General features: G+C 29.1%; 12 protein-coding genes and 1 non-coding gene across 15 annotated transcripts in view; 9 read left to right on the top strand and 4 right to left on the bottom strand.

Moving 5' to 3' along the window:
- The window catches only part of LOC123305485 (transmembrane protein 181), a 7,612-nt gene extending 2,762 nt beyond the window's left edge, over nucleotides 1-4,850 (top strand). The window contains exons 7-13 of the mRNA XM_044887209.1: nucleotides 84-164; nucleotides 1,422-1,521; nucleotides 1,588-1,715; nucleotides 2,740-2,889; nucleotides 2,954-3,056; nucleotides 3,125-3,353; nucleotides 4,278-4,850. Of these exons, the coding sequence (XP_044743144.1) occupies nucleotides 84-164; nucleotides 1,422-1,521; nucleotides 1,588-1,715; nucleotides 2,740-2,889; nucleotides 2,954-3,056; nucleotides 3,125-3,353; nucleotides 4,278-4,422 (936 nt within the window). The 3' untranslated portion in view covers nucleotides 4,423-4,850. The remainder of the gene's footprint in view (nucleotides 1-83; nucleotides 165-1,421; nucleotides 1,522-1,587; nucleotides 1,716-2,739; nucleotides 2,890-2,953; nucleotides 3,057-3,124; nucleotides 3,354-4,277) is intronic.
- A 3,350-nt stretch (nucleotides 4,851-8,200) lies between these two features.
- LOC123293220 lies at nucleotides 8,201-10,435 on the bottom strand. Its single transcript, XM_044873967.1, has 4 exons — nucleotides 10,309-10,435; nucleotides 8,692-8,885; nucleotides 8,281-8,367; nucleotides 8,201-8,215 (listed from the first exon to the last, which is right to left on the bottom strand). Exons 1-4 carry the CDS (start codon nucleotides 10,334-10,336, stop codon nucleotides 8,201-8,203), a joined length of 324 nt encoding a protein of 107 aa, XP_044729902.1. The 5' UTR covers nucleotides 10,337-10,435.
- A 24,145-nt stretch (nucleotides 10,436-34,580) lies between these two features.
- On the bottom strand, nucleotides 34,581-122,203 carry LOC123305058 (LIM domain-containing protein A-like). Its single transcript, XM_044886663.1, has 4 exons — nucleotides 121,494-122,203; nucleotides 114,071-114,536; nucleotides 98,996-99,510; nucleotides 34,581-34,889 (listed from the first exon to the last, which is right to left on the bottom strand). Exons 1-4 carry the CDS (start codon nucleotides 122,140-122,142, stop codon nucleotides 34,783-34,785), a joined length of 1,737 nt encoding a protein of 578 aa, XP_044742598.1. The 5' UTR covers nucleotides 122,143-122,203; the 3' UTR covers nucleotides 34,581-34,782.
- Nucleotides 100,257-100,328, top strand: Trnac-gca. The gene has a single exon. It is a non-coding gene; the product is annotated as a tRNA-Cys (tRNA).
- An 18,992-nt stretch (nucleotides 122,204-141,195) lies between the features above and the next one.
- LOC123290452 (vasotab-like) lies at nucleotides 141,196-141,579 on the top strand. The gene is made up of 2 exons (XM_044870631.1): nucleotides 141,196-141,289; nucleotides 141,358-141,579. Exons 1-2 carry the CDS (start codon nucleotides 141,265-141,267, stop codon nucleotides 141,540-141,542), a joined length of 210 nt encoding a protein of 69 aa, XP_044726566.1. The 5' UTR covers nucleotides 141,196-141,264; the 3' UTR covers nucleotides 141,543-141,579.
- A 1,630-nt stretch (nucleotides 141,580-143,209) lies between these two features.
- LOC123290402 lies at nucleotides 143,210-143,804 on the top strand. Its single transcript, XM_044870569.1, has 2 exons — nucleotides 143,210-143,289; nucleotides 143,352-143,804. The coding sequence occupies exons 1-2, from the start codon at nucleotides 143,220-143,222 to the stop codon at nucleotides 143,678-143,680; spliced, it is 399 nt and encodes a 132-aa protein (XP_044726504.1). The 5' UTR covers nucleotides 143,210-143,219; the 3' UTR covers nucleotides 143,681-143,804.
- Nucleotides 143,805-172,629: 28,825 nt separating this feature from the next.
- On the top strand, nucleotides 172,630-176,326 carry LOC123293211 (cytochrome P450 4C1-like). Its single transcript, XM_044873955.1, has 8 exons — nucleotides 172,630-172,816; nucleotides 173,238-173,426; nucleotides 173,975-174,041; nucleotides 174,345-174,471; nucleotides 174,839-175,021; nucleotides 175,147-175,387; nucleotides 175,446-175,625; nucleotides 176,160-176,326. Exons 1-8 carry the CDS (start codon nucleotides 172,630-172,632, stop codon nucleotides 176,324-176,326), a joined length of 1,341 nt encoding a protein of 446 aa, XP_044729890.1.
- Nucleotides 176,327-179,626: 3,300 nt separating this feature from the next.
- LOC123293202 (probable cytochrome P450 4aa1) lies at nucleotides 179,627-181,732 on the top strand. The gene is made up of 6 exons (XM_044873941.1): nucleotides 179,627-179,645; nucleotides 179,741-179,873; nucleotides 180,237-180,419; nucleotides 180,545-180,785; nucleotides 180,837-181,016; nucleotides 181,566-181,732. Exons 1-6 carry the CDS (start codon nucleotides 179,638-179,640, stop codon nucleotides 181,730-181,732), a joined length of 912 nt encoding a protein of 303 aa, XP_044729876.1. The 5' UTR covers nucleotides 179,627-179,637.
- A 2,118-nt stretch (nucleotides 181,733-183,850) lies between these two features.
- On the bottom strand, nucleotides 183,851-195,460 carry LOC123304940. 2 transcript variants are annotated; one of them, XM_044886496.1, is made up of 7 exons: nucleotides 195,388-195,460; nucleotides 194,915-195,040; nucleotides 193,098-193,217; nucleotides 190,892-191,043; nucleotides 190,090-190,261; nucleotides 186,742-187,395; nucleotides 183,851-185,500 (listed from the first exon to the last, which is right to left on the bottom strand). In XM_044886496.1, exons 1-7 carry the CDS (start codon nucleotides 195,397-195,399, stop codon nucleotides 184,907-184,909), a joined length of 1,830 nt encoding a protein of 609 aa, XP_044742431.1. In that variant the 5' UTR covers nucleotides 195,400-195,460; the 3' UTR covers nucleotides 183,851-184,906. The 2 variants fall into 2 exon arrangements, with proteins under 2 accessions (XP_044742431.1, XP_044742430.1); XM_044886495.1 differs by lacking the exon at nucleotides 195,388-195,460 and adding an exon at nucleotides 195,115-195,161.
- A 5,468-nt stretch (nucleotides 195,461-200,928) lies between these two features.
- On the top strand, nucleotides 200,929-202,824 carry LOC123293193 (pseudouridine-5'-phosphatase-like). Its single transcript, XM_044873930.1, has 2 exons — nucleotides 200,929-201,301; nucleotides 202,332-202,824. The coding sequence occupies exons 1-2, from the start codon at nucleotides 200,929-200,931 to the stop codon at nucleotides 202,745-202,747; spliced, it is 789 nt and encodes a 262-aa protein (XP_044729865.1). The 3' UTR covers nucleotides 202,748-202,824.
- Nucleotides 202,825-204,840: 2,016 nt separating this feature from the next.
- On the bottom strand, nucleotides 204,841-218,999 carry LOC123293182 (venom serine protease 34-like). The gene is made up of 14 exons (XM_044873918.1): nucleotides 218,808-218,999; nucleotides 217,344-217,473; nucleotides 216,975-217,072; nucleotides 216,519-216,918; nucleotides 215,594-215,745; nucleotides 214,429-214,588; nucleotides 213,739-213,752; nucleotides 209,456-209,713; nucleotides 208,282-208,411; nucleotides 207,994-208,091; nucleotides 207,538-207,937; nucleotides 207,212-207,363; nucleotides 206,280-206,439; nucleotides 204,841-204,897 (listed from the first exon to the last, which is right to left on the bottom strand). Exons 1-14 carry the CDS (start codon nucleotides 218,838-218,840, stop codon nucleotides 204,872-204,874), a joined length of 2,211 nt encoding a protein of 736 aa, XP_044729853.1. The 5' UTR covers nucleotides 218,841-218,999; the 3' UTR covers nucleotides 204,841-204,871.
- A 3,880-nt stretch (nucleotides 219,000-222,879) lies between these two features.
- On the top strand, nucleotides 222,880-227,399 carry LOC123293174 (putative leucine-rich repeat-containing protein DDB_G0290503). Its single transcript, XM_044873906.1, has 6 exons — nucleotides 222,880-224,129; nucleotides 224,190-224,236; nucleotides 225,306-225,486; nucleotides 226,126-226,293; nucleotides 226,370-226,610; nucleotides 227,175-227,399. The coding sequence occupies exons 1-6, from the start codon at nucleotides 222,880-222,882 to the stop codon at nucleotides 227,397-227,399; spliced, it is 2,112 nt and encodes a 703-aa protein (XP_044729841.1).
- A 5,057-nt stretch (nucleotides 227,400-232,456) lies between these two features.
- LOC123305303 (mucin-6-like) lies at nucleotides 232,457-237,844 on the top strand. 2 transcript variants are annotated; one of them, XM_044886989.1, is made up of 9 exons: nucleotides 232,457-232,475; nucleotides 234,720-234,857; nucleotides 235,036-235,212; nucleotides 235,494-235,679; nucleotides 235,743-235,925; nucleotides 235,986-236,132; nucleotides 236,191-236,400; nucleotides 236,461-236,643; nucleotides 237,380-237,843. In XM_044886989.1, the coding sequence occupies exons 2-9, from the start codon at nucleotides 234,770-234,772 to the stop codon at nucleotides 237,553-237,555; spliced, it is 1,350 nt and encodes a 449-aa protein (XP_044742924.1). In that variant the 5' UTR covers nucleotides 232,457-232,475; nucleotides 234,720-234,769; the 3' UTR covers nucleotides 237,556-237,843. The 2 variants fall into 2 exon arrangements, with proteins under 2 accessions (XP_044742924.1, XP_044742925.1); XM_044886990.1 differs by lacking the exon at nucleotides 232,457-232,475 and having other exon boundaries at nucleotides 235,036-235,216; nucleotides 237,380-237,844.
- Nucleotides 237,845-263,745: the final 25,901 nt, after the last annotated feature.

Here is a 263,745-nt window from a genome sequence, read left to right as displayed (position 1 = left end):
TAGTTCGTTATTTTGTATAACTTTTATCTGTAGTTGTGTTATTTTAGTTAACATTATAAAATCTGTTTAATATTTCTTTACAGTTTAAAACTTATAATCCAGCGTTTACACAAATTGAAATATGGTTTCGATTTATATTCCTATTTGGTACATTTATTGTTACGGTAAGTTAAAAAATTTTTTTAACAAAATCCATTATAAAAAATGTTATGCTAGCATAACTAGCTAGTTTTTCGCTAGCTATCATTTTTGTGCTTAATTCCGGGACCGGGACTCCAAATTCTTGAAATCTATTAGAGTTAGGTAAATTTTGACCACAAATTTGAAAAGTATGACCCAAATTTAGTAGGATTACATACTTGATTTATCAAAATTGGATAGAATTTGGATTTGATAGAGCAAAATGAAATTTTTTGGATTCTGATGACGTCATAAAGTTAAAAAATTTTGATTTTTTTGGCAACGCAGGCAAACTTGGTCCGTTCTTATTGGAATTTTTTTTGAGTCATTCTTTTCAGCTGATATGTCAGTTTTTCGCTAGCTACACTTATGTGCTTAATTCCGGGACCAGGACTCCGAGTTCTTGAAACCTATTAAAGATAGGTTAATATTGATCCAAAATTTGAAAAGTATAACCCAAATTTAGTAAGATTACATACTTGGTTTATTAAAATTAAAATGAAAAGCGAATATATTAACTATAGTTACAATTTTAATTCGATTTTATTTCTATAATTACTCTCTATTATTTACTTTATTTACTATCAACTTCTTTATACAAAATACCCTAGTATCGTTTAGGAGAGTAATGAGTTCCCTGTTTTGCTCGAAAATATGGAGAGAAATCAATACTTTAATTTGATACTCTGTCATTTGAATAAATTTAAAAAGTTTATCAAGTAAATGTACAGACTGTTTGAGGTAAAATGACACGATTATGGCGGCTCTCCCCCATTTTGCCTTTAAGCTTATATTAAATACTATCATTATACGAATTTTAAAATACTACTTCTAAATACTTGCCACCGGCGTTATTCACTCTAGTTACGGCCCTGCAAATAATATAAGTTATATTCTAAGGCACTAAATAGAAATATGGTGGAAGCGCAATGAAGAACATGTAAATGTGACGTCGTTGGAAAATTCAATTTGTTTTAAATGAAGGAGTTAAAAAAAATTAATTTCTATTAATAATAACATCAAATCAAAGATTAATTTTCTTCAGGCTAGATTTAACGAAAATGCATGATAAAAATATCCCTTAAAGCAATCAATTTAAGCGAAAAATTATTCATTGGACTACCCCAACAATGGTGCAGTAAATTATTACTGAACTTAAAAGTGGAATGATTTTAAAACAATATTTAAAAATTTATTGTATGTTATTTTGAGTAAAAATAAACTTTTCTAATTAATTTTAGTGCTGGTTTGCGCATACATTACGCAAATATGTAATGTTCGATTGGTCAATTGAACAAAAATGGATGTCTTTGTTATTGCCACTATTACTATTTTATAATAGTAAGTTATTCAAGCTTAAATATAGTATTATTTGACTTAGTTTTTCAATTTTTGTTTCTTTTTTAGATCCAATGTTCCCAATGATGTTTTTGATAAATTCCTGGATACCTGGAATGTTAGATGCAGTTTTACAAGCTACATTTTTATGTGCATTATTATTGTTTTGGTTATGTGTTTACCATGGACTAAGACAGGTTAGATCATATCTATTTTGGTTAGAGTTTAGGTTAAAGTGGTTGTGGGATAAGTGCACCTGGGGTGGGACACACTTAGAACATAGGGTCCGTTGTGATACCGAAAAAAGGTTGGCCCATCCCCGGTCACTGCTCCATGAACCATTCGGAGCTGTTTAAGAACAGCAGGAGAGCTTTGACGTCGACGGAATTTAGGTCGGAGAAGTAGTCAAAGAGAGGCTGGCTCAAATTAGTCCATCACCTCGTGGCAAGAGCTGGACAGTGACAGAGAAGATGAGACATTGACTCCTCTTCCTCACCACTGTGACAGCTCCTGCAGTAGTCACTCTAGTATTTACTCTTTTCCTATTGAGAAAATCTTTTTGGCACGCGAAAACCTGCGACATAAAAAGAAGAGAGTATCCTTAAACTGGGTTTCAACACGCGTTGATAAATTAAAGTATATTTTAGAAAAATATATTAATACTGTTCAAATATATGAATAAACTATTTATTAACAAGCGAAATTTACAAAATTTAAAATACTCCCGGCAAATATGGTTGTTTCTTTGTAGCTCTCTCGAAACTGAACCGATTTTCTTCAATATAGTTAAGAACACTCTCCATTAAATTACCTTACAAAAAAACAAATAATTAAAATCTGTTCATCCGTTCAGGAGCTAAGATGCCACAGACAGGCAGCCAGACACACACACGCACACAAACATATAGTGATCAAACTTATAACACCCTCCCCCCTTTTGCATCTGGGGCTACAAATAGTCTACTCTTTTATTGTATTGGTCTAGTCATTTTATATACCATTGCTTTTATATTGTATATATATATTAAAAAATTCAAAGACGTTTTCGTTGGAAGAAGTATTTTGGAACCAACACTAACTTGAACACACCGTTATTGAGCTACCATTAAAAAAAATCTTGTTTTATGTCTAGATGTCAGCGAAATATGTTTCTTAGTATCTGCATCAAATAATGTCACAATTGTTCACCATGAGTAGTTAAATAAAAATTTTTTTTTTTAGAATGAAAGAAAATGGTTAACTTTCTATTTTCCTAAAGTATTTATTGTTGGGATGTTATGGATTTCGGCAATTATTCTTGCAACATGGGATCGTTATAATGAATTACAAGATCCAACATATAATTACGAAGTAGATACTCAACATTTTGAGGTATGAATAATATATTTTAAAATTAGGAATGGTTGAATTGAATTTGATTTTTTGTTTGTTTTAGTCTTTAAAAATGTTCTTCCTAATATTCGCTGCGATTTACTTAGTATATTTATTCTTCTTAATTTTAAAAGCGTATAGTGAATTGAGATCAATGCCATACTTTGGTAAGTATTTGATAAATACACCAGAAAAAAAATTAAACTTTTTGTAATTTTATTGAATTTTCTTTTAGATATGCGATTAAAATTTTTAACATTACTAATGCTAGTGGTATTATCACTTACATTGGTTATAACATTAATGCGATTTGGTTTTGGTGTTATTGAGGATAATTTTGTGGCGCGATTATCAACACATTACAATAGTTCAGCACAATTTATGTCATTTTATGGTTTATTAAATTTTTATTTGTATACAATGGCATATGTTTATTCACCAAATAATCGAAGTATTCATGGTAAGTACTAGACATTCAAGAATTGTATAACTTTGGGACCCGAAATTGACCGGGTATGTCTTACTTGGGGCTTTGTAACATGAATAGCTAGATTTTGTGTATTCATATAATGTATACGCATAAAAACCAGCAATGTATAACTGAAAGAAATAATTTTGAAAGAAAACACTGAAATTTAATTAAAAGTTTTCACTTTTTTATTGATTCATACAAAGGATTATACCTACCTGAATGGCAGAGCATAACTGGTAAAATTCCCAGATTTTGTTTTCACATGTGCACATTTGTGTTAAACTTTTCTTTGATCTTGTTGCATATATATGGGTCTTAATTTCGTTGATATAGCTAAAAATTAACTCCCTCAAACGGTGCAAAAAAAAAATTTTGTCTTGGAATTTGATGAAACTCGGTGGATGGGGTAATTTTGATCCAAAAAGTATAAAAATCAGGTTAATTTAAAGATTGGATGCAGAGTTTCTGAGTTATCGCAATATTTGGATTGATTTTAATCCGTATCTCAAAACCTTATATACTGATTTTTATCGAAATTGGAGATAAAAAAAAATTCTCGATTTTTTGCAATTTTTTTAAGGGGTAACTCTTTGAAAATATCGAGAAAAACGACAAAAAATTTTTTTGTTTTGAAATTTCATGAAACTCGGTGGAAGGGGTAATTTTGATCCAAAAATTATAGAATTTATTTTAGTCCGGTGTTGATTTTAGTAATGGTTCAAAGATGATAAAATAAAAGTGCTAGTTTTTTTTAATTGCCTAGAGCTTTTATATTTAACTTTTTTTGTATTGTGGAGTTACAACATTTGTAACTCCTTTATCGATCCTTTCCCGTTGAGTTTGCCCTGTAACGAATTTTTTCTTTCAAAAAATTAGTACGTTTACACTATTAAAATTTATTTACTTATTCATTGAGTTTTTATTTTATAGATTCAGTAATCACAAAAGATAATCCAGCATTCTCAATGATCAATGATTCTGATGAAGATGTTATTTATGGTTCAGATGAGGATAGTCGTCGTCCATTAAATCGTAATCGTCCTGATGATGATAGTGATTAAATTTTTTAAAACAAAGTATAAATAATTGTTGTTAAATTATTTTGTTGATACACTATTAAATATTAAATAAGAAAATTTGGATAAATATCTCTTTTTTGGAAAACACAATGTTTAAGTTTTATGTTTAATAAATAGGTAAAAGTGATACCGAATTTATTCGGAGCGGAAAAGTATAGATTATGTATATGGATGGTATCTTCCTGACATGGAGTTTTGTTTTTGCTTAGAAGCCATGTAGGCTACGGAGCGTGCCAAAGAAATAAACACACTCCATAGACTTTGATTTGATTAATTTTACCCTTCTTGAGTACTAGTGAAGCGAAAATTGAACAAATTTCTGAAAAATTACTGATGTTTAATAAAAAAAATGCTAACTTTATATAATTTCTTCTGTTCTATTTTGACTTGACAAATTTTTTTCTCGGAATTCGGCGTATTTTATGTTACATACGAAAAAACAATTTACTGACTAATTACTTAAAATTGTGATTTCCAATAAATTTTATTTAACCACTAAAAAAAAATCTTTGAAACAAAAATAATATTAAGAAATTTGTAAAAAAAAAAAGTAAAAATTTACAGTTTTGCCATACTTCAGAAATTTTGGTATATTCTAAAATTGCCTCTTATTATGTAACCAAAATAAACAGAGGCCTTAATAGCAAAAAACAAAAAAACAAAAAACATTTGTAAATTAATTTTATATATTTGAATTGTATTTTAAAGCTCAATTTGCTAAAATAAATTTTAAATGTGTGAAAGAAAGCCTATTGGATTTTGTATTTAATTTTCATTTTCAATTTTCAAGTGACACAGCATAACTGATTACCTATAGTCTTAAACTAATAGTTTCCCTTAAAGTTGATTTTTTGGCAATTCTATTTCCTGAAAATTGTTTATTTTTGAGGAAGGGACTATAATTTGAAAGTTTCTTCGATCAGAAGAAAATGTATCCCTTTTATTGCTTACAGTTTAAAATATAAATGTTTATGGGAAAGTCTATGATCCGCCCAATCTTGAGATCGGTGCTGCGTATTTTAGCTCAAAACATAATCACAAAATTTCATCGATAATTTCAAGAACACCTGTATCATCTGTTTCTCTAAACCTCATAGAAAATAAATGAAAATTAGCTATAATGAACAAAATACTCATTAAATTATTTTACGAACTGTTCAATCACCATATTTTCCAAAAAATTAATGAGTTCTAGTGCCAAGTCCAAATATGTGTGACAAGTGAGACTGCACAAAGTACCACAGAAGGAAAGTGCAGTTTTGCGAATTTTTAGAAAAATCGATATTTAAATAAATTTATACGAGGCTTACATACTGTTTGTGTAAGTACTACACTTACGAGTTTTGCATGTACAAGTATTACAATATACTTACTGTATAATTTATGATAGGAGGCATACATATGTTTGTTTTCCACCCTCAACTAGTGAAAATTATAAGCCGATTGAAAATCTTAAGCTTATAAGACCGGTTGAAAATCTTACGCTCTAAAAAATTGCATAGTTTTTGAATAAGTTCTAAAAAAAAAATGGGAAAAATAAAAAATCTTTTCTAACAAGTGAAAACAAACAATTGACTGAGTTATTTGTTGAAATACCATGTATAGGCAGTGTTGATAACTCACATTTCACATTCATTCATATCTGACATATTTAACTGATATTCTCATATAATGCGCAAGTGTTGATGCGCATTCGTTTTTTTTTTTGACGTCACGTAAATAACAAAAGATATTCACTTTGATATTCCTATATTAATACATATTATAAAATTTGCACCTAATTAACGCCCTCGTGGGTAAACAGTGATGTTTACAAAAAAATGTTTCAAACAAAAGTTTTATATTTTTTTATAAGCAACATTTTTTACATTTAAACTTTTGTTCTATCTCTAACGGTTTACAAGATGGGTACTACGGACCCATGACCCAATTGACCCATGTTGCTCATTTACGAACTTGACCTCCCTTTTTGCGTCCTAAGCACACTGTAAAAATTTCAGCTTGATATCTCTTTTCGTTTTTGAGTAATCGTGTCCACAGACGGACGGACGGACGGACGGACAACCGGAAATGGATTAATTAGGTGATTTTATGAACACCTATACCAATTTTTTTTTTGTAGCATCAATATTTTTAGGCGTTACAAACTTGGGACTAAACTTATAATACTATGTATATTTCATATATACATGGTATAAAAATGTGAAAGCTTGGAAACAATCACAATATTCAGAACGGTAGGAAATTTTTAAGAACTTTTATAAGTAAGAACCTTTTTTTTCTTTAAATTTTTAAGTTTTTAAGAAAAACTAAATTAAACTAAAATAAAAGAAAAAAAAAACTATAAAACACACGAAAATTTTACATTGATATAGATTTTTCAGAAAATATGAAAAATAAGACAAAATTTGTATGTACAAATCGATCTGAAATTTAACGCTCGATAATTTTGGGCTCACCTATTTTTCACTAAAATGCACAGTTACTACTGAAGCACTAAATTGATATAAATTTGAAAAAAAAAAACGTGAAAAATTGGCAAACTAGTTTGCTGCAACCAAAACTTAAACCACTGTAAATTTCATCTAATTTGATGGGAGTATAAGTAACAAATAATTCAGTCTTAGGAATATCGCATAAATTGTGAGTAAAAACTACATTACAATTTTAATTATAGATAATTTATTTGTAATATTTTTTTTTGATAAAAAAATTAAAATCTTAGATTTGATTTGTAACTTATTATAAAATACAAAGTACTAAGAGAATAATCAAAATAAAAATGCAATAGAAAAACAAATTAATATATCTTAAACTAAGTAGGTTATTAGACTAAAAGTTTCTTAATTTGGATTTCTTAGTGCGAATCGCCGTTTGTATTTCTTTAACACAGTTGTAAAAATTGTTGTGTATTCTTCTATAGTTATGTCTTCAAGAGCATCGTAATCTTCAATGTCTTCATAAAGTGCCATATCGTCACTGACATTCCTTCTTATTAAAAACCCTGCAACACATTAAACAATTTTATTAACTAACTTTAATTTAGATCTGTAAAATCCATTTTGCATTGAATAATTTTCGAAGAGTACAACATTTTGGCTGAGTTGCGTAATGTCAAAGCAAATTGGATACTTTCGAATTTAAATTTTTTTTAAATATTTTTATTAAAACGTATTGTTTTCTTTAAATTACCCACAGCTGACACAGTTTAGAATTCTCTTTTATGGATTCTGGTTATCTTTTAGCTAAATTATGCACTGTAAAAGAAAGATCGAAACTGAAACTTTTTAGTAAAAACTTATTGCATTCAAACGCTTCATTTCTCTGTAGAATGCGCTTTTACGCATTATCTTAATGGAGTTTTTGTTTGAATGATGTGCAAATTTGAAATTGTCGAATTTACTTGAACACCGCGTAACTTAGAGCTAAAAATATCTAACGAGAATCGAAAAAAGTACATTCTAAACAGTTTTGAAGAAAATAATGGTAGGTTTTAGTTTTAAGATTTAAGAAATTTAAATTCGATAATGTCCAATCTGCTTTCACAGTGCGTCAAATGGTTCAAAGAAAATCTAGTTTTGTGACATTGAGTTCTTTTCTAACTATTTGATTAGAGTTAGACTAGTCACAATATTGTTTCTTATAAATATTAAAAGTAAAACAAACACTGAAGTGATAAGATAGAAAACACATAGACTTACTTCGAAAATGGATGTTGAATCTAGAATCTCTCATACTAAGTCTTAGTCTAGAATTTCTACTATAATTGAATTGACTAATACAATATGGAGTAAAAAATAGTAAAAGTACTGTATTGATAAAAAATTCATTAAAATCCACTGTAACTGGCCTTTCCCATTCTACATCTTCAATAATTTGAATATAGTATCCATATAAATCTTCATATATTATTGATAATAGTGTATTCTGTAAAAAAGATTTGTATAAGACTTTTGGATTCAAATTGTTTCAAGAATGAGGTGTTGCAAAGAAAATTGGAATAATTATATCTTTCTGCTTGATTAAACTAAAAACTTCCATTTCATAAAGTCTTTTGCATTTAATTTTATTAAGCGCCAAAAAAAAAAAATTCCACCTTAATAATTCGAAAATGGATTGGAAAATCATAATACATATCAGCTTAATTTTGGGAGAATAAAGGTACAATTGGCATATGAGAAAATATTCACTTTTCACAGTAATTCCACAAATTATTATAATTTATCAAAAATAATTAACTTTTATACTTACAAATTTTATTCTATTGTCTATATTATTCTGGTTGTTTGATAAATATTGATTAATTTGATTTATATTGTTCTGTGCCAGAACTCCAGATCTTTCCAATTGAATCAGTAATGTAGTTATATTATTTGGTGCTCTATCTGTTGCATTTTCTATTAATTCAAGTTCTGCGGACACGTCTCCAAAGTCCCAGGGAGTAGCTGAAGTTGATAAAAATTTAAGTGAAAAATAGCATATATATATTTGTTGTTGCAATCATTTTTTATTTCTTTAAAAATAAAAGTATTAAATTTTTTATTGAAATTGAATTCTTTGACGAGCTAAAGTTACAATCATACAGAATTTGAGGTGCAGAATAACCTTTGTTAAAAAGCGAAAATAATATAGCCACTGTTTTTCAAGTTTTTACCTGGTTTGAATCATAGGGCCAACTTAATATGTTTATACTCAATCTATTTTCAATTATTAGATTTAGCGCTAGGGGCAAAGATACAAATTCGTGTCTTTAAATTCACTAATTAAAGATACGCTATATCTTATAATTTACCTTTAGTAACGAACCTTTAAGAAAATATTGCAAAGATATGCAAAGACATTTGCATAAATTATTTAAAGAAACAAAGCTCAAAATTGTCGTCAATTTGGAAAAATCAGAAGCATCATTTTTATTGCGCAATGTTACACAATGCCTTATATTTGATGTAAAACAATTTAATTGCTTATTATTATTTATTGAAACTGCTTAAAACGCAAAATTCAGATTCAACATAGGTGGGTCAATGTAGCTCAGAGTGATATTATGGCTAATTTTTAATTAAAATTGATGAATATACAGAAGTTTTCTTAATATTAAGTACAGTAAACAAAGCTCAAAATGGAAGTCAATTTGGAAAATTTAAAAAAAATAGTAAAAAATTTTAAACATGTTAAAATTAGCTTTTTTAGCAAAACGTCTCGTAAAATAATCATTTTTTTGAAAAAAAAAAACGGAGGAATAAAAAGCTCCTTGTATTTTCCATATAAATCAGTCACTAAATTTTTTGGAAAAACAGAAAATCCCATCATATATAAACAATTTTCCATGATTTTCAATTATAAGCATTTTATCTCGTTTCAAAAAACTGATTCTTTTATGATATACTAGTAAGTTCCGAAAAAAATTAAATTTGAACATGTTGCGACATGTTTAAAATTCAATAATAATATTAAATAACTAACTGAAATGATAATAATAAATTTGAACATGTTGCGACATGTTTAGAATTCAATAATAATATTAAATAACTAACTGAAATGATAATAATAAATTTGAACATGTTGCGACATGTTTAGAATTCAATAATAATATTAAATAACTAACTGAAATGGTAATATCGGCCCTAGTTTTGTCGACATATTAATCCTTATGTTTTTTCAAAATCGATAATTCTTTGATCGATTTTATTTTCATAGATATAATTTTTAAAGTAATAAGAAAATTTAAATAAAATAAAAATAACATAAACGAGAAGATACCGTATCTTATCGGTCACTTCATAGGGCTTATTATGAGGACATTTCTAATTTTTTCTCCATTTTCCTTAACAGAATTGAAAAAAAAAAAAAATTAAACGAAATAATTACCTTGAGCTTCATCGCTTTGATTTTCCATTGTTAAAAAACCACTGAAGTAATTGTCACAAAATAATTTTAAAGCAAATCAAGTTTTATTGTGTGACTAATTTGTTTCACAAAAGATTAGGTACTGCTATAGATAAAATATTGAGTACTAAATATATCATTATATATTTTGTATGACAAAAAAATGATGACATCATGAAAGAGAGACGAATAATATTTAATATATCTCTCTCCAACTTAATTATTAATATTAATTAAAAATAAAATCCTTGATACCAGTGCCGGATTTACCTCTGACGGGGCCCCAAGCAACCTCAGGTTTTTGGGGCCCTCATTGTAAAATACCCCCTCCCTCGATATTTCAAAATAATAAAAAACTAGTTAATTTTGCATAATCAATATATTTTACAGTTAACTTATAATTTACTATCTAAATTACAACTTTTTTCTACTTTTCTCAGCCGCAAATTGATGAATAACATCATCAAAGTCAAGTTTTTCAAGCTTGTCGTTGACATGGATTTTTTCTTTTTTTCATGCGTTATTTTTTTTTTTTCAAATTTTCGAATGTGTTTTGAAAATTTTCCATTTTTTGGGGCCCCTGTCGAAGCGGGGCCCCAAGCAATTGCTTCCTTTGCTTCCCGGTAAATCTGCTACTGCTTGATACCTTAAATATTGTAGCGAAAAAAAAATTTTGAAGGGTAAAAGAAGGAAATTCTGGAAAGGTGATAATGAGGTTGCTAATCTAACACAAATGTAAAGATGTATACATTCTCGGACCATAGTCCATACCGTAGAAATGATAACCTTATATGAACTAAGATAAATGATAAGATATATGAACTTCTTTTAGCTTTGCAACTCTTTTTCTTCGAAACTTTGTTTGATAAAATTTAGGTAGTTTTCGGTGGATAATAGGGTAGTAATAGTGTAATCAGGTACAATCTTGACTATCAAAACATAAAACCTATGTATAAAAAATTTAAAATTAATATTGATTTATATTTTATCATTCTCAAATTTTTTCTTTCTGAAATTTTTGGCTATAAGTATGTGTTTTTATATGAAAGTTACAATAGGAATAGGAATAGATTTTTGGTCATGAAATGTTATCAAAAAAATTTTAAATAAAACATTCAACAATTGATGATAATTTTTTCATATGATTATTTCAAGGTTCCCGGTAAATTTAAATCTAATAAAATAGTCTGGAGAATATATTATCTCTATGGAATTACGTTACAAAATTCGGTACAGATAAAACTTCCTTAAGACCTGTTTCGATTTTAAACATATTTTACGTAAATTAACTATGATTGCATTTCTCCGACAATACAAACATTCATAAAAACAGACAAAAACAAACAATTGACTGAGTTAGTTGTTAAAATACCATTTATAGACAGTTTTGATGTCGCAATCGTTTTTTTACGTCATGTAAGTAAAGAAAGATATCTACTCTTAGATAGTCACACACACATAACTGATAATCCCATATAATACATACTTTAAAATTTGCACTTAATTTGCGTCCTCGCGGGTAAACAGTGATGTTTACGAAAAAATGTTTCAAACAAAAGTTGATTATTTACTTATAAGGAACATTTACGTTTTTTATATTTAAAGTTTTTAAAGTTTTGATATATCTCAAATGGTTTGCAAGATGAGTCTCAAGACCAAATTGACCTATGTTGCTCATTTACGGACTCGCCCTCATTTCATTTTTGAGTTATCGTGTCGACAGATAGATGGGCAGACGGATAACCGAAAATGGACTAATTAGGTGATGATATGAACAGCTGTATCAAAATTTTTTTTCGTAGCATCCATATTTTTAAGCGTTACACACTTGAGATTAAACCTACTATACCATATTTAATAATTATACATTGGTATAATTATGTAAGAACATATTTGAAGAATAGAAAAGCTTTTCTGCAAAAAGGATATGATTATAAAAAAATTTACTTTGTATCCAGGGGCATATTAAACATTCTTAGGCCTTAGGCTAACTCTCTGAAAAGGCCAAGAAAAATGTCTTTTTAAATCATTGACCACAAGTAAAATGAATACACAAAAATATTAGTTATAAATTTTATTCAACAATAATTAATTAACAATAATAATTAAATAGTTTTTTGAAGTTTTTTTTTATACTTGCGAAATCGTGAGTTATTTCTTCGACATTTAAATTTCTAACGATTCTACTGCTTATAGTAAGTAACGATAAAGCCGGAAGATTATCTTGTGATAAATTCGATCGTATATTCGCCGTCTCAACACCTCCTCTTTCTCCGGATCTTAGTATATCTTTTTTTATCTTTCTCGCTCACCGTTCAACTGAACAGACATTAGAAAAAGAAAAATACTTTGCCAAAGTTCGATGAGTTGATCCTCTATCTGAAAACTCATAATTAAATGTTTATAAAATGTTTTACATATAAAAATTTGTTTAATAAAATCTAATAAACAATAAAATTCATTATCATAATCGAGGGCAGAAAATATTCAAGGGCATAAGGCTATGGCCTTTCTAGCCTTACCTGGTCCTGTGTGTATCGGAATAAATAATGTAAAGGAAGTTAAGGTACATTAAAACATATACGTGTATACGTGTATGAGTTTAATCTTAGATCATATATTTTAAATAGATAAGCCCAGTGTATACCAAGTATATATATTTTGGCGTCACAAAGTAGATTAACAAAGATGAAAATACAATATTCAAACAGCTGACGGAGAAACACCATTTTGGAGGCCTGGTATTCTATGCGCATGATCGTATAACCGGAATCAGCTGCTTCAATGATGTGTTTATAATTCAAATCACATGTGCTTAAAATAAATAAATAAGTTTTATTTTGTTTTAACGTTCAAACGATTAATATTGTTAGATAATTTTGTGTTAATTCTATGAAAAAAAAATTTTAAAAATGGTAAAATGGTAATTTTTTTCAAAATATACTGTTTTAACTTTATTTAAAAGTGGTATAATCTTATTTTAAATACGCGCCAGGATATTATGTTGTATATTAAGACATGCGTATTATGACCAGGCCTCGACATTTACTATCCTTGTCAATCTACTTTGAGACGTGGTTCTCACTCTGTTGACAATTCCAGTAGTGAATTTTCAAAGAGTTTAATATATATACGTATATGAGTTTTATTGGAGGCGTTTCCATGCTAACGAGACACTTCTTTAATACATTGAAAAAATATTATTGTCTCACAAATTTAAATAAATATTTATGATAATTTGAAAAATAATATTTGTGCAATTTGATTTATTATTTTCACAATTTTTAATTAATTAGTGTTTTTCAATAATTTTAATTTGACATTTTCTATAACATTAACGTGTAAAGAACTGCAAATTAGTCATAACAGACTCCTTTATCCCCAAATTTTCTCCTTTTTCCCAAAATATTACATTGGAAGTGCTGGCATCGATTTTATTGCTAATACCATGACTACGCACACAACGAATAAAAAAAATTCTAGTTTGGGTGTTCCCTGTCACATCCCTTAGATGATTGCCCATTTACTCTGATACATGCGGCGGTATAATGCAAAGTTGGTTCTATGTTTAGAGTTTTACAAATCCTTAAAATGTTGGATACTTTATCTATACCTACTAAAAAGGTTTAATAAAAAATAATTCAACTTAACTGAATATTTGTGTTTATTGCTTAAACATAATTTTACATTTTTGTTCTTCATTTTTTACATTTCATTTAATAAGATTTTAACAAATATTTATAGAAACATATATAATATCATCATTTAATTTATTAGTTATAATTAATTAAATATATTAATTATTATCATATTAAATATATTTTCTTTAATATATACATAATTAGTAATAAATGTTACCATATTATTAATCATATCTAAAAACACTACATATTTCAATATCGTAAATTGTAAGTATTTAAATTCGGTCATATAATAGACATTTTATGACATCGATTGTCTTTCAAATTTCATTTATTTTGAATTGAAAAAAAATTATTATGTAGGAAATTTCTGAGAATATAATTGTGAAAATGTTTCATTACAACTTCCCGCACCTTAATTGGATTACATTCTCAGGAAAAATCTACATAGATAATTTTTTTTATTAACAATAGGTAAGTGAAAAAAATAGTTTTTTAAGTCGTTTTAAAATTGACATGAAGCATACAAGTGAGTTTTTTTTTCTCCATAAAGATTTTTTTCTCAATAGACTTGTTGGTAATTTTGATAAAATTGTTGTAAATTGGCAGTTCATGCCAACTGATATATGAAGAGAATACGGGGTGCTTTTTTAAGTACACATGTGCTTGAAACTCGAAAAATAAATTTAATCGAGAAAAATACTTCAAACGGAAAATGTTAGTTTCAAAGGCACACATCTTATACCGGTATCGAATTCGATCTAAGTTTTCAGGTTTAATTAAAGCTTTATTCTGATTCATAAGTGACAAACAATCGAATTTTTGAACTTGATGACTTCATCAAGTTCTAAAATTCGATTTTCTTAATAACACAGGCAATTTTGATCCGATCTTATTGGAATTTTTTTTGAAACCCACTAACTTTGGACCATTCTTTTCAGCTGTGGTGTCAGTTTTTCGCTAGTTATCACTTATGTGCTTAATTCCGGGACCAGACCTCCACATTCTTGAAATCTAATAGAGCTAGGTTAATTTTGATCAAAAATTTGAAAAATATGGCCCAAATTTAGTAGGATTACATACTTTGTTTATCAAAATTGGATAAAATTTCGATGTAATAGAGCAAAATTAAATATTTTTAATTTTGATGACGTCATCAAGTACAAAAATTCGATTTTTTTAATAACACAGGCAATTTTGATCCGATCTTATTGGAATTTTTTTTGAAACCCACTAATTTTGGGTCATTCTTTTCAGCTGTGGTGTCAGTTTTTCGCTAGTTATCACTTATGTGCTTAATTCCGGGACCAGACCTCCACATTCTTGAAATCTTATAGAGCTAGGTTAATTTTGATCATAAATTTGAATAATATGGTCCAAATTTAGTAGGATTACATACTTTGTTGATCAAAATTGGATAAAATCTCGATGTAATAGAGCAAAATTAAATATTTTTAATTTTGATGACGTCATCAAGTTCAAAAATTCGATTTTTTTAATAACACAGGCAATTTTGATCCGATCTTATTGAAATTTTTTTTGAAACCCACTAACTTTGGGTCACTCTTTTCAGCTGTGGTGTCAGTTTTTCGCTAGTTATCACTTATGTGCTTTATTCCGGGACCAGACCTACACATTCTTGAAATCTAATAGAGCTAGGTTAATTTTGATCATAAATTTGAATAATATGGCCCAAATTTAGTAGGATTACATTCTTGGTTTGTCAAAATTGGATAAAATCTCGATGTAATAGAGCAAAATTAAATATTTTTAATTTTGATGACGTCATCAAGTTCAAAAATTTGATTTTTTTAATAGCACAGGCAATTTTGATCCGATCTTATTGGAATTTTTTTTGGATCCCACTAATTTTGGGCCATTCTTTTCAGCTGTGATGTCAGTTTTTCGCTAGTTATCACTTAAGTGCTTAATTCCGAAACCAGACCTCCACATTCTTGAAACCTATTAGTGCTAGGTTAATTATGACTACAAATTTGAAAAGTATGGCCAAAATTGAGTAGAATTACATTCTTGGTTTGTCAAAATTGGATAAAATTTCGATGTAATAGAGCAAAATTAAATATTTTTAATTTTGATGACGTCATCAAGTTCAAAAATTCGATTTTTTTAATAACACAGGCAATTTTGAACCGATCTTATTGAAATTTTTTTTGAAACCCACTAACTTTGGGTCACTCTTTTCAGCTGTGGTGTCAGTTTTTTGCTAGTTATCACTTATGTGCTTTATTCCGGGACCAGACCTACACATTCTTGAAATCTAATCGAGCTAGGTTAATTTTGATCATAAATTTGAATAATATGGCCCAAATTTAGTAGGATTACATACTTTGTTGATCAAAATTGGATAAAATCTCGATGTAATAGAGCAAAATTAAATATTTTTAATTTTGATGACGTCATCAAGTTCAAAAATTCGATTTTTTTAATAGCACATGCAATTTTGATCCGATCTTATTGGAATTTTTTTTGAAACCCACTAATTTTGGGCCATTCTTTTCAGCAGTGATGTCAGTTTTTCGCTAGTTATCACTTATGTGCTTAATTCCGAAACCAGACCTCCACATTCTTGAAACCTATTAGTGCTAGGTTAATTATGACCACAAATTTGAAAAGTATGGCCAAAATTGAGTAGAATTACATTCTTGGTTTGTCAAAATTGGATAAAATTTCGATGTAATAGAGCAAAATTAAATATTTTTAATTTTGATGACGTCATCAAGTTCAAAAATTCGATTTTTTTAATAACACAGGCAATTTTGAACCGATCTTATTGAAATTTTTTTTGAAACCCACTAACTTTGGGTCACTCTTTTCAGCTGTGGTGTCAGTTTTTCGCTAGTTATCACTTATGTGCTTTATTCCGGGACCAGACCTACACATTCTTGAAATCTAATAGAGCTAGGTTAATTTTTTTCGATAAGAAAGAGCACTTTTGTTTCGAAAAAACAATATTGGGTAAATCTTTTCCGTCCGTTTTTGAATAAACTGTACGGTTTGCGGAAAAATGATTTGGACAAAAAATGTTACTTATTTAATCAATAACAACTTTCTAATTTAAAGTGTTGATCTGACAATTACCAATTAAGAAGTAGAGTGAGCTTATACAGCCAATACATTTCGCTTGAAGGCGTTTTTATCGATAAAAGATATTTTTCGACTTTCAAGCATATGTCAACTTAAAAAAGCACTCTGTATATAGAAAAATTGAAATACATTCTATGAAATTTCATTTACACTTGTTTAAGACTGATGCTTTAATAAATATTAATTTTCAGTCGAGAAAATGTTTATCGGTATATTTTAATATTGAAAATTGGACGAATGTGAAAGGCAGATACCTAGACATACAAGAAATAATTTTCGTTTATTTGCTAATTTTTCCAAAAATATACCTCAGCTTTCAGATCATTTTTACCAACCGGAAAAAATTAGTTTAAAATAAAAAAACATTGTCCATTATTTTACATTACAAATAAATTTAAAAAAAAAAAAAAAATTTATTATTATCTTATCTTAAAAAATTGGAACAAAAAGTACTTATAAGTAACGATTAGTAGAGGGCTTTCCATTTAAAATGATATAAATTAAAATAAACAATTTGTGAATGAGATATTCAAGTTCTTTTTTATTTGAAAGAGTATTTATGCCAATGTGTGTGATATATGATACCAGCCAAATGCAGCCTAGAGAACAACACATGCAAAATTGAAATTATTATTTTATTATTTTATTATTTAATCGTTTAGTGAGAAATTCTAAATCAACCGACTTCGTAAATAATTAAACAACATGCGACCATCATCGAAACATAAGATTTTACTGAGTAGGTACTCTCAAAAGAAAGCATACACAATGCTATCCATGATATGGACCGATTTTATGAGATCGGGTAACCAAACCAGCAACGGGGATCATATATCACAGAAAACATTTTATCATACCTCAAACACAATACAAGTTTAAAATTGTATTATTTTAAATGAATAACTCTTAATTTTTATTTTTCGAGAGATTTTATATTTTTTCGACTTTGTTATTTTATGATTGAGTTAACGGATGTTCGAATCCATAGAAATATTTAATCTTTCAATCACATCGTTATTTTCGCAGTAACAAGAAAACGTAAAACGTTTTATAGAATTCGGAAATATTTTAAAGGCTTTTATTGAAACTGCAATTTATACTAATAGAATCAATAAAAGATCGATCTAAAACAGTTTGCTTTTGATCTGGTAGTACGAACTCCAGGTAGTAAGCTAAGCATAAAAAACATTGAATTCATCATGGTAGAATTAGAGAAGAAATGTTCATTTTGGAAACGCATTTTGGCCCAATCTGCGCATTTGGTCCGACCGTTGCCATCTTAGGTTTCTTCTGTCTTTCATTTTAAATGATGTGATTATTATCAATGTAGATCCTTAGTTGATTTGTATTTAAATAAACGGGAAAATCACATTTATATAGATTAAAAGTTTGATAAAGTCAAATTAGTTAAATTTTAATAAAATTGGTGTAAGATCAAGTGACAGATGTAAATAAAACATCCAATATGGCGGTTAATGGCCCAAGGAGGCAGGGAGATTACCGAGGCACGAGTGAGAAAAAAATGCTGCTCCAAACCTCTACATGCGCAAGAACATACCTTCTTTAATTCTACCATGAAATTCATTTATTTGCAATAGTTAGCAGAATGAAGATGGTAACTTAGAAGTAATAACATATTTTAGAATATTTATTTTATCGTTTTTTTAGAATAATCTATCTATTTTTAACACTATCAAATACATAACAAGTAATTGTTTTTCTCAAGAGGTTCATAAATGTTTAATATTTTGTATCTCTTTATGTTATTACTTGAGCATTAAACAAACAAAATACACTCAGTAAAATAATGTGACACCTTTTTGTTACGCTAAAAACACACAATATATGCAGACATGTTACTTTGTTATCCTTGGTCCATTAGATTCTCTCAGGCCTCATTTTAAGAGTAAAGAAAAGAGCTTGAATATGTGGTAATAATCCAATATACTCTAAGACTCGAATTGTTGCCTTAGCAATTGAAAATTCAAGACCATTTGTAAAATGAAATAAATTCAATATTTGTTCCGATGTACCACATTATGTTTTTTAGGAAACTATGCTCTTTTAAAAGGTCTATTTCCCCTTCCAATTTGATGTGGTTGTGATTGGAGTTGCGTATCCTCAATTTGACTTCTTTACCTTCAAAATGAGCATTGTTAGTGCTAAATAAGGTTAAGCATAATAAATTTACGTGCTTGCAAATATAGTGTATTTTTAAATAAATAAAAAGTGTCGTATTTTTTACTTTTGCTAAATGAGTAATACTTACTGATCGTTTGTTTTAAAAAAAAGTATTCAGTATAAATTTTTGTAATTAAAATATGAAACATTTATGTACCGCTGTAATTTATTACAAAATTTATTTAAATACATAAATAAATTAATTTAAATACATAATTTTTATCCATAAACAATTATTACCACAAAAAAGCACCTTTTAAACTGTTATTAACTATTACGTTTGTCAATTATTATAAATATTTTGATATACAAATTGTTAAATAGGGCTCTATAATATCCAATCCATAGAATATTATACATAGAAAACACCATGGCTCAAAATTTGCGATTTGATGAATGAGAGAGAAGATTGTCAGTTAATTCCTATGTATTCTTGTCTAATCTACATGTCATTGGCTAGATATTGCATCATATGATTATGATATATGACTATTACAAGGACACATAGGAACTAACTGGCAGTCATTTCTCTCAATTTCTTCATATCGCATCCACTTACAGGCTAGCATATCCCTTGCGTTATCTATGTATAATATTCTATGATTCAATCTGAGATTTATACTCTGATTTATACATACATTTCTTTAAGGCTCTAGAACGAACTGCGATTTGAATTTTCTAATAACCTTTTTTTCTTTTATAATATATCTGCTTTTTTCGTAAATAAGGACGATAAAATTATGAATATTAGCATTTGACAAATGAAATCCAGTCCATATTTACACTTACTTTTTTTTTTTAAACTAAAACAAATTATTTCTGAGATATAACGATAATTTTGAGTCAAATCTCGCCTTTAAATAACTCAATTTTTGTTCACAGAATTTTGAAAAGAAGTTAATTCCATATTTTAGTACTTGCCTATTTATTTTCGTTGCTGTTTGGTGTTCGCTTTCGTGTCAAGCGGTAATTTATAAAATTAATATTATTATTAGAAAATTGAAATGTTCATTTTAGCCCACCTTTTACTTTATTTCTGAATTTTGTTGTTTTTGAAGAGATTACTATATAGTTACAATTTATTTATTTATTTTTTGAAAAATTGGTGTACGTATTTAATAATATAAAATCAATCAAAATAACAGTTTAATATTGTATGGAAGAATGAATCATATCCCCTGATGAAGTGAAAGTTTTTTTTTTGTAGTCAAACTTTTTGAAAATAATTTAATTTAAAAGTTCGACTTTCTGTAAGTCCAAAGGGATACATAAATTATTTGATTTATTCTGTACTTGATTTAAACCTTAGTTATTTGATTTATTCTGTAAATAAAATCAAATTTTGTAAGTATTTTTGAATTTGACGAACTAAAACATCTTATAAGGCTGTTTTTCACTTAACAGAATGATTGATTGATCGCCAATCGACCTGTATAATTTTAAAGACTTTAGAGTCACCAACTTATAAATATAAAAATATTTTAAGGCTGAAAGAGAGCCTTATTTAAGAAATGGATTACTAATAACTTTGCGAGAAGTTTGCAGATAATCCGTCAAATTAGTTTTATTTCCATTTCAAAGTTTGTATTGTAGAATTAACCAGAAAAGAAATTCAATTTATTACACTACTGGGTAATATATTTCGAAAATGACTCACTTTCATCAAATCATAATTTATTAAATTTTCTAATTTTACTACCCACGATTAATGAACGCCGCAAAAAGTTGATTTCAATTCACCTGGATTTCGGATATTTTGTTCTGAAATAAAATTAGGTAGGGATGAAGAATGACACCTGAAAGTGAAACGGTGTCAACTGCAGTACCAGCACTGTTTAACTTAAAGCATATAATTAATAATCTGAAGAGTACATACAAAATTTTCGGATTTTGTTACGCAGGATTTCGATTTCACCCGTGTTATTTATACATGACTGTGTCTATCTAAGAGTGACTATCTTTTTTTATTTATATGACGCAAACAACAAATTGCGTAATCAACACTGTCTATACATGCTATTTCAATAATTAACCCAGTTAATTGTATGTTTTGACTTGTTATTATTATTATTAATCTAAAATTGAGCAATATGAAAATGAATTTCTGAGAAAATAATTTCACAAACAGAAAACAATGTTTAAGATAGTTGTCATGGTACAATATATATTATATAAATATTATGGAATATGCGCGTTGTAAAAGTATACGAGCTTGTAGCTAAGTTATGTAATCTGAAGAATACATACAAAATTTTCGGATTTTGTTACGCAGGATTTCGATTTCACCCGTGTTATTTATACATGACTGTGTCTATCTAAGAGTGACTATCTTTTTTTATTTATATGACGCAAACAACAAATTGCGTAATCAACACTGTCTATACATGGTATTTCAATAATTCCAGTTAATTGTTTGTTTTGACTTGTTATTATTATTATTAATCTAAAATTGAGCAATATGAAAATGAATTTCTGAGAAAATAATTTCACAAACAGAAAACAATGTTTAAGGTAGTTGTCGTGGTACAATATATATTATATAAATATTATGGAATATGCGCGTTGTAAAAGTATACGAGCTTGTAGCTAAGTGATCCATAATATTTAAGCAAGCCTGTACTCGTGGAGACGTTACACGTACAATATTCATGTGCACTTATACAACACCAATCCTAACACTCTTCTGTCTGATTCGCTACTATGTATACTTGCTACTACTTCTTTCTGTCTGACTCGCTACTATGTATACGTGCTTATAAGTTGTTTAATTTTTTTTTTTTTTTTTTAAATAACCAGACGGTAAAAAAAATTTTTTAATTTTTTTTTAGAATCGAAACAAATCAATTAATAGACTCTTAGTTTTTGGAAAATATCTGACAATTAGTTTGTTTTTTATAAATTAGTAATTGATGCAAAAGTATGAAGAGTGTGATACAATATATGTTTAATATCGAACTTTTAATTAAATTTATCTCGGATTGTAGACGGTCAATCAGATTCAAATTTTAAGGGTAATTGTATAATCATGTCTTTAGTAAGTACCTACACAAAAATTTAGAATTTTCTGACGCTACTCAAATATCGCGACAACAACCTTAATATAAGTATTTATATGTCTATAGTATAATTTAGAACCATTATTCACGTCATATTTTGTTCAAAATCATTATTATATTTTAAGACATAAAATGTCTATTAAAAAATGTGAAATAAATATTTTGAAATAATTTTATATTATTATATATACAAAAAACAAATTTAATTTTAACGATCATTTTCATCATCATCGAAATGGAATTTTCATTGTTTTTCACAATAGTTATGTTTAATGAAACGATTTTATTCTTAGAATTTTAACAACAAAAATATTTTATAAATTGTAGGAATAAACTTCCGTAAAATTTTTTTTATACGTTTTTCTTTTTTTTTATAAATTGATTCTTAGTATTCAGCCACCAGACACAGGAAACACGACCCAAATATAAAATTTTTTTAAGTAGTTTATTGAAATATTATGTCGAATGCACGAATGCGTTTTAATATCCGAATTTTTTATATCGTAAAATTTTTTGTGGTTGTGAAAAAAATTAATGTTATTTCTCACATTTGCTCTTTAGTCTACTTTTATTCCGTGTCAAAACCTAGCAAAGGTATTTCTTATATAAACACTGTACATAAATCTTTTTAAAACATCGCTTTTATAGTTTACCTACTCAGTCGTATAAAATGACTTTGAGTTCGTATATATGAGCAATATAAGTAAATTGGCTCTTGAGCTCGTAGGACACTTCTCGTAAATTGTAAGAGATAGAACAAAATTTTAAATGTAAAAGATACTCGTTATCACAAAATTAGCAAGTATAGTATGAAACATTTTTTCGTAAACATCACTCTTTACCCGTGAGGATCTAAATTATGGCGGAACATATATTTCCATTTTATCAAAAACTACAAAAGATAGAGAGTTAAAAATTTTTAGGCTTCATATGAGTCTATTTATTCTAATTTTTTAATTTAAACTCATTTGATAATATTAAAGGGGCCAATTTTTAGGGAAAATTTTTTGTTGCTTAGAATTTCGTTTAAAAGTATGTAGATTAGTTAGATAGAAAAATAAAACGAATCAAAGAAAAAATTTGGGAATTTTTAGGGGAAAATTAACTTTTTTTTAAATATTTATTTCGTCTCTGCGACTTAAAATTTTTTTCTAAAAATACCTGAAATGTGATGGTCTAAAATTGAGGTATATGAAAAAAACTTTTCAAACAAAAATTGCTTTCTTCGGCCTTCTAATGGAGGTTTCTTAGGTCATACTGTGTATCATAATTTCAAATTTTCGAAGCATCCGGTTTCGAAAATATTCCCCGAAATGTAATTTGTGTAATTTCAACACAATATATCTAAAAACAAAAACTTTCCCTGAAGTCCTGGTGTTATAACTTGGACTATCTGTAATACAATTTTTTTTTTATAGGTTGATTGATTTTCAGAGCTAAGTGGTTAGCAGTTTGTGCTTTTAGAGCTAAAACAATACTAAAAATATTTTTGTACCACAATCGAAAATTAAAAAATAAAATTTATTTTAGTACAATTTATTCGTTAATTTTATTATTTTATAGTTTGGTTTTAATCAATTTTTCTTGGATGTGGTTTCATTTATCAAACATATGCTCTCAAAATTGTAGTGTTTCACTTATAAATTATTATATAACATAGAAATTTTATTACCGTGTTTGTATGTGTGCAAACAAACATACCGAAAAGGTTTGACCACAGTATTATATTATAACTTGATATATAAGAGAAATTCTATAAATTTTGTAATACAAGTTTTTAATACAATTATAGAATGATTCAAAAATTACTTTCCATATTATGGATTAAGAGCCAGGAAAAAAAAATTCGTTGAACTTACTAAAGCTGATAATTTGAGAATTGGTTATAGTAGTTGTGTACACACACATACCACGGTCAGTCAAGCGAACGATAGAACAGGGATCAGGTATAAGCTATCGAAACGGTTAAGTTTTACGTGGTACTAAAATAAATTTACTAAAGCTGTAAATTGTTATACAGATTGTATATTGCATACAAATAACAATTATGACTGTCAGTCAGTTAGGTGTTAGAACAGGGCTGGTCAGTCAGCCCTTATTTATGAACAATAAATACATCAGATTCATTTATGATTTCTGTGGTATTTAAATTAATTTATTAAATCTGAAAATTGTCATTCTGATTGTATATTGCATATAGAAAATAGTTAGGACAGTCAGTCAGTTAAACGTTAGAACAGGGCTGGTCAGTCAGCCCTTATTTATGAACAGAAGTAAGATTCATTTATGATTTCCGGGATATTTGAATGAATTTATTAAAATTGAGAATTGTTATACAGATTGTACATTGCATATAAATAACAGTTTTGGTTGTCAGCCAGTTAGGTGTTAGAACAGGGCTGGTCAGCCAGTTTTTTTTTTAATCAAGTGAAGAAATGATTTACTTATTAATTTATTAAAATTTTCTTCGCCTAATAAAATAGCAGTTCGGTGTTCTTAACAGCTATATAAAAATGTCAAAATATTATTAAGTTACCAGGCCCGCTTTATTTAGTTTATGAATTGACCGTCGAGTTCACATTAAAATCACCAGCTTGAGAACTGCCTGGAAAGATTTAAGCAATGGTAATCAATATGGTAAACGTTCTCTACAATCCTTGTTCATAATCATAAAATTAGGTGGGAGGAGTAGGGAGAAGAAAGTAATTCTTAATCTTTTTAATATACGTTTATTTTAAACTTTCTTTATAAACTATAAAAACACTTGCTGAAAACGTTAATATTCTTGAATCGCAATCAAATACAAAAAAGATAAAAAGAATGAGGACATCTGTAACATTTTTTAGAAACAATGTATGATTGAGAGTCCGGTATGTGTAAAGTGGTGTACTTTGGGATCATCTTGACTTGGAAAACTTTCCTCTCGGAGTACTTGAAGGAATTTAATTTGAATTTCGTTGAATGTGGTGAAAACTTTACGCGTATTGCCCTAATGAAATGTACATATCTAATCTCAAGTATACTGTGATTTTATAATCATTGCTGTAAAAATATTATCACACCAATTTTTCAAAAATTTATGTATTTTTATTTTACATATTGGTTTTAACACATGACGAATTTTTTTATACATATGATTGATTGTACAGAGAGTTACATAAATATTCATAGTGAAATTATCTCCTAATTTAAAGAATTTAGTATTATTTGAGTTTTTTACTTTTCCCAACTCTTCCACCATTTTTTATTGCTTTTATATCATGATGTCAGTTATGTACTCAAGTTATTTGTCTAAAAATGCATGATAAATGTAGAAATTCCTCAATATTTCAAGTTTGGTTAATAAGATATTCGCAGTTTTATTTGTGTTCCTAGTTTTACTTTTATGGAAATCGAGAAATTTCGGTTTTCCGTGTTTTTCGGCGATTTTAATAATAAATTTTCCTTTTGCCAATAAAATGTTCTGAAGAGAAATTCTGAAAATATTTTAAACATATACGAACAAAATCTATTACCACTTACCCGGTATTGCTAAATTCTATAAATTTGAGATAATTATTATAAAATATCGAACAAACCGTTCTGATAAGTATAAAATTTTCAATTTATCAATGAAATATTATCATTATAGTAAAGAAGCTGATGGCAAAATTATATAATATTTAAACTCGACACTTGCTATTATAGCGCAGATAAGTTAAGTTAATTTAAGTTAACTTTTGTAAGCTTTCTAACGGCTTAAACCTTATTACTACAAAACTAAAAATTTTTATAATTTGCCACCAACTTTTTAACTATTCAATTATAATTTTTTATCAAGATATATAAATAAATAGACATGTACTTTATACCGCATTATAAAACGGATATTTTTTACGACAATTTACAAAACATTACTTTTAGTAAGGTTTTATAGGTAACCAGAAAGGAGTAAAGCCCACAGTAAAAATTTTGCGATGCCACCACATTTTTCTCTTTACGCTGCACACATGCACTCGGTCGGTGTAAACGCTACGGTATTGGTCCGCACATGCTCGAGCTGCCATCTTGTCAGTGTCGAACGGGGCTTTGTTGAATTATAATTTTCCATCCTAAGAAACGGTAATTTTTTGTTTTATTCATACAATAACGTACACTCCTGTTTTGTTTTTTTATAATAGATTTTTTTATTTAATAGGTTTCTATTTGATAGGCCTTATAGTATCACTGCGATATAATAAGACCCAAGGAAGGGATATTTAAAAGTTCATATATTTCAGTTTTATTTTTTACAAAAAATGTACAAAATATGCAAAAAAGTATATTTTGTCTCCCTAATTTTAATTATACGCTTTTTTTGTAGCATTTAAAATTTAGGTAGGCCCTAAATGCCTTACATAGAAGTGGTATATCTTTAATAAGTACAGGGAAGTAAAAAGTAAATTTATTCGGAGTAAATAATAATTGAAATTATTATTTTATAATATATAAAAGTTACAAAAAAACTTTACAAAAAGTTAACAAAAGTATCTATTTATTTATATATCTTGGCTAATCCAATTATGATCAAGATTATTCATTATAAACATGACAAAGTTATTTTTTTGTTTAAATTCTACATTAATTGTTTTGTTTTACGTATTTTAACGCTTCTGGGAGGGACTTTTCAGGGTATCACATTGAATTCAATCACAAATTACACTGTTGAATCTTTTTTTTTTCTTTTGTTCTACAATTAATTAAATTTTTCGCGTTTTTATATATGTTTCATTATATAAACATTTTATAGTAATTAACAATATTATATATTTATATATATATCATATAATTTATGCCTATTTTTTAATTATAATTAATTAGCTTTCATCGAGATATGGTTTTAAAGCATAAAAATAATAATTATCATAACAATATCGTAACAGAAGTAATCTTGGTTTGGTTAAGAAAACAAACCTAAAATTTGAATGAATTTCAAAGAAATATGAATAGTTCTACGAGTTTTTAAGCCTTTAATATTTTAGCCTTAAAGGAACAAACACAGAAGAACTTAAAAATACTTTTGAAATTACCCTCAGAATCTAAGATGGAGGGAGGAACGTACTTGTGATACTACAAGACAGATATGGCCTGAGTACAATCGCAGGCATTCTGAAGATTTTATATCACTTTCAAGGATCTCTGATCGCAAAGTTATTGCGGATGTTACAGGACACTGGTTGGGCAGCAGGCACGCTGAGCGCCTGGGCCTGACTGTGTTTCACGACTACTGCAGGAGCTGTCACACTGGTGAGGAGGAGGAGACAATGCCTCCCTCATCTTCTCTGGCACTGACCTGTTCTTGTCATGAGAGGGATTTACTTGAGCCAACCTCTCTTTGACGACCTCTCCGACCTGGAGTCCGTCGACGTCAAAGCTCTCCTGCTGTTCTTAAACAGCTCCAAATGGTTCATGGAGTAGTAGGCGGGGATGGGCCAACCCTTTTTCAGTATCATAACGGACCCCATGGTCTAAGTGTGTCCCTCCCCAGGACAGCCACTTTAAACTAACCTAACCATCTTCAGAAACGTTTTTTTTTAGTAAAAAAGTAATTGATTTAAAAAAATTTTTATTATTATAAAAAAGTTTTATTACTTTGACAAGTTCGTAGTTTTCGCATCATATTTTTCAGATGATAATTTGAAAATTTTAATTTTTTTAAATTATATAAATTTCAATGGTACATTTAATCGTCTAAGAACTGTTTCATCTAGAATATTATTCTCTCTTTTATTATTATTATATTGTTTATCAGATATTTTTCATCGAATCAAGAAGACGTTATCAGTTTCTACGAAATCTACTTAGTAAAAATGAAATTCAAGGTTAAATCAGTAAACAAAGATTACATCTGGCACAGATTTTATATTCGATTTCTATAAAAATATTCTATTTAAAATTCTATAATAAACTTAAGATATAAACAATAGTTTTTTTTTTTTTTGTTTAATTATAAATTTTGACAATTAAAATATCGTTAAAATTATAATTTATATTTACATGTAATATAAATTTTATATGAATCGATTAGAATATTAAAACGTAAATTCAGAATTTTTTATTATTAAGTATTAAAATTTCTCATATTCGATCATTACTCTAATGTGTAAATTTTATTATTTAACGATTTATTTTGATTGAAAATTCGAAAATAAACGATTTACTATTTGTAGTTTTATTACAATTTAAATATATCTTATATATATATTTAATATTAAAAGTCTTATAGATGCTATTTATACTTATATATTTATTTTAAATATTTATTTGTAGTTTTAACAGTAATTATTTAGCTTTTTGTTTATTTAAGAGTAGAATTATGTTCAAAAATCTGAAAAGAAAAATATATTGTTAATTTATAAAATATTGTAAATTTAATGAAAAAAATAATTTTTTTTTCACTTTTCGGGTGACGGTGAATAGAAATTTTAAAGGAAATCTTATATGTGAATTGGTTATACCGAAAGAAACACAGGAAACCTTTTATAAAAGTTAATTTTGAATTTTGTTCAGATTTTTCTGCTTGGAATCAATTTTGCTGACTCTTTGCTGATGTAAGCTTAACTATTATAACTTACTCTTTTTGGTATCTTTGGTAACACCAGTTTCTTCTAAAAAATTTAGTAATAAAAAGAAACCAGCTCCGAGCGTCAATCGCCTTTTACAGTTTGACTACTGACCGGGACGTTGCGGGCTGATCAATTATAATTAATGGGACGATAAATTAATCACACTGTCGTCTCTTGGATAAGAAAGAAGTAGATAATTGTATAATCGCGTGTAGTTTAAAATAAATAAATATTACAAATAATGATGTGGGTGGGATCTGTTATTGATGGATGTCTGAAAAACGAAGGTTAAACTGTATTATTAATATTAAAAAGAGATACCTTAAAATGATAGAAAAATGTGTTATGCTACGAGCTATGTTTTGAGATATGGTAAACTTTTTATATCAACAACGTGTCATTTTTAAAAAGAAATGCAAGTCTTTTGTATCAATTTTGGGCATAAAAACTCCTTCATTATATTTTGGCCAAAAATTTGGTATAAATACTCCAAAATCTAATATCTCTAATAGTTTGAGCTTTTATAGTCTTACAGTATCATAAGTATAAATTAAAAGATTACTTCACTGTTTTCTGTTATCAGAGATATTTGTATCTAGTTTGTTTTTAGACTATAACAGCTTTTATAAAAGTCTATAAACTAAAAAATTTTAATAAAAAAAAATTTTTAAGGGACAAGCTTTTATTGTATTAAAAAGTAGAAAATCATTTTTTTTTTTTGTGAATCATTCATACCCGACTATTTGTAAAAGCTTGAGGCACTCTATTCAAAATATCAAAAGTGAATCGGAACGCCTCGTCTACTCCACGTGCCTAATTATTTTTCGATTCATTCTTGATATTAAACGCCTCAAACGTTTACAAATAGTCGGGTATGAGTGACTCATGGATAAAAATATTTTCTACTTTTTAGTTCAATAAAATCTTGTAACTTAAGAAGTATTTTTTATTAAAATTTTTAATTTAAGACTAAATAAATGTATATATACCAAATATGGTGGAAGCGATGGGAAAACCGGGACACCACAACCTTACCATTCATTGTCAATGAAACTAAATGTGCATGTAAAATTTCAGCTCAATCGGAAATCGGGAAGTGGATCAAAGACTTGAAAGATTTGAAAGACAGACAACGGGACAGGTCCAACTAAATAAAAGCTTGTATACTAAAATTGTTCTTTTTAATAGAATATCAAAATATGATAGACACGTTTAATGATTTAACTGATTTTTCTTCTCGGAATAAAGATGTATTAAGGTTCTATTTTCTTTTTTTAATATATAATTTTTTATTTATAAAATTGATGCCGCACCTGTACAAAAGGAATCCCTTGTAAATATAAATTTCAATATAATATGTTTGTATACACAATAAAAAGAGAATTTTTAATGACTTTTAAAATATGTTTTTCCTTTATATGTTGTCTGGAGTACACATTCGTATATTGTATATAGGTCAAAACTAAGAGGGAAATATTAAGCAACGGTGAAGAACACCAAAAAATTATGTAAAAAACTGAATAGGATATTAAAAATATTCGGCAACAACTGGCCATAACCTCTATGTAGACTAAAATAAATTTTATGGATCGGGGGACCAACGAAAAAACTAAAACATTACTCGATTTATATAGAAAAAAATTTATATAAATTATAAATATTTATAATTGATTATGTAGAATGAAAATAAATGCCATCTATGAATGGGGAATAGAATTATTTATAATATTAGATAGCGAGAAGAAGAAGAAAAAGGGGCATAGTTTCAAGTTTCAAGTAAAATTTTAATGTGAGGACGTCACGTATTTTTACCGATTCACTCTCTTTATTTTGTATTTGATTGATGTGCGTTCAGAAGTTTTGCTTCAAAAATGAGAACACTTGTCCAAAATATTTCTATAATTGATTTGAATCAAATCGGAAGGAAAAGTAGGTACCTACAACATAGGAGCAAAACGATTAGAGTTCATTCTTTTTCAATTTTCTAATAGAGCTTATTGAAAACTGTTTATTTCATAAAAATATCAGAGCTCTTGAAATTGCAAAGGATATAGTATTATATAATATGCTGTATATTAAGAAAATCACAGCAATAGTGGGCTATTTTTTATTAGATATTTCATTCACGTATTTAAGCAGTATTGTTGTAAATTACTATGACTTTTGAATGTCTGTCTATTTATTCAATTCCTACTGAAATTCCTTTTAAAATTACAACCGATAATTGAGGAAATCATATCTCGCTAATGGATTCAAAAACTGCCCAGGAAGTTTTGATGTAGAGTTGGTGGTATTCTTTTGACTTCTACTTATATGGGATTCCCTGTATAAAGTTATATTTTTGTTTAAAAGCTTAGAATGGATATTTTTCTGTAAAAACATGTAAAGCTACTATTTCTAAAATAGGCAGGTAATATGTGAGCTATGGTCAAGATAAAAGAACAGTATATAAAATGAACATTGTTTTAAAGGTGGACGAGGCTTTAGGAGGGCTTTTGGAAGCATTATGTCAGAACTTTATTTAAAATTATAAAATTTATTTTTTTATTATTTAAATTACTGTTAAAAGATTGAAATACGTATTTTCAAACTAGTCTTATTTCATGTTAGTATACTTAATATCTTATGTATACAACTTTACTAAAATTGGATTTATGGTCATTATTAACATTATCTCGTAGGTACTAGTATGTTATAGCCAGAATATGGAGGAAAATACCAAATAAAATTTGCATTTAAATAATGTTATGTTTTTTTTTTTTTATTATTACACAAAATTTTAATACTCCATTTATATTTTGTGAGCCATTAAAAATTATCTATTATAGTACTTACATATTTATTTATTTCAGTTTAAAGTCTTTTTTCTGCACTGAGAGAATATTTAATTTTACAAAAATTTAATAGATTGCAATTACTTTTGAGAAATCTATTATAAAAAGAGTTATAAAAGAGTATATAGGGGTGAATTAAGAAACTTTCAAAAAACCCTAAGTGCTTTTAGTTGTCTTAGTTCATCCAGTGTTTCCCTTTTTTCTTACCACTCAGGCACTTGTGCTTACAGATAACACAGTAAGGTTCTAAATATTAAGAAGAAAAAGTTAAGCTAGAAAAAACCCAATATGAAAATGACACCAAATTTGCATCCTAAGAGAAATAAGGAAAGTGACGTTGTTCCTCATAAAAAAATAACAACTTTTGTTTACAACATTTATTCGTTTTAAACACCATTGTTTTCTGGTAAGGCTGAAAATTTGGTCAAAATTTTTGATATCATTTTTCCAAATAATAATACATAAAAAGCTGCTAAATTGTAGGCAGTTTCGATTGGATGGTGGGACATTGATTTTAATTCTATATCACACCCATTCAACTTTCCAATAAATAGAAACCTTTCAAAGAGAAAAATAGTATGCGAGCAACCAATAAAATTTAAATATTTTAATATGACGACAATAAATCAAATTTTATAGGACAATAACAATAATTATCATAACGCAAATGTATATTTTATTCTGGACGAATAACCACATTTACCGGATACCGCAAATGTAAAATTATGTTATTTTGTTGCATTGTTTCATGCTTGTGTGTTCGTCAAGTTGGCTGTATTAGTCATCTTGTTATAAAAAGTTATATTTATTTATATATTAATTAATTGCATGTTCAATATTTTAAACACATTTACAAAATTTATAGACGAAGAAACGAAGGAATAAAGTTTGAAAAATTTGATCAAGAACTTAGATTTGACTTCGATTTTCGGCATTGGTTACCATAGTAGACCAATTCTGTCGTTATATTCGTTTTCAACGACCCCAAAAACCTCCGTGTAACAAGTTTGAAATCATTTTCATCACTATTAACCGAATTGTAGTGAATTTAATATTTACGGTCAATTTAAAATGCATATTATTTATGCTAATTTCATATTTTTAATTTCTTATAAATCAAATTAGGTCACAAAATTTTCTGACGCTTTAACGAATCGAATGCCGAAACCAGCATTCAAATCCGACTTATTTTTTTTGAACTTTAATCATTTTTAGAGCTTCGTTGCTTCGTCTAATAAAATACAGTGTGTTTACAGTTATTAAAGCCATTTGTAACGGCATGAAACTAAAAGTAGTTTTGCACGATACATTTCAAACAGGTAGCTTTCGACTACATAAAGTTGTAAAAAATTGTCAAATCATTAACCATTTGTGTTAGCTGTTATGAATTTTTAAAGTTGTCGATGCTTCACCCTTAAAAGATAAAAATCCATACTATTTGGAAGAGATTTTCGAACATTTTTATTTCGCATTTTTGCTATAGAAAGTAACTTTGCAAACAAAACTAGATATATCTAAAATGTAACTAACCAAATTAGGGATGCTTTGAGCCTACATAAAGTGTAATTGACCGTTTAGTTTACGAAAAACCAATTCTCATAAATTATCTTTGATAACTTTTAATTTATGCCTAGATCATCTTAAATTTTGAATAAAATTGAGGGCTTCAAGCTTTTACATGTAGTCAATTAATGACATATTTTTTTTACCGTCTACCCGGTATCATTTTATATTTACACAGCTGTATAAATAAAAATTAATTTTTGTTAATTATATGTCGATAAAAGCAATAATTTAAATTGATTTCTATTTTCACATTTAAATGATTCATATTGTTACAAGTTCAAGATAAATAAATTTAATTTACAAATTAAAATAATATTTCTTTATCATCGGGTACCTGATCGTCTGCCTACATGTCTAGAAACTGCCTACATATCTAGAGGGTTTTAACACTTGAATTGATTAGGCTATGCTTATAATTTTAATTTTTAGATTACATGCTTATCTTAATCGTTAAGCTCATGATTAGATTTTATAAATAAGTTTATAAGGTTTAAAGAAGCAATCGACTTTTTGGTAGAAACGTGTTATTTTGGAGGAAGTTTTTTTTTAAATGTAATAAACATGGTATGGGTACCTGGATACAGGGACGTTCCGGGAAATTGTGAAGCCAATGAGCTTGCTAGAAATGGTATCAATAGACATCCAGCAGTTTGTCGGCAATTTGCTCCTCAAAGAGGATATCTTAAAAAAGGTCAATCTTAGATTGAGTTAGTAACATACTTGTGGGACTACAAGAAAGATGTGGTCTGAGTACAATCGTAGGTGTTCCGAAGATCTTATATCACTTCCAAATGCCTCTATTAGCAAAAGTTGCGGTTACTACAGGACACTCGCTTGGTGGCAGGCTCGCTAAACGCCTGGGTTTGACAGTATTTATGACTATTGCAGGAGCTGTCACAGTGAGGACGAGGAAGAAACAATGTTTCATCTTCTGCCACGTCAGTGTCTAGCTCTTGCCACAAAGAGGTGGACTCACTTGATCCAGCCTTTCTTTGATGGCCACTCCAAACTGAAGTTCGTTGACGTCAAAGCACTCCTAAACAGCTCTAAATGGTTCATGGAGTAGTGATCGGGAATGGGCCAACTCTTTTTCGGTATCACAACGGCTATGATCTCAGTGTGTCCCACCTCAGGAGAACCACTCTAACCTTACTTAACTACCTACTTTAGAAATTTTTCTAAAATACCAACACATTTTCCAATTATCTATACACTAACAAGTAAATATAAGAATAATGTACGTACTAAAAATAATTACCTGATCTAATTTGTTAAAACTGCCCCAAATCTGGTTTATGGTGTAGACATTTCTAATATTCTTGATTTCTTCTATTTAAGCAGGCAGCATTAGGTGTATAAAGTTTGATTGTTGTCTAAATTTGCACGTGGGACGTTAAATACTTGGATTTGTTAAAAAATTATAATTAATTCATAAAACATTGTAGGTAGTTTCTTATTAAACACTAATTAATAAAAACGCATATGAAACTTATTCAGGGATCACTTCTGGCGGAGCAAGTGTCGTTAACAATTTAGATCTATTATGTGCGTGATTATAGCTTAATGAATGCATCAATTCCTCATTTTCTTTTCGCACTGAAACAAAAAAAAAAGAAAGAAATATTAGAAATTTTATCAAATTCAGAAATTTTTTATGTATTTAATTTTTTTATTTTTAGATGTAGGTATAAAATTAATTGTAAATCATTAATATTGTCTTGGAACTTGGAATTAAAATTGGGATACCTTGATATATATTCATATATACAGGGTATAAAAATGGTGCTATAAGAAGTGTCATTGGTGAACAGAAACCACTTGAAATTTATTGCTAGAAATCAAGGAAAACATCAGGCAAAGATAGCAGGTGCCTAATGTGCAATGTATGTAAGCGTGGATAATAACTGGGTAACCAAAATAAGAATACCGGAATAAATTTAATGAATAAAAGTATCCTTAACCAAAAATAGGGCATGTGGTGATTGGCAAGGTTTATAATTCTCTGTTAAGATCTCCCAAGGAAGCTTTCCTCTGAATTGCACTGATATCTATTCCCACGATGAATTTGTGTATTTATCCAACCCCTAAAAAATACTAACGTTCTTCTGTAGGCGAATCCACAGTCGGAAAAATGTTCTCATGATGAAATCTTCGTGTGACATGAAATTGTGTACTTGAATTCTGTGATTGTGGTTTATGATGTGTTAACGTTATCACTACAACCAAAACACTTGCACATACAATAAAAAAGAATGTTCCCATGACAATTGTCACAACAAACTTATGGCGACGATCTTTTTCGATCATTTCCGGTGTTATTTCTACAATTTGTGCATGTTTCGAAGATACACGACTATGACGACGCATGTCACCATTCCCTGTGTACAGTGTGGTACTATGTCGCCGACTTCCTGGTAAACTACTTCCATCGGACGGTTGTAATACCATACAAGAAGAACGTCTTCTCTGCTGAGATTTTGAATCACGCCGGTGTTGAGATTTCGAATCACGTCTAGGTTTACCATTTGCCGCAGTAAACTCGATATCATCAGATATTTGAATATCACTTAAACGTCTTTGCTGTTTAATAACATGTAAGTCATCTTTCGGTAAAACCGATGTAATTGTTACCTTTTGTGGATATTTTTCAAGTAGATATTTTGTAGATTTTTTATGTTTATAAAGTTTATCGGCTGCTTCACATGAATCAACAATTGAGAAATTTGATGAGCCGTTCACTAATATTTTTGGCATTTCACCAACAAACGAACCTCCGCGTGGTTTACTCATTGTATGGCTACTTAAAGTTCAATTATTGTGTTAATTACTTTTTTTTTCGTGAAATAAATTAAACAAATATTTCCTGGAAAATTTTTTTTATTGATTGAAATTTTTTTGGAAAATTTTAAAAAGTAAAAACCTTCATAATTATTTTAAGATAGTTTGTTTATAAAAAATATATACAAATGAAATTTACATTAAAGGAATCATGGGCATTCATTGTACAAGGCTGATTTAATATAATCGATTATTTTTGAAAAATATTTGTATAAGTTCTTTTAATTTTAGAAACCTTTTCAAGTATTACTATACCATTATTTTAACAATTATTCTGTTTTATGGTTCCATGTAAACACAATGGTTCCAAGCAGCAATTATTGGGATCTATGCGATTTTGTGTTATTGTTAGTAAAACAAATGCAGAAAATAATTTTTCTCGGAATATGAATTCGATTTGATACTTTCTAAAATTTGATATCAAGAAAATGCGATTATGCTTATAGTTATTCAAAACAGTCTTTATTTCTCTATGCGTGTATAAAAATTGCCAGAGTTACCAAAACCTGCTGTTTGAAGTAATCAAACTGATACATTGTTAAGGCTAAATATTGGTCTGTTTTATTGTAATATGTGATGAGTGCGTTTTTGGAAATAATGGACCGTCTTGAATATAAATTTAAAAAAATATATTTATAATTAAATAGAAAACAAATACAATCGTAGATTTTTCTCAGACAAGTTAAACATTCCCATTTTTTTTTGTTTATTTCAGGCCAGAAACAATAACATTCGAAGTCAAGATAGTATTTTTGAGCCTTAAAATGTAAAGAGATTTTCTCATTTTGAAATTTCAAAAAAATAAAAACAACAGACATTTAAAAGTGTCAAAGAAACTTTATCCTAAAATTTTCTAATGATACTCGATAGAAAAAAAAAATTTATAGGCATGAACCGGTTTCTATACAAAGCGGCACTTTTGTAGAAAACGCGCTTTTCTCGAAACTACGTTTTCAACACTAGTACGAGTTTTAACTAGTCTACATGACCGATCTTTAAAACCAAAAGAATTTTGCTTCTTTATAATAAAAACTGGACAAGTTAGAAAACTATCTAAGGTGTGTTTTCATGAAAGAATTTAAATCATTTATATTTTGATATTTTAACTTAGATTTAGCTTTAATAACCTACAGTAGAATACCCGTAAACACTTCTACTGATAGTATACCAAATTTTTAGTGAAATCGTAGTTTTTTAATATCACGGATATCCGAGACAGAAATGTTACAAAGCACTGATACAATTATTAAAATTTACTTTCGTTGTACCAGGTACGTACTAAGATGCAATAAATCTTTCAAAATAAGTTTTTAGAAACTAATGAAGTAAATAAGAAGTAAAAAAATAAACATAGAGATTATTCACACGTCAAGAATATTTAATTTATGAAAAGATTAACATATCTCTAAAGTGTGAAATTTATTTTAAAAGTGAAGTAATTACAAAAAACAATAAACAACAGAGAATTTATAGCAACCTATATTCGTCGAACTTGGATTTTTGGTTACGTTACAAACTTAGCCGTTGAATTTTTGAACCTTTTTTTACGAATCTAACCTAGTTAATAACTTAATGCAGAGGTCGATAAACTCACTCATGGAAGCTTTTTTGACACTACGGCCAGTAGGCACCGTCGCGTCGGATTTAACTTCTTGCTTCCATAGGATTTTATAGCAAATGGTGTCCTAATTTTTTATTTTATATTGGTTTCTAATTTGAAGTAAAATACTTTTTAGGATATACTTTAGTGACTAAAATACTGTTTACTTGAGTTTTTAATAGCGGAATCATGGATAATATCGTCAAAATTGACGATTGTCTAGTACCGTGCTAATTTTTCCATAATAAAACGTATATCTTTTTATCAGAAGTTTGTTAAATAACCGATGCCCTCTCTGCTTTAATGTCCTAGTGCCTAGTGTGCTTTATTATAAATTCACTACTACCTGTAGGTACTAAATAAAATAAACGATTATTTTCTGCAAAGTATGTATCGGCTCCTGGATATGTTAATGCAAGAAGTTCAGAGTACTATATAGTATGGTACTTGGAATAATATGAAAGTTTTAAAAACTTTCATTATATAGCTCTTTTTCTATGATTTAATAAAAGCTTTTATTTAATAAATAACTTAATCGATCACATTTGCTTAAGATTACTTTAATGACACAGTTTTCATTACAATTTATCCCCGAGTAAACTTATAAATTTTATTTTGCAAGAATAGTTTTCCTGTGGAGTATTTTTGCAAAAGTTGCGGGTAATTTTTTGCAGATTCCATAAATCAAATGAACTTTGCTTAACGCCATATTAAAATATTCCATAATTTTGAATTATTCATGCTTATGATCCAATTCAAATCTTAGCTTATGATAAATTATTTATATAGTGCAGTAAATACGTAAGAAAAAACTTCGGATTTTAAAATAAAAACATACTTTGGAAAAATCGGAAAGTTGAATGTTGTTCAAAAAAATGGGAAAGGTTAAAAAAACTGATTTTGTTAAAAATACAACGCAAAAAGGATTTTGATTATAGAGGGCTAAAAATAACGAAAAAACTGAGAATAGTCTAACTATCAGTTTGGCTCTAGAGTTCTTTCTTTTTTGTTTTTTATAAAAATCCATTTTGTGTTGACTCAAAATATGTTTTTGCTCCTTTCCGATTTTTTTAAACAACTTTCCACACTCCTATTTTTTCCTGAGCATGATTTCATAACAACTACAATTTTTTTCCTAATTATCCCGTTGAAAAACCAGACAGGATAATTATTTTAAACTATTTTCCTTATTTTAACAGGTGGAATAAATTAAACAAGTCCTCTTTGAAATTGCAACGTTTCGTCATGCAAAGTTAACAAGAGAAGAAACATCGACATTTGATATACAACTTAAAGACTTTTTGATTTTATCTGTTCAATATCTTGATAAAAATATAGATTTTCCAATCTACTGTTAATTATTTTAGTTTGTACAAAAAAAATGTAATCATAATTTTCAAAATTCAATTTAGTCAGAAATCAAGGGAGTGTTAATTTTGAGAATTATTTTAAATTTTAGTTTTCTACCAACAAATCAAATGCCTAGAAAAGTTTTTAAATTCCTTTCACATACATCGATGAAGAACGTTATTTAAAATTTTCCAAAAAAATTGTAACCAAAGAATCAATAGATACCACACTAAACGTTTACATTGTTGTAAACAAACGCGATCAATTTTTCACTTAAAAACTTACACACATTAAGAGAACAACAAACCGCAATAAACGATTTTGTATACAAAATATATTTAAAAAAAAAGTTTTCATAAAAATTTTTTATATAAAAATCACCACCACATAAAATATTCTTTTTTTTTATACTTTAAAATGTTCAATATATACACAACAGCAAAAAGTTCTGTATCTGTATGTACACGTCTCAAAGTGCCTATATCGACTCAAAAACATGTTGTTTAGATGAGTTTATACAACCGTCATTCGAAGTTTATCTCGGAAAACGGATTCGTTGTACATCCACAACAAATAGTACTCATGTAATATTAAATACAACGAGAAAAGTATAATATATAGATTGAGTCATTTTAAGAGAACATAAAGAAAATATTCATAGTTTTATGTGATTTTTTCTCAAGTTTCTCTACAAGTTTCCTTTTTTTTTGTTTTTATTTTTTTAAGCAGGAAAGGCTCTGTATTTCATGTAAGGATAAATACTTTAAGTTTTCAGTCTCACAATGTGCAAATCATGTCATCTTCAGATCTATACTCATTTGGGTTTTGTTGAGATTTGAGTACGTCAAAAATGACTTTTATCGATCTACGAAGGTTGGTTTGGTATATAGCCACGTGAGGGCTAAGGAAGAATAAAAGATCAATTTACAGGGTTTCTTTTTCAGTTGACACATGCTTGAAACTCGATAAATAACTTTTATCGATAAAAGTGCTTCAAGCGAAAAATGTTGGTATGTTGGATGTGTAGGCGCACATCTTTTGCAGACATTAAACTTGACTTAGGTTTTCAAGCTCAATGAAAAGCCCACTCTACTACATAGCTGATAATCGATAGATGAATTAAACGATAAGTTTCAGGGGTATTTGAAAAAATTGGGTAAACATTTATCTTTTTTGATACATATTTTGATGAAAGATCATAGTTCGGAGCGATTTTGGAGAATTTGCTATTTGGGTCCTACTTAAATAAAAAAAATTCGTAGCGTAGAAGCTGCAGCTAAGCGAATTCCCCCATAGATGAAAAAATAATACACTTTTCTAAAAATCGAATTAAAATTGCTTTTTTAGTTTTCCAAGAATTTTTATTTCGAAAACTAAGCGACTAGAGAAAAAATCACAAGAGTACTTTTTTGCTTAAAACTGATAAAAAAATCCAAAAATATTTTTTTTTTTTTGAAAAAATAAAAAATTTTGTTTATCGGTCGACTTTTCTCATTAACGAACTTGACCTTATCAAAACACTTCTTGATACCAAATTTTATTCAAATCGGACTTAAATTGCGACCGATAGAGAGTTTACAGACATATAAACAGATACATACACACATATATGTATATAGGTACAAATTTTAACGATGGTCGTTTTTGACATCTATTTGGTAGAATCGATTAAAATTTGAAGTATTTTTTTCAAAATTCCTACATCAGTACAAAAGCAATAGCTCCATTTCCTTCGGCAATTCGCTAACAACAACAACAACAAAACTCTGGTTGTTTCACGATTGATGACAATTGCCTGAAATGTCAGGGACTATGGATCGAAGAAAAAATTTCTTGCAGGAAAGCCTTCTTTCTGTAAAGTTATACTTCTCTTAAAAGACGATTCTATACACATTTTTCAATGGCTTGAAATCATTATTTGATTGGCGTAAAACTTTATAATTTTTTTAAGACTCCTCTTAAACATTGGTGGAAAAAAATGTTCATAAAGAAAAGCGGTTTTCCAGATAAGAATGGTTAAAGTTACATTTAAATTTCAAACACTGCGATTATACCCTTTACTCTATCTATTTGAAATTTGGATATGTTATAGGTACTCATACTCTATCTACCCTGGTTACTTTTATTTTTCCGAAAATCCTGTTAATCTTCTCTATTTTGATTGTTCACGGGCAGGTATAGCGGAATACGAAAAAGTACGTAAGTGTAATCAATGAAAATTGTGAAAACTAACAGGATTTTCGAAAAATAAAAGTATTCAGGGCAGGTAAAATATGAGTACCTATAACATATCCAAATTTCAAATCGATAAAGAGTATAATTACAGTGCTTGAAATTCAATGGTAACTTTAAGCATTCTTATCTGGAAAACCGCGTTTCTTTTGAAATAATTTTTTCCACCAATTAATATTTAAGAGGAGTCTTTAAAAAATTATAAGGTTTCACGCCTACCAAGTAATGATTTCACGCCATTGAAACATGTGTATAGAATCGTCTCAAGTACACCCATAGGAGCGTATTCGTTGTGTGCGTAGTCATGGTAGGGATAATAAAATCGATGCCAGCGCTTTAAGTGAAAAATTTTGGAGATAAAGTGGGCTGTTATGACTAATTTGCAATTATTTACATGTTAATGATATAGAAACTGTCAAATTAAAATGATTGAAAAACACTAATTAATTAAACTTAATGCATTAAAAATTGTGAAAATAAGAAATCAAATTGTACAAATATTATTTTTCAAATGTTAATTATCGTAATTATTTATTTAAATTTGTGAAACAAGAATATTAAATTTTAAATGTAAGTTTTCAATGCAATCCACACAATTATATATGCATCCATTAATTCTATAATTAAAGTAGTGTATCGTTGTCATGGAAACGAAATTCACGCTCGGAGCGAATAAATGATTATTTTTCATAAGATCACTCAATATTTTTCTTGTTCATGATGTATGTACCATTAATGTTTCACGCTGCTCTGATGATGTCGCTAGTAGTAAGTACCTACATATGCATTTCATACATATGTAATATATATTATTATTATATATATATATATATATACATTTGTATATAACATAACATATGTGTAGATTGTATATATTTACAATTGAATAGTCCAGATGCATTTTAGATAAAAATAGATTTTCTTTATATACTTTATAGTAACGTTTTTCTATGTTGTTTGGTTTTTTGTCTGTCTGTCTGACTGTCTGTCTGTCTACCTCATCTCATGTATGTCAGTCAGCTGAAGATATATGGCTTGATATTAGTCATGTGTATTTAGGATACCGTATATCGTATACCATATATTTTTAATCTATATGCTTCAAAAAAAAAAAAAAATAATAATAATAATAAATTTATTTCTGTAGACATTTGGATAACATTTCTGTAGACATTTAAACTGAACTGAGCCGAGTATTTGAGGAAAATTGGGACAGTGATAAATTCTGTTTCCATATGTGTCTGTCTGTCTGTGGCATCGTAACGCCAATTCATTTAAAAAAATTGTATTAAATCACGTAGGATGTGAATTATGTTCTATATACTAGGTTAGATTAGGTTAGGTTATATTGCTGTCCACGAAGGATATGTGTTTTTCCACCTTTCCGCTGATAATTTCATTTATCAGCTCGTTAATTTCAGAGGCTGAGTGCACCTCCTTCATGCATATACCATGCACTACATCAGCCCATCACAACTATTAATACTGGGCATTACGCGGACGGAATTGGTAACGTCTTAACCAGCTAAGCTACCAGGGCGACTGCAAAATACTATTTAGTTAGAGTTTAAAAACAATTTGTGCACAGAACCTTTTTTATTTTCATATTGGGTAACAATTTATTCCACGATTGATAGATATTTTTTGTACATAGTCGATCACATATAGAATTGAGTATTGACCACTTTAATGCGATCAATTAATGTCAAAGTAAAGTGCAATTTATATATAAATTCAATGTTTAATGTCGTTTTTACACATATCATAATCAATAAATAGATTTTATTTAACATAAATTACAATATTTTTTGTATGATTTGATATCTCTACCAAAAACTCAAATGCTTCTAAATATTATTATTAATGTTGTACGTCGTTAAGGTAGTACGAGCGCCAAGCCAAGTTTAGACTTGATGATGAGTTTTGTTATAACTTCATGAATGTAGACGAAAAATAAGAACACAATTTGTCGATATCTGCTTTGGTTTTCGAAAGCTTAATAATTAAACAAAATTGTCAATTTTCGACGTTTTGAAAATTACTTCAGATATCGAACAATTTATTTTCTTACTTTTCGTCTTATATTGTCAAGTTATAACATAATTCACCATCAAAATTGAAAAAATATATATTTCTTAATTTGTATCCACACTACCGTGCTCATCCATCCTTCATTAGTCGGACACAATGGGTTCTTTTTGTTTTCAATAATTTATTTAGGTTTTAACATTACTTTAAATAGTTTTTCTTAATTTCCACAGACTAGTTTTGGAGAAATCTATGAAAACATATCGTCCAACTATCGTTGGCCCACGAGATCAATGTTAAATATTCCTACTTTTGAAGTAGGTACCTGGCGCTCGTACATCCTTACAGTTGTAACGATAAAGATATTACATTTGGTTTATATATTGTCGATTTAATGTACTGGAAATTATTCTTCATACAAGATAATTTATAATATGTCCAGGCCTGTTTATAGAATCCCCAAATTGTAGCAAATTGGTTAAAAATAACGTGTTAAATAGGTCACTGCAGACAGGTGAATGAAAACAGATTGAAGATTAACTCGATGGGCCAAAAAGCAAAAAAAAATTCCCAGATTGAAGTTCGGCCGAAGAAAAAAGGTACCTGGAAAAAAGTTCATAAGAAAATGTGTTCAGAGCCTCTATAGGATAAAAACGGCTCTGAATATAAAGGATAAATTTCTTTTCAAGTTTGTTTCTACACTTACTCTATCTAAACTATGCAGCGAATTTGAAAACGGTTTTCACTATCATGTAGGTAATATTTTCCGTAAGGCATAGATATAGTTTTGTACGATATACGTGTGATAACGCTTTAATAACGTGCTTCTGCGACTGTACTTTATTAACGTACTTCTGTGACTGTGCTACGCACTCTTTGTGCAAATTTCGCAGGCGTACGTTAATAGTGTTGTTATCCCACTAGTATCGTAAAAAACTACTATAAAAAATACCAACTTTGCTTTATGCAAAACAATAGTATGGTAAGATTTTTAATTCCCATAAAATGCATGCAAAATGAAAAACAGTTTTCGTTAAATTGATACCGTTGTATTTATGAAAATAAAGTTATATTTTAATAAGTGAACACAATGTGGTGAAACCAAATATACGTTTGATAATACTTAAACATAAATTTAAATAAATATTTATTTGATGAGTATGAATCGATACGTTGTAAATATATGAATTGTTTCATTCGGGTATTGTTATATTGAATTCCTCCCTATCCATATATATTATAGATGTGAAAGTAAGAATGTTCGTTTGTTTGTTACGTTTCACGCAAAAACTACCGAAGGGATTTGAACGAAACTTTACAAAAATATAGCTCATATATAAGAATAACATATGAGATATAATTTATAAAGATATATTTAAAAAAATTAAATTTAGTCTGAAATTTTCTATGATCATTATTTTGAACCGTAAATTAAAGATTTCAGTGAAAATTTAAAATAATAAATGTCAAACAATTCATTGGCATCTTTTCTGATATACTCAATGAATTATGACCATTTTTCACTTAAGAAAATTGAAAACTATGCATATATTTTAGCTGTGTAAAACAATTCCTTCTAGTGTTATGGAAGGGGGATAAGTGAGATCAAGAGAGGTGGAGGCTATTAAGCGGTGATTTTTACTTTTAAGCCCAGTGAAGCGGGCGAGTATCAATCTAGTATGATATAATTATTAGTTATATAAATAATTAATTAGTATAATGTTGATGTTTAATTAGATATATAATCCCAATATGACTATAATATTAAGTACGACATGCAACAATTTAATATGTTAATTGCATTCTGTTTGACATAAAAAGAATTCTATATTTACAATTTTCCATTCCACAAGTTATTTTATTAAATATAGCCTCTACTTTTAAATATTTTTACTTCAATATATTTCTTCTTTTTAAGAATTATACTTTATATGAAATATATTCCAAATTATTCTACTTAGCAAAAAAACTTACTTTTAAATTATTCTATTTTAAAAGAATCGCACTTGAAAAAATATCTACTTTCAAAGATTTATGCGTGCATGCATCTTTTTACTTTATGAACGAATGGTAATATACTACAAAATCTAAAAATTCTGGCGAGAAACGGATATGGATTCATATTATTTTATGTGTAGAAGAGCGAGGAGCTTGTTGTAGCAATTTTTAGAAAATATCCAAGAATGATGGTATTCTATGCTTGTAATGAATATGTGCCATGATTACTTGGATTCCGTATGACCCCAAAAGAGCGGCAAGTTATTTTTTATTGCATTGCCAAATTCTAGAATTCAAAGTATTATTCAAGGGAAAAAATGATTGCTATTCCAATCCATTCAGTTTTTCATCTCAGAATCTAACAGAATTAGCTGAATTTTTGTATAAACTTTTATTTTGATTATACAGATGTTGTCTTAAAAGTCACTTGTTTGCGTTCTTAGTTATTCAAGCTTAAAGATAGCAAAAATCAGTTTTTTAACATCTCGTTTTCTTTGCCTTCAATCGTATTTACATTTATTATAAAAATTGTGGATATTATAAAAATTGTGGAGGATAAAATTTGCAAAGAATTTTGTCCTCTACAACTTATATAATAAAGTTAATACGATTAAAGACAAAGGAAACGAGATATTCTCAAAAAACTGATTTTCGACACCTTTGAATTTGAATATCAAAGACGTGCACACGTGATCATATGTGACTTTTGACAGAGCTTATGTACTATCAAAATAAATGTTTGTACAAAAATTCAGCTTATTCCGTTAGATTCCGAAGTTGAAGACTTTTTTTGACCTGGAAAATGGCCTGGAAAAAAACGTGATTCAAGTTGCGGCGATCACGGATTTCAATGGGGAAAAAGCACTAAGCTTGCTTGACGTTTAAAGGGAGAAAATCATGCGATTCAGAAAACCTGCATTCGAAACCCATCGCAGTCAAAACATTTTTTTAAATAATATAATAGTTTTTGATAGCTAAGCTTAGAAAAGAAAAACATTAATCAAGTTTAAACTCCTAGCGTACAAGTTCGGTTACTACTTACCCCTGTTACAAACAAGTCTCGTCCTTCCCTACTACTGTTAAAATTTCAACTAAGCAGATTAAAATTTATAAAATGAAAACTTTTAAAAGATTAAAATTAAAATCCGTTCTTTATTGTGGCACATTGCAAAAAATTTTTAAAAATATAATCCACCTTTTTATATGTTAACAGTAGCAAATATGTTAAAAGTAGCAGTATAAAGTTAAATCGGTCTTATTTCATTTTTAAATATTGTTGTTTTTTAATGAAAACAATAATTTTCGACTTTCATATTTTTTTGCACTCAAAGTAGTGAAAATTATTTTCAACATGAAATGAAGCCACATTCATTAAAATTAAGGGAAATAAAAAATACCGACCCAAAACCTTTTTGAGAATGAATATATAGAGATATTATACTCTATTCTTTAATTCTATGCAAATAGTTTGAATTCAAACTATTTATAAATATTCAAAAACAATCAATATAAGTGTGAATTCTATTCGCCCTGAGTTAAAAATATGTATGATAAGAGTCATAAAAAACAATTAGTATGGCTAAAGAAACCGCTCGCATTTTCCTAAAATAAAACCTCGAGGTTTGTATTTCTTAGATGTCAAATATCATTGATAAGGCATGAGTTAGTGGTAAAGATGTTTTTATTTGTTAATAAACAATAAATTGTTAATTCGATGGAACGATCAATGTTAAAGTTCACTTAAAAAATAGTTATTGGGCAACTTGTATGATGTAAATGTTATGTGTTTGTCAATTAATCGTAAACTATTATACATGTGTAACATATATGTAATTCAACTTGGCTATTTATTAATTTTGTAAGTGAATTTAACCATTAACTGTTTCTTGAATTAACAATTTATTGTTTATTAACAAATATAGAAACACTTGCTCATGCCTTTCTAATGACATTTGACACCTTAGAAACACATTCCATGAGGTTTTAGAAAAATGCATTTTCCTTTATTTGCAACATCTTGAACTGTACTAAATATATTATCTAGTATTCTGATCCATGATCCGATTAAAAAAAACACACGTTACGATCGCAAAAAGTTAAGAGTTCGAATCTAGACAGGTGCGCAATGTTTTTAGCTGATATTGTAAATATATAAAAAATCGTGAGTATAAATATAGGTAAAAACATAAACATTATATAGAAAATGGTATTTTCCAATTTATTTTATAAATTTTTTTTTAAAATAAAGTTTAAAAATAATATATGTTCATGCGTCATTGATGTTTGAATATAAAGTAATAATATTCGATAGGAAAAACACAAGCTTTTTATAATAATAATCGTTTTAGTCGACGAATCTATCGTTAAATATTGATTTTTATTTTATGGTACTTTAATAAACACATATGATTAGCTGGTTTTATTCAAGTAAATTATAGACTTGTTTTAATTTTTTAATATATGCTAATTTATAATGTCAATTATCTTTTCAATAAAATAATATCCACTCTCTTTTATCAAGTTAGATTTTCTTATAAAAAACATTTGAAAAAGCCAAATATCGGAAATTCGATTAACTGAAGGGATTAGTAGAAATGATAACTAACTTCTGAATTGTCTGATTAGCCTTTTTGAATATTTTATTTTGAGCTTTTTACTTTGAAACATTTGCTTCTTCTTCTTGATGCTTCTTCAAGCAGGTTTTCTGCTTTATATTTTCTGTTTCTTGTTTGGAATTTCTTCCGTCCACTTTTACTTTTATCATTCGATTTGCATTTGTCATAGCCTTCGTCTTATCAATATTAATTTTTAGACCAACTTTTTTAATTTCAGAATTTAATGGGTTTAAAATGGTTTGATGTTGCTTTACAGCTTCAGATTAGTATTATGTCGTCTTCAAATAGGATGTTTTTAAAAGTGCTCTCAATTTAATTGGGTGAAAATACACTGAAGTACTGCGCTAAACAGCTTGGCGTGTAACGGATCACCCTTTTCACCCCTCTATCAATTTTGATGAGACAACCGAACTTTTCCAGTTTTATGCGTGATATACTGTTTTCATATACAGTATTTATAGTTTTAATGAATTGATCCTCCACTCCACATTCTTATATAGCGATAGAAGCAACGAAGAAGGAAAACAAAGAATAAACAATGATTAGCGGAAAAACATGGTCACTCAATAACATTCCTAAGTCGGATATACCACTGACTCTGAAAAGAAAAGTAATAGATACATGTATCCTACCAGTTCTTCTGTATGGCATTCAAACTTTATCCCTGAATCAAAAACAAATGAACAGACTGAGAACATGTCAACGATCCATTGAGCGAAAATTACTATAAAAATCAAAGACAAAATAAGTCCAACTCGAATTTGGTCTAAGTAAAAACATGGACTATCCAATGGACTCCATACAGCAACACCAGAAGAAGAGTGCGTGCTTTAACGAGATGGCGTGACGATTTAGTCAATTTTGTGGATGATCAATGGTCCTCAAAGACGAGAGATCGAAATCAATGGTGGTTGTTAGGTGACGCCTTCGCCCAACCAATGGACAGAATAGGCTTTTTTTAACACTATAATCATTTGTGGTTACCTTGTTGGGAAACACTGTGAGTCAAGGCTTTTCAGTCAACATTCCCCTGAATTCCTCGAATTTTTGATTTTTCAAGAAAACTAGACGTGATAGAAGTTTTTTAATATGTTACCCAGTGAGTAAAAAAACTAAGCAGAAACAGTTAAAAAATTCTACTTTTAAGCTACAGACCTGTGTAATCAGTGTATTTATTTGCGTTCCCACCATATTTACAATAACTCGTGGTTTATTTTTAAATCAAAATAGGAATGTTTCAATTTATTTTGATTGGTATACTATTTGTAAAATGTTAATTTTAATATAATTTTAATAAAATTCATTATCGATAATACGGGCTTCAAGTTATTTGTGGTATTTGGACCTTCTGTGAAAATTCATAATTTGATTATTTATTATTTGGACTATTCAATTTTTATTGTTTGTATTTGGTTAACATATATTAAAAAGGGAAAGGTTTTGAATGTGAACCGTTTTGTAATAGATATTTATAGTTATTTTGTTAAAATTGTTAAATATTTCTAAAGCTATTTTTGATTTAATTATTATTTTTAGTAACTATTTTTGATTTAATTATTATTTTTAGTAAATAATGTTCTATAAAAAAGTTTAATATAAAAATATTTTGGCTGGATATCAAAATTTAAAAAATTTAAAACTGTTTCGGAATATTTTTTTGATTTTTGATCATAATATTTTTTAATAGTTTAAGTCATAGAGACAATGCTTTATAATATGCATTATATCGAAGCATTAGAATATTCGTCGAGTGATGAACTGATTGTGGTTGGTTTCAGAAGTTTGGTTGAAATAATTGACAAAAAATAGAAATTTAGTAAAAACTTGATTGGATTGGATTTTTTATTTTTGAATTTCATGATCTATTAAAATTGAAATAAGAGGATCAAATGGGCATGTTGACTAAATTTTTTTTATCACTTCCGATGAAGAATTCTTACTGCATGGGCAGAAAAGTGATGTTGGTTCTTGAAAATCTTTAGTATGAAAAATATGAACGTTTAAAGTCCCTAATTAAACAAAGGGGGACGATATAGGTTAATGACGTTACTGCATGATATCACCATAGAGATACATTTAAAATACATATACAACTTTGTTTGGCTGAAAGAAGATGGGCAACAATCTTTGAATGCTTATAACTTCTTCGTTTTTTAATCAATTTTAATTTCATTTTCAATTTAATTTTGTTATGGTATCAACTTTAGTTTTACATTTTTATTCATAATATAACAAATTCGACCTCAGGCAACTACCGTATTGAACAAAAATGATTAAGCATCTTTAAAAAAATACTTTTAAATTATTTTTTCCTTTCCTTAAAGAACGCAAAATGTAAAATTGATATTGTTTAAACCTATTTGACCACTTGTATACAATGTTATGTTTACTATAATCCAAGTATCCGATAGTAAAATTTCTTTCTAGAATTTTGCATAAATATTTTTATTCGAATTATAGTAAAATATCGTAAATATCTTAAATAATAGACCTTTACAAAAGTTACGTAACTTAGAAAACAAAATTAAAATTGCACTCATAAAATTATGTATTTCTCTCTAAAATCAAAATATGCCAATTTACTATCGAAAATATGCTCTGTTATCCATCGACATATTTTCGATTTTGCTTTTCGTGACGAAAACAATGGTTTTCTACCAGAGAGTTATAGTCCTATGCCCATATGTATGCTTAGATCTTTAAAGCTACGCAATGGATTTTGATGCGGTTTTTTCCAATGGACAGAGCGATTCAAGAAGAAGGTTTTTATGAATAATACATGCATAATATAGTAGAGAAACACTGATAATTTTACAGGTTAATGTGATGTCGACAAAATTGTGAACGTAAGTGACGAAAAAGGAAGGTAAGTGACGGAATATGAAGTGAAGATTATAACACAATAAGTCTTGTATTTTTCCCAGCGAAGCGGGTAGTTCACAGCTAGTTTATTATAATTTAATACAGAAATAAATAGAATATGTAATTAAATTATTCTATGGTATCCGTTATTATGACTTTTGTTCACCTGAATGTTAAAATGAACTTCACTGTAAATTGTCAAGGAACAATGACGTTGATCAATGAAAAACAAAAGCACGTGAATTACTTTGTGTTTTGCCAAACTGATCATATGTTTCTCAATATATTTTTTTGTATGCACAGAATTATTTGGCACAAATACAAAATGCAACCCATCATAAAATCATTGTTATGTCGGATGTAGTACCTACCCACTTATTCGATTGTTCCAAATCATGTGTAAATGAACTCATATAAACTTTAAATAAAATTTCATTTTTGTTTATTTTATATAGGAAGAAAATACATGATGCCAATAACGAGTTTTTTTGAAATATTTTTTTGCAATGTATCCAATGAATTCATTGAACGTACTGGACGTTAAATACTCCAATCATCCTAGGGTTTCACCTCGAAATCTAACGGAATCAGCAGAATTTTTGTACAAATTTTTATTTTGATAGTACAAATATTGTCTCAAAAGTTACATATGGTCACGCGTGCTCTTAGATATTCAGGGTGAAGGGTCGTGAAAATCAGTTTTTTGTGAATATCTCGTTTCTTTTACTATCAATCGTATTAACATTTGTTATAATAGTTGTAGAGGATAAAATGAGTCATTATTTATAAATATAAGGTATTAAATTATTTAAGTAGTATTTAATGAAATAGGTTTGTACAAAAATTCAGATTATTTCGTTAGATTCCGAGGTTGACGACTTTTTTTGACTAAGATAATTGGATTAAAAGGTCTCTTCGGAAGTTTCGTGAAATAATATTTTAAGATTGGTTAGGACTTAAATAAGCTAATATAACTATGGTCATCAAATTTTCACAAAAAATTTACAAGAGTTTTTATTAAAGTCGTCTTAGCACTTAACGCAAAAACCCATTATTTCAAAATTCTAGAAATTATACACCTAACCCTCGGTGAAGACTAACATATTGTGATAGGTGGTCGGAAAAAGAACTGATTCGGCAGTGCAGACACTCATTCCAAGGCTTGAGGCCATTTGTTTTAACCTACGTTTTTGTCCACTTTTTTAGGTGATCAATTAGAGAAGCAGTTATACATAAACTAAACCCTACTCGCTACTCAAGGTATATCCCCTGCGCAGTTGGTTACGCGATAACCAACTGAACCACTACGATTCGCGAATTTAGTGTTAAGATTTGAAGAACCGGGTGTGAAAAAAAATCATATTTTTATTAAAAAATTATTCCGGATGGCTAAAATGCTCGTTTGTCGGGATTTTTTTGTTCCGTTTCTTAACTGAGTAATGAACTGATTTAGTAAAATTCTAATACGGTTTTTTTCGTTTTGAATGTAATGTGTTGTTAAAATTTTATGCAAATCACAAGAGAATAAAATTGCAGTTTCAAAGCTTTGAATTAATAATACAACTTTGTAATAAAGTTGTCTACAAATGTATGTTTGTAAACACTTAGAATAAGATAGTAGTAGGTATTACATAAATAAAGTATAATTTATATATTTTTTTACTCCCAAGATAGTTCTCATACATTTTCTCAAACACTGAATTTTGGCTATTTTTTTACTAGGCAGAATATTAATTACATTTGAACAATGTTGTAAATTACTATGGTCTCTTAATATTCATCTATTTATTCAACTCTTGTTGAAGCCTTATACTTTTAGCATACCTGTTGTACCCAATTCCCCACACTCTCTGTATCGTTCATCGGAATTTAATTACCTGAGACTTGCGGAGAACGGAGATTTAATAATTTGAATCTCATGGTTTGAGAATAATAAAAAGTTTTTGCACTTATTTCTTTGTATTATTTAATATATGCAATAGAGAAAAGTTTATTGAACTAATCGAGCCGGTCACGCGTTGCTGTGACTTAGTTATAATACAATCAATTAATATTATCCTTACTTATTCATTTATTCAAAATTTGAAGTAGATTGGACCAAGGAATCAAGTTGCACCATACAAAATTTTTTAGTTCGGGAGGGGGGGGGTGGTGGTTCAACTGTTTGCAGCCTTTGTGGGTACATTGTGCAGGGTATAAAAATGTATCCTATTAACGTACACTTAAAACATTTAAAAAAATGTTTTTCCAACAATCGGACTGTAGCAGTAAAATGACGTATCTCTTACGATACTTACATTTACGTGTAGTTTGTGCTAATTTTACTATATCTACCTAGATTTGTTTATGTAAATAATAATAATAATAATACTAATAATATACCTACCTTTTGATGTTGCTCATGGACCGTAGTTGGTATAATATACCTACTCATTTTCAAGTGATAAGAGATAGTATTATATCAAGATACATGTAATCTGGGCACTTAATAACCTGAATGTATTACTGATAGGCAATTTTCGTACAATAGCTAAAAAAATTGTTTTGATTCCAGGATATTTTTAACTGTTTCTTACATATTAACCTTTTTTGAAACCATGTGAAAATTTAGCTGCTAAAATAAGCGAAAATTTGAGAAGTTGAAAGAAGTCAGTAGGAGGGGGTTAAAAGTCAGAAAGAAACATCCCGATCTGGAAAACTGTAACGATTTGATTCATGCCGAAAACAGCTCAGGCAGGAAACAGAAGATAAAAATTGTAAAAGTAAGGTATCAAGGAAAAGAAAAATAATTTTTCAAAGACAAAAAGTAAAATGTAGAAATAGTTTTTGGCTTCTTTATGCAACGTCAATGTAGTTAACTATAGTAAAATACCGATTTTTTAATTGTAATTTTGCCTTTTAATGTAAACACTGGAGCGAAAATGCACAATTGTTCTTATATTTGAAAAAAAGAATCAAAAAATTATTTTTTATGATAAATGCAACATTATTTTTTGTTTTTAAACAATTTCTTCTTCTTCTTGATGCTTCTCCGAGCCGAAAACGTTCAGGTATCGTAAGCTTGTTAGGATAAGATCAACTGACAATTTTTAAGATTCCGACATCCCCTTGTGAGCCACTATCTATGTCATCCTAGATCATTAATTCATCAAATCTCAATTTAGAAAAAAATGCATTCAAATTTCTAATCAAATTTGTATACCATGTATATATGAAATATACATAGTATATTAAGTTTAGTCCCAAGTTTGTAACGCTTAAAAATAATGATGCTAGGAAAAAAATGTTGTCATAGGTGTTCATAAAATCACCTAATTAGTCCATTTCCGGTTGTCCGTCCGTCCGTCCGTCTGTGGACACGATAACTCAAAAACGAAAAAAGATATCGAGCTGAAATTTTACAGCGTACTCAGGACGTAAAAAGTGAGGTCAAGTTCGTAAATGAGCATCATAGGTCAATTGGGTCTTGGGTCAGTAGGACCCATCTTGTAAACCGTTAGAGATAGAACAAAAGTTTAAATGTAAAAAATGATTCTTATCAAAAATTAAACAACTTTTGTTTGAAACATTTTTTCGTAAACATCACTGTTTACCCGTGAGGGCGCCAGTTAGGCGGAAATTTTATAATATGTACTATACTTGATTATCAGTTATGTATGTGTCACATGTTTGTATGTGTAATGTGATAAAGAAATCAACACTGACTATGCATAGTATTTGAACAATTAACTCAGTCAATTGTTTGTTTTCCCTTGTTCCTATTATAATGAATACTCATCTAGGTAATATCGCCACCTAGTCTTAGCTATCTGGAAATTTTTGTTTGTGGCTATGAAATCTATGGAGTGGAGTTTGCAATTCTCTCGAGTAAGTATTATAAATAATGCTCGTATCTCATGTAGAGTACATAGGGACTACAGCAGTTACCTTGAGCAAGTGAGCTATTTTAATTATTTTGGGCGAGAATTTTCTTCTAGTTATTTTATTTCGAATATTCAAAATTAATTTATGAAATATACATAATATTTATGTACAGACGATAATTTTAACGAATTTAATATTCTCAAGGGTATTTGAATATGGTAGCTTAACACCGAAATGGATATTTAGGTCATTTTCAAAATGATATCACACATAAAAAATATTCATAATTTTGGTAAATCGCTATTTATTCTGGAGGTTTGTGTTAACATGATTCATGTAGAGCAATGAAATTTAAGTTTATATTCTGTAAAAATAATTATTTGAAAATCATTTGCCAAAAAAACATGCAAGAAAGAGTTTAACGTTAGGCTAGTAACAGGAGATAACAGTAGTTTTTATGAACTACAGCTTCTGCTAGCTATAAAGCTGTCAGAGAAATAAGAAAGCGGTTAGAATGGTAAGATTTGTCAATATGTCGAACTGTAGAAATAAGTGTCCAGATTGTCGTTCAAGGTTTTTAATCTAACACAAACCTAGTCCGAGCAGCTATTATGTATTTTACAAAAAATGCCGACTTACATAGCAATAATTACACTAAATTTACCATTGCACAGTATTATATTCTTAGTAATTTTTCATACAAGAACCTTATCCCAATGCATAATGATTAGTCGAATTTATTTTTTATTTCCGATGGTCAGCCAACGAACTCATGAAAAATTCATTATTTAATTGAATCCCTTATCAGCCATTTTTGGTTTTTCTATTCCCATACGTATCTTCTACACTCTCACTTACGATCTGGTTTTCTGATAGACTGAGGTCTTTCAACTTTTATGAAGAAAATTGATTTACGTTTCGACGCTTTTGTAGAGTTGTGGTATACATTGCAATCATGTTAAGAATTTATATATGTATTTATATTTATATTTTGTACAATTTTTAGTACATAGATCTCAAGGTGAATGTCTGAAAAATGTTAACATTTTCATGATTAAATAAATATAGAACAATACAATTACTGACTGGTCTGTATTATACCTAGCAAGCTTATTCATTCGGAGTGGCCAAGTAAAGCTTTTGAATTTTTGATCAGTTAAAATTATTTTGTTCTTTGTTTTCAGTGTAAAAAGTTTATTATTATTTTGTTTACAGAGATGGTAAAAAATTATGCAAACCTCATACTAATTTCAAACGGTATGAGATAAGGGCTAACATTTTTATAAGTGCATGAAGACTACCACAATAATATTTTTCACGCAGCGCCTTTCGGGTAGATCGGACCACATTGTGTATTTTCTCAATGTTCCTTCTATTGTGCGAGCACATATAGCGAAAAAAAAAAACTACGAAAATTGACTATTTTGAAGTCATTGTAATCCGTGAAATGTCGGAGCAAGCTTTTTCAAAATCCGTTATATTTATCTAAAACGACGGGTATTGAAGTAAACATCTGGACTACACAATCAAATAAAAGAAAGCACTAAGGTAGCCTATATATATATGTATATAGTTGATGATTTATAATGACTTTCATACTGGCTCGTCCAAGGTCTACATTTAGGGCTGAATTTATTAAAAGTTACAGCAGCAAAGACAAAAACACCAACAATTCCATATTTTCCCGAATGCCAATGCTACCATTGAATCCCTTTGATTCGTAATGATTCTACTTGAGGTAGAGAATAGCTGCTGTTTTTTAGTGAAATTAAGGTTTCCTAGTCACTTGATTTCCTCTGCCAATTGTATAGTAAGCCAGTGAAATTTTCGGTTTTGGGATGTGCGCATTCTTTTCACTCAGTTTTCTCTGTTTATTCGATCGTACTGAGAATGAAAATGATCTTCTTTCGATCTGCCAGCCTAATTATTCAGATGGAAAAATGTCAGAAAAATGCTCACCGCTTCAAATTGCTGTGAACACAATTGCAAAGTCAAAAAAGTTTACAAGGTCTACATTTAGGGCTGAGAATGAAAATGATTTTCTTTCGATCTGCCAGCACGTTTGTTCAGCTGGAAAGATATCAGAAAAATACTCATCGCCTCGAATGACTGTGAACATAATTGCAAGGTAAAAAAAGTTGGACATGCTATGTTGGCACATCAAAAGGAGTTACTTTTTGTATTCAACATGAGTAATATAATAGGAAAAAACAAGTAACAATAGCTCGCATATCTTGTGTCAAAACTTTCACTGACCAGCGCACTAGTATATCCGCTTCTTAAGTGATAAACCGATACCCGCCTAACTGTAGCACTCTGTATGCGTGCCATCATATTATTATCATCCACTTCTTCTTCCAGTACAAAATACAGTACTTGTACTTGTATTTAACATAAAACTTTGTACTAAGATAGCGGAGGATGGTGTAGTAAGAGTGTAGTAAGTAGAGTAAGTAGAGTTAGTAAGTGGTGGTACGCTGAAAACAATAAGGTATCATCATAATAACAACAATACTACATATAAAACTAAAGGGTACTTGTTTCTCTCCATTTATTTCCTTTTCCATTTAGTTGGTATAACAGTGGTTGGAATATCATATGGTTTTATATTATAGAGAATGATTCTAATTGTTCAAATCAATTTTGGTATACGAACAAAAGCTTTAAAATTCGTGTCACAGACACATCATATAGCTAGTTCAGATGAATACTTAATTTTTAAGTATATATACCTACTTTCATTTTTCTTAGTCTTAGTTTTTCTTAGGTGATATAATTGACGGATCATTCGGTCAACAGAACTAGTCTCGAAAATGCAGAGAAAATTTCAAATCATCTGTAGGAGAGAGAGATATTAACTCAGTTTTAAAGTAATGAAACATCATTATTCACGGAACAATGAAGCAAAAAGAGGCAGGCATACGTGAATGAATGCGATAAGCTAGTAGAAAAGTGGATCATCCTCCAGTCATGAGCGGTTGAAGTAAAGAAGCCATAAAACAGGATTTTTCATGTTATGTCCTTTTAACGCCGTGATGATCTGTGCGGAGCGTGGTTCTGGCGGATACTGTTATGCACAGTTATTCTCTGCAAGGTTCTCGAAAGTTGGGGACGGAAAAGAGTAGCTCGGAGGAATCTGACTACTTTCCTTGATCATTGTGTTACAGAATGCATAATGTAATTATCTACGGAGAAAATGTAAAAATACAAGGATTTTGCTTTAGAATACATATAAAGGGTCGAAATTACCAAGGTAAACTTTTTCTCAGAGTTTGATGAGTTCAATATCTAGTGTAGATACTCAAATTAGATGAATGTATACATATAATAGTATGGTTTCAAGCTTTTTATTTTGATCCAAGTTTCAAGGTTACATCGTAGTTGAGCATAGAGATGATAAAATTTCAAGGGCTTTAAACTATCGTTAAATTTATTAATGAATATTATCAACTTAGTAGCTCTAAACGGTAATTTTTGAGATTGTCGTCTTGTTTCCATGGAAAATTATGTTATAATATAGTGAAAACAAGTTGAGAGACAAACCATATATAATTTTCCACGAAATTTTATGATATCCTCGTGCAGTAACGTTACTAAATGATAATATGATGTCACTGGCACTTGAATTTACAGTTTAGAAAAACCATTTACAATCGTAAAATTATGTGAAAAATCAACTTTAAAAATTTGTCTTAATAATTCTTAGTAAAGTTTCGAAAATAATAAAATTAAAAAATATGCAACTTCTCTATTATGTAAATACCGCTGATGTTATAGCGTTATTCTAACTCTATAATAATTTTCGAATCATCTACATTTACCATTTACGATAGACAAAGTTGCTTTACAACAACAGAAAGAATAATATCATGTTAGAATTTAATAATTCAAAAACAATTCAACGTTACTGGTCATTATTATTATTAACAAAAACAGAGGTAGATGTATAATATATCTGTGTTGTGTATAGGTACTTTGTTCTAAAACATAATATAATATATTCACATTTCAGTGGAGTCATCTGTATTTATATATACCTAGTTCAGGAGCTGACATGAATTTCTAGGTAAAAACCATAATCGTCCGATGCTTAGTTGGTAGGTTCATTGTTGGTGACAAGACCAAATTTTTGTCGTCGTTACACATGGCTGGGTGGTCCGGTGTTTTTTAAATTATTGGGAATCATTGAACTACTGGGTGGGTCTAAATTTGGAAAACTATGGAAACCTAAAAACCCACAACCAACCGACTACATTTTAAGTACCGTGGCCATAACAATTCAGTTGAAATATAAACTATTTTCACTTATATTGCATAGTTTTAATATGGCTGCCGATAGAAAACATATCAGTACATTTTTTCCGGCCATGGCTTAGGTTTCATGAAGGCAAAATATCCCTAGGGGAATCTTAGTATGCCAAACTCTATGATGCATATCTGAAATGTCGTCGGTTTATCTCGGCTTCTTTTAAAGAAGGTGAAATAAGATATTTTGCTTTATAAATTTGAATGTATGTAAGTAATCCTTTTCCCTAAGGCTGGATAATTTTCGAATAATGCACCTTAAAAGTTAAAAATACTAATACAGGTAGGTAGGTCGCTGGAGTTATTCTAGGGAGAGTTGGAAAATTATTATATTGTGTTTGTGTTATCAGCTTTATTAAAACAACTCGCATATATTTAGAAGAAAGGTTAATACCTATTCGATAACCAACAGTTTTTATTTAAGCTATTATTTAAATAAGAAAAAGCTCGTTTTGTTAAAGTTCGAGAAGCACTATCTGAAAATTTACTTGCAAACTGAAATAATCCAAGCGCCTTTATTATACCGGTTTTCCATCTAAATGGGCAAATAAAAACTAAACACGAACTCATGTCGAATAAAATAAAACTGCGACTTTTTACAAATTTTTTGAAGACTGGCAATGTAATGGCTATTACAGTTTCAGTTATGTTTTTGTTTTTCAGGTTTTTACAAAATATAAACACAACATAAACTCAACTGTCTGTTTAGTGGAAAACCGGCATTATAACTAACTATATGTGTTTAAACTTCAAGTAAAATTGAGTAGGTAGTTTTATTTATAAACAATAGTCTATTTTTTCCTAAGAGTTTTGAATTGTTATTTGACTTCATAGTCTACACAATTAAATATTTCACCATTACAGTAAAAAAAAACCCTGCAAATGATTCCACAAGACTTTTTTACTATCGATTTTTGAAATACTTTGTCAAATATTTTTTGTAGTTACAAACACGACGACTTCAATTTCCATATACGTGTTGGGATATATAAATGTTGGGATACACATTTCAGCGCTCTAGAAAGTTAAGGCCACCATAAGTTCAGAACTTATACAACTCTTATTAATTATTTAATAAATTAATTATAATATATGAATATATAAGATATAATATAACTGATTCAATAGATAAGATTCCTATAATTTGGAATGTAATAAATATTGCTAGGTATTTTGATTAAATAAATGCGGATCATATTCATATTCGTAGTCATTATCATGATGATATCTTTTATAATGTGGATCGCATCCATACATTCGATTCAATCTTACAATATCGAATTTGCTGAAATCATTACGTTGTCCAATCTTAACTGGTGCACGAATAGTTGTTTTATTATTTTTTGAAAAAGCTTTAGCATCATAATGCAATACGCTTCCATAATCGTAGCGTGTACCAAAGTGTGAATATATACGTGGATCATATTTAAAAAAATTATAAATCATTTCTACAAAAAAAAAAAAAAAAATACACAAATACAAGCTGATCTGGCATTCTTGATTGTTATAAGGGTATCAAAACAGTTAGATCAACATCCGAGTCATAATTGTCTTATACAGGGTGGAACATTTTAATCTCAAATTTAATTTAATTTAATCTAAAGGGATACTTTCTGCGAATGAAGGCGTTTCTTTAGACGTTCTTCGCCAAAAATAAAAAAATAATTCTAATCCACTTCTCAAAAATGTCCATGACAAAATTTTTTACTGAAAATTTAAAACTACAATCTTTTTCTCTCAAAACTTACGAGGATAAATATTTTCTAACTGAAGCGTTATATAGTTATCCCGGTCATATGCACCATGCTCATGGAGAAATCCTAAGGCATGTAGAAATTCATGAATAATGGAACCACTTCTTAAACATCCAATTCCAACTGGATGTGGGTGCAAATTTAATTGTTGTGCACCGCCTTGTCTTCCCACAGGAGAAAAGCAACCATTTTCTAAAGCCTAATAAATAAACTATTTTTATTGTTCAGGAAAATTTGTGAGGGTTTTATAGGCTCACTCATTAGAAAAGCACTTAACTAGAGAATAAACTTTATCCACTTTTTTTTTTTGGAACGTTGAATAACTCTATTTTGCTTGCTAATTCTATGATGAATAAGTTTGGAATTTTAATTAAATATAATAATTTTTGACATCACCGATGGTTAAATAATGTATTGGTAAGTAAAAAGTACCTAGCTAAAATTTCTTCATTTGGGTTTCAGGAGTGATGTGTATATAAAGGGTGCAAAGACTCAAAAAGCTTAGTCTGAGTTTTCGAAATTATTAGCCGATGAGACATGAATAGTTTCTAGGAATCGTCCTGTAATGTATATTACCGTCTACTTCGATAACTTCTATAAAAGAAAATCTTTGTATGTTTACCGTAATCGCAACATAATCCATATCGTGGGATCTTTTATGTCTGACTTTAATACAAGTCCTTTTTTTGAATTCTTTGAGCACTTTTGCAATATGTTGTCTCTGGCTTTTAGCTAAAATTGATAAATTTTCCATAACTGGAATTATAGATTAGGCATCTATGCTTTTGGATCTTATTGACATATCTTCGAAAAATACGAATACGAATGTTACCTCCTAATATTATCCCCATCACTTCCAGTCGAATGCACTACGAATATACTACAGTTTGGATTAAAATGTTCTTGACGTATTTATGAATTTCAAGTACAGTTGTAGAGTTAAAGTAAACAAAAATGTATTTTTATAATTAAAAAAAAAACCGTTGTTGACTCCCAAAACCCATAAAAAGACGTAGGTAGGTAAGCCCCGTACATTTGTTGCAAACATTATTGTATTAGTGTATTTCGAAGATATATCTGACAAAAAAATTACTGTAAACTCCGCCATCAGCAAATATATATGGAACTTCTCTACGATGCCACATGGAATTCACATCACCAAGTTTATTAAATTTTCCTGTTAAAACGATATCTCCTTCAAATTGACCACTTAATTGCCAAACATTTTGCGGATCAAATTCCTTATACTCCTTCAGACGTTTCTCTGTAAGTTAATTTGTGGAAATATTTTAGTTTTTTAAATGAAAATTTGGTAGACGATTTTATCTCGATTAATCATTGGCTTTGATGGCTTTGATTTAGAAATCACATAGGTAAGAAAATATAATAAATGAGGACAAAATTAATTTTTCTGACACCCGTCAAATCGGAGATTGTCCAGCCCGATTATCTAGACACCTTTCCAGAAATTCTCTTGGCGGGGTTTTAAAAAATTTAACAGAGGAAAACGTCCTCCGAAAAATTTGGTTTTACTCGATTAATCTCTTACTGAATGCGGTTATTTTGTTTTTCAAACTTACTTTCTAGTGGCGTTAATGGAAACACAAGATGACGATCAAATGAAGCACAGTATGTTAAAAAATATAGAATAATTATGAAACTCAATAAAAGCTTCATATTGATAAGATTGTAAAATTAAAAAAAAAAAAAAACTCTCCAGTGTGGCAATCGAAATAATATTCTTCATTTTGGTTCAGGTGTACCAAAGTTGTCAAGAAGGAAAACAATTTTATATATATATATATGGTGAGTCTACGACGAGCTAAGAGAGTCTTTATCAAACGGAGCAATAACTTTTCTTCTTAGATATGCTTTTGATTTTGCAAAACCTATGGATTAAAAAGATTATACTGTGATTTATCTTAAATTCATTATGGGGGTACTGAATTAGAAAATTGAATTTGCGTTTCCATAGACTTGTCATATATTTTAATCATTGCATCTGTCAAATCACAAATATAAATGAAAATAACAAAATTTAAAAGTGAGAATGGAGAAAATAATCTCCAATACAATTTTTTTTATCTGGAAAAGTCCCATAGAGGCTACAGGCCCAAGTTTTGGTAAATCTTTGTGAATACTTCATTGCCAAGAATTTCTATTGGTACGTGTTCATTAGATTCTGCTACATGGGAAAATTTTCGGCAGTGGAGCATTCTTTTTCATGGACCTCCAGAAATTTTTAATTTCATCTACAAGCTTGAAATTAACTTTACTTTTGCTATTTGGTGATGTGTTTCAATAAAACTTATTTATGTATGTCAATTTCAAACTTGTGTGCATTGTCAAATAAATTTATTATACTCCGTGAAAGGCAACACCCCATTACTGAGAATTTTCTAATGAAGGAAGTTTTGAAACAATTCGTAAAGCCTCACAAGGCTTGCGGTTGTAATCTTAAAAAGCTTAGATAATTTTTGAGGAATTGTGTTATTTTATTTCGAATTCTACTTCATTTGAAATGCAAGACTAGAACGGTTACAATGTTTCGCCCTTGATTTGTTTACAATAGTTTATATTCAGTTTATGAGTGAACAAATTTTATAATAAACTAAAAAATTCATAAAATGTGAATATTATTTTTTAAACAAAAGTAATAAAAAAAACTGTTTGAAGTCCACGAAAATAAAAAATTCACAAATGCGCAACAACAACAAAATTATTTAAAAAAACACAAAGTTGAGAACAATTTTAATATGTTCTTCGATTAACAGTGTGTCTATCAGTGACAGTTTGCAAGAAAACGAAAAATGATAAAATTTTTACGGGAATAAGTCATACTGCGAATCTTTCTCATAAGAATGTTTTGAAAATTCTATTTGGAATTAATAGACTTTGAACAAAAATGTACTTTTCCATTATACCATCCCCAAGTTTGATTGATTTAAGTAAATACACTCTAGACGGATAGCATATCACAGGGAAATTTTAGTCAGGCAGGTCAAAAAATCTGCAGACCAAATTAGCAACGAGTGACTTTCAGTGAAAGAATCAATTGAATTAAAATGATGATTTAGCTGATTAGTCGAAAGAGCTAATTAAATTGAAACTGGTATTAATAATACAATAAGTTTTTGATTTAGGCGACATTAGACTGAATTTAAAACTTTATCTAGGTATTTTAGTCCTCAATTGACCTCAAAACAAAATAGCAAAAATGGGAAGGAGGCAATACCCTATTTTTTTCTTGAAAATGATTTTGATCATGTTTGTTCAAAATCTATCGATTCTGCAAAAGAATTTAGTGTGGGAAGAGAGGTAATTCAAAAAAACGATCTCAGAAAACTGTGTAGAAATTAACAAGAAAAAAAGAAAACAATTTTTATGATGAATAACTTGGCAAAAACAAAAAAATTGTCTTTTGTCGTCAAGGTAACTCCATTGATGGACACACTGCATTTGTATGATTTTGGTTGAAGTTTATGTTGAACTATAAAACAAACAAGTGAAAACAAACAATTGACTGGGTTAATTGTTGAAATACCATGTATAGACAGTGTTGATGAAGCAATCGTTTGTTTTTTGACGTCACGTTAATAAAAAAAGATATCCACTTTTAAATAGCTACACACACACTGATATTCCCATATTAATGCATACTATAAAATTTGCACCTAATAAGCGCCCTCGTGAGTAAACAGTGAAGTTTACAAAAAAGTTTTTCAAACAAAAGTTGTTTATTTTTTTATAAAGAACATTTTTTACATTTAAACTTTTGTTCTATCTCTAACGGTTTACAAGATGGGTCCTACGGACCCAAGACCCAATTGACCCATATTGCTCATTTACGAACTTGACCTCAGTTTTTAGGTCCTGAGTACGCTATAAAAATTTCATCTTGATATCTCTTTTCGTTTTTGAGTAATCGTGTCCACAGACGGACGGACGGACGGACGGTCGGACGGACGGACGGACGGACAACCGGAAATGGACTAATTAGGTGATTCTATGAACACCTATACCAAAATTTTTTTCGTAGCATGAATATTTTTAGGCGTTACAAACTTTGGACTAAACTTAATATACTATGTATATTTCATATATACATGGTATAAAAACGAGTATTCAATTCATTCGATATTTGTAATTTCAGATCGTTTTGTTTGTAATAAAAATAACCATTAACTGCACACATGTTAACGTAAATGTATTACCAATATATACCGATAACGAACGTAGAAAAAAAAACCAGTATGGTTCGAGCAAATAATACGTTACACCCGATAAAAAGTTTTTAACCCCCGACGAAAAAGACGGGTGTAAGATGTTTGATATGACTAAACTTAGTATACCTTGATATTTTTCATATTTACATGGTATAATACAATCGTAGTTCAAGTATTAGGTATAATAAATTCGATAACGATTAAAAAACGATAAAGTTATTCCAAGGTTGAATTTACTGATTAAATTTTTAAGTAAATGGCAAGAATATTTTATGACTTCAATCGTTAAAAATCACTCCGTGTAGTAACATATTTTATATTTTATATTTTAAAATCGTATATTAATATCAAAATAATAACCACCTGCTGTTTGACCCATATATTATTTAATCACAGCAAGATACTAATAAAATATGGGTAAAAATGCTTCTCTAGGTATTTGAAATCGTATATCATTACAAGAAAAGTTTCTGTAAATTTAAAAAAAAAATTAATATTTTTAAAATTATTAACTTGAAGAAATTTACACTTAAAGTTTATAAAAGATAACGGTTTACATTCATTTCCTGGTCATTTTATATTTTCAGATATTTGCCATTTTCGAAATTGCACATTCATTATATAGATAAGGTTTGCAACTAGCAACGTTGTAAAAATTTATCTCAAGATGTTCGTCTAAACCTGAGAGTGCGTTGCGTTTATTACATTTAATGTTACGGATTACCAAAAAGCTGTAAAAATTGCAAATTTTAAAATCATTTCAAGGCAATTTAAAAATCGTTACTTTATCTACGCCACTAAAATGTGAAAAGAATTATTGAGAAAACTAGAACTATAAAAAAGTAGCTATAGGACAATCCTACTAAGGAAGACTCTATCTTCCAATTTTAATTGGAACATTATTAAAGGTCACTTTATAGATATAGAATATTGTACAGATGTAAGGCTTCGCCATAATACTATTATTATTATACTATTTTTGGTTTGTTTTGACAACCGAAAAATGATTTTGAAAATAAAATTAAATGACTTTAAAAAGAATATAATAATAGTAATATCAAAAGAATTTTTAAAAACGCACAACGCGACTAAAGTACAAAATTTACATGAAAAACACTTTTCAGAAAATTACAAATATCAACAACACAGGAGAGCAATATTATTAAAAACGACCGGAATCAGATGTTAAAACGCAATAATTCAAAATTTCTACAAGATAAACGTAGTCTCAGCGCATTTTAGACAAATATAGTATCAGCGCATTCGATAATAGTTCTATAATCTTCTTAATCAATGATCAACTGGGTGATTTAATGAAAAGTTCATTTTTTTACTATCGCGGCGCTGAGATCTTAAAAATATACTCAGTAAATTGACAGAAATTTGCTAATTTGATGTGATGAAAATGCGTGTGCTAATAAACTATTTACGCAAAATAAGTGAAAAATTTTTTATGTAATCTAAATTATTACCAGATAGTTTTGTCATTGCTAACACTATACCAAATATTATTGTAGTAACAAATTATTCTAATTTTATTATTTTCGTTTCTACCCTCCTTGGCGACGGTTTTAACACTTATGTATCGTTAATTTTCCAGTTGATTTGTACAATATAAACCAGGCTTAACAGTCTCTCTCAAATATTTGGTATACGTTAACAGATTTAAATAGTTATTGCATGCATATAAGAACGGTGTAAAAGTGATATATGTATAGTTACAGATTATATACAGATTATAGGTTGTAGACCGACCATTGAATTTTATTTGTTATTATAGCCATAATATATGTCAGGAAATGCTTGTACTTTATGTGAATAAGAAAATATATTTGAATATTATGTTTCATCTAAATAAAAACTGTTGGAAAATCAATGGTAAAATCATGTTTTATGTATTTGTTCCATGTGTTAAAGCGAAATATTATGAAAATTATGTTCTCTCTCTTTCTGTCTATGTTTATAAATACAATGTTAAATGTAAAAATTATGGTTTATAAGGAAATAATTTGTAATTTTTCTTCCAAGGGATTAATAATAATTTTGGCAAACTCAAAAATTTCATTACTTAGCATTGGTTTTCATCCTTGAAACTTGCCATTCTTGACTTATACCAAACATTCATTTCTCAGAAATGGTAACTTTTACGAAATGTTAACTGGAGAATCTTTTTTATTGTATAAAATAAGCCAAAAAACTCCCTATATTTGTTTACATAAATTCCACCTCAAAAATTCAATTTCCTTATTTGTTTATATAAATTTTTCGATCAATTTTAGTTTGAATATTTCGAAAAGTCGAAAGTTTTGAAAAATTGACTTTTCAAAATGTGCTTCAATGATACTTTTTGCTTAGCTTAATTGATTCTTCTATCGATTCCCTTTGGTCGTTGTCAATTTCACCATCAATTTTTCATATCCTAGAAGAGGTGGTTACCACCCTCTGGATAAATGCACTACTCGGAACCGTATCACTTTTGATCTAGAGAATGAAATAAGCTTAAATTCAAATTTTCATCAAACTCGAACTATAGATCAAAATTAAAAGGTTCTGTCTTTTTTACTCCTTCAATAAGGAGTATTTGCATATGTTTTATTCTTATATGCGGACTAAATGAGGGTACTTTTTCGAGTTCTATAATTTTTACGAAATTGTATATCTTTCCCATCCATTGTATAGTTTATAAATGCGGAATTACTTATTTTTGCTGGTATATTGATCTCTAAGCAAATTTCTAACTTTTTAGTTTTTGAAATATTTTAAATTAATGGGGATTTCTCATTTAGAAATTCGAAAAAACACTCATTTTTAGTATTAAAACATTCATTTTTAGTAAAAAAAAAAAGAAAAAAACTAGACAATAAACCATTGAAAATTAATTTTTATTGCTTTTTTGGTTTTTACAGCCACAAAAAAAGAGTGACTGTTTTCTAGCTAGTTAGAAGTAAATTGATTACTTTCTATTATAAGTAATCAAAAAAACTTTTTGATAAAGTAAAAAACGTCGTACTAATTTGAAAACGCAGTTTCGAAAAAAACGCGCTTAAAGTTGTTTACAATCTTTCGTATCGAAACTGGTTTATGAATACAGCTACAGCTAAAGAGCATTTCTATGTGTAATTGGTTTTTAGGAAGTCCTTTAAAAGAAAAGCGACCACAGAATATTCAAGAGCTTTATATAGAATATTTATGTTACACGAATCTTTAGTTCTTAGTTACATAGATACGTATCTATCTACTACGAAATGTAATCGTTTCTATAAAGTATTTTATCTATGGAAGAGGAGTTACATGGTAGTTAAACACATACTTAAATGGAGAATATATTAATGTCTTTTTATATTTATAGTCAAAACCGACATTATAACGACATTGAATGGACTAACAATATTCATCGTTGTAACCGATAGTCGTTATAAGTGATAAGCTCATTTTTATATTAAAGTGAAAGTATATGTACACTTGTTGGTCATTATTGCTGACTGATTCCAATTACAATTGATCTCTACGATCTATAAATGAGTTCAGAAGATCCAAAAAAAAAAGTTAATACGGCTCAAAATAAAGATTAACCCTTATATGAGGCACCTGGGTATCTGTTGTATTTTCAATTAAAAGAAAAAGTATATTGTGCGTATTAAAAATGGCTGTGGTCTTAAGAGCTCTTAACTTTTTGAAAACCATACTTTTTTTTTGGGGGTTGATAATTAAATATAAAAATATCCTAATACTTTTTTCTTAATAGCCACCGTTCCGGAGATATAAAGATTTAAAAAGTTGGATTTTGGTTTTGACTGTAGTTTGAAGTTATGGTTACTTTATGCCTCTTGCAATATAGCGTTAAATTATATATACGGTCCTTTAAAAATTAAAGGGGCTGTTATATTTTTGATAAATATTCCATAAAATTCTAAATTCAAAAAACTGTACAAAAAAATATTTTTGAAATGAATACCTCCAAAAATATTTTCCTTGTGTGCAATTTATTTATGTTTTAAAGTAGATGTAATCGATCGCTTGAAACATAAGGAAAATGATTGATTAAATTAAATCTATATTCAATCTTTTTTTTCGAATTACAGGAACTTGTCATAATCATAAGATTGGGTAAATGAAGGACAAGAAAAGTATGCAGCTATGGTTCTGTCTTTATTAGGAACAGATGATGAAGTCGATGGCAAATTATCAAATTTAAATGAATATTCAGGAAACTTTAATTTAAAATATAAAAATTCATTTCCATTTTTTTTTTATTCGATTATACAGGTTTTATACATTTTATTCTTAATAATCATAATTAATATGTCAAACATGACATTATATGTAGAAAATGTTATTATAAACACGTTTTATGAATAATAATTTTAAACATCAAATTAAAATACGTGATTCCATTTAGTTCAATAAAATATTCTTGATATTTTGCTAATATAATAAAGTTGGTGTGTTTATATATGTGAAGAACGATTAGTATTCTTGAAAAAAAAATTTTATAAAAAATACTTTTAGCGGCAAGCTTTTATTTTACTAAAAAGTAGAAAATAATTTTATCTATGAGTCACTCATAAACAACTATTTGTAAAAGCTTGAGGCGCTTAATATCAAGAATGAATCGAAAAATAAATAGGCATGTGGAAAACTAAAAACACGCTTGTTGTTTATTCTAAGTATATATGTATAGTATGGTTATCGGTAGTATAATAAATGTATATAACTGATGATGTCCTATGCATGGATATGATATTAGAGATTTTCATACAAACATACATACATGCATACAGGTGAAGCTGATAAAAGCGTGTTAAAAAAATGAGGGTCTTGAAGTAATAAGCTATTATACTGGTGATGAAGACCAATCCCATTAATGAATATGCAATGGCCTCCTGCGAAATCGATATTAATATTTGTTTAATGTCAGTTTATGTCTTATGTCAGTTTACTTCTACGCTTTAAGGAAAATGAGAGGATTTTATGATAATGCAGATAGGATGAAGACTGTTTGTTAATGTAGTTTTGCTTCCGAGTAAACTAATAAATAATAAATAAAATGTTTTACGAAAAAAGTAAAAATTTTTGATTCTTTAACTGTTTATTTACAAGAGCACAGTAGCACATTGCTTTATAAAACATATTCGATATAAATCACTTTATTTATTGGTGGAGTAAGTTATACCATATTCCGGTTTTAAGTATTTTACTATTGAAAACACATCGATGTCTCTAAAGCTGAAAAATTTATAAACATTTTATTAAATTTTGGAGATGTAAAGTTTCAACGTAAATTGATGAAAATGTTTTTGAAACTTCTGTATCCGCTAAACACAAACGATTGAGAACTCAATGATGACTTTTCTAAAGCGGAACGCATGCAAGAAGTTTTTGCAACAATTTTGCCAGATCTTCAAATAATATATCGATAAAAAATCAACTGAAACATTGTATTTATATAATAATAACCTAATAGACATCTATTAAGTGACACATTAATTTACACCTGTAAAGTTTCACATTATGAATTTTATAACGATCAGAATGAACTTTGAATAAAGTTCGTACACCAACCATACTTTATATAGAAATGTATTTAAGTATAAAGTTTGTTCAACAATAACAACATATACTACTTACTCTCAAGCATAATTAACTTTCAACAAAACAAAGTGTATTCTAGTTTACTTAGTTCATGTTGCATGGATTCCTTACACTCTTTACACAATGTCTCAGAAAATTATTTTAAACTAGGAGAAAAGGAAAATAATTTTGACGTGTAAAATTTTATTATCTCTTATTTCATAAACTCGCGGAGAGAACGATCAGACAAGCTTTCTAAAGAAAACCGCATCTTGTTTTTTTACTTACTTTCTGACACCCATAAAAATCACTGAAAGGTAATAACGATAATACTTCCCATAAAGGAAAAATAGTAAGAGTTTTAGTAGACTGGATGAATAAGTTTTTATGTATTATACCGGTTTTTCACTAAACGAATACACAAAAACAAAACTGAAATTCGAATCGAAAAAAAACAAAACTGCAACTTTTTACAAACTTTTTGGACACTGCCATTGTATTAGCCAATGTCTATAACAGTTTGAGTTTTGTTTTTGTAGCAGTTTGAGTTTTGTTTTTGTTTGTTCATTTAGTGGGAAACCGGCATTACAAGTAATTACAGGACTATTAAGACAACTATACTGCAGTAAAGACGATAAAGAAGTAGAATCAGTGTCGTATTTAAGGAAAAGAGCCCAGTGGGCAAAATGTCTAAATATAATTTTTTTAAGTCTTAGTTAATCAACTTGGTGCCCTTTGCCTCTTCCTGGTGCCTCTTTTGTGGTGCTCTTTTATGCAAATTTGTTTCTTTCTCCTTCGAGAGCCTAGTAGGCTCTTTTTTTGGCTTTTTCCCTGTAAAATGGGCGCTCTTAAATCTTGAAGAAGCATCTAAGTTATTTGTGGCATGGAAAAAGTATTTAGTTAAAATAACTAGCTTTTTCAAAAACTGAAACTAACTAAAAACAAAGTTTCTAGAGTGACTAAAATAGGCTTTTAATATAGACTAGCACAGCAAAGTTTTCCTAAAATGAGTTACAGATCATCTCAGCCAACTTAGCTACAACAAAATGAGCCAATTTTTGGAATATCACTGGTAACATCTCGAAAAAGTTGGTTTCAAGAGATCCGAATAAAGTGGAGATGAAATACTCCTAGCACTTTAGAGCGGTAGCGTCTACTGCATTTACTACTGCATTTCAGGCTGGATTAATGCATGGGCCCGACTGTGCCCAGGCCTAAGACTCCGAGTGTTCTGGGAAACCCTAACAATCAAATGAAAAAAAAAGTGAAAAAAGATCGATCAGAAAATTGAAGCCATGAATATTTTTGCACACTATTTATCCATAAACTGACAACATTTTTAAGAGACACCGTGTTTAATATATGAACTTCTAAGAAATTTGTTCAAATGTTATACTGTAATAGAGACAGGGTGGTAAATCTTATGGCAATATTATACATATGTTTTCCGTTTATAATTAAGATGCATGATTAAATATATAATTTATGATAATCAAGGTGCTTATAAATAATAAATATAAATAATGATCATAAAAACTTTGAAAGCTGCATGGATTTATTGCAATTTTACTAATACCTACCTTCTAAGTATGATGCATTAACTTCAAAAGTTATATTTAATACTAGATTGATACCCGCCCGCTTCACTGGGCTTAAAAGTAAAACTACCGCTTTATAGCCTTCACCCTCTCTTGATATACACAGTTTTCAATTTTGTTAAATGTAAAATAGTCATAATTCATTAAGTATATCAGAATAGTTGGCCGTTATTTGTTTGACATTTACTATTAAATATATAAATTAATGATTTCTTTAAAAATTTAAATAATGGTAAATGTCAAATTAAATAAAATTTTTTATTTTTTTTAATATTAGTTCACGTGTTAGTTCACTCATATCATGGGTGTGCAAAAGAAATAAAAAGTTCGCCATTTTTCCCGTCATATTGGATTTAATATGACATCATTTAGCTAACCATGTTTTGTTATCCAAACTAAACGTTTATGGAAAATTTCAGCTCAATCGGTTGAGGATAACTTTTTTAAATTCAGTTGCAAGATTTAATCCGAACATACATACACCCTGGTGGAAAAAATATTTGAAAAAGGAATAGAAATAGAATAAGTCTTAGGAATAAGGTTTTTGAATAAGAACTCTGAATAACTCTGAATTAGACTAGTCCGAAAACGTTGAGAAATTCAAAGTTCCTAAGACTTTTTCAGAATTTTTTATTCTTTCTACAAATATTTTTTCCACCAGGGCATACATGCATTGCAAGTAAGAAACAGAAACAAAATGTCTCAAAAATCATTTATCTGTCAGAAATGTGCCTTTATGAATTTAGCAAATAATCCTGTATTACTCATTCCATTATAAGTACTTTTATTATCCCTATAATAAGTACAAAAAAATATATAATTTAAATGGAAGATAGTAAAACAAAAAATTTCATTGAAATTACGAGTAACAGTGAAACGAATATTTATAGCAATCATTTAGAGTGAAAAATATATATTTTAGGTTTGTCCTTCTACTTTTTACAAAGTATCGTACTGTGTTCGAACTGGTTATGGTTCGCTGTTTATTAGATACTAGCTGTGAACTACGCGCTTTGCTGGGCAACATCCCCACTTGCACCCCTCCCTCCACATTTCCTTGCGTGGGATAACATTTTTGTAATGTACACTTCATGCTCTTTTATTTGATACCCCACTTAGGTATATTTGTAAATATTCGATAATTCCTTCCCACTTTCTCGCTACACCTTTCTACCCTCCGAATGTTAAAAGTAGATAAAAACAATAGATCTTTGAAGCTGGTTGTATGTCGTGTCAATATTTGAGCTTAATCGATTCACAACTTTTTTAGTTTTTGAAGCATATCCCTTTCAACCCCTATTTCAACCCCTTACTCTACTATAATATGGATGTATTATACATAAAAACCTTCCTCTTGAATCATTCTATCTATTAAAAAAACCGCATCAAAATCCGTTGCGTAGTTTCAAAGATTTAAGCGTACATAGGGACATAGGGACATAGGGACAGAAAAAGCGACTTTGTTTTATAATATGTAGTGATAGTGATAGTGATTTATTATTTGTGGGAATGATACTTTATAGAAACTATACACTAGAGACTAAGACTAAGTAATAGATGAATCGAATAGAAAGAAACTTTTATCCGGATTTAATCCCACTTTAAAGCTCTTTTTATATCATGTATATGAAATAAATTAAGGTATACAAAGTTTAGTCCCAAGTTTGTAACGCTTAAAAATATTGATCCCACGAACAAAATTTTGGTATAGGTGCTCATAAAATCACCTAATTAGTCCATTTCCGGTTGTCTGACTGTCTGTCTGTCTGTCTGTTTGTCTGTCCGTCTGTCATCACGAGTATGTCCGTAGGACCTATCTTGTAAACCGTTAGAGATAGAACAAAAGTTTAAATATAAAAAATGATCTTTATAAAAAAATAAACATTTTTTGTTAGAAATTTTTTTTGTAAAATCACTATTTACCCACGAGGGCGCATTATATGGGAATATCAGTTATGAATGTGTGGCTATCTAAAGTGGATACCTTCCTTTACTTACGTGTTAAACTATTGCGTCATCGACACTGTCTATACATGGTATTTCAATAATTGATTCAGTCAATTGTTTGTTTTCACTTGTTATTCATTAGTTCTATAAAAGTTAACTATCAAATATTATTTGCTTTATGCTAACTTTCAAATATTTGTACACAGTAAAGGAAGCATTGGAATTCGAAAAAAATTTGATTTCAGATTTCAACAGAAACGTCTAGAATATTTCGACTATTCCTGAATATATTATGATCATCTTGCAAATGCATAACGAAGTGATGTGTCCAAATAAAATTATTCGTTGAAAATATTTTCAAGATGTTCATAGATATCAGAAAAAAAATGGAAAAGTGTCAATCGTTGTGGTTAGCAATTTTTTGCACGATTAAAAATTTTTTCTTAAGGTAGTTCAATCGTGAAATGGATTTTCTTATACGGAATTCAATTACGGATTCTGTATTTAAAAAAAAGGAAATTTTTGCATCGTTTGTGGAATGAGATGTTAACAATCAAAAAGTGCATTAAAAAACATGCTGGAGCATACCTATATCGAGTGTAAAAGATAAACATTAAAAAAACTTGCGTAGGTATATGTCTATATTTAAAGTCTTAGTATTGTACACTGTTGTCACAAAAGTGCACGAATAAAAAAGCATTTTTTTATGGACTTGACTATAACGAGTAAACTGCCTTGACAGTTCCTTATAAACGGCCAATATTCAATTTCCTTTCAATGAACTCCCAGTAAATAACAGCTGTTATACAGAGTTTTTCAGCAAAGCAAGTCCATGGGGGCGTTTTTAAAAGGAGTATCCACATTTACCTATATACAATGTCAAAGTAGCTGAAACAATATTACTCTTATTGGATCCATTTAAATATACTTTTTTATTTGGTGGGAGATTATTTACCCTTATTGGAAGGAAGCAAATCACAGACAACTAAACTGATTTTAATTCTTGTTCTTGAAGGTTGCCATTAGTTTGAAAGGAATGGTTCAATGAATAAAATGTATGAGGTGATGTGAAGATTGTTGAATTAGAACTTTGTATTGGCAATTTTAAAGTAAACAAGTGAAAAGAAACAATTGACTGAGTTAATTGTTGAAATACCATGCATAGTCAGTGTTGATTTCTTTATCACATAACACATACAAACATGTGACACACACATAACTAATAAAGTATAGTACATATGTAAATGACTTTATAGGTTTCTGCATTACCAACCGACATTTAGTGTATAGTTGTACACATATTATAAAATTTCCGCCTTATTGGCGCCCTCACGGGTAAACAGTGATGTTTACGAAAAAATGTTTCAAACAAAAGTTGTTTAATTTTTGATAAGGATTTTTACATTTAAACTTTTGTTCTATCTCTAACGGTTTACAAGATGGGTCCTACGGACCCAAGACCCAATTGACCTATGATGCTCATTTACGAACTTGACCTCACTTTTTACGTCCTGAGTACGCTGTAAAAATTTCAGCTCGATATCTTTTTTCGTTTTTGAGTTATCGTGTCCACAGACGGACGGACGGACGGACAAACGGAAATGGACTAATTGGGTGATTCTATGAACACCTATGACCAAATTTTTTTCCTAGCATCATTATTTTTAAGCGTTACAAACTTGGGACTAAACTTAATATACTATGTATATTTCATATATGCATGGTATAAAAATTCTAGTATAACTCTAGAACTTTATTCCTTTAGATTTAATCCAGACTGGCTCGTACATAGCACGAGAGTGTGTTTTGAATCGTAGTCTACATATAATAATGATAACATAAAATCATACATTTTATTTTTGTTTTTTCATGTGAAAATGGTAGGTATTATTATTACTCACGTTCAGTATTTTACACAACTGAAAACTAACAAGTGAAAACAAAGAATTGAATAAGTTAATTGTTGAAATACCCTGTATAGAAAGTGTTTAATATCAGTGCTTGGATTATTTTTTTTTATAATTTAGAAGAGTTTAATAAACCAACACAATTATGGCGGCCGAATCGTGCCATTTACTTGGTTTTCGAATATTTCGAAAATTTGTGAAAGCATTTTCTAGAAATTTTTTCCTTTTTCGATGTTTCACAAGGCCACTAATTGAAGCTACTTGAAAATTTTCAACACACTATCTTTTATAGTTTTGGAGAAAATGGACACCAAGGTTTTGTCCTAATTTGCACCCTCACAGGGTAAACGGTATTTTTTTAGTAAGAATTTTTTTTTTCTATTTGTAACGGTATAAAAGATGGGTCCTACGGACCTATATTGCTCATTTACAAACTTAACCGAACTTTTTACGTCTTGAGTACGCTATAAAAATTTCAGCTTGATGTTTGTTTTCGTTTTTGAGTTATCGTGTTCACAGACAGACGGACAGACGAACAGACGGCCAGACGGACAACAGAAAGGGGACTAATTAGGTGAGTTACTGAACACCTATACCAAAATTTTATTTGTAGCATCAATATTTTTAACCGTTACTAACTTGGGATTAAACTAAATATACCGTGATATATTTCATTTATACATGGTATATAAAGTTTTAATATATTTTCGAGGTATTCTGTAGATAAGAGAAAACCATTATATACGTATTGTTGTTAAATGTCTAACGGCATAAATCGATTGCTTTGAGTGGAACCAAACGTTACCATTAAATTTAAGAATATTTCTCGTAGAGACTTATTATTTTCATCCCGAAACTCAAGACGTTTGAAATCTTTATGTAATAATTTAAACAAATTTCTGTATCAGTTTTACAAAACAGTACTGAAAGTTGTGATGCACAATTGTTTAGTAAAAATACGTCCTGGTTTATGATTTTTTTACCCCATAAGCTTAAAAATGGTAAATACAAAAATACATTATTGGAAAACTCTTCCCGCAAAACAATTTAGTGAAAATACAAATTCTGGATTGTGAATTTAGAAAATTTTTTTGTAATATTACTTTTTTTTAAGAAATAGTTTGTATGTTTACAACTATTATGAGACAGGAAACGAACTAAAGATCGGTGGATTCGACTTTCTAATTTAATTAAAAGATGTATCTAAAATATAATAAAGCCCCGTTTGAAGCTGACTCATAGACATACACTTCTATACAAACTCTAAGACGCTTCTAGACGTGCTAGAAAGATGTGGTTTACGATATTCGACGCGAAATTTCTTGAAATATACGGTAAACATCGGAAAAATTCAATTTTTTATTTCAACTCCCCCGAAAATGGTAAAAAAAATCCGGAAACTGCGATTTTCTGTTCTATACATGCTAAAGGCAAATTAACAGAATGGTTCGAAAATCTTTATTACCCACATCGCAAGCACTCAAAAATGGGAAAACACCTCTAGAACTACACCTCTTCTACTTTACAGGCTAGAAAGATGCGGTTTTTCGTTTTTTTTTTGTGAAATGATTTTTTGTGTGACGCGGAGCCAAGGTCGAATTGGGGCGAGCAAAGGGAGTATTAGTGATAGCCAGAATCGTCGAAAATAAATTTTACTAGAATTTATCAATGACTACTATAATTTACTTAGCCAGAGAAAGCTATAGGTTTGGTCCCTATACGTCACGTTCACTTAAGTTTATTTTTATCTTATACATATATTGTTACTCTAGCAAGTTTTTTTCTGTCCTATCCTTATCTTCTTTAGTCCTTTATCAAATTCCATGATTCGTCCCTCATTTCAAAGCTTATTATGTCTAGGTTTGGCGAAAAATATACTCACGGTCTAAAAATGTATCGCTTAGGAAAAAAAACACCTTATTCAAATAATTTAAACGACAAAAATTTCATAAATAGTAAGTAAGTTTATTAGGCAAACATGTCAGTTTTTACAGATGCTCTCCTACTCAAATACTCAAAACATTACTAGGCAAACATCAAGTTTGTTAGTTTTACAGATGCCCTCCCAATAATCTGGACATATAATTACTCCTATAATACATATTCTCCTAATATTAATTTAATAACTTTTGGTTTTTTTCACCACATTTCTACGAAATTTGTTGATTGTTGTTTTTAGCCACGGTTACAGGATCGCCACGGGTTACGATAACTACGGGAGCGGAATTCCTCACGGGTCGAGCTACTTCTTATTTATTCGTAATAATCTGTGTTCAATTATGGAGTCAAAAATATTGGAATGAAATTCTATTTTGTGTTTGCGATAAGCTTGCTTGCATGTTTTTTGATTATCAAATATTTTTCTCGTCTTTATTATGCAATGCAGAAACTATAAATTTGGTAAAATATAGCTGTTATTACATTTTCGTGAAAAAATAAATTAATACTGGTGTTTTATGTCGATTTTATAAATATTTTATATTTTTCATTAGATACTTAATATTAAATCGTAAATTTTGGTTATTTTGCTCCAGTTTTGGCGTAATATAATTTTAAATACAGGATGCATCATAAATGAACTCAACATTGTCGAAAATTTAAATTTTAACGTTTTTAAATTTAAAAAAAAATGTCATGTGAGACGTGATAAGTATTTTTTTAAGTCAAAAAGCGAAAATTCAGTGAAATTACGATGCTTTTTGTAAAACATTTTGTGATATGAAAATTTGACATTCAATGTATGTTTTTTTTGATAAATGTCCCTAGCTTACCCAAGCTGTTGGGTAAGCTAGGGACCTCAGCTGTTGGCACAGCTTTCACTTTACGGAAAGATAGGCGATGGTCATAGTCTTTATACTTAATGGCTTAAGACTTACATACATACAAAGGTCGCAAGTTAAATAAAAGCTTGTAATAATCGTTGTTAAAATCTATCTTTTACTTAGTCAAGAATCTTCCAACCTAAAACTTCTAATTGATAACAGCGAGGATAATTTGTAAGTACTTTAATACTATCTCACGTGAAAATTTCTTAATCGAAAACGTGTTTGTTGGAATCCTAAAACGAAACAAATTAATATCCCAAACAAAAATCTTGATTTGAAGAAAAGCTTAATAGAATTGTGATTGAAGTACAAAGTAATACGACGATAGCTTCGTGGATCTCATACACACCGAATAAATATTTCTCATTTTAATATCTCATAAAATAATATGAACCATAAAATCATGTAAATGGTTTTGTATTATTTTATTTGGCAATAATTTAATTATGATAAAAGTTTTATGTTTCTCTTATGTTCCATTTTTATTTGGGAACAAAATCAGATATTATTTTATATTTGGTCATACATAATAATGAATATAATATGTGTTTTTTAAATTTTATTCTTTATATTGATCATAGCTTAATTGCAAATAATAGTTTGGAAAAATATGGATTGGGGAAGTTCTGAAGGCTACGATTTATCTTGTTATTATGAAATTTTGAAACGATGATCACAACAGGTAATTAAGAGAGTGTTGGTAGATTTTTAAATAAATCTTTGTAGATTAAAAACATTTCACGGATTCCTAGAAAATAGTGGCGATATGGTAAAGATTATAAGAATGTTTTGACTTTTCTTAGTATTTTGTGTTTTGTATATCTATCTTTTTAGTTTTTGGATCAAAATTACCCCATCCACCGAGTTTCATCAAATTCCAAAACAAAAATTTTTTTTGCGATTTTCTCGATTTTTTCAAAGGGTGTACTCCTTAAAAAAATTGCAAAAAATCGAAAAATTTTTTTTATCACAAATTTCGATAAAACTTAGTATATAAGGTAATTTTAACACAAAAAGTACAAAAATCTGGTGCGTTTGATGACTGGTCGAATAGTTTTTGAGATACGGACTACAAAATCGATCCAAATATTGCGATATCTCAGAAACTCTGCATCCATTCATTAAAAAAACCGGATTTTTATACTTTTTGGATCAAAATTACCCCACCCATAGAGTTTCATCAAATTCCAAAACAAATTTTTTTTTTGCGATTTTTCAATTTTTTCAAAGGGGTACCCAATCGAATATTTTTACTATTTTTGGTAAGAAAACATATTCATTACCAATAGGTAAATTTAAAAATTGTTAATAAAAAATTTATAGTTCATTTTTATTTTGCCTTACTACCTAAAATGTTCTGGAAAATGACTGTATTCGCAAACACAACGCTATTGTGACTGAATTCTTAAGGGACATGCTATTAATTGAAGCGTATCCCACCCGTACCAAAGTGTTTGAGAAGTGAACCGATCAAATATTCACTTTATTTTGAAACAGCGGTTAAAAAATGCATATTTGTTACTGATACGTCCACCCTAGTAGCTCAGTTGGTTAAGGCGTAACAAATTCCGTTCGCGGTATGTTTAGGGTAGCAGGTTCGATTCCCGCCGCCACAACAAAAATAAAATTTAGTTTATAGTTATGATGGGCTGGTGTAGTGCATGATATATGCATGAAGGAGGTGCACTCAGCCTCTGAAAATATTTAAGGAGCTGATAAATGAAATTATCAGCGGAAAGGTGGTAAAACACATATATGGTATCACAATGGGCTCTATAGCCTAAATGTGTCCGTCGTGGACAGCCAATATAACCTAAACTAACCTTACTGCCACGTTGACTTAAATTAATGTGATGATAACACAATCTCTACGAGTAAAAATTAACATTTGAAGAAAATATATTTTGTGAAAAGTTTTTTAATATATTTTCAACTTTTCAATCCGATTCAACAAAGTTTTTAGAAAAAAAACTGTAAATTTTAAAATAGAAAATTGTTAAACTAAACCTTCATATATGTGTGGTAGCAGATGATATAGGCAGTAAAAATAACATATAATAATAGAATTTTTTATTTTCATATCAACAATTCGTTTACTAGAAACTGTTGTTAACACAATATGTTGTACTTGCTGTTATGACTCAACTTTACCTTCGTTCACAAAAACTGACAAACATACAGGAAAAGTAAACTTGTATACACACAAGTCATGAATGTTTGCAGCAGGAGTTGACTGTAGTGCATTTGAGTCCTTTTCAAAAGTAATAAATTGGCAGTACATAGTAGGTGTGGTACTGAAGCCGTGAGAGTCCACTAACTTCCCAGAAGGGGAAAAATACATTAAAAAAAAGGTCTTGTTAATCTTCATAGATTATTCTTCGATCATATACTGCAGCCTGTGCTGGAACGATCATTATCTCCATAGATAAATGATGTGTTTTATCCACTTTTCAGATTCTGCTTATTAAGTTTTTCCAAGGTTTTTTATTACCATTAAAACGGCTCAACTAATTCTGCTGAAAACTGGTTCAGTTCTTAAATAAGCGATTACGCGTCGAATAAGCCCGTGTTAATGCCATAAATGGTTAATCGAGTAATCAAGGCGAAAGAATTCGAACAAACATACGAACATACGCGTAATTTACAGGAGTGCACGGTAACGACACAATACAGACAGATTGAAATAAAGAATAAAATGTTAATTCAGGGAGTACTTATTTCGCTCCGTTATGCCATTTGCTAGGTACTGCTCGAGTATCAAAACGCTCAGTGTTTGCCCCAATATGTTATAGTAGCACATAAATTCGACGAGCTAGTGCATAAAACAATGATACGCCACCCACAGAAATGCACTCCTGAGTAAAAAGAAGCGGGCATTCTTGTTTGCGGGAACCATAGAGGCAGTGCAATTATAAACGGTGAAATTATGCGCAGCCTTCAAAGTGCTAGAATCAAAAAGCAGAAAGTGACATATACTATGAGGTCATTTGTTATATAGAATGCACAGAGAGTGCTAAAAATTTAAAAATTCAGTGGCCGTAACAATTTCTTATCAGCTTTCTAAGAAAAGCATTGTTCAGAGATGGTTAGGAAACTCTTTAGTGCATAGAATTTCCACATTATCATATGTTGCTGTTCCACCACCAAAATAAAGTTGCAAAAGTATAAGTTTAATATCCTAAGATATCTGTCTGCGGTAAACAATATATTTTGTCTTGCCTGAAGTGTTTTATTTATATGTTTCTATTTTTCTTCCCTACACAGAAAAAAAGAAAATTGGAAGAAAATGTTCTGAACGTGGTAGCAAGTACTTATTATTTACACTGATATTCAGGCAGCAAAACACACAGTTTCTTGAATTAAGTTGACTCAAGAAGAAGTTACTTGTTTTAAGGTCGTCATCAACAAAGTAAACTCGTTTACTTTAATCTAGTAATTTATTTTTACTGTTGGTAGAAAAGATTACAAGCACTTTCTCAGGAATATTCACTACTCAAAATTATCCTAGCATCTACGAAGAATCGACATTTTAAGAAACAATGTATTTGGTTCGAAATGATTTTCCAGGGATGCGAACTATTTAAACAATGACATAATAAATGTCTTAAACTGTATTTATAGTAGTGTGTGGTATAGCTAAATAACTGCTCCTTGAAGCTAAAGTAAGAGGATAATGGTAAAGTTTTATATCAAAAAATGTAATTTCTAGACAACAAAATCAGAAAGAACAAATACTATATCATACATATATGATATGTGTTCTGTTCTTTTTATAATACAATAGATCTTCTTTCTATTCTACTATAAAGTAACAAACCATGTATTGTATACTTTTTTGTGACAGCAATGCATGTTTTCTTCTAGATATTTCTAGTGTAGTTCACCGGTATCAGAGAATAAATTATACTGTAGGGAAGCGAGTAGTTCCATTAATAAAGTTTTACTTTTATTTGTTTTTTAAAGCCATGCATTAAAATATTAATATGGAAATTGTCTTAATTTATAGTACTATTATTCTCTATTGGCAGGGAGCATAGTAGGTGGGAGAGGCAGCTAAATCAACCGCAGCGTAGTTATCTTATAAAATTTCATATAAATCGTGCGTTTCATTTAAAATATGACTAAGATACATGGTACTATAGGTATAGGTACTACATTTTACCCATGTATATGTACTAGATGAGAAACAACTTTTATTTAAATTGCATAAGGTTTTGATTTTGTGTCAGTAAATTTAAAAAAAAAATATTATTCTGAGAAAAGTGTTAAGAACAATATTATTATCAAATTAAATTCAAATTTAATGTGAAATTCACCAGTTCTTAAAATGTTCTATTGTCAGTTTTCTTCCATGAATCTTTTCGAGAAACAAACCCACAAACTGTTGCCGAGGGAATAATTGTCAACACTCTTACGTCACGAAGAATTTTGTAATAGAAATTATTTTTTAAGGATGCTGAAGAGGAATAACTTAAGAAAATTTATTTTCTCAAAAATTATAGAACTCCTATTGTACTTATAGAGGTACGAATCCCCTCAAATGCTGTAAATGGAGAGCATACATACATTTAGTACCCATTATACTATGTATATGAAATATACCAAGGTATAATAAGTTTAGTCCCAAGTTTGTAACGCTAAAAAATAGTGACGCTATGAACAAAATTTTGGTATATATGTTCATAAAATCACCTAATTAGTTCATTTCCGGTTGTCTGTCTGTCGTCTGTAGCCTGTCCGGCTGGCATCACGATTACTCAAAAACGAAAAGAGATATCAAGCTGAAATTTTTATAGCGTCCTGAGGCCGTAAAAAGTGAGGTCGAGTTCGTAAATGAGCAACATAGGTCAATTGGGTTCTTTGGTTCGTAGGCCCATCTTGTAAACCGTTATAGGTAGAACAAAAGTTTAAATGTAAAAAATGTTTCTTATAAAAAAATAAACAACTTTTGTTTGAAAACATTTTTTCGTAAACATCACTGTTTACTCGTGAGAGCGCAAATTGTATAGTATGTATTATATGGGAATATCAGTTATATATGTGGGACATGTATGTATGAGTAATGTGACAGAGTAATAAACACTGTCTTTACATGGTATTTCAACAATTAACTCAGTCAATTGTTTGTTTTCACTTGTTTATCTCTGTTTTCTCTACATACCAGTGTAATTTCCATGCATAAAATAAGTGGAACACTTTATAATGCACAACAAACTCAATTACATCAGCATTGTCTTGACGTTTATAAAATAGTTTTATACATTACACAAAGTAGACAGATACTTCTTCATAGAATATAGAAGATCTAAGAGGCCAATAGCATGGTTCCTGTGTTACTATACTGTGTTACTATATTCGAAGTACAGTAATTGTTCCATTTGAATAATTTAGCAAATTGTTTGTTACTTGTGAAAGCAGCCTTTAAACAAAAAAGACTTAGTAGTAAATAATAACATACAATTTAACTTATAAAACAAATTGAAATTTTAATAAATGGTTTTCTTCATATTTTATTTTTAAAGTTTTCACAAAGGAAATAATTCGTATTTGGCTCCCAATTACATATATTCTTTAAATTATTTACATTTCTATTAATTAGGTTAGGTTATAATGGCTGTCTAGGACAGACATATACTTAAGCTATGGAGCCACCTTTTCCACTAATAATTTATCAGCTCCTCAATTATTTGGGACATGATTTGGTAGGGACTATAATAGCCTGGCAGGTGATTTTAATTAATGTTCTTGAGGTACTTTGAAACTTAAAACCATTTAAACCATTTCAAAGTCTTATAATTCAATTAGACGAGTTCTCATCGCCTGGCATGATTTGGTGGAGCCTAAAATAGCCTGGCAGATGATTTAAATAGTGCATTTAAATCATCGGCCAGGCCATTTTAGCCCCCACCAAATCATGCCAGGCGATGATATTTCGTATGATTGAATATTAGACTTTAAATTGGTGGAAGTTTCAAAGTGCCTCAAGAACTTTTTTTGCATAGGAAAAATTTCAAATTAAACATTTCATAGGTCACTAACGCCTCCTATCCTCCCAACCAGGTTGTCGATTCCCCCATCTACACATTCGCAAGTTATCAACTTTAATATTTCCAATGTGCCTCAAATATGTACTCAAAAAGCCACTCAGCTCTCCAGTTATTACAGGCATTTTCGTTTTTAAAATTTTTGATAGCTGGTTTAAATATTGCGTCACAATTGGTACCTAAATAAGTCATTTATTTTTTTGTTCATACGAGAATGAAATAATTATTTCTAGTCTTCTTAATTTTTTTTATTCCATATATAAATTTTGAAGTAACAATCATAAAATCGTTAAAAACAATCATGAAATATTTTAAGAAAATATAACTACAAAGTTGATTAACCAGACTGCCGAATTGAAAGCATTAAAAGACGACCCACGGTAATTACTTTATTTATTTCAATTATTTGGTAATTTTAAACCGATAGCGGACTGACGAACAATTACGAGTAGGTACTGATAAGTTAGATTCTAATGAGGATAAGAAATAAAATTTCCAATTTACTTTGCTAAGTCCACTTTTATTAATTTAATATTTTAATAATTTAAAATATTTTGACTACTTTCGTCTAACATAGACAATTTAAATAACTTTTATTTCTTATCTGAATTATGGAGTTCCACAAAGTAAAGCTCTCTACAATTAATTAGATTCTAATGGTTTAAGAATAAATTGAAGTCAATTCAAACTTTGGTAGAAAAAGAGAGAATGATCAGAATAACTTGTTTCTATTCAATTTATTTCTATTTATTTTCTTGAAGATTTCTTTATTCCATGCAATAAAATAAATTTGATTATGTTGATCACATAAACTTTTGATATGATATCATTCATTTACAACATACATAATTTGATATTAGCGAATTTCTGAAGAAAATGGAGCAATTGTTTTTGTACTGGTTATGGAATTTTGAAAAAATTTCTTCAAATGTTCATCGATCCTACCTAATAGATGTAAAAATGATCATCGTTAAAATTTATATATACATATATATGTATGTAGATATGTATATACATATGTGTCTATCAGAACCGGAACTTGAGTTAAAGGGACCCCAGGGCAAGACTAAGCCCGAGGCCCTATTTCTCTATTGAGTTTGTCAACTAAATTTTTTCCAATTTTTGTAAAGAAAAAAAGAAACAAGGCCTACTATTCAGAAGTTGTTCGATAAGATTTCAGTAGTTCGGTAAGTTTTTCTGTTTTTGTCCTTCACTCAGGGGCCCTCTGAACGAGAAGGCCACGAGGCATTTCCTCGGTTGCCCTATTGTAGTTTCGGTCCTGGTGTGTGTACGTTATGAGTCAGTAAACTTTCTAGCGGTCGCAATTTAAGTCCGATTTGAAAAATCATTTGGTATCAAGAACGGTTTTGGCATTTGAAAGGTCAAGTGCGTCAATGAGAAAAATTCACAAATAAGCAAGGGGGGGGTTGGTTTTGGTGCATAAAGTACAAATTTTGGAATTTTTTCCAAATAAAAAATATTTTTGTATTTTTTGATCAGTTTGTTTAGACGCTTAGTTTTCAATCCCTGAGGCAATTCGCTCAGCTAACGCAGCTCCTGCGCTACGAATTTTTTTTATATATTCTATTTCCGATATTTTATATCATTTCTATAACAGATATTTTATATCATCACTTCGTATCATTTAGGATTGATAGAAAATTTATTTTTAGTTGAAGTTGAATATGAGTTGTTAATATGTCAATTCATGTAAAACATGGGTAATTATTTGCAGTTAACTACACTGAAACGGTCAATATTGAGATAGTTCTATTATTTAAGTTTTGGACTCGGCAAATTTTTAATTAGCCAGCTTATAATTGATGAATAACTACCATGTTTAATGCTCCAATAAGAAAATAATCGACTCTCCGACACTTTCGACCTTCCAAGTGTCAAACTACGGATACGTCGTTTTGTCGAGCATAGGATAAAGGTCGCAAGTATCGGATATCGGATACATCACAATGATTTAGTCACAAAAACAAAAGTTACAATCAATGACAGTAACTACACTTTTAGTTCAAGGTATTTCGACATTTTTGAGCCATAAAACTTTTTTTCACACTAATGACCAAAGAGATGTCGTTTTAAATGACCTACGCTGTACATAAAGAATGATATGATTGACTGTTGTTACATCGAATGACACAGATATTCAGTATATGTTGTGTATGACTGTGTTTGACACGGTATAAAATTTATGAGTAGCATGCTTGTGACTAAACATTTATATGACTTGTTGTGCATTGTTAGATTGTTTGCTACAAAATACGTCACACAATATACAGTAAGTTTCAGAAAAATTGTGTAAATCATAAGTTTCGGTTAGGAATTAGTTGCAGCTATTTTTAAAAAAAATCTGATTTGCTTGATCTATAAAATTACTAGATAAGTGTGCTATTTTTCTACCCCGAAGACGGCGAGGGCTATGTTTTTGATCGATATGTATGTATGTTCATCTGTTCACTCCTAACTTCTAAACTACTTATTATAATTGGACAAATAAGATATGGTTGAGAGCCTCTTGATCGTCCGCTGGTTATAGGCTATGTAACATCATATTTCAATTCTATAAATGAACTGTCTGAACAAAAACTGGTTGCTCTATTCATGATTTTGTTTACAAACTCTATAGCAGAAATAAACGATTAATGCGGGTTGGATAGCTTGACGTCACTTACCTTTAATCATTGAATCCTGCTAAACTGTTTGAGCAACAAAATCAGGAATAGAGCAACTAATTAGCTCATAAAACACACTCAATTTTTTAAGAGGAATTGATTTGATTTTTGATGATGGAGGGGGGATTATTAATGTGCCATGGGATTCAAATAGCCCTTTTAACGGTCTATTCATTCCATAGTCTATACTGCTGTTTTTATATATTTAAATATTTAAACGTAAAACGTTACGACTGCAATATTAACTTGATGGCAGTAGTGATTTTTCTAAATCGCCGGACTTAAACATAGCTTACCTTCAACTTCATTGCAAAGGTGTGGGACGTGTGATTTTCATTTATGATCTCATATTTTGACACGCTGTGTAATAGTTTCATATTTCACATACACAAATAGACCAAGCGAACCATATATATATATATATATATATATATAATGGTACAAATTCACACAAATACTAACGTACATAATAAATACATCCATAAATATATCTGTCACAATCATACAAAGAAGAATAATGTAGAAGCTTTTGTCTATATATTATTATTACTATCATTTGATATTCAAAGCTCTATGTATGTATGAGCTTTGTATGTGTATGTATGTTTTGTATGACTAGAGGCATAGGGTTTATAGCTTTATTGAAGCGCCATAATTTGTAAATTTTACTATGATATTATTATTTTTGTAATGTTATATAAACCAGTATATTTACAGTTATATAATCTTTGCAAAAATTGTTTTAAGTTTGTATTATTAGCAAAGATTTGCACAAATAACTTGAAAAGTTGAACACCTTTGCAAATAACACAAAATTAAAGCCATTGCCTTGCTTCATTACAGGGGATACCATCAAAAGCCCTCCATAATGTAGCCTTAGTTTGTATAAAGTATAGTTTAGTCGGCAAGTTAAAGTATAGTTTAAGTTCAAATTGGTGAAATATAGAAATACTGGTCGTAAATATTCGTGTGATAGCTCGTATTCGGAATGATATCTAGAAAAATGAGCCAGAAGCCTTTTTCAGCACAGAAAATTTTTGAAAAGTTATAAACAATTAAAAAAAAGGCATTTCGTTTTTCGCCAATATTTCATAAAATATTTAAGAAATTTTAAGACCCATTTGACCTATGTTGCTCATTTACGAACTTGACCTCACTTTTTATGCCCTGAGCCCGCTATAAACATTCAAATTTTTTTACAGCTTGATATCTTTTTTCGTTTTTGAGTAATCGTGTTAACAGAAGGACGAACAGCCGGAAATGGATTAATTAGGTAATTTTATGAACACCTATACCAAAATTTTGTTCGTAGGATCAATTTTAAGCGTTACAAACTTGGTACTAAACTTAATACACCTTGATATATTACATATAAAAATGTAAAAAAACTATTTTCAGCGTTAATTTAAATTATAAATATTGGGGATAGACTTACAGGAGTGGCAGTTTTTTATTGAAAATTTTCTCCTCTTTAAGAATTTTCTTAAATATTAATTTTAAATGAAATATTGCCGAAAAACGAATTTAATTTTTTATGTGTTGAGATAGCAATTAGTTTTATGTAATGAGATAGCTTGGTTAGGTACTAGGCAAGGCAAGCAACGTAGAGAATGATTATCAATGTGCATTTGTAAAAATTCTTTCCAGGCACTACATCTTTCCCTACTAGCTGTGTGTAAAATTTAATCAAAAGGGAGTCAACAAGTAATTGTACACCTTGTAATAGAGTCTATGAACTGTGAGATATTAAAATAATATTTAAATACAAAAAAATGTAAAACGAGAACTTATAAACTCTGTAGATTCGCCACAATTCCAGTAACTGGAAGTATACTGCAAGTAGAAATAATATACAAAGATATATTTTTTGTTGGTGCTACTTATTAATTTTAATAACTATAAAAGATCGAAGATTACTTAATACCGAAACTTTGTAGCATATTTATGCAATTAAGTCCATTAGTTTTTATTTTACTTCTTGTAGTATCCATTTTTTGTACCAATCGGTATTTTAAAAAGATGATAGTGTTAAAATATTTAACTGAAAAAAGTTAATAAAAAAGAAATGGAAAGTAATTTCCCTTTATTTCATTCTGAATTGAAAACCCTTTTATAGGTAAAGCAAATTATACTTTTAAACTACACGGCCATAAAAAAAATCGGTTCCCTAAAAATCTTTTTCAAAATTCGAAGCCCATTCGAAAAGTTTTATTTTCAACTTTTGGAATTGAAGATAATCCATACTATGGCCTAGCTTTTTAGGAAGGTTGTAAAGCTACACTGGATGCTAAAATTATTTGATTCTTTAGAAAATTTGAAATTGATTTGCGTTTGAGAGGTAATTTCAGTTTTTGATTGACATAAGACATATTTCTTTCCGATCATTATTCTCTGAATTAAAAAGTATTCAATGTGATTATATAATTCGATAAAAAATGCTCGTACGGTATTTCAGAGGGACATTAACAAGCCTTTAAAATAGTTTCATTGGATTTCCTACTAAACAATTTTACCATACCGCGTACTCTTTCAAGTTGATAAAAAAATGAAGGTATATTTTTCCTCATTTTTCAACTCCCCATCTTAGTATTGGACGATAAAATAGCAAGCTTGGGAGAAAATAGAATTTTGTTATCAACTTTCATATTATAAAAATTGAAGTGTACTTTTGTTGCGCTGTGTATTTAACTTGGTTAATTAGAATATAAATTACTAAAGAACTAAGGTCGGATATGGAGGTTTGAAAAATATAAAACAGTTTTACATTTATTTTTAATCTTAATTGAAAAATGTAGAAAAACACTAAAGAAAATTATCTTCTTAAACGAATAATTTCAATCGTATAATTTCTATTTAAATTGAAAAATAAAAGAAGACTTTAATAGTATATTAGTTGTAATACCCGGCTTTCTCCGAGTAAGTTCTACTATACTTTCGATAATACTCTATAATGCTTTTAAAAATAGAAAAATCTACATTCCAGGTTATTTTTGCTGAGCCGATCTCGATTGTTCAAGAAGCTTTTCCAAAAATACAATGCATTCGAGAACGTTCTGTTAAGTTTGTATATTTTGACCAGCTGTCTCTATACTTCGCTTCTCAGATAGTGAATCAATTTTAGAATAATAATAATAATGGGGTTTAACCTCCGTTTCTCTGACATATACGCGTATAACAGAGGCCACCCACATCATTATTTGTTATCTTTATTTATTTAATTACAAACATATTTACAATTACATTTTGATGTGGGTGGAGTCGGTTACTTCGTTCTTTTAGAATATTAAGAAACTTTTTGGTGTCCTGTAAAATACATTCTCACCCATCTTAACATATTCCATTTGGAAGATCTCAAATTTGATTTATTTCTGCTGCAGGTTAAGGGTCATATGAATTGTTTAACTAACGCTCAACGTTCAAATTGTTCATTTGTTCTACAGAAATATCAACTCTGTCAAAACTTTGTTTACACTTTTACAAGAAGTTTATGGTCAATTTAAAATTATAAGCATTGGAGATAGGAATACGTCATTGTACTTTATTTTGTGGGGTTTTTATTAAGAGTCGCGTCTAAATGAATAAACCTACAACTTTGGGAGCACCTAAAAACACTAGCACACTCCAAAATAACCTGCCAAAACTAATTTATAGCCAAAATAACCTGCCAAAACTAATAAAAGAATTAATAAAAATATAACTTACTAAATTTGTATCAAATTTATTTTAAAGAGTTAATTTTTTACACACGTTCTTGAGATAGCTCATTACCACCCTTAATTTTTTTTTTAAATATTTATTCCACTTAGGCACAGATATTGTTACCAAATTTTATTATTATCAGTGGGAAATCAAAGACACCCATGCACCAAAAACGTGAGTCAGAGAAATAAAAACTTAAAAAGAAAATATGACTCGATCGTACAAACACTTGACTTGTATAATACATTTCAATATACTTGTTATATAATTGTGTAATACATGCATATTTAAACAACATTATACTTTAGATTTATATTATCAGAGTAATGTTTTTTTCTCAAATGTTTTTTATTTTCTGTATTATATAACTTGTGCTTGATGTCTCGTCTACCGGGAGAAAACAATAGATACGACCAGTGTTATGTAGGGTATAGAATTTATTATTGATTCGGTCGGCCAGAGATTGGTGGCGTATACTACAATCTCTAGGTATATTATAACACACACGTTGCAAGATATCCTGTGTAGTAGGTAAGTAAAATTAAATATTGATATACTGGAACTCTCTTCTAACTTTAACTAGTGGCTTCTTCATAGAATCTTACATTTTTATACATACTTGTAACTAAATAATATATTATTGACATATTAAACCCATGTTAGAAATCACCGAGTATTCATAAACTTAAACATGTTATATTAAGGTTATGCAGTAAGAACATCTGGTGGGCAATTTTTCTTTTTATCTAACGCAGATGTGCTATATCAAGATATCTGGTTATACCATGTATATATGAAATATATACATGATATATATCAAGGTATATTAAGTTTAGTCCCAAATTTGTAACGATTAAAGTATTGATGCTGTCAACACAATTTTGGTATAGGTGTTCATAAAATCCCCTAATTAGTTCATTTTCGGTTGTCTGTTCTTCTGCCCGTCTGTCTGTCAACACGATAACTTTAAAACGAAAAAAGATATCAAGCTGAAATTTTATAGCGTGCTCAGGACATAAATAGTGAGGTCGAGTTCGTAAATGAGCAACAATTCAATTGGATCATGGATCCGTGTGACCTATCTTGTAAACCGTTTCAGATAGAACAAAAATTTTAAAGTAAAAAATGTTTCTTATAAAAAAAAAAACTTTTGTTTGGAACATTTTTTCGTAAACGTCACTGTTTATCCATTAAAACCATCTGTATTCAATAGATGGCTTTAATGAATAACTGAAGGATCATTATGTAACACTTTCCCATATACTGTTTTTGAAATACATGTAGATTCCAAAAATCATATCCACCAAAAAAAAAAAAAAAAATTCTGGAAAATAAAAATTTCGCAGGGCAACCGAATAATTCCATGTTTCTTTAAAAAAAACTTAAGCGAAGAATGAAAATGAATACACTTACCCAACTTTAAAAGAAGTTGCTTTGCATGTGACACCTGGTTTGTGGCACAAAATATGTAATTAATATTTTGCAATGAAATTGCGGAAACTGTATAAAGTATAATATTTGAAGCACCTTAATATATTAAAAATTACAGAAGATAACCGAATAGCCTTAAAGCTAGGTTTGAATCAAACCATTAATAAAAGTTTTTTTTTTTATACACTTATAAATTAGCTTTAATTATAGTTGAAACAAGTGAATTTTATGTGCTCATAAAAAAAATAATTTTTTTGTTTTTGTTTTTTTATTATTGTATCTCATTGTGTTTTTATACCAATTCCATGTGTTCTGATTTATCTGTATAATATTTAGCATTGTGTAATTTGTTTTTATGATAACTGTTTGTAATGAAGAATAACATTAAAAAAAAAAAAAACTTTTACTATCATGGATTTTTAGTTACTGTACGAGTAAAGTATATAAAATTGTAATTGAAATTCTCGTATCATACCAAGAGCCCTTAATAAAGCGAAATTTCTATATTTCTTTTATTGTTCCATTGGTAGAATTGATAAAAGCAAGTTCTGTAATAAAGAAAAATGAGGTTTTATTGTGTCTCGAGTATCAAAAATAGTTTTTTGATTTCTGTGTTTTGCAACGGACAAACAAATGACAGAAAGCTTGCAACTATTGAACGGGTTAAAAAACGGTTTTAATTTCTATTATTACACATGATTTTTTAACCCCGGAACCAAAAAAGAGGTGTTATAAATTTGACTGCTATGTGTGTCTGTGTGTCTGTCTGTGGCATCGTAACGCCTAAACGGATAAGAAAATTTGGATTTTTTTGTTTCGATTGAAAGTTAATTGAAATCGGATCAGTTTGGAGAAGGCTCTAAGCAAAAAGATAATATAATAGAGAATGTTCTAAGATACGCTTCAAGTGCCAGTTTAGGGTTTCGAACCCGAAAAATTTATCGGGGGTTTTTTAAATTTTCTAAATTCAACTGTCAAACGTTTGCACAGGTTTCAATTTGAAACTAATGAAGACGCTACTGAATTATATCAAAAATGTAATCTACTAATCTAAAGGATAGATGGGAAAATGTGTTGCCGGGATTAGGCTCAAAAAATGGGATAACAAATGGCAACCCCTGTGACACATATGATGACGAAGAAAAAACGATCGAATATTTGCTCTATCGATATTCAGCAGTTGAATCCGATAAAATAATGAGTAAAGTAAAACCTGAAAAAGTAAACGCTGGAAGTTATCTATTTCCATGATGCAGATAATAAATTTCAGCATTTTTAACCCTTCAACTAAATCTAAAAAGGTGCTAGGTTTTTAGCTTAAAGTTGCTAAACTTTGTTAACTCAATATTTTCAATGAGCCGATTTTCTCCAGAGTGATTTAAGAAGCTGCTGTAAGTGAGTGTTATGAAAGTTGCAGTGTCTGTTCCTGAAATAAACAGAGACGAGCAGAAAAACACAAGATGATAAATAATTCTTTCAAACTGGATTACTGGATTAAAAATCCGACTCTTTCGATAATATGCGAGTTTCTTCAAGTAAAAATTATTAGTATCATTTTATTTTATCAAAGATGCGTCTTAAATCAAAATAAAGATATAAGGATTTTTTTCTTATGATCATAATACGATTACATTATCAAATTCTTTTTTTGCTACACCCCAATAAACATTAGTTCAAATGAATTGATGATGGAATAAAAACCTTTTTTTTTATCGTGAATGGGAAAAACGATTGTAAATAAAAAAAATAGAATAAAAAATACATTAAAATAAATCAATAAAAAATATTGAACTATTGCTGTGTATTAAATAATTTATGTAATTAAATTAAAGTTTTTTATAAGTGGGATGTAATTCCTTTGATAATACAAACGGTATTTTTATAAAATTTTTTTTTTTTTCTGAAATAATTAAATTAATATCCATTTAGAATAATAATATCGGTTTTAACTGGCTGTCTATAAACACAGTCTACAGGTCTATTCATTTTAATTTTAAAAGAAACAGAAAGATTGACTACAAAGACGAGCTAGAATAAAACGTATTCGTTGTGTGCGTAGTCATGGTAGCGTAATAATAGGTAATAAAAACGATGCCAGCGCTTCCAGTGAAAAATTTTGGCGATAAAGGACGCTGTTATGACTAATTCGCAATTCTTTACATGTAAATGTTATAGAAATGTCAAATTAAAATAATTGAAAAACACTAACTAATTAAATTTTATGCATTAAAAATTGTGAAAATAAGAAATCAAATTGCACAAATATTATTTTCCAAATGAAAATTATTAAGTATTTATTTAAATTTGTGAGACAATAAAATTAAATTTTTAATGTAAGTCATAAATGAAATCCATGATACAATTATATATGCATCCATACAATTCTATAATTAATTAAAGTAGTTTATCGTTACCATGGAAACGCTTCCAATACAACTCACGCACGGTGCGAATACAGCAATTATTTTTACTACTAATTTCTTGGAAAAATATCAGTGAAAATTACACTCTTTTTGTATTTGAGATATTTTTGTGATATTAAAAAAAAAAGAAGCTTTTCATTAAACATGAAATAGTATAGGGTATGTGGGTTCACTGCTTTAGTTGCTCACAGAAATCTAAGAAGAATATGAAAAATATATATTGCCTGTTGGAATTTAGGGAGCTTATCTAAAATAATTCTTTTTCTTCGAGGGATAGGCAATACCACCCCTAAATTTGACCGAAACCTACAATTTTTACATTCAAATTTTGAATCGTTCGATTATCTGTTTCTGGTTCAAACAGACTGATTTTCTTTTAATTAGTCATTGAACTAGCTGTTAGTACAGTTCTATCAGATAATCAGGCTGCGATCAAGTCGCTAACTTTACCTGACATAAACTCCAAAACTGTTTCGGTGTGCATCGAATCGTTACAAAATCTGTGTAAACATAATCAAGTCGGCATTCAGGAATCGAATACGAAATGGCTGACAAATAAGCCAAAATGGATTAATACACTCCAATAAACGGTTTAGAACCATTTCTTGGGGTACCAAAAAGCATAATAAAAACAAAAATATAAGAATTGACGGTACACGAATAAAACTGCTCTTAGCCCAAGACTTTGCAAAACATCTTATAAAAGTCTTGTCACGGAAAAGGGTTTTAGAAAGTTTGAAATTGGGGAAAAATCATTTGAGGATATTTACTAAGCAGTTTAAGAGGAACAATTCCCCGTAGATTTAAGAGATACTATCTGAGGACCTTTTTTCAGCTAAACCTACAGCAGTTTCTTGCATTCAGTAGAGAAAATGGTTCTGGAAAAAAGTATACGTTTTATAAGAAGGGATAGAGTGGAAGAAGTAAAACTTTCTCGGTTTAGTGGAAAAATTCAAAGAAAATTGGTTCTGTTACTGTATAGTGTTAAAATTGGATCAATCGGTATAAGGCATTCCTAGCCATGGTATGAGTAATCTTTATATTCATATTTTATTAATGAATTAATAGATTTTATTATTACATAAAATTTAATATTATGATAAAGATAGAAAATAATTCGATGTAATCAATTACATAAAATTCTTTTTATTATTATTAAACGATATATTTATGTTAGTGATTTTTCTTTTCAATATAAAACTTGCTATTACACTCCTGTGTCTTTGTTTGTCATGGAATTTCTTTTATAACATTTTTGATTACATTTAAGTTTCCAGGGTATTTGACAAGAAATTTATGTCTTTATAGAAGCTAAGGAAACGTATATACTTGAAGAAATTACTAAACTTTATAGTTAAAGATATAAGAAACTTTTCAATTTCGTTTAAAAAAATATCATACTTTTATCTTTTTTTTGCTTGTTCAAATGAACTTATTTAGTGCATCTATTCAAGACGAAGAACTACTCATTCCCATTGGGTTTTGTGTTAAAGCAAAATTTTAACTCAATAAGAAATATTTTCTGTTCACCGTCGTCAATCAAAATGTTTCAAGAATTGAAGTTTATTTCCTACATTACTTATTCAAGGCACGCTTTTGTTATACATAAGAGTATATCGTTGTCATATACTTCTCGGAGTTATTTTTTGAAACGATTCATTTAAAATCTACCATGCTTATTTTGAACCATGCTAGTTTGAAGCCTTCTTTGACACAGAACACTTTTGACATTTAGATTTATTTTACCTTGACAAAACATTATCCGGTATAGCATTAAACTTATTCAACGAGCATTACTTTTTCGATTTTATCTACTTAAAACAAATATCATAAAGAATGATTCCAGAAGCCACACGAGTTGAAGAATCCAAATTTGCATATAAATGTACATCCAAGTTTGCATGTAAATGTACATCCAAATATACAGTTTGATAAATTGCACCATCCCAAAGTTAAATAAGCATTTTTTATATTATTGCAAAATTAGATGCCTCAAGGGATCTACTTTCTTTTGGTAAATATTTTTTCGATTGGTTCTAACTATATAAGTACGGCCTTTATCATTAATCAAAACTATGAGTCTTGACTTGGCTCAAAATATTTTTTTTTTTTTTTTTAATTTTAATGGAACTTAAATTTATCATGTTTTTCAATTTATTTTGTTTTCTAATTTCAACCATTTTTGACTTTTTGCGGGTCCAAAATAATGTACAATCGTTCCCCACCTCTGCTCCTCAAAATTGCATTAATTGTAAAAAAAAAATACCAATTGATTTTGGATATTTAATTCCCAGAGAAATAAAAATAAAATATTTCATTGGAATCTGTCAAATGAATTTATCTTTACGTCAATAGGCTCATTATTTAGCACCAAACTACAAGCATACTTATTAAGCATACTCAAAAATTAGTGAAAAAATCAAGATCCTGGAAGATGGAAAGGCTGAAAATACTTTAATAAAATATATTATTGAGAAATTTTGAGAATACACGTTGGAAAAAAAAAATCAAAAATACCAAGAGCTCTAATTGACTGCGAGGACATAATGATTTATGTAAAAATTTCGTTATATATTTGTCTGCTTTCTGCAGTATTGATAAAGATAAGATCCGGTGTTGACTTTCCTTTATCGTATATGGCAGACATAATTCAATCGTGGAAAACCAGGACATGAATGCTCATATTCCGAACTATAAACGTCCGTGTCTGAACTTACGGAGCCTATCTGGACGGGGTCTAGTCATCCGTCGTTGCGTACTTTGTACTGCGTATCAGGCTGTTTAACTGATTGAAAACAAAAGACATAAAATTGAAAACAAAAGACAGTCTGATGAGCAATACAAAGTATGCAACGATCGAGGCCTAGACCTCGCCCAGATAGGCGCTTTTTTTCCTGATACCCTCTCCACTCAAGTTTCAGGCCCTAAAGTATATATGATTTTACCTCGTCGTCAATCTAAAGTCACGGCTAAAACTTCAATTCTTCAAGTTATCAAACTCACATTTATCTATCTTTCTAAAAAGAGATAAACATATTCATAAAATTTTATGATCTATAAGTGTAACTAGCAAACCCGGCGAACTCCGTTTCGCCACCAGATGGCTTCGGTCCAATATCTAAATTTTCCTCATCACTGTAGTTCGCAGTGGGATTATATTGGAATGCCAAGCGATTGTATGATGCCAATGATCTTCGTGTGCTCACGCGTTGTCTCAATCGGGCATTTTCTCTTATTATATTTTGTCTTTCTTCGCTTAAGTTCTGTGAATAGACTTGTTGCTGGCTTGCATGTCTTGTGCGGCGGCCGATGTTCGCACGTCGTCCTCTAGCCATTTTGGACTATGGACATAGTGGTGATTTTAACCTCAAATGCACGATCCACATAATTTACACAGTTCAACTTACCACCTTAAAGACAAATGCCTGCTGTTGAAATTGAATAAAAATTTGCACAATACACGTGATTGATTTGATGGTTTCCAATTGAAATGTTAGGAAACGAATAACTTATTTCTTTTACTTTTTTTTTAACAATTTCACAGTGAACACAATACCGGTTTGTCACATGAAATTAACTGAGCAGAGAACAATGAGTAGCTGTCAAACAATGTATCACGCACCGGCGCCATCTACTTAAAATATTGGTTTGTAGTACATGCTATGTATCAGAGATGGCGCTGTATGTGAACAAAGATTTTTCCCGCTTTTCTGTTGAAATTTTTCCTGAATTTTCTTTGCTATAAACCTCACGGAGCCCGAGACCTTTCCAACGAATGCAAAACCGTGGAAATCGGTTCGTGCGTTCTGGAGTTATAGCGTCAGGAAGGAAAACCCGACTTATTTTTATATACATAGTAGAGAAGATAAGTGTAATTTAAAGAATTTGTTTATGTACTCACCCATTTCATCAATAATTGGAGCCATACGTAATGTAACACCCACTAATAATAAACACATCATTAACAATAAACATGCGGTTGCAACAATAGTCCATCGTGCACGTTGTGGCAAATCATCTGGATCAATTGATTTTACATTCTCTTCATCGTCACCAATTAACGATTGATCACCTAACATACGACGACGATTATACCGATGATGATGTCGATGATGATGATGATGATGATGATGATGGTGATGATGGTGCCGATGATGATGATGTTTTCTTCTACGTTTTTTTCTACGTGAACGATGTTTACCACTAATAGCATGCATGTCCATTTCACCAGCTGAATGATGATGTCGATGATGATGATGATCTAAATGATCTACAATCATATCATCACAATCATCATCGTCATCGAATGTCTCTTGTGGAACAATTGCGCCCCCGCCAATCACTGGATCATCATCATTGTTGTAGCCCATATCGTCCATATTGACAGAGATGTAATCTTCGTCGTAATGAATTTTTCTGAAACAAGTAGAAAACATATACATATAACGGGTTTTCTTTAAGAAAAAAAAAACATTATGCTTAAAACTCGAACAAGTGAAATTTACAAAATTTAAAAGTTTCCAGCAAGTTTTTCGTGTACGGAACCCTAAACTCGCGTTTGAAATATATCCTAAAACACTCTCCATCAAGTTAGCTATTTCCTTAAAGCTTTCTCAAAAACTGAATCCATTTTGAGGATTATCTCCAATTTTTTATAACATTTTTTTTTTTGGTTCGGGGTTTTAAAATAAGTTTTATCGATAGATCTAGATTTTACTAGATCTATCTAGATTTTACAGAAATCGATTGAAAAAGCATGGAATTACTATGGAGTTTATTCAGATTTCGAAACCATACGTTTTTTCAAGGTTCGTTATAAAATCGCTCATCATGACAATGAAAACTTGTACTCGTTAAATTGTTTTTTTTTTGCCTTTTGAAAATTGTCTCGATTTTCCATTTGCCATGACAATACTTCAAATTTAAGATTTTATGAGAGTAATAGGACTTCAAAGTCACATAAAATGAGCACTGGTAAAGCCTAAAATACCTAGATATAACAAAGTTACATGTCTGCAATAATTGAGTACTTTTAGCGAAACAGAAAGTGTGGGGTTTTTTTCCTTGGCGTATTAACGTGAGCACTTACAATTTAAAATAACACAATTTTTCTTATAACTAAAAATGAAAAATCTTGTAAAATTTGTTATATCTTAACATCAGGGGATATAGCTCAGTGGTAGAGCATTCGACTGCAGATGGAGAGATCCCCGGTTCAAACCCGGGTGTCCCCTATATTTTTATTTACTATTTTATCAATTAAGAAAACCAGTTTCCAGTATACAGTACTTCATGGGTGATGTGGAAATCTGTGTATTCACTGACTGGCACTATTTTTTCCTATTTAAAATTTGAAAAATTTACAATAAATATCATCAAATCGAAATTAAACGTTAATAAAAGAAGTGTAGATATAATCCAAATTGCTAGTGTGCCCAGCGAAGCAAGCGGGAATCAGCTAGTATATCTATATATGCATAAAAGTAATAAAATAAATCAAAAAATCAATTAAAATACTAACTTTTTGTTGTCGAACATTAATATATAAGAACAAACAACAAATAGACAATGGCAAAAGTAAAACATCATTAGAAGACAGTGTAGGGATCGTTAAGAAACACACTTTATAAATGGGTGACAAAAGAGTATTTTACTGGATATGATATAATAAATTATCAACAAAAAAAGAAAACGTAGAAGAGAGAACTGTTCCAAACATTAAATTTTACAACATTTACAAACAACCACAAGAGAATGTCGTTATAAATTTTACCATTTAGTTGTACATGTGTACACTATTGTTGGAAAAATTGAGTTCGATAGACGTAAAAGAAAGTGTCAAAGCAAGGTATACTAGAAAAACAACCAATCTTGGATATTAATAAATAAACGTAATGAATAATAGTAAAAAGTAGAAAATAATTTCTTTAAGTTCAAAAAATCATTTTATCGTGAAAAAGCGTGGGGTGCTAAATTTCAATTGATATAACTATTTTAAAGACAGATATTGGTAAAAGTAAAGTCATTATAAAATACCTTAAAAAGTACCCTTCGCTTTTTTACAATCAAATGATTTTTTTGAACTTAAATAAATTATTTTCTACCTTTTAGTTCAGCTTATACAAAAAGCGTGTTTTTTAGTTTTTTTAAACCATTCTTTATTTTGTGCTTTTTAATTTTTTAGACTATTATTTATTTATCAAATATATATTTTCAGATAAGGAAATCGTTAATCCGGAAAATCCGGGATAATCAAATAAACTTATTAAATTATGGAATTGTCATTGGCCCTTGATAAGTTTGCCATATTTCGAGTTAATCGGACGTTTTGAAGGGGGTCAAAATGATGTGCAAATATTCCGTTAACTACTAACATACCAACATACTGACATACGATTGAAGCTAATAAAAGCGTGTTCAAAAAAGATAGTCAGTCATGGGGACTGTCGACTGAAGTGAAAACTTAAGGTGCCAGAATTTTCAATGCTAATAGTAAGTTCCATACCCATAAATTATCAAAACAGTCACAGAGAATATGTAAGAGACGCGTAAGAAAAGCAAAAATAACAAAGGTCGTTCCTTATTTTTCCACTTGCATACGGATTTGATAATGGTGGAGTAAGAAGAGCACATTATGTCAACATAATAGTTCTCATACGTTTTAGATTGGAAATTTTACGTCGAAGGTTTTTGAATTCTATAAATTTCGCTTAGGAATGCTTTCAAGTTGGAATGTTTTTCTATGGATGGTGGGTCAATTATTTCACATTGAAGTGTAAATTCTTAGCTAGAGTATTTAGCGTAAATGTGTTCTTTGTATTCAATTTACTGTTTGTTAATCGACGCAAAAGAAATAAATTATAGAATCAACCACTCACAAATTGCTTACAAAAACTTTCAACAAAAAAAGAAAATAATATTTTTATTTTTACTCCTTGAAAGAAAATTCTGTAGATGAGTTTGTGTGATTATAATTTACACATTTTTTAATGAATTTTTGACTTCACACAAAAAGAAAAGTTAAAAGAAAGGAATTATAATTTTTTTAATTTATTTTACATTGAATGTCGTTGAAGCTTTATAAAACTCGTATTTACATGTTAGTAAAGAGTTATTAAGAAAGCTATTTTATTATCGTAAAAAATTAATACGTTCTTTATTCATTTTTGCTGGAAATATCATTAAAAAGTGACTTTGAAGAACCAATTTAAACTAACACCCAATTATGACATCGGTTTTATCAACGCCATAGTGAAATTCCAGTCTTCTTAACAGAATTATGGGAAAAGCGCCATGAAAAGTGTTGATATATTACAAATGAAGATTATATCTATTTAACAAGTGCCTAAAAAAAACTTATTATAGTTCTAGACCTAGAGTTTTAATCTCACTCTTAACCGTTGAATGCTGAGCCAAATTTAATTGAATGTCATTCGGTAGAAATATAATAAATATTATAAATATTATAAATGTTATAAATATTATAAATATTATAATTATTATAAATATTATAAATATTATAAATATTATAAATATTATAAATATTATAAATATTATAAATATTATAAATATTATAAATATTATAAATATTATAAATATTATAAATATTATAAATATTATAAATATTATAAATATTATAAATATTATAAATATTATAAATATTATAAATATTATAAATATATAGTATCTTTCATGCATGATAATTAAATTTGAAAAAGGATAGTAAAAAAAAGGATTTTCGTCTGTTAAATATATTTAATTGTAATTTGTGCGAAAAGTTCGGAGATATATTATCGTCTAGTAGAGAGGCGTAAGATTTATATTTCGGAATCCAGGGCCAGTCAATGAACCTTTATAAAAAACGTGACTACATTGTTTTTAGCTTACTTAAAAAATTTAAAAACAAAAATTCGTGTGATATTGCTCACGGGCTTGGAGCCACCCACCCCTTCCCGTGGTTGGAAAAATTTATACTAAAGATGACAATGGGAATCGCTATTAGAATGAAATCTAAGAAAAGGTGACATTGAAACATATTTCGAAAAGTCAATACTTTCCAAGTTCGGAGTATTTAACGTCAAATAATTGATTTATTTGATGTTTTTTGAAGAAAGTATATCGTACACTTTTTAAAATACTATAAAAAAACTATGAAAATGGAAAAGTTTCAAGTCATTTGCATGAAAATTGACGTAGTTATAATGAAAACAAAGATTCTCGGACCTTTGTTTTCATGATGAATTTACCACGGGAACTTAAATGAATGCTTGAAAAAGTGAGAGTTTGGTGGAATAATTTGTTTTAAATGAATCTTGTATTATGAAATTAAGACGCTTCCAAACTTTGCCGTTTTGTGGTTAATACTTTTATAAAATCTATTGAGGATGATAAAAAAATCGACTATGTCTTGAATATTTATGTTTTCTCACCTCTTCTCATTCAGGTCATCGCTATTTGAAATGATCTATCTATCACACGATGTCAGATTTTCATCAAATATGCCCAAGTTTATATGCAATTCGAGTCCCAACAGAATAAAATTAAACCAGTTTTAATACTAAATGCCTGACTTTGATACATCCTATCAAGTGATGTCAGCATATAAACGTTATATACTCACTGTCTATATTATATATAACATTTTAAAATTTAATATTTATCTAAATTCAAGTGAACAGAGTGAAAAAATAAAATACACCACCAGCATAATATTATAATATTAACAAACAGATACATACATACATACAAACATACAGCTTGGTGCTTGCTTGCTGGTGGTTGAAACATGAAAAAACATTACAAAATGAGAGAAAAATCAATAGAGCGGGGCCGACATAAAACAAGGAGAATAAATGCAAAGCTCAGCTGTTTCCTATCTTACTTCCTGCTCATTCATTAATATTATATGTTATATTTGTACATAACATTTTATAGTGTACAGAGAGACGAGATAATCTAGGACATACTGGCATGAAATGATAGGATACAATGATGAACTAAGGGATAGAGACATGTTCTGCTCGTGATCTGTAGCCTTGCAATGTTGTTGTCATTATGTAAAGGGTCTGTATGCGGAACATTTTTCGGTAATGGCGGATAAAATACCTGATGCGGGGGTGGAGGATGCGAGGGTGAAAGTGAAAACCTGCTCGTGATATGTTCTATGCCCGCCCTTTTTCCAATAGAATTTGTGACACCTAATTTGCGACACCTTGAGAAGTAAAAATTAAAGTGGATGGATGACTAGGTCTTGCCTGAAAAATCATTAAATAAGGTGAAGGAGATACAATTTATGGACATCTATTAATAATAATGTAAGTAATGTTAAGTTTGGAGTTTTTAATAAATAATGTAATTGCCTATACATTAAGCAATTTATTATGTATAAGACAAAATTCTTATTAATATTATAAAAGCGAAAATAACTCTGTTTGAAAAGAAAAAGCTTGATTTTAAGGATTAATGAGGATTATAAATGTAAAATGTACGATTTGTGAAACCGGTCACCAAAGTAGTTTTATTTATGCATTTTAGTAAACAACCAAAATATAATTATTATAAATAAACCATTTGCTTGGGAGCTTATAAACAATTCAATACTTTGTCATTCGATATCAAGAAACTAAAATAAAAAAAATCAGATTGATTCTTTAAAGTATAGCTGGGGAAATAAATCTACTATTCCCTAATTTATGCCACAAACATTACGTTAGTGATTACACCTTCAGTGGCGTAGCTAGCTGGGCAAGGTCTCCGGTGCATAGAAAAAAAAGTGGGCCCCACACAGCTTAAATTTTGCAAATAAGCACAGCTTAAATTTTGCGTCTATAACTTCACTCAAATCCAGGTTTGATGCCGCCTTGTTTTAGATATTAGGTATATATTGAGATGACATTGAGTTTTGAAAAACATAAGTTTATGTTGTTCCTCTTCATTTCCAAATGACTATTTTCTTATGGTCTTATCAGAAAACCTTAAGAAACCAATTTTGTTATAGTTTCGCGAACTCGTGTGCTGATACATGCTAGATTAAGAAAATCATTTCCATTACCTACTATCTCTGTTTATACTTATATGTGTAGGTTGCGCGTTATATACAGAAAGATATGAGTGAGGTTCGTTGTTCGTTTGTTTAATGTTTTGTTAGTTGAGGTTATTTAAAATACAATGTGATCATTAAGGTTGTTGAGAAGAAAGCAAACTGCAAATACTACAAAATTTTGGTTGTCAGTGATGCTAACGTCATCAAACATATTTATCCCACATCGGACTAAATTTAAAAGAAGTTCTGGTTTTAAAAATGGTACAAAAATATTATTTACGCTACATTTTTGTTTTCCTCTACAATCAAAGTAGCTTTTGTTCGAAAAGTTTTCCATCCGAAACACATCCAATTTTCAGTACATGATTTTCAGGGGACTTTTCAAGGATAAAAATGTAGGAATGTTTACATAAAAATGTAAAAACAACTATTATTTTGAGAATTTCCTGGTTAACAATTTTCTTAGTGGAAACCTCAAAATACCTGAAATCACGAAAACTAATTTTTAAGGTACAATTTTTTTAGCCACAAATCTGATCCAAAATTATGAAATTCTCATTAAAAAAACGAAGTAGACCCTTATTTGATCAAGAAAGCGTCCAAATAAAAAAAAAAGGTACACAGTTTTCACGTTTTTCTATTCTCCATTTCGTTTTCGAAAAATATGGTTAAAAAATCAGCCTGTATATATTACATGAAAACCTTATAGGCGTTTAAAATAGATGAAACCATTCAACGTTTGGGTACTCGCGTAAACTTCTAAAAGCATTTTGAGGTAATAAAATTATATTCAGTATATCCGAAAATAAAAGTAATTCTAATTCATTATCAGTGGTTATAATTCTTATAAAAAAAATTTTAACAAAAAGAATCACTAAAAATTAAAAAAATATAACGATAATATAATGTAGTTAAAATTATTGTTTTTTTTGGAGTCGGTGTCTACCAAGGAAACAACTCAGACAGAACAGTTTGCTACATTAGCTTGCCTGACACCAACTCCAAAAATAACAATAATTTTAACATAATATTATCGTTATTTTTTTTAATTTTTAGTGCATATTAATTTGTTTTGGAAAAGTTTTTCTTTTGAAGTCGGTTTTTTTTTTTGTTAAAAGTTTTTTTTTATTTTGTGATTTTTTGTGAATCTGAAGTACACTAACTAATTTGTCACTAAAAAAAGAATCATGGAAATCAGTTGGCGTGATATTGAGTTATTCGTTCTCTTGTCGTGCATACATAATGCAAATTTAAGACTTTTATGGTTTTCTCATGGATGCCGTTGTCAGAACTGGATCAAAATGAAATGGGACCACATGGAAAGTACTATCTTTCAAATAGATAAAGAATAATCAAAATCGGTTCACCCAGTCGAAAGTTCTGAGGTAACATACATTAAAAAAAACAAAAACAAAAAAAAAAACAGTCGAATTGATAACCTCCTCGTTTTTTGTTTGAAGTCGGTTAAAAACAAATTTAGACGCGAAAGGAGAAAAACTTAATGCCTTTGAAACTCAATAGCTTCCCACCTGTCGAACCATAAAATTTCAATTTATTATCGTTATTATCGCTATCTTGTACACAAATTCTTATTCGAGTTTAAAGTGTATTCATGTCAGATAGCCATATCTTTTTTTTTTCTTTTATGCTAAAAATAGTAATAATTTTCTTACAAGGTATATTAAAAATTCAAAAGTCGTAAAAGTTAAACAGTAAAATGATTTCATCTTTATAAAGTCATTCAAATCACTGACGTTAGACATTGAGGGAGATAGATATGTTATCGAGACTCCGAATACACGAATATATTACATATGTGACGTGATATTATGCAAAGTCACGTGTGTCTAACACAATTTAGTTTTTTTGCGAACAAGCAACATTTCAAAAAATAAAATTTTATTTGATATTTTACTGTAAACGAAGAAAACGTATATTATATTTCGATTACTAGAAATAGTTTGTCTGTTAAAATAATATGCTGGATGATTTATTAAAAAGTATCCACTTTTATATTACGAAACCACAATAGAAAACCATAAAACGCAAAAATACAGGTATCGGTTCATTTTTAGGGAAGAATGAAATTTTATTAGTTTCTTTATTCGGATTCATGATCAAACATTGTTCAACTTTGATTTGAAAAATTAGCCCATAAATAATTTTTGTTTGATTTTTTTTTCCTTAACCTCAAGGTTCGATACCTCATTTTACAGTATTTTAAAAGAGTTTAGAGGAAAGAATTCGTTGAAAAAAATTATTATTTTCATAATTTGCTGGTTAAAAGTTTTCTTGATGGAAACTTTTTAGCCTTAAAATATTTGAATTCAAATGAAATTTCTATTTTACGGCAAAAAACATGAATTTGGTAAAAAAATATGTAGTTCTTTTGAAAAAAAGAAAGTTAACGCCTGTTCTGTCATGAAGATATCCTAGAATAAAAAAACTAAAACATTCCTCATAAAAATGAGCCGATACGTGTCATTTAGCTTTTTACTTTTCATTATGTTTTTGAAATATAATAGTGGAAACTTTTATAAAAAATCACCCAGTATAGACATATAACATGAATAAAACTTTTAAAATTTATGGCAATTTTGTTCAGGGTGAGGCTAAACAGCTTTCCAAATATTACAAGCAAGTTGGAAAACAAATACACAAACCATAAACTTAAAATCATCATTTCTATCCAACCGTTTTATTTTTTAAACTTCTAAAAATCAGAATGGCACCAAATTTTATTGTATACGAATGGTAAGAAAAGATTCCTATAAGAATTCCTAAAACTATTTCTTTTTATTCTATTTCTAAATGGTCAATTACATCGCTGCAAAAAGAAAAATCGTTAAAAAATTTAAATTTTTTTCGTTATATGCAGATTTTATTCTTGTTATATGTCTATAACATCACATGAAATGACCATGTACATGTTTAAATTAAAGAAAAATATCGAAGGGTAACCCCCAGACGGCAAGCATTATTTTTATCCATGTTATTCTACAATAGTCATGAAACGGCTATAAAGATGTTTAAATAAAATAACAATATCGAAAGGTTACCTATTAAGATATGTTGGCATAATATAAAAGTAGCAGATAAAAATTTTAAATATTAATCGTAACCTAAAATGAAAATTTCAATAAAAAATGACTATTTTTCTCAGAAAAACCAATTTACATAGGAGCTATAAAAAAAAAGTTTAATATTTTCTTGATTAAATATTAATTTATTGTGAAAAGTTTTTTTATACGAAATTGCTCCAATCACTTTCATGTAAACTTTGTTCCTTATTTTAGTGTATTTGATAAAATTTTATGGTTTTAAAGCATAATTAAATTTAATGGCTTGTTTGTTTCGAACGAACATTCGACCGAGGTGGTTTACTACTATTTTGAGGCAGATAATGTCCTTCAGCCCACTTGAAAATGTTTTTCTTACTAAGATTTAATTGACAATTTATTGTCATCTTTGAAATAAAATACCTACTAAAAATAGATAAAATTGAATATTCTGAAACATCTTGTAATGGTCAGTGACCATCATTTTCCGCCAGGAATAATTCGAATAAAGACCTCTTTTCTTTCAAATTTTCCGTAAACAGTTAGTATTATAGGGCAATTTGTATCTTGATTAGTTATCGCTAGTTACCCATAATTTAGACATGATCAAAGGTATTAATAAGTGTCGCAGGAAAGCGCTGTCATGAATCTCAACAAGTACAGACAGTTTCGGCATCTTATAATTCAGAAGTGGAACAGGTAACACTAGCTGATGAGATTGTAATATATTCGACTATTTCCACCTCTAAATAAAGCCAGTCCTATTGATCGGTGGTTTAGATCGCTAGTACGATAGAATAAGTGTGACACTAGCTCAAAAAAAACAACAGTTTTAACGCAGGAATGATAATATATGCACCGAAGAAAACACTGAGATTCTATTTTTTAGGACACTACCACTCTAGTAATGGAAATTCACTAACGGTTGCAGTAAATAAAAGAGGACAAACTGAATATGTTAAGCAAAAGCTACATAAATAAAAGTATATTTAAAACAATTTATATTTTTGTGGAATTTATTATAGCAAAAGCCTCTAATTGACAAGAAAACATAATTGGATCAAATCCTTATCTCAACTTGTTTTTATACCATCCTTATCTCAATTGTAACTAAAAACCATTTCAACAATAAGCGCTTCTAAGAACCATTAAAACTTGAATAATTTTTTGTAAAATATTCTTTGATGTCTTCGGTTTTAATGTAAAAAATATACAAACTAGTTTGTTTTCCAACTTTTAACAATCAGAATTGAATAACAGTCTAGCCGTATGCGGCCGTTTTTGACGTTTAATTGTGTAATATAGCTTTGTAGTATATACGTGGGTATCACTTGTCATTTCAATCTTGGTTTAATTTTTTTCTGTCTTTTTCATTTTCAAAACTTTACAGACCCAAATGTGTTTCTATAATCTTTAAGATAAAAGTCTTTCTCAATATTTTATTAATATGAAAGTGATATCAGATTATATTGAAAAGTAAATATGACGAAAATTGCATTTAAAAAAATTTCTCTTTTTGGTAGAAAGTATTGAGTTCTTATTCTGAAATTTTATAGCCAAAATTTTCTTTGCCTTCATGATTCAATTCAATTCAATTCAATTGTATCCATTCTCTTTAAACAATACAAGCATTCTACTGAATACGACTTGACACATGAAATTCGACTGATAAAGAGACATGAAATATGGCATTAACAGAGAGATGAGCTACGAATTTATATCAGTAGATTTTAAGTTACCACAAGCAAAGTTAAATCACACTTTGCTTTTTAAATCTTATATAAAAGGGAGGATTTGTCAAAACCAATAAATACTTTTGATTCATAGCATAAGATCATAATGTATTATGGATCACAATCTAATGCACCTTGAGTTACCCCAACCGATTGTACCTAAAGGCGCTCTCTTCATTATGAAATGCTTACAGTTCAGTTAGAAAGCAGTATACATGATGTATGCGACTGAAATATTTTAAATTCTACAAGTTTTCTCTTAGAGACATCATCTTTGCTTAGCTTCCAGTAAACTTGCATTTTTATTGATTCTTTTTGTGCCTATTATCATCAGATGTTGGTACATGGTGATTAGCTTTTCAAACTTTACCTCTTGAACATTTCACGTCATATTCAAAACAAGAATGGCATCAAAAACACAAACTTAAAACACAAACCTCAGTAGTTAACTTATTAATTCAAAAGCAAAATTTAAAAAATCCTATTTCTATTTTACTTGAAAACAAATGCATGTAGATAATAATTGTCTTGATTGTCTGCCTTCTACAAAACAGACTTTGTTTTCATAAAGTCGCTACATCACATAAGCCATTTCTACCGACAAACTATGTGATTCAAGACACTTTGTATCCGAGGTACTACTGCACATTTAGTTAGCCGAAAGCTAATTATCAGTATCGCTTTAGAAGGTGATATCTACCACGCCTTGTTTTTTCTGTAAAAATATAAAATACTTTTCACAAATAATCTACTTTTTACTACTCCCCGAATCATTTATTCCTTTATATTATATTATTACGTATGTGTGTGTGTGTGTGTGTGTGTGTGTGTGTGTGTTCGTAACGAAAACATCCTCTCCCTATCTCAACCTTTTCCTTAAACGAATTGAATAAAATATTATTATATTTGTTTGTTTTCTATTTTCATCCGATATCATATCACATTTATATGTGATTTGGCAGCTATATAATATAAACATTACCAACCCACCTCAGTTTCCATTATTCGTTTTTAGTTCATTATAATGTGATATATGTTTGTTTTGAACTAATCTAGATTCATTTATAGGGCAGTCAGCAAGTCACTAAATAATAAGAGGATTGCCACAGCTAGATTGCTAGCTTATGCATCTCGAGTACCTTTCTTCCTGATAGTTGCAAGTGCCATTTTTAAATCCTTAAATGTCACCTAGGTATTTCCTTTCTGATTTCTGACAACTATTATTATGACGTTTCAAGATTCAAGACCACTGGCAACGTAGAACACACAAAGTTTTTTAAAACATTTAGCAAGATACTTGGATCCGAATGTGGAGATAGTATTTCAACTGGCAATGTTGAATTAAACCCACCATCCTTCTCAAGTAAAAGTAGTAAAAAAAGTCACTAATTAACTCCTGCAGGTAAAAAGTCACTAAAAAATGTAATCCTACGAAAATAAACAAACTGGCTTCAATGTTGAAATAGTAATGGACAATGCCATATTCGAAAAAGTAAGGCGAAAAATTAAAAAAAGTAATATTACTGAGAATATACGCGATCTTCCGTAAGACAAATTTGTAGGTATTATAATTGCCAGAGAATTTTTTACTTTAAGATTGTATAGTTTCTGTTTTTGCCTGTGTACGACACCTTAATTTAATTGCGACATACTATAAACCATATAACACTAATTTATCATTAGAGTATTATGGTTGTCTATAGTTTGTATACAGGGTGGCTTTTTAAGTTGACAGTTTAAGTTTAAGTTGAGCTTCAAAATATAACTTTTATCGATAAAAATGCTTCAAGCTAATAATTAAACTTGATGTTGATTTTTCCAAGCTCAATGAAAAGCTCACTCTACTCCATAACTGGTAATTGATAGATGAACATTTGAAATTAGAAAGTTGTTGGCAAAACATTTTCCCGCATACCGTACAATTTAGGTAAAAACGGACTGAAAAGTTTTACCCAAAATTTCTTACCAAAATTGTTACTTTGTTTAATTATTTCTGCAACAACTTGGCTCTTCGAAAAAAAAATTTCACATAAATCCAATAAAAGTGGTTTGTTTTTCTATAAAGATCTTTTTTGTTCAAATTGAATGAATAAACGCAGAAAAAAGTTGATTTTTGCTATCAATTACTGTCTAAACTATTCGGTTTACAAAAAATTGTTCCTAACAAAAAAATTTATAAAGAACAACTTTCTAATTTAAAGTTTTCATTTAATGTGTGTCAGTTATGAATCAGAGTGTGGTTTTAATTGAACCTGAAAATTTTAATCGAATTCGATGCCGGTTCTATAATATGTGTGCCTTTGAAACTAACATTTTCCTTAGTTCCATATTATTCAATAATATTTCTCGAGTCTTAATCATATGTTATCTTAAAAAAGCACGCTGTATATGGTTTATATTTTTACTTTACTACGTTTTATTTAATTTCTAAGGTAACAAATAATTTTTTTAAATCAATAATTTTTATTTCACAATAACTATACCAATTGCAGTAAGCATTTGAAAAATAGCAAAATTTTGTATAAAACTTATAATTTATTGCAAATTTCATAAGAAAGTAGCGCTGCGATCGATTCATCTACTTTGCACACAACGAATAACAATCAACAAAATAATAATTCTAAATCTCGATTTCACAATACTCCCAAAAAACAATTACCATGGATTTAAGCATTTATCTAAACTAAAACCTTCGGTGCATAAATAATAATGATAGACATTACAATGTTTTCTTTTTAAAATAATATTCATCCTAACATGGAAACTGTTATCGTAACAACTACCACTACTACTGTTATCGTCAGCATTGCTATGTAGTTGGTTGGCTAGTATTTTATGTGTATGTTACTTACCATATACACCTCGTTCAACAAGTGGCTAATAGTACACTGGATACTGGAAAAACACTACCACATAACATTGATCCTGTGCCAACTAACTACATACCCAACCAACTGGCAAACTAACTTTATAATAGTACACAGATGTACAGAATGTTTGGAAATATAATAAATTTTCTCGAGACCAGCCTCCACCATAAATTATATTTTCGATTCGTTATTTCAAAGAAGTTCTTACTTTTTTCGGTAGACAAAAAATTAATATCTTTTGACATATTAATATATTTTTTAATAATTAGAAAGAAGCAGAGACACGAGCCCGGCCCTTTAGATATTCGATCTAGGACGTCACCTACTTCTATAGGAGTGACTAAAAGTATATGTAACCTCTTCGTGACTTCCATCTATTTGTATGTTTGTGTATACAGAACACACAAACGTTTCACACTGAATAAGTGATACAAATTATATATATTAATTATAAACTAAATTTTTTCATTTAATAAAAATTTTACGTAATTGATATAAGTCAGAGTCTCTCATAAATACTTTTAATAGCTTTTTCTATCTCAACACATCATACCACTTAATATATAACACTGAGGTTGCAAACTTCAATGGAAAACGCACATTACATTTTTTCATTTGAACAAATAGAAAGAAAGTACGCGAAAATTTGATGTAAATGTAAAAATTTAGTTTCATAATAAGTATATGTAGTAATTTGCAACACTTATATAGCGGTGTCAAATGTTTGTGTGTTCTGTATACACGAACATGCAAATAGAATAAAGAGAGGAAGAGGTAACATATGACTTAAGTCACTCACATAGAACAGGATATCAAGGAGAACCTGGTTCAAGTTTTCACTTCTGAGTAATTTTTTTAGTTTCTTTTTTTTTTTTTTTGTGCAATACTGAAAATACGTAATGCGCGTTTTCTAATTGGAGTGTACAGTCTCACTCTCATTTCAATTGATCATAGTGCCTGACAAATTGCCTGATGCGTTCTTTGAGAACGATAACTCAAATATGACGTTATCATGCTTATTTAAAAACGCAGAGATTTCGAAAAATAATCGTAGAGTTTGGTAGGCTCGTCAAAAGGAAGCCACTCACGAAGTTTCAAGTATACCTAGGAGTTTTTCATAACACATAATGAAATGCTTATTTAAGTTAACTCTACCATCCGAGATAATAGATTATTTGTTCTGATTCAGCCTGTATGTGCTTCTGTTCTAGTACTTAAAAACAATTCGAAATAACAAATGTATAAAAAAAAAAAATATAAATAAATACGTACAATTGTCCTGTTCGATGATCCTCATGTAATGTATTACAACAATCACACATCATATCCTGGTCTTCATCATTCATATCATTCGATTGTTCTCCTCCTACACCACCAGGTAACATCAAATGATTGATATTATCAATAACCAATGATGTATTATCATCGTCATCCATATAATGATGAATGCCATCCATTATAATTGGAGGATGGAAATTTGCAGCTGTTGCCGTTGCTGTTGCACCTGGTGTTCCTGTAGCGATATGATGATCATTCCAATGACTATGTAAATGATGATGATCCCAATGCTCATGGTAATGTTGATGATGATGTTGTCGATGATGTGGACTCGCTTGTGCAGTGAGACCATCATGATGATGTCGTCGCCGTTCAGCACTAGGTGATGAATGACTACCGTTACTATGATGTCGTCTATCTAAGTCTGGTGATTTACTTGAAACGCGATGATGACTACGTCCTAGAAAATAAAAATATAGGCTATGTAGTTATTTACGAATTTTAAGTTATATTTTAGTGAGGAAGATATCCTAGGTGTACCAATTGAACCAATACATTCAGAAATCTGGTAAAATACGCCAACTTTAAAAATGTTGTTTGGATAAATTATTAAGTATGATGGGTGTTGTGCTGCCCAGAAACTAACGTTTGGGATGGACTCCTACATTTAAAGACTTAAATTAAAATTAAATGGGTTGATACCATATGTACAGTATTTGCGTGAGCGTGTTTGCATATCTTCACCATCTATATAGATTAAAAATACATAAAAACGAAAAAAGGTGTTTTTTTAAGTTGGTATATGCTTGAACTCGAAAAATAAGTTTTATCGATATAAATTCTTCAAGCGAAAAATGTTAGGTCTATAGGCGCACATCTTACGCGGATATTAAACTGACCCAGGTTTTCAGGCTCAATTAAAAAAGCACTCTATTCCATACCTGGTAATAGATATCTTGATGAATACTTTAAATTAGAAAGTTGTTATTGATTAAAAGGGTCACTTTTTTCGCAAATCGTAGCAAAAACGGAATGAAAAATTTTACTCAAAATTGTTCTTTCGAATGCCTTCTACGGAATCTTGGAACTCTTGGAAAAAGATTTTCCATTAAAAATTTGGCTGTTTTTCCATAAAGACCATTTTTGTTCAAATTAAATGAAGAGACCCGCAAAAAGGCTATGATATGTAGGGACTTATAGGGTACTTTTGATATCAGTTACTGTCTTAACTATTCTATTTACAAAAAAAAAATGCTTCAAATAAAAAATGTTTGCGTTCTATAATTCTACCTGCCTTGGGTACTTTTATTTTTGAAAAATCCTGATAATTTTCCCAATTTTCATTGTTTACATCCAGGTACTTTTTCTTATTTCACCTATCTGGGTGTGAACAATGAAAATTCCAACTTTTTAGAGTATGTTTAGGGGTTGAATATGTAATAATGTATTCATTGTAAATCAATAAATAACAATTTTCTTAAAAAAATTATCGTCATAGGTACTTGAAAAAGGGTTAATGATAAAGGCTTAATCATAATCTTTATAAAATTAGCAAGAATTAAAATTATGAGACAATATAAAGTAGTAAATCCTGCTTTGTTCATAAAAAATGTATTTTAAATATTAAAAAACTTTAATTCCATTAACAAAATTGAAATTCCAATAAAAATAATCCTCTATAATCGAAAAAGAAAAGTTCGAAGAAATTGATAAAAAGACGTACGCATGAGAAAGCTTATTGACAAAATCTTTTTAAAATTATCTGTATAAAACTGATCCCTTGATTTACATAAAAAGTATCTATTTGTACCTATATATCACCCACACAAAATACTAGTAAAGATTTTCAATCAACATTTAATCCATGTAAAATATTTTCATAAAATTTTCCTTCTTATTAAAAGTGAAAAATATTATTGTATTAAAAGATGGGTTTAGGATAATACCAGTTACGAGTGAATTGGGCTTACACTATAAGGGTTTCGTGGTAAGGACTGATTTATTATAAATTTAATTCCCCTTAATCTGTTTGGGTTCGAATTTAAAGTTATGTTTCTTTCGAATTTGTAATTATTCATCAAAATTTCAAACTACTTATTGTAATATTCACTTATAACAGCGAAATTTTCCGATTTTACTTACTTTTTATTTTACTTAGTTGTGTATAAAAAAATTTAAGGAAATTATATACGACAAGTGAAAACAAACAATTGACTGAATTAATTGTTGAAATACCATGCATAGTCAGTGTTGATTACTCTGTCACATTATACAAACATACATGTCACACACATATAACTGATATACTCATATAATACTCATACTATACAATTTGCGCATAATATGCGCTCTCACGGGTAAACAGTGATGTTTACGAAAAAATGTTTCAAACAAAAGTTGTTTATTTTTTTATAAAGAACATTTTTTATATTTAAACTTTTGTTCTATCTCTAACAGTTGAGTCCTACGAACCCAAGACCCAATTGACCTATGTTGCTCATTTACGAACACGACCTTACTTTTTACGTCTTCAGCACGCTATAAAAATTTCAGCTGGATATCTCTTTTCGTTTTTGAGTGATCGTGATGACAGCCGGACCGACGACAGACGACAGACAGACAACCGGAAATGGACTAATTACGTGATTTTATGAACACCTATACCAAAATTTGGTTCATAGTATCAATATTTTTAAACGTTACAAACTTGGGACTAAACTTAGTATACCTTGGTATATTTCATATACATGGTATATAAAAAGTATTTTGCGAATTTGAAAGAAAGCTTATTAATAAAGTTTGGTATAAAAAAATTTAAGAAAATTATATTCGAAAATAAAACTTTTCTTAAGGAATATTCTAGCTGACATAAAAGTGTGTGCAAATTTTTATAACACCACAATGCTTTAAAATTATTTCTGAGAAAAAACATCTATATATAACAGATAAAGGATAAATAGAAGGGGTTTCATTTTTAACGATACGAATCCCTAAACGCCTGAATAGAAATATTATATTTCCTTTTTCGTTGTTTCAATATTCTTTTTTGTTTTTTTTAATTGGATTTTGAAATCATTTTAATATATAATTAAATTACATTTAGAACACAAATCAATCCCATTAAAGAAAAACCATAACAGAAAATGACTTTGAAAAAAGTATATATTAAAAGTAGAATATAACAGAAATCAGGATAAATTTTAATTTTCTTTTTCTCCATTTAATTTGATGATATCTCTTTATTATAAAAAACGATATCCGTTTTAAAATTGAATTATCCCGGAATTGTTATGTCTTTATTTGGAACGTGAAGACATTATACATGTTCGACTTCAATGTACAAAGAGAAATAGAGGTTATACAGAAGCATTATTGGTTTTGGAAAATCAATCTTGATCAATATTTTTATTGCATCTATATATTTTGGAATATTTTAATATCGGTTTGCTGTACATAAGAAGCTTGTTTAAGTTGCTGAAATTTTTGGAGATGTTTAGTAAAATAATGTAATTTGACTTAAAAAATTATTAAAAGTGCTTGTTTGTTTTGGTTGAGAGATAAATCTACAGGAAACAAGTTTGGGAGACATTATCGAAGGCATCACATTTTGTATATATCTTATATTAAAATCTTCTATAATTTGAAGTGTAAAAGGATAAAGAAACCAAAGTCATGGGTCAATAAAATGAATAAAATAAATAAATTACTATGAGTGGGTGCTTGAAATCAACATAAACTCAATAAAAATTATATTTTCTACGAATAAAGTATGGAATCTTTTGTCAACATCAAACTGGGAGAGCCGTTGAGATTGAAATTACTTTTTAATTACTTTTCAAATACTTTGTAAAAGATCGATCTTTTTAGAAAATTGTCAGCTCAACTAAGTTATATTAAGAGTACCATCTTATATTAACCAATGACTTCGAAATAAAAATAGAAACTTTTAATTATAACTTTTTCTTACGAGTCACTCATGCATGACTAATTGTAAAAGATGGACGCGCTCAATTTAAAATATCAAGCATGATTTGGAGCGCCACAAGCTTTTACAAAATTATGTATTATAAGAAACATCATTTTTTTACTGTTCAGTACAATAAAAGCTTTTCCTTTAAAAAGGTTTTTTTTATTTCCATTTTTAATTTAAAACTAAAAATGTGTGTATCAAGATTATGGAAGCGATGGGAAAATTAGGTCATACCATAAAGATGCATTGTCATCCAATTTAAATATGAATGTAAAATTACAGCTCAATCGAAAGCTGAGAAGTGGGTCAAATTTAACTAACAAGATTTGATTACAAACAATGGATTATGGTAAAACTAATTAGAAGCTTGTAAAATAGAAAAAATTTCGAATGGAAGCCTGTAAAAGGAACGTTACTTAACTTGTAAACCATACTATTTTTGATACCTTTCATTTTCGATTAAGAATGTCGGTCTTAAAAACATAGTGTAATGGTCTTTTTTTTGTATGGCAGATCGTGTAAAAAGGATATTTTTTTTTTTAAATTAAAAACTCAACTCAACATCAGATGGTCCACCCTGTACTTCCCAATCAAAATATTCTTAATGGTACGAAAGCTGGCAACGTTGTCGAAAGTTTATTTTAAGATGGCTGAATTTTAAATATTTCTTTTCTTATTGATGAACTTCAACGTAAAGGGATGAAGTATATATATCTTGCACCTGACAGCAGTTGCGTAAACTAACGTTAAGTCCGTGCTTGCTAAGCAACTTAATTTCTATCTGGCAAATTAAAATTACATTATTCAATTATAAAACTAAATCATATTAAAATTCTAGCCAATGATTTGAAAACATCTATTTTTTTTAACTTCCCGCTAAGAAAATAGGGAAGTTATTGTTTTCACCCCGTTTTGCCAAAATCGAGTTTTCATCAGATCTCGACGTTTTAAGGTGTCAGGAAGCTTCCCTGACTACTTCCGCGAGGGTGTCTGTATGGCTGTATGTATGTATGAGTGTGTGTGTGTGTGTGTGGATGTATGTAAACCTCTCATAACTTTTGAACGGCTTGTCCGATTTGATCGCGGTTGGTGCCATTCGAAAGGGCTTGACCAAACTTAGATTTTGAGGATTTTGATTCGAACCGATAGATTTCGAAAAATCTCAAAAAAACTGCAAAAAAAAATTTTTTTTTAAGTGGTTTTTTTTTAATAACTTTTAAACGGCTGTATCAATTCCAAAAATTAATCAGCTCTCAACATCAAAAAACCACGTCGATCACCACCAGTCCGGTCAAAATCGGTTGATTCGTTCGTGAGTTATCGTTGACGAAAGAAAACCCAAAAAAGCGTTTTTTCGGAATAACCTCAAAATTTTTTGTTCGATCAATTGAAACTTAAAGATTCTTCATGAATCTTCAAAAACTGCGTCGAATGTCACCAACCGTTTATTTTTCATTGTTTTTCGCTAAACAATGAAAAGTTGAGTCAATACTTAGCGGGAAGTTACAGGGATGACCTGCAGGGTCAACCGTTTTCCAAATTTTTTAATTATTAAATATCTAGAGCGATGAAAGCAGCGGTAGAAGTATCCGGCAATTGTTATTTTTTAAACTGTATTTATTACAAATGAAATTTACAAAATTAAAAAAAAAAAACTATCAAATGCGAGTTATTTCTAGTAGTTTTCTGCAAATTGAACCTTCTTTTACAGTTGTTTTGGGTACGGAACCCTTTACTCTCACTTAAAACATAGCTGAGAACAACTTCCATTTAATTACCTATCAATTAATAAATTAAAAATTGTAATAAATATAAATTAAAAATTGTAATAAATTAAACATACAAAGCGGTTAAATTTATAGCACCCCTCTTTTTGCGTCGGGGTTTAAAAATGATTTAATAATGAGAAATTTTTATAGATTTTTTAGGAATCCACCCTAGTAAATACAGTAAAGCGGTACCAGTAGTAGGTACAATAACCTTACCTAATTACAATTAGAAAAGAAATGCCTATCCAAAATCCAATTTTTTTGACTTTGCCAGTTCTTATACCAAAGACTATACATTTCGTTGAATATTTGGATTACAATTATCGGTAGGTAGCACTATGGTAGCAAGATTGTAGGCTGATGTTTGGTAGATCTAATATCAACTAAAATGCTTGCTGTTTCAATGTTAATATAGTCCCACTTAACCTCAATTTAGAAATTCTAGAACGTATATAGACATATTATACTACATCGAAATACGAATACATAGAAGTGTTTTCATACCAATTAAACAATAATTGACCGGACATGACCGTAATGAACACAATATGAGTGGTACTTTGTGTCCACAATTTCACCATCATTGACAATTTTAATTATAGTAATTTTGGATTTTATACTTGTATCATCAAACGTGAATATATCTTTTGAGTTGCCCACTTAGAATGAGTATGATATGTAAACTTTCTATCTACTTAGTACAAAATTTAACTTATCGACGCGTTATGGCAGCGGATGTAATAATATTTCTAATTAAGCATGTCATCATGAATTTTAACGTAGCTGTAATGAAGTAAAAGGTAGTTGGATATACCTACAAGAGGTCTATTTATATATACCTCCAGCTCCGTAGAAAAAATCGAGCACAAAAAAGTCGTTAAAAAATTTTAACAAAAATGACCCTGACAAAAATGTCCCCGCAAAAATAACCCCAACAGAACACCCAATATAAATTCATTATAGAGGCTTATTATATTGAGGCAACGTTGGTCTAAAATTTCTTATAAAGAGGTAATTAATGGCGTTTCGCTTTTCTGCGACTGTTAAGGGACGCCTTTTTCGTTTCTGAGCCATTGCAACTTGAATATTTAATAATAGTGACGAGCAGCAGTGTTTAAATTACTTTTTATCAAACAATGATTGTCTTAAGAAAAAAAAGGTGTCGGGATGCGTTGGAACCTGCCGCGACGTGAATCACATACTATAGGATTAAGAGTCATATATTAGTGGGAACATTATATAAAGGTTTTGGGTTGACAAAATTCGTTAATTAGAGGGGAAAAGTTTGCAATATATTTCATCGGAAAAAATGGACCCTGAAAAACAAACCGAAAATTTGATAGACCCGGAGTATTATTGTAATAACGCGTGGGTTGGCTTGAGTTTGTCGACTATAGAGCAGACTGAAGTTTTTAGTCCTTGCGTTAAAAACTGGAACATTATTACAGAAATTTTTTTTCGGTATGGTTTTTCCAGTCTATTTTTTCCCTAAATCCATTTTCTTAACACACTGTTCAACAATTGTAATACAGATCAGAGCGTTGAATGAAGATGTTTGGATATTAAAACTGGTAAAAGGGCTAGAATCTAAATTTTTGTATCCCTTTACAAAATCTCGTATGGGTAACAGAGTCAAAGGCAGAGTCGGTAGTTTTAAATAAAATTGAAACATACTTACCACGTCTACGTCGTTTATGATGATGTTTCGGTGATAATTCAAATTCATTATCACTATCAATGTATTTTTTACGTTTATATTGTTTACGATAATTACTGCTATTACGTATTGTTAAACTATTCGATTGATTAAAATATTTTTGATTAGAATGTCCATGTCGATGATGTCCTCCACCACCTCCGGATGCCGTTTGTGTTGTGGCTGGACCACCAAAACATGGTTGATCACTATCATAATTTGTATGCTGACCCGAACTGTGTCCATCTTGTGATGTCGATGACGATAGAATCCGTTGTAATTTATGTGTAACACGTTTTGATGGACTCAATATTAAATGATGTTTTAATTTCTTTTTTTTACTTGCCGCTGTTATTGATTTTATCGCGGAAAATTTATTTTCCAATAATTGTGCCAATACAGCTTCTAATCGGGCCACTTGGAAATATTCAATGGTATGTTGATCCGTGTTTCCATCATTTTCTTCATCTTCTGCGGCACCATTGATGTGCTCATTATTGCCACTATCATTGATTGTGGTACCATTATGGAGGTGCTGTTGATTATTATCACCGTTATCAATATTATCAATAATAAAATGATCATCATCAGTTGAAACGGCTTTATCGGCCACTTTAAGACTCACCTCCATTTCATACAAAATGAATGAAATTTGTTATTATTTGTTTTTAATTTTATTTTGAGTATTTTCATTTTATTTTATTTATTTTTTTATTTATTTCAATAATGTATTATTTTATTACTAGTACTTAATTAAATTTCTTTTTCTTTTATGTAATGTGAAGATCCAATTTTTTTTTATCTTGAAGTTGTTTCATGAACTTTTTTCTGAAACAAAGAAACAAAAGTTTAACCTTTATTGAAAATTTATTGTTAACAGGGGGAGGAGGGGAGTTGTTAAGGATATGTTAAAATAAGAAATAAAAAAGCAACGAGAATTTCGTAAGCACTATCAATTACTTGCTCATTAAAAGGTAAAAGGTAAAAATAAGTTTTCCAATTAGTCAAGAAATTAGATTAAATACTTGAAATAACCTATACAGCAAAGATCTAATTGTTCACATGCCCATGTCCAAAAAACTTACTTATTACATCACTGTTGAGACTTTGTAAACGTAAGTGTTCTTTATGATCTTGCGGTCAGCGTCTTATATATAAAAAATTATCGGTAACGGGGCTACTACTGTTTCTTTTAACAGGGATCGGAAAATTTTTGATTGCTCCTGCAAGCTTTAAATTACAAGATTTTTCTTATTTTAACAGAAAGATAATCGAATAAGAAATGATAATCATTTTGCCCAATATTGGATAAAACAATGGGATGTCCGTTGACCAACATCTTCAAAATTTGAGTGCCGGCTAACGAATAAGCCGAACGTCTAGTTAGAATAAAAAGAAAACGATATGGGTCTGTTGGAATGAAAACAGATTCCTCCCAATTTGAAACTTTTACGGTTCAATCATGAATTTTCCAAGCCAAGAGCAAAAAAACATATATACAAAGTTTCACCTATGTAATCAGTAAGTTTTTTGGCAGTGGTTATACGGACTATAAAACATCAAGCTTCCATATGACACTTAGAATAGGTTTCGATATGGTTCAACATATGAAATCGACGGAATAATTGACCGGGTATCCCAAAATTAATATATATTTAAATTTTTTCACTACTAAATATTTTTATTTCCCAATTGATTCCAATAAAATTCGAGTGTGTTTCGCACAAAAAGTTCTAAAAAAATCAATAGATGGTTTTTGAGTTTTCCATGAAATGTTATAAAAATTATATAATAAAAGTTTTAAGCAGTTTACCAAATTGATATGAATATACTATTCTTTCAGGATAAAGCTCCCGACTTTTAACCCTGCACTGGTATAGAAAAGTATATTGCCAAATTTAATCATTGTAAAATTACGTAGCAGCTAAATAAGCTGTGGCGCTAGTTGTTCTTACAAATTTACCCATTTTAATAGATAATAGTGTATCCTGAATAGATGATAAATTAGGCATTCTAACAGGAAATGTGTTATTATTGATTATGGTTAGTTCATATTGCATTTCTGTCATAAATAATCTTGCATCCGTTTGTATACATGTATATATCTGTTGGCAGAGAGTTTGACTATTAATTTACCTGATACTCTAATTTGGGTTTTCAAGGTTGATTTTTTCGAAGTTAACTTGGTATGTCAAATAAACAGAAGTGTTTTCCTCTGATATTAAGTACTGGCAAGTATTTTTCTAAGTTGTGAGAATCTATATCAATCGAGAAGTGTTAGTTTTTATATACTTCTTAAGAGTTTATCAATAATTGCAAGCGTATTTTTTTATACTAGTAAGCAGTGCCGGATGAACTCATGTAGGGACCCTCAGGTGATGTGAAAATCATAGGACGCTGCCATTGTAAATCTTGTTGGCACTCCTTTGTGTGCGGACCTTCTTATAAAAATTTGCTTTTCTTTTTCTTTAGTTTTAGTAAATTAACTTGACGCTCTTCTCGATCAAATTTATATTTTGAAGAGTCCCAAGACAGTTACCTTATCCACCTAATGGTTCGCACGGACCCAAGACCCAATTGACCTATGTTGCTCAGCTACGAACTTCACCTGACTTTTTACGTCCTGAGTGCGCAGTAAAAATTTCAGCTTGATATCTCTTTTCGTTTTTGAGATGTCGTGTCCACAGACAGACGAACAGATGGACGGATAACCAGAAATGGACTAATTAGGTGATTTTATGAATACCTATACCAATATTTTATTGATAGCATCAATATTTTAAGCGTTACAAACGTGGGACTAAACTGAATATACTATGATATACTACATATATACATGGTATAAAAACCCAATACCCCTGTATGCTCAATCCACGTTATTATGAAACATCCTGTATAATATATCTCTATGAGATTGTATTTAAACGAGCATCAAATACCTTAACCACCCATTGATAGCCGAGCAAATTCATATAACATTGATTAATAATAATGAAGTGATGTGTTATGGTCTATATTGTTATGCAAATAACGTGTTTGCATATAGAAAATATTGAGGTCAGTATTTTATAATAATATAATTTTTTATTGAGCAGAAACATAAGGACATAATCACTACCAATGTTATAACTCAATCATTATGTTTAAACAAATGCGCATGTGTGCAAATTGCGCATGCGCATGTGTGCAATTGAAAAAATTTTCCTGAACCGCTTTCAAATAAAAGCTTTACGTTCTTACATCATTTTAGGCGATATTTCAAAAACTACTCAAATAATCGTAAAATTAATCAGATTATTGTGTTTTATGGATCAAAACCACCTCATATTCCAAGTTTCATCCACATCCGGAGAACAAATTACAGAAATTCATGAGGAAAACAATTTGTTCCTATTCGATTTGAATAAGAATCATTTTTTGAGCAATTTAACCCCAAAAGAATACAAAAATCGTTACCATAATTTTGTTTCTATGCTGTTGAAGATGAATTTAATATAAAAAAAGCAAACAAGAGCTGTTATTGATAAATGGTAAGTAATCAGGTGGTCTAAATTGGAACTACTGAAAAAGAAGTGAAAAAAACAATTGACTGAGTTAATTGTTGAAATGCCATGTATAGACAGTGTCGATGATTCTATCACAATTCACACACACATACATAACTGATATTCCCATAATTATACACTATACAATTTACGCCTAATTTTCGCCCTCACGGTTAAACAGAGACATTTACGAAAAAATGTTTCAAACAAAAGTTGGTTATTTTTTTACATTTAAACTTTTGTTCTATCTCTAACGGTTTACAAGATAGGTCCTACGGACCCAAGACCCAATTGACCATTTACGAACTCGACCTCAATTTTTAGTCCTAAGCACGCTCTAAAAATTTCAGCTTGATATCTTTTTTCGTTTTTGAGTAATCGTGATGACAGACGGACAGACAGACGAAGGATGACAGACGACAAACGACAGACAGACAACCGGAAATGGACTAATAAGGTGATTTTATGAACACTTATACCAAAATTTTTTGCTTAGTATCAATATTTTGAAGCGTTACAAACTTGGGACTAAACTTAGTATACCTTGCATATTACATATATGCATGGTATAAAAATTGTAACTAAATTGTAACTACTGAATTCGGGGCTTCTTCTAACTTTAATTAGTACGAATTACTATCGCCAGTTCGCAAGTGGGAATTCCCAGTGATCAATATCGAAGATGATTGTTGATATTTGTGACAATATGGCCAATATACACCATTACAGCACTATATCTACGCCACCAAATATCATGGAAAAATGGAGAAATAAAAGTCGTAATAATTGAATGCGTGTTATGATTGTCTACTGACCAATTGTTACAAATTTTATCAGCTTAAAACAAATACGTGTGTAGGTTTCATATATGAAAATACAAAACACAATTGAAAATGTATTGAGCTCACATCAGACTCGAATAAATTGTTCTCTAATTACAGATAATCTAGAACAGTTAGTATGTAGAGAAAGAGTCAGTGATGGGTTTTGTACCACCATTTTTATTGTTGTATTTTGTATTTTCTATGTTGTATGAGTTTTATTAATAATTTTTATTTAAGTAAAGGTAAACACATTTTGATAGGCGTATAATAAATTTTAGGGTCCGTTTTTATGACGAAATTCTAATATGTTGTTATGGGTAAAATGATCCCTATTTTGTGTGTAAAATTATAATAGGTAAAATGATCTCCATCATGTGGCGTGTCTTAAATGTATCGATTTAGATGATTTTACCAGTAATTTTTGTTTTCATACTAATCGTTGATGCAATATAAAGGAATAGTTAATATTTTTTGTAAACTGTTTAGTAAAAAATGCAATGGGATCATTTTACCCATTTTTCTTACAAGGGCGGTCAAAACGATCCTTTTTGAGAAATATTGAATAATTTAAAAATTTGAACAGATCAAAAGAAGTTGCATTGCCAATGTGGAAACACTTGAATAAAGGAACCAAAAATATTTCGACGTTACACATATCTCGAATAGTTAGGCTCTAAATTTCATTTTTTCTTAGGGGGATCATTTTAGGACATACATTTCACAAGTATATTTTATGTGCAATGAAATACTGATAAGCGAAGTAGAAGTCGAAAAGACGTTCAATTCACCCCAAGTCATTAAAAATAGGAATTGAAGCTGATGTTGGACTTTTAGAGTAGTGAATGCATGTATGAGAGAACTGTTCAAGTTTGACATTAATGCTGTTCACAAACGTACGTAACTACAGTTGCATATTGAAGAGAACTTCAAGAAACAAACAATCGTTGAAAGCAATTCTAGCTATAATAGGGTGTGATGCTTGATGTATTATGGTATTGTTACATGAATCACTCATCATTTACCATAGATCACATGTTTCGATCGATAGCTGTTTAATATTGAAATTCTTTACAACGTTCGGTAGCTCTTGATCTATAAATAAACATGTTACAAATTATATATATTCTAATAGCTCATAAATTATGAATATTTTAATTAATTTTTTAATGTACATCAGTTATTACAAATGTATTACGTATTATGTAAATTTATGAATGTCATCATTAATAATGTATTCAAAGTTATTTTATTATTTAACAAACAAATATTAAAAACAACAAAATTAATATTTATTGTAAAAATTAATATCTAACTTATTAATTTTTCAACGAATATTATCCATGCGATCGTTTGTAAATTTTTTATGTTTTATTGAAACAAACACTACAAAAACAAAAAAAGATTAGTTTTTCAATTTTTATTTGAAATATTTTGTTTATAGAATAAAAAAAAAAAAAAAAAAAAAAAAAAAACATGATAATAGAATGAAATGTAGATTTATAAAGGAAAATACCAAGGAATAGGTTGTTTGATAGAATGAAAAATATTGGCAAAGTTAGGGATAGTTACATATAGATTATAAATTTTAAAATCTATTTCCCGTAATTTAGCCGAAAAAAAAAAAAAAAAAAATTTGACATTATTGAAAGAAATCCCTAAAAAATTTCAATTTTACTGTTGTAACGTGAATGAAAGCGGTTCTGTCTGACATTGTGATAAAATAACAATTTATTAAATCAAAGAAATATCCAAAGAAGAATTAAGCGAATACAGTTACAGGCGCATAAGGTGGTATTCACAATACTTCTGGCGAATAGTACTATTTAACACAATAATATCACTGATGCTACTAATAAATGGCATACCAGCAATATTTATTAAAATGACAAAATAGTTTAAGAATAATAGAGTGAGACGAAACGAGTAGGGTGACAACAAACATAGTGCTTACAACTATACTGAAGCATAGCGGGGGCGCGCCCGAAAACATAGCGGGGTCTATAGGTTCATGTTTTAGAATTGTTCAGACTATTCTTTTTTACAACCGAACTGCTTTTATTTAAATATATCTATCGTTATTTTATGACACACGTAAAATGTTTTAACCCCCTGACCTTTTGTAAGTTCTCAAAAAGTTCGGGTATTACAGGCGATCGCATAATCAATCTTTAACAAAATACACGTTCTTACAGTTTGATTCATATGAATTGACGATTCTATTTAAACGTTAATTATATTTAATTCAAGCGAATATAATCAAATTAATTTTTCCTTTTCTTAAACGATAAAGTAAATTGTTTATCAAAACAACATTATTTTCAAGAGTATGTCATCTGTAAAATAAGTAATAAGAGTTTCATCTTGAAGATATGTCATGTCATTTATCTCATACATCTTATTTCTAGTACAGAAAACGTTACACAGTCGAATTAATCTTTAAAATAAACAATTTTCCTTTTTATTTTTCTGTATTTATATATTTATTATATTATATTTTATTACCTTTTAAGATAGAAAGTTTTTGATTATCTCGAATTCAAAAATTTCGACGAGACAAGACAAAAGAAACATTTCTTTTGTATTGTTGATTTGTGCAAGTTTTCTATAGACTCGTCTCATCGCCAGAGTTTAATTGAAAATTCTTACAGATTACGTGATTTTTTATGAGGACCAACTTTCTAATTTAAAGTGTTATTTTATCTCTTACCGTTTAGAATCTAAATTAGCTATTAAAGTAACCCGAAGAACTAGGTCCAATCTGATGTCAGAACATGATGTCCTTCACCAAACTCTACAATTTTTGTTGAGGTCATTTCTTAATAGGAAACGACTCTGGTGAGATATTCAGATGCATAGATTATAATAGTCCACCCTGTATAAAAATGATTGAATTTGTATTTAGCGTTTAAATTTTTATTTCACAGCTAACAACCATAAACAATAAAATATACTATTCGTTGTGTGCGTAGTCATGGTAGAGACAATAAAATCGATACCAGCGCTTCCAGTGAAAAGCGTTAAAGGAGGCTGTTATGACTAATTTGCAATTCTTTACATGTTAATGTTATAGAAAATGTCAAATTAAAATTAATGAAAAACACTAATTAATTAAATTTAATTCATTAAAAATTGTGAAAATAAGAAATCAAATTGCACAAATATAATTTTTCAAATGTAAATTATCATAATTATTTATTAAAATTTGTGAGACAATAATATTAAATTTTCAATGTAAGTCATAAATGCAATCCATACAATTATATGTGCATCCATACAATTCTATAATTAAAGCAGTGTATCGTTACCATGGAAACGCCTCCCATAAACATCACACACGGTGCGAATAACAAGAATGTGAATTTTTCATAAAAGTATATATATTACTAGCGGCCCCGACGGACGTTGTCCCGTAAAAATGTAACTCCAATTCATGAATACCTATACTACGTTTAGCCTGTCCGCTAAACCCATCCCGCTAAACCCCAATTTAACTCCTATTTATTGGAGTGGCCTGACCTTCGACCTTTGGCCTGACCTTTGATAGTAGAGCTCGCTGCGCTCGCATATGGCTCGTATAAATGCCTATTGACAATACCTGAATACTATTAAAAATACATAGTACACATAGTATACATAATGTGATATGATTTATATGCGCTCCCACCATTTAATGAAATTTCATTTTTTTGGTACGGAGCCCTCAAAAACAGTTGTAGTGGACCGAATGGTAAGTCTAAACCATTCTCCAATCCCCTTGAACTCACACAAAAAATTTCATCGAAATCGGTCCAGCCGTCTAGGAGGAGTTCAGTCACATACAGACACACACAAGAAATATATATATTAAGATATATCATATAACACTAAACCTGCAATTACTAATACATTAATTACTAAGACAGTAATTTGTACGAAAGGGACACAGGGACTACCAGGTGTTCCACGACACCTCTTGTTCATTTTTTTTGTAAGTGAATACGGTGAATAAAATAATTTAATCCAGGCAGCTATTGGTCTACCTTCTAGGAATCAAATTCATCATGACTTGACATAATTATCTTATAACTTGTATTAAATTTAATTTTAATATCTAATGGAAATATTCTGTTATTCTTGGAAATCAAATTTGTAAATGAAATTTATGTTGATTGTTATGTTAAAATTAAATCAATGGGAATTATGAAATATGGTACAGTTAAACTTATTAAATAATTTGATTATTTCCATTTATGGTAGATATTAATTCGATACGTTCACCTTCAGGGCATTCGAAAGGAAACATGCTTTCTTACGATCATGTTTAAAGTTAAATAGACCTGTTACTTATACTGCAGTGTAAAGCAGGGATATTTTTAGTCAATTCGTAGGAATTAATTTTCGGTAAAGCCCAGTTCTTCCAAAGACCAGGCTTTCACAACAACGCTGAAACCAAATGACAGGAGAGGGAGTGTGGTACAGAAAAGCGTGTTGTCGATTAAAATTTCCCAAGGCAAGCTTAACATTGGGCCCATGGCTGGCTCCAGTCTTGTCTAATGACTATCTCGAAGACATCATTTCAAAGTCAATACATGTTCTTGTTATATATTAAATGTATGTCAAGATATACTAAGTTTAGTCTCAAGTTTGTAACGCTTAAAAATGTTGATGCTACGAACAAAATTTTGATATAGGTGTTCATAAAATAATCAAATTAGTAAAATTACGGTTGTATGTCTGTCTGTCTGTAAACAAGAAAATCCCAAAACGAAGAGAAACATCACGCTGAATTTTTATAGCGTGCTGACGACATAAAACGTTCCTAAATGAGCAATGTAGGTCCAGGGCATGTAATTCGCCATCGTTTAAGCCGTTAGAGATATTACAAAAATTAATAACCATTTGGCCAGCGAAAATAGTGATCCGCGATTTTTTTATCTGCCAGTAGATTAGCGATAAAAGAATAATATACTTTACAACAAATGATTTGGATTTATGTCAAAAAATACAAATTTTGCGAAAAACTGGGCCATTTCATTAACTACGCCAACGTGATTAACTTATACTTGTGGAACAATTTTCAGAATGGAAATTTTATAGAATTAAGTCTAAATTGGTTCAAAAAATCTTAATCATTAATCTTTATTAGCGTGTTTCTCGCTATACACTCAATTTGGATTCCAAGTACATCCTTTGCTGGACTGAAACTGCAGTCGAATATCAACCCGTCGCAACCCAATTTAATTATAAAAGCGTGTTTTAGAAAGTTTATCGAAAGAAAATTTAAAAATATAAAAACATTTTGTCGACATGTGAAAAGTCAATAAAAAATAAATGATTTTACTCACGAAAATGCTTTTAGAATATTCCATAAAGTTAAATTGTATTAAATTTTTTGGAATACAATGTATGAAGTAACTTCCTTCCGTTAGTTGAACACGTTATATAACATATATACCAACTCTTATGCATAATTCATATGAAATTGTTTTTATAACATTATTATCATTGCTTTCGAATAATATATCAGAAACCTTAGCTACTATAGAGAGAATTACAATACAATTCTAATCAAAACAAGGTTATATCTTCTGGATGGTTATATCTTACTACTAATAGTCTAAGAACCAATAACAAAATATTGCCAGAATGGAGTGGAGATTTTCTGGTAAATATTTAAAGAATTCTTTAGATTGATTTTTCTATTAACGTCATTTTTACAAAGATTACAAAATAGCGATTTGTGGGTATTATAGTGAAAGTGAAAGGACCCCGAAATATTAAATAGGAAAATGGTTTTCTGTGAAACTTTTTCAAACCACCCTCAAAGTGTTCTCCAAATCGTTTTAATCAAAAACTCTCACAACTTCAATATATTATCTATTTTATAGTACCTATAAGACTTAAAATGACTTTTGTGAATTTTTTTCAAATCGCACCCGAAATGTTCTTCAAATCGTTTTGATCAAAAGCTCTCATAGCCAGAAAATCTTTTAACGGGTAGTTTTCGAGGTACGGGCGATCAAAGCTTCACATATATAATTCATTTTATAGTACCTATATATGACCTAAGATGACTAATACATAAAATAGGATATTTTTCTAAACTTACTTTAAGACAGTCTTGCTCCGTTTGTGCGTTTTGCGGGAAAGTTACTTTTTTTTAGGGTTTAACAATTCTAGAATACAAAATGCTTGTGAATTGGTGAAAGCAAATGTGGATTCTCGTTTGAATCTTTTTACATTGCCGGATCAGTTCGAAATTAATAAATTATTTTTAATCGATTTTCTCAAAAAGTAAAAGGCTTAGAGGAATGCAAACTTAGATGGGAATGTAATCTGAAATCTCAATTTACCAACCGTATTTTTCTCCCCATGCTCGGATAATTTTTAGATAAAGTTATCTACCAATCCAAAATCTTTTATATTTTAAAGTTTGGACTAATCGAATTGATTTTATTAGTTTTCAATGAGCGTAACTGGACGAGAACATTTCTAGAAAAATTCCATTAACTCTGAAAATTGAAAAGTATTTGAAAATGTGCAGTTATAAGTGCTTTGAAAATATCAAATCAGTTCCTTACTAATGGATGCTATTACAGTGCAGTAGGGCCAGTAGGTACTAAAAAGTGAGTGTTGGATTTGGAGATCAACATTCTAAATTGATTTTGTGTGAAATACTAAATGCATCTTTGTGTTGAACATTAAAATATCGCAATGTTTTAAAAGAAAGCACCAAGTAGTGTTTTATTATATCGAACTTACGGGAACCAAAACGTTACAATATAAATAATGATACAAATACGAACGTTTTATCCTGTAAAGTTAGTTTTTGTCAGTGAATCTTCGACTACCTACAGATAGATACGATTCATCCATTATCGATATTTTATTATTGTTTTCGTTACAAATAGATAAACAAAATTTTATAGTTTTTGTTATAAAATTTAGAATAACAATATTTACATTAAATTCAATTATAAACTTATAAGAGACAATATATACAATCATTGTGTTTGTTTTTTTAACCACAGAGCTTTCTAACAATAAAACTTATTTTGATTAAAAGTTTCATTAAAATGTTTCTTGAAACTTCAAGTCAAGAATACTAATTACGATTACATGAACGAAAAATTACTGTTCGAGACAACAAAAACTTGAGTGATTATCAAAGAAGAGAAATGGTACTCTTTTAAAAATAATGATTTTTTATATTTGGTAGCGGATCATTCAAATATCATTTAAGACTGCAAGCCTACTTAAGTAATATTTGAATGAGCCCTACAATATATTTCGTTCCAAATAAAATCAATACGGAAAATACCAGCTCAGAAAATCAGAATATGAGACGAATCGAATTCGAAAAAGCTGAAGTAGTGGGTAATTAGTTTGATTTATTATTGATTTTTATCACGGTGCAAACTTTTCTAAAGTTCTGGTAGAAGCGCAGTGAAAAAGAATTTGCAATCACCTCTGACGATGTATGTCTATGTGTTAAAACTTTTTTAAAATTTAATTTATCTCCATAACAAAAATAATCTTTGAAAATTTTGAATTGTAAATGCTTTCTGACTGCAAGTTGAGTGAAATCACTGTTGAAGAATATTCTAACTAACAAAATGAAAGTTTATGAGTTCCTATTTCAATTTCCCGATTACAAAAGCTTAATTATTTGATGTTTTGTACATAGTAACAGGGAAAATCGTTATAATAAACTTTAATTTTTTTTAATTTAGGTTTTTAAAACGTCCATATTTTCCTTTAAAGAATTCAATCTCCGTTAAATCTTTGCAATCAAAAACAAAACAAACTTGATCATGTTTTCTTTAAAAAATATTTTTGTTTAAACAAATTTTATTTAGTTTTTCAATGTAATAGTCATAGCCAAAGTGAAAATTGATAATTAAAATTATCACAATATGTTTCCTATGTAAAAGATACGAAATATCTAGTTTCGAAACTACATAATACAGACTAAAAGCTTTTAGTACTCATACACGAACATCTAATAATTTTACAAAAATTCTGGTTTATTTTTGCTATGTACGTTCGTTTATTACAAGAGACTGACGTATGTTAGAGAAATCAAGAAGCTCGAAAAATTCTGGAAGTTACGGATAAATATTTTTTTGAAATATTGCAAATTTTTAATTATTAATGCAAAATTTTCTTCGAAAAAAAAAAACAAACAAATGTCTTTATTGTTAAATAACTCGAAAAATATAAAGTTACAAAGAAAAGTTTAAATCGTAAAATATTTTGCTGAAAAAAAGCTTAATTTTTTCTCCCAAACGTTTTTCTGTAACCTAATTATTTTTCGTGTTATAAATAACTATCCGAAAAGGCTAGAAGTTTTTTAGCATGGTGCCAGTACCTAAATAAAATTAATTGAAAAGCGACAAGCATTTACTTTTGTTCCCTTGGTAAATTCATCAGTTTTTGAGCTGCATAAAACATAAAAAAAACTGTCCGAGATGCTTTGTTTTCATTATAACTCTGTCAATTTTTAGGCCAATGATTTGAAACTGTTATAATTTTCATGGTTTTTATAGTATTTCAAATAGTGTACCATACGATTATTTAAAGAAACTGTTTTTTGAGAAGAGATTGCTCCCACCTGGGCAAGATCACACAAATTTTTGTTTTTAATTTCTTTAAGGACGTTCATGCGTCAACAATATTAGTAGAGAAATAAAAAACAATATGATAATGCGATAATTTAAATGATTTTCTATGATTTAAGATAGGAAAAATAACCTGTTATCGAATTAATTTAAATTTTTTTAAAGTTTAAAAAATGACTATAAGTAAGTTTTAACATGGGACTAAATGAAAAATATAAATCGATATTTTTCAAAAATTATATCGATAACCATACTTGAAACTTTTACCAGTTAATAATTATTCAAACTTTTAATAGAATTTCAAAAAAATTTTCTATTTTCTATTAATTTAAAATTCTTTAAAATTTACATACTGTTTCCCGTTGAACGCACATAGCAAAACAGGTACACGCATGAACGTCCTAAAGTAAGCTTTAAACAGTCAATGCAGTCGAACAATTTTCATGAAGATTCATTTTCTGTCCCTGGATTCCGAGGTATAAATCTGAAGGCTCTCCACACCAATTTTAAAAGGCTAACAGGTCGGTGTAGTTACCTATATTGACATATCGAATGAATAGGTAACTTTGTATATATAACGACCTCGATCTGTTTGCCAATCGAAATTGGTATGAGAAGATAACAAAACCTACAAAAGAGAGTTATGAAAAAAAAAAGATTAAAATTAATTTAAATAAAAGTAGCTTTCATAGGCGTGTTTATCAATAAAATTTCAAAAAAATTGGATAAATCAGATGGGTGAAGATCGATATTAAACCTGAAGGTGTTCTTCTGTACTATTAATTTTAATTTTTTAAATTATTAATCACTAAGCAATTAAGGAAGGATTAAGGAAGATCAGAGTAATTTAAATAAAAAATTGACAATTTACGAGAGGATACAAATGAGTGAGTGAAAAAATGGCTTGAAAGAAGAGACTATCTTTGGAGAAAGAATAACCTATACAAATTCACTTGGATTGCAGAAGAAGTGATTAATTGATACCCTAAAAAGGTACTATTATACCTGCGAAAATGTTCCTTTAAGTATATGAAACTTGCAGGTTAAAGTCACGGGCATTAACTAGTATTCTATACAATGTATTATTCACTAGTTACTACCTTCTGGTATAGAAAACCTCCCCTAAAATGTTATTTAAATTCACATAATTTTAATACACATTACATAAATTTATTTAGAATAATATCAGGTAACAGCAAAAATATTAATTGAAAATGTCAATATATATATATATATATATATACGTATTTGTTGTTATTTGAATCAAAATAATCAATCAAAACGATCCAATTTCTTATTTTGGAATTATTTCTATTATATTTTACAATTATTGCACAATTTCTAATGAATGAGAAAACTTGAAAATAGAGTTTTTATTTCCACATGTACCTGATTTTCTACTACCGTTACCCCTTAGCACAATGAAATTATAATTTACGATTGAACGCGGAAACGTTAAAGTTGGTATAAGAATCCACTGGATTGGGATTTGAAAGGGAAGGACTTTGAACACAACTGATCAACATTTTCGTACAGTTGATATTAAGCAAAAATTATTACAAAATAATTTCGTTTCGTATTTCGTTTATTACAAAATAACTTTGGGTTATACCTTAGTCTCAGCAACACGTGGTTGTTATGCTATTAAATTGTAGCTTATATGAAACGTTTGTATTTTTAACATAGCGCCATATATTGAATACTTACTCAATCCAGACAACAGATATCGCCATCTGCTGTTACTGTCAAATAATAGACAAATAATTTCGCGACTAAAAATTGAGATGTAAGCTACCAGACCTTACAAGCTGGACCAAATTGCACTAAAAATTAAATTAAAAATCGGTTCAGTAGTTTAGAAGTCCATAGCGGACAAACAACGTGACACGTAATTTTTATATAGAAAGATGAGTGCAGTAATCTAACACCACGTATGTATATGAACATAAAAATATACAGTCAAAATAAAATAATACCATAGTCATTTTTATACCTAATAATACTTTTTGTTTTTGAAATGAATTTTTATTTCATTAATTTTGACAAGTTTATATGAAAAATGACAAATATGACAAGACAAATAAATAACAGAAAAAAATTTTGTTAGTGTTATTATGTTATGTGTAAAAAGGTATATAATATTATGTACGATGTTATGTACTTTTAAGAGTATTTCAAATAAATGTCAAGCATGTTAATAATAAAATGTAGACTAAAACCACATTCTACAAAGTAATTTATGCTAACATAACATATACATAGTGGTCCAAATTATAACAGCAGGACTTTATCAAATGGTAGACAACGTTTAACATTTTCCAATATACTTATAGCTGGAAAAGCCACATTGTCTTGATAGAGATGGTTATTGTATTTGTCAAAACGGCTTCTCAAATAAATTGGGTATTTAGCAAACATTTTCCCAAGTAAGAGGTAGTGCATAACGTTACGATATTTGTAGTAAAATTAATAGCATAATTTTTTTAAGCCCAGGATGATGGAATCTTCACCGTAGATTTTTGTAATTTATTACCGAAAGGTTTAAGTCATGAAGAATTACAAGCTCATACTGTCAAATTTTCATTTTTTCTAAGCTAGTATTAAAACATTACCTATTCTTCTAAAATTCAAACATCCTGTATTTAGAAAAGAAAACTTTAATGGCTAAAATTGTGTTGACTACCACTTGGTGAAATCCTGCTATTGTAGCTTGGCGAAAATGAGGAGCTTTATTATTAAGCCACTTTAATGAGCCAACTATTCTACGTGGATGTTACGTTATCCATGGGAAACAAATGTTCTGCCTAAATATTCACTTACTACACGATGTCATAATAAAATTTTCACAAGTCAAAATAACTAACTAAGCTTAATTATTCAAACACCCTGCTTATGCTTAAATTTCAAATTTTTAAACTGTTTGAAATTCTTTTGAGTTTAAAAAATAAAAGTATTGCACGTAATAATGAAACGTAGATGTTTATTAACAAACTTAAATAATCATCAAACACTAACTTTGTCGGTCCTCGATATTTTCTTTAATTCTTTATCAAATTCTATGATTTTTTATAAAGTTTTCTTATACTCTTACCAGCTCAGATGGATTATCATCCAATGAAACAAATGTTTAAAAAATTAATTTTCATTTGTTAAAGGTCCTATCGAAAAATTGACTTACGGTTATCCTATCTACGGTTGTACACACCAAAGCTCACTGATATGCTAATTCTTGTTTTTTTTCTTCACAAAGTTGTATTATTTTTCGTATTAACAATTTCTAAAGCACCACCATTAAAAAATATTCATTCTAGCCTCGAGTACAAGTAAGGTCTGGCAAGTATAAACGACCAAGCTTAGATGCTAAGAAATATTTTATCAATGATACAAACATTTGCAACAAATGGTTACATGAAATCATTTTTGATTGAAAATATTGAATCTTCCTCGAATTTGAACCTTCGTGTGATATATATTAAAAATTGGCAATTATTTAAGCTTGAACGCTTGTATTTAAGTCTCAAACAGTTTGTAGCCAACCACTGTGTAAAATGTAATAAATGTTTACATTAAATCATAACATTTGACATATTATTTTACACGAATATATTGAATAAATAATGGTTATTTATGGGTGAATAGAAGTTGAAGGGGTTATAATTGACTTCAGTTAGTTATCTATCTATGTATGGTCCTGAATAAAACAACTCGCGTATTTTTGGAAATATATTAATTGAAATTGAAATATTTGAGTTGTCTTTGTTCTTTTGAATTATTGTTTTGAATTACCTTATTATTTTACCATTTCACGTTTCAAAATGAATTGAGCCAGGTTTACTTGACCATTCATTTCCAAAGTAATTATTTATATGTTAAAATTATACGTCCAAACTAAATCGATTTTGAAGGTTATCGTCAATTTTTTAGTTTTTTCGAGTACGGAACGCTTAAGCTCGCACTTGAAACATAGCTAAGAACACTCTCCGTTAAATTACCTTTCAAATGAAACCATAAAAATTAAATTTTTTTTTAGTTCGTGGGTTAAAAACGATCCCTTTGAGTTCTCTAATAAAAACAAAATACAAATAATAGACTTTTCATAATGAAAGTATACATTGTCAATGATAACCACAAGGAAAAACAAGCGTAGGCAACTTGTGTAAATAAAACACATTTGTTTGTAATACAAATAATAATTTCAAAAACCAATTCTAGTTATTAAACGTATTTGTTGTAAACACATATCTCCACCTACATACATAACACCACATTTGACACAATTATTTACTACCAGGTATCAAACCAGGCATTATCAAGAATTGATCTGATTCATGGTATATTAGGCACATAAAACATAAACTTAATTATTTATAATGGATATATACAGCCAAAAGAATAAATATGGATATCTCCCTATACATGGTAGAAATTTTACAAAATTTCAGATAACTACCAGAATTTTGTGCAGTTCCATACAAGTATTTTCTTTGAAAGTCAGATAAAATTAGTATATTTGTAACAAAGGACTCCGCACGATTAGATAAAAAAATGGCTTTCTGGAAAAATTTTTCAAACCACCCCAAAATATTTTTCGGATCATTCTGATCAAAATTTTCAACAAGCATAGTTACTTTGAATACCCTGTATTCGTACCGGGTATGAATTTTATTGGACGAGTTCATGGTACACATTTTAATTATTATAATTGTATGGATGGAAATATAATTCTATGGATTACACTCACATATTTACACATTTAAATAAGTAATTATGTTAATTTACATTAAAAATACTTATTTTCAGAATTTATAACGCAATAAGATCATTTAAGGTATTTCGATACCGAAAAAATGAAAGTAATCTAAAAAATTTGAAATTATATTTATCAATTAATCATCCTTTTATACGCCCTTAAAAGTTCATATCGATTCTCTAAACGGTTTAGGAGAAATTAACTATCAAAGTTAGTTTTTTTATCGAAGAAAAAGCACATTTCTCATAAACCATACGGAGAATCGATAAGAAGTTTTCACAAAAGACTTACCTATTAAAGGATGATTAATTGATAAATAAAATTTTAACTTTTTTCATTTTAACACTTTAAGGTATTTCGATACCGTAAATTGAAAATGATACCAAAGATTTGAACTTTTATACATCTTTTGCGAAAAATTAATATCGATTATCTGTAGTGATTAGGAGAAATTAACTATCAAAGTCATTGTTTTTACCAAAAAAAGTTTTTCATTTTTACACAGTTCTTAATTTTGGTATGATTTTAAAGCTTAAATCTTGAGGAATATTGATAAGTGTTTTATGTAAATGGTAAAACGTTCTTAAAAGCACTTATTGAGCACTTATTATCATGTAAAAAGGGCTGTTTTTAATAATTATCTTTCGTTTTGGCATCGAAACACCTTAATTATTTTTTAATTTGACATTTGTTTTAAAATTTTTATTGCTTAATTATTTTTAATTTGACATTTGTTATGCTATTTGCATGTAAAAAATTAAAAATTGGACACACCAACGCCCTTCTAGGCCAAAATTATCCGCTGGAAGCGCTGGCGTCGATTTAACTGTCCCTGTAGGTACCGTGACTACGCACGGAGTCAATACTTAGGAGATGACATACATGTATACATCATAAACAGTGTCTATTATAACTTGCTCACAAACTAAACCGCATATTATTTAAAACAAAAGAAAATCGATTTTAAAATGACGATAAGGCTCGTTCATCATACAAATATATATATTACCAATATATGTTTATATGGTACAAATTTATAAATAGGCCTTTATAAGTGTTTTACTATGATAGTTCTTAACTGGTTAATATATGTATGTTTTAAAGAGACCATAATATTCGTACCCACAAATTTGTTACAGGTCAATTACCCTTTTAGGCAGAGAATCGATTACTTATATAGGAACGTTATCTAGAATTATTTTTATTAATATGGATATTTTTATTTACTTAGACAGTGAACGCCAAATAAATGGTCTTATAATATAAGGTACTATTTACGGTACATTCGTATTGGTACATTCGTACATTCTCTGCGCTTCAGAATGGCCAGAATGATATGCATTATTATACCATGTATATGAAATATACGAAGGTATATTAAGTTTAGTCCCAAGTTTGTAACGCTTAAAAATAATGATACCATGAACAAAATTTTGGTATAGGTGTTCATAAAATCACCTTATTAGTCCATTTCCGGTTGTCTGTCTGTCATCACGATTACTCAAAAACGAAAAGAGTTATCATGCTCAAATTTAGCGTGCTGAGACCGTAAAAAGTGAAATCAAGTTCGTAAATGAGCAACATAGATTAATTTTTGTCTGTAATCAACACTGTCTATACATGGTATTTCAACAATTAAGTCAGTCAATTGTTTGTTTTCACATGTATATACTATAAAATTGTTTATTCTGAAGATCCTGATAAGAATAATCAGACAAACTTTCGATAGAAATCACTTGCAAAGATTCGCTCACATTGATACCATACCAAACTACTAAAGGCATATTTACTAAGAATACGATAGTGCAATTAAATAAAATGTCTGCCAGAAATTATTTATACAGCGTTGATTAATAGTTAATATAAAGACACGTGGGGTCGACAAAACAATAAAAATTGAAAAATATTAATTTATAGCTAATATTTACTCAAATGAAGGTCTTTTCCAAATTCATATAAAAGGATGGAAAAAAATTCAGTTAAAGTAAGTAACACCTACTAAAGAAATTTAGCAACTCAACTCAAATTATAACAATGCGTTTCTTAAAACAATTATTAGGTAAGATTTATATAATTTATTTTATTTTTCACAATATGTATTTTTTAATAAACTTTACCGAATTTCAGTTTTCGTTCTAATTGCTATGGCAATGGAATCAGTTTGGGGTAGTGTATGTCCAACATATTGTCCACAAAACTATTCACCAGTTTGTGGAAGAAATAAAGCTGGTCAAACCAAAAAATTCTCAAATAAATGTGAATTAAATGTGGCTAATTGCAAAGCAAATACTAATGAATGGCGTCTTTGTTAAGATAATTTACTGCATTTTATGCCAAATTTTTAAGTTTCACTATTTAGAGTTTGAATGTAAAAACATGTAATAAATCATTAAAGTTAAAATTTTTAAAATACTGAATTTTATTTTCTGGAATATTATCATTTTTTCATAGTTTCAGAACAAGATTCAGATTGGCTTTGGCAGAACTTAGTTGGTACCATTGAAAAATATCTGAGACATTTCGTTACACTTTTTTCGTTATTTTTTTAATTTAGGTCTGTCTACGTTAATCAGACTAACTCTGCGCATTTGTAACATTGTTTCTTTTGGTAATCGTTGTCTCTGAATAGATTTGCCACATTCATCTTAAGAATAATTAATTATTAATAAAAAATTGGTATATTTTTTAATAAAAAAGATTTGTTATTGGTTGTAACGTACACCAGTTGAGCCTGTGAGTAATTCGGACGTGATTACGCAAAAATCACATTTTTGGTTTGTTTCTATGGATAACTATGTTATTATGGAGTAAAAGCATACTCTATTTATCATTTTGCATGTTATTTTATTATTTCTCCGCGCGGTGGCGTTATAAAACGATGTGTTGACGTCACTGGTGTTTGAATTTATTGTTTAGAAAAACCAATTTTTAATTGTAAAAGGAAATATCAATTAAAAAAACTTTTTTTTAAATTTTTCTTTATTGGATATTAAAATATTTTTGAGAAAAAATATGAAGCCAAAAAAGTTATTAGGAGAGCCTTGTTGGGTGTATGAAAATCCAAACATACCCGATGGTTGTTAATACGACTGAAAAGTTATTTACTTGAGTTGTTTGCAACGATCTCAATCAAAACACTTTTCATATTCAAATTTTAAGACTCATGAGACCAAAGAAAAAATGAAAACATAATATATATTAGTAGTCAATAAGTAGCAAATAGCAAAATATTTATTAGTAGTCAATATTTATTCAAGTGAATGCAAAAAACCAATATAAAATTATGAAAAACAATTCATTTAAACTAATATTGAAAGAGTCTAAACACGACAGAGATAGAGTAAAGCTGACAATTGCAATTCTGATACCAAAATATGCTACCTTCGCAGCATTACCCATCGCAGGATTTTTTATTCCTCGTAACTAAAATAATTTGAAGTTTAGTGGGAAATAGGAAAAAATATGAAGGTAATATGTGTCATGAGTGCTCCAAGAATGTTCATCCCACTTCTTTTTATTTTTCCACGCCAACGCCATACACCTCAATTTCTCACCAAATGTTCCTTTTGTTATTTAATTCTTTGATATATAAAATTAGATTAATTTGAGACTGACATAAATCAAAGATGAGACTACTCTAGGCTGACTAAAATTTTAATGGCTCCCATTCGACTAATTGGATATTTATTGGCTCCTATTTTACGAACGTTCGGGAAATTGGAGCAAAGACACAATCCAGAATTTTTTAATTCTCGCCAAATGTTACATAGGCTTAAGATTTCTCTATGATTTTCTGATAACCAGGTAAGTACAACTTACTTTCATGCTAAATAAAAGTATAAATTATAGTAATTATGAGTTTTATTAACAATATTCCTAAAGATGGTGCCAATTACCCCACACTCCCCTACTTGAGAAAATTCCAATAGTTACATTTTCTGAAAAAAAATTCGATAAAATTATATAAATGCATTTTGGTGGAATTTTAAATGAAAGAATCGTGTAAGACGACAATTGTTCAACGTGTACCTACAATGGAGTTTTTAAAGACAGTTTTTGGTAATTTGTTATTTCGAAGTTTTTCTGAAGCATTAAAGATGAAATATTTTCAAATTTAATAGTTTTCTTCATAATTGCTGTGGTATCAACATGGGCTAATAATTGTCCGGAAGCATGTGACGAACCATATGATTCCGATCCAATTTGTGGCGTAAATTTGAAAGGAGAACTTCAACTTTATCCAAACAAATGTGAATATGATGTTGCGGTATGTAATAATAATGTCCAAGGAGTTGATTGGCGGCCATGTACAGCCCACGATTTAGAGGATCATCCTCAAGTACATTATGGAACTTCTAAACATTCAATGGAATCAACAACTGCCAAATCAAGCACAGATATACCATGCGGCACTAATGGGTATTTTGATTGCAGCTATTTACATAACTAAGTTTATATCAAACTAGTTGACCCGGCGAACTTCGTACCTCCTAAGAGTCGATTTTTTTTTTTTTAAATACTTATTCTGCTACTCGGGACATCGGGTCAGCTAGTAAGATAAAAAAATAAAAAAATAAATTTAATAAGTCAACAATTACATTATGTCAAAAAATAAAAATGTATGGTATTAAAGTTGAAATTGACTTTTAATTATTATTACGAATCTTCTGTATGGGAATATAGAAAAGTGTTGTTTTTTAGACTTTTTCAGGCAATTTTTAAAATTGTTCGATCCTTATAAGGCCATATTTGATTGTATCGATCGAAAGTTTCTTTGTGCAATTTCTTTTTCAAAGTTATTTTTATTTTACACAAACATCAAAGCCATTAATTATTTTTCAATCAATATTCAATATACAAATATAATATTATCGTGTCAGTTTATTTTTAAATAAATTATTTCATGTATGAGTAATTTTTTTGTAGGGGAAGGTGTAGTAGCTAAAATCGAAATTTATTTGTGTGCTTTTTTATAAATGTCATTTTTTTAAATATAATTACGGAAATACTCTGTGTTTCAGCATTATTTTTTCGAGAGATTTATTATTTAACGACCAAAAACGATAAAAACGTGTGAACCATGGTACATAAACATTGTTTCATGATACAATATCATAAAACACCATGGCTCACTGTTTTCGAATATATGTGAAGAAGCTCCCATCAACTTGTAATGTGATAGAAATATTGAAAACACCACACGTTTCTCTTACAAGAATCTACAACTCATAGCGTTTGGGATCAAAACTAACCTAGCTCCAAGAGGTTTCAAGAACTTGGGGACGTGACCCCGGAAATAAGCACATAAGTGATAACTAGCAAAAATTTGACAGCTGAAAAGAACGATCCAAAATTAGTGGGTTTGAAAAAAAATTCCAATAAGATGGGATCAAATTTGCCTGTATTATAAAAAAAATCGAATTTTTTAACTTTATGACGTCATCAGAATCCAAAAAATTTAATTTTGCTCTTTAATATTAAAATTTGATTGAAAAATTGAAAATTTTTGTGTCTCTATACTTCAAACCTCGAAAGAATTTTTGTGTCTCTTCGTGAGATTATCTCAAATGTTTCTATCCAATAAACTTACAAATAAATGTCGGAATAAACACACTACGAAAATTAAGAAAATATGTGCTGTCAGATTAAATTATAGTAATATATTATTATACCATGTATATATGAAATATATCAAGGTATACTTAGTTTAGTTTCAAGTTTGTAACGCCTAAAAATATTAATGCTACGAACATAATTTTGGTATAAAATCACCTAATTAGTCCATTTCCGGCTGTCCGCCAGTCCGCACGTCTGTCTGCCTGAAAACAAGATAAGTCATAATCGAAAAGTGATATCTTGCTGAAATTTTTACATCGTACTCAGTTTGTAAAAAGTGAGGTGAGGTGAATGAGCATCATTGGTCAATTGGGTCTTGGGTCCGTAGGACTCATCTTGTAAGCCGTAAGACATAGAACAAAAGTTTAAAGGTAAAAATAAAAAATAGGATATCTTGTTGATTGTCTAATCAACACTGTCTATACATGGTATTTCAACAGTGAACTCAGTCAATTGTTTGTTTTCACTTGTTGTTAAATTATATGATTAACTTTCATCCATAATAACTAGCTAACCATATTTTGAAATGTTATCTAATAAGTTTTCGGGTAGGTATATCATCATATCATATAAATATTAGTTTTAGAAAATAATTTTTTATAAATGGAATGAGTAAAGCAGTCGAATATGTAAGGTTAATTGTTATACCGAAAATAAATCCGGTTTTACATTAATTTAAATCCATATTATAATATAAAATAAGTAGTATGTCTGCTTTTGAACAAACATGAACATAACAGGATTTTAGTTTTGAAAAGCTACAATATTATTTCTATGTTATAATATACTTTTAGTACAGTGAAACCTCTCATTAATTTTTCTAGAAATTTAATATGTTCCTTCTAAATATTTTTATTTCGTAAAAATTGTAATTCAATGTTAGTTAAAATTTTCTAGGGACCCGTCATGTCCATTAATACTGGTTAGGCAGTAAACAGATGTAATTTCGAGTTAATGGCCATAAATGAAAGATATAAGAATTTTACAATTTTGCATTTTACGTGGAAACAAGTGCGTTTCAATTATATATGACATCCCTCCAATTTTATAAGAGCGGACTCCAGACAAAAAGCCAATCTAATAGTTTCGTTTATCCATAGTTAAACGATTCTGACGTAAATGTAAAAATATGCAATGAAATGATTAAATGTGAATAAGATAAGCTAAAAAATGTAAAAATAAGTGAAAGTTTTCCAATGATAAGATGAGTGATAAAATTTGCCCTCCTACTAAGCAAACAAACGAATTATCTTGAAAAAAATTACAAGTAACATTTTTACTGCAGATGAATATTTTTAGGTTCACAAAGCTTAAAATTTTATTGTGTGTGTTTTTTGCCGAAAATAGAAACGGAACCCTTAAAAGAAATATAAACTCTTTTTGTGGAAAAATTTTTTTTTCACGTTGACAATAGTTCTTGTTCAAGGATCCTAGGAACTTGTTTATACTATAATATAACTAAGATATGTTGACTGTAGAAATTTCATTCTTACAACACATTTTTATTTTCCCTACTCAAAAACAAAACAAATATGGAACTGTTATTTTAGACGTTGATCTGGCTATTTGCCACAGACTTTGTATTTTGGATTATCCCCTGTTTTAAGGTAAAAGCAAATTTTTTTAAAATCATCTTGTGAAAAGTCAAATAAAAGATTTGATTTGAAGCAAGATTTCAAAAGTGAATCTTTTTTTTCAAATTCAAACATTTGTTTAATGATAAAATGATGAAAGCAGCGGAAGAGTAAAAATTTTGAAATGTATTCTTTGTCAGCGGTTGCATAACAAAAATAGAAGAATCTTAATCTTAATTTCCTTATAATATATGACATTTTACACCGAGGATCTTTTTATACTACCTGTAAGTCAATTGAATAATTTTACTCCAGATAATTTTCACTGTACGTAAATAATGAAAATGATCCCTTATACATAATTTCTGTACCATAAAAGGCCTCCTTTATATAATGCCTATTTGTTGAAATTTATGAATTTAATATGTGTAATATTAAAAACAAATTAGTAGGTATACCTTTGGTAAATTATTATAACTATTAGCTTTTCCACGTGCGTCCAAACTCTAAAGGGTAAGAATCGATAAAATATGAAGTAACAGAAGAAACAGGTAACTGGTTATTTTCCAAGAAGAAAGATAAAATAAAATTAATTCATCTAGTTCTTTACCCATTGCTTATTTCTTAGAAAAAGGGTGTATATTTTCAAATTGGGTAGAATATCCCGTTGAATTTTAACTAATTTAAAATGTTGAAGAAAAATCAATCATCAGTTTTCTAATGTATTTAATTTGGGGATTTTAAGTTGGGTACAATGTATGATTCTGCAGTTTCTCGGAAGATATTAGTATTTCCTGGACAGCATCGGAATACAAGTAGGCTGATGGCTGGTTGTTAATGTGATTTTGTTTTATAATTAAATTAAAAATAAAATTTTTTGCGATTTTAAAAACTTTTTCTATTTGGGAGTGTTCTTAGTTATGTTTCAAGCGTGAGCTTAGAGCTACGGACCGGACAAACTAGAATGAGATGCCATGATCATCAAACGTTCTGATAAATTTTTTTGAAACATAATTAAGAACACCATCGATAATATTACCGTTCAATCAAAAAAAAATCCAAATCGGTTCATCCATTTAAGAGCTATTATGATGCCACAAACGAATCGATCGGACCTGATTTTATGTCGAAGGTTTGTTTCAAATTTTACAGGAATATTATTTTATGAAGGTATGCTATGACATACCTACATTTTACAATTTTTCATCTAAGAATTTCTAAAAGACGTAGTAACATTTAGGTTTTTTTGTGTCAACGACTCTTCGTCTATGTTTTAAATATTAGAAATAACTTGGTCTGAAAATACAGTGAGTTTACCAACTTCAATTGTTTACAGACTGCAGTAATTTTACATAATTAATTTTAACCTTTTTATAATACTAAATAAAACTGCATGTAGAATTAATTATTCATATATAGCTAAACTTTAAAGTTCTTCGTTAAAATTGTTGTGAGAAATTAGAAATATTTTAATAGACCAAAACCCACAACGGGTAAAATTGTGCTAACATGCCACATAAAGCTTTGATCTTTTGAAAGTAGCATTAATTTACTTCATATTTCGGTTTGTTCGAAATTCCATTTTTGCTCGTTCTCTTTTTAAATTTACATTTTGATACATAATCAAATTCGGTTATAACGTATTGAACGGACCTACAAATTTCATCGTTATAAGCGATAGTTGTTATAAGCGATTTGTATATTTCTACGTCAAAGTAACTTTTAATAAGTAACAGCTAAGAAGGTATTTATTATTTTTGGGTGATGGATCTCAGATCATATTTATGCATCTGGATTATAGAAACGCCTCAATTTTTTTCTCACTACAAATCCGTATTAATTCAATTTTCATTCCTCATTTTAAATAAATAGGAGTGAAAATACTAAACATATACTGTTATTATTTACATGATATTTACATAGCATTTTCGTAGAATTAGAAATATTTTATCCAAACTGAGGATTTTCTTCTATATGAAAAATGCAAATCAAGTTAAATGTTCATAACACAAAAGATAGTGAGGTACCTACTTCATGTATATTTTTTAATACTTGTTGTATAATTAATACACGTTTTTAAGAATTATTAACCTGTTAAATGTACACTCCAATAAAAAAATTTTATTTTTACACAAGTAGGAAATTTGCTCGTTTACGACTTCAAACTCACTCCATACGTTCCGACAACGCTATAAAATTTCAGCTCGCTAACCATTTTAGCGTTAGAGTTATCGTGACGACAAACGGACAAACAGACAAGAGGACAAATTAGTATTGGATTTATTATGTCGTTTTATGAACACCTCTACCAAAATTTTGTTTGCATTATCAATATTTCTAAGCCGTTCAAACTTACAGACTTGAGACCATTAATTCAATTTTATTGCCATACCATTTTTTGTTTAAAAATATATAGATTCGAACTTCAAACAAAAAATATTTCCAGGTATATAAAAACTTCTATTTTTGATATAAACACTATAAAATTCTATACACAAGCCTATAATTTATAACAAATTTTCTTTTAAAAGAAACAAAAATGAACGAAAATGTAAAAATGAAAAATACAACAAAATTCTTGGAAAAACTAAAACGATTAATAAAATTTATGAAAATTGGTTTTTATTCTGTTGTATCTATCTGTGCATACTTTCGCATACTTTGAAATGACGGTAAAAAACCGTTCTCTATTTTTAATTTTATTTATTTATTCTAGAAACGACGTTTATCTTTCCTTAAAGTTACCAAATACTTTTGTGCTAAATAAATACACGGATTTGATTAAATTAAATATGTACCCACATTTTAATTATTTGTATACCCTGTGTGTATATTATATAAAGGCGGTCTTTTTTAAAGGTTTAGGTATAAACTTTAAATTGAAATTAAAAATATAAGATTCATATCAAACACCACGATATTGGATACGTTGGAAAGCTAGTTTTAATGCATTTGGATTAAATACCATCATTTTTTGCGTAAAGTTATCGTGTCTGACTTGAATGAAGCGTTAAGCGTAACATGATGATAAAACTACACATGACTAATGCTAAAAGCACATAATTAACTACCGCTGTTTCTAATGGGAGTTAATTTAATAGCAGACAGATGATTTATGTTCAATTTGTTTAATAGCCCCATCGAAAACAAACTTCCACAAGTACAAAACCTAAAAAATGTGAAAAATTAGTGTAATCTCACACCTATAGATTATTTTCTGTGGGTATATGAGAAGCTGCTTGATTATTTTCATGAAATTGCCAGAACACGGGCCTAACTGCTCGATAAAAAGGTCAAAAACACGATCTTTCCAGTTAAAAAAAAGTCCTTTAAAAGTCATTTGGCTGTATGGCTGTACTTTTAATATGATTTAGATTGAATTAAAGGCAGATCTGAAGCTTGGATTTGTGAATTTTTAATTGGCTGAGGTTCAGACGATAGCGACATCTTTTCTAATTAAAAATTTTTCTAAGGTTTTTGTTTGGAATCACTACAATTGTGACCAACAAACAAAACACATAATCGTGTCAACCAGGATGTCGTGTTTTTTTTTTTTTTTTTTTTTTTTTAGCCCCGAACTCACCCGGTTGTAATTTGAAAAATAACTAATTTTTTTTAAATTATATGTTTAAAAGGTCAACAAATAGCCTATGAAAAGACGTTTTTCATAGTTTTAGGTTTCTAGTACAGACTACTCCCCTTAAGGAAATCAATTCAATACGGAAACAAATATCCGCAATTTGGCCGTCTTAAAATAAACTCTTGAAAACGATTCTGACTCTCGTACGAATAATATCTATAAAACTGAAAAGTAAAACTTGAATCGATACCTAGTACTTTATTTGATAAAAGGTATATTTAGAGTGATGTGTGCAATATTAAAACGCTAACTAAAAACGAAATAGCGTAGTGATATAGTTGGTACGTAATTTTTCAAAAAATATTGGAACAAATACTAAAATTTTGCTGAAAAAACTAAATTATTTATCATTTTCACAGAAGCATAAATGTGAAGGTAGATACGGACAATTGTAGATAATATTAAATACCATTTAAATATAAAACAATAGCTTCGATGCAATAATAAATGTATGCTTACATGCATATTATATTTTTATACATCAACGTAAAAGCTCTACTAGTCAGGGAGTTGACTAGTAGAGCTTTGAGTTGTACTCGAATATATTTTGACAAGAAATTGGTGACAAGATAAAACTTTTGTTTTCTATATAGTATACACTTCCATGGAAAATTTTATTTCCCTACCCCCCCCCACAACTCTCCAATTTCTGCGAGCAGCTTCAATCTTTTTAGCACATTTAAATTTATTACATAAAAGATTAACGTAAATCCAAAATTTAAACACATTTAGCTGTAAAAAAGTAAAGACCGGTAAAGACTACCGCCTCATAGCCTTTACCTCACTTGCTCTCACTCACTTATCCCTTTTCTATAACACTCGAAACGAAGGTAGGAATTGTTTTATATAGGTAAAGTATATGTAAAGTATTCAATTGTTTTTAATGTAAAATAGTGTTAATTTATTGAGTATATCAGAAACGTTGGCCATGAATTGTATTTCGTTTATCATTTTTACAGAAATCTTTAACTTATGGTCATGGGTGGCGCAGTGCAATGTCATAGACTAAATTTAACTTGTTTTTTCCTTTCCTTTCTTTATGATATATTTAACATAAATTATAGCTCTTATATATATATATATATATATATATATATATATATATATATATATATATATATATATATATATCTTTATGTTATATAAAACATAAATTATAGCTCATGTGTTATTCTGATGTATGACTTATATTATTAACTATTTCAATCGAAGTAGTTCGGTACTCGTTTTCTCGTTCGGTACTCGGTTTCGTGAAAGCGTAACAAACAAACAAATATCCTCACTTTCACTTTGATTATATATGGGGATTGAAATGGTAATTGATATTATTCTCTGTCAGCACTGGGAAGTTAAAAAAGCATATCAGCTCTTATACTATACTACCTGTTGTATTCAACAACACAAGCTTTAAATGTATAAATAAAATTCATAACAGTACAGATGTAAAATATACATACTATCGTACATACATAATAGGACTGTTATAGTAGTAATATGAAGTTAGATTTGATACTTTTAATTTTCACGTTCCAGTTCACACAAACATATACCTATTTATTATCAACATTATATTTTTCTTGCATACAATTTATTTATATATCTATTGGCTGAAGCTCATTGAAAATGGATGGAGGACAATGGAAGCTTGTTAAGTGGGTCCTGGATTTGTGAAAAAATCTCCATTAGTGATGCAGTGCTACCTCGATGTAACAGATCGGAAGGGAACAAGTAAATATTCGTTATATCAAGTAATTCATTAAGCTGAGGTGTGTTATGTTGCGACTGATAAGGAACACTTTTTTCGCTTCTGATCCATTGCGACTTGAATCATTAACAATAGTGACAGGCAGCAGACTTTAAATTACTTTCCATCACACTACAGTGATTACTTTACGACAAAAACATGAATAAGATACTATGGGAAGTGTCATATATTTGTGGGAACGTATTTTTATCTATTATCAAGAAAACAAAGTCTTTAAACCTATGCTAAGTGAAACAGACTTACTTTGAAATATTTTTGGATTTCTAACCATTTGAAACAAATCAAAGAGCAGGAAACTGTCTGCCTGCCTGAAATAATTATAAAAAAAATTATCAGCTGAGAACAGTCGAACAAAGTTAAGCAAAAACCAAGCCCTCGTGTAAGAACTGACATATAAAACCGCTAAAATTATCGACATTTCGACGACTGTTTCGGACTGACTAAACTCGCTAAGTGAAAAAAGATAGGTGGTATAATTCTATCAAACCAAAGTGGCACTGCACAAGAGAGAGTGTAGATATGAGTGCACATACATATATATCTCTTGCTCAATGCCACTTTGGTTTGATAGGACTCTACACTTTGCCTTTTGTATGTACAATTAACTCACTGAATATAAAACTCGAGGGATATGTTTTGGAAAGCCTCCCAGGCAAAAAAAAAAAATAAATTTCTTTATTTTTGTTTAAATTGTATGAACTTAATGTTAAGTATAGTGTGAATCACATTACTCGTAGTGATCGCAGTGACACATTACTCACACAACACTTTTGATTTGATTTTTTTTTTCAAGGGACACTCCAAGATTCTGAGAATTTGGCACTTTGGCAACTAGAAATAGGTGAAATTAAGAATATATTATACAAAAAATGAAGTATTTTATAATATATTAGTTGAAACGCCGAAAAATCCTTAAATTGTAAAATTATACAAAAAATTAATTCTTTATAACTAAGATTTCATTTTTCGATTTTGTAGATTCTTCTACCATATCTTTAGTTATCGAATGGAATAGCTAAAAAAACTGTTCTAAGAAGAATTGCGTAGTACAAAATATTATTTATAGACGAATTTTGTAAGAATTCATTCCAAACTCGATAGTATAGTTTACTGAAAAAATTCCAAATTATGGTCATATGTTCTAATTAAGTTCGAGAATAAAAAAAATTTTATTATCCAAGAAGTTTGACTGGCGTCCCTTCTGGTTTATATTGTCTTTGGTATTACGAGGTATCGAAATTACAAAAACTAAAAGAGCCTTCACAAAATTTATTATCTTATGATTGATACATTTTTTAAGATTAAAAATCTTTGATATGGATTAAAATATCTCTAGTCTAACTAACTATCAAATATTTATTCAAAATTAGAATTCTCACAATCGTCTCACCTAAACTTTACTTATTCGCCTCTCTCTTATGGTAAATATTTTATAGAAATTAAAATATAATTCGACTTCTATATATATTTATTATAGGTAAATATATGATATTGAATATTTTTTTAATACAATTAACGTAAATGATAAAATCAATACGAAAAAATTCAGTCACGAATGATATCATTCATTTTTATGTAATCATATACCTGGGAAGTATAGGTATATTTTTAAGTAATAGTTAGAGACCTATAACAGTTCAATAATTTAGAAATTAAGTGAGTCGTTTGTGGCCAGAATGGTTTAAGGATGTATGAGCATGACAACAATTTGATTTAAAGGCTCAAAATTTTTTTATAGGCAGACTTTTACTTAAAGAATATGTGGTTAAAATTTTAGCATAGTTATTGAAGCAAATTTTTTAGAAAAAAGTCATTGAAAATCGATATAAAATACATTGGTTCTTATGGAGAAATCTCAAAAAACGACATATTTTGAAAGTATTTGATAATTTTCACTTGGAACGAATGAAAACAAATTAAAAAAAACTGTTTAATAGAAAGTAAACATATTAGCAATGGCAAAGAAAAGAAAAAAACCAAGTGTCTCAAGTTGATGAAATATTTCGCGCTATGAAACAGCTGAAATATGACGGAAGAGCGCTAGACTCTTATTCGAGAGTCTCATCTACTGATGATACGTGATTGATGCAAAATGTCATTTCTTGAACATTTTGTTAAGTTTTATCTCTCTCACATTGATTATATTCTCTCCCGTTTTGACCAGTTTTATCTTGAATTAGGAAACAATTTTATCTACTATACTTGGAATCAAATTACACTGTGGCAAAATATCTTTCTCTAAATTTTTGCAATATATGAAATCATTTAGAGTTTGAAACGGACAAGTAATATTTTCCGAAAATTTATAAAGCCAATTTAATCACCTAATATACATCATTGAATTTTTTTCATACATCACAAATTAATAAATTTTATAAATTAATTAGATGACGGACTATTTGCTTAAAGAAAACACAAAAAAAACAAGGTAGGTAATATATTTTTTCTAAAAACAAAAATATTTTTAAAAAATAAATAAAAGTATCTTTTTAATAAATATAATACTGGTTTTTAAAATAAAATTCCAATTAAAAAATTCAATTAATATATAAAAAAATATAAACATACTTTCAAAGCTATCCCATGTTATATTTTATGATATATAGAGACGATTCAACGTTGTACAAATATCTATACACTAAACCAAAAAAATAGTCCCGTAGGATATCAACAACAATAACAACAATAACAAAAAATCCCTTTTTTCATATTGGTTATATATAAATTGGTCGTCTCTATCGTTATATGGCGTTGATCCAGATTATTAAATATATATTATTCCCGCGCATCAAGGCATAATAAATACACTCTTCTAACAATGACCTTTTTTCTAGAAATTATACGACTGAAATCGTGAGGTCAAATAGGACGTTCCAACCGATATAAAAACATATAAAAAGTTCTCTCTGTCCAGGCATCACACACAGGTTGAAGAAGATGTATTCTTTGATAATAATTTTGTTTGTTAGATACACAGCACACAACAGAAGCACTAGGATATTATAACGGCACGACACGATATCATCTCTCACATAGAGAGTATTATTTAACAATATATAAAAGCTCTTGCTTGTTGCCTTCGATATCTTTCGAGCTAGTATCCTATATTTATATATACATATATATATTTCTATGTATGTATGTTTGAATTGATAAGGAGATATTTTAGTTTGTATAGCTCCATGCGAGTGTGGAGCAAGTTTCGTCCGTTTAAACCAAATATATACTGATCTAAATAAAACGGTACATACAGTTTATTACCCACCATGGTACGTACACATATACATGTATATCTACGTGTAGGTCCTCATGGGCTGTATTCGATCCGCGACGGCGCGTTTTCCACCAGGTTTTCCATCTCTGTACATTGTGTTGTAAATACATATATAATACAGAGTTATCTATATATAGGTGATTTTGAAATGTATCTATTCAATTCTCATGTATAAATATCGAAATGTGATTTTCAATCTTGGCCGATATTCGTAAAAATCATTGCTTGCTACTCGTAGATGGGTGGGGTTACTGTTTCTATGACATCTTAACAATGAAATTTTGTCAAACGCGAGTTGAAATTACACTAGGAGCACACGGAGTTCCCTAGGCTGCAAAATTTGAGAAACGAAAAAAATTCGAAAATTTGCAAAAAACTAATTGCTTTGAAAATTTCAAAGATGTTGTTTCTCGAAGTTTGGAATTGTTTTCAAAACAAGAAAGAGGAAGTGATATGTTGATGAATCACGAGATGGGAAGTTGAATTTTCAAGTTAATTTTATTGTAATTTTAGAAGAAAAAAAAATGATAAAGAAGAAAAGATTACTTATAAGAAATGATTTATGAGAAAATCTTAGTGATCACTGACTTTAGTAATATAGAGAATAAAAAGATACGTCAAAAATCTTCAATTGCGTATTGTACTGAAAAGATGAAGGTAAGAAAATCACCTTCCGGTCTTTTAAAACTTTCTCAAGCAAACGACCTTTACACTTATTAGTTCGATCTTTATTTTTCATATTTTTCATAATAAAATAGGCAGCTCTTTTTAAAGTACCGCATGTATTTTTATGTTATGCATGATCAGAAATAAATTATTTATTGAATTTTTTATAAATTATAAATAAATTTCCCAATTTAATGAATAAAATACATAATTTGATTAAATTCTTTTAAAAAATGAATACCCACATTTTAGTTGCATTTATTATTTCCTCAATTCATTTTTTCAAATTTAGTTATTATCTCATTATATTTTAATAAATTTATTACTGTGGAAATCAATGTAATCCATATGTTGGTTTATTCAGAATTTATAACTTCAATAAGTATTAAACAGAACATATCGGAATATAGAACAGAAGTTGTCGTTTTGACTGACTTTTTTTTATATATTTATATTAATTTTGGATTTTTTTTCAATTCGTTTCCACCATAATTGGGTTAAAAATAATAGCTATTTTTATGTCTTCGGAAGGAGTGTAGCTCTAACACTCTTTGACCTATTAAAACTGCACTACTGCCGTAGCCATTTCTCATTGGATTAATGGTAATACATTGGAGTAGGATTTTTCTGGATAGATAATGCTTTTCGTAATCAAAGTAAACCAATTTTAAAAGGGGCCATGTCTTAAAAAGTATCCTTTTTCTGCTAGTTGTTTCAACTACTTGGTAAGAGCTGTTTGCCCTGCTTGAATTGTAGGCTGGCAAAAATTTTCATTTCATTAAAATCACCTAAAATAAGTATCCAGCAAAGGCTAACGATAATCACATTCTCAAATTTCTACTAAAGTTATTATTTTTCGAAAATGTTTAAATGGGCCGATATATTATTTATCCTACTTTTTCTCAATGAGCTTTACAAGTTTCCAAATTAACCAAAGATCTTTAAAATCACTCTATATCTATATATAAACCCCTTAAAAAATGAGTGTAATTGTCGTAGCACATATATCTACCTACATACCCAATATTTTACGTGTAAATTGTATACATATCTAGCCCGACATTCATGTCTAATACAGTGGAATTTTGCTGTATAAATGACAAGACTAACTGAATTTAATTTTATTATTCTAAAAATGTACTAACTATAGTCATTATAATATCTATACTTACTTACTTACCAACGCCTTCACCCTGCTTATACCATCATGTTTCTTGTGTTCTTGTGTATATAATAACTAAGAAGTGGTAGACACTTTTTTTTACTCGTACGAATTACTGCTATAACACGTGCTTTTTTATTGGTTCAGTATGCTATTTATTATTCTTTATAATTAATATACCACTTAAATCTATTTATTCAGTGTTTCTTATCATAAATTATCATAAATAAATGATAATTATGTTATCCTAGGATATGGCACGTCAAAAAATCCATAAACCCTTACTGTCTGCCGTGTGGTATATGTTCCTGAATTAATGTGGAGTATTTTCTATCATAGATCATTTATTTGGCAGAACGACCATTTTCGAGATCGAGAGGGGGTGTAAAATCTGGGTACAAAAATGGACCCTAACCGCCTGGAAGCAACTGTAAGTCAAAGCATCCATTTTTAAATAGAGAAAAATAGTGGCACAAAAAACTTTATGTCGATTTTGGAGGGGGGTGGGATAGAAGTAAAACGGAAAAAAGAGGGTCTTAACCAGATAAACTCAAGTGCGATTTTCTTGTTTCAACATGTACATTAATGGAAAAATAGAAGCATGCACCACACACTAGCAGTATGGCGGTAATTTGAACTTAAAGCGCGGGAGAAGTCCCGAATACTCCTGTAAAACAAAGTAAGTAAAAGCTAAAACAAATGTTTTCCATAACGCATAAATCATGCATAATACTGGCAGACATTTCCCTACGCTACCCCCCCCCTCAATACAATAAAAGGGGTTCGTTACTAGTGGAGAGGAGGGTAAATCAAATTTTTTCCCGGTTTAATTCAACCCCAAGCTCGTCTGAAACTGGCATAAAGCTTTGTATACCACTATTTCCCCCGGTTAATAAAAAATGGATGCTTTGACTTACCGTTGCTTCGACACGGTTAGGTTTCCTTCTGTCTCGAAAATGGCCGTTCTGCCATGTATATATCCTATTGGACGCACCATATCCTAGAATATATATTCTGTTTTTCAGTCTTTCTATTTGTTCGGAAAGAAAATTGTAATTAAACTCTCAGAATTATTAAAAATTTTTACTTTTTACACTAAGTAATTTAATTTTTGGTTTATTCGAGAACAAAACCACATTGACATCCAGTCTTCGGCCAACTTGTACTTCGATACAATACCTACCTATATATCAATACAAATGCTGTCCAGTAAATACCAATATCTGCATAGAAACTACGGAATAATTGAAGGTAGATTTGTACTCAAATTGGTACATCTTACCCAAACATATTTTTGTCACATTCGAGTTTGAGTTTTTAAGTGTATAAACTGACCCTACAATAAGGCTAGTCTGTTATGCGCTTTAATACAAAATTGATTTTTATTCCTAGCAGTGTATTATATTTTAATTTGATACATTTTGTAGTATAATTTTTATGGTTTTTACTGCATTACATTGTTATGATACTGGTTTTTATTATTATAATATTTATTTTTTATTATACTACGCTCTGCTACGATATTCTAGATATCTACGCTTTTTAATATGCTTCCACCGAAGTATAACCACTATAATTATATTGTATAACTTGTAAGAGATAACAAAGGTATAAGGACAACAGCTACTAAAACAGGATAACGATATATTGTACATTTGTTTTGTAAAAAATGGATCTAAGGGATAATATCCGCTATAGTCAAGATCAAAAAAACATGTTCATGTATACTTACACTACTTATGACAACAGCCGTGTAGATAATACTTAAACATTGTATGTGTACATATATTCAATACTCATCTATATTAACCTTTTCCACAGATATGTTCTTATTCACGATTAATGATCCTGGTTTTTCATGAAAAAAAATTATCGAATTTAAATTATTTTTAGTTACAGTACAAAATAGAGCCTATACAAAAACACACACTTGTGTTTCTGGTTATTGTAAAAGCAATGCTAACCAAACCAAGGTTCATTGAATGTAAGGCTAATAATACAAAATGGAAGATTATTCGATGACACACAAAAATCCATTTTCGAAGTAAGTACATATTATTTATGATATCCTAATGAAAGTTATGCGGGTTGTTTCCTAAGTAAGTATAAAAACTTTAAAAGCGTATTCTTGAGCAAACATATGTCCGCAAACGCTTTGTTTTCAAGATACAGAGTAACACAAAATGGAAAAGTTTTAAGAAAGAAAATCACACTCACATTATTCATTTTGACTTGATTCGAGTTTTTTGAGCAGGACATCCAAAATACAGCAACCACAAAAAAAAACTGAATAAATAAAATTTTAAAAAATTAAACTTAAATTAATTAAAGTATCTACATGTGATAAAAAAAAATATTGTTCATATGCTAACACACGTACCATTCAGAGTAAAAATATGGACAAAAACACGGATATATGTAATGTAGGTGTCCATTTTATACCATATACGTTTGCTGCGGTAACTAACATACTGCATCTCAAATTAGTTATTCGCAATTTGGTGTCTATACCCATATATATTTATTCGTAAATATACCTTTCTAAAACTGTAAGCTGCGGCACAAAATCACAGTAACGTTAAACAAATAAATAGGATAATAAATTAGTACAGTTAAAGATGTCACAAATAAAGGAAAATGAAAGAAACCGCTCGCATTTTACTAAAACCTCATGAAATGTGTTTCTTGGGTGTCAAATATCATTAGTAACGCATGAGGCGCAAAAATTTCTATTTGATTTACATAATTAATAAATAGGCAACTGGAATTACGTATACGTTATACGTGTATTTTTCGATTATTTGACAAACACTTAACATTTACGTCATAAAAGTTGCCTAATTGATAATTTTTCAGAGGAACTTTAACATTGATTTTTTCATTGAATTATAAATTTATTGCTCATTAACAAATGGAAACATTTTCGCCACTAACTCATACGTTACTAATGATATTTCATACCTAACAAACACATTACATGAGGTTTTAGCAAAATGCGAGCGGTTCCTTTCATTATCCTTCATTAGCCGATTTTTATACTGTACTAGATGCATCTGCAAAGAATTCCTAATTATTATTACTGCTCCTCAAAACACAAGCAGGCATATTTTGATACTCAAGACTCTATGTGCTAGGGCAGGGATGGACAATTTGGTAATAATTATAAATTTTGGATACAATAGCCACATTCAAACGCTAGTTCAATTGAAGCTCACTCAAAACGTTTCGGGACAGTATAATTTTGGAAAAATAATTTTTACTAAAGTAATTTCGATTTGGTATTGGCTAGTGTATATAAAGCTATATTTCGGAGTTCGAGAACACACAGGTATCAAAACAATTTGTCGCAGTATTTACAAAAATAAAAAGAATCTAATGCTGTTTAATTTGCAAAGTTTTATGAATATTATGATGGTAATATAAATATAAATTGTATTTTTTATTGTATACATTGTAGATATTATATTGCATTTTTTCTTGCATATAATTTGAATATTTTGCAGGCTTACGTCCAAAAAACTTATACTAACGTCATCACAGTTGAGACCTTAGTCGAAATGTTCTTCATATCCCGCCGGATAAAAAAATATTGGTAAAATGTCAAATTAAAAGATATAAAAGAAAAGGGATGTCCTTGGCTTACACCTTGAAAATTGCTGTTAAAATATCATGAGAGAAGAAGCTTAGACGAAGAGATTAAGCCCTGAAACATCTCTCTTCCATAATCCCTCGACCAAGAACAAAGTTTTTACGCAAAGTGTTTTTTTTTTTCTAAAAAATATGATAATTCAAAAAGTTTTCAGAATTTTTTTCAAAAAAAAATTAAAATTAAGGTTTGTCAATCTCTTATTCATAATTTCACCAAATATCAACTTTAAAATCGAGTAAGAAAACAAGTTATAAATATATTTTCGCTCTTTTTTTCAAGTTTTACTAATCAGACGTTAAGGGATAGGTTTTTTGAGATCTATAACTTCCCCATTTAATTTTTTTGAATTGGACGTCAATTTTTTTTTATCGCAAAAAAACCGTTTTTTTGATTTAACCGAATTTTTTACGTTAACTTAGCCATTGATTATCCGTAAACAAAAAACTCTAAGGTTCTTGGCTTGTTTTCTTCTATAACAACATATTTTTTGTTTTCTGATAGCAATTTTGTCAAATTTAATATTGGACTTCCATACATTAATTGGATTATTATCAAAAAAAGGCTTTTTTACAAAGATACAAAATATGTGATATGTCTTTACTTGATTGACATCTATCCGAAACAAAGAAGAATCATTTTTTTAAATCAAAAGCTCTATTATCAAACGCTGGAGGAAAGAGGAGGTGCCATTATGAAGTTCTTACCCCATTTATAAAAACGTAGACCCTTAGTTTATTTATTAATTTAAAACCTCATATTTAAAAGAAAAACTTTTATTTAACTTTATTTTTAAGCTGCATACATATTTTCAATTGAAATAATCTGATTTTGTTTAACTAAATTCTGTATGTATTGGAAAATGTGGAACACTAAAAACAAATTTTTGTATCCAAGCATGTTTGTTTATTCACAATACCAAGTTATCATTGTGATATGACGTCATCAGCACAATGTATTTAACATACCAAAATCATCATTCATGATATCGTGATATAATGATATCGTGGTGTTGTGAATAAACAAACACAAGCTAGGTACTTTTCTATAGTAAGTCATGCACAAAACCTGATAATACTTGAATATCATTTACGGATAGCTTGTTAATAGGAAATATGATAATACATCTATCATACACTTTGAAAATTTATTTTTAAATATATTGATTGTGTTGTATCGAGAAAAACAAAAACCGGATATGTTGTTTTTCTTGTAAGTTTTGTTTTTGTGACGTACCTATATGGTTTATTTATCACATTTTGTTCTTACGGTGTGCTTGATTTATTCACTTGACATTATGAACCTTTATTATGATGTGAAAAATATTTTCGTTTTTTTTTTTCCCTAAGAAAATTTGATATCTTATTTATAGAAAACATATATTCTACACTCAAAAATAAACGAAGTGTTTCCGTTGCCACAGAGAATATCGTACATTTTAAAGCAATTTTTAAAATAAAAAAAATGTGCTCGTAATTAATTAATGCTCTTACCAATCGTCCCCCGCGGTTCGGTCTTGAACACCTACTTTCTGAGGTATAGAATGAAGAAATTGGTTCAAGTTATGAACAATTGTATACGATTCTGGCACTCCTGAATTGGAAATTATTTTCGTAGTTCTGGGAAATCATCATTTTTTAAGGGGTATCCCTTTAAAAAAAATTAAGAAAAAGGAAAAAAAATTTGGAATTTAATGAAACTTGGTAGATGGAGTAATTTTGACCCAAAAAGTATAAAAATCAGGTTAATTTTATGATTGGATGCAAAGTTTCTTAGATATCGCAATATTTGAATCGATTTTGGTCCGTATCTCAAAAACTATTCGACCAGTCATCAAATTCACCCGATTTTTGTACTTTTTGGGTCAAAATTACCTTATATACTGAGTTTTATCAAAATTGGAGATAAAAAATATTTCTCAATTTTTTGCAACTTTTTTTTAAAAAAAATTTTTGTTTTGGAATTTGATGCAACTCGGTGGATGGGGTAATTTTGATACAAAAAATATAAAAATGAGGTTAATTTAATGATTGGACCTAGAGAAAGTTACAATGTCAGCGAGTATCATGGGCAAAGTTTCATTTTCAAAAGTAAAAGTTCCCCACCAAAAAATTAAAATCCATAAAATTGTGAACAAAAGGGAGGATAAGTGAGGGCTATAACGTGATAGTATTTCTTTAAAAGAGAAATTTCCCAGTAATGCGGGCTGGTATCTGCTAGTTCACAACTAGCTTCACCGTAGAACTCCATCTTTTTTATATGTGTGAATTGAGAAGAGATCTCACTACCGGAAATGGCAACGGCGACACTTCTTAAAAAATGTCTATTTGTATACATACATATAAATCAATTTTTTCTTTTACAGATGAATAAATTTTTATTCAAATAATATTCAATCGAGTATCGAAAAAATATTTCGAAATATAATAAAAAACACCAAATACCTATTGAAAAGAAAAAAAAATCAGTATAATATTGTGCCTCTGTTTAATTTTTCTGCTAAGTAGTGACATTTTCAAAACAGCTTTTCAACTTTCTATAATTGGGTTTTTATCACTCAACATAAATTTTAAGCTTAAAATAATTTTCATTTAAAAATTAAAATCATAAAATTGATTTCGTTTAATTTGGATTTCATATTAAAACGATGAATAGCCGGAAATTATCAATTGTTTCAATTTTTGTGTTTCGGAATATTTTGGAAACAGATGGTAGAAAAATGTCAATTGTGAAAAAGGTTAAAAGGTATCTTATTTGGTATCCTAGCCTCACTGAAAAGGTTGAAAAATCGTTTCGAAAAATTGTAAAATTCTTGTCCATTCTTCAACCCCTTCTATAGTGACAAATTTGCTGTCACCTATTTGCCTGCCGTTTGTCTTAAAAGAAAGCCAACATAATGCGTAAAAATTAATGGCGATTAGTTCAGCTAGTTGCAAAAGTGTGTTTTTTCAACTATTATTTATTAGTATGTAGGTATTATGAAATGTTATCTGCGCTTCCACCATCAAAGTTATTTTTAGTTAGTCGTTGATCTTGAAAATCCTGATCAGGATAATCGAAAAAACTTAAATTTGTTAAAATTTAAGTTTAAATTAAAATTGTTGTTGTTGTTCCGTTACATAGATACATAATCGATACTCAATATCGCCCTTGCTCAGTATTACAAATTTATAGTTCAAAAAAATATACGCTAGCATGATTATTCGTTTCATACGGCCCGTCTCCAAAAATTAAAACCTTATAAAAATAAAGAATTTAAAACATAATTGTTAAATAATTTATTTAGAAAAAAATATATATTAATAAGTATCCTAATTACAAAATAATCTTTACAAGACATATTTACAAATAATTCACTTACGAATCTGTCTATACAAATCATGGCAGTACAGTAAAAATGGTTAAAATATTACCTAATTATAAATAATAATAATTTAAATATTACAAAAATATTTACAAAAGACCCAAAATATATACATTATCAGTACTGTTATTACCATAAAGAGTTTGGGTCTGCAGTTTTATGGTTAAATACAAAAAAAAATATTAATTGATTTTAATCTATTTTATAGGTCCTTGTTCTGAGACAAAAATCAATGACTCATTACTGTAAAAATTTGTTATCAGCCGTTAACACATTGTCGTATTCTTTTGTCAAATTATTATCAATTTATGCAAATAAATAATGTGATAATAATATTATTCAATGAAATGCCGGCTTGAATGCTGAAACTGCCAGCCCTTTAAAGCCCTTATTTTTGTCAATGGCTTTCGAAATATATTCGAAAGACAAAAATTCGTCGAAAAATCACATTTCCATATTCAACTTTTATTTACCTAATAAACTTATATTGATCAATCCCCCCAAAAAGTTATTAAAATGAATCATAGAATTTTCGGGGCCTAACTAGTAATAATTTCAGAAAAAAATCAATAAAAATCAACCTTACAAACAATTTTCAAAATGATATAATTGATTAAACATACCACGATAAATATATTAAGAGTATCGTGATTTTGCCATTTGAATATTGCCAAAAAAATTGATCGAATTTATCGATACTAGTATAGGTTTATACAATTTCTACAGTTTAACGTCAAATGCTTACTTCTGCAAATAATTCTTGGATTTAATGAAAGTTAAAAATCCATAAATTATTAACAGTTAAATCACTTTTTTGAACATTCGCACTTTGTTTCTAATATCTCGGTTATAAATAAACTTTTCTTGATTCATATTCAAATGAATTGAGTCAGCTAACAACGATTAAATATTATTTTTTGTAATTATATTCACTCCGTTAATTACATGCGCATTCTAAAGTAATTATTTTTTAACTGTATTTTAATATTTATAATTTTCGACCACTCCAAGATGAATTTAGGGTACACGAAAGCCTAGCTTGTACTTCACCACATCACTCTTGCATATATCAGTTTATCATGTTCATTTTCCCACTAGTTTTCAAACTAATTTTTTTACTGCGTAAACGATGTTTAATATTGTTTTCAGGATCATTTAATAAACATATTTTTTGATTATCTGCGTTCATTTTACGTCTACGTCTGTTAATTAACATATTTTTTTTATTCTCTTGATTAATTTCATTTTGTTTATTGATAAAATTTTCAATAAAATCTTTTAATAATTCCTGTGATAATGTATTTTTTATTGTTTTTTTATTAAAATTTTTTAAATCGCATGATTTTGTTACAAATAATAAACGTTTTTTATATGGTAATTTTATTAATAAATCAGCATTTTTTGTATCGCCAATTAAATGTAGCGTTTCGATATACTGTTGAACATTAATTGGTTTCGATTTTGTGGAAATTAATAATAATTTATATTTACGTATTGGACACATTTTATAGTTTATCCAAAAATAAAATACAAGCAAGCAAGTACTTTACTTGAATACTTATAAATTTTTGTTGGTACCTTTTCCAAAAAATAAATCCAAACTTTTCATTCAAGGAAATTGTTTTAAAAAATACTCGAAGCGCCAAAAAGTATTTTTAAATCACTGAACAAACACTTAAAACAAAATAAGTCAGTTTTTCAGGGATGTTTTTCGTGATTCTTAATATATTCTCAAATATTTTTGAGTCGTTGAGAAATGTCACGCAAAATAAATAAGTCTGTTGATTCTCGGTAACTGTTCCGAAAAATAAATCCAGAAAATTGTTCTTAAAAAACTTGAACTCTCAAGATTTTTAAGGCTAATGATTTCACTCACAAAATAAGTCACTTATATTTGAAATTTTTTGACGATCCTTACACAAGGTTTGTTGTATTCAAATTAATTTTGTTGTTATGTAAAGCCTTTAAAGAAAGGATCATAGGCCCTGGTTAGGTAGTGGGAGGTTTGTCCTGATTTGTTAATTGATTACAAATGACAAAATTATGCGTAAGTAGGTAAAATGTTTTGACCACTTAAATTATCAACAACTTTTGAATAACTTTAATCCTTGAAATAAATCCTTAAAAATAAAAATTGTTGCTAGTGATAAAATATTATGACAAATCAGTTTTATTGCCCGAATATTAGGAGATGTTAAAATTATGGTAAGACGGTCAAATGTTTTGATCACAATAGTTGGATAATAACTATATTTGATTTTTAAACCGCAAAACAAATCCTTCTAAAAAAATAACTGACAGTATAACATAAGATATTAATCTAGAATTTGTTTCTGCTTTACAATTTAATTAAATCTGATGTTTATATTGTGTATAAAACTTAATCCCATTTTATCCTCAACTATTTTGCAAAAATATAATAATATTATAAATTTGTATTTATTTAAAACAAAATTATTATTTACTGTAAAGCGTTTTGGAATTATGTTATTTAAATCAAAAACTTATAAAGGCATCTTAGACAGTGGGACATTATCACATTGGCGGCGAAAGGACCTCCTCAATTCAATAAAATAAGTATTTGACTTCTCAAAAATTAAAGTATAGCAACCAAATATTGTCCTAAAGCAAAGTACTTACTTGCTACCTTAAGAACAAATTTTACTGCTGGCCCTTTTTTTCAGTTTATTATTTATTTCTCAATAAATTTCACGGTAAATTATATATTTTAGTACAAAAACAGAAACTTGAATATTTCGAAAAACTAATTTTCAGTTTATTTTCACTCCATTTAATCGATAACTGGTAGTATAATTCAAGAAAAGTTGGTAGGATCTCACTATCTCGTAAGACTGTCAACAAAAGTTAACATTTTTGAAAATTTTGAAAATTTTGTTCACAAAAATTTACAGGGTAAAGTATGATTGAAACTTCACTATACCTACGACAGATAAAGACTCAAACTAATATAAAAAATTTATTTTTCTTTGTAATCTAATATTTTTTAAGTAACATTGGTGGCGAAAGGACCCCCTTAAAAACATTTATGCACATATTTTCGATTTTCTTGGTCCAAACAAAAGATAACTATCGATAAACTCGATGTTATTGCATCATTAGATCCAAGGTTAATACACTTTTAATTGCCTTAAAAGTAAAATCTTAAAAAGACAAACTGAACTTTCTTATTTGATTAAACATAAAACGTAAAAATTAAAATAAAAAAAATTGATTCTTTAAGTGCCAAACATAACAAAAGATTGTAACTTTATATTAAAGTTTTCATAAATATTCTTTGAGATGCTAAAAAAATAGTATATGTATAATTTCTGCGTCCTTGAATTCAACTATCTACTTAGATATTCGAATTTGTAAATCAATTAAAATATAAAAAAAAATACTTTCGATAAAACAATTAACTTCTACAAGGATATACCCCCACTAAAATAGTTGAAGCACAAATTTGGTACTAACTCCTCCCAACCTCTACATACACGTAAGTATAACGTGGCTATACGCTTCCACGTAAGAAAAATATTTTGCATAATAATAATAAAAAAAGGATTTTAAATAAATAAAAATTAATTTTAAAAGTCTTAAAACGTATAGTTTAACTGGAAACCGGAGCCGAGACCTCCAAGTTTCTTTTGAATTTGTTAGCCTCTCTCTAGAAATTTGAAGGTTTATATACTTAAATGAAAGCGAAAATATCAATTATACAAAAGGTATGAAATAAATTTCAAAATGAAATTTACAAAATTTATAAAACCACCGATAAATTTTTCCGGAATCCTAAACTCGCACTTGAAACATATATAAGAACACTCTCTCCATTAAATTACTATTTTCCTTAAAGCATTTTGAAGATCGTCGCCTATTTTTTAGTTCTTTTTCGGGTACGGAACCCTAAACTCATACTTAAAACATAGCTAGGAACACTCCCCGTTAAATTACCTTCAAACGAAACGAAATAATTAAAATCGGTTTATCAGCTTAGGCGCTACGATGCCACAGACAGACACACACACATAGCGGCCCTATTTTTAAGTCAAATAAAACTAAAAATTTTCTTTAATGAAAATCAATTGAGTGATTATACTTGTATCGCAATGAATCTTTCAAAAATAATTCATGGAAATCCTAAATTTGCATAATTTTCAAAGAGTTTTTCATTGAGCGTAGAATCCATTTTACGTAAAGTTTATGACTCCCGCCCTTGGGTGGACTTCAAGAACCAGTTCATTAGACTCAAACAAATAAATTTCGATTTTTTGCCTCAATTTCTTAGATCAATTTTTTTGTATTATATAAATACGTATTTCGAATGCCAAGTAGTCATCATCAGTATGAATTTGCTAATCGTAACTACTCTTATTGTGTATGTTACTCGTTGCTAATTTGGTGGCGGACAGGTCAATAATATTTTTCAAAGCGTATTTTTGCATACCTGTACATTTTACACAATACGCCAGCATGCTTATACCAATATCTAAAAATGGTACTTTTAGAATCGGCGGACCTTAAGCCGTACAGATTCTTGAAAAATTTATCATCGAATTTTCGAATAGAAAACATTATTCTTTTTTTATTTTTACTACCAATTTTTATTTCATTGAGGTAGTAGAAGTGGCTTTAATTATAAAATGCCTTTGTAATAACTTGAAATAATTACATTAAATATATTAAGCCTTTAGGAATTGAATGACAAATGTTCTCCCATTTAATAATAAATGATATAGAATTTAATGAATTTAATTAAAATAACAGGTTCATGGTGATTGATTAAAATACATATTTATATTTTGGTTTACCTATTTCCTTTCAACTCGTCTAATTAATTATGATTATATGTCAATTGGCGGTATTATAAAAAATTTAAATAAATAATACTTGTTAAAGAGCAATCTTTTATTCTAGTAAAAAAATAATTATTTCTATGAAATCACTCATACATGACTTCTGTAAAAGCAGAAGGCGTCCAATTTAAAATATCAAGAATGATTCGGGGCGTCTCAAACTTTCACTAATTGTTACATATGACTGACTCATAGAAAGAATTATTTTCTGCTATTTATTACAATAAAAGCTTGTCCTTTAAAAAATATTTTTTATTAAAATTTTTAGTTTAAAACTAAATCCACAAAAGCTGGCATTGAAAATATATGTTAATGTCAACTTCCAAGCCCGTGGGCTATCACATTCTATGTAGATCAAATAATAAAATAATTAATGGTCGGAAAGACCGCATAATAAAAAATTCTCAGGTAATATCACGAAATATGAAAAAAAATATTATTTACATTTATTAAATATTAATTTAAATGAATTAATTTATATAAAAAAATATTTAATATATAATTTATATAATTTTTAATTACGATTGATATTTATTGATATTCATAATTATTAAACAATAATTATAAATGAATCCAAAGTCATAATCATGAAAAATTGCTTCGAATTTGACTTTGTTCTGATTTTTTTAAGAATCAATTTAAAACAATTAAAAATCAACTGATTGAGTTATTTGTTTAAATACCCTACATATGTTTGATATTTTGAATTATTTATTATTGAAAAATAACCCTTTGTTTTATTTTGAAAATCTCAAAAATGTGTTTATCTAGGATTATGTTTTTTGTTTTGGAAAGTCTACATGTTTTGAAACGAATTTTTACCCATTGAAATTTCTCTCTAATAATTGACTTTATTGATTCTTTGAATCAGAGGTTCTCAAACTTATTTCGTCAACCATCCATACTTCAAGAATCTTATGGCTCCGATTTATATTGGTATTTTACGTACTTAACGTCTCTTTTTACGCCCTGAACAAGTTACGTCCTAAAAATTTCTATTTTGTTATTTCGTTTTTGAGTTATTGTGATGACGAATGGATGGACATACGTAAATGGACTAATTAAGTGATTTTATGAAAACTTATTCCAAAAGTTTTAAAAAATATGCTATTAGCTGTCAAATTCAACTTGTTACACGACTCTTAATAACATCATTTAAGCATGTCAATAATAAACCCAACGTTCATCTATGTTTATTTCGCGAAAATGGCCATGTAAACGAGCAAATTTAACACAAAAAAACGTCTGCAAAAGTTTCTAAAGTAAACTGGATCGTAATGCGATCTTTTGCATTTTTTTTGGAAGGTATTTATATAAACTATGGACATTGCAAATAATGAAATAAGTATCCTCGTTTGTGTATTACAAAATGCATTTTTTGTGATGCACTATTTAAGGCAATTGAAAAAAAATTACTATCCCGCCCAATGTACCAAATGTACTGAAAATGGTTGCTAAGGAGTTTTTGGAATCTCTAAACATGAATCCAATGTTAAAAAATTCCTCAGAGTACATGGGGACCTGGGTAAACTGATTACAAAAGTAGAGCTTAAAACAAAATTTTGAAAAATATTCAAAATTTTTTTATTTTATAAAAAGCTTGTAAAGATTATGAAACGTAATGATATTAAAAAACATTTTAAATTATAATGCACAAACGAGAAAAATTATCTCTCCGTAATTTACAATGTTCACAAAGTATGTCAATACCTTCAAGAAACGAATGCAAAAAACTGCATCACAATCCATCTTATTTGAGGACTTTTCGCGGTAAAATGTTAAATTTTTTCATCTTATATTTCATCCGAATTAATATATTTTTAGCAAAATATATCAAATCACCTTTGCATGCATCTTCTCTATGCTTATATTGTTTTCCCTTCCATTACCACTGTTCCATTACATCATCATATGGTTCTTGTAGGTCTGCGTTTATATCTCAGTTGTAAAATCTTATAAAAATAATCATGCGTTTAAATCATTCAAGTGATCTGTACAAGTGTAATAAATTTTAAAACAATCACCATGTTTTTATCGTTAATTTCAAATTTTATTTCAAATTATATTCTTGTGGCAATAATTATTTTAATTATTTGTCTATATAATATTAACTTCTTTAATTATCTGCGAATATGTTATTATGTAACAAAAATACATGGACCACGAGCTTATCCAATATTTGGGAATGCTGCATTACTAAAAGGGACTCATGAAGGTAAAAATAACAAGTAAAAATATAAAAAATTCTTTAACTTTTTTGAATTGTTACGCAAAAAGTATCGAAACTTTTAATTATTTATTACCATTTAATTAGTACTAGAAAATTTGTTTGCCCTTTTACAATAATCGAAAAATACTAACACAGGGAAATTTCGGACTGAAGATGTATAAGGTGAGTGAGTCTTTCTAAAAAAGTTATTTTCATATGTACAATTTTGTGAATTAACAATTGTTTTTGACAAAAGTATTCATATTTGAATTTAATTTCCATAATAGAATTAAGATACGCTGTAGTTCTTAAAAAAAACTATTTTCGAAAGTTGAGTCTGTTGCTAAAGAAATTTGTAACCGTTTGAATGGATCCAATTTGAATAAAATTTTCATGTTGGATTATCTAGATTCTCAATTTATTTTTTTGTTAGCGAATTGCCGAAGAAAATGGAGCTATTGCTTTTGTACTAATGATGGAATTTTGAAAAAATTTCCTCAAAAGCTCATCGATCCTACCTAAGAGATGACAAAAATGTTTTAAGCAAAAAAGTACTCTTATTAGTTGTTCTCTAGATGCTTAGTTTTCGAAACAAAAATTTTTGGAAAACTAAAAATGCAATATTCCATAATTGAAATATACACGTAATATATTTCAATTATTAAAATACAATTCCACATAGTAAAGCTCGACACAATCGGCAAAAATATTAAATATTAAAAAAATGTGATCTTTCTCCAAGCTCTGAGGGAATTCGCTTAGCTAACGCAGCTTCTACGCTATGAATTTTATTTTATTTTATTTTATATTCATTCCCAAAGTTTCATCCAATTTTTTTATATTACGAATTTTTTTATCAATTATTAACCTTCAAAACACAACTTGAGATATATTCGAACCCAAAACTTTCTCATATGGATATCAAATAAAAGGATTTTACGATAAGAATGCGAGAAATATTCTGGTGTCATTCTCAAACTATTCATATGGCAGAAATCAATGTGTAGTTTTAGTAATTTTTTAGTTGAATCTCAAAAATACTTATGAAAAAAATGATTTTTATCAAACAAGCCTTGGTTTACATAAAAAATGTAGAAGTTTTTTTTTCGCTGAATATTAATACAATGACTATTATGTTAAACTTTCTTGAATATTAATAATTTGAACACCTCAAGCTTTTTATATATTTTAGTGAAGGGAAAAATTATTTTTTTTTTAAGTTCATTAACATAAGATACTGCTACACCTTTTAATTTTTTTACCATGCATATATGTATTATGCAAGGTATACTAAGTTTAGTCCCAAGTTTGTAACGCTTAAAAATATTGATGCTAAATAAAATATTTTTGGTATAGGTGTTGATAGAATCACCTAGTTAGTCCATTTTTTCGTAAACATCACAGTTTACCCGTGAGGGTGCAAATTAGGCGTAAATTCTATAGTATGAATTATATGGGAATATCAGTTATATTAGTTATGTATGTGTGACATGTATGTATGTGTATTGTGATAGAGTAATCAACACTGTTTATGCATGGTATTTCAACAGTTAACTCAGTCAATTGTTTGTTTTCACTTGTTTTCATCTAATTTCAGATATAACTAAAGTTTTTTTCCAAATTTCAAATGCCTATGCACCTACCTATAACACGATTGTGGTTAGGTCCAGTACCACTAATAGTAACAGTCGATCCGAAAATTATCCAAGAACTTTTAAACAACGATAATGCTTTGGAAAAAGCTTGGTTAATGAAAACAATATTAAAAACTTTCATTGGTGATCCAATACTCATATCAGAAGGTAAAACATTCCGTAAGCTAGTTTGTGCATTAAAATAATTTAAAGATTTACAACCTATTTTAAATAACTATTTTATTTAGCATAATTCATTTATTCGATTATGCCGGAAATTTCGGTCTGCACTGTAAAAAAGAATACTAGTTGAAAGAAAAAATGTTTCACACCTGGTAGCATGTAAATATTTTCGTGTTTCAAGAGTAATGGTTTGAAATCGTTGACTCAAGAAATATTTACTTGTTACAAGAACATCAACATTCAAGCAAACGCGCTTACTTCAAACCAGTAATTTATTTTACAGGATATTTTTCTTAAAATCTTATAAGGCTCATATATTAAAAAAATTACGTTGCAAAGAAAAATGTGAATCTTTAAATTCTTCTCCTGTACCAAACATTTTAAAGAAAACTGATTGGAATTTTAAATTTTTTTATAGCATCACATGCGAAACGTAATCGAAGCATACTTGCAAGAGGTTTTTCTTTATCAATTTTAAAATCGTATTTTAAATTGTTTGCGGATCAAATCAATATATTAACTGATATCTTGGATAAGGAAATAAACAAAGAAACTTTTTTTGATATTTATGTAATTTTTGCAAAGACTACGCTGGATTCTATTTGCGGTAAATGATTTGTTAAGTTTAAGGGATAGTAACACCTTGTAATTCCCTTTTCTTATCCTAAAAGGTTTCATAAGGCTAACTTTAATGATGCCTTAAAAGTGATACGAGAACAGAAACCACATTCTGAGAATGGGTAACACTAGCCATTCCGTAACTACTGATCTGAAACCTGGAATGTAGCTAATTCATGATAAAATTATCTATCGAATGAACTACGTAAGTTTTAAAAGTTTACCAGCTTTTCAAAGATTTTTATATTGACAAAAACAATCTTTTGTACCAAAAAACAGTTCCTCTTTTTGCTCCCCTTTTAAGGGCACTACGGAATTTAACAAACTACACAAAACAGAATTGCATTTACTTCAGTCGTTTTTGGATAATTAGTGGCATGAATATTTGGTCTTTTTGTAAGCGGTTTTTGCAGAATTTTAGTAAAAACACTAAGACTTAACAAGTTCGGTATAAACATTGACTTAGTGGGAACATGAGGTGTTATTACCCCTATTTCGAGTTCAGCGAATGATAAAAGCATAAGTTTTATTTTTCAGCATCCAGTTTGGGAGTGAATATCAATGCACAACAAAGCGATTCATCTTATTTCGAAGCTATGCGAAGGTAAAGTTCATACACAGCTTTTACACTCTCGGACATAATCTTAAATAGCCCAGAGAAATAAGATAATAAAAATGTCGATCTGCTTAAAAAATCCAAGTGAAGTTTTCTCACCGGGATTATCTTTATTAGAATACAAGAAATAACCTGTAAAAAGTCCATTGCAAAATCTTGTGTGCAAAAAAAAAAATATTCGAGGTCAAAGGTCGCGATAATGGGTTTTTTTTTTTCAAATATCTCGTAAACTTTTAAGTATTAAATATCTCGTAAATTAATAAGTACAATTTATTAAATCTTATATTTTAGTGGTATGCACGTGATGATGGCTAGAGGATTCAATCCATTGAAATATCCTGATATAATTTATCGCTTTACAAAAGACTATAAGGAAACAATAAAATGTAAGGATATTGTACGATCAGTAACCACAAAAGTAAGTATTCAAATGAAAGTAAGTACAGTAGAGTCTTGACAATCAGAACACTTTTGGCCGTGTGCACTTTCCACAACGATCAACGATCAGCTTGATATCTCTTTTCGTTTTTGAGTTATCGTGTCGACAGACGGTTAGACTGAAGGACGGACGGACAGACAAATTAAAATGAACTAATAAGGTTAAATTTTATGAATACCTATACCTATATTTTGTTAGTTGCATAAATATTTATAAGCGTTACAAACTAGGGACTAAACTTAGTATATCTTGATATATTTCATACATACATGGTATAAAAAGTTTTCTGTATGTAGCCAACTTATGGTGTAAGTAAACACTCTGTTAATATGTGCTTATTTTTTAGATTATTTCCGAGAAACGTAAAAAAGTTAAAAACACCAATCATAACAACGTACTTGATTCCAAATCTGTAATCAGAAATGAATTTAAAAAACCATTATTGGAATATTTGATTGATTTTTCAAAAGAAAATCCAGACTTCACGGATGAAGAATTAGCAGACGAAGTAAATTTTACGACAGTTGCAGTAAGTTTAATGTTTCTATAAGTTTCAAAGGAATACATTTTAACATGAAAGTTCTTTCTTATAAAAAAGATAGGCTACACTGTTAGATCGCAAGATATCTATATTCATGATTTTATTATTCTTAGGCTTTTGACACGCTCGCAAAATCCTTGAGTTTGGCCGTTGTCATTTTGGCTTTATATAAAGATGTACAGAAACGAGTGTGTGACGAACTGTTTCAAGTACTTAAGGAATCGAATCGAGACGAAGTCGATTTTGATAATTTACCAGAATTAAAATATATGGAAATGGTAATCAAAGAAATGATGAGAATATTTCCTGCTGTGCCATTAATCGTTAGGGAATTAACAGAAGATATTAATATCGGTAAGAGTTACAAAATTTTGTGCATAAATTCAGTTATACCTTTGATAATTAATTTCAGAAAATTATACAATTCCAAAAGGAGCGAATGTTGCTATTCCAATATATTGTTTACATCGAAATGAAAAATATTGGGAAGATCCATTAAAATTTGATCCGGAGCGCTTTTTGGCAGAAGATACAGAAAAACAACATCCATATGCGTTTATACCATTTAGTGGAGGTGCTAGAGGATGTCTAGGTATGAAAACAAATATCCGAAGATAAAAAATAATTTATTGCCATGACAAAAATTTCTTGCTACAAGAGGATTTATTAAATTTTTAGACTTTACGTTTAATTTATGTGCGATATATAGTTTAAGCATATGGGAAAATCATTTTGTCTTGCGACAATCATTGGCTTCAAATAGAACTACGATAACCGGCTTAAACAAGCGTTCAGAAGACTATAAATAAATAGATGGGTATTAAGAAACCATAGTCATTTGCAACAATATCTATTTTAAAATATCTAGTTTAAATTAGCCCTCTCTTTTAGTGCTGTTCCACTTCTATTTTTTTTTTTAAATGTACGCCTGCTTTAGACTGCCATATTGATTGCTTGATGTCACTAGTGATTTTCCAGAGAGAGCATTATTATCTTATTCCAATGCAGTGATTACAAAGCATTCAATTTAGAGTACCAAAAGAAGGCAATTTTTGTAAAAGAATAGAAAAGAAGTAAGAAGTCTTATTAATCTTTAATTTAATGGTAGTTTTCATTTGTTACATAGGTTCGCGATATGCATGGATTTTTATGAAATTAGCATTAGCCAAATTATTGAGCCGATATGAATTTCACACCAGTATAAAAGATTTGAGTGAAATAAGAATTGAACTTGAAATGACACTTGGAATCATAGATGGTGCTCCAGTTCGAATTACACCGCGTCAAAAATGAAGTCATGAAATGTATACAAACAATAAATAGTATTGTAAATAATTATTGTATAAGTCTCTGCGGTCGCTAATGACCTAGACGTTAAAAGCGACCTTAAATAAAATAAAAAAAAAAAAAATAAAAATAAATAGTATTTGTCTAGTTTATTGTTTTTAATTTTTTTCAATGTAGCTATATCTGTTGTCTAAAAAAAAAGTCCGTAGGAAAAAGTTCCTGAAAACAATCAATTATTTTCATGCCTATTTAGTTCTGGATGTTATTTTTATCGGACTTTTTCAGGGGTCTACAGTTTTGTAAATTATCAAAAGCAGTTTTTTTTTCTTCAAAGCTTACCATATTAAAAATTTATAAAAAGGTTTTAATAAGCAACATAAGCTTATTTTACCCGACTGCGCGACGTAAAGGAGTGGTAATGTGTTTTTCAGTCTATATACAACGTGTTCTGTTATTAACTGCAGAAACCTAACTTTTCAAAATAAGCTCATCAAGAACAACAAAAAAACTCTTTTCCAAATTTCGATCAGAGCCTTAATTTGGGAGCTACAGGTATGACAAAAATTGATAAATTTGATTATTCATTGGCTGGCATTCAACAATCAGTAGCCAATGATAATCAGAAGATATTAGTAAATTTTTTTTAAATAATATTCAACTGAGGTAGGGATTTTTAGAAATTAAAACATGATTTGATTCGATTATATTATTTTGCACAAACATTAAATTATTGTACTTAAACAAACAAACTATGTGTCAATGGGTGTGGTTTGCTTGCTTAGGTCCAATGATAAATTGTTTACTTATAAGTATTATTTTTTTCTCAGAATATTAAAAAACAAAAAATGTATAAAAATATTAAATTGTCCCACTTTTTATAACTTAAATATTTTTATTCTATTATTCTGAGAAAATAATAATAATTATAAGTAAACAACTTATCATTGGACCTAAGCAAGCAAACCACACCCATTGACACATAGTTTGTTTGTTTAAGTACAATAATTTAATGTTTGTGCAAAATAATATAATCGAATCAAATCATGTTTTAATTTCTAAAAATCCCTACCTCAGTTGAATATTATTTAAAAAAAATTTACTAATATCTTCTGATTATCATTGGCTACTGATTGTTGAATGCCAGCCAATGAATAATCAAATTTATCAATTTTTGTCATACCTGTAGCTCCCAAATTAAGGCTCTGATCGAAATTTGGAAAAGAGTTTTTTTGTTGTTCTTGATGAGCTTATTTTGAAAAGTTAGGTTTCTGCAGTTAATAACAGAACACGTTGTATATATGTATGTATATTGTATGTGTGTTTGGAACACTAGAGGCCAAACGCGTGAACCGATTTAGATGATTTTTACCCCAATCGATTTGTCCGAATCTTGCGTTGGTCTCTGAAAACAAGGAAGTTATGAAAATTCAATATGGCGACCACCAGACGACATATTGTGAAAAAGTAAACAATGAAAGTCGATGAACTATGTCAAGTGGGATATCATTGAATAGCTATTAAATAGACAAATTGAATAATGTAAAAATCATTAAAATCAGCTAACGTGCTTGGTTACTAGGTCGCCATTTCGAACCAAACATACATGCATAGCTTGAAAATGAAAGTCGTCGAGTGATATTAATTGGGGTATCATTGAATTTTTTAAATCCTTACCAAAAATTAATTAAAAAAATCAATCAACCCGACTACAATCAATATAAAATGAAAAGAAAAAAATCCAGTTGTTTAGCACATTAAAATCTACTAGACCAACTCAAATCTTCACAATAATACCGACTGTTAAAGTCATTATATGTATATTAAACTACTGGACTTGGCATTTTTCATTTCAGTTTAAATATTAAACGCATTCGATTTGATTTTTTTTAAATTAATTTTTTTATTACTTCCATTACCATTATTTTAATTACAGCATTTCTCGTGCATATCTCCGTTTTTATCTAAGTTGTAAAATTTCATAAAAATAAACATTTGTGTTAAAATCATTTATGTGTCTGAACAAGTGTTATAAATTTCAAAACAATCACCATGTTTTTATCGATAATTTCAAATTTTATTTCAAATTATATTCTTTTGGCAATAATCATTTTAATTATTTGTTTAAATAATGTTAACTTCTTTAACTATATTCGAATATGTTATTATGTAACAAAAATACGTGGACCACGAGCTTATCCAATTATTGGGAATGCTACACTACTTAGAGGGACACATGAAGGTTTGTAAATAACAAATAAAAAACAATACATTTTTTAAGTTGTTTGAATTGTTACGCAAAAAGTATCGATACTGTTAAACTCTATTAAAAAATTCGAACACTTCAAGCTCTTAATACTTTCAATTCTGTATAATATGATACCGTTTGGTGTTTTAATTTTAGACGTAACTAAAGCTATTTTCCAAACTTCAAGTACCTATGCACCTATAACACGATTGTGGTTAGGTCCAGTACCACTAATACTAACAATCGAACCGAAAATTATCCATGAACTTTTAACCAATGATAATGCATTGGAAAAAGCTTGGATAATGAAAATAATAGGAAAACCTTTCATTGGTGATCCAATACTCATATCAGAAGGTAAAGCATAACTTAAGGTAGTCTATTCATTAAACAAGTTTAAAGATTTATAAGCGATTTTTAAATAATTAGACCGTTTAGTTATATTAGACTCATATTAAAGAAATTAAATTTATCAATTAATATTTCGTTAAAGTCGAGATAAGTTTACTTTTGTTATTATGTGTATTAAATTGCACTCAAGAAATGAATCTTTAAACTCTTCTCCTGTACCAAACATTTACAAAGAAAATTGATTGGTTGGAATTTAAAAATTTTTTATAGCATCACATGCGAAACGTAATCGAAGTATACTTGCAAGAGGTTTTTCTTTATCAATTTTAAAATCGTATTTTAAATTATTTGTGGATCAAATCAATATATTAACTGATATCTTGGATAAGGAACTAAATAAAGAAACTTTTTTTGATATTTATGTATTTTTTTCGAAGACTACACTAGATTCTGTTTGCGGTAAATGATTTGGGTTGTTAAGTTTAAGGAGTAGTAATACCTTGTAAGTCCTTCCTCTATTTTTCATTCAACATATGTTCTCACAAATTTCAGCTTGTTAGTATTTTTGAGCGGTGTAAATCCAAATTTTTTGTAATTTTCCATTTTCATACGAACAAGTTAGCTATAAACATTGACTTGGTGGAACATAAGGTGTTATTATCCCTTAGTTGCGTTCAGCGCATGATAAAAGTTCAGCGCAAAAGCGCATTATTTTGAAGCTATGCGAAGGTAAACAATTTTGTCACACTTCGACATAATCTTTATGTAAAAAGTCAAAGTTTTCCAAACTTCAACAGTACAATTAATTAAATTTTATATTTTAGTGGTATGCACGTGATGATGGCTAGAGCATTCAATCCATTAAAATATCCTGACATATGTTACCGCTTTACCCAAGACTATAAAGAAACAATAAAATGTAAGGATATTATACGATCGCGATCGGTAACCACAAAAGTAAGTATTCACATGACAGTACAACAATCCCTTTGAACCAATCAACAATGATCAATATATATATATATAAATATATATATATATATATATATATATATATATATATATATATATATATATATATATATATATAATAAGATTCTAGAAACATGAAAGTATCACGTGTACGTGATGATTACTGTATATACAGTCTCTAAGAAATGTATGCCTTTTTTGCAATGCTTAATTTATAATCCCCCAGAACAGAACCAGAACAAACCCAGCAATCGGGATACCCCTGGTTTCACTGATTTGCGATTATCGAGACCCTACTGCATTTTCATACGCCGCTTAATGTTCGCCGCATACGTTTTTATTTTTAAGATTATTTCCGAAAAACGCAAAGAAGCTGAAAATACAAATCATAAAAACGTACTTGATTCCAAATCTGTTATCAGAAATGAATTTAAAAAACCATTATTGGAATATTTGATTGATTTTTCAAAACAAAATCCAGAATTTACGGAGGAAGAACTTGCAGACGAAGTAAATTTTATGGCAGTTGCAGTAAGTTTAATGTTTCTATAAGTTTCAAAAATATACGTTTTAACATTACAATGGCAGTTCTTTCTTATAAAATATAGGCTACACTGTTAGATCGAAATCTATATCCACGATATTTTTATTCTTAGGCTTTTGACTCACTCGCAAAAACCTTGAGTATGACCGTTGTAATTTTGGCTTTATATAAAGATGTACAGAAACGAGTGTGTGACGAATTGTTTCAAGTAATTAAGGAATCGAATCGAGAGGAACTCGATTTTGATGATTTATCAGAATTAAAATACATGGAAATGGTTATCAAAGAAATAATGAGATTATTTCCTGCCGTATCAATAATTGCTAGAGAATTAACAGAAGATATTCATATTGGTAATAGTTACAAAATCTTGTCCATAAAATCAGTAATATCTTTTTTTTCAGAAAATTATACAATTCCAAAAGGAGCGAATGTTGCTATTCCAATATATTGCTTGCATCGAAACGAAAAATATTGGAAAAATCCATTAAAATTTGATCCGGAGCGTTTTTTATCAGAAAATGCAGAAAAACAACATCCATATGCGTTTATACCGTTTAGTGCAGGTTCTAGACAATGTCTTGGTATGAATTATGAATACAAATATACGAAAGAAAATAATTTATGGCGCGATAAACTTTGATTTTGACTTCTTGTTACAAGAGGATTTATTAAATGTTAAGACGTTCAGTTTTTTTGATATCCAGTTTTAGCATATGGGAAAATCATTCCGCCTTGCGACAATCATTGGCTTCAAATGGAAATACAATAACCGGCTTAAACTAGTGTTCAGCAGACGTTAAAATAAGATGGGTATTAATTGAAACCATAGTCATTGAAACAATATCTATTGCTCAAATCTGTAAATGAAATATCAAGTAAACAATTAGCCCTCTCTTTTAATGCTGTTCCATAAGCCACTGCTACTTTTTTATGATTTACGCTTGCTTAAGACTGCCTTATTGATTGCTTAACGAGGGCTTTATTCTCTTATCCATGTTTGAACTTTCTTTTAAATTCATAAGGACCTACAAAATTTTAGTCTCGGATCTGACTATGTGAATTGTCAGTCCCAATAAATCTTAATGTAATAATTTTCTTCAATCTATAATTAGTTTTCTTTTGTTACCTAGGTTATCGATATGCATGGATTTTTATGAAATTAACATTAGCCAAATTATTGAGCCGATATGAATTTCACACCAGTATAAAAGATTTGAATGAAATAAGAATTGAACTTGAAATGACACTTGGAATCATAGATGGAGCTCCAGTTCGTATTACACCACGTCAAAAATGAAGTCATGAAATGTATACAAACAATAAATATTATTTGTCTAATTTATTGTTTTTAATTTTTTTAAGCAAGCTATATCTGGCTTACGAGCTATGTCAATCTCACTTATTACAGTTTGATTTTTTATGGCTGAGATTTTTATATCTATTTAGTTCTGGATTTATTTTCAACGGATTTTTTCAGTATCGTAAATTGTCAAAAGCCGCTTTCTTGCATGATAATGTATGAAAGAAGCAATATCGTTTCCGGAAATTTATTTACAGATAAATATTTAGTTATTAATGAATTTAAATTTTTCAAATTAAACTTAAGAAAATTTTCATTAGTCTTTACACAGTATATAGGGTTTTTCACCATAACTAGTCTGAGGCGTTTTTTAAGGAGGAGTCATAACACAACATAAAACTATATTTCAATATGGAATGGGTAAAAAAACAAATTTCATGTTTATACAAGCTCATAATTTTGCTGTTAATAAATCATTGTACAATTTAGTATCGAAAAAAAAAAAAAACATTAAAGAGAGGATAGATAATATCTTTTGTGGGTATAATATCAATTTAATTATATACACCCACAAAAAGGCTTAAAAAATAAGGCTTTATATGCGTGAATATAATAAATTCTTGTTAAATATTTTATCGTGATGTCTGATTTTTACTATTTTTAGTACAAAAGTTACCATATTAAAGATACAAAAAAGTTTTTAATACCTATTATCATAAGCATATTTATAACTTTAAGGTGGAAAATATGTAAATTAGCATATATTTTAAACATGGGTACAATATGTATCTAGATATATTTTATAATCGATGTATATAAATTGGACCTCTCGATTTACTTATAGACTATTCTGTATAGTCGAATAAAATACAGTTTTTGTAACAGTAACACATACGGTAGAATATCCGTAAATCCATTTTTTTACAGAATAAAATAAAATTTTGAGTAGATGTTAAGAATAATCGTATCTTAGAAAGGTACTTTATTCTAAATTTTTTGCCTGAATTTTACTTATACCAAAGAATATTATCGCCTGAATCACTAATATGTATTCGTTCATGCTATGGCATGTCCAATGGGATAGGTCGATGGTCTATAACATATACTTAAATGTTATAACAAACTATAATATGAATGTCAATAGTTATGTGTAGGTTATATAAAATTCTCGTGAGAATACCAAAAAGTCATTTCCTTCTCATAAAATATTCATTATTTAAACTTCTACATTGTGTAGAAATAAATATATTTTCAAAAAGCATTTTCAAATACGGGTGTTTCACAAAGAAATACAAAACTTTCAAAATATTCATTATTTGCATCTTGTAATAGGTATAAACTAATTTCCAATAATGTTAGTCATGCTAGTCATGTAAGTAAAGAAAGATAACCACTCTTACACACAAATTTATAAGAGTATCTTTCTTCTCGAACCTCAGTGAATATAGTATATACTATAAACAGACAAACACATACCTGTATACATATTATATAATGTTTCTAACCTAATTTGCACCTCATATCTGCATATATACTATATAATGTTCCTAACCCAATTTGCACTCTCACGAGTAAACAGTGGTGTTTACAAAACATGTTTCAAACAAAAGATCTTAATTTTTTTTAAAGAAACATTTTTTATACTTAAACTTTTGTCTGTAACGATTTACAAAATGAGTCAGACAGACTGAAGATCTATTTGGTCTATGCTGCTGTTTTTGAGTTATCGTGTTCAAAGATAGACGGGCAGATAAACTGGCGTGAGTATAGGGCTTCTTATTATACGATACTTTTTATTGGAATGAGATTTTGCTTTTTTCATGTTTTATGGACGTTAGAGGTGTACAAATGAGGTGTCCATGATAATTTGACATAAAAAACTGCTAACTCTAATTGCTCTGTAATTGGATGGATTTATTGATTTTTCAAACTACAATATTTGGGAAAGTATGCATCAGGTCTAAATTTGGTAAAATGCTTTTTCGTTTGCATTACTGTTATAAACATATAAAAACATATAAATAACAAATGAAACAAGAAACTTTAATACTAATCAACAAGCTCATTTATTTTTTAATCTTTAACTTATACTAATTTAAAAAACAATGAATTTTCAAAATTATAAAACACAAAATTTACATCTTACAGAATTATTGCTTAACTTTTCATACAAAATCAAAAAAATTTCTTAGAATAAGCAAGGAATTTTTTGTTAAGGTATACCTACAGAAAAAATACACAGTACAATTTTTTTTGCAGTATAATTTTGCATATTATCGAACTACTAATTCTTAATAGTTATGTGTACATAGTTTTATTATTATACCTAATGACAAAGTATGGTAATCTTCTTACATTTACAGAGAAAAACTTTGCAAATTTATGCTTTTAACGTTTATAACAGGAGTCCATCTTTGTTACAGTTCAAACATTGTAACGAAGGCGTTTAATAGCCTTTACCTCCCTTGCTCTCACTCATCGATCTTCTATGACACTCGAAATGTTACACAAGTTAAATAAAATGTACAGTTTTCAATTTATTTTAAATGTAAAATAGTCATAATTCATAGTGTATATAAAAACAGATTTAGTATAGAAGAAAAATTTTAACTTTTTTACGTTTATCATTTTTACAGAAATATTTAATTTATGGTTCGAAATAAGGCCCAGGATTTGCGCAGTGAAATGTCCGACTAAATTTAATTAACTAGTCAATCTTTTTTAAATATATCTTTCTAAATTATAGTTCATGTGTTAGTCTGATGTATGAGCTATATTATTGAAGAGTTTCAATCAAATCCATTCAGTAGTTTTAACGTGAAAGCGTCACAAACAAGCAATAAAACAACCTTACTTTCACATTTAAATATATAAGCAAGGGATATATTATTATGTTCCATAAGTATAAGTAAAAGTAACGTGCAAAATGCTCTTTTGCTCAAAACAAATTGAAGTTATTTATGCATTAATGTCTTTAAATTTCACATTTTTATTTAAAGTACAATCGTCCTTATTGATACAAAACTTTGATTATGACTATATTTTTGTTTTAGATATCTAAACATATTCGACGTTATAATGTTTGTAACACAAAATATGATAATAAAAACTTTTTAAAGTGATAATTAAAAATTTTCCGTTGTATACAAAATCTAAGCCAAAAAGTCATTATTAAGTACCAGCACTTCCAACAACCAAATGACTATCATCAGTACCAAATTTAACAATACTAACACGTTTCACATAAAATTCATCATCGTCTCTATCATGTACCAATTGCCGTTGAACATTATTCACATAATCATATCGATGTTTTTCTGGAAATGAATGTTCTGCTGGTTGGGGAAAACTATTTCCTAACATTTGTGTCATACATAGAAAACTCATCACACCAATATTAAATGCTAAATTATATTGTAATAATGTGGTGGAATTAAAAATAAAATTTAATCCATATTGAATTAAAACACTAAACCATATACAAAATATACATGCAAGTATCGTTTGTAATTTAATAATCCATGTCATACCACACAAGGCTGCACTTATTAATAGGCTATTATAGCCCCATAATCCGATAGCACATTCATCAATTGACACGTTTAATAATAGTAATGATGTAATTGTACCAATGAATGCGCCGATAAAACTGCATGCACCCATTATTGGTGAATATATGGTTATTGCCAAGTATATTACTGCTGATAAAAATGTACTATCAATTGCAATTAATGCACCTGCAGAATGGACCGTACCAGCAAATATCTATAAAATAAAACAAATAAAAATATCGTTTATTTGGTGTAAAAGTATTTATCCAAGCAAAGTGTAACTGAAGTCGCGTAACCCGCTATTTGGCTGAGCGATGAAAGGGGTAATTACCTTTAATCGTTTGACTAATTAGACAGGATATTGCGGATTCGAGTCAGGGCAGCGGCAGTCTGATCAATTAAAATTATTGGAGCGGTAAATTGATCACTGTATCGTCGCTTGGGTAAGAACTTGGTAGTTTAAATAAATAAAGTTTAAAAATAATAATGTGGGTGATCTCTATTAAAGACGTTTATGTTTGAGGAACGGAGTTTAAACGCCACTATTAAACTGAAGTCGCAAGTAAAAGAGAGAAAATTGACATTAGAGACGAAAGTTTATAATAAAACGCAAACCTCACAGTAGCATCGTGGAAATGCTCCTTCAACTGGTTACCAATCGCTGGTAACTATGAACTGTAGAAGACATACCTTCTTCGTAATTCTTATACATGCTGTACAAGAATATCATCGAAGCAATTAACAGGAGAAAATTTTAATAACTTTGCACGACACTGTACCTTTTACGAAAATTAAATGAAAAAAGTCTGATTTTGATCGAAGGAGAAAATCTCCGTGTCTTTTCTTTTCTTTAAATAACAGTCTATTCAAAAGCTTTACAGAAATTAATAAAAATTTTCGAATTTGAGTACATACACAGTACTTCAATAATCGATAATGTGATCCATTTCAGAATTTTAGTTCCATAAACCTGCTGGATTCTAAATGTTAAAGACATGAAATTATACATTTGATAAATAGACTTTCTGTTTCAGCATCCCGCCCAGCTGGACAACAGTCCTCAGCCCGAGTTATTTTGACCGGAGTTGTGTTGGCACTGGGTGATTTTTGTGTCTAGTTGTTTTTACCATAGTTGTAATGAAAGAGTCGTTTTAACCAGTGCTATTAAATATCGAGTTATTTATGACGGTTCCCCTCTAGTGATTATAGTTTTGACCAGAAGCGATAGTTAATGACAGCTGTTGACCGACCTGTGCAGTCAAAAGTACTTTTGAGTGGCTTAGAGTTTGGACTGTGACATTTACAGCGATGGTCGAATTACCTTTACGATCATTCATTTTAGAATTGACAGACACAAGTTACCCAACTTTTTTTCTATAAAAAATGATACGTCAACTGAAAAGTGCGTTCGTAAAACAAAACAAATTGCAAAGGATAACAATCTTACACACTTACTTTGCCAGAATTGACACCAGTATCATTATTCTCCATCAACATGGTGGTATCATTATTATCAATTTGTGTATCATTTGTTATGTTGCCAAAAGACGAAGAATATGATGCTATCATTGGTGATGGTTGCCCATGTTGTTCTAATATCATAGAATATGTTGATAAGTTTGTAGTAACATCGTGTATATTCGTTGTGGCAACAGTTTCCACCGTCGTCATGTTTATATTGTCGTTGTAAAAGATACTTGTTGCAGCAGGCATCACGTCGTCAACAGCGTCGGCAGTTGTAGTGGTGCTATTATTTTTGATGGACGTAGTGATATTATTACTACTACTGTTGTTACTGTTGATGGCGTCAACCATGGTGGTGGCAGCGGTGTCCGTAGTAATATTAGTCACCAGATGCTGTTGTAGATGATTTGTTCTTTCACTTGTTGTTGTTTCATTATTTTGTTTGTCCTTTTCCAACAATGGTGACGCAATCATTTTAATACTACTTGTTGTGATATTCTCAACGGACATGTTATTTTCATCTCCTTTCGATAATTGTGTTGGTGGTAATATGAATGTTGTTGGTACTGATGAGGGTAGTTCTTGTTTGGTAATATTGTTTTCAATTATTGATGTCATGATATTATCAGAGGTAATGGGAACATTCTAGAATAAAAGGGAACAATTTAAAGTTATTGAGGAATAAATTAAGCCTGACCGAGCTATTCTTAAGATGGTATTCTTGTCTAGAATTTCGAAATAATCGACTTTTTTTTGCATATATTCAAAGTTCAGACCCTTTAAAATAATATCCTTAAACCGATTTTCGGAGATATCGTGGATTTAGCGACGCGGCATCTAAGCCGATCGAGTGGAGCTTTGGATTTCAAAAAAAATTTAATTTTGTTTATTTTAAAAAAATTAAAAATGTCAAAAAAGGTGAAAAAATTTTTTTATTTTATTCCGTTCTTTGACATTGAGCCGATAGATCATCTTTAGTGATTATGATTTTTTCAAATTTTTTTGTTTCAGAACACTACAAAAGCTGGAATCATGTCAGCCAGAGTGTACCGTTTTTCCTGTAATTTAACAAATTTTTGATTTAATTTGTACAATTTTTTTTTTTTTTTAATTCTTGAAATATCAGTAAACATTATATAAAAAATGGTTACAAAAATGTTCTTCATTTTCTTTTAATATTAGTTTGAAAAATGCCTAGAAATTAGACTTTTAAACCAGAAAACCGCCTTAATGTTGTGGCTAAAAAATGCAATTAGTAAAATCAGTATCAAAAATTAATAATGGACGAAAGCCAGCACCAAAAGTGGTAATTTTATGTAAACTAACTTTTTAACATTTTCCATTCACTTTTGAAGCAAACTTGATTGAAAATGACAATTTTCAGCAAGTTACCATGTTTAAGTTTTCATTAGGTAAATTTTAAAAAATATCATCAAAAAAAAAATCATCTTTATTATTAAAACCAAATTATATCATCTTTAAGGTGATTTAGACACATCTTTAAGGCGAGTTTTGTAGTCGGTTGGCATAGAATTATATTTTTGGTTTATTTTGAAAAATAATTTTACTAATGTCTTAGGTATTTATTTGCTTTTGGTACAGACTTCTTCAGTGACAAAGGGTAGGTATCTTAGTCAATGTTTTTATTTCATTTTGGAAATGGATTAAATAGATTGTTTTGTGATGCTATACAAAGAAAAAATGATTTTCTTGTCTCAAATTATTAAATGGAAAAGAGAATAAAATTTTCTTTATGCAAGAAAAAACATTTTTGCATTAAGAAATTTTTCTCATTAATTAATTTCTTCTTCTTACAAGAATGAAAAGTTTTATTGCGCTTTCTTTCTGTGCTATCTGTGTAGGTACTAAAATATTCTACGGTAAACAATTCTAGTCGTTACGGAGTTTATAGATCAAATAATCACCGTGTACTTTTGTTACCTGCATAACATACGAAAAAGAATAAAATAAAATAAAAATAGATCAAGTTTTTTTTCATATTATTTTTCCATAATGTAAATATTAGTTAAAACAAAAATGTTTATTTTTTTTGTTGTGTTTCATATTTTTTTAGAGAGTTTGTTTTTATTTCTTTGAAAATATTAGCTCAACCGTGAATATAATCAGGTAGAAAAAAGAAACACAGAGAAAAACAAATATTTATTTCATTATTAATACCTAATTTTTTAACCGACTTTTAAAACAAAGAAAGCTTCTCAATTTGAAACGGTTTATATCGATCGGAATGTATCTTAAGCCCGCATTAAGCTTATTTTTAGGTATTTATTAGATCTATTGTTTATTGCAAATCCACTCGGGAACTAAAAATTTTAATTTCTAAGCTACTACCGTTTCAACTGATATCCCATGGTTTTTTATCTATTTTATTGAATAGGTCTAGACTAGTTATCGATTTGTGGGATTTTTCCCTTTAATACTTCAAAAGTATAGGTAGGTCCCAGTTCATTTGGCGAATTTGTTAAATAGTTCGTCTGATTCTGAACAAGCGCTCTCAAATTTTTTGTTTATTTTTTGTGAATTTCTTTGGATAAACTCCAAGTTTCTATAATTAAAATTTCTCATTGGCCTTTATTTTCGTAGTACCTTTCCATTCAACCATTTTTTACCTCAACTCAAGATATTGTGAAGCACTTGACAATCATAACAAATTTAAAGGAAAAAGAAGCTGAGAGGAAAAGCAAAGTTTATAAACAAATATTCGATCGTTATAGAGTATCCCTTTAATCAATGATTTCTTTTAGAATACATTCCTTTTTAAGGCCTATGATAGTCGTATTGTCGAAGACAAATTTCTTCTTTGACGTCTACCACCGAGAGGTAATTAATCTCAACTATTATAAATTGAAAGAAAGTTTATCATTATAAAATTATTTTTATTCGATTTTATTTTCGTTTTCTAAAATCACTTTAATAGAAAAAATATTTCATTCCATAAGAAATTATTTATTTATGCCAATACAAAAAATATATATTACGTTCCTATCCTGTTTCTTCTTTGTATTTAATCTTGGTATTTTAAAAGTTAATTGTGTTTATATATATGATATTAAAAAAAAATGGGGTTTGGTATCCGTTTAAGATGTTCAATGAAACCATATCCTATAAACTCCGTATAAATTAAGTTTCTTTAAGTATAAATTAAGTTTGTTTTTGGGAGTAAATTCGAAAAGAGATTTAAAATTTTGGTAATGAAAATGTTTGAATTAATTATTTACTCTTATTCAATCCGTTCTAAGAAGCGAACGACCTTGCAAAATATATCACAATTTCGCAGATTAATTGTGTTTATATCTAATACATCAAAGTTTGAATAGTTACCTGAAAAAGTACTTCTGTTGTGGATTCTGGATTCAAATTATTTTGCTGTACATTTGTATAATTATTAAATACACCCACTATTAGTAAATATTCCACAAAAATAAATGGTAACGTCAAGGATGGTACATTCCATTTGGATAAATATCCATTTATTGCTGTGTTCAAATATACGCTGAAATTTTGATATATATATATATATATATAAAGATATTCGTGAGTGAATTGGCTACAAATTTTTTAACTTATTGCCACGATTTATAATCTGAGCTATAAGTAATCATTTTTGCACAAATCAGAATGCCAACATAAAATGAAATAAAATTATGGTTTACTTTTACTTTAAAAGCTCCGCTCTTTCCTAATAAGTTGATAAAAAGTTTTCACGTACACAAAGCTAGAATTTTAGAGGAGGTCAAAACTCAAAATAAAGACAATTATATTCGTTTTGAAAGTCGTTTATATCTTGCATAATGTACTGATCCTTTTCAAAATTACCTTATCTACAAGTATATAATTGAAAAAAGATACATCCTTATCCTTATGACAGGTGGAAATTTTCATTCCTCCAATTGTGTCGGATCTCGTTAAATAACTTTTAAAAACGAATTAAAAGGTTGCAGTTAATTTGCTTCCTTCTCTAATATAAAGGCCCCCCAAAGTAATTATTTACCTACATTTGAAATTTTATCGTTTATAATTCAAAAATAGAAATTTGTATAACTTTGTGCCTTATGGATAATTTTTATCTATCAAAGATTGCTATGTAGTAAAATTGGGTTAAATTATGTTTCACTGTATTTACCAAATAATGACACCAATTATTAATGTAATCCAAATGTGAATGTGATAATTGGAAAATATTGTTGGTACAGCATGATGAGCAAAACATCCTAATAAAATTGGATTGTATGTATTTACACCTGCGCTAACATCACTTGGCTTATGTCCAATTATCTAGAAATGCATTAAAAGTTTTATTACATATACAAACCATATTGTAAAATTTGTTAAATTTTTGTGTATGTCTACCAACTACTATTGTTTTTATTTATACTTTACCGTAGTAAACTCTCGCAGTTATTGAAAATAGTAATTTCTAATTTTATGTTTTATCTAACGGTTTTTATGGAGTATAAAGAAGTTTACAGAGCTAAATGTACCGGAAGCGATAAAAATTCGTAAAAAAAGAAAATGGAAAATAATAATTAAGGAATAAAACATTCGAAAAACAACGGACATATTTTCACCGGCAGGTAGAAGACTCGCATACTTTTTAACAGGAAAAAATATCTGTTTCTTTCGGGGAAATTCTAATTTGAGTTAAATATACTTTTCCAAAAAATCCAGCTTCTAAATTTTCCAAATAACTTAAAAAACTAAATTTTTAGGAAACTTTTTACAGTTAACAAAAATATAAAAAATTTGCTTAGAAAGTATAGAGGAGAGTATTAAGCGAAAAAAGGTTGTTTAAAAGTAGACTTCATGAACTTAAAATGAATTATAGCGGAAAGTAACCAGTGCTACAAATAATATGCTTTGAACTTTTTTACCGAAACTTCCCAGTCTTCGTATTTTCAGTAAATATACACTGTAAAAAATTTATTACTTAATTGAAGTAAGCGTTATTGATATTCTTATAACAACTAAATATTTCTTAAGGTAGTACCAGCATGAAATCACTTTTCGACAGATTTGGCCGAATTTTTTTTCTCGGGTTTATAATAGCTTTATTTATGAATTATTAAAATTTCATAATTTTTGACCGTTTAGATCGCGAGATATTTAAAGACAAAGTTCGCGATTTTGAGGGTCATGTCCCATTTAAAGCATGTAAAATGTCCGGTCTCTCCAACTATTTTTTATGATATTATTATATATTGAAGAAAAAGTAGAAAAAAATGTTTATACAATACAATTCTAAAAAAAAAATTTAGAAATTAATTTTCACTTTCGAGATATTAATTTTGACGTAAATTGATCGAAATTGGGACGTTGGCATAATTATTTCCCATTTTAAACGGTCAAAATTTCTGAAACTTTGGGAATTAATAGTAAGCATTATTAAATTCTTAAATTTAATTTTTCGTTAAATTCTGTCGAAAAAAAAATTGTACCATTGCTTTAACATAGAAACTGCAAATACCATGCTGGAACATCCTTAAGTCAATGATCTTAATGCATTTCGATACCAAAACGATAGTGTTACCAAAAACCGTATTTAATACGTCTTCTGTATAAATTTCCCGTATTTAATATTTAAACCGTATTTAATACGTCTTCTGTATAAATTTCCCGTATTTAATATTTAAACCGTATTTAATACGTCTTCTGTATCGATTTTCTGTATGGTTTACGATAAAATAATTATTAAAAACAGCCTTTTTTTTTATTTGGTGGTATATGGAGAAGTAATAAATATTGAATTTTTGTCAATATTCCTCACGTTTTATGCTTTACAATCATACCAAAATTAAAACTTTTCTCAGACATTATTTAATAATTTGCATAAAAAAGTAAAACCTATACATACAACTCAATCGAAAATAAAAGCAAAACTTAAACCACTCTATGTGTTTTTACCATAACATTACATATGATTCATATATACTTAATGTTATTTTTATAATGCAATGTTTTGCAATATAAGAAGAGTGAAAATGAAAATTATCAATTAATCACCCTTTCTTTATATCGATTCTCTGTACCATTTATGAGAAATGCACTTCTTGTTTGTAAAAACATTAATTTAGATATAGTTGATTTCTCAAAAAAAAAACGATCAGAGAATTGATATGAATTTTTCACAAAAGTAATATAAAAGGGTGAAATAAAGTTTTAAAGTTCTGATACCATTTTCATTTTTACGGCATCGAAATACTTTAATACTCAATTCAAGAAATGTAAGTTAAAAGTACTTTTTTTACAGTGGTTAATGAATAATATGATTGTTTCAGCTTTCCTCCTGATAAGTTTGAAATCGGTTAAAAAAATAAACTTTATGTACTTACCACAGACCATATAATACCTATTGTACCAGTAATAATTGCAACTGCAGCTTTGATAGGTGAAACACATATAAATGCAAACAAAAACAGAAATCCACTGACTGGGTTATTTGAAAATATCACCTAAATATATAAAATACAAATAACACAAAGAACAACAAAATAAATCAAATAGTTTTGACATAGATAATAAAAAAGTACATTTTACAGTGTGATTATTATATTTTGTATTATCATCAAAATTTTGATTAAAAAGTTAATTAGAAATTTGATCCATTGTTCCCATTATATTATTGCCATATTTTCTTTGATATAACTAGTACAGACTTCGTTCTGTTAAAAGTTATTGGCCTGTCATTTAAATAAATAAATATTATTAACTAAATATAAAAATTTTTAAATTAAAATAAAAAAGATTTTGGCTCGAGAGGGGTTCGAATATTGGTTTCTCTTGTGGCTGTCCAGTATTAGGAAGCCAAGTTATTCAGGAAAAAAAAGCGAATGTGAATGTTATGGTTGACGGTTAAAGATTTCAGGCTCTAATAAAATAAGGCGACTTCATATAACATATAAACACACGATTATCCGAATCTAATCCCAAAAGAGAAAGTTTTATAGAATTATTTTCCCTTATTTTTTCAATATTAACTAATTTCTCTAATTTTTCCAATTAATTTAAATAGGAAGTACACATAATTTCAACTGTTAATAATAATCAAATGCAAGCGATATGCTTTATCATTAAACGAACCAGAAAAATTAGACCACTAATTTTCATGGTATCAATAGAATATTATTGAAAGTTTTTGTATGATGCTGTTTAAATGAATTTATTATAAAAGCATCTATTGTTAAAAACTGAACGACGTTTTGTTTAAATAAATTATACATTTTATCATACTTTTAACTATAGTTAGTTCAACAGTATGTCCATCTACGTCCATAAACAAATCGATTTTTTTCCAAATTTATGATCAAACGTTGAAAAAAATTTCTATTTCAAAAATAGAAAATACTTTCAATCTATTTTCACTCCATTGATATAATTTTTTTTTTAAAACTAAGAATTTTTTCTCCTTAAAGTATAAAATGAATTTTTCTCTGGGTCACGGCTTGTATTTATCACTTCCTTGTACGACATAAAAATAGATAACAAATGTTATGACGGAAATAAATTAACATTATGGTGAAATCGATAAAAAACTAAATTGATTTTACAGTGCTCAAGCTGATTGCATTAAACCTTTAAATATGTAATAGTGACCCAGAGAAAAATTAATTTTGTACTTTTAAGGAAAACAGATTTTAAATTTTCTTTTTTAAAAGTGAAGGAAATAAAGTTTGAATAAAGAACAACTTAAAATTTGTTGTTCCTAAAAGTACAAAACAAATTTTTCTCCGGGTCACTGAGACATATTTATAGGCTTAACGCAATCCGCTTGAGTACCTCAAGGACTCATTTATACCTATCTTTCACCATATTGATAATTTATTTCCGTCTTATTTTGTTATCTTTCTTTACGTCGTACAAGGAAGTAATAAAAACAAGTCTTCATGCTCGATTTTGTCTTTGTCATTCTCATGTTAAATACATAGGAATGGCAAAGATATGTATTTAGAAACAGACCTAAAACTTTGCTACTGTCAATATACTCGATTTGTAACCAACGCACATGGCACTCATGTATGTAGGGATAGTTTTCGAGCCCTGTAATACTTTTATTCCTTTCATTTGTCTGTTTACGGAAGTTTAATCGATTTATTTATCTGAACTGTGTGCACTAATTTAAATATTCAAACACGAATCTTGAATAACATACCTGCCCAAATCCACGAAGCAATGCATCCAAATATTTCACAACAATCCATGGTGAATAATTATTCTTTTCAGCTAAAATTTCCGCACATAAACTACAATCACCCATAAAAGGTTGCCATTTACTCTCCTACAAACAGAAATCACATTTTTCTTTTAAATTATGCCCATTAAAAATATGCGTACTTTTCACAATAATTTTACTTTTTTCAATGGCATTGTTTAATAAATTTTCTACTGTAATCAATATTAATAATAATACATTTCATTCACTATAAAAAAAAATCTGTTAAATTAATTATTTAACAATATATACTAAAATATTTATTCTAAAAAACCAAAAAAGAGTACACTTTTGAACATATCTTTATTAAATTTAAAATAAATAAAAAATTTATGAATCTTTATTATATGGGCTTAAAAATAAATACTTTAAAAATATAAAATAAAATTATTTATTTTATGTACATAACTTACGACATAATTCATTATTTTATTATATCCTTGAAAAACTAGGGTCTTCAAATATTCTATTTTAAAGATAATAGCTTAATTTTTTGATATGCTCCTTCCGAAATTCCATTAATGAGACCAAATGTTCTGAATTTTTTTTTACTGTAAAAAAAATTGTATACAAACTGAGGTAGAGATATGTGCGATTTTGAAAAACATTAAAAATCAAAGCATGCGATAATTGGGCTATTTTGAAAACACTGTAAATTCAAAGACAGATCAATTTTTCCAAATTATTTCTTTACCATCTTAAAATAATTTAAAGAAAAGACATTTAAGAAAATTTCATAGATTTTATTTTCAAGTGAAGGTGGTTGCTTATCTTGGTAAAGTTTCACTGTCTCCTGATATTTTCTTTAACAGGTAAACGACAAGAAAAATAGCAAGTTATTATATCCAAAAACACAATTTGCTTAAAAATTCAATCTATATAATTTTCTTATATTCTTGTTTGTATTTAAGGTGGTAAAAATAATTTCGACAAGTTGATTAACCGACCTTGAGGCTACGTCACTAATTTATGAAATTGATCATTTATTTTCAAAACATAACATGCCAATAACTTTCTATAAATAGTTTGCTTTTATCGAAAAGCGACACAAGATCAGAGCATTATGTTTTGATACTCAAATAATAAGTATACCTATTAAAGCAAAAGTTTTTGTTATGAATGGACATTTATACTTAAAAAGAAAACGACAGTTCCTCAGATTTCTCTTAAATCGCAAATAACAATTTCCAAATAATGAAGGAAATGAGAAGAGTAAAATATGCAAGGTGTATCATAATTGTGAGAAATGCTTTGCAAAAATTTGGGGAAAAAATTTATATAAACCTATTAGCAAAGTGTTTTCATTCACAAACTTAACCTAACACGATAAAGTTTCGAAAAAAAATTGTATAAGACATAATTCGTTTTACGCAACATCGCTCGGTGTTTTTTCCATTCGAAAAATTAGTAAATGGTATTATTTTCGCCAAAAGAAACTACAAAATTATAATGTTAAGGGACATTAATATAGGGCTTTCATCTGTTTCAAATTAAACTAACAGTTCGCGTTTATGATAAAAATTCCTTTTTGTCCGAAATTCTTTCTAGCTTTTGATTTCTATCCAAAAGAAGGGCTCATGAAGTATGAAGCATTTTCCTGTAAATTTAAAACAGTCTGAGTGATTTCAATATGCCTTTTTTTATTTGAATTGTCTATTTGATGGCAAAGGTATCATTTTATCAATCAAAGCGGTATACACAGCAACAGCAAAATTCAAACCAACTAGAGCTGGGTGTTGTAAATAATGGCTTACAAAATACTATCGCTAAGTTCTACTACAAACTACCATGAAAATTTGTGGATTTAAGCAATATTCAACTTAAAACAGAATTGTTGGAGATTGCCCCTTATATTTTGTACACTTTAGACGATGAAAAATGTATATTAAAAAGTTTTGATTTTGTTTTTCCTAAAAACACGAATAAAAGAATTTTTTCTAAAAATGAAACCTAGCTAGTTAGATTTTTTGTCCCTGTATAATAAAGTTCCTGAAAACCGTTGGAGCCATTTCCGAGATTGTTGATACATACATGAATTGCTCGTTGAAATATATCGATTTTCGATCGATTTTGATTGTAAGAGATTATTTGTAAATCATAGTACCTACTTTGTATTAGGACATGAATTCTCACCCAACTATAATTAGTGAGAAATCTAATTGTTTTTTAATTTCATGAAAATTAATTTAAACAGCAAATAATTTTAAATAATTAATTTACCTCTTAACACACAATCATATAAATTAAAAATTTTTTTTTATTATTCACAATACAATTATAAATTTTAAAATAATTTTTAATTTAAATTTGTACAATTATATTATTACACTATTTTAAATATTTAAACAATGAAATAATTATTTATTATTTACAAATTGATTAATTCATTTTTTTGTGTATATAATAATAATAATAATAATAATAATAAAGTTATTATCATCAATAAAACTTTTTAAAGTTATATTAGAACATCTAATATTATAGTGGTTCTGTTAGTAATTATCATTTATTTATTATCTTAAAAAGTTAACGATAATATGATGATGTGCATTGCATCGTTTAGTGTTGATTCATTTTATTGACTTCCCTAAATCAATTTTTTTTTTGTGAGTTATTGTTTATGTAAGGTAAACTTTATAAATGAGAGCTAATATATAAAAATTCGTGACTGAAATGGATGCAGTCAATTTGTTTGAATGTTAATACCTGTTCTCTTAAAAAATAGAAGTTACCTCAGAGGAGTGCCTGAAAGATTCTTTCCACAACTTCATTATCTGGAATAATCTATTACTGGGCAAAAGAGGGAAGAACGCCCTCTGATACAGAAAAACAGATATGGTCGATATACAAACGTAGGTTTTCTGGAAATTTAATCTCGCTTCAATGGCATCTATGAGCAAAATGGTTGGGGCTATTGAAAGGCACTGGCTTGGCGACAGGTATATTGGATGACTGGGAATATCAGTGCATCACCATTATCGCAGGAGATATCACAATGGGTAGGAAGAGACAACGATATCTCATCTTCCTTTCACTGTCTTACCATGAGAAGTCAGCCTTTATGTGATGAACTCTCCAATCTGAAGCCCGTTTAGGTCAAAAGCACTGTTGTTGTTCCAACAGCTAAAAATGGTTCACAGAGTAGTGACCGGAAAGGGGCCAAAACACGCATTACATTCTGGTCATTCAAATAGCCGGGTTGATTTGTCGGGCCCTAATATCAAACCGGGCAAATTGAACGAAACCCTGTCAGGTGCCCGGAATCATTTCTACCAGAGGTGTTGACCCTTCAAAAACACAATAATATCAGGTAGGAAATGAATGTTCTTAAATCATTTCGACTATTAATATGGATTACAGGTTTAAAACTTGTCAATTGAAACAGATTATTATAACCTCTCACTTTTTCTTTTTGAATTTGGTTAGCTTACTTTTCATTCCCATGCGATTTTTCGTTTTCAAGATATGAGCGTTTTGTAAGCGATGGTCGTCAAATTTTTTTCAAAAAACTTCAAGCTTCTTCAATTTACAAAAACATATGTACCTGCCAGTCCTTCAATTTACAAAAACATGTACCTGCCAGTCTTTGATCCAGTTTTTTCTATAAATTAGTAATGCAACTATTTTTTTTATTTGAAATTTAATTTGAATGAATATTGGAGATATTTGCAATCAAAGCTTAGTCGTGCAGAGATGGCCCAAAATTTTTATACTGAGCTCACGCTAGAACTGTAAACGTTTTTTTTTATTAAATTCCATTCATGAATCTCCATGTGGCAGCACCTAAAGTCTACCCTTTTTCAAAAAGTGAGAGGAAAACCTAAGATGGATATATTAATAAGACAATAGTAAATATTCGTAGATTCTTTCAAAAGGAGCTTTTCCAAATGTTTACTAAAGAAACTTATCAATATTGCACATTTTACCATTTTGTATTGATAGGTATATGTTCTATATGGTAATATTTTAACAAGTTTATGATAATTATTTATTACGTATAAAATATAGTGTAAAATTTCTAGTAGGATATTGACCAATCTATCAATCTAATCAATGACGTAACTTAATTGTTTTAATCTAATGTTGCATAATATTGTTCAATATCTCTTTTTCTTATTTATCCAAAAGTTGGGCAAAAACTTGTTTTAACAATTATAACTAATTATTTTGGGATAATTATAAAATTTTTGCCAAACATAAATGACACCAGCCTTTTTATGTGTACCTCAGACAAATTTAGCTCAATAGTTGCAAAGTTAAATTTGAAATTCTAACTCCCCAGTATAGGAAATTATTGTAATGGGTCTGATTTTTAAAATCGAAATTTTCAACATATCTTTACATTTTTCAATATTTTATTGAACTGTGATTCGATATAGTTATTTACTTTTTATTTACTTTTTATTAATATTATATTAATTTATTTTGTTAATTATCTCGAAAAGTGGGCCTCATATCCAAAATTGGTAAATAACTTTTTCCTTCGTCTTTATGAGCTCACTGTAGGCCAACGATCTGCAGTCAATAACAGAACGCCCTGTATAAAAAAAAAATGCAAACGTTTAGGAGCTGATAAAAATGTACAGATTCCATTGGAAAGAACAATACAAGATGAATTTTTTGAAAATATATAGGTTAATGATCAATGTGGGAATGATTTTATTTAATGTATTATATCTCTCTAAAACCCTCAGGAATTCCAGAACTAAATATTTCGTTTTATTTTATATTTTTATTATTTATATTTATGATGTTTCCATACATAAACTTAACGTGGTCATTTTGGCGTTAGTAACTTTTCTGTGAAACGTTTTAATTTTTTGAAGCTTTTCAATTTGTAAAGCAAAAATATATGATTTATTAATCTACGTGAAATGAATCATCAAATGAATGACTGGAGTCATACGGAATTTTTATAGTGTACTAAAAAATGTACCTTTATTTATACTAATAATTACCTTCTTTGTAAGTTAAAGATAAAATCAAAATCGGCCAAACTGAATAAAAGTCCTGGTCCCGGAATTAAGCACATAAGTGATAACTGGCGAAAAATTGATATCACAGCTGAAAAGAATGACTCAAAATTAGTGGGTTTCAAAAAAAAATTCAAATAATATCGGATCAAATTTGCCTGTGTTATCAAAAAAATCGAATTTTTTAACTTAATGACGTCATCAGAATCCAAAAAATTTTATTTTGCTCTATCACATCCAAATTTTATCCAATTTTGATAAACCAAGTATGTAATCTTACTAAATTTGGGACAAAATATCCAAATTCATGATCAAAATTAACCTAGCTCTAATAGGTTTCTTATAGTGGAGTCGTAGTCCCGGAATTAAGCACATACGTGATAACTAGCGAAAAGTTGACATCACAGCCGAAAAGAATGACCCAAAATTAGTGGGTTCCAAAAAAAATGAAAATGGAATTATTTAACTTTATGACTTTATGTAAAATAATGAGCGCCCTTTACATGATTCTTTACTAACTTTTTGTTTTACGTATAAAACATACGTTTTGTTTTGCGCCTCTATTTCTTATGCACCGGTGGCAGGTGCCTTCTTTGCTACTTTCTAGTTACGGACCCGGCCTCAGTTATTCCTTTGCGTGTCCCTCTTGAGTACATTACCATATTTCTACAAGAATAATTTTATCACCTCGGAAATTTTGCGGACTATAGCTACCGTATAGCCAATTTTAAAACTCACTCGATTCTAAAGATGGTTAAATCCAGTTTAGGTGTTTGTGATCTATAGCGAAATAACTAATCCTCCGTTTGTCGGATTAAAATTGTACGATCCAAAATTCAAAAACCATAGTTGGCATTGAGACATTTGGACAAACTGTCAAATCCAAATGTCAAAATTAAAACAAATATGACACACACAAAATTAAATTTAAATAAAAAATAAAACCAATAATGAGCAAGCAAATACTAAACTGATACCAAAATGTTCGATTCCGATTTTAGAAATAAACGTCCAAAACCACTGTGTAATCTAAATCCAAATTTAGAATGGGATACGGTAGCAAATTGTGAAAGTCATCAACATTTTCAATGTTCGCATGTTATATTTGATTTAGATAATACGCTGCTTTATACGGATCATCTTTACGAGAATATTATCAATAATGTATTAAAAGAATTGGATTGTAGCTATCGTTTAGATGCCAAAGCGAATTTAGAACGGCGTGGTCTTTATGGCTTTGATTTAGCAGAATATTTAATTGATAAATATAAGATGCCAATTGTTAAAGAGGATATCCGAAATGAAATTATACAATATTATAGGCATTATTTGAGTAAATGTACTATGTGTCCAGGTAAATTATTTGAATTTAATTGAAGGAATTACATTTGGAATTGTAGCACAGGTAGAACTTCCTTCAAAAAGGTTTTCTCAAAACATAATCCAATAAAAATATAAAGCAAATTCGTTGAGGACAAAATAAGGTACAATTTTTTTAAAGACTGCCCAACTTTATGTCACCGATTCTTATTTAAAGCACTGTCCAAAGTATAGATTTAGGAATTAATAACAGAGTTGATAATATAAGTAATTTTTGCTTAAAGTAAGGCAGACCATGACTTTTATACAAATAAAAAGTGGCACATATCGTAAAAAACCCTAATTTTCCAGCAAATATCTTAAAATGAGTTTTCCTGTGTAATCTAGGTGAAAATAAGAATACCGAAGGGTAAGCGTCATTATAAAACAAATTATTATACACCACTTTATACAATGACTCAAGCGATTCAAAATCCCTAACCTTTCCTAAACTTACTTCAGTTTATAACGGTGCAAGCCGTTAAAGCGATGGGAGGGAACGATATGGCGATGCAGCCTTCTGTGATATCTTAAATATCATAATTGAGAATTAATATTTTAGTCACGTTATACTTTAGATTAACTGGGATTAACTTATTTGCCCTACCAGCCCCAAAGTCTGCTACAAACTTCCGAAAAAGAGGCTATAGCCTATAGGTACGCAAAAAACATCTCTGTCTACTTTTAGAATGTCAGGGTTGTATTACATTTAGGCTAATAAAAATAACCAATACAAAAATTGACAAATTATATAGGGAAACTGATCTATCACGAAAACTTACCCACATTTCATTTTCTTAGCAGTATAGAGTATTCTTGAATTATCTGAAAAACCAATTTTACCCTTAGTTTCTAGCGCGGAATTTTTTCCTGGGTCAAATGCCTTATTTTCTCAACAAATCAGTAAGCAAGCTTCATCTCATGTCTGTTAAATTCTCTCAAAACAGATCCATTAATAAGAAGTCTTTTTGTTCTTACATTTGTGAATTTTTCTATATAAATACACAATTTCGTTGTTGTTACAGGAGCTGACAAATTAGTAAATTACTTTTCTCGAAATGGGATACCAATGGCAATAGCAACAACGACCTCAGATCTAGCGTTTCGACATATGGTTGTCAATCATATGGAATTAATAAAAAAATTCGAACATATCCTATTAAGTAATTCGGATCGTATGCCACGGCGTGGTACTCCGCATCCACAAATGTATATCGTATGTGCTGCACGATTTTTTCAGCGACCGTCATCATGTAGTTGTGTAGTATTCGACGATTCAATTTATGGTATCCGTGCTGCAACTAAAATTGGAATGAAAACCGTTTTTATAGCAAGTGACCCAAATACACCATATTCATGGAGGAATGAAGCAAATCAAACTATAGATAAACTAGATGATTTTAATCCGGATATGTTTGGATTTCCTCCACTATACAAGTAAACTGCAAACTTTAAACATCCAGTGACGGATCCACAAGGAAGAAGTCGCCTGAGAACGTCAAAAAGATTCTCCTAAATCTTTCAAATTAATTTTTTGTATTTCACAATAACATGTCTTTTTATGGTAGCGTTGATTTCTATACATAAAAATCGATAATATATTCTGATTTTATGTTATTTTGGATTAAAAATACAGGCATGACTGTTATGTTATGGCGTGTGGAGATGATAAAGTAGGTGGTCAAATAAAAAAAATTAAAAAAATTCTTATAAATTTTTAAATATTAAATAATATAATTAATAATTAATAATTAATAATTTCTTTGATTTTGATTAGGGTCTTGAAAAATACGATTCAACTATAAAAAAGAGTAAACATTAAAATTTATCCAAACGAACCATATGTTGAAATTTTTCAGAAATCGTCTTTTAAACAGCACTATCATCGATGAAAAAATCTGTGAGGCGTTTCGGCGGTGACAATACGATCTTATATAAATCCTAATTTTGTCAAAAATGAAGCTGTTTAGAGCGTTCACCATGAGAGGTTTTTTTAATTATGTATTGTCAAAATATGTTAATAATGTATCAATACCTAATGTCGTATATACTTACTTCCTGATTTTCGACCAGTACAACTCGTGACTCTTAACTATGCCGGCCAAAAAAATTTATGGATTATATGGCCATTTATGACAGATTTTAACCATATTTGTTTAAAATAAATACTTAATTTTAGCGCAGTAACATAAATAAAAGTGGCTTTTCCTGGAATTACTACTTACTTTCAGGACTAATTAATTTTATTTATCCAAGCAAATTCTGTCTACAGTGTATATATACACTGTCAATTCACGGGATAAAGAAGATTCTTAGAGAAACTACTGATTGATAAAATTAACTGACCAGAGCTACCTCATAGTTTGTTTATAACTACTAAAACAAAGCAATTATTGAAGAAATTATTGCAAGGCTATCACTTACTTCCGTAATAAACATAGTGTTACTTGACATAAAATTAAATTTTACATATTGTTCATTCCTTATTCTAGCATTCCAAATACCTCCGACCACGATTTCAGTATTCGAGTATGATTGAATCCGAAAAAATATTTCAGCTACGAGTAAGGCAAAGAAATTATTTTCGGAATATTGTGAATTGAATATTCGGCATATTGTACTCGGGTACCGCACACTTGTAGCGTCCTAGCCTATTGTTATCGGGCTTCTCACATAAACGTGTTTTTGATCTTGGTCCCCATCTATCCATCAGAACACGTTAAATACACCTATTCTCGTATTATGGCTTCAGACGTTGTAATAATTTCAGTCTTGTTTGTGATCACGTTTGCAAGACTCTTGAAGTCTTGCTTTTAATAAACGTTGACTTATTTACAAGTAACAGATAGATGTAATACAGATTTATCCCTTTTACTCTCAATTAAATATACGTACGAAGATGTCGCTCCTATTGGTTTTTATTTTGTAGTTTAAATAAAAAATCATGCGCGTCGAATGATGAGTTTTCACAAAACAATAAGGAACGCTTTTTATGTAAAAAATTACAATTAAAAAATTGTTGTTGCAAATTATTTTAATCATTATATTTAATTACACGTGGGAATTCTACAAATTAATTAATTCTATAATAGCATAGCAAGTGTTGAAATTCTTTTGAAACTGGAAATTATGAAAGAATATCTACTGTTAATGAAGGTCGAATATACCAAACCGAAGAATTTCAAGTAGTAATTTTCCTATTTTTATAGCGGAACGCAAACGTCTACAGGGACACCCTGTAAAAAACAAATTAAAAAATATTTTCTTAGTTCTTTTTGCTTCGGTGTAGTACACTAATTGTAACTAAAAAAAATTGGATGGACGAAAATTGGACGATGTCGCAGACAGACATACAAATAGCCACACACACATAGCGGTCAATCTTATAACACCCCTTTTTTTAGTTCGAGGGATAGAAATACAAGCTGAATATTATATTATAGCGTGAATAGAGAAGCTCAAATTAAAAACGCAATAAAAATTAATTTTTAGAAATTATATTTTTCAAATAAATTTATTATTAATTTTCAAACATAATTAATAATTAATAATGTCCTTGATTTGATTAGGGCCTTGAACAATACGATTCACCTGTAAAAAAGAAAAATTGATTAAAAATTTTTCCACACGAAAATCTGGGAGCTGATCTTGAATTTGTGTAGCCCTGAGCTAATACTACTTAGGGGTTTGTCTAGTTACACAACTAATTGCGATAGTGATATAGGTATAGGAAAAAATAGAACAATAAAATATTTTATTAATAATAATATGACTTAGTGTTTGTTTATACAAACAACCACTCTACGACATTATTGGAAAATAAAGTGACAAACTATGTGTAGCTATGACATATCAATTATAAGTCCACCTTTCTGAATTTTGTCCTGATGCAAATTCTTTTATTTGTACTTTGTAATTTGTGCATTGCAACTCCTATTTTCGCAGTTTCTGAAAGAACTGATAAATGATTTAGTCGATAGTGCGATATTATTGTCCTATTTTTGTTTTATATAGGTACACGACATCTTGGAGAAAGAGCTCTCTACTACATAGCTGACGATTGGCAACGTTAAAAAAATCTTTAAGTAGGTATAGCAATTTGGGAAAACATCTGCAAGAGGTATAAGATCCTGGCTTGTACTAAGTAAGATTGTAACTGACTGCATCCATTCGCTAAATGATAATAATAATCAATGAAATTACGTATACACTTTAGAGATCTACGTCTTCCATATTTTTGCCCTGCAATGGAGACCAAGGGCCGTTTGTATCGACGAGGCCGTTAAATAGATCCGTCTTTGTGAAAACATTCGAGCTATATTGTCAAAAATTGTTTTTTTAACAGCACAATCATCGATAAATAAAAGCTATGAAGCGTCCCGTCAGTGATAATATGATCTAATGTAAATCCTAATTTTGCTCAAAAATGAATGGATATTTTAAACGAGAGATTTTTTGAATTAGGTAGATACTATCAAAATATGTAAATATCGTATATTCTTGCTTTTGTAAAATTTTCCAAAGGTGCTCGTAACTAATGACAGTCCAGGCAGAAAAAAAGAAAAAGTTTGTGATTGATTTCAACAATTTTTGTTTAAATAAACGATTAATTTTACCATAGTAACTAAATAAAAGTGATTTTTTTCTGGAATTACTTCTTACTTTCAGGAGTACTCAATTTAATTTATCCAAATAAGTTTTGTTTATACACTGTATTTCACTCGATAAAGAAGCTTCTTAGAAACTATGAGCATTATTAATAAAATTTTCTTACCAACTTAAGTAAGGAATACAGAGCAACCTCATAGTTTGATTATCAATACAAAAACACACAACTATCGCAGCGAAATTACAAATATTTTAAAAATTCGTACTTTAGGTTAGAATCGATATCCAGTCGGATTGCACATATTAATACTTCCCGATATTTTCTTAATTTTACCGCTAATACCTACATGCATATTCAAACTTACCTGGGGTATAAGTTCGTATCCACCTAATATATGATGCAACTTTAGTATTTATTCCCGGCACATTGCGTACAGCACATGCATTTCCAGTACTTATAATACCCAATAGTTGCAAACGACTTGAAGAATTTCTTTGCCATAAAGCAGGTCCGCCAGAATCTCCCTACATTATAAATTTATGAATTAATCTAAGTGTCAAATCGTGTGTCCAAGATGATCTCCAATGATTTTTAATACAGGCCAATTTCTTTGATCGCAAACAAAAATATCTACTATGAAGGGTGGGTAAGAAAATATTTTGTTTGCATGCGTAGTTTTACAATAGTATTGGTGACGAAGCCTTTCTAACTCATTTCTACAAGAAAAGCTCTACAGCCTAGCTATGTTACAGTTGGTACTGTGGTTTCGATTGCAATAAAATCGATTTTTTTTAGTAAATTTGAAAATCTTTGCGCTACTTGAAAACCGATCGTTGTTGGTGTAGTTTGGTATAATTCATTTTAGAGTGTTCGGAAGTGAGTTATTTCACAGATCATCTTATACACAAGCACAGATATCGTCTTGCCGAATTTCAAGTTCTTCGTTTGAAACTAAAAAAATTACTTTAATATAATTTTATAAGATTATTGCTCCACGTTTTAAACAATGTTGAATATTAATAAAAATTGTAAAGATTACGTCATTGCCTTAAACTGATAAGAAATAGTTGACCAGGCTCAAACTCTTAAATTAGATTAACACCACATAATTTTTGATTTTTTAACATTTGTCTGATATTTGTGGGGCTGAGACCTACACTCTAGCCTACACTCTAGAACTAACTAAACTAACTTACAATTTTTCGTCAATATTGAAAAAGGACAGCTTAGTCCATGGGATCATCTTGTACACCCTTCCCTTACCTGACGTTCAAATTTTGTAAACTATAATATTACCTGGCATGAGTCCTTATTATCAGTGTATGTACAAAATTGTCTATTTTGAACTGAGCTGTAAGTTTGTTTACAAACTTCTAAAGAAATCACTCGAAGATCGACTTTTTGCAAAACGTCACTTGGCGCATAACCAAAGCCTAATGTTCCCCAACCTGAAAACAAAACAAAAGCAGTAATGAGTTTTTTCATAAATACAAAAACCTTTTTTTTCACTTTCATTTGTTTTATTCAAAAATTTTAAACAAATAATTTTCGATTGAAATAAAAGCTTCAAATAGCTTATTAAAGATGTCAGTCTCATTATAGAGTAAAAAATAGTGTTTTACCTAATTCTGTAACATAAGTTCCTACGAAATTAGTTGTCTGATAAAGAATTGGTAAACATGCTGGCCCAACTTCTAAACTGAACGCAATTGGCTTTGTTGTTTTGACCAAAGCAATATCATTTTCAAAAGTTTGTGAATTAAAGTCTCGATGTATTAAAAACTCTGCCGAATTATATATCTTAGATTTTGGGGTATCAGTTCCAGTATTGAGATTCCAATCACCAACAAGAATACCAGTATTATTCAACTCAGCATTAACTAAACAATGTGCAGCAGTTAATACATAATTTCTTGATATAATTGTACTTCCACAAAAAACGCTGACTTCTTCAAAATCCACCAAACCAGCCATCATTGGATATTCATTTACACCAGTATCAACACCACCCACAATACGACGCTAAATATTTTAAAATGAATTAAAAAGTGTTCGATTTAAAAAGTAAACTTGCTTACCGTATTTCGCCAGCCACAATCACATGTTGGTGTTGGGTCAACCACTCCCAAAGTACACAAAAAGTTTCCACCTGTACTATTGGCGGTTGAAAAGAATCCTAGCAACATGAAAAATAGGAAAAATAATCTACAAATAAAGTGAAACGTCTGCCTGTTTGTATATGTCTTCGTTTAAAAAAATAAGGAATGGTATAAAATATAAGAACGATAGGAACCGTAAAATACCGATTTACGGGTACCGTGCTCAAGAAATTTTCTAAGATTTATACATAAAACATAATTTCTTACCAACAACTAATTGATTACTTTTAGAATTTATTGAAAATTGTCCCTTTCCACAATATTTATCACCATCGGATAAATCTGCTTTTCCTTCTGTAGAGACAATCATTACATCGCCAGAACAATATTGTGTGGACTATTCAATGCAAAAAAAAAAAATTAAAGGATGTTAAATGTTTTTAGTTCATCAGTTTTCTCAAAAGCACTTCAAAGGATTTAGTTAAAACTTAACTTTTACCTATTCAAAACCATTTTACCCAAGGCATTAAATTTGATTTATATTAATTTATTTACATTTAACGCGTATTTTATTCTTTCATGTGAGTTTGAAGCTTTAGGGTTACTCACAAATAAAAGTCGACCGTTTTAGAAATTATTAGGCACTTTTCGACTTTTTAACGAAAATTTCCCGTGATTTATACTAATCTCTTGACCCTTGAAGAAAATTTGCTAAATTCCATGAATGGCCTGAAACTTTTTGATTTCTCATAAAACAAGTGAAATTTACAAAATTTAAAAAACCACCGACAAATTTTTCGGGTACGGAAAATGAATGTTTTCAGTTTTTGGTTGTCTCTTTGTCTGTTTGCCTGTCAGGGAGACAGACAACACACACACATAGTGGTCAAACTAAGAACACCCAATTTCTTAGTTAAAAATTAAAAAAACCTAATTAAAACATTTGAATATTTTCTGAAAAACTTTGAAGAGTTATTTCTAATCCTCTTGTCAGAAGAACTTGTTTTGAAATTTTATTTTGTTATCCCACTACCTCAACAAAAATATCCATCTCTCCATCAAATGTGGTCAAACATCTTTTAAAAATGATTTTTACAATTGCAAGTAAATCTAAGCAAGAATATATTTTTTCTCTCAGAAGTATATCTCGAGCGACAACCAAATGTTTTCGATTGGTATTGAGGTGGAATTCACGTTATGTCGCAGTCAACAATTCAGAAGCTGATTGTCGATAAGGCATGTGCCTACCTTCTTGAGGATACAAAGGGGAGCGCGCGTGGAAGTTTTTAAACAATTTAAAAAATATTTGCTCCCTTGCTCAACTTCGTCTACATCACATAAAAGAAAGAAAGAGAGAGTGGTGCGTAGGCACCTATAATACAATTCTAAAGGATCTCAGACAAGTTGATACCACATAGTCAAATGTTCAACTAATTATTACCGTAGATAATACATTGAACTCTTCGCAGTACATTTGCACAATTGTATTTTGCGGACTTTCAATTATCCAACGACATTTCCGTGATTGTCCATAGGGCTTAGGATATCCAGGACTTATCACATAATATGTTTGATTTAATTCGGCCTGTGAATAATAATTACAGTCTGGATCATATGTTATAGCGTCCAATGAAATTATTTGTACTAATATTAAAGATGATAGTAGTATGATTTGCATACATAATGGCATCCTAAAAACCTAAAAATATAAAATTACCAAAATTCATTACAAATATAATTGTTTTAAAAAATGATAATAGTAAATAATGAGCAAAAAATTTTACAATTAGTAGGAATCATTAGGATAAAAGAATAAAGAAAGCATGTTTCTAATTAGCCATTAAGTTTAAAAAAGGTGATATAATTAATTAATTTATAGACTACGTGCCAAATTTAGTTGAAAAAATAAATTTTCCCAAAAAAAAAAAAACAACACATTTATACGACAATAAATAGAAAAAACACTTAGTGTATAATGTTAAGTAGTGTTATCTTAATTGTATTTTTTGTATTATCTTAAAATCATGCTGTTGAAGTTCTTGACCTTTTTGCCAAAAATTTTAACAATAATTTTAGCTTGTTATTCTATGAAAATACTCCTTAGTAATTCAAGCGGTCTCTTTCTGAGAAAAATATTGAAATAGAAAAGCTAGGTAACACTATGCTTGTCGTTAAAAAGCTTATTATGTTTTTCAATTAAATATATTTTAATTCGAATAAACACACAAAAAATAGAGATATGTTACCTATTTAAAAAAATTACGGTTTAAGTCCGCTAAGCCATATAAAACTTCTCTGACATCATATTTAAAGTGACTTGTTTCTATAACAAATGTTCGTGACTGTGAACAAATAGTTTTTATATATTTTTTAATCGTTCAGTAAGTGGAACCATTATCGCCGAACCGCCGATTCGCTACTCCAAACAAAACACTAATACGCAAATATTCGTAATATTTTAAACATTTTTTCTAACGTAATATTTTAAACATTAACTCATGCAACAATACGGATTTTCGACATTGCAAACGGTACGGTTGTATTTACCTATTGTAATTTTTATTATGTAGGCATAGTTCAAATTATATAGGGTGGGGCAGAGAAGTGTGCGATTTTGAAGACGCAGCTGTAAATCAAAAATCCATCAATTTACAATTTATTTTTTTAACTTTTTTACGAGTGAAACTCGCACTTGAAACATATCTAAAAACATTCCCCATTAAAATATCTTTTTTTTTCCTTAAAGCCTTCTCAAAGCGGAACTGATTTTGAGGATCAAGGCCTATTTTTAGTTGTTCGCACTTGAAACATAGCTTAGAATAAGTACTCTCTATTGAATTACCTTTTACAAAATCCTCGACAAATTTTCGAACCCTTAACTGGCACTTTAAATATATCTAAGAACACTATCCATTAAATTACCGTTCAAACGAAACAAAAAAAATCAAAATCAGTTCATCCACCTAGGAGCTACGAAGTCACAGACAGACAGACAGACACACAGACACCTTTAGGAAAAATTGCATTAATCGAATTTGTACGTAAATTGTATTTTTAACTAAATATAATTGATTAATTAATCAATTAGTCGGATCTAGCAACTTCCGAATTTTGCTTGTGGGTTTACTTGGAAGGAATAATATCCTAGATTTTTCGTTAACAGTTGAAGCACTGCAAAAACGAAATTGATAATAAGCCATTGAAATTGACGGAAATTTTATGAATAACTTGGTTGTCTTTAATGTTTTTTTATATAATTTAACAATTTAAATTATTTAAAATCAAATTCACTTGTAAAATACAATTGATATAATTTTTCTAAATACTTTTTATATAATTAAATATGATAACAAAAGTATTTTTGAAAAATTGATAGGCATTCGTCAAAATAATTTCAAAATCGCAAACTTATGTGTCTCATCCTGTAGTTATATAAAAAAGCTATGAAAACGAAATTGAAATGGGCTGGAATCAGCTTTCAAAAAAAAAAAAAAATTAGTATTTACCTTTAAATATCAACTGTTGAATTGTTAAAAGATCCAGACAACTTTTCCAAGTAACAACTTTTATAAACTATTTAAAAAAATACTAATTGACAGACTAAAGATAATTTTTTATTTTTGTTTTCAGTTTGTCGGTAATTTTCTCAAAACCATTAAGCATTATCTAATCTAAACTACGTATTTTAAGCATCTTTAAGTAAATCATTTGTTGTTATAGCACTAATTAAAGCACACCCAACTGTGTATTTATAATTAATAAATATTTTACGACCGTCTATAATTATTATTTGCAAGGCTATCACTTATATCCATAATTAACATAGCGTTTATATCGATACGACTTCGAAGGAAAAAAACGTAAATTTAACCTATATATAAAATGGGCGTCAAAAGTGCAGTATTCAATGTAAGCCCGAGGTTCAAAACCAGTAAAATTTTCGCGGCATTCTACTTATACTTACCTAGGAAAAACTGCTAGACCTAGGTCAAGAGCTTCAAAGACTTGTAGCTTTCTTAAACACTTAGTATTTTAATTTAACTTACTCACATAAACGTATGGTTGTTCTTCATTCCTTGGATATACACATCAGGGCATGTTTTATATATATAATCTTGTTTTTTGGTGTCAAGCGTAGTAATTATCCCAGTCTCCTTTAATTCTCTTGCAAGACTCTTGAAATCTTACTTTTAATAAACAATGACTTATTTAACAAGTAACAGCTAGATGTAATACGCTCGTTTCTCTTGACAATTCCAAATTCATAAAAAATACCACTGCATAAGATCCTTCTCCCCTGCAACTTCTTCCCGTTTAAATCTCCGTCCAGTTTAGCATCACGTTAATCCCTTTCACCTTCAATTATATATAAGTACGAAGATGTTGCTCTTATTGGTTTTTATTTTGTAGTTTAAATAAAAAATCATGCAATAATAAATCTGTATACAATCGCGATAAGTTTAGATGCGTCGAATGCGTCAGTTTTCACCAATTTTCACTTCATTTTAATGTTGTTGTAAAACAATAACGATCCGGTTGTATGTAAAAAATTAAAATTAAAAAGTTGTTGTTTCATATTATTTTAATAATATATATTTATAACACGTTGGAATTCTAAAAATTAATTAATTTTATGATAGCAAGTGTTCAAATTGACATTAAAGGGAAAATTCCCATAAAACTAAAAGTTATGAAAGAATATCATAACTTTTATAAGGAAGCAAACCGAAACAAACTTATCAAACCAAAGAATTTCAAATAATTTTCCTATTTTTATAGCGAAAAACAAACGTCTACAGCTCGAATATTTTTTATCCTCTCACTTGAATAATTTCTTAAGTAAGAAAGAAGATCGAACAGTTCAATTACAGTGACATAGGACTATCCCTCTCTACTTACATTTAGTGTAAATAGTGTATATGTCACACTCAAAACTCTTAGCCAGTCAAAAGTACTTTTCCTTGAATAGTTTTCTCTGAAAATCCTTGATTAATAATGCTTTTGACTGTAAAGCGATCAAAAGTGGTTTTGACTGATGCTTAAAACTAGTTTTAATCACTGGATGGGATCCGTCATGATTAACTCGGTAATTAATAGCTCTGTCTATTTCTCCACACAAAAATATCCCGCTTCCAAAAAAACTTCCGTCAAAACAACTTGGAACAAAAACAACTCGCGTTAACACTGCAAGTGCGTTCATTCACTGATCTAAATAAATTGGTGTTTTAAGTTGCAGACATTTTTTTAAGAACGGATTACCCAAAAAAATTATTAATTGACTAATAATTTGTTATTTTTGCTTTCAGTTTGTCGATAATTGTGCCCAAACCATTTTATCTTATCTAAATTGGAGGTATTTAAGCAGATATTTATTTGTTTATTAACTAACGCGTGTCAAATTTTTGTCATGAGAGAGCTATAAAAACAATTTGTTTTAGTTAATTAACCCCCCTCCATGTTATAATGAGACTTCCTAATAGTTGATGGTACTCCTAAGTGTCTTTTTTTAAATTTTCGAAAAAATCAAATCAGTAGGTTTAACCCCCACTTTCCATTGGATCCTAATAATCATATGCCAAGCATGTTATTTTATGTTATTCTGGAAAAGCATAAGAGGTTAAATAAAAGAAGTAAAAAACAATTATTTATTAGTTATTTTGTAAATTATATTTTATAAATAAATAATAATATAAATAATATACTTGTTTCTGATTAAGCTTTTACGCAATATGATTCAGCTGTAAAAAAAAAATTATATTACTTCGTTATCATATCAATAGTAAGGCATGGCAATATTAAAGATACTTTCTTATAATAATCTCCTGAAGAAAGTGGTATTTTGAATACAAGTTACGATAGCCTAAGTGTGTCCTTCGTGGACAGCCAATATAACCTAACCTAAATTACGATGGAAACTTTTGAGAAAGTTTATTGAATTAACATTGGCCTTATTGTGAAACGAGCCGAAATTAATATACATAATAATTTTTTATCTTCCACCTTTAAAAAAGGCAAATACAAATTCACGTTTTTTGCCTCTCTAGCCTGTTTTTTTTCCTGAGCGATATATTGCTTATACAATGATTTATTCCTCATTTTAAAGCTTATCGTGTTATGGCTCATGACGGAAAATACGCTCATAATCTAAAAATGTACCGCTTGGGAATAAACAGAGATTTAATATTAAGTTTTAATTTTGTTCATTATGTAATTTGTATATCTGTAATAAAATTGCCTACAAATAAAAAGAAAGTAATTTACTATTGACATTTTGTATCACTTATATATTAATTTTCCAGCTTGGTTTTAACCACGGGTACCGTACAATGGAATTCCTCGTGAATTCCGATGTATGGATATGAATTATACCTAATCTATTCATAATTTTATAGTTAATTAAATATTCAAACTTACTTGGTGTATTCCTTCGTATCCAGGCAATATACGAAACAACTCTAGTATTTATTCCGGGTATATTGCGTATTGCACATGCATTTCCAGTACTTATAATACCTAATAATTGCAAACGGGTTGTATTATTCCTTTGCCATAAAGCAGGACCACCTGAATCTCCCTGCAATATAAATTCATGTGTTATTCACGTCTAAATCTAATGCAAATCTTAAAAATAGTTGAAATTCTGTCCTCATCCCAGCCACTTTCATTAACTTCTCTCAAAAAACATTTCAACTTCTATCCAATTACGAGTTTTTCAATACGGCATACTAACAACTAGTTAGTATCTTCGTTCGTTTTAATTAATACAAATGTATTAATTGTATATGTAGAGGAAGTGTACTTGAAATACAGCAGGTATTAGGCTTTTGTCCTAAAACTATTTTATTGCTTCAAAAGACTATCGTTATCATGCCAAATGAAATCAATTTTTGGATAACATCAATAACTACAAAAATATGAAGGATTTAAATGCACAAATAGAAAGAAAGGAAAATAACACTTGGTGACGTCGTAACCTGCACCTACCATAGAGACTATTTATCAAAAGATATTTTGCAAGAGTAAGATAGACAAAATTATTTAATTGTTTATATCTTTTATTTTATCAATCGATTTTAATTTTCATATCTTGTCATCCAGAAAGATACTTAAACGAAAGATGCATTTAAGTCGACATCAGGACAAAAGCCTATTTTGAATACTTGTGTATCTCAGCTATAACGTAAACGCCATCCGAATTTTTTCGCGATTAACATGAAATCAAGTTCCATACGTAGACAAGCAGTACTAACCTATGGAATTTATGAATATTATAGAATATTTCATAAATTTTTAATTTGCTTTCTTCTAGGCTAAAAATCCAAGTTTTTTATACAAAATTCTGGCCGTGGTTTGCATACTATTTTACGAAAATAAGCCAGAAAGATTACCTGGCGAATATGATATACCATTTGGTATCACATACACCAGGAAATCCTACTTCTGTTCCAAGGTCATAAACAACTTTTATTCTTTACATCACTGTAATCCCTAATTGAGTAAATATATTTGTTTGGACGATAAACCAAGTAACTGAGTACGGAGATTTATAGAAAACAAAATCACGTTTCTAGTATATTACCTGACATGAATCCTTATTATCAGCGTATGTACAAAATTGTGTATTTTGAACTCTACTGTAAGTTTCTTTGCAGGTATTTAAAGAAATCACTCGAAGATCAACTTTTTGTAGGATATCACTTGGTGGATAACCGAAACCTAATGTACCCCAGCCTAAAAACAAAAAAAAAAAAAAAAAAAAACATGTAGGTATAAGAGTAATAATGTGTCTAAATATATGGTATAGTGTAATACGATTTGGCATACAATTTGTAAACCATACCGTTAGCCATTTATATTATATGAAGTAAGAAGAGTTCTTACGGACGTTCTTATGTATAAAAAAAGAGAGATTGAATATGTGAATACAAGAATGAACAGAGCCAGTCAGACTCATCACTTGAAGTTGTGCACATACAATACCAATCACACACAGTAACACATAATTATAACACACAGTACCTACACATTCTCTCTTTGCTTTATACATAAGAACGTCCATAAAAACTTTTCTTACCTCATATATTTTATATGGCTAACAAGATAGCTTACAATCGGTATATATGTAACAGGCAAAAGTTCACTGTGCCTTGTAGTTCATTTCACGCTTCACGCCAACTAATAAAGGAGACGACACATTTTTGGGAATGTTGGCAAATAAAATTGTTTTAAATGAAGCCTCGTAATAAAGTTTCAATTATGTAATTAACCAAATAGAAAAACACTGACTGTAAATATACTATAAAACGGCTTTCTTTCTTTTCACTTCTATAATTTTCCAAATTTTTCAAATTGTGCTTCATTGCATTTAAGAACTTATTTCACCAACCTTCTTTCGCTCTACGAATACCACCTAATTCTAGGAATTACCAAAGCAAAATAATTTATGGAAAGCGTAATCGTATTACACAGCTGATGAAATTTGTTAAAAAAGAAAAACTTTGTACCTAATTCTATGACATTAGTTCCTACGAAATTAGTTGTCGTATACAAAAGTGGTAAACATGCTGGTCCGACTTCCAAACTAAAAACAATTGGCGTTGTTGTTTTGACCAAAGCAATATCATTTGCAAAAGTTGTAATGTTAAAGCTTGGATGTATTAAAAACTGTTGAGAATTATATATCTTGGCCTTGGGGGTATCACTTCCAGAACTAATATCCCAATCTCCAACAAGAACACCAGTGTTATTCAACTCGGCGCTCACTAAACAATGCGCAGCAGTTACTATGTAATTTCTGGATATAATTGAACCTCCACAAAAAATAGAACTTGCATCCAAATCCACCAAAGCAACCATCATTGGAAATTCATTCACACCAGTATCAACACCACCCACAATACGTCGCTAAACAACTTCAAATAAATTTAAAAGTTTCAGATTAAAAAGACAAAAGGGCTTACCGTATTTCGCCAACCACAGTCACATGTTGGTGTTGGCTCAACAACTTCCAGAGTACACAAAAATTTTCCACCTTTAGTATTTTTCGTTGAAAAGAATCCTACAAACATGAGCAATTGTAAAATATTATTTTCTATAAACTAACAACTGAAACGATTGTCGGTATGTTTTACTTAATGCTAAAAATTGAAAATATTAAGAGTTAAATATTATAAATGGTTAATTAGAATCAGGAACTTGGAAAAGAGTTAAAAAGAAACTATGTTTGCAACAAGTCAAAATTATGTTTCCAAAAAATATTTTTGGTTTTTTACCACCATATATACCCTCCATTACAGTACTACCTTTCTCTGTAAGGTACAATTACTCACCAATAACCATTTTATTGGTTTCGGAATTTATTGAAAATTGTCCTTTCCCACAATATTTATTACCATCGGATAAATCTTCTTTTCCAGTTGTTGAAACAATCATTACATCCCCACTACAATCTTGTGTTGACTATACAATACAAAAAAAACACAAAATTAAATAATGTTAACAAAACGAAGGATTCATAAGAATCAATTGTATCGTAAAATTAATAAGGGGTATTTTTTAAATCTATAAAATTTATTAATAAAATTTTTTTATGCCGATAAACCCAGTTGTGTTAGTTATTTTAAGAAATGGAATGAAACTTAAACATTTAAAATATAAAATTAAATTAATAATTCAGTAATAGCTTCAGCTTTTTGCCCTTTTAAAGGATCTATTTTCCCGCTAAATTTGCGGAATTGCGGTTTTCGCATCCAGTACAAAAAAGAAGTTCACATGGCTTTAAGTGTGCAAAACTTATCCAGAGAGATCAGTCGTCATGACCCCACCAATTTCAAATTTTCCTGGCTAATTCTCTAACCATAGAATTTTTGGAATCCCTAGGAACGAAAGAGATATTTTAAGAAGTACGATTTCTCCAGATTTAAGTACTACTTTCTTAGGAACTTTATACACCATGTATATATGAAATATACATAGTATATTTAGTTTAGTACCAAGTTTGTAACGCTTAAAAATATTGATACTACGAAAAAAATTTTGGTATAGGTGTTATTATCTAATATAATTAATAATAAGAATTATCTAATACTAATTTCATTTTGCAGCGCACTCAGGACGTAAAAAGTGAGGTCGAGTTCGTAATGAGCAACACAGGTCAATTGGGTCTTGAGTCCATAGGACTCATCTGGTAAACCGTTAGAACTAGAACAAGATAAGCGAGATAAACGAGATAGTACAAGTTTAAATGTAAAAAATGTTCCTTATCAAAACAATAAACTACTGTTGTTTGAAACATTATTTGATAAACATCACTGTTTACTCACGAAGGCACACATTAGATGCAAATTTTATAGTATATATTAATATGGGATTATCAGTTATGTATGTGTGACATGTTTAGGTATATGTGTAATGTGATAGAGTAATCAACACTGTCTGTACATGGTATTTCAACAATTAATTCAGTCAACTGTTTGTTTTCATTTGTTTGTTTTACATTCAATAGATAACATTGTTTCTAAAAGGCCTATGAATAAGTAAACATTTTGTAATAGGTTTGGAGAGAGTCTAACATTTCTGAGTAAATTTTCTACACTTAAAAACACATAAACTTTTTTAGTGGATGTCTATACTTTTAGCATTGGCCAATGTTTCGGCATTAGAAACCAGTCAAGTAAAGTAAAGTAAGCCCACAAAAGCGATATCGATTTGTAAGGCACTATTTAGTCATCTAGTGTTTTTTATATAAATCAGTGACGACAGTAATTATAAAAATACAAAATTAATTATATTACCGTAGATGGTACATCAAAATCTTCACAGTACATTTGCACAATTGTATTTGGTGGACTCTCAACAATCCAACGACAACTCTTTGATGGCCCATAGCGGTTAGGATATTCAGGATTAAACACGTAATATGTTTGACCTAACACGGCCTGTTGAGAATATTTACAATTTGGATCGTACGTTCTAGCATCTAATGAAACTATTTGTACTAATAGTAAAGATATTATCTGAATGAATAATAATAACATCCTTAAAAACCTAAAAAAATACAAATTTATTAAAACATAAGATTGTTTTTAAAAATGTTAGTAAACTTTTAGTCAATTCTACGATTAATAAGAATCATTACGATAAAAAGTAATGATGAAGTATATTAATAAAAAGCCTGTTAATATATTCCTGCAAATTAATGTTCTTAAAATATCAAACGAAAATAGATTTAAAAAAACTCTTTAGATAATGTTAAAAGTGTTGTTATCTTAATTGAATTTTTTATCTTGAAATCTTTTAGGTACTATGTATTGAAGTTTTTTCACCTCATACAAATTGCGACACATTTTAGATGATAATGCATATGTTTTGACAAAAAAATACTTAAAACATATTGACAATGACTATCATTGCCAAAGTCAATCTTTCGTGACTTTAAAATTAAAAATAAATTTAAAATTAATTCAAAGCACACTTTTGTGCATTTAAACATTTCAGATTTCTTTTATGTACATGAGTGACCTCTTTAAACATCCTGTATATACTAAATTTTGTGGCTATGAGTTTTTTAATTCGGGTAAACATCTAGATACGCGAACGGGCGAACATATGTAAATCCATACTTAGATCATGGTAGTAACCAGTTTTTGATCCTAAGGGTGGAAAGAGCAAAACAAGAATTTTTAGCTAGTGAAATATGTTAAAATGTTTAAAATATACTTAGATAACTAAGTAGGTATAGTAAATCCAGATTCAAGTAAATATGATAAGTTCAGATCAACAAGGAGTTGTTGGATAAGTCCTGGACTATATAAGCTCAGGTCAAGGGAGTGAGGACAGCTGCCCTTCGCTATCTGTATCGGTACGTTCATTCCTTTGATCATTTGAAAGAACTCTATATCTAACTTTTCCATCCGATGTTACCTACAAAAATTCATATCATTCCAAACTTTATACCTACTGCTTAGAATTAACTAAAACAGTTGTAGTGGTAAGATACGTGTCACATTTCAAAGACACAGGTATTCTCCAATGATCTTTATCAAAAGTTTTTTTCAAAAATTTCCGGGCGTGTAAATCGGTCGAACACGCTTACCAATTGTTAAACGATTCGAAATGGTATCTGTTGTAATTTCCCATTTATTATCTTGACCCCAGTATACTTGACCATCTTGAAAATTATCTTTTCCACCTCTAGATACTACCAATTTATCCGAATTGCATTCATTCTTAGTATTCTAAAAGTAAATATTATTAAAGCTACCCACAAATCGTAATTGGTCTTATTTAGGGGAGCGGAGGCTAATACCGTACAGCGGCTAATTCCGTACATCACTGTTTATCCTGAAGGAATTGAGCTGCGTGCGTTTGCTTGGTGTCAATCATTAGCGCAGTAGTGTTCGTGTAGCCTCTTAAGTTACTGTGTTATTAAGGGTAATAATTTTGGTATAAATAGGTGTTATGTGATTTGGCGCTCGTTTTTATAACTTTTAAACATCAAAAAATAAGATGTAAGTACCTATTTTTATTAAATTTTATAATGAAATTATTATATTTCGGACTATAAATATCTTTATAATAAGATTTTGATCAAAGAATCCCTTTATTGAATTTTTTTTTAGGTAAATACTCATTCTTGAAATTTGAATTCGGTTTCGGGAATTTCCGTACACTGTACGGTATTACCCGCAATGAAGCATTGCATGAAATTATTTCTCCAGAAGCAGCAGTAAATGCAGAATCAGAGATATCACATGAATTCATTTCACCAGTAGAAGCAGTAAATTTAGAACCAGAAATATGAGGAGCTCATGAATTGTGTGTAATATGTAATGAATTTGGTAAGGATATAGAATTATGGTACAGATGTATGTCATGTGACAAATGGGCACATGCTTTGTGTAGTGGCGCAAATTCTGTGGACGATTTTATATGTGTATTTTGTGAATAAATAAAAGATTACCCACAGTTAATTAAAATTATTATTTTTATTTGTGAAAAAATACCTTTTTTCAGGCTTTTTAGGTTCTTAAAATTATGTACGGAATTAGACGCAAGTCTCGGGTAATTCCGTACAAATAACTTTATAGAATAATTTGATTTTGACACTGTCATATTGGACACTGCCAATTATAGATAATTTATATAAAACTAGACTAAATTTATGATGGCTTGATACATAAAGCATTGTATTCTATTAAGTAGGTTCGAAGAAATACACGTTTAAAGTTAGGTGTACGGCATTACCCTCCGCTCCCCTATATATCTTACCATTGTTTCAATTTGTTTATCGCAAAATAATCTCATTGTTGTATCAGGTGGACTTTCTAATGTCCATATCGACAAGAATACTTTCCCCGATAATTATCGGGAAAGCCTGGACTGATTACCTCATAAGTCATTTCTAGCTCAGCTCTTTTATAATAATCACAATCGGAATCAAATTTCTCAATAAATTTATCATTTTGAAACAATAATTTATCATTTCGTAACAATAAATTATCATATCGAAACAATAAAACCATTTGAAATATTCCGATTAGCACAAAACCTTGAATAAAAATTATTTTTGATAAGTAATGCAAGTTTATTTCGAAAAATTTTAAAATTATGTAAGTACAGTAGATTATCGTTAATGAATTTTAAGCCTTAAAAACATTTTTTTACAGAATTTTATTCTTTAAAAACATACTAAAATTAACTCCAGTTTTCTGTGTTTCGCAGTGGCTCTGTTCTATGTTCCTGTGAAACGAAATTCTAGAATTTCTTTTTTCGAAACGAATTTCTGAGAATTTTGATTTGCAATACAATTAAATTCTCAATTTTTCCACAATTCAATTTTGACAAACAATATTTCTATTTTAATGAAAAACGCGATTCTTGCAGAATTAAGTCCAGAGAATTCGAAAATCCAATATAGCTGCCAGAAAATGCCTTTTCTGACCACACAATAAATATATCGGACATCATGTTAATAGATTTTTCTGCTTTACAAAAGAAAAGGTAAGTATAAAATATTTTTATCAAGTCTGGACTTGGAAAATTCGAAAATTCATATAAATTTGAATAGGTCGTACGTTTTTCTCCAAAAAAAAACCAATCCTATGTAGAATTAAGTCTGTAAAATTCTAAAATCCAATATAGTGACCAGAAATTGCATTTCCCAGCCACCATACAAATAAATTTCAAACCAAATTTGATTATAGACAATTATAAATATTTTCCATTTTTATATTTATCAACTTTTCAAGTTGGTAAAATTTTATCCAGCAAAAAATTATGTTTATTTTTGTATAAATGCATGTTTCAAAAACCATTTACCTATGTAAAGGTATTATTAGCTTGGAAGTAAAATCAGTAAAAAAGGACTGTTTTTTAATAAAGTTTTTCTGGAGAAATTAAAAATTTAATAGCCAAAATAATGGTATCATCAAAAAAAATACGAACTTATTAATTCCCATCTAGTATCCAAACCTAAAAGTATGAAATCAACAATATAACATAAGTATTAGTTGCATAAAAAAAACATAGATGTCACAGTCAGTACTGTATAATTCTGTTTTTATAAATGGTACGATAATCGTTGCTAAGCAACACTTAAATTATTTTGTTTATAAATGGCGACCATAATATAATAAGTAACACAAAAATAATGCGAAAACAATAAAGTAATTTATTGATTTAAGAAAAACATTATTAACTTTATTACTAAGGACACAAATAAACAATTATCTAAGGTAAATAATTATGTTTTTATTGATTACACATAAATTAATTTACTTAATTTATTTTCAAAATTGAAATTATTTATTCAATAATAATTTTAAATGAATTTAAATTATATTAATAATATTGTAGGATTAAATAATGTCGAATAAAAAATCAACATTTCCATCAAAACCATTGCTTCCATATTTTCAAATAGTAACACCACGTAATTCCACAAATCACGTACAAAATACCTCACAAAGTGCTTCCAATGATCAAATATCACCAAAAACACCCAAACAAAGTACATCACCACCTCCGGCACCCGTTGAACCCAATGTATTATTTCGTTCTCATGCGTTGGATATTATACCAAATTACACCGTTAAAAACACTGTTGAAATGTTACAACAATATCAAACAAAACCCCCGCGGAAGTTTCGTCCGGGGAATAAAAATGAAATCGGTGTCCATAAGATGCATCGAAAAGCCAAAGATTTATCTGGCCATAAACATACATTCGCTGCTACATTTAATAACGATTCAGATAATGATTACTCTCATATTGAAGAACATCCGAAATGTACGATTAATCCGCTTAATGATACAGATAAAAAACCACGATCATATGAAAATCTTGCGAATAAAAGTTGTTCAACGAATAATGATGAAAATAAATCGTCAAGGAAACAATTACGGAAAATTAATGATAAACTTATCAATGAAAATGGTAACTTATGTAATAAATTAATGGATATCGAACGATTAATGTACGAAAAAGAGCGCCAATTACAAATTTTATACAAAAAATTAGACGAATTAACAAGCGAAGAAAAAATTAAATCATGTGAAACTTGTAATGAATTTAAAAAAATTAATGAAGAATGTTTGGTTGAACTGGAACATTTACGTAACGAAAATTCGTTGTTAAAAACAACAATTAAACAATCGTGTAAAAATTGTTTACATTTCGAGAACAAGTACGAAATGACAAAACTCGAACTAGATAAATCGAAAAATAATACGAAACATTTAAATGAAGATTTAACAATGTTAAAAACAGTTGTGTTCCGTTTAAATGTACAGTTAGAACGTTATCAAGATAAGTTACGTAAGCATTTCAAAGAGAATATTATCATTGGTGATAATTATCGAGATAAAATCGATGATGAACATATTCACGTACCGTGTAGTTGGGGGGATGTAAATACACATACGTTAGCGCCACTCTTAGATGCATACCAAGATGCGATTGCGGAGAAAGATGAAATTATTCGACAGTATCAAGATGAAATTGAAATGTGTTCGGGGAAATTGAAAGATATTCTGAATGAGAATGAAGCGCTACATAAGAAAATATTGGATGATGATGAACGATTAATTCGAATCGATGTGAATCATGATGAAACGCAAAAGGAAATTGTTTTATTAAAAGAGAAAAATGATGTGTTAAATAAAAAATGTTGCAGTTTAAATGATAAATTACAGGATTTATTGAAAGTTTACGAGCAAAAAGGTAAGAAAATGTTTTTAATTCGTTTTTAATACTAGAGGATTTTTCGGTTTTTTTGGGTGTCTTAATTATTTGTTGATTGAAAAATAGAGCGCTAGAAGTAGTAAAACGAGCATCGCACAGGATATCCGTCATATGATAACTCTGCCATACGTATTTTCATTTTAAAATCACGATTTACTTTTGTTTCGTGCTAAATGATTTATAACCATCGTGATAAAATGAATAAGAAATATCTTCTATCTTAGTTCAACTTATTGCTGTCAGCTCGAAAAAATAAACTCTGCACATGCGCTTATAACATGATGAAAATTCTTTTGTTCTTTAACAGTGTATTTTACTCTTGAAGTGGAAAAATCTAAAAATATATTTGAGATAGCTTAGGCACAAAGCAGTTAGAAAATGTTTGATTGAGTTCATAACCAAATTAGTTTTAAAATTCGATTCAGTATTTTTAATCTGTTTTTAAATATCATGCAATATGTATTTACGTCATACGGCTGTGTAAAAAAAAAAGTTTAAATTATAAACAATTATCATACAAAATATCAGAACATTTGTTTACACAGCCCACTGATGTCATGACCACAAAGCAATATGGCGTCGAAAATGTAAAATTTAAAGGCAATTTTATGATACTTATGTTGGATATTTTATGTTGTTGTTTTTATTGAAATCTGGTAGGGATGAAGTAAGCCTAGCCCTTGAAAGCGGTTTGCGCTAACTGCTTCTTTCAAAAACTACCGAAAACTTTCTAGTTTTCGTACTATAATTATTGTTTCCAGATTAGGTGGTGAGTACAAAACATAACTGGACCTGGACTGAATCAATTTAACACGTCCGGCATCCGCTCTGTTATGCGCCTAACGAAAATGACTGTAATTTTCAAACATTAGTTTTAATTCAGACATAAAATATCATAGATAAAAACCAATAATTTCAGCTTTCAGTCGATAATATCTGATCATTTTAGTTTATATTCTATTATAGAGGTGGCTCTAGTATTTAGTTCTTGAGATAAATTATCTAATTTTTTTTAATGAAAAATTACAAATTTTCCCATTTTTTTTAGTGGAATCGATGACACGTGATTATGAGCAATTACACAAAGAGTATCATTCTACACGAACGGAACTTTGTACGCTACAAGGAAAATATCAAATTGTAATGGAATCAATAAAAACACAAAAACGTGAAAATGAAAATTTTATACCAATTAGTGTTCACAATTCAACTGTAGAAAATTGTCGAAGGTTTTTTTCCGTATGTTTTTCTATGATTAGGTTTTCTCATTTTCAATCGATATTTGAGAAAAATAAAGTAATATTTTCATTCGAATGGTCTGTTCTTTAAGCTTTTAATTCTAATTTTTGCAAAAAGTAATAATAGAAATTGTAATTAATTAAGGTAAAGAAATGTAATTTCAACCCCCCCCCTCCCCCAAAATTTGATGTCAAATTTTTTATCGAAACTGAAATGGAATCAGAAAAGCCTGAATAAATTGAAAACAGACATTACATGCAAATAAATTTTATTTTAATTGCTTATCTTAAGGCAATCAGTGCCGGATTTCCCGGTAAGCCAGTGGCAGCTTTCAGTGACAAAATTTTAAAAGTTCCTAAAATGCAAAAACGCTTGAATCTAAAACATTTTTCCCACGTTCTTAAATGAAGTATGCAGTTGTTAAGCTTTTACTGTAATTATGTAGTAGGTGAAGGAAAACGCCTCGAACGAGGACCGAAATCGAATTTTACTACGAATCGTAGTTTACTTTAGGTTAGACAATATGAAGTACTGCAAAAAATATGCTAACGGCGGCAAATTCCTAAATCCGGCACTGAAAGCAATCGTTTTCTTCATAACCCTAATTTCCGCTAAATATGTATTTATAGAGCTTACGATGAATTAAAAGCTGAGCATGATTTGGAAAGGAATCGTTTAACACAACAAATAAAAGTCTTGGAGGAAAAACGCCTTGAATATGATAAAGAAATGATTGCGTTACGAACAGAAAATCACGAGCTACAAATGAACTCAAAGAGTTTAGATAAAATGGTCAAGTACGAAATTTTCTTCTATCATGATTTCTCTCAACCAAACCTAAAAATTAATTGAAATTTTCTTTAACTTCTTCAGGAAATTACAAGTGAGTCATGATCAACAACAGAATCAAATTATGAGTTTGCAAATATCACGTGATTCTTGTCGACGTCAATTACAAAAGGCGTTTACATTTTCACGTGATTTAGTGCGGGAACAAGAACAACTTTTAACGCAGTTAGCGGACAAACAACGCGAAAGTCAATCATTACATCAATTAACAAATGTTGGTTTGGAGATGACTTCGAAAATGGATTCAATTAGAAACCAATTTGAAGTAAGTAGGATATTTTTTTATATGATATAAGCGATATTTTATATGAGATAGAGTATTTTTAACTACTAAATAACAATTAGTTCAGTAAATCTATGGAAAAGTTAATAATTTTGGAAAAACCAATACAGAAAAAATCAGCCTAATATAGCCTTGAGATTTTTCTGAAATTGTTTTTTTTTTTTTTAATTTTTTTTTAATATAAAAAGATATTGTTAAACCTTTAGAATATTACCTTAAAATTAAAGGAAAAAAAACGTTTTTGAGTTATTCGTATATTTATATTGTATATGTATAGAAAAAAAACCACCCTGATAAAAAAAGTCCGATTCAATTCCGATTAAAATATCCAATTAATTTCCGATTCAATCCAATATGAAATTTCCAATTCGATCTCATTCATGAATTGGAACCCATTGAAAATATAAAGTTTTTCAGGAAATGTATTTTGCAAAATAGGTATGTTTTTCATAAACTAACTAGACTTTTGTTCTTCTGGTACTTTTCTAGCACTTCGTATGTCGTACTTAACATATTGTATAAGATAAATTATATTTTTGTTTGTAGACTTTACAACATGAAGCAATGCAAAGTTTAGATTCTGTGGAACAAAAAATGAACCAACAAGAGGCACATATTTCAACAATAAAACAAAATTTTGATTCAGAAATACATAAATTAACGCAAATGTTAAATGAAAAAGATGAATTAATCAAAAAATTAAATAATGAAGCCAAAGAAAACGCATTTACAAAGCCAGCCTATTTATTGTATGGAGATAAACATAAATGAGAATAAATTTCTTGAATTGTTTATAGAATAAATCGAATTATGTAGAAAAAAAATTTTAAAATAAATTATATTTTATGTTTATTTGTTGAAACGTATGATTATTTTTTCGAAAATATTGATCAAAATTAAACAAATCGTTTATAAAATTGTTTCATGTTCAAAAAATTTAAATATATTTATTGATTTTAAGCAAAAAAAATTTTGAATAATTATTTGTTAAAATTAACTATCCCATTTTAAATAGAAAATTTACTGATGATGGTAAGAATTTGCCAAATGTCTCTGTCATTTTGAACATTTCTACAAAAGAAAAAAGGCAAAGGTAACACAGAAAACGTTTAAAAAACAAATTCCCAGATAATGAAAATACAGGGGCATTAATTATTGTTTAATTTTTATTTTTTACAACTTTACTAACTCTCAAACCTTCCAATTTCTTAATATTAATAGACAAATGACAAATTTTATTTGTTAGTAGGTTTCAAAAAAAATTCAGAATCAAAAAAATTTAATTTTGCTCTATCTCAGCCAAATTTTATCCAATTTTGATAAACCAAGTATGAAATCCTACTAAATTTAGGTCATAATTTTTAAATTTGCTATCAAAATTAACCTAGCTCTAATAGGTTTCAAGAATTTGGAGTCCAGGTCCCGGAATTAAGCACATGCGCGATAGCTTGCGAAACACTGACATCAAAGCTGAAAAGAATGACCCAAAATTAGTGGGTTTCAAAAAAAATTCCAATAAAATCGGATCAAATTTGCCTGTGATATCAAAAAAATCGAATTTTTTAACTTAATGACGTCATCAGAATCCAAAATTTTTATTTTACTCTATCTCAGCCAAATTTTATCCAATTTTGATAAACCAAGTATGTAATCCTACTAATTTTAGGTCATAGTTTTCAAATTTATGATCCAAATTAACCTTGCTCTAATAGGTTTCAAGAATTTGGAGTCCCGGTCCCGGAATTAACCACAAGCGCGATAGCTAGCGAAACACTGACATCAAAGCTGAAAAGAATGACCCAAAATTAGTGGGTTTCAAAAAAAATTCCAATAATATCGGATCAAATTTGCCTGTGATATCAAAAAAATCGAATTTTTTAACTTTATGACGTCATCAGAATCCAAAAAATTTAATTTTACTCTATCTCAGCCAAATTTTATCCAATTTTGATAAACCAAGTATGTAATCCTACTAATTTTAGGTCATACTTTTCAAATTTGTGATCAAAATTAACCTAGCTCTAATAGGTTTCAAGAATTTGGCCTTCGTAAAACGTCAAGATATATGGAAAATTTCAATTTGGATTTTCGTACACATTACAACAACTTCCTTGTACTAAGTAAGAAAATAGTTTTCAGGAAATAATTTCCGAGTTTTTACAAAATTTGATAAAAAGTTACCAAGTAAATTTTTCATTGTAATTCGAAAATTGCTACAAATTTTATTGAAAATTTTAACAAAGACTTTATTCAATGATAGTGTTTATTCAAAATTCATACCGAAGATAATAATTGTGTAGCAAAACGATAAAATTGGTGATAAAAGTGACGAATCTGAACGCATAGTCTTGCGGCTTATGTCAACTTGTTTAACAATCAATGCAACTAGAAATTTCTAGTTTAAAAATTATTCCAACAAGAATTCGCATTTAATAGTCAAAACAATATCCGCAACGTGTCACTCTCAAGTAAATAACGCTTCTTTAGACTTGTAATATAAATATAAATTAAACAAAACTAGTGCGAATCAGAATTTGCCGTTGCTAAAGAATTTGCCATTTCAGAACTAGTGTTTGATTGAAAATTGTTAATGCAAATTATCAAAACAACTTTATTAAACAAATTGTCATGAGCTTAAGTTGTCCTAATTTTCAATAACGATGATTAATTAACTTTTATGAATTTTTGTCTTCTAAAATAGAATTTAGTATGGATTGTTTTTTTATGTTGGTAAAGCTGATCTGGGGAACAAATAGGTAGTGGGGAACAAATTTTTAAAATATATATTTTCAATTTTGATGGTAAATTATGTTATAACTTGACGATATAAGACTAAAGTAAGAATAAAATTTTTCGATATCTTGCGTAATTTTCAGAATATCGAAAATTGAAAATTTTGTTTAATTATTTAGCTTTCGATATTTCGAAAACCAAGGCACATATCGAAAAATTTTATTCTTATTTTTCGTCTACATTCATGAAGCTATAACAAAATTAATCATCAAAGTTGAAAATAAGGTACAAATAATTTCAATCCTAAATCTACCCTGCTCTTACATCCCTTATATGGAAGGAGACACTTGGTTTTTTCTTTTCTATGCCATTGCTTATATATTTAATTTCTATTAAAAAGTTTTTTTTATTGTTTTCAATCGTTCCAAGTGAAAATTATCAAAAATATGTCGTATTTTGACATTCCTCCATGAGAGCCAATATATTTTATATCGATTTTCAATGACTTGAGCCTTTAAATCAAACATTGTTGTCATGCTCATACATCCTTAACTAAATAAAAGCCATAAGTCACCCGACTATTGTATGGATTAACTTAAGAAATAAACATAAAGGTGATATCATTGTTTTTTATAAAAATTTACACTATAAAACTATTCCAAATATTAACATAAAATATATCATATTCATTATAAGTTATACCACGGCTGTACAAATATTTATATAAACTATTTTAATTTTTTTTCTTCATTTTTAATAAAAAAAAAGAGATATTTGTTATTAATATTATTAGTCATAATAACAAAAAGGTACTTTATTTGAATCATATTTTAAATAAATTGTATATTTTAGTACTGTTTAAAAAATAATTTTTTCAAATACGTCATAATAGAAGAAAGAAATGCATCGACATCTTAAATCAGTCAAGTGTCAATTCTTTTCGAAAGATAGTAATTTAGTGAAACTCGCGCACTTTTTTTGATATTCAAAGTGCTGTAGAATTTTTTGATTGATAGCTAGGTTTGATCGCAAATTTGGATTTAAACTAAGCGTGTCCAAATCTATACCCGGGGTAGCCCCAAACGCATCTTGATTAATATATCCGGTCCTAGATGAGATAAAATAAATCGGAAAAAGTTGGGCCGAAGTCTATTCTAACAACGTCTAAAATTTGGCAAATCTAAATGAACTCTAATCTAAATTAGCTTAGAGGTCGGAGTATTGACCAAACTTACAATGGATGGTCTTTTAGGTTATACTGACTTAAATCTAAAAGCGAGGTGAAACAACTTAAAAACCACTATCTTCCCCGGCATTCATTTTATTTTTAGAATCTACCAACTTGAAAAAAATCATTCAAAAAAAGTTAAAAATGGGTATAAGGGGCCATATATGGTGTCCATGCCCTTTAAATTACCTTTAGTGGGCTGAAAATTGTGCATATGTACTCTAGGTACAACTTTTGTCTGAAAACTTTTTCGATCTGACTTCTCTATTCAAAGCTAGACTTTAGAAATTTCTGCGTTCAGTTCAAATTTCGCGTTTAAAAATGGCCGCCTCTTTTTTCCAACCTCGGGGAGCAAAAGTACCCAAAAATTTTTTTTGAAACGGGCTAGATTTTGACGACTAGGAGACTGGCCTACTAGGATTAACTACTTTTATAATTTTAGCCAAGAATGCTTCAAGACAAAATGAGTTTAAAATATACAATCAATACCTTTCACAATGATTGAACCAATCACCAGTGAAACTAATGTCTGTTAAGATAATTAGTTTAAGAGTATAAATAAGCATAAAAAATCCACCTACTCACACTTTTTTACAGTAAATAAACTATTAATATTTTTCAAAGTCAAATTTATGAGTTAAGAATGATTAAGCGTATATACTTTTTATTATATTTTTTTGTAAAAGGTATTATAATTTAAATACACACGATCTCTTTAATCGGTTTAACAGAACCACCTACGTTATTATTCATTTTAACATTTAAATCATTCAGCAATCAGAATCGCTTGTGCCTTTACATTTAAGTCCGACAGTGAAAAGAATTTGATAGAGAACATCGCAATATGACACTGTTTGTTTGATGATTCTGACAGTACATTTTCTAAGTTTTTTGTTTATCCGTAAATAAATATTAAAGGGTTTTTTTAACCCGTCAGAACTCGCAATTTTGTAACAATTAACGTTTATCATGAATTGAATTGTAATTAAAAACAAGTGAAAACAAACAATTGACTGAATTAATTGTTGAAATACCATGTATAGACAGTGTTGATTATTCTGTCACATTACACATACACATACATGTCACACATATATAACTGATATTCTCATGTAATACGCACTATACAATTTGCTCCTAATTTGCGCTCTCACGGGTAAACAGTGATGTTTACAAAAAAATGTTTTAAACAAAAGTTGTTGTTGTTTTGTTTATTTTTTTATGTACTATTTTACTACTGTATTTTTATGGAACATTTTTTACATTTAAACTTTTGTTCTATCTCTAACGGTTTACGAAATTTTGTTCTATCTCTAACGGTATGCAAGACCCAACTGACTCATGTTGCTCTTTTACTAACCCGACCTCACTTTTTCGTTCTGAGCACGCTTTAAAAATTTCAGCTTGGTATCTCTATTCGTTTTTGAGTTATCGTGTTGACAGACAGGCGGGCAGACGGACAGACAACCGGAAATGGACATATTAAGTGATTTTATGAACGCCTATACCAAAATTTTTTTCGTAGCATTAATATTTTTAAGCGTTACAAACTTGGAACTAAACTTTATATACTTTGATATATATGACATATATACATGGTATAATTATGCACATAAATAATTTAAAATTATCAAACAATGTTTAATTCATGAATTTTTTATTCATTTTTCCGGATATTTTTATTTTTATAATTAACACGTCTATATCAAGCAAAAAACAAATTTTCAATGATAGTAGGTACGTTTTTATCACAATTTTCAGTCTTTTTGTTAAACAATTCCATAATTTTATTACATTTAAATTTAGTCCATTCGTGAGTCTTATGGTGAAATTATTTTAATTATTGTGTTCTAATATTGTTGGGTTTTATACCATATTTAATATTTGTAATTAGTTTATTTGTTTCTTGTTTCGTTGAATTTGCATGTATATACTAACTCTATAAGTCATAAAAATCGCACCACTTAAAAACATTCTAAGTGTTATTACTATAACATTACCTACTTATGATGTTTTAACTGATGCAATTTTAATGACTAAATATATTGAATGTCGCTCTATCTTTACCTCAAAAACGATTGTTATGAAACTGTAAAAATTAAGCTGTAAAAAGTATGAAAATTTATCGACCCTATGAGATAAAAAAAAATAAATAATATTTATCTAGTACATAAATCTGTGAGTATTAACTAATAAAAAAATAAAATTTAAGGCCAAGCTTAAATTTATTAAAATTTTACATATCGACCTAAATAAACGTTTTTATGTTTTTTTTAATTCATAAATTTTTAAAACAAAGATAAAAATAAGTTGTTATAAATGAGCCGGAAATATAATAAAAAAATCGACAATACCATTTTAGTTAGTTTAAAGTTTCTGATTTTTCGTTGCGAATACAATCAGTGTTGATTACGGAATCATTTGTTTTTTCAGGTAATGCAAGTAAGGAGAGATAGCCACTCTTAGATAGCCAGACATAAAATATTTTTCGTTTTTGATTTATCATATTGTCAAGCAGACATAAAGACGGGCAGATATTTTGAAGCGTCAGGGACTAAACTTAGTATACCTTGATATATTTCATATATACATGGTATAAAAAGTTAAACAAATTTTCCAATCTGTTTGTATGCCAAAGCGAATTTCCTCAGAGATTGAAAAAATAGCAAATTTTTTTAAAAATCGAATATTGCATTTTTAATTTTTTAAGAATTTTTATTTCGAAAACTATGCATCTAACGAAAAAATCACATGAGTACTTTTTTGCTAAAGACTGATTAAAAAATGGTTTAGAAAAAGCTTGATGATTTGAAATGCTGGTTTCGTGTGTACGGCAAAAGTTTACATTTTTTGAAATACGAAAACCTACAGTACATCGGATGTTAAAGAAAATTGTATGATAATTTCCATTCATAAAAACACAAAAATAAAATAATAAGAACTGTTTCTGGGTCATCTACATTTATGGTCAATTTTTTAAAATTAAAATTCTAATTGAATTATCCGTTTGACCAAAACAAGGGCTAGGAAGTAGCCAGGCCTGGAGTCGGTACATAACGATTACATTTAGGAAGGAGTCAATTTCATTATTTTAAATTCCATTTTTATTTAATTTTTCTGAAAAATGTAGAATCGCAGTGGTTTCGATTGATTTAAGAATATACAAATACAATAACTAATTCGAAAACATACTTGTCGTACCTTACCGAAATTGACAACTCTATACATAATCGTTGGTTGGAATTTCGCTTTCATGTGTAATAGTTAGCGCTTTTATTCGCTAATCAATGAAATAAAACAAAAGTAAATGTAAATAATTTTTTTTATTTTGAATGAGCATTTCCGTTATTTTGTTAAATATATTTTTATGATTGTCATAAAATTGATAAAAAGAGTCTATTTTTCTTCCGTCAAGTATTTACGATCTTCATAAGTAAAAGGTTTCGCGGATAATTGGGAAAACAAAGCAAGTCAGAAAAATATAATATAAAAAACCAATTAACAAGTTGGATGTAAAAAAATGTTGTTGGAGTTACCAAACACTGTAATCGTCAATCGTGGTAGTTTGCTTGTTTAGTTGGCAATTTTCGAGGTGTTCGTAGTAATTTTATACGAAGATGAAGCATCGAATAACTAATGAGCAAACTCAGATACGGCACCTTCTTTTATCATAAGGCACTCTAATATCTGGTGCTTCTCAAATTATAACGAAGATATCATAATTTTCCTCTGAGAAGGAGAAGATAATATCTTCCTGTGAGGGTCTATATGAAATAATTTTTTAGTTTTATGGTTTCTGTAAAAAACAAAAAGGTTTATTAGGCTTATCAGGTATATAAAAGAAAATTTAGAAAAATGAAATGCTTTTGAAAATAATTATTCCAGTATATTTAAAAAGCAACCTTTTGAACTGTTGTTAAACTAGCGACGCTTCGTTCTTTTTTCCTTCATAACTTTTAAACTTGAACAAACATAGAATAATCAAAACCCCTGAAGAAGTTAACAAAAGACCGAAACGTTCCCTAACAATAATTTTTATTTTTGATATGGAATCCTGAGAATAAATCACAACAGTTTTTATATATAAAAATGTAAAACAAACTCATAATTATTTATTAATAATTTTTCAGTTCAGACAAACAAATTTTTAATTCTGAATGAATTAAAAAAATTTCCAACAATGATTTACAATCAACATTTATCAGTATTAAGTTTAATTCTATTAAATTTTCATTTTACACCGACATTTGGTACACTTCAAAATGAGAGTAAGTCAAATATTTTTACTCTTAATCATAAATATTAACTGATTTAGAAAATCCTTAAATCTTTATAGGCCCATTTGAAGAAATTATTCGAAATTATTACATTCTATGTAAAGTTCTTCGTCATTTTCTATTTCAAAATTTTAGGTCTATTAAAGCATCCGTTTTTGTATTCACACAGGTGATTGTACAGAAAATGAGGAACTGGACACTTGTGGAAATCGTTGTGAGAGTACATGTGAGGATATTTACGGATTTCGACCATGCCCAGAAATTTGTGGACCACCGGCATGTGTTTGCTCAGGAAATTATGTACGCCATCCCAATGGAGAATGTGTTTTACCAGAAAAATGTCCAAGTAAGTATTTAGAAAAACTAAATATAATTTTTAGAAAAGTATTCAGCAGTTTATAGTTTTTAGTCTTAAAGTTCATAGCTTTTGTCAACTTTTTGGCAAGAGTTTATTGGAAGTTTGCATACATTATTATAAAAGCTTTAGTTCAAATGTCTTTAAAGTCATCAAACATTTATCATTGTCTTGTTCCCACAAAAAATAGTTTTAAAAGCTTAAACTATTACTAATCGAGAATTATTATCAAATTCGAAAATTTCCATTAAACTTGACAATAATTTTTCTAGAAAAATGTCCGGCAAACGAGTATTTGAAATTATGTGGTCGAATATGTGAAGACTCTTGTGAAAATTATGGTAAAATAAAACATTGTCCACGACTTCAATGTACCAATTTTACTCAAAATTGTTCTTGTATCGAGGGCTATGTTCGAAATCAAAAAGGCGATTGTGTGAAACCAGACGAATGTCCAAGTAAGATTTATTTTTCCCACCAATGATTTTTCCACGATCTATTCATTTAATATATTTTTTTAGATTGTCGAAAAAATGAAACTTATACTGAATGTGGATCTTCTTGTCCAAAGACTTGTAATCCTCGATCTGATGCTGAATTTGTATGTCCTGCAGTTTGTCTTGAGGGATGTTTTTGCTCTAATGGCTATGTAACATCCAAAAGTTCTAATTCTTGTATTTTACCTTCAGATTGTCCCAATTCTGGTAAACTCGAAAATCTACTAAATAGCCTTTCTTTTTTTAACTAATGAGTTTATTTTCTAGAAAAATGTTTCGAAAATGAAACTTTCCTTGATTGTGGCTCTTCTTGTCCTGACACTTGCGATAATTACAAAAATCCAAATAGAATATGTACTTTACAATGTGTTCAAGGATGCTTTTGTAAGACAGGATTAGTTCTTAATGCTGATAGTAAGTTTTTCTTTAAAAAGTTTTTAGCTTAAAAATTTATACAAATCTTTTTTAAAAGGAAAATGTGTAAGTCCTGATCAATGCCCACCTGTACAAACTTGCGGAGAACATGAAGTCTATAAGGATTGTGGAACAGCATGTCCAGACACTTGTAGTAATTTAGGAACTAAACGTAAATGCGTTGCGAAATGTGTTAAAGGATGTTTTTGTGAAGATGGATATGTTCGATCAGATAGTAAAGGATGTGTTCTTCCAACGCAATGTCCAGGTTTGTTATTTCAAAATCTAATTTTCTTTGGCAGTTTTATTTAAAAAGAATTTTTTCCAGTAAATGAAACGTGTACAAAACCTTATGAACAATATAATCCTTGTGGGTCCAAATATCAAAGAAGTTGTTCGAACTTTTTTAATTACAGTCGACCAGAATGTGATTGTCAAGAAATGTGCGAGTGTGTTAGTGGTTATGTTCGGGATCTTAATGGATTTTGTGTCCAACCACAAGAGTGCCCAAGTAAGTGAAGTTTCATTGAGAAACATTCTTAATTTGTGATTAATTACACAATAAAGTTTCGAACATATTGATTTATTAAATACGTTCCACGCTAAGTGATGAAATTTTTAGGTATTAAGTCATTTGAGACTTCCATTTCAAATTTTCAGGGTGGATTCTGTTAGACTTGGGAAAATTAATCGAAAATTACGAGTAAAATTTTTCGATATATTCCATAATTTTCGAAATATCGATGCTTAGTGATTTATAGGAAATCATTGATAGAAAAAGTTATATATAGGAAAAGTGATTGTTTGGGAACGTCCTTAAGGTTCTTGAATATCAGAAGACCGTGGTTTGAATATAATTAAATTTATATTGTTGCTTTTAGAAATTAGCTATTTTGAAGATTATACTTTCCATCAGATTGTAAAAACTACTTCAAACTGTACTAACTCACTACTTACAAAAACAAATGCATAGAGTTGGGCTAAATTAATAATTGATTAAAAATTTTCTTTTAATCTTGGGCCCGTAGGACCCATCTTGTAAACCGTTAGAGATAGAACAAAAGTTTAAATTTAAAAAATGTTCCTTATAATCAAATAAACAATTTTTATTTGAAACATTTTTTCGTAAACATCACTGTTTACCCATGAAGGCGCTAATTATATAGGATGTATTATATGGGAATATCGGCTAAGTGTGTGTGTATATGTTTTTGATAAGATGGTGTGTATATGTTTTTGTTTCATAGACATATGTGGAACGAATGAAAAATTTGACTGTGGATCAGCATGTGATACGGAATGTAAAACTTTGGGTGAACCATGCCCGATAGTAAATGTTAAATGTAATGAAAAATGTTATTGTGTTGATGGTTATGCAAGAAATTGTAAAGGAGAATGTGTACCAATTAACGAATGCACATAAACAATGTCCATTTGCCCATTTAAAACCAGCTAAATCGAGAAAAAAACTTTATTATGGAAAAACTAAAAAGAATGGATTTAAGAGAAATGCATTTCGAGGAAAGGGAATGATCTATTTCAAAAATCACCAGCTTTTTTGAACCACTTTTCTACAGACAATGTCAGGATCTTTCTTAAAAATATAGGGTATTGATTGATATCATATTAATAAACAAATATAATATATAATTCGAAAAATCTCTTTTAAGTGATAAGTATAGTTTTTATTCGCTACTTAATGAAATAAAACAAATGTAAATATTTTTTTAATTTAAATAAGCATTTCCGTTATTTTGTTAAATATATTTTTATTTTTGCAATAAAATTAATAAAAAATTTAAATATATTATTTAAATATAAAAAATTAAATATATTTGAGTCTATTTTCCTTCCGTTTCGTTTGAGAGGTAATTTATTGGAGAGTGTTCTTAGCTATGTTACAAGTGCGAGTTTAATTTTCCGAACCTCGAACAACTACAAAGTTGGCGACGATCTTCAAAATCCTTTCAGCTTGGAGAAGGCTCTAAGGTTAAAGGTAAGTTAATGGAGAGTGTTATTAGATATGTTTCAAGTGTGAGTATAGGGTTCCGATTCCGAAAAATTTACCGGAAATTTTGTTAATTTCACTTAATTCAATTATTACATGAACTGATCAGAATATGGTATCTTATAGTATCTGCCTTCTAATGGAAAATTTTTGTTATCCATCCCGGTGTTTTGTATTTTAAAGGAGTCACTTACTCATTACCTATTACACAAAAGTAAAAGTAATTTATTTATCCAAAACACCATCAATTTTGTATAACATGTCATTTTCAGAGCTTTTTTTTGTTGGTTAATACCTTCTTATTATGTGTAAGCTTTAAGACTTTAAAATTAAAAAAATAATCCAAATAATTCATCTTATGCAAATTATTTGTGGACCATTTTGAATATTCAACAGATATTTAAATAATACTTACTAGATCTAAGAATCATTAATCATTTATTTTAATTAATTTTTATTATTATTATTATTATTACATTATCTAGATATGTGGATAACTTTAGAACCCAACGTCAATTTTAATTTTACATATTACATCATTTTATTTTTCTTCATAATAATATAGGATTTCCCAATAAGAGTGTCCGAACTTTATATTACATTACATTAGTTTATTTTTATTTATACTATTGGTACGACAGACAGTAAGGTTTTCAAGAGTTTATTTTAAACCTTTTAAATTTCGGATATTTCATTCTTTGTTGAACTTTGTACGACTTACACAGTTACACTATCACAAAAGAACATGATAAATATGATTTTAAAAAAATTGCCTTCAAATGCGAACTTTATCCGTCTCGAAACCAACATTTTTTTGAGGATTCTTCAATAAAAGTATCCGAACTTTATACAATTTGGGTAAATTTCTCTAAAAGAGTGAGTATTTCATGCTGTTTTGTGTAATATTGCCAAATGTCGCGGAGGTCACAATACATCCTATCATCATCAATGACATAGTTTGAGTTAACTTTTAAAGGCCTGGAGCAAACTCTTACTCTTAATGGGAAACACTTCAATAAATAATATAATGCGATTCTATGTGTAATGTTGATTTATGTCATGCGGTGTTCAATGACAGATGGACATAAAATTTTCACTCCATTATTATTACATTTTATAATAATAAAGATTTTTTTGTTACAATTATTTAATTGTTTTAAATGGATATATTGCTGCTTACACACCTATTCAAGGATGAATTTAAATTAATAAAAAAAAACTAATAATAATAAATATCCTCATTATGTAACTGACCATTTTGTTAAACTTATAAAATTTATTGCCTTCATTCTTTACTAAAAAGAGGGGTGCTATGAGCTAAGCATCGTGGTATCGAAACGGATAAACCAATTTGGATTTTTTTTTTTTTTTGAAAAATAATTTTCTCTAGACTATTCTTGGCTATGTTTTTAACTTCGAGTGTAGGATTCCGTATCCGATAACAACTAGAAAAAAGGTGATGATCTGGATCCAATTATTCTTCAAGCAAACAAATATAAACAAAATCGGTTCATTCGTTTAGAAACTACGATGCCACAAACGAATCATTCAGACCTGATTTCTTGTCATCGTAGCTCTTAAACGAATAAACCGATTTTGATTTGGTATTGTTTGTTCGAAAGGTAATTTGGTTGACAGTGTTCTTAGCTATATGTTTCAAGTTCGAGTTTAAGATTCCGTAACCGATAACAACTAGAAAAGTGTTGATGATCTTCAAACGACTGAGAATACTATTCTAATAGTTAGCAAAAGTTAAGTCTGCAGTTTTAGTATGATTCAGTTTTATAATTAACTTTACTAGCGCGTTTTCAGCATAAGTTAACGAAACTGCTTTCAGTTGTGACACATATCCTGAATTTGAAAACGATACCAGTTCTCGTACCATAAGTTGCATAATGTGTAGACCATTTAGTTTGGAAAAGCTTTTTAATTCTAAGACATGTTGTTAAATCGAATACATACAATTTTCTTTATGTAGAAAGAAATATGTGTAATGTAATATTAAAAAAAGATTCGTCGCACAGAAGCTACGGGAATTGAGCGAATTCTGTATTATTTCTCTAGCCTGTTTTTTCTTTTCCCACTATATCTTCCTTATTCCTGTGTAAATTCCATGATTCACTCCTCATTTTCAAGCTTTTGGTGCAAGCTATAGGGACATCAAACCGACAGGTTTCAAAATGTACCGATTAGAAAAGAAACAGGTTAGGGAAATAATATTACCGTTTAATTTTGTTTATTTTGTAATTTGTATATCATATCTGTAATGAAATTGCCTATAAATAAAAATAATGTAAATTACTGCTGATATTAATCACGGGATTCCGCAAGAAGCGACCTATAGTGTTAATATTAATTGGGTTTAAAAAATCCACCGTTTGTGCTCTTCGTACTTTGCCCGTTTTTAAGCTATTGTTATACAACAGCAGCTTAAAGATATGGAACTTTATCCGAACAATAACTTCTATGTATGAACTGATTATATTCGGTGGATATTTAAAGCAATTAATCGGTATATATAAATCCATAGCTTATTTTTCTTGAATAAGAAATTCGCTAAAAGCAATTGTAGACTATGTTTATCATCGTAGTACACAGTCTAGTCTAGTCATATGTAAACATGTGTTGTGTTCGTAGATTAAACTATTTCTTTCAAAAAGAATATATTGTGAATAATACGCTTTATGTCCTATACACGATGTTAAAATAGAGCGTATATATAGAAAATTCTAGAAGATATCGTCGTGCTCGTTATTATTATGAGAAATGATAGATATATATGTTGTAGAGAAGAAATCTTTAGAAAATGGTACATTAGGTACATATATCTACAATGTTGTCTAAAAATTAAAGCATTACGACACAATAAAAATCTCAGTGCAAAAGCAGTAACAAGTTAAATCTACCGGATTGGGTTTCTTTCGTTGTAAAAATCAGAGTTTTTCGGTTCCAGATTGATCTGCACTGCTTTCTTTGGTGATTTTTTCTGGAATATTTCTGCTTCTATTGATTGGATTGAGGTGAGAACAAAAATTTTTTTTGTTATAAATTTCTGCATCGACCTTACTTGCTATTGAAAATTAAACATAGCAAAATAACTTCCAAAATAAAATAAAGCCAAATGAAAACCTCCCTCTCTGATGAACATAATATCATATACATGGTGAGGCAGAGAATTGTGCGATTTTGCTGTAAAAACGTATTCCCATTCATTTTTCAAAAGTTTTTTTAAATAAATTTAGCTAATTTAATTCAATTTCTTGAGATGACGTCTGTCTAAACGGGTAGATTAGAACCACTTCTTGTTGAATCTGCTCTTTCAGTGCTCCAACATTATTTGATAAAACGCTTTCATAGCTTAAATGTAATGCTCCCCAATCGATTAACCTAATGATTTCCAACATAATTTAGTTAATTAGCAATATTGGCTTAAAAACACAACGCTAACTGCTTAAAAACATAATTAAGTTTTTTTTTCATGTACTATGTATATTTCATATATACATGGTATAAAAATAGCTGTAATTTCTTCTTACATAGCATTTTCAAAAACGCACACACCACATAATTTATATAACAACATCGATTGAGGAATAGCTTTGTACTTTGTACGTGCTTCTACAATTTTATAGAAGAAACCAGGGATGAAAACAGTAAATTACGTTGTTGTTACTATGATGAAAGACTGTCATAGATTTATATAATGGATATAATGGATTTAAAATTCTCATATGTTGTTTAGTTTAGAAATGTTTTAGAAAATTATTTATTATCAGTTATTTTTTCTTCTATCGAGATTGTATGTTTTGATAGTGTGTAAGATACAAGTCATGTATTTTTATTGTGTAACATAAAGAACTGAAAGCAAACTGAGTAATGCTGAGTAATAAGGGTTGAAGATCTAGTAACTATGTAACAAGGGTTTGAAGATCTAAAAGATCTAGTTCTTTGAGCCATTAGGAATTGATTTGAGGTTCGGGGTTCGAAATTTGTCCATCTGTCTGACAACATGCGATATTCTACGTTCTTCTTTATCAAGAACATTATTTTAGCTTGTGACTGTATTCTAAACATTTTCTGTATGGATTTTAACTAATATAAGATTTCTGCTTACTGTGACGTCATCATACTATATTTCGTCACCTACATATATTAAAGGATGTAATTATTTACTTATTAGTGACTAAATGTACATTATATTATTATTCATTGATTCTAATCTTAAATGGAAGTCATTTGTAAGTATATTATTAGTAATAACTATTAATATTTTTTATCTTATTTTTAATAAAAAAATTGATTTGGTTTGAACGTCATACATCCTCTATCTACACACCCCGAAAGTTAGAGTTCTCGAGAGATGAATATCGTATGTTATGCCATTCTACATTAAACATCATCGTCGAAAGTCTTAAACCCTTTCTAGAGTTTAAAAGTGTTACAGGATTCATTTCGTTATGCATTCATACTAGCTTCCTGCATTGAATCCTTTGATATTACAAAATTATTCTTTATCGATGATGAAAATGTTGGTCAATTCTGAAAGAGACTGAATTGGGAGGATAACCAAATTTTTGTTATCAGTTTAGGTGAAGAATTCTCACTACACCGACAGAAATGTGAAGTTGGTTTGGGAAAATCTGAGTATGCAAAATATGAACGTTTGAAACTACTAATTAAACAAAGAGGAAGATACTTTAAGATTATTCATTATTGAATATCTCGATAGAGATTATATATAAAACTCTGTTTTGCAAGAAAGAGACGGGTAACAGTCTTTGAATTACTTCTTCGTTTTTTCAATCAATTTTAATGTAACTTTCAAATTTTGTTATTGTATCGAGTCTACTTTTACATTTTAATGGGTAATGTTGCGATTTCAGTAATCTATACAGTTACTCAACCGAAGAAGTGGAAGAATTGTTTTCAACACTTTTTCTGCACCCATATTGACAAAAAAAGGTTCTATTTTCCCTTTTAAAGACGAATCCATGCATCCACTGCGTACAAGAACATCAAGATTGTAGATCTATAATAGTTTCATCTTGTTTCATGATAAAAGGAGGGACCGTTGCAATTATGCAATTTTTGGACTAAAAATTTCTGATTTGCCTCCTTTTAGGCCAAAAATTAGTATTTTGCCCCCCTTTCTTTAGATAAAAGCTGGGTGTGCCAAGGTCATGGCGATCTTAACAGACAAACTAAAATTATATCATGGCTTATACATAGAAGTAAAACTAACGCCATTATATAAGGTGTATTTTATGATAGGTGGAATACAATCAAAAGTCGTTGTTTCACTTCCATTTTTTTGAATTCATTTATGGAAGTTGTAAGTCAAGTTTAAGTTTACACTAGATTGTTCTGGTTTTATAGAATTTAATAGAGCAATATTATATTTGGAAACAGTGGCGGATTTACCAGCAGGCTGAGTAGGCTGGAGCCTAGGGCGGCAAATTTTAAGGGGCGGCAAATTTAGTTCATAAATTTTTTATTTCGATTGACAAAATTTAGAAAAAATTATAATACACACACAAAATACGAATTTCAAAAATTATAGAGGAATTAAAATATTCAACAAAAACCGAAATATAGTCCTATATACAGTGCTAAATAATAAATATCTCAAAATCTCTGCATAAACAATTGCTAAACGCTTTTGATTATAATGTAATGATCATGAATTTTTAGAATATCGCAATAGCGATTCCATATTATAGTCGAAATTTAGTTATTTTTACATATTTTCTTCACTGATAATTACTATAATTTTTTCTCCGTGTACCTAATAATTATGAGATCTCCTTACACAATTCAATCTTGATACAATATCGATGGTCTAATCATGATTGCTGCAGCAAGTTTGCAAATTGTCAAATTCTATTCCAGAAAGTTATTTCTTTATGCGTAAAAAATACTGACTAATTTTTATTAAATAAAAAACTAGTTCGATATCTTATAGAGATTCAGAATAAGTATAGTCTTTTTGTTTAAATCAATCGAATAACTGATATTTGAACGATTGCAACATGACAATAAAAAAAATTAAGAAAGGATATATTTATTGTGTTGTTTTGTAACTGTAAGTGTAATAATAAATATTTATCAACGTTCGCCAAATCTAGGTTTTTTGTGTAAGCTTTATTCCTATTACATTAGTATTGTATAGTTTTAACACATACCTTAACTTACTTTATAAAATTGGTACATGTTTGAGATATTTTTTTGCATAAAATATTGTTTTTTGATAATTCTTTGCTGTAAAAATCAAGGATCTAACACGGTACCATAGTTCTCGATGATACTAACCATACGGGAAAAGTTGATGTAATGAGGATAATGGAGCACAAATCATAAAGTTGCAATTTTATTGATAGATAATTGATATGATTGTGAACTAAGATATCAAAATTTAGAGGCGGCAAAAATTGAATAGCCTACGGGCGGCAAATCTCTAAATCCGCCACTGTTTGGAAATACTTTTTTGCTATTCATATCGACGACTGCAACGATGAGATAATAAAGTGTAGTGAATTGTACCAATTATTTATTCTACCATTTGATGTTTGCAGTTCACATACAGCAAAATAGACAAAGAAATCGAGTCACTCGAAATAAACTAACTTTTTTTTTTCAAATCGTTAATTTCAATCAATAAAACCTTTGCCTTTCGATACGGACATCATAGTCTAACATACTAGATTCAATATGCTATTTTATGAATTTGCGCCTCTGATTGAGTCGAGATGGAACTTCTTATTGAGATATCAGCTGTTTTGCTTGTTGCGCAAGACATTTGGGTTAATCTTCACTGTTTTATTTAACAATTAAAAAATAATATCAAACTTAGAAAAAAGAATAAGTTTACTTAGTCAGACGAAGAATCTGACTATTACCTTACTTAGGAGGTGTACTCAGCTTCTCAAAATAATTGAGTAGCTGAAATTTTCAGCAAAATACTGAAGAAAGAATTGTAAAACACATATGGTATCACTATGGGCCTTATGGCCTAAGTGTGTCCTTCATGGACCGCCAACATAACTTAATCCTTACTTTTTAAGAACAGTAGGAGTGCTTGGTCGTTAAAGGAATTAAGATGAGACATAGATTCTTTCTCCTCCCCACAGTGACAGCTACTGCAATAGTCATTATATACTGTCAGGCCCAGGAGTTCAGTATGCCTGACACATTAGCCCGTGTCCTTTTGATAGCCGCAACAATTTTGCTTATACAGGCCCTTGAAAACGATATAAGATCTCCCTTATTCTTTTAATGTTCGAAATACTTTCTTTGTTTAAAATCGTTAGCACAAAGTTTGAAAGTACACAAAACTCTGTAAAGCTGTTGCTATAAAAAAATACGGATGTGAAGTGATGTAATTATAAATAGAGACAAACGCAGTAATACTTCAATAGTAATTTACCGCTAATTGAACACGCGTAGGTATCGTAAATCAAATATTATGATAAAATATTAAAGTGACATGATAATTAGTTAAGATAAAAACTTGTATAAATGATATAAAATTTAGTATTAAATAGTTCTAATAATAAGCAATAAACATAATTGTTTTTATTTTGATTTTTTTGTTTAAGGTAGTAAGGCCATTTATTAGAGACAGTGAAGTTCAAACAAAAATAATCTTACTTGACAAGTTATGTTACTGTTAATAATACTTAGACGTAATGTTTATGCAAATACTCAATACAAATCGTTTAAAAAAATGATTTTCATTTCTTAATTCTTACCATGGACATAGTGTCGGTAAATTGTAAATTTTTGTTCTCTCATTAACAGTGGCGGATTTAGGGATAAAGGCCTAAAGGGGAAAATTTCCACAATCTCGTGTTCTACTATATAGTTTTTAGAAAGTTTGAAGAAATTAATGCGTAGAAAATATTTTAAATCAGTGATTAGTAGACACAGTACGCTCCATCTTCTGGAGGGGGGAGCAGTGGACAAATGCTCCTTTGCCCACCTGTTAAATCCACCACTGATTATTCAGGATATTATAATACAATTACCATTAGTTGAAGTCGTTTGGCCGTCTCTAACTCGAGATAAACTTAATTTAAGTTCGGATTATTAATATAAAAGAGATTGTGTTATGAGTAAATTTTTTATTTACAAAAACAAAATCTGTCTGTCATTTTAATAAAACTGTTTGTTAATATATTTGTTCTGAGTTAAATAAAGAAAAACGATTAATCGGGTCTTGTTGAGATACAATAACGCAAAATTTTACAATTCTATTGTTGAAGAGAAACAACTATATTGTGGTTATAAGAGAAGTAACTGTAGAGGAAATTGTAGAGGAACAACTAATAACTTACTGAGTATTGTATATGTACACAATTGTGTCGTTCAATATAGATACAGATTATACCTCATTTCACTACAAGTTCTTAAGGACAAAATTGTAGTCAGACAACAAAATTTTTTTCCTAATTTATTAAATATCAGTTTTTTAGAGCATTCTTAAAAACGGTTTTTACGATGTACACGAAACAATAATTTTTTAACAAAACTTTATCGGCCCAATGTTGTATGTTAGCCTTTACAATCGATTGAAAAATATCTGCTTTTTTTGACAAATAAAATACATCTAGAATAACATTATACTTTAATTTCAACAACTTCTTAAGAAAAGTAGGTTTATGGCTAACTATCTTAAAGTAAAAATAAAAGTAATAGCCATAAATAAATTTATTAATATATTGTTTATAATAATCGTGATGTCATGATTTAAAAACGTGTTTTAGAGAAAGGTAGTTAGAAGTAATAATATTGAGTAATTAATTTGAAGTAGGGTCAATTTAAATATTGATTTAATTTTAATATTTGACCTATGTTATATTTTATGTAACAACGCCCAGTAAATATGAATTATGTAGTCTTTATTTTATATAGTCGAACCTGGCAAAAAATTAATCAATTAGGTAATCTGTCAAAAACTCGTTTTTGTCATCACTATGGTCAATTTATAGCTTTGAAGTATTATTGTATACGTTTCGAATATTGATGTTTGAATCTCTATATATTATAAATGCGAAAGTAATTATGTTTGTTTGTTTGTTACGCTTTCACGCTAAAACTAGCGAATGGTTTTTAATGAAACTGCACAGCAATATAGCTCATACTTCAGAATAACACATGAGATACAATTTATAAAGATATATTAATAAAAAAATAAAGAAAATTTAAAAATTAATTTAATTTGACATTACCATAAATTACAGATTTCTGTAAAAGTATAGTCATTTGACATTACCATAAATTACAGATTTCAGTAAAAATAATCAATATAAAATATTTCACGGCCTTCTTTTCTGATATACTCAATGAATAATTACGACTATTATACATTTAAAAAAAATAGAAAACCATACATATATTTTACCTGTGTAAAACAATCCTTATCATTATTTCGAGTGTTATAGAAAGGGGATAAGCCAGAGCAATCTTTATTAATCTTCACTTTTAAACCCAGCGAAGCGGGTGGGTATCACTCTAGTTTGTTTATATTTATTTCAGAACTCACTCATGAAGTTCGGTAAAAGAAACCAAAACCATAGAGAATTTAGAAACAAAAGTTTAACGGTGGCTTATTTCAAAATCAAATTGGAATGCCGGATCTAATTCTTATATGAAAGGTAAAGGTGAAATTAGATAATACTTCTGTAATTGGAGTCTTTTTTTTTTATATAAAATTATCAATTCAACAGTGGATGAATTTTTTTATAACTGCATTTCCTATTCAGAATGAAATAAAATAATTTATAGTATTTGTATTTAAATGATTGATTTAATTGTTACTCCTACTTGTCCAAAATGCAATTTAATTTCACTATCTCAAGTAACTAGAAAATCAATACATGAAAGAAACATTAATAAAATAAACACAAAGTTTTAATTAAAATAATATTTCAATATAATACATATTAAAAACAATTGAATCACTACATCATCAACTATTGAACGAACGTTGTTCATTTGTTTGAAACAAAAGCAAGAGAAACAAGTGAAATATTTGAGTGCTTGTATGTGGTAGGGATGAATGTACGTATACTATCATTATAGAGCGCGCAATATGGTAGCATGTTAACCTCTATCGGCGGTCATTCGAATTAAATGAAATGCCAGTCTCAGCTGCTAAGCAAGCGGTATATAATGTTAGTTGTCAATGCTCGCGTAATAGTAAGCTTACTTACACACCGCTGTTTTGAGAAAAATACCGAAAAAATCATGTAATTTATAATCAAAAAATATGTATAAATAATAATAATAAATATATATTAAATTAAAAATATCTACTTAATAATAAAAATAAAAACAATGTGCTTTAATTACTTTAGTCTTGAAAACTACATTCGAAAAATTAATTAGAAAATTTTTTTAATAATCAAATTGCATAATTCAAAGTTTATAAAAAAATCAACGTGTTATAACAGTGATATTAGTGTCTAAGGTACAAAAATCATCGAATTTGTTTTTCCCAAAACGTGTTTACCCACAAAGTGTTTAAAAAAATATGTTTACAATTGTGTTTTGTGCTCGTATTTCTTGCTGGTAAATATTATGAATAATTCAAAATACTTTAATTTTGACAGTGAAAGTGTAGCTTACAAAAAATATGTGAAATGTACCAAAAAAAATGGATTACTTAATATAAAAATTCGGTGAGTTTATTAAATTAAATTTAAATAAGACGCCGCTTATACTTTTTTCCGGCGTCTTTAATTACAAAACAATACCCGCTACTTGTAAGTAGTAAAAACAGTTGAGTCATACAAAATTAATATTTTTTTTTTCATCCGTTGTGCATTTTCAAAACAAAAATAATTGGGTTTTGTTGTTAAGATGACGTTTATGTGTAAAGAATAGCGATATTAATGTAATAATTTTTAATATGATTTTATCCTTATCTGTGTCAGCTGAGTAGTTAGAATTCTATACCAGTGTCGTTTTATTATTGATTTTAAAATATCTCATGTATATAGAGTATATTATATGCGTTTCAATCCCCTTGTGTGTTTAGATTACCCTAACCTAAAAAAAAAATTGTATGTTATTTTAATGTTTGAAACATGCAAATTAATGTTGTGTTAGGAGAATGATGTTTTTGTTGGAAAATTTATGTTTTAATTATCTTGAAGCTAATTTCATTTTTTTAACGTTTCAAACGTTGGGAATTTCCTGAATTCTTTCTCTATCAGAACTCACAACTGCTGGCAACAATGCTTACTAAATTTACATGTCGCATGTTCGGCTACTATGCATTAATTGCACCCTGAACCAAACCTCAAATTTAGGTACTTGCCTTTAAGTTGAATTGCAATTTCTTGAATCAAATTTGAGTTTCGATTGTCGTTTTTCCATCTCTTAATCATATTTTTGATAACAGGAATACGAATAAAACCGGCTCTAATAGTGTAATGTTAGAGATAGATAGAGATTTTTGGGAAAGATCAAGAGATATTTAGTTATTAAAACTTCAGAACAATAATGAGTTTAATTTGTAATATTTTGAGATATTTGATAATTGAAATCCGGCGTTAAACGTGCTACGAAAATTGTATTACCGGAAAATCGTTTCCGCTATTGCTTCAGTTTAGTGACGCTAGTTTTACGAGTTTTTTTTTACTTTGAAATACTTTGTATTCAACCATATTGACCAAAAGGCGTTGACAGGTCAGGATATCGGCGGTGACAGTATATACTGAATAGTATATAATATTTGAGTATTAAGAGGTGAAAGTTTCCTCTACGCTCCAATTTATCGAAAAATTAGTTTTCCCTTATTCGAAACACACTACGCATACTGGTTGAAAATGGCAAATAGGTGAAAATAAGCACCTAATGGTTCTAAAAAAAAAGACAATTTCCATGTTTTAGAAGTATTTTGTTAGTGTTTTGGTAGTCGAATATATGGAAGTGGATTCCGTGTGGGCCAAAAAATATTGGTATAAAGGCCTCCAAACTAGAAAATGAAATTTTCGATACGTTTTTCGCCAAATTTTCTCATTTTATTCATCAATGAATTACTTTTCAATACCGTCTTAGACAGAAGGGAGAAAATTGGATAGCTACTCAAATATGTTACTATCTTTTCAATATATTTGTTTTAGGTTTTGCGAATTGTTTTTGGATCTATTTGTATTTTTAACCCCCGATCTAAAAAAAGGGGTGTTATAAATATGACCGCTATGTCTGTGTATCTGTCTGTCTGTGGCATCGTAGAGTCTAAACAGATAAACCGTTTTTGATTTTTTTTGGCTCTGTTTGAAAGGTAATTTAATAAAGAGTGTTCTTAGCTATGTTTCAAGTATGAGTTTAAGGTTCCGTGCCAGAAAACTTTTCCGGGAGTTTTTTAAATTTTGTAAATTTCATTTTTTTTTATATTTACTGAAAAACTAGCCTTATGCATCTTCACAGAATGCAAATATTGCATACGACCACTCAAACAAGTTCTACAATTAAAATTTTTTGTTGTAAAATATAGTTTTTGAAACTCATTCAATTGAAAAAAAAATCAGGCATTCTATAAAAATTAATTTATGAGAATAACGCCCTTAGTTAGGAACAAAACAAAAGACTATGCCTTTTGTTTCAACAGCTGTTATTTTATTACTGACATGTGTTTCTACTAAACAAAGTCGTTCAAAATTGACAGTAATTTGTTATATATTCACTTTTCAAAATGAAATATAAATTATTTATTTTTTTTGGATAATGTAATTTAATATTATTTGTTCTTTAAAGTTGGATTCAATTTTGACCAAAAATTCATTCAGATGAATTGCCGACAGTCAGGGGGATTGCCGACAGAAGAGAAAACTTTGGAATAACTGTGTTTTTCGGAATTTTCAAATAAATTATAGTATGAATAATAAAAAATTTCTAAACGTTTCGCTATCACTTTTTTCAGTTATTTTTAAATTATCATTCCCATGATAATTTCGGGATGAAAGTATGTCATTAAAAACACTCTTGGGCATAAATACATAAACAACCTGTCAAAATTTTAAGAAAATTATTTTGGAAAATCGAGAATTATTATGGATGCTTGAAAGTTAATTCTTGTAGCCGCTTTTTCTAACGTTATTTTACGAGACAAAAAATATCCTCGATCCGCGTTTTGAACAGCTTTGCTTTGATGTGCCGTTTTTTAGAAAATGAGAAATGTCTGAAATTATTTCACTGAAACATTTGTATGTATCAAGCCTCGGGTACCAGTTTGTTGGTAGTCAATAAACCTAATGGCAGATTAAACTTCGCAGATATATAATTATTAAGTCAAGTTTTATATATATTATTAAACTATAATGACAGACTAATTGTTAATTATATTATTATATGTTAAAGTGTAATTCCAGAAGTAAGTTTTTTTTCTGAGTTTGTTTTCTTTATTTTGCTTTAATAATATAACTTTAATAAGAGAATTCTAAACAAACAAGCTCATACGCGAAACAAGTTATAGAAGCTAATAGAGCCGGCTCATGTCACAGAACTGTACCGTTATGCCTGACAAAAAGAAATTTAATATAATAATAAATATCTCTGAGAGATATTTAATTTAAAATACCAATTATCTGACATACTCAAACCGCAGTGATTATGACCTATAGAAAGTTGATCTTTCTGATCAATTTATTGTTTTTATTGAATATAATACAGCAATATATATTTCTTCAATTTTGCCAACGACAAAATATTTTTGAATTTTACTTATGTATGATTTTAATTGGCAAAAAAGGTTGCAGTCTTTATATGGAATAGAGTCTCTCCCCTGGACTCTTCAAAATCAAGAAAAAATTAAAAAATGACTGCCTTTCTTACAGTTCGCAGAATAGCACACTTTTACTTGAAGCGTCGTGAGTGGCTTCCTTTTGGTGAATCTACCAAACTTTATCTCCACGATTTTTTCTTGAAAGTGCTGCGTTTTCAAATGATCATGATAAAGTCGTATTTAAGCTATCGGTCTGAAAAAAAGCAACAGGGAATTTGTCGCACATTGTAATCACTTGATAACATTAATATATTAAACTAGCTGGGAACTACCCGCTCTGCTGGGCAACATCCCCACTTGCACCCCTCCCTCCACATTTCCTTGCGTTGGATAACAGTTTTGTAATGTACACGTCATGCTCTTTTATTTGATACCCCACTTAGGTATATTTGTAAATATTCGATATTTCCTTCCCACTTTCTCGCTACACTTTTCTACCCTCCGAAGGTTAAAAAAATTTCTAAATGTAATTTAAAACATTCTGACCAAGTTTTGAACTATTAAAAGTCATAATTGAAAAATAAGAATTTTTTATTCATGAACACCCCCGCAACCCCCCTTGTGGGTGGAATTTCGTAAAATCCGTTCTTAGCTGACCTCTACTTGGCAAAAGGAATATTCCTGCCAAATTTCAAGTCTCTAGGTCTTATAGTTCCAGAGATATCGTGATGAGTGACTATCTATATCTATAGAAAGTCTCCTATATATTTATAGATAATAATAATATATTTTGTCTGATAAAAATACTGCCCCGATGAGCTTGTCTATCACCTCGAACATGCCCTACTTACGTATTTTTATATTTCAAAACATACATAGTTCACTTTTTCAGAATTGTTAAATATTTATTAATGCTGGGGATAGACGTTTTCTTTACAATTAAAATCTTTAAACTCTCATAAGTAAATTTTTGGGGTTAATAATGATATCATACCTTAACAAATAGTATTATTGAATATAAGCAATAAAAGCAAATAAATGAAATAAATTTTAAAAATTTTACGACTTGTCAGGGAAGAGACAAATTGACAATGCGAAACGACTGAACCACAGTGTTTCGTCGCGCTAACTTACAAATAACAGCGAAATAAGTTGGTGTATTTGGTATCAATAACTTAACGTTGGTATGTGTCCTTGAAATTTGTGAAAGTAGCGGCCTAATATTTTTTTTTTATGTTTTAGCGGATTGAATTTGGTTAAGGTGAATACGTAAAAAAAGCGGGACAAAAATAAAGTTAGAAACTTATTGAAAATAAAGATATATTTAAAAAAGGTGTGATGAACTGTCTGTCTACATGTTTAACTAAAAACGTCAAAGGAACAGGCAAGGGTAGCGACTTTTTCAGAACTAAAGTAAGTTCGAGCAAATGTTTTTTAGTTCGGCATTTAATCATAATGCGTTTTATAAAGTTCGTTACTGCTATTTTATAATGATTACGGCGCATATTACCTCTTATCTAAGAATGATCCATGCAACACTTGCAGGTACTCTCATGCATGGGCTTTAATTTTTTAGTGCGGAATCCTAGTTATTTTTCTAAAATAAAAGTAAATAAAGTTATTCCTTACTATTCCGGAATAATTTTCCGTGAGGTACATCTATGCCAAATTTCAAGTGAATACGTTCTGTAGTTCATTTTTCTAAGTATTCTTCTATGTGTTCATCAAAATAACAAAGTATCCGTGAACCAAATTTTTACCATCCGTTCTGTCGTTTTTTTTTCTCATGATTTAGTAACGAGCATCTACAATTCTACACATTCAAACATATAAACTTTTATTAGTCGATTTTCAGAGTGAAAAGAATAACTTGCTATCAGTTTTAAATTAAAAAAGTACGCTCTCACATTGTGCATATAAAATATGATATTTAAATATGTTGATCATATTACTTAAGATATCTTAAGTTAATTAATATATTAAAATATTATTATTATTAAAAGTATTGGTGTATGCATATTTAGTTCAGTGATTCTAAATATGCAATTCACAATTTGTTTGTGTTATTTTATAATAATAGATTTATAGTAATTCAGTAAAGTAATTCTAGGGGAAGAATGTTCAATCAAGTTGTAGAGAAAAGATAGGTATATAATACGTGCATGATAATAATTGGGGAGATAAAATGTATCCACTTCAATTATTAAGCATGTCACAAGGTGTATTTGTTGGTTTGCTTGTTTCAAAATTTAAGCTGGTAGGGGGTATGAAATATTCATCATCTGCGGTTTTACTCGTTTTAAAATTTTAGAGTATTCATGAATTTTGTTCGAGAATTTCTAAGCAAGTCGAAGATAAGTTCATATTTATGACATAACTTAAAAATTTATCTAAAATCAAGGCTGATCGATCCTTCTTAAGCTGATGTATCGATATTGATGTTTTTCTTTGGAAAATTATTTGATCGATAGTGTTCTTATGTTTCAGCAAAATCTGCTCAATCGTTTAAGATCATCACTTGAAAAAAAGATAAAATCACTCTTGATAAAATTAGGTTCCTTTCAAAATAACAACATCTAAATCGGATCATTTGTTTAGGAGCTACCATGCCGCAGGCAGCCTAAAAAAAAAAACACTTGTTAAACTTATAACACTTGTAACACTTGTTAAAACATATAACACCCCTCTTTTTACTCGGGGATTGAAACCGAGGTGAGAAAGTACGTACTTAATTCTTAGACAGTTAAACAAGGGTGAGCAAGTATGTCCTTGAAAGCCTCTGGGCCCAGCTTTAAGCTCTGGACCCAGAAGAAGATAAAAGCCTCTGTCAGCTTATTCCCGACACAAAACAAAGCGGCATGTCGGATTGCGAACAGAATTAAAAATACACTGAGTCCAGAGCTTAAAATGCGCGGCTCTCAATAACGCTCAGTGTTGACTATCCAAGGACTATGTCACACAAATGTTGGAATTGTTGCAAATTAGTATACAATTTGTTATTTAAATCATTTTCCATTTTACATCATCAATGAGTGTGGGAGAGTACATATTTATTAAGCAATGTGGATAAGAAAGATACTGTTATATGCCTTCTTTAATGCTTATGAACAGTAGTACAAATGTAGTAATACAAACATGCAGGTAGACATCTAATAGTATCTTTCTTATACACATTGCCTGAATGCATGTACTCTCTCACACTCATTGTACTAAAAATGATTTACAAAACACATATTTATTTTTTCGATAATTCAACGGATGCGACGCAAATGCAAAATAGTGTTTGTAATTTTGGCGTTTGCTTGGAAGGTAATCTTTTACCGATGTTTAACATAAACTTTTTTGTTTTTTTATATCAAGAATAATTTCCTAAAGTTATAGACCACAGCCGGTTTATGTGTATAAATTTTTTTTTAACTTTAACTAGTCTCTGTATATAGACGTCATTGTGGAGTACGCAAAAAATGATATAACTTTTTAAAGGCTCTCTCGATTCGCAATGAAATTAAAAATTTTGGCTAAGAAAGTAGATGTATTCCAAATACCTACACACTTTTTTATGTACATTAGTTAATTATGTTTCTTTTTTCAGATGTGATATTAGAGTGTAATATTTCTAAGCAGTTTTATTGAAGAAGATGGAGTTTGAAAATGATTCGAGCTTAAAGGAATGGACTCGAGAACAACCACTCACAATATTGGCATTAGATCCAGCTGATCGTGCTGTGCTACGAATAGCTGGTAAGTGTCATTTTTCATTAATTAAAATAATAATATAATTTTGCATCATTGCAAAAGTTTTGTTGTGATGATTTAATTTTTATCGTCATTGTTATTATTAAATTTAATTACACACCATCTATAATTAGGGTACGGAATTAAATTTCTGACTTAATTTTTTTTTTAAATATTGTTTTTATTTGTGATAAGTAAACTTTTTTTTTGTGGCGATTATTATTTCCTTCATTGATATATTTTCATGATTATTTTTTCAACAGTTTAATTTTAGTATTATGTCATTAATACTGCGTGGAGATAACTAAGAGACCATTCACTAAATTGATATTGTTGATTTTGGCTCTATTGACCCCGACTCCGATCATGCAAGGGTATATCAGATTACTCGATGGCTAGCCCCCTATTTTTATGTTAGAAATCGAAGTGTTCATTATAGAATGAAGAAAATCATGCGGCCTCCCAAATGGCTAATATTAAATTTCGACTTACAAAACAACTACCCCTACTCTTAAGATAATGGCATGAAGAGATTTTTGTAAACCCCCCTCCCTGGGGACCCCTACGTAATTAATGAAAGAACAAAATTCGTGTCGCATCACTAATTAAGTTATACGATGATTGTTTATCGATGTCAAGTCACATCACTGATTTAAGTTATATGATTATTTATCGAAATTATCATTTCGATCCTCATTAACACAATAAAATTTAGACTTAGATACCAATGGATCACTATTATTTTTTACACGAAATGCAAGAAGAAAAAAATTAATTTCATTTTAGAAATTTTAGATCCATTAAAGTATATTACATTCATGGAAATTAGTATCGTGCAAGATGCTGAGACATATTTAACTGTACATAATGTAATTTTTTCTAAAATAAATAGGTCATGCAAAAGTTTATGCATTTAGAGCGAAGGTTTGTGGTTTTGGCAATACAATAATACCGTCTACAAAACCCGGCATAGTGCTCCCTACGTTTTTTGAAAATATTATGACATTACTCTTACTAACTTGCCCTGACATTGACCTAATTATAGAACCTTTTGTCACTGATAAAATTAAACGTATAAAAAAACCTAAAAACAAAATACATCTATTCGTCTCAGACCACGTCACACTTCCCAAATGCAATTTTTAACATCCATAAATGTTAATACAATAGTGTCTCGATAATCGGAATCGAAATATAAATCCACACAAAGCAGATAGCATACATTAAGTATTCTACTCAACAATGCTTTTACTTGATTGGTTAAATTTAACGTGCTTATATAATTCCATAACTATTGGGTTTTAGACAAAAGTATATAAGACATTTTCGACTTAAAATTGTCCAAAGAATACGCTCTTAAGCTATGTCCATCGAGTCATGGAACACTCTGTATACATTCGAATGCTGTTTTGCAATGTTTTATTTTATTTATAAATAAATTTTTCCTTATAATCTCAGTTATCGAAACAAACTGAGTAACTGGAACACCCCTGAGTTTTATTGGGTCCCGTTCATCGAGACTTAATACAGACTGTATATTTACACAAACACAAATTGAGTATGGATTGAAAATTTATTTAACAGAGTTGATTATGCCATCAATTACTAGAAAGTATTCACTAGGTAGAGTCTTGGATCACAGTAGAATATGGACAAAATTCTTTAAACAAATTTAAACGCAGGCAATGTATTGTGGGTTAAAAAAATCCAGAGTATGATATAATTCGGATATTGCATCAAATACAAACATACATTAGGACTAAGGACCCTGTGGACACGTTAAAATGAATTTCTCTTTAAATCACAAATATTTCAGTAGGGATTTGATAGTTGTGAAACTGTTTTACATATAGAATTATGTTTTAAGTATTTATATAATTTATTCCTGTGCTATATGATGTCACTTGTAAATATTTTATAAATAATCTTAAATGTTATTTCTTTAGCCTGTTTTACCTAGGTACGCGATATCTTCTTTATTAAAAGCTAAAGAAATAATATTAAAATTTCATTGTGTTCATTTTGTAATTTGTATATCTTGGCTGTTAATAGAAAGAATCACTTATATATTATTTCTTATACCGCACTGCGAAATTTTGTACGAGTCTAGCTAGTATATTATTTATAATATTGATCTACACTGATTTAAAATATTTGGTAGATACTAAACAGAGATTTACTACAAATAGAGAGGCTGATTCAAAAGTCACTTTAATGAATATCTTATTTCAGTCCGTAAAATACTGGGTTTACTGGGTTTCTTCACAAAATTAAACTTTATAGTAAGTTTTGAACCTTTCTTTATACTTTCTTCCCAACTTTCTTTATTAATTTTTTTTTATTTCTGTACTAATTTCATATGAATAAACTGTCAATAGTTAAGCTAAAAAACCGAATACGATTCGGCATTTGACACTTGAATTGGGAAGTTGATTCATGTCCCGACAGCGGCTGTTTGTCTATTTTTCTGTAGGTGGCGGAAGGTGGAGTAGCTTACCACTCGGTGGATTGTGCATATACATCCTGTATGCTTCTTCTTGAGAATAATATCTAGTCACTTTTTAATCGGTTTGTGAATTTTTGCCTTATTTACTAAACAATATAAGGGAACAAGCGAACGATATGATGTAATATCATGCTGCAGGTATTTGAAATATTTTCAATATATTGATTGTGGTTTACGTTATTGAAGTGTAATTTCTATTAGAATTTTCGAATCTGTATTTGATTGTATGTATAAATACCTTTTAAAGCAGGTTTCTATTATTACCAAAAGATATTTAAATTGAAATTTTTTGTAATTATAACTTATTTTCCAAAAATGGCACCTTAAAATTTAATTCAAATTTTTCTAAAATTTCAAACAGCTACCTGTATCTCCGAGAAAATTAGTCAAATCAGAATTAATTCAAAGGCTTGTGCTTTCAATTAGTAGCTAAAAAATTTCGACTGATTTATGTTGGAAGGTTATAGAAGGATAAGAAAACTTATCCCATAATTTTCTAAGAACTTTGAAGGCGTACACGCAGCGCAAAATTGTTTTACAAGAATTCTAATCAAGTCTCTTCAAAGTTGGTTAATTTCTGTTCCGAAATTCCAAAAATCATGTTCCGAAATTGACTTTGTAATTTTCAAAGTGCCCTTTTCGATTTCCATACCAGGCCATAACCCTAATGTGTCTTCTTAACCTTAATCTTAAGAACAAATCGTAATCGGTAACAAAATTTCATGAAAAACTTAGAAGGTACGTAGTGTAAATTTGATCCATAAATTCATCTGAAATCCTAATTAAGAACGGGATATTTCGAAAACTGTGGAATTTATACGTTTTCCTGTGCAATTTGAGTCAATTTCACGTATTGTTTCAAACTATAATTTTTTGTATGACAACCTAGAAAAAGTTTTTTTTTTTTTTAAAGAGACCCAGTACGAATCGGTAAATCGATTCATCTCAAAATATCTTGGATTTTTTTATTTATATGTTTCAACAGTTCAAGAAGTATTAAGAATGCTAAACATTTGTACAATACTCGAGGGTGATTCATCTCAAAGCAGGTGAGGTCAATCTACCTACGCACCAAGTTGATACAGGAAATAATTCACATGCATTCAGAGGCGGATTAATTTCAAATTATATAACCGTAATTTTTTTTTTTTGCATACTTACACAATTAATTTTATGTTTGCTTAAAAACTTACAAGCGCGCGCCCTTTTTTAATCTCGCACCTCTAGGCACTTGTCTACTTTACCTTATGTGCGTTGTACCCAACTATGCAATAAAAGACGTTTTGGTGTTTTACATATAAATCACAATTTTCAAAATATCAATTTTTTGTAGGTGTTATAATTTATTTGATTTGCTGTAGTACAAAATATTTGTGTATGTGTGAATTTTTAATTATCTGTGTTATCACTGATGACGTTACTGTATTTAGCTGATAAGTAAAACGTTTATTAATAAATAAATATTTTATTTTTAAATCGTGTAAAGATAATATTCATATTGTGTAAGCAATGATTGTGCGTATTTGTTCTTTTTTTTTGACTTTTTTTATAAAATTTTTATGTATGCTATATCTTTTTACCGAATTTTTTCGAATATTTACGAATGATTATTTGTTCTTTTATCAGAGATAATAAAACAAAACATTATTGCGTAAGTCGATTTAATTCAACGTGTAAACTATTATTTTTAATTTTTAATATATTTTTACCTTTATGCGTGTACTATGTCTTACAGTGTGTTCCAGAAGTTATTAGCTACGCTCTAATGGAAAATATTTTCTAGTGTTAGGTTAAGTTACATGACAAAATGTTTTAAAACAAAGTAGTTAAAACAATACATCTGAAAAATACCTTTAATGCGGCTAGCGAAGGTTTATCTAAAAGTCATCTTTAAATTAAAATGTTCGTTGCAAAAAGAACAAAATTTTTTGTTTGAAACATATTTTTATAAAAACAAATATCTTTAACTGAAACTTTATAAAAATATGTGTTACATATAATTTAATAAGGAAAAACTTTCGAATTTAAATCTTTTACCTCTTATTAAGTAGAAGTTCAAGTTCATTTTTAGATGGACCTAAAAGACAGTCAAATATAAGAAGTAACGAACTCTACCCACATCGTAAATAAAAAAAAATTTAATTGTAATCGAATGTAGTTTAATAAAAAAAGATTCAAAATAAATGATGTGGGTGACCATCGTTATTGACGTATATGTCTGAGGAACGGAGGTTAAACTACATTATTATTATTATTAATATTTGTTATTGAAATATGAATTGAAAATGAAGAAAATATTATTGCAGTGCAAAGACATTTGCGAAGAAAATTTCTTGATATGTCAATGGATCTATATTTTCTTAGCTTTTGTTCCAACCACAATGCTATTGTGATTTTTAAAAGAAGATCAATGGAAAAATTGCAATTTTAACCAATAAATATCGAAAAATAAATTTTGCTATACTTAGTACGTTCTCTTACTTTACCTGAAGCTCATTAGCAAGCATGGGCTCCTTTTTGTAAACTTCTCGCGGGGCAGTTTTTTTAATGAATCGAAAATTTGCATCACATTTTATGCTTCATAGTTAGAGCAATGTATTTACACCACTTTTCTAGTTTTATGTTCACGATTTCGCGTGAATAAAAGATTTTAACGATCTCGTATTTGCATCCATCGTTGTATAATAACATGAAGATGTGCTATAACGATTGATAACAGCGGCGCATAGAAATTGCGACGTTCGGGCGGATCAGAAAATTAAGATTTTTTTTGCACTATGAAGAAAATCAATTAAGTAATCAATAAATTATCTCCTGAAATAATTTTTATAGAAATATTTACGGATATTAAATTTAATGAATTTGTACAAATTAAAAAACTATTTTTGTAATGGCCCGGGTGTGTTGATCCCAGAACTTCTGTTAAGCTACATGGACTTTGTGATATACGTATAACTATTATTAATATCTATTATCTGGGAAGTTGATGATGTGGACGATAAGGGTCGCGCATTCACATGAAAAACTTGTTTTACTATTATTATGACTTCAATGAAATAACCTATACTAAGACGACATTAAATCGATCTCTGTCTGTTCAGAAAAACAAAAAACTATAATTTGATACACGCATTATCATCAATAGTTTTAATCTAGGAAATATGAGACAATATTTTTTGTAGCGTTTGTTTTAAATATGCAGGAAACCTTACAATATTACATATCATCAATTTTGTTAATAATTATTGATAAAAATATACCTATGGGTGTGTATCTGATAATTGGACATAAAAAATTTGATCAACATCATTGTAAATTGAAGAAACTGTTGTTAAAATTAAAATGAACGATTGTAGCTTATTCACCTATAGAAGAACAGATATTATGTTGATTGCTGAAGAGTTCCCCCAAATTTTTATAAATTTATTATTGTCTAATGTGAAACAGGTATAGGCGAAGGTGTCCAAAAAGTATTCTTTAAGTAAAAATTTAATTTATAGTCAAACTATTCTTTACCTAAGTGTTGCAATATTGGCATTTTAGAACTATTCAATATTTCTGAAAAGGGATCGTTTTACCGACTTAATAAGAATAGATGGATAAAATGATTTCATTGGGTTTTTTATCGAACAGTTCACAAACATTCACGGGTTCGAGTCCTGGTTCGAGTGTATTTTTTTCAATTCTCTTTCATTAAGATTACTAGTCAAGATATTTGTCAATATTTAGTTTACGCTGTATGTATCATATTAAAAATCATCAACTATAATCGAGAGATCATGATGTAAATAAATATCGTATACATGTTTAAAAGTAAACAAAAACAAAAAGTAAGATAGTTTTTAGTTTAATACTTTAATGTTTTCTGTTACGTTGCATCAACGATTAGTATAAACACAAAAAATCATGGGTAAAACCATTTAAGTCAACACATTCAAGACCAGCCACATTCTTAAATATGGGGAAACATTTTACCTATTACAATTTTACAGATAAATAAGGGATCATTTTACCAAATATAAAAAGGATCATTTAACCCGGAACGACATATTTGAATAACGTCATAAAAACTGACCTTTAAATTCATTTAACGCTTGTAAAAATGTTTTATAATATTATTAGTTAATATTAATAGTTAATATAATATTATTTATTAAGTCATCAGAAACCATGAGACATAGACGTCTATAACAGAGGTCTCCCACATCAGTATTATTAATCTTTATTAACATAAACTACATGTGAATATAAACAATTCAATTTTTTGTGATGTGAGTGGAGCCGGTTTCTTCGTTCTTATCCAAGCGACGACTGTAGTGTGATCATTTTACCAGTCCATTAATTATAATTGATCAGACCACTTCCTCGCTCGGCCACTTGACTGGTTTGAAATTGTTAAATTCTTTTAAATTTAGCTATCAATTAGCCGTAAAATTAATACATAAGCCCTTGCCCAATATTTGAAAATACACACTGTGTTAAAATCAATTAAGACATTAACGATAGGAAACTAATTATATTATCTACGTTTTTTATGTGTTCTTCAAACTACCCATACAAAAATAAAAAGATATTTAATGCGGGTACCATGCTGTATTTTTTGTATGTTTTAGCTATCAAATTTCTAACAAAGCTTAGTGAAAGCCATTGAAAGCTTAGTTACTGAAAAATAGTAAAACTATAATTTATCATCTACACTTACACCGCACAGTAGTACACCTCGTGATAAAAAGAACAAACACCGGTTTGCCCACAACAGATGCAGCATTCAAAACCGATAAAAGAAAAAGTTAGAAACGTAACCTTTATAAAAACATTCTACCGTCTTTTGGGCATTTGGTTTCAATTACTCTAAAGTTTCATGTTTCAATTCATGATGCTATTCAAGCTAAAAGTCTCGATTAAAAACTCCTAAAAAATAAATACTTTCAATATCTACAAGTCCAATGAATGTAATTCCATTCAAATGTATTCAGCTGGTTACCATAGAATATTTCAAAAATAAAATTCTTTAATTATTATAATAACTAGGTAGGTACAACTTTTAAAAAAATTTCAAATAATGACGCTTTATTCAGGTAAAATAATATTTTTATAACCTCAATTATGTAACAATTATGATAATTTGTTGTTGTTTTTTTTAGTAATTAACTTTATTTTTTAATAATTAAAATTAATAATTTAATTACAACTACTAACCCAACTTAAAATAATTTTAAAATAAAAATTTCCTTTTATCAAAATCATCGAATTGGCTAAATTAAGGTTGTTGTCATGCTATATCAAACTTCTAAATCTTCTATATATATAAAAAGAGAGTGTTTGTTTGTATGTCCCCGATTTTCCCTAAAACTAACCATTGACCTTCGTAGGGGATTATGTCATTGGGTAGCTCTTAGGCTCCCATTGTGAATAAGGGAGTTTGGTGGGGATGGAATTAAAAATGATCTAGGAATTCATAGAAAATAGATTAAAAAAATAGTTCTAATAGTACAATAGGCCCCACTGTCAATAGTACAATTTTCACTAGATGGCGCTACTGGCGCAAATGTCTTTCGATTTTTCTCGAAAATTCTGGAATGTTCCATGGATTTCTATCGAATTTTCTAGAACTTTCTCGAATATTCTCGAATGT

This window comes from Chrysoperla carnea, chromosome 1, assembly GCF_905475395.1.
Source record: "Chrysoperla carnea chromosome 1, inChrCarn1.1, whole genome shotgun sequence".
In the NCBI taxonomy this organism is placed as follows: Eukaryota; Metazoa; Arthropoda; class Insecta; order Neuroptera; family Chrysopidae; genus Chrysoperla; species Chrysoperla carnea.
The sequence above is the reverse complement of the archived record's forward strand: the minus strand, read 5'-3'. Positions and strand labels throughout refer to the sequence as shown.

Bases quoted from the DNA above. Each gene is read 5' to 3' on its own strand.
- LOC123293220 (XM_044873967.1), bottom strand. From the start codon at position 10,336: ATGGAAAATCAAAGCGATGAAGCTCAAG. The intron at 8,886-10,308 runs GTAATTATTTCG...TATCAACTTCAG, and splicing joins TCAAAGCGATGAAGCTCAAG to CTACTCCCTGGGACTTTGGA. The intron at 8,368-8,691 runs GTAAGTATAAAA...TCTTTTTTACAG, and splicing joins TAGACAATAGAATAAAATTT to AATACACTATTATCAATAAT.
- LOC123305058 (XM_044886663.1), bottom strand. From the start codon at position 122,142: ATGGAGGTGAGTCTTAAAGTGGCCGATAAAGCCGTTTCAACTGATGAT. The intron at 114,537-121,493 runs GTAAGTATGTTT...TTTATTTTCTAG, and splicing joins TCATAAACGACGTAGACGTG to GACGTAGTCATCATCGCGTT. The intron at 34,890-98,995 runs GTGAGTACATAA...TTTTTGTTTCAG, and splicing joins TCCAATTATTGATGAAATGG to TGCGAAAAGAAAATGAGGAA.
- LOC123290452 (XM_044870631.1), top strand. From the start codon at position 141,265: ATGCGTTTCTTAAAACAATTATTAG. The intron at 141,290-141,357 runs GTAAGATTTATA...ACCGAATTTCAG, and splicing joins TTTCTTAAAACAATTATTAG to TTTTCGTTCTAATTGCTATG.
- LOC123290402 (XM_044870569.1), top strand. From the start codon at position 143,220: ATGAAAGAATCGTGTAAGACGACAATTGTTCAACGTGTACCTACAATG. The intron at 143,290-143,351 runs GTAATTTGTTAT...CAAATTTAATAG, and splicing joins GTTTTTAAAGACAGTTTTTG to TTTTCTTCATAATTGCTGTG.
- LOC123293211 (XM_044873955.1), top strand. From the start codon at position 172,630: ATGCCTATGCACCTACCTATAACACGATTGTGGTTAGGTCCAGTACCA. The intron at 172,817-173,237 runs GTAAGCTAGTTT...ATTTTTTTATAG, and splicing joins ATCAGAAGGTAAAACATTCC to CATCACATGCGAAACGTAAT. The intron at 175,388-175,445 runs GTAAGAGTTACA...AATTAATTTCAG, and splicing joins AACAGAAGATATTAATATCG to AAAATTATACAATTCCAAAA.
- LOC123293202 (XM_044873941.1), top strand. The intron at 180,786-180,836 runs GTAATAGTTACA...CTTTTTTTTCAG, and splicing joins AACAGAAGATATTCATATTG to AAAATTATACAATTCCAAAA. The intron at 181,017-181,565 runs GTATGAATTATG...TTTGTTACCTAG, and splicing joins AGGTTCTAGACAATGTCTTG to GTTATCGATATGCATGGATT.
- LOC123304940 (XM_044886495.1), bottom strand. The intron at 190,262-190,891 runs GTAAATACAGTG...TCAAAATTTCAG, and splicing joins ATAATTGGTGTCATTATTTG to CGTATATTTGAACACAGCAA. The intron at 187,396-190,089 runs GTAACTATTCAA...CTTTTATTCTAG, and splicing joins CAACAGAAGTACTTTTTCAG to AATGTTCCCATTACCTCTGA.
- LOC123293193 (XM_044873930.1), top strand. From the start codon at position 200,929: ATGTTCGATTCCGATTTTAGAAATAAACGTCCAAAACCACTGTGTAAT. The intron at 201,302-202,331 runs GTAAATTATTTG...TTGTTGTTACAG, and splicing joins TAAATGTACTATGTGTCCAG to GAGCTGACAAATTAGTAAAT.
- LOC123293182 (XM_044873918.1), bottom strand. From the start codon at position 218,840: ATGTACTGTGAAGATTTTGATGTACCATCTACG. The intron at 217,073-217,343 runs GTGAGTAATTGT...TCATGTTTGTAG, and splicing joins AACCAATAAAATGGTTATTG to GATTCTTTTCAACGAAAAAT. The intron at 206,440-207,211 runs GTAATATTATAG...TTTATAATGTAG, and splicing joins ATAATAAGGACTCATGCCAG to GGAGATTCTGGCGGACCTGC.
- LOC123293174 (XM_044873906.1), top strand. From the start codon at position 222,880: ATGTCGAATAAAAAATCAACATTTCCATCAAAACCATTGCTTCCATAT. The intron at 224,130-224,189 runs GCAAAAGGAAAT...AAAATGTTGCAG, and splicing joins GATGTGAATCATGATGAAAC to TTTAAATGATAAATTACAGG. The intron at 226,294-226,369 runs GTACGAAATTTT...TAACTTCTTCAG, and splicing joins AGTTTAGATAAAATGGTCAA to GAAATTACAAGTGAGTCATG.
- LOC123305303 (XM_044886989.1), top strand. From the start codon at position 234,770: ATGATTTACAATCAACATTTATCAGTATTAAGTTTAATTCTATTAAAT. The intron at 234,858-235,035 runs GTAAGTCAAATA...GTATTCACACAG, and splicing joins TGGTACACTTCAAAATGAGA to GTGATTGTACAGAAAATGAG. The intron at 235,926-235,985 runs GTAAACTCGAAA...TTTATTTTCTAG, and splicing joins TTCAGATTGTCCCAATTCTG to AAAAATGTTTCGAAAATGAA.